General features: G+C 35.0%; 4 protein-coding genes and 1 long non-coding RNA gene across 6 annotated transcripts in view; 1 reads left to right on the top strand and 4 right to left on the bottom strand.

The window, feature by feature from the left end:
- Positions 1–101907, bottom strand: part of LOC108911605 — a gene marked incomplete at its 3' end in the record, with an annotated part of 224820 nt that extends 122913 nt beyond the window's left edge. Inside the window, 1 exon segment of the mRNA XM_018716580.2 lies at positions 101368–101907. Coding sequence (XP_018572096.2) covers positions 101368–101883 — 516 coding nt within the window.
- Positions 101908–121863: 19956 nt separating this feature from the next.
- On the bottom strand, positions 121864–122734 carry LOC108911603. The gene is made up of 2 exons (XM_023455521.1): positions 122452–122734; positions 121864–122075 (listed from the first exon to the last, which is right to left on the bottom strand). The coding sequence occupies exons 1-2, from the start codon at positions 122732–122734 to the stop codon at positions 121864–121866; spliced, it is 495 nt and encodes a 164-aa protein (XP_023311289.1).
- A 1451-nt stretch (positions 122735–124185) lies between these two features.
- LOC108911607 lies at positions 124186–243207 on the bottom strand. Of its 2 annotated transcripts, none has more exons than XM_018716582.2 (6): positions 242747–243207; positions 189219–189284; positions 182807–182836; positions 147327–147420; positions 126739–126949; positions 124186–124983 (listed from the first exon to the last, which is right to left on the bottom strand). In XM_018716582.2, the coding sequence occupies exons 1-6, from the start codon at positions 242838–242840 to the stop codon at positions 124816–124818; spliced, it is 663 nt and encodes a 220-aa protein (XP_018572098.1). In that variant the 5' UTR covers positions 242841–243207; the 3' UTR covers positions 124186–124815. The 2 variants fall into 2 exon arrangements, with proteins under 2 accessions (XP_018572098.1, XP_018572100.1); XM_018716584.2 differs by lacking the exon at positions 242747–243207 and adding an exon at positions 218312–218490.
- Positions 187569–187785, bottom strand: LOC111691959. The gene is made up of 2 exons (XR_002763102.1): positions 187746–187785; positions 187569–187683 (listed from the first exon to the last, which is right to left on the bottom strand). It is a non-coding gene; the product is annotated as an uncharacterized LOC111691959 (long non-coding RNA).
- Positions 243208–254181: 10974 nt separating the features above from the next.
- LOC108911606 (chromatin assembly factor 1 subunit FAS2) lies at positions 254182–257089 on the top strand. The gene is made up of 6 exons (XM_018716581.1): positions 254182–254389; positions 254441–254665; positions 254718–254873; positions 254926–255239; positions 255298–256010; positions 256191–257089. Exons 1-6 carry the CDS (start codon positions 254267–254269, stop codon positions 256973–256975), a joined length of 2316 nt encoding a protein of 771 aa, XP_018572097.1. The 5' UTR covers positions 254182–254266; the 3' UTR covers positions 256976–257089.
- The last annotated feature ends 5790 nt before the right edge of the window (positions 257090–262879 follow it).

The following is a 262879-nucleotide window of genomic DNA, read 5'->3' on the forward strand; positions in this document are numbered from 1 at the left end:
GATACGGGGTGGCTCAGATTAGAAAAAAGTTGTATTTTTTTATACCTAACAATATGCTGTTCAGAAAATTTTAAAATTCCGAGTAGTTCCGGAAATATCCGGAAAAACCCGTAATTTTGCTAAATTATTTAATTTTTTCTGGTTTTATTTGAAAACGAATTTTAAAATAAATTACATATTTACAATGCCACTTTTTTCGCTCTATACAATGGAGTCAACATTTTTGCCATCCGAAGTTTCGTCTTCGAGGGGCCATCACGGATTATTATTTTTTAAATACGTCGCTGCTATTTTTATGACAAAATTTAAAATCATATTTAATTCTGAACTAGAGGATATTACTATTGTAATCGGTTAAAAAGTTTTTAGCTTGTTTTAGCTATAATTTAAAATTTCTCCTGAGTACGGCTCTGAAAGCCAGAAAAAAAAAAAGATTTTGCAAAATTTCGGGTTTTCGGAATTCGCGTCAACAGTAGACTTTGCAGTTAATACTTTGTATTGCTGAAATCTCAAATCATCCAGAGATAATTTATCATTTGTACATTTGTAATTCGACTTAGATGTTTATAGCAATACTGNGTACCCTATAAAACTATCGAAAATCAACAACCTTGTACATATAAAGATACCCTAGTACGCTCATTAGCACGATATTAAAATTTTCATATTTTTTTGTCAGCAATTTTAAGATAATGAAGTTAATAATTTCATAAGTTAATTTAACTTACGTAGCATATATTTTTAATTTTTCTAGCAACAGTTTTTGTCCTGGGAGTACATCAAAAAGGTTGCATGAAGAAAAAGGTCCTAAATAATCTTCTTTATTTCCTGCGAATACAGTGGGTACTATATTCAGGGCAACTCTTTTCACTTCTTCCAGACATTCATCTGACCATAATGATAAACTTATAGAGTTGTCAAATCCACAAAATTTTAATAAGTTCTGTAAATACTGTGGAATAATGATGCTAAACTCTTTTTCAAATTTTGTAAATATGGATTCATAATTATCAGTTAAGCTGTTCTCTCTCTCCATCTAAAAAATAATAGGAAATTATCTATCTACATAAATTTCTATGTAAATATTTCAAAGTTATTTCAAAATCTATAATTGAACTTAATAATTTCATTTTTAGACCGATTAAAATAACTCATTTAGAGGGAAAAAAGAAAAAATTGCTACCATTGTCTCCAAATATAATTTGGTTGGACTAATTGTCTTGTTGAAAAAACCTTTTACAAAATTGAACATATCTTTCGTAATTTTGAATTGGTTTTCGTAGAATGCACCGTTCACAGTTAAAAGTCCATAAACCACGACAAAGTTTTTAGTAGCTTTGCACAAATTCGTATTTGTTTGAATAAAAGATTTTATACATTCTTATATTATGTTTTCAAGCACTTTTTTACCTAGTAACTGGATCTCTTACGTGGAGCAGGAAAGGTTATTATTGTTTGATTCTAAATAACGAAGTAATGTTCATGATTTACAGTTACATTGCGCCACCCCCGGATAGTATGACCTCTTTAATGAATCACATACTTTATATTTTCCCATTCGCAGAACGTGTCCGCTTTCCCAGGAAAATAAAGTCAGGCCATTTGCATCTCTGGGACATTATACGCGGTCGTCTATTTTCATTTCTTACCTGTTAGGAACAGAAATAAAATTACGACGATACATTAGAAGCGGGAAAATGAAATGTCGCGAAAAATCCTACCATGTTACCGGCTTGCGTTGTTGAATCACGAAATGTAATCGCCTTTCCAACAGTTATACAGGGTTATCCACAACGAACTGATACAAATAAAACACCAAAGTGTTTTGTGACAATTGTGACGAATGAACTATACCGTAATGGGAAGTTCCTGGAGCCGATTGCAAATTCGGTTCACGGGAATTCATCGTGACATTTGTGAGACGACAATTTTGAAATTTAACAACTTCCCTCGTCAAACAACGGTCACGTCCCCTGGCAAGTTTTCCGCAAGAAAGAAAAAGAGAGAGATGGAAAACTGCATCGTCAACATGTCCGGAATGCAATTTCGCAGGGAATGCGCCCCCGCTCCTACCACCGCCCCCCCCCCCTATCGGGCCCACCAAAAAGTGCACCGGCGAACTAATCCGGTAACAAACGCTGCTCTGGTCCTTTGTGTATGGAGGGTGGCCGCATCCTTAAGGAAACCCAGGCATCTTATACATCCGAGAGCTGGTACATGTTGCGGTATTTAGACAAGTCCCGCAAGGATCCCTGCCGGATCCGGGCCGGCTTAGCGGGAGCTCGGGATCAGCCGCAGGAGCCCCCCGGAATAGGGACACATTAGGAGCGGTGCCGACGCCGCGACCGGTATCATTTCTCAGGGGACACCGACTCGGCTACACCGAGAAAACTGTTTTCGTGAGGCTTAATACCGGTTTCGATAAAATGTTTCATTGAATCATTGAGGAAACAGTAAATTTTGTTAAAATATATTAATTCCAGCTGAAATTTCTCAATTTTAATCCACCGGTTTGTAAGAAAAATTTTGGTTAGTTCATAGACAAATGTCAGCATTGTATATACTTATATATTTTTTTTCAAAAAGGCTTTCATGGCCGTAGATTGTATTTTTCAAATAAACGGTTTTTCTCAGTGTAACTTCCTTCAAGGACCCTTTTACCTACACTGCTCAAAATGTGTAAATGCTAATATGGCCCAGTTACTGTAGCTGAAAATATAATAATACCTCCGAATTTTTTATAACTGCATCGATTTTTCTCAAAATTTAGAATTAGGCTCATCTTACCCCCCACTTCAAAACTTATATATGCGCTAGGTGTGCTTTTTGTTCTTAAGGAGTGAAAACCACCCCTTATTGGAAAAAAAAGAAAAAATACAAATTTAAGCATTTTATGTAACCAAATCTTTTTTATTTATGCAGTATGAGTAATTTCATGTGCTATCTAACATGAAACGTAAAGTATCCCAAATTTTTAACCCGGAAAAACCTTTAAAAACCAGCCCTTTGGATGAAAATAATATAAAATTTTTTTCAACTTTAAACGTTTTAATCATGCATTTTTATCAAATTAAAATTGATTTCTTGATTCAAAAATCTCTTTTATCGATTGCAACTTTTCTACCCTTGAAAAATACCCCTTCTTTCGAAAATAAAATGAAAAAATATTATTGAGAGAGTAGAAACATTTTAAATGTGCATTCGTATTAAATAAACATTTATTCCCTTATTATAATATAGTATAGTACTGGTTTATTCGAATATACACGTACTAAATACGTATATATACAAAAAAGATCTAAATGCTTCAAAATTGTTGTTTGACCTAAATTTTCCTAAAATTATCACCTATACACGTGTTTATTTTTTTGACGATAACTTTCTTACTTTTTAAGATTTTTAATCGCACAAAGGCTCATTTTGCAGGGAATTGTAAGGGCTACGTGAACTGTTGAGTTGATCTTTTTTAAGCCCTTCATTTTTAAGTTTGAAGGGTTTAAAGGGCTCGAAAAGGGTGGTTCTCTCATTCATATGATAACTTAAAATGGCGATATCTCGATTAATATTAATTTTAGAGGAATAAAAAAAATAAGCAAAATCATCAGCAAAAATAAAGCTAAATTTTTTTACTCTTGTATTTTTTCGTACACCCTTTAATTTTTAAGTTACAACGTAAAAATCGATTTTTTTTTAAAATTTGAATAATTAACATATTCAAAAATTAAGTTTTTTTTTCGAAATCATGCTTTGTAAGTCAGCCAAAGACCCAGAACATATTCTTAGAACATAAATGAAGAAATCTGTAAATGGATTGCTTTTAATTCTGTCACCAAAGGCACTGATTTGTTTAGTAATTTTTTCTTTAAAAAAATGAGACTATCATGTTATTTCGATCATATTTCCGTTAATTTTGATTCTAAAGAGTTTTAAAATAGCACATTTTAAAGGTTTTTCAAAGTACTTTAAAAAAGGTTCAAACAGTTTTTTTCCTAATATTTATGGTTTTGGCGTTATTTAACGTTAACTGGTTCCAATTTAATTTTTAGCTAACGTATAATAATGTTTAAAAATCCATAACTCGGTTTATATTGCAATTAGAAAAAACAAAATAATGCAATTACATTTGTTTTTTATTATCTTTCTTTTAGTTCATTACAACTTTTTCGTTAAATCCAATGGTTTCAGAGTTATTTGCAAAAAACTGTCCGAAAACAAGCACTTTTTCAGTAAAAAATCAACATTTTCAATGACGAATTACTAGGAAAGTATCACCCCCAAGGCAAAAGCACATTTGGGCACTATATAAGTTTTGTTCCTTGAAACATTCCCCACATTCAGTCAAAATTTCACGTCAATCGGTTCAGTTATAAAGAATTCGGAGGTAAAAACCCTGAGTAACTGGACTATTTTAACTCTATTCGATTTGCCACCACAAAGTTGAAAATCGTTGAAAATAACAAAAGTGTTGGATGACTACGACATATTTCAGCTGTCAGAAACGTAACGACGATCAAATTTTTGTTCGGGCCCCCCTGTAGCCTACGCCTCTTCCCGAATCCGGCCCCGCTCTTTACGCGCACCTAAATAATGGTAAAATATTTAATTTTCCGAATCCCTTCAGTAATTAAAATAGGGGATAGGGGTGAGCTTTGTATTCCATTCGTAATTAACAAAGATAAAGTATTTTCCTCCTAAATTATACTATAATGTATATTCCAGTTAAGCTAACGGGGATAATAGCTATTTGCACATAATTTAGGGATATCCTTAGCGTTTTCTGGGTGGTATTTAATTTACGAGGCCGGCTGGTGCGGGTTACAGAGGGCGCAGATGCAAAAAAATGGCACGGTTAGAGGTTACGAACCCCAGTTATTTGTTGCGCAGCGTTACGCTTTTGGAAACGTCCGTAAAAATTAAGTACGGACGATGAAATATGTTTTGCGGTTGCTAAAATTGATCTTTCTGTAGGTCAAGCTCAGAAGCAGCAGTGCTGCCAACAATGTGTCTAATAGCATTGCACAAAGCTTTCTGCCTCAGCTTCCTTACCCTCAACTTGTTTTTCAATATACGAAACCTATAACAAAGATAATTATCTTTATTTCATTATTTAATATTAATATGAGAATATTCAGAAGATAATTAAATATTCTTTAGACCAGGGCAGATTTGTCAAAATATCCCAGTTCTTGGAAGTAATATGGGGCAAGCTAATTGTATTAGCTATGTCCTGTCCAAATTAAAGTTCGTGCAACTCTCTTGTTTTCGAAACTACAATACCTATGTATACCAAAATCGTTCAAATTTTACATACCATAGAATAGACACGTAGATGATAAGCATTGAAAGTCCATCGTGCAGCAACACATATGACTTACCTGCAACAAAAAAATAATAATAGTAATAACATGAACAAAAGAAAGATTGTAATGATTGCTATTCTACATTAAAATTAACCTAAAAGTTAGCAAATGATTAATATCGGACTCAAAACGCAGAGTACAAACAGATTTAAAGTCCATAATTTCTTATTGTATAGGGATGATGTGATCCGCTGCCAAAATAAATCAAAACAAATTCCTCAACCCCCCAGAAGGCATTCATGCTGCAGACACACGCAGGTCGATCTTCTTTTGTATAATTTCATAAATAATATCTCGTCCAATGTACGTTTCCAGACAAAATGTGATTAATGGTAGACATAATCGCGCGATATGGGAATAATATGTTGTGATATTACGTAAGGCTCTTGTATTAGCCGACGCATAAGCCATAAAGGTGGGTGTGTGGGAGTTAAATCCCGTGTCAGCGTAGATTATAAAAAGACTCGGGACCAGCGGCGTATGGGGTCAGAGGCGCGCGTCCGAATTTATTTCATATGAGCACCATGTTTAATATAAAATAACTTCCAGTAAAAGAAAAACTCAACAACACAAGTTACGTATTGGAAAGTAAGGAAAATCCACAAAAAATTACGCCGATACGATCTCCTCCGGTACAATAAAGCGAGTCCGCTAGGGCCCGGTATAATTGGGCCCGAAATGTAAATTTTTTTTCAGGAGACCCCAAAACAGTATCAAACAGAAGTTAAGGTAAACTTTTTACGGTACCACCGGCTACAAAACTGAAACCGATTACACTTCGGGGCCCAAACGCAATTACCCCTAAACTGCTCAAGTCGTGGCAACTCTCGTAACGCGAAAACTTTTTTAAGTATTACGTATTCACCCTTTTCATTAAGGACGACGTCGGAGAGACCGTAATGCAGATATAGTCCGGTCCAAAATATTCGAAATACGCAGGTTTTCTTAACAATTTTGTTCTGTTTCTCATTAATTAATACACGATTAGATCTTTATTGGACTAAAATGGATTCTTCTTTGATAGAGTCAGATTTTCACTGCAATCATCAAATCATACATGTTGTCTAAGAAAAGTCTATTAAAGAACAATTTCAATAGACTTTTATTGGACAATATGCAATATTTGGATTGGACAACTATTAGATTCTTATAATATTAACTTAAGGCTTATTGGACAACACATGGTTTTATTGGATAAATTTTAACTTCTTATTAAATAATATTGTTTATTGAACGAATGAGTTTTATTGGACGATACTTTTTATTGGACAATATGCAATATTTGGATACATTTATTGGACGACTATTAGATTCTTATAATATTAACTTGAGGCTTATTGGACAACACATGGTTTTATTGGATAAAATTTAACTTCTTATTAAATAATATTGTTTATTGAACGAATGAGTTTTATTGGACGATACTTTTTATTGGACAATTCTTCAGATATTTTTATTGAACAACTATCGGTTTCTTATGAAGCAATCCTAAGAGGATCTTTTTTAACCACAAAGGTATTTTATTGGACACTTTTATTGGACTCTAACAAAATTTTGCAGTGTTCCCTTATTCGGGACACCCTGTACGTATCACGGCGCGAAACCCGCGATAGTGGTAAAGCGGCCTCAAAGAGAATTAGCAGCGGAATCATGTCGACACGACGCCAATCCACCGGCCCCATTAGCCGAATGGAATATCTGGATTTGAAGCCGTAACCGACTGCGAGCCCATTACAGGATGTATCGGCCGGACGTACTCCATTATTAAAAGTCGTAAAATAGTCGGAAGCGATGCCGATTCGCCCAAGTAATTAGGATTGGTGCTCGGCGGCCCGAGCGTTACCAAATCCAGTTATGAACTCGCGCAAATTGCGATAGGATTTCGCCGAGTCATTAGTTTTTTTCCGACGCGGGCGTAATTTGCGCTGAAAACTGAAGATTCCGCATAATGCAAGTAATTATAGTAAATATTGGTGGGGTGCGATTTTTTGGACTACCAGATAGTTACTTTCACTTTCTCGTCTGTTTCTTGAACTAATTATGAGTAAATTGTTTAAATTAAATACAATCCCAGAAAATGTGTTAGAAAATTAAGTAATACTGGTCCTAAATCTGACCCCTGAGGCACCCCAAACATTTGTAAACGAAAATCTTTGCTGTTTCAAGGACTTGTTCCAAGTGAATTGCGTTTATATACGTAATTAAAGATACACCGCTAGAAAATAGAATAACTAGCCCCAAATTTGTTCCCTGAGGCACCTCAAAATTTTCTACCACAGTTCAATTACCGCAGCCGCATCATCCGAGATGACGGCGAACTAAATACCAGCATGCATTATTCACAACCCCGAACGTAACGGCGACGATAGTTGCTGACTGATAACCTCCCCCTTCCTTTGCCGCCCCCGCGGGGCCTCGTTCTGGTGCAGCCGCCGCCGCCGTCGTGGAAAATTAAAAGGAGGCCGACTAACCCTCGAGTACGATAACACCCGTCTTCGGTTTCGGATATCCCTCAGGTAGGGGTTGATAAGATAGGCGAAGGGTTGAGTTGGGGACGGCGGAATATAGGGGTCTTTAGTCGATGAATTTGCGTGAAATTACTGAATGGAGCTGATGCGGAAAAGTCGTATTTCTTGTCCTCGGGCGGATTTTCTTCGCTGTCTGCTCGATTTCAGAATGTTTTGAGGTGCGAAGCTGAACGAAGTTCAAGAAATATATTAGTTTGGTTAAAGATCTCTGTTTTAGGTAGAAACTTTATATAAAATTTTGGTTTTTAAAGTTGAAGGCGTTTTAAAAAGAATTGAGGCCGATGTGGTGAAAATAGTAGATACCATTTGGACAAGATATGCGACAAGTTACTTCAAATACTTACTAGATGTCACTAGTCGATACTTATCCTCTTCCTGCACGCGCATAAAAGTCGAAATTACTTGCTAAATTTAACCCGGCACCTTGCCCGGTAGCAACGACGTGTGCCTGCCATCAAAGCAAAGTCTGTGTTTAACTTGGGAACGGCAGAGTACAAACTAAAAAAAAGTATTTATCCAACAAAGTCACCTGAAGTTGTCTGGGAGGAGCAGAAAACGCCCGAGGCAGCGTGGGAAACGCCAGTTGACAAGAATTCGGTTAGGGAACTCCGTCGCCTTTGAAGGAGAAAGCGACTGTACAGGGCGGCGCAGAGAAAGGTACCACTTTCATTGATATCCGTCAGTAACTTGAAAATAACTTTGAAATGCGAGTTATTTTTTACTGACGTTTCGATTTAAGTTTTTACAACAGTTCTGAAATAATTTGGATTTAAAAAAGTGAACTGGTAAGATCAAACTTAAAAAATACGCTGCAATGCATGTTTTATATATTGGCAATGGCAAATAAACAACTTTGTGCAAACGAATTGTTGTATTAAAGTTTCGAAAACATTTCGTTTCACTACAGTTTTGAAATCTTATTTTAAAAAGGAAAATTTTCAAGGTCAGACTTAAACAACCCAGCGTAAATAAATCAGAAGTGTTATTTCAAAAGCGGTAATGCTCCGCGTTAGAAACGCAGAGGGCGTTGAAGTGATTTAACCCTAATATTAAATTCATCAGCAAAAACCGATCCCGTTAATCTGGAAAAACGCAACTTGAAACAAATTCATTTTTGCCTCCCTTTTTTCGCGTCCCGTTCTTGTACGCCCCGCGGCTGATTCTGACGCGCCGAGGCAGCGAACGTTTTGATACAAAACACGGTTTCATGTTTTTTTAAGGGTTCATGAATGCGAGAGAGACTCTGAATTTTAAATGGGCTGCTACCGGCTGCAGAAACGTACTCGGCGGACGAATTTTTTTTCAGCCAAAGCAGTTCATGTCACACTTTTAACTCCGTCCCACACAGTCCAAAAAGGACCAAGCGACGCTTTAATACAGGGCGTTGATAGTTCTTGAACTGAAGTTATTCTAAAAACAAAAATGCTTGATTTGAATTTTTTAAAGCATGCGCTTAATGGAATAAGGATACTTCTGTTTTGAAAGAGATTAACATTTAAAGGCATCACATGAAATCTGATCTACTCTGAAGTAATCTAATCTACCCTGAAGGGATCTGGTCTACCCTGAACGCATCTGATCTACTCTGAACGGACCTGACCTGCTCCTTTGTCAAAGAAAACCTCAAACAGTAAGAAAATCCTTCGAGAAAAATTTACTAAGCGCTCCGTTTGACCTTTTGCGAGATTCATACCCCCGCCTACCTATCATTTATACCCCGCACTCCGCCGACTGCTTAATTTTCTAAGCAGGAGCCCCGAGTGACCAATTAAGATCCTGCGGGACATCCGGCGAATACCAAATCGGCGTGCGCCTGCCGATCTACACACGCCTGCGAAAAAAAAGCTCTCCGTCACCCGGCAGATAAAAGGACCCATATAAATAACGCATTGACCCAGTTAGGAAAAGGTCACGTTCCATCACGGCTGGGCCCTTCAGGCGATATCAAACTCCCATAAAGTGCCAGCCGCTCTCCTCTTAAAAAGCTTTTCTATCAATCTCCACCTGATGGCTGATGCATATGGAAATCCCGGCCGCACCTCTTGTCCGTCCTGGGTCTTGACGTCTTGTTGTTTGGGATTTTCTTCGGGGAAAGTGAGTTTTCGAGTGTTTCGCGCCAGCAAATTGTAATAGTGGGCGAGTGGAATGAAAATAGGACTAGTTTATGTTTACACCCATTTTTTCCAGCGCGAAATCCAATGGCTTCTTCAAACGACCCAGAACGAATCAAAATAATTCAAAGTTAGCCGTGTTTGTCACTACTTAATCTTTAATTTTTTTATTTTTACCCTATTCGTCAAGAAATTTCAGAGTGCAATAGTAAATTATATACGAGGAATGGAAAAATGATCTCCGTTTTACTGGACCTTAATCGTAAGGTTTCGAAACGATAGTCGAATAAAATATCTCAGGTCTATTGAATCCTAAATGTCTCAACTTCTTGTACATCTTCAAACAGTGTAGGGGCCTAGAAATGAATTCCCCAGAAGCGTTCAATTCCACCATAAACGGCAATAGAAAGAAATAACAGAGCACAAGCGAAATCGGAAGTTACACATATTTATTGCCTCAATTGGAAAAACGCCCGATGCACTTACCCGACAATCGTTAAAAGTGCATCGACGCCGCAAACTCCTTAACAATGAACTGGGACGAAACAAAGCACAGTTATATACTTCACGTTGGTCCTTACACCTTCAAAAACTATGGACCAACATTCAAATTTTACTGCTAGCCGTAAAATAAAATGTTTCGTGAAATATAACCGGAAGTGTATCGTAAATATTATTGGATGACTACCATAACACATTCGCGCGTAAGTGGATACTTTTCCGAACCGATAATGGGGTATTATTGATATTGCAATGTAAATAATTCATTTATGATTAATGGCCGGTTACATCCCCTGGCGCGTCAACACTTCGACCTTTTCGCTTCGGAAATATCCTTTCTAAATCGAAACATGAACGCGTACCGATCCCACCGAAAACGAGTTTATCAATTTGTCAAATTTCACATTAGAAAAGTACTTCAAAGCTTGTACTTTTCAGTTTGTATCATTTTTCTAAATCAAATAATACATTTTAATATACAGGGTGTTCCATTATTCCATGTTCGTGGAACTACCAGTTTTTTTTTGTTAATCTCGATGCCTTCTAGTGACTAAACAGAAAACTAAACAGAAATAAGTTAAGTCCAGTTAAATATATACGGACACCGATTTTAATATATTTCATTTTTACTTGTGATTCATTTCCTGTTGTTTTTACTGTTTCCCAAACAACGCTCTCTTCGCAATTCCCGATAATGACTGTCTGTTTAAGATGTTATCACTGAATAACAGTCTCTGGACAAACCGACTAATGATTTTTTCTATTTAGCCAACATTTCAATCAATCCCAGTCCTTTCCGCTGCACTCGCGGTGGACACCGCCTACTACTCGTCCCGATAACATAATCCAGCTGACCTGGCGCGTCGGCCGATTCGTATTTGTTTCACATGATACTTTCCCAAGCACGCCGTCTATATTGATCGGACGGCGTCGCAACGCACAGCTGAGCGTCGGTTTAGGGTCCCATTCTGCGGCGCGCGCCACGCCAAGACGCCGTTGTTATTGTTCCTGTTTGGGCGCGTAAATCGCGACGATCGCTTCGCGGAGGATGCTGCTGCGGGCTCCGATGGTTCTGGCTCTCTTGGTAATAACGTGATGGAAATGGGGATAAGTCTGAATTCACTCAAGTTTAGTTTAGCTATCTGCGGGATGCTGTACATAAACAATTATCATCATTTCGCCTTTAGATACGAAATAACGGTTAGTGTCTACCAAATAATTCTTAGCAAGGTCTTAAGATAATAATATACCATCCCTACGCATTAAAAATTAATTGTATGTGTCATCATAATGTTTTAATGACAAAATTTGCTTCAGAAATGGATCGTTTATATAATAAGGGAAAAATAATGGCCCTAGTACTGAGCCTTGTGGAACTTCTACGTTAGGATTACTGATTTTCACTGCAGAAATGTTTCTCTACACTTAAAAGTTGTTGCGCGATGTCGAACTGTGTTTTCTCGAAGTTTTAGGGGCGTGAAAATCAGTGGAACAAAAGAAATATATATCAAATAGGTAATCTGTTTACTAGAAACATCAAACACATATTTAAAAGTACTCTATCAACATGATTTTTTGTACATGGATCATTTATATTTCAGGCAAAAATATAGGCCCTATTATTGAGCCCTGAGGAACCTCTATGTTCAATTTCACACTATATCAATGTTTCTTTAAAGGTAGAAGTGAGCAATGAAAATTTTTGTCTTCTGCATCTGTTTGGGACATAAAAACTAATGAAACAAATAGAACACATAACGAATAGCTCAGTTGAGATAGAGACATTAGAAACTTCAGATATAGATTCGGAAATGTATTTTGTTTCATTATCAGCTTTTCTGCTGTTAGAAGCGTAAAAACAAAATAAAAGTATAACAGACAGAAAAATTTAGATAAATTCTATAGAAACTTGAAATTTAAATTTGGATGGGTCATCTAAGCATATTTTCTTGAATTTTTATCAGTTTTGACCATAAATGTATGAAGAGGTGAAGCGTTTATGTTTGAAGTAAAAAGTTGGGCCCTAGTACCGAACCTTGTGGAATATCCAATTTCGGATTTAGCGATTTTCTTCTATATTAACGTTTATTTGAACGAATATTTCCTTCGCTCACTGTTTCTCGCCATTGGGGACGTAAAAACCAATGAAACAAAGAAAACGGATAACATTTGCTTTTATTCCCCCAATCACTTACACAGTTTCGGTCCGGTTCCGCATGTTATTTCCTTGGCAGATGTAGAACAAGGACTTTACAACGGTCGAGCGTATTCGCGATGCCAGGGCATAAAATCAAATGAACCGGAGTTTGGATTATTGCGGAGTTTCCTCGAGATTTGCGGGGAGACGGCCAACAGCGAGATATTAAACGTATAGATCATGTCGGTAGCGGATTTATTACTTCTATACATTTGCATGCTCGGAAAAATCGACGCTGGCGCTGCGAAGAGTTATCGAATAGAGAAAATCTCAGTAGGTAACTTATCAGAGTCACTGACTCTTCAATATACAGCGTGTTGTAATTTTAGTAGACGACATATACGTCAGAAAAAAATTAAAAAAAAAACTTGACATCGACATAATTTTGCGCATAGTCTTTGCGTTTGGTTATGTCGGAATGACAGTGGCGTGCCGGTAGGAGAACGATCAGTTGGCGTCTGACATTCCGGGGGTTGTACGTAGATTCTTTACAATTTTCCTTTCCTTCAAGGATATCTTACGCGTTTTCTCCCGGCAACACCCGGGGTCTCCTCAGCGCCAAGGTCTCGCGCTAATTAATTAATATACGGGGTTCGGCTCCCCGCTAATTGCACCCTTTCGGCACATCCAGCCGTCGTCGGCTGAAAAACACCCCCGCTAAATGGAACATTATGTGGCGTTCACGGGGCGCCGAACAAACAAATCCCTCGAAGTGGATTAATTTTCTTCTTGGGAGTTTTTGCCCGCCGCCCGCAAAAAGTCACATGCACCCTAATTAGTTCTGGTGGGTAATTAATTGTTTCGCCCGCCGGACCGGGGGTGGGCATTTTGCAAACCGGGCGAAACCGCGCGGGAGTCGTTCGCGAACGGGGGCGGGGCGAAGAGGTCGAGGCGAAGGCCGATTTTTTCGGGAAACTGTCAAATGCGCTTGTATCACTAAAAAGTATTTTTTTTTTTAAATAAGTCGCTAAAATACGTAAATTAGTTAACTGTAAAGCAGAGTTTATTAAGGACTGAAATGCGAAATGTCAAAACTTATTCGAAATCACTAAAAACTTGAGAGACGTTATAAACAATATATAAAACTAAATAATGGCACAGATAAAAAGTTGAGAAAAATTACCAAACATTTCAAAACACGATAAAAAAATCAACAACATAAAAACATTTCAAAATTTCAGAATCGGTAAAAAATATACAAGGTGTTAGAAGTTTGACTGTTTTAATTTTAATAGACGATAGAATACATTAAAATAAACAAAAAAACATTATTTGACATGGGTCCTAAACTCAAAAGCTTCAACTTGCTGTACAAAAGTTCGATTAATTAAGGAATATTGACATCACTGAGTGCATAGAATATTTATTTATAAAGGTTAATGTTACATACACATAAAAGTGTTTACACGCGTCCAAAAAAAAGAAAGTGGTAAATAACAATACACATAATGATAGCAATCAACTAACTGTTATACAAATATACAAAAACAACATATAATTAAAATAAATAGGATAAACGACATACTAAGATTAATGATAACATTCATATTCGAGCTACATTACTGTCAATAAAATCTTCAAAACTATAAAAGGCATTTTTTATGAAGTATTTTTTTATCCTTGATTTAAAATTATTGTCATTAAGAATTTGAATTTGGTGAGGTATTGTTAAAAAATTTGATGGCCCAATAATTAGTACCGAGGTTTAGTAAGTCTTAGAAATTTATTACATAAGTAGGTGCTCTTTCGGGTGTTATAAGAATGAGTCTCACTTCTGATTTCAAAATTATGTATGTGTTTTGTGACATAAATAAGACATTGAAGTATATATGCACAGGGTACAGCTAGTATGTTCAATTTAGAAAACTGCTCTCTACAGTCATCTCTAAAACCAAGGTCAGACATGATTCTAATAATTTTTCTCTGTAGAGTAAAAACTTTTTTCATAGAGGGAGCATGACCCCATACTAAAATAGCATATGTTATGGTGGAATGGATATAGCCATGATAAATTATCAGCAAGCTTGATATTGAGACTCTTCGTTTGAAACTCCGGAGTAAATAAGTATGTTTTCATATCCTGGAGCAAACATAATTGTTGATCCCATGTGAATTTAGGGTCAAGATCAACTCCCAAGAATTTTACACGTGCTGAATTATCCCAGTTTTCCATATTCCGGAGACTAAAAATCATAGTTTCGGTCTTCAAAGTATTCAAACTGAGTAGATTACTAGTAAACCTGTTTTCTACCAATGCATGTTGGTCATAAGTTGATGTCATTAACTGTTCAAATTTAAGTTGGTTTTAGTCATATTGGTATCATCAACAAAGAGTATACTTTTAGTATCATAAGGTAAACAATTAGGAAAATCATTAATATATATATCAAAAACAGTAACGGACCCAATATGGAACCTTGTGGAACTCCAGGTTCAATATATTTTATGGATGATTTCACATTATTATATACAACATACTGTAATCTATTACTCAAATATGACCTTAATAAATCCGAACTGTACGATGAAAAACCATAATTATGTAGCTTATGTATAAGAATTTCGTGTGAAAGCTTTTGTCAGATCTAAAAATTGACTAGCAAAATAATTAGTTATTTGTATTTTTAAGAGAGTTTCATATATTTTGTAATTTTTTACATAATTTGATTAAAAGTTAAGTTCCTGTTTTAAAAGATCCATAATTACTAAAATTCGAGATAAAATTCAAACGCAACACTATCATCGTACTACAAAATTGATACATTTTATTTTATTTATTTAAAAGCTGGAAAACAATTGCCTTGAAATTTACTGAATGTTTCACAATAATAGTTGATTACATTTTTTCCGTAGGACAAGTCTGCCGCGTGCACACGTGGTATACATCAGATGTGTAGCGTTAGGTTAAGCGCTGTTGTCACATTGTGATGAAACTCCCCAATATTAATACTCGCTGTATTTTACGGTAATATACAACTTTTTTATTCATTTATTTAAGAGGCACCTGGACTGTCATAAAATAAGGACAGTAAGCGAACTTCCGCCTGTAAAAACTCCACGGGCTCCATCAAAATATTGTTATAAACACAGTTACGACTTGCACAATTTGTAAATTTTATGAATCCGCACTTGTGCGGCAGTAAAAATTGAATTATTGACGGAGTAATAATAATTTGAATACGCCCATAAAACCCGTCTATATGGATTTTAGAGTTATCGCGATTGTTTCTGCGGAAGTCTCTCCTGATTTGTTATCCGGAATTATTGACTGTAACTTCCGGCTCGTAAAATGTCTGCAGAAAAATTAATGTGCGATTAGTACGCCCCGACTTAATGGCGGACCATAAAACCTGGACAAATTAATGTATCGGCGTGTTTTACGTTTCAATATCATCGATTTTCTTTATCTCCACCGAACATGCCAGTTCCCGAAATAAAAAAAATCGTTCAGCAGATTCTTCTGGCAAAAATGCCGCATTTGATTTAGATCCGCCTTTTTGAAGGTAAGTTACAATAAAAGAAATGAAGCGGAAAAAACAGCGAATTTAAAAATATATTATTTGAACAGTAAGAACTATTTTAAAGTGTGGATACTTACGATCAAAATATCATGGTTAAAATCATATCTGAAGCGGCTATCTTCGTTTTAACAAGTCCGCAATGGAACAAAACACGGAGTTTTAAATTTGAAAAGATTAACTGACCCGTGTAACGAACGCCACTCTTGTTAAATGCAGTTGGCCATGTGAAACAAACTGTTTATATAACTAAAATGCTAATTCTGCGGCGCAACCGTTTGTAGTGCTGATTAAAAAACATCGAAAGGGCTTGCACAGCAACTTTAAAAAATACAGAACTGCATTTGTTGGGCCAAAATAGCGCGCATAGTTTATTCAACGTTAAATTCTTCCGATTGAATTATAGAGGGCGTTGATGTAATAAAAGGCGTTCAGAAGATTATAGAGTGTGAAATATTTTTAACTAATAATGTTGTGGGACTAATTCTGCCTCCTCGACATCGAAAAACAGTTACTTCTCTTACTACAGAGAGATCGAGAATGATTGACCGGATTCTGAACGTACCCTGTCTCAATTGCTATCAAAACTGATTTCCGTTTGCTAAAATTACTTTTTTTTCCGTGCAATTTCATGGTGTTCTGTGGCGATTTCACAATTTGACGTTCTGTTCATTGGCGCACGGATTTTTTGGCTTGAATATTATTTTGTAGATTTTGTTGTTACCTGATATATTTTGCGACATTATAAAACAGTATTTTTCAATACTACAGTTAGAGTAGGTGGATATTATACGTGAGTAATTAATTTATTGCGTATGTTGTTCTCTAACCTAATCGGTTTTTTAATTTAGGTTAACATGGCATTTTCATTAGAACATGATAAATTTCTTCTGGAGGCCTATTTTCGTAGTGGACAAAACAATGGTAATGGTTGGAAATATTCGATGAATTCGTGTCATTTACAATTTCAAGAACAATTTCCAAATGATGAAATTGATTATGAAATTTTTTCGAGACACGTGAAGAGATTAGTGGAACGCTTCCATAACACTGGAAGTGTTTGTAGAGGAAAATCTCCAGGCAGAAAGTCTATTCTTACAGAGGAAGTCTTGGAAGATGTTGAAAACCGCTTACGAGCTAGTCCAACCAAATCACTACGTCGGTTATCTGCTCAAACAGGTACTTAATAACAAATATTTATTCTAAAATTTGTATCATTATTCCTAAATTGTTTATAGGAATATCATATGGATCATGCCATAAAGCAGTAAAGAAGTTGCATTTTCATCCTTATAAAGTTAGTGTTGTGCAGGAACTACTTCCGTTAGATTTTGGAAAACGTGTGCAATACTGTAATTGGTTTAACGAAAATCTGAATGACGACGATATTCTAGATCTAACATTTTTTTCTGATGAAGCGTGGTTTCATTTAAGTGGGTACGTAAACTCCCAAAATTATCGCTCTTGGAACACAGAAAACCCTAATATTTTGCGTGAAACAACTCTGCACCCTATTAAACTTGGTGTTTGGGTAGCTATGTCACGTAGAAGAATAATCGGACCATATTTTTTCCGTGAAAATGTAACTGGGCAGGTATATCGGCAGCAAATATTGTTACCATTTTTTGAGGAACTTCACGACGATGAAATCCATCATGGATACTTTCAGCAAGATGGCGCAACAGCTCACACCTCTAACGAAACTTTAGAGTTGATTAGAGAGTATTATGATGATCGAATAATTAGTCGAGATAGATGGCCACCACGTTCTCCTGACCTTACACCCCTAGACTATTATTTATTTGGTTTTTTAAAAAATTCAGTATTTGCTCAACGGTTACACACGATTGAAGAACTTCAAGAGGCAATTACAAACGAAATTAGGAGTATTACACAAAATGTTTTACAGAATGTATTTAATAATATGAAAAGAAGAATTAATACCTGCTTGAACAACAATGGACATCATATTGAACATTTATTGTAAAAATATAGATATTTTTATGGATTTTATGTAATTTTAAGGTAAAATATTCAATAAAATGTGAAAAAATTCCAATTACTCTGTTATTATATATTGCATGTAACTGTTGTTTATTGCTCTCGGTCATACAGACAATCCTACCATCTAACATAATCAAGCACTTCCAACTGCTTGCATTTGCTTGAAGCAAATTTTTTTAAGACACTTTTCCTGAATTTCGACAGCTAACTAAAATGTTCAGCATAAATTTTTGGGCTGGATCGCTTGCGCTGGATATTCAGAAGTGTGAAAGCAGTAGCTGCAAAATAGTCGTCTTATAAGCATACAGCAGTTTGCTTTGATGAAAAACAGCAGCTTGCAGCGTATCGCTGTATAGCTGAATCGTCTTAGATGCCAAGAATGTAGCCACAATAGTGCTTCTGTTTTAAAATTAACTCATAACGTTTTAAAAATAAAATCGCTGAAGCACTTACAGTCGTTATTCAAAATTAGCTACATCAAACTTTGATTTAAAAGTTTTTCTAATTGTAAATGAAATAAGAATTTTGGAAAAGTTAGGCTAAACCTACATTTGATTCTGTCATCCTCTTTAATAATAATAACAATAATAACATTTATTGGTCCATCAGTATTGCTTAATTTGTGAAATAACTTTGATTTTTGTTAAATAATTGATATTTTTATTATGAATTTCCATTTTGACAGTAACCTAATTTATTTGACGTTTGAACGTAATTATTTGTTTACCATTAAAATCCCTCAACCTGCGCTCATGATTCTAGTATTGGTATCAAAAACTGGTATGCCGCACATCAAAAATCAGTATGAGGCGGCACGGTCAATCATTCTCGATCACTCTGTATAACCTAACCAGTAGTATCGGCATTACAAGGGGAAAGTTTGAATAAAAAAAAGTATACATATCCTAGTCCTTTGTGCTGTCAACGGAAACAGACACGCTTATAAAGCTTCAGGAATTAGAGAAACACTTCACTTTCGCCCGCTTTAAAGCACCCCCAACTACTTAAGTCCCCCCTGGTCAAAAAACCAAATTCGATCCGGCCACTAACGAGGCCTGAGTGCAGAGGCGGCTTGTCCGCGACCGCCACCAGTCCGTAGACATCAATCGTCCAGAAACACTACTGCAATCCATTCCTCTTCCTCATCTCGTCCTTCGTACCCCTAACGAGATCAAATTCGCAAAGAAACGCGACGGCCCCGTTTTATTCTGATTTGTTTGCCCCCGATCGGTCGGACAAAGGAAGGGAATTGCCCCGCCGGCTTTCGCAAATAAAAGTTTAACTGGAGGGCGCGGTCCCAGAAGTCGGTTTCCTGCCTGGAAAGTCACCGATGACGAGAGAAACGTATTTGAATGATTTTTTTACTTGGCAAAATATACTCTAAAATACTCGAATTGCAAATAAAAGCTTCCCGTCATTTCACATGGAACTTACCATTGACAAACAGTATTTTGGAAGGGCCCCGTAACCTCTGGCGGAGGTCAGACGCGAAATCCACATCGGTGCGTGGCCCGCTGGCCCTTCCTTATGTGGAAGCCTCCTGGGAAATCGAATACGACTGCGTTCCCCTCCATGTCCGTCATCTTGTTACCTCAGTTGTTGGCAGTTGTCAATACATCCCCAGTCGGCAGATATTTTATTATATTTACACCCTAAATATTGCGCGGGAGGAAAGACCACAATGGTAAATCCACTTCGCCACCTCGCCGAAGTCCCGAGACGTTCGTATTTACGTTTTTCTCGACAGCGACGGTCTACGCTGCAGGAAAAAAATTAGGGACTTTGTGATACGCAGCTAGGAATAATTTAGGAACGTCTACTCCTTAAATTTAGTACGGTGAGTTGCTTCAAGAAGATCGAATTGTTTATTAAAGTATTACAAATCATATAGGTACATGTTATAAAAAGTTTCAGCCAAGTTCCATCACAAGTAAAACATCTTCAAAGATATTTTCAAAAATGTGAACCGAAGAGACCAAATGTCCAAAACTGTGGCGAATATCGCTGCAGAACTTCTGCGGACTTATTGTATAAGGTGATCGAACGTCAACCTTAGTACCTAACAACTCATTGATTAAACGATAAATTCCTTTGCAGCTACTATAAAGCTTTTTTCCACATTTTACTTGGACTGCTTCATCAGGAAGTATCGTTTCTCGTATGGAATCAATAAATATTAGCTGAATTAAGTTATATACAAAAAACACGAATCTTTTACAAAAAAAAAGTAAAGGTTTTTCGTCATTATTAATTTAATGGAATTTTAAGAGATGCAGGGGCAGGCGGGAGCAGTTATTTTCCCTACCGCACGCATAAATAAACGCACTAGGCTGCGGAATTCTCCCCATAAGCGCTAAATAACCCCTGGAAGTCAGGAAGTTGCATATTTACGTTCATTAGTTAATAGGCACCTACCCGGCTACCACTTTCGGGTCGTAACGCACGTTGGAGGTCTTTTCTATTTTCTCCTACCCTTACCGCCCTTCTTGGCTCTCTCGCAAGGCTCATTATCACCTTATAATTAAACACGTTCACCTTAACTCGGTAAATGGAAGCGCCTCGCCCTCTTAGCACGACGTAGGCGGCTGAGTGCCCTACGGGCGGGTTGCTTCGGAACCTGACACCCCCGAAAACGGAAAAATTCGTCACTGTCATATGGAAAGACTTAGTAATACCGACTTCGTTAGCGAAACGCCTGGCAAGTGTAGAAAATCGTCGACGAAACGTAAAATATCATTTTGGTTTTTATTGTTCCAGATATTCTCGAGGAGAAATTCTTTGCCCTCTTTTTTTTTTGTTGTATTTCACTAGTGACTGAAAAAAAATCACAAGAGCTTACCCTTAACCTGTAAAATAACTTGCAAAACTGCAAATGCAGGACAAATAGTCTATAACACATGCTTTATGTCACAACTTATGTGAATATATGTAGTATATCTTAGAGAATACTCAATGCAGATTCCACAAGTTGTTCTACAGAATATATCCATGCTAAAAGCGTCCCCCTAAAAGCTGAATCTAATTCCTTATATACTCCCTGAAAACAGAAATGACTGTATCCAGTTTGATTTTTATTTCATGTGCATTTTTTACCCTTTACATCGCGCTGTTGGAGTTTTAGTCTCTCTTTTTATATAAAACCCGTTTAAATAAAGACACATAACAGTAAAGTTTTATACTCGAAACAAATCGACTGTGTCCCGAAGATCATCTCGCTGTCTGGCACAAAAAACTGGTCTGATCGCCGTTTGTAAGTGCCATCCGCCGTGGGACACAAAAGGTCTCCTAAACGTTGCATTTAATCTGATAGGGTTTTTATCGCCCGCCGAAGAAGTTTCGTGTAAGTTGCATTGTCAAAACTTCCCAATAGTTTGTTTTCGGGGACCGGGAGAGGATATCGCCGCCGTAAAAACCGACCGATGTAACTACGTTCGGAAAAGTTTCGAAGATGTTCTCTTTCGGTGCGCTGTTGGGTTATTTATAGCTGTTTTGACACCTCTAGTCTTATATTTGTCTATTAACTTTGCTCCATTCCTGACGACATTTTTTATCAACAAAGCGTTCTCTCAAATCAACTGCATTCTTATTTATTGGCTAGGTTATACAGAAAAATCCTTGCTGCTCCGTATTGACGGTTTTTGTCCCACTCACTTGTCTTTGGTACCTGTAATCAAGTCAGTGTAGAACTGGACAATCATTCCGTACTCAGTTTTAATATACCCATTGGACATAATACTCGAGATCGGATACATCTGGACCGATGTCTATGCACTTTGCTGTGAAAGTTGTAGCGTTAACACCACACCGAACTTATTCCACTAGATATTCCTGGTGATTATTATTATACGATCCCAGTTATAAGCGTAACCGTTTTAAATGTATCTATGCGAGCTTGTCTGCGGCAATAAAGACATTTAACTAATATTTGCTGGAAAGCTCAAACTTTAAAACGAAACCGAAATAGAACGCAACCAAGTCGGACGAGCGTCTTCTCTATTTAATATCGTAGCAAGCCGGAAATTTATAGTCCTGCACAAGCAATTTTCTGCCCTGCTAAAACGGAATCGACCTTAAAACAATACAGAAGTTACTTTTAACGATATAATTACTCCACTATCCAATCTGTAGTGACTGAGGAAGAAAAGACGGTTAAATATTAAACAATATCCTTCCCATCGATCGCATCGCCTCCTTTCGGCCGTCTTCCTCTTAACAACTCCGCGAAATTCCCTTTGTGCGACTTTAATAAAGCGATTCCGTCCGTCCGACTTACCAAAATCTACGAAAGAGCTATTTATACGTCGGCAAAGTTGCGTCTCCATTCTCTCTCGGCCTTTGGCTAGATGAAAATGGGTTTTTGAATGGTCTCTGATGAGCCCGCTTACATCGCCTTTGCCTTCCTATCAGCTCTATCAATCTCTAGGAGATTGCCACGATGCAATCCTCCAGTAGCGCGTGGTGTCCTTTCACTACCTGCATAGATATTTAGCTCTGTTGTCTTTGGAATGAAGCTTTGTGTTCCTCTTTCTACTTCAGTGGTGTCTATAAGCGTAAAACTCCGCGTAGATATAAAGTTAATAGTATATTGTCCGTCAAATAGGAAAAATCTGACGTCTGCGAATACTATAGGAAGTCTATTCAATTAAATCAAATTATTTTGAAGACTTATAAAGTGGTAGATGTTTCCAACGGTCGAGAATGCTGTCAAATCACCAGCATAGAAAAGGTAATTAATATTTAAACAATTAGTTATATCATTGATAAAATTGTTGGATAGTACGGGCCCACGAACAGGTCCCTGTGGAACTCCAGATGCAGCTAAGCAATCCACAGACATACACCCTTCAAGTATAATAAACTGAAGCCTATTTGATAAATATGATCCAAGTCTAATGTTCTATTCTAACATGAACAAGCCTTAATGATATTTTTCGTCAACTAACAACGACTAGCTGATGATGAGATCTTTTCAACGGTCGACGATATATTCTCTGCACCTGCACGAATGTCATTCTAAGTTCGTCGAAGCATGAATTTCCCTGTAAAATAAAAAACATCGATTGCCACTCCGTACGCCATCAGGTATTCTAAGTTCCGCAACTGCTAAAGGCACCCATATCCGACAATACCCCGTTCCGAATTGTAACAGCCAGTCCGAGTACCTATGTTTTATTCATCCCGCGATCCGAGCAACATATCGATACATATCAGGATCGCCATTCACCGTGTAAGTGATATGCAAAGTGCAGCTTTTCAGTGCACTATAGTCTCGGATTGATATCGCTGCCGAGTGTCTTGTTATTGCACACACAAGTCGGGTTTCACGTATCGAACTAGACTAGACGAAACGTGGGCTGCATACTTAGGGGGCGCGTTTCGGGGGGTCGGGGGAGCGCAGGCGGGGATGGAAAACCGTAGATCTTCGCGGGGTAGAAGCGAATTACCTTCAATGTTGCTCGGGGACGAGGAACTGTTTTACGAAATGTTTGTTGAGTATTTTTATGATGTCCAGCTATTTTTATATATAGCATCTTTTTGAGCCGAATTTGAAACGTTCAAGTACAAAATCTCACTGTCGACGAGGGCGACGTTCACGCGCATGCGTGGGCCGGGCGCTCCTTCTCCCGTGTGCAGGCCGATCATTAACGTTAACTTTTACTGCTGCTGGCGCGTTTATTACATGAACTATCAACGTAAAACTGCCTTCTTCTGCATTTCTAAATTCATAAATTATCCACGCTCTCTATCGGCCTCTTAACGTTGCCGTACGGCTCGAACACGGCCCATCAGAGTAATAACGCATATCTCAATCCGCATAAATCGGCGAGTCTCGGTAATCGAATACGCATTCGAGAAGATCTAAATCATCCCTGGAAATTGGTTTCCCTGCTCATCGTTCATACGCAAAACGTCGTAGGTGTTTTCCATTTATATCTTAGCGGGAATTTTCTCGGGGGGTCACGCCGATATTGGGTTATACGCGTCGCACCGTTTTTGATCGCGAACCTCGGGCTGGTAGAGTGGGGAGGGGGGCGATAGGAAATAAGGGTCGTCGAGACGCATCGCGAGCAAGTCGTTCGATTCAAATTAGTGTAGTACATAATACATTTCAATCTTTTTCAATGCGTATGCGGAATATTTTGTTTGCTGGGATCTTGGTCTCTATACGGGGTGTTGCTGAAATAAGTACGTTCCGAAAATAAGTAACTTTTATTAAGCAACTGATGGTTAAATGCTTCTGTTTTCGAGAAAATTAATTAAGAAAACTGACCATAAATGTAAGCCGACTCTGTGCATCTTGTGCACGTGTGTGCTGTATATAGTTGAAATTTTAATGTTTCTGAAAGGACTTTCGTGTCTCTAAACACCGTGTACAAACTAAACCGTCTTTTCTAATAAACATCTCGCTGGTAAATTGCTAGAACTGTTTGCAGCTATATTATGACTGAAAAATCAGACGGAAATCGATATATTCATTATAAACTGCACCGATTCGTATCTCATCCGGCTTGAATTTATTGTAGTAATTGGATTTTTCTGTTGGCATTGCCAGTCAGGGACAAGTATCTATCATAAAACGACGTTATTGAATTGGAGAAGAGCCGGTTTTTTTACCACTACGGCCATAAGCGATCAAACGCTGTTTTTTTGGAATAACTGCTCGTTAGGTTTTTTAGACAATATTAACTGCGTTTATTTATATTTATAATCGATTGTCCAATGTTAATAAAAGTTTGGGACACCCTGTACCTATCTACCTATTTATTTTTTTTTAATTCATTCATAAAATTCGCATATGAAACTGGCGCGACGGCGTAGACTTTTTAAGAAGTAATACCGTCAAAAGTGGTGTTAAGTTTGTAGCGAATGAGCGGTAAATAAGACTGGCAAAATTTAATTCCGGGTAAATACTCCGGAATATCCAAAGGAGTTAATCCGGAGTCGGGGTAATATAGTGTACACAAAATGGTGGCTGTCGAGCAACATTTTAAATTGACTGGAATATTTACCGAGTAAATCTATACCTGCGAGAGGTCGTAAGGTTTTAAAACCGCTTCTCAAATATTAGTTCTGCGAGATTTTGCCGAGTGATATTTAGAGAAACGCGAGCTGCTTCAAGAAGGTAAATAAAAGTGGAATACAGCCGTAAGTTTTGCGGTGTATTATATTGCATACAACAACAACAGTTGAATTAAGAGAAAATTAAAAAGGTCAAATGTCCAGCGGCATAAATCAGACTCGCAAAAAGATAATTAAAATATAACATGTACAATTGCCAACTAAGTTGATAAAGAAGTTTACTTCAGTGGATGATAAAATTAAATTTGTTTCAGAGCTTATTAAATAAGCCTTTGAATCGAAATTTTGGTCAACCTGTCTGAATTTTTTATATGAGTTAGTTTGAAGTATGTTATAACAACAAGTGACAGTAAATTTTTGTTCAACCCCCGGCCAAGGGTGAAAAAAGATAAAACAAAGGGGTTTTTCAAGGTAACTCAAAACGGGTAAGGGCTAGAAAAAGAAGTTTCGTATAAAAGTTGTAAAGCATACATAAAATTCTACATAAAAATGGCCACTTGACTTTTTCTTGTATTATTAAAATTAACAGAGTTAGGGGGGCTAGAAGTTAAGGGAAGATTTCAGAAATTTAAAAAAATCATAAGCAGAAAAATGAATGAATTTTGTAATTGTTTTTTTCGATCTACTCTAAAAAATGTAACCTTTCTTTTCAGAGAAATAGATATTTTTTAATTTTTAATAAGAAAGTTATAACAATTTCAAATTTGTTGTTCACTCTCCTAAACAGAGATTTTAACGAAAATCTCGAAACAGGTCAATTTAATTTTGTCAGTTTTTTACATAAATCATATTTTTAATTCTTTTTGAGTAAATATGACTTTTTTGTAAATAAAAAACAGTTTTTCTGAAATAAAAAATAAGGGCAGCAACCCCCAAATACGGAATCACTTGCGAAATATTTGTTTATTATCATAAGTAATTTCCATTTTGTTTCATTTCAAAATATTGATTAGAACCCCATAAATTTTGAATAAACTGTTTTGGGGGGCGAACTTTGAGGGTGTATTTCACCCCGTAAATATGTTTGATTGAAGATTGAAAAAAAATACAAAATTCATTCGTTTTTCTGCTTGTTATGAGTTTTTTAAATTTCTGAAATCTTCCCTTAACTGTTAATTTTAATAGTACAAGAAAAAGTCAAGATGCCATTTTTATGTAGAATTGTATGTTTTACAACTTTTCTAAGAAACTTTTTTTTCTAGCCCTTGCCCCTTTTGAATTATCTTGAAAAACTTTGTTTTATCTTTTTTCACCCTTGGCCGGAGGTTGAACAAAAAATTACCGTCACTTATTGTTATAATATACCTCAAACTAACTCATATAAAAAATTCAGGCAAGTTGACCAAAATTTCGATTTAAAGGCTTATTTAATTGTACTATTATTCATGCACGGAAAGAAACATAACCTCACTGTTTTGGACCTTGTGATGAGACAAAGACTTTATAGTGAATGTAATAATATCAGCTGTACATTTCCATCATAAATATTAGACTGTGATTTTAGAAACATCAGAGTGCTTAGATTGTACAGGTGTTCCTCAAAGATCCATCTTGAGCCTCGTTCTTTTTCTTTGGCACATAAATGATTTTAAGGGAACTCATCAAGATCAAAGATTTAGGGAAGATGGGCATGTTGGAAGAACTATAATTTTATTTTTGCTGTGGGTACATGTCTGCAAGTGACCCATTTAACACACTATGGTTCCCGGAAAAAGGCCACAGCAGATTGGCGCCAGGCACTAGATACATATACCTGCGAGCGACTCCAGAAGAGGACTCTCCCACGAACGCTCGCCCCGATAACATTTCTTTTAACTACACTATTGTTTTCAATAAAAAATATTTCTATTTACCGTTGAGAGAGAGTTTCATTTTGCAGCAACCCTCACTGCTGTGGTAGAAAAGTGGAGAATAGACACGTGACATATTAAAATGTTATACTACGGATTGATATCGACCTTGTTTCCAGAAAACTTGCCGTCGCTACGATTTGATTAATTAATTAACAAAGATCCCATCATCCACGGAGGAAGATAATGGAACTCCCAAACGCCATCTTGATTTAGGAGCGACGCTAAACGGGGGCGAGGCCGCCTTTACAATTTCGGCGTTTTCACGTTTTATAATGCCACATAAAATTCTTTGCCCGGCTTCCTTTCTCCCGATGCCGAACTACGCTTTAAAGAGGCGGCCGCCGTTGTAGGCACGATAAATTTCGCAAAGTTCGTGATTGCGGCCGACGAGGAAGCGCAACAGAGCGTCTCACCCGGGATATTTACCATGTATTTAGCAAATAAAAGTTTCGCAACAAGCGGAGGAAGAATTTATTTCGCAGTTTTTTGCGGTCTCAGCCGGATGCCTTCGGTAAACAAAATAGGCGCGCGGGGGGTCATTAGGCGATGCCGCTCCGTCCGATAACCCAGTTGTTTTTCGGGAATTTCGCAGCTTCGATCCAGAAAAAAAAAACTGATTCATGTTTCCTCAATTTAAGCAGGATGTCTTTTCTTCACAACTACTTACAACCATCATACCTATTACGAATCAAACTGCTTTCTGCATTTCCCTACTTATTTAAATATTTTTTCCTTTATTTAATGCAAATCCGAGGGAAACAGTTACCGCCAATGTGGAATTAATAGGAGACAAATAACCCGCATCGCGGTACGTTCCTCCCGCGGTATGAATTCCGAATGAGGAAAAATCGAGACCGGTACGGCTTAATTTATGAATAATGTCGGTCGCCTTCGGGCGCGTCATCAATTTCCCGTCAATCGCTCCTTTATGCAGATCCGCTGCAGGTCGCAGAGGAAGCGCTGTCGGTAATCTCGAAGCCATTAGACTCATGACGATATCAGGAGCTCCGCGGGTGAATAGCCGACGTAAAGACGTGTTTCGCGAGTAATTGAATTGTTAATACTAATATACCACCCCCTCCCCACACAAAACCAGTGATTTTCTTGTTAAAAAATACACGAGTAAATGCCCTGTAAAATATTATTGTGGTTCGTTCTCCATGTTGTACAATAAATCTGGTATTTAATTTATATCTACCTCTGGGTTTGTGTTTTCATTTAAAATTCTTCATAGAAATTTTCAAAAATACAGGTACAATAGTCAGAAATATTCGTAGAAAATCCATGAAATTATGTTTGTATTTAACACAGTTATACGGATCCTACAGCTAAATAAAAGGAGAATATATTTAATAAAATTGCAGTAGAGTTAAAAACAACATTTTAAATACAATTTACTAGCATAAATTGTAGTTAGTTGTATTTTCCAATTATATAAAATAAAATCAACAGTGAAATGTGTAAATGTATAATAAATCAATAATAAAAAGCATTAAATACAATATTTAGTTGTAGAGATACCAGTTTTTATGTTTTTATAAGTTTAATTTTACTGAAATTGTTATCTCAAACACTATTCAAGTTTTTGACGCACAAAAATAAAATGCTATTCGAATGAATTCGTAGCAAATCGTGCATCATTTAGCTACAATTCATCGCAGGTATTTATTCATTAGCATACCTGGATGGCAGCATACATTTCTAAACATGTAAGGGAGATTTATGAAATTCATACTATTATTTTATCTACCTGAAGTCGCCGTTCGGTAATAAATAACATTAACAAGACATATTTATGTACTATCGAGATGATTTATTAGACAAAGAGGAACCTTTCAGCACGTAGTTTCAATTTGGATCTTAATTAGCGTCATATAGGATGCAGAAAATTGAAAATTATAGACGATACGGGTGCAAATGCAACGGATATCTGTGTGAGAAGAGGCGTTTGTTATTATTCTGTGCAAAATATCTACCACGATATCTGACAGCAAATCTTACCTAAAAGTTCGCTCATTTTTTCTTTATTTTCCTGGACTATTGCCTAAAAATTCTACTGGCGACAAAAACTATTCTTGAAAATAACGAGCGTTCAAATAAAAACGTGGACAAGTTGGTTCTGAAAATTTGGACGTAGGGCGTAGCGTATAGCAAATGAACTTAAACGTCATCTGTCAAAGCGCTATATCGCCGCTATCAATTTGAATATTTTCGTTTTAAAAAGCGTTTAAAATGGTGTTTTCTCAAGAACAAAAAGTGTTTATCATAGAGTCCTACTTTAGANTATTTTCGAAAGAAGGGGTATTTTTCAAGGATTGAAAAGTGCAATCGATAAAAAAGCTTTTTTTAATCAAGAAATCATTTTTAATTTGATAAAAATGCATGATTAAAACGTGTCCAGTTGAAAACAAATTTTTTATATAATTTTCATCCAAAGGGGTGGTTTTTAAAGGTTTTTCCGGGTTGAAAATTTGGGATACATTAAGTTTCATGTTAGATAGCACATGAAATTACTCATACTGCATAAATAAAAATGATTTGATTACATAAAACGCTTAAATTTGCATTTTTTCTTTTTATTCCAATAAGGGGTGGTTTTCACCCCTTATTGGAGTGGATTCACCTAGCGCATATATAAGTTTTGAAGTGGGGGGTAAGATGAGACTAATTCTAAATTTTGAGAATAAATCGATGCAGTTATAAAAAATTCGGAGTTATTACTATATTTTCAGCTACAGTAACTGTGCTATAATCAAAAAGGCAAATATTGCTGAAAAAACATTAAATCATTGTCGTTCCCAATTTTCTCATTCCTTAATCGAATAGTTTGGATGTTCAAATGTTTTTGCAAAATTTACCTCGGTTTCGAATTTCGCACTTTCTCCCCGTTTCGCGATTACAGCTTAGCGCGCTTTCGATACATCTAGTGTATAACCTGGCGAATTTACTGCATATTTCTCGGCGTAATCCGCTTCCTTTTTTTATATTTGCTCGGGAATATTCCGCAGCGCAACAATGAGGCGCTACAGGAAATAAGGATAATGGCGAGTACGACTTATTTATAAAGGACTGGGTCTGAGAACTCGGTGTCTCGTAAAAAATGATACACAAAAGGTTCGGGAGCGCTCGATAAATTCGCTGCGAGTTTAAAGACAACCGCGGCAGCAAATTTGAGAGAAAAATTCTAGAGGGAACAAGAAAACTAGTGCAGGGTGAGGTGTGAGGTGTAGAAGCTGCCAATTTTTTTTAAATATGTAAGTAAATAATGCGACTTTGTGTAAATTATGTAAATCTTCATTTAGACGAGTATTTTACTGAGGCTGACGGCATTAAAAAGGAGTAAGAGGCGGTTATTTCCTTCCATCCCCAGTCCGGACTCTTTCATAACTCTCTCGCTACCTCCGCGTTTGTTCCGGCGGCTCAATACCCACCTCTCCCGACACATTTTCGATATCGAGTGGACCGATGCCGATCCCCCAGAGTTCAAAGGCCTTTTCATTAATTTCTTTGAGGATTCGGCCTTTGTCCTGGATCTTGGGGCGCTCTAAGTGTTACAATAGCGTTGCAGATTTTATTAAATCCCTCCACTTCTTGATCGCTCGATTGGAATCCGCTTCTGAAGGTTCGATTTGGGAGTGGAACGTTTCCCAGTTCGCAACTTTTATTTTTATTCTGTGGCATTTAATTTTTGCTTCCCTCTTTTGGGTTTTCCGAGTTCATATTTATAATATACACACGTCAGATCGACATGTCGTAATTGTAAAACTTTTTATGCACTAATTTTTATAATATTTCGAAGCGATTATCGAGAAAAAGTCACTTTCACGCTCCATTTCACCAGACTTGAGCTAGACCTCAACCTAGAATGAAAAATAACTATTCCAACCCTTCCACAATCATTTTTTCACCCATTCCTCTTCGCTTTCGCTGTCCCTCAAGTGATAATTGAATCATCACATAAACGTCATATTTAATTACAGCCCCCGAACAAGGAAAGTGTTTTCCGTTATCGGTCGGGCTTTTTCCACATCCCACTACGTGAGAACCTCGCGCACGGACGCTGTTATTAGCGCTAATATGTCTATAATGCCCATTATAAACAGTTGCTTTAATGGAACTACTGCGATTCAGTAATTAATGATATTATTTAAAATAGTCGTACTAATCGAGGTTACGACAAGGAAAGATCGCCTTGGGGTAATTATTCATTCCCGGCAACGTGGGAAGAATGTGAATAAGTCTATTTGAGTCGGTCTTGGGTCGAGCATGGACAATGACTGGATTTGTAGCTTCCATATAAGCAGAATGTTGCTCGAACACACGCTGTTCTTGTCGTGGAAGTGTTACCACGATATTTATCCGTTTAATCGTCTTCTACGGTGTTCTGATTTTTAAATATTTAAGTAGAATTTGCAGAAACTCGTTATCATGTCCAAGAATAGAACAATTCTAGTGAAATAATGTACTTTCTTTCTCCTGACGCAACTGGGTTTCCCTTCGAAAGATTCAACCCTAAAACTCTGTCGATGCAGTGAAAAACATCCACCCTTTCCGATTTTCGACCCGTCCTCGTGCATTACAATAAAAAAATCGGGCCCCGGCACGGCAACAATCGCAAATTTATCGGACTTCTATACCGAAGGCAAGTGGCGTATTGTGCTGTGCCCATTGGGCTGTCAATAAAACTACTTCATTCCGCTGCGGAATTGACTTTCCCGTCGTGTCTCTGCCCGGAGCCCAACAAGGCAATGAATGGTTGGTTCGTGACGAAACCACGTGACACGCCGCCGCTGGCTTGATGCATGTGGGATTGTGTTGTGCATAGCTTCCTCCTCTTCCACTATGACATGACGGTCCAACTCATTCCAGTGCGGTCAGTGTTTCTTTCATGTACTATCCAAGGACACTGATGCGGATTTCGACTCGAGAAAACCTCCTTCTCAAATTTGGAACTACCCAAAACGAATTTTCTTGTGGAAAATAACATAATTCTAATAAATTCTAGTTTTCTGGGGAAAATTCACACGTTACTAGAATTACTATTTCTTTTTTTGACTTAAGATGCATTTGAAGATAGTAAATAGTGCCGTGGGCATCAGCTGTGGGTTCTCTGCTTTGACGGAGAGCACTTCTCACAAACCGGATGGCGAACGAACAAACAAATCCACTCGGCGCAATTAGCAATTGCTGTCTGTCCGCCTCTAATTAATCGGCGTTGTAGTACTGGAGGTCTGCGAGGAAAGTAATTGTCGTATTTCGCTAGAGAATCGACAAAAACATGTTGGATTTCGGCTAGACAGATTAATAAAGTAGGGATTTTTACATGGATAGTGAGTTGAAAAAATGGTCTAGGTGATTGAACTCAATTCTGAATCATGAAATATCATGATTTAAAATCTATAAAGTCTAGTAAGCCTTGAAAATTTGGAAAAATATGATTTTTTTCACCAGTACAGTGCCACACGTCGTTTTTCAATACATTTATTTCGTAATTGTTATGCTATGCTATCTGCGTATTCTTAGTCGAGCACCTGGCCTAAGTTGCAGCCGTTCCCAGGGCAGGTGCAGGTCTTGTGACTGCGAGGACGGAAGCCAACCTTTTTCTTTTTTCTCCCAGTTACTTATTTATCTGCAAGTTGCTTGCATGCCTTAATTAGGACTCTTTTATTAGTCGTTTAAGAATGGCATGCAGGTATTCCGACTGTATTTTGCAAACATACTGTGTGTGCGTATGTAAGCTAATATTAATGTAATTAGTTACGCCTAGCCGTGTTTCCTGTTACGACAAAGAGAAATTAGTTTCAATACGTCTTCGTATATTATACATATACAGAAAGATTTTTAGTTAGATCTTAGAAATTGTGGTCAATTTGGNGCACCGGCAAACATATTTTATTGTAGATCCCCGTATAATAGCCCGGGGCATTAAATAAATGATTTAGAATCCGAGAAATCGGTCTAAATCGCCTCTACAACAATTTTATCTCGTTTTCCGAGAAGATATACTCTCGCCCCGACAGGCGGTGCATAATATTTTACCAGCTCTCGATAGACTACTACAAAAGATCGGTGCAAGGGAGTGCATACATTTCCAATAAATCTCGCTACCAATTCCAAAGGAAGAATTATTGCTGGAAATACCCGGTAATACGCCACTCCAAGTAAATTCGGATTTATGTTTGGAGGAAAGAAAACCGCGTGTTGTTGCCGCTCTTGCACTTGCTGCGCTGTTCCGCCTCACACGCGTTCAAGTCAAATTCGATAAGTTACATCAGCAAATATTTATTTACACCATAAAGAAGGTAAGTATTATTTACCAGTGGAGGACTATTTTGCGCCCGAGCGGAGCGAGGGCTGGCAATAGAGTCTAAGACCGGAGATTATATTTAACTGCTGCGTGGTGTTCCACAAATATTTCTATTTATTTGTTCATAAAATATGCGTTTATAACTTGAAATCGCTTTATCCCTAGGGAGGTAAGTTACCTCACTTACCTCCTGTTGTCTACAGCAACTCTCACTTTTACGGTAAAACCCAGTTACCTCCTTAAAAATAATGTGCTATAGTGGGAGCAGATAAACCAATTTTTTTACAATATTCAAAGATTATGAAAGAGAATAGAAACGTAATACTTTGGTTTAATTTTCCAAATGTTTAGAAGAAATGGGATTTCAATTCCTAACCTTAAAAGTTACTTCTCTCCCACTCGTCCAACCTCCTCGACTTACCCTACGGCTTTCCTCTAGACTCGCGGTCTTGTACGTAAACTAGGATCCCTCTCAGTGTCAAATTATCAGATCCAACCCTCTCGCCCGCGCCCAAACGAAGAACTTCCCGGTTCCCGGGCCCTTTTAATCTGTCACTTCCAATAATAGGAGTGCGGCTGACCACTTCTCGCCCCGGGTACAGTTGGCGAACTGCTAACAAGCCGATGCCGTCTCTCCCAAGATCTGAATGATTTGTCGGGGATTTCGGAGCTATTATAACATATTAGAGTATTAGGGTCGGCTTTTTGTCCGGGTCGGACGGCTCTCCTTCTGGCCGCCCGGACGTGTAGAGACGGGAATGTAATTTGGGGCCCGTCCCCGGAGAGTGTTAATTTGTTACCCCGATCCTCAACGCGGCCCGACTCGTTACGACACCGGAATGGTGGCCGGCGCGGACAAAAAGACGCTCTAGACCCCAACGGACCGGAAACTTTTGAGTAGTTGCAAGGACTTTCAAGCGAATTTTATAAATTCTTATCAGATATCTGAGTTCCATCGACACAACATACTTAATTCTACACTTTCCAGAATATATTGTAGAACAATCTTCGGGTGGCGCCCAATTCGGGCAAGATTAAAACTTAACCTGCAGAATTAAGCTGCACAAGGAGAACCATTACGCTGGCACGGAGCATAAAATAAAAGTTTAATTTAATTTAATATAAAACGTGTAAGTAGCGTTAGTCGCAGCGCGCAGCGGTGCAATCTAGATGAGAGGCGATATGCACCTTTCATGTACAAATTTCAGCCCGAGCGGCATTTCAAATGAGAAAAAGCTGGTGTTGTCGTCGTGTCGCGGAGCATTTCGCATTTTTACTTGACAGACTTATAGTTTTAGGACGGGTTTGCACACGGTGCACAGATACGGAAAATATGGGAAGCGCTACGTGAAAAAGTTGTTCCGTCGTGTTATCTTGTCACTAATAAACGTAAAGAAGCCTGGAAATGATGGCTTTTAGCTCGTTGCGAAATTTTCCGGATTCAAAACTGTGGTGATTATAATAGTCCAGTTACTTTGGGTTTTTACCTCCGAATTCTTTATAACTGGGCCGATTGACGTGAAATTTTGAATGAATGTGGGGAATGCCTCAAGGAACAAAACTTATATGGTGCCGAAGTGTGCTTTTGCCCTGGGGGTGGTTCCCACCCCTTCTTGGGGGTGGAAATTTTTACGCCCAAAATAACCACGGGAATCGATGGAAGAGTTAATTTTAAGTAATAAATGTTATATAAAGTTTTTTAGATAATCCAATACTTTCCGAGTTCGTCATTGAAAATGTTGATTTTTTACTGAAAAAGTGCTTGTTTTCGGACAGTTTTTGCAAATAACTCTGAAATCACTGGATTTAACGAAAAAGTTGTAATGAACAAAAAGAAACGTAATAAAAAAACAAATCTAATGGCATTATTTTGTTTTTCTTTAATTGCAATATAAACCGAGTTATGGATTTTTAAACATGTTAGCTAAAAACTAAGTTGGAACCAGTTAACGTTAAATAACGCCAAAACCATAAATATTAGGAAAAAAACTATTTGAACATTTTTTAAAGTACTTTGAAAAACCTTTAAAATGAGCTGTTTTAAAAGTCTTTAGAATCAAAATTAAGGGAAATATTATCGAAATAACATGAAAGTCCCATTTTTTTTAAGAAAAAATTAATAAACAAATCAGTGCCTTTGGCGACAGAATTAAAATTAAATGCAATCCATTTACAGATTTTTTCATTTATTTTCTAAGAATGTTCTGGGTCTTTGGCTCACTTACAAAGCATGATTTTGAAAAAAAACTTAATTTTTGAAAATGTTAATTTTTCAAATTTTAAAAAAAAAATTATTTTTACGCTGTAACTTAAAAATTAAAGGGTGTACGAAAAAATACAAGAGTAAAAAAATTTNGAGAAATTAGTTTCAATACGTCTTCGTATATTATACATATACAGAAAGATTTTTAGTTAGATCTTAGAAATTGTGGTCAATTTGGATTTTTTTATAATCATTATAATGTCACTAGCGTCAATCTATAGCTATGAGTACCTACATAGTACTCGTATGAGACAGAGTAATTATAAATGAACAAAAAAGTTGTATATTACAGGGGCGTAAAATTAACAGTTTAACTAATAAAATATTAATATTGGGGAGTTTCATCACAACGTGGCAACAGCGCTTAGCTGATGCACGCCACGTGTACACGCGGCAAACTTGTCCTACGGAAAAAATGTAAACTATTACATATTGTGAAACATTTAGTAAATTTCAATCGATTTTGTAGTATGAAGATAGTGTTTTGCTTAAATTTTAGCTCGAATTTTGAATCTCTTAAAACAGGAACTTAACTTTCCAACGAATTATGTGTTTGAACAATATCTCATATACCATTATACCTCATGGTACTTTGCTTGGACGATTTGTCCATAATCAACTGGCTACACGACGGATGTGTAACTCACTAACAACCCTGTATAAAATCATTCCTGGATTGTATGATTGTCCGGATCTTCTAGCTGCCTTGTGTTTTCGTGTTTCCTGCTCCGGAACCCGGTCTTCGTCTTTGTTTTATCTTCCCACACCTCGAACGAATTAATTAAATTTTTCACCGTTGTATACAATGATTGAAAATCACTCTCGAATGCAGAACCTTGTGGATATTTTTCATGATGATATTAAGAGAGTTTTTTCTAGTCATAACTTGCAATATTAGTTTTTAATCATTTGTTATATGACCTGTTTTAGGATAATTATATGTATACCAGTTTTAGCTAATTTTAAAATGATTGTTTTGTTGGTATTTATGTTAGCATTTATTTTAACTTTGTCGACCGTATTTTTTATTTAGTCCTACATATGTAGTGATTATCTTTTATAATTTTTTATAACTTTTTTATAATTTGTGTTATTGTTAACTGTTTTTTTTTACTCTTGTACTTTAGTAATCTGATTTCGTTAAGTAATGCATCTATTTTTACTAGTTACACAGGAATAGTCCAGCAGTTTTAAATTTCCGAATTGCCGGTAGAGTACACCACCAGCAGAATTTTAGGAAGAATCAAATGCAGCGACCCGCATACCTACGCGTATCCTAGCAACATATCAACAAGACTTTGGTAATGTTGCCAGGCGTACTTATGGATTTCTTTTGTACACTTTTTTATCAGTATCTGTTTTTTGCGTTACTGTATTTACTTAAATGTATGATGTAGGTATTGATAAAAATGTTTTTAAAGAATCAACGAATATCTATGTAGTTTCATATAATATTCTGCAGTGCTGTTACAATTAAGTTATTTAATCATAATTTCATTAATTAGCTACTCACTATTTTGATTTTTTGGTATTGAAATACTGCAGAAAATATATTTCCAAATAAACAAAATTCGTAATATTTTAAACAGCTTGTAATATAATTTTCTTAATATTTGATGATGACGATAAATGTATTTAATTTAATATACAAGGAGGGTTATTAGTACGTCGCGGAATGTAGTTTTTTTTGTATTTTGACATCCACTTATAGGTTTAATAATTAAAGATCATCAAAATCATTAAAAAAATTAAAATTCATCCTTATGAAAATAACAAACAACGATTTTTATAACGAACCTTTACAACAACATAAGGAGAATACCTAAAAACGAAATAACATTAAAATACCTACAATTTTTACAAATCAACATGCAAGTAATTGTGATGATACAGTTGAAAATATGTTTTAATTTACTATTAATTGCTGCAAAAACAAATTCAAAATTATCAAGCATTTCGTCCTGTATTTTTCTTTCAATACTTGTAAATTTTCAGGTCTTTAAAAAATATCTGTCTAAAGAACTGACAATAAGATCGGGGCTGTTTTCTGGCCACCTTATGTTTCTAAAAATATTTTTTAGTGTTCGTTGACGGGATTCTTCCTCCAAAATAAATTTGCCAACATCTAAAAAAATTACAAAAACAAGTTTTGGGCAATACGTTTTACAATAAAATTTAGTTTCTCTCATCAGAAATTCCTGTCGAATTATGGACACATGATTTATTCGAAGTACAAGCTTTTTCCAATTTTCTAGGCCTACTCCGTTGGCGATATGCGGCGTCGACGACCCGGAACCGTCGTTTTTTAATTAAACAACCTCAAGTCGTCTGGCTGCACTTCAGTTTGGGATTCGATCCCGGAAAACAGTCCTTTTAAATTCGGTAATGAATACGTGGCCTCGCTGAAAAACAGCTTTCCAGTCTGCCGATCGCCGTCAATGCTGCATACGGGCTCTTTCCTCGCCGTACTCGTTACCCGTTAGGCTCTAATTAGGCCCCCTCCTCCCTCCCTCGGCGGCCCCTACGACGCGTCTTCGCTAACTAGATTTGTCTAGGCGAAAAGGACTCGACGCTACTTTGTTTCGCTTAATTACTGGCGTGCATGTGGAATGTTCTGGTTGAATTGCAAATGAAACAGCGAGGTAGTGCACCTCAGGGACCTCTGCTGGGCCCAGTTCGTGAATTATGTCAGTAACGTTGCATAAAAATCAGTTGTAGCAACGGAAAGACTGTTAATTTTACTTATTTTCCTATACGCAGCAATATACCAGTATAATATATCTCGCGAAAATATTTATTAAAATATATTTATGCGATGCAATCATTTTATTAGTATTTATTTAGTATAATGTGTATTCTATAGTAAAACGGGGTAATAAATATTTCTCATTAAAGTCACATCGTACTCTACTGCAAACCGGAAGTAATTAAACCGAAATTTCTGCAGTTTTATATGCGATTGATACGAATTTACGTAATTAACCATCCCCCCTTATTCATGCCACGTACTCGCTCATAAACATTCATTCCGAAATATCAATCGTTCGGATGGAAAAAAGACGGCCTTTTAAATATCAAAGCGGAACTTTTCCTTTGATATTTCCCACAAAGTATTAAAAGCGATTAGAGAAATAGGAAATGAGTGTTCTACTTGTCTGGAATAATCGCTGCCGGTATCAATTAAATAGGACCAGCGATACGGAATTTTCAATAAAAATGGATATGGCATGACAATTATGCAGAGAAACGACATCTATAAAATAGTATTTTACGTTAAATGGTCCCTATATTCAATCTAGTTCCTCGTAATAAGACGAATGAAGCGAAGATTAGACTTTAGAAACTGTTCAATGTTTCTATGTTCCGTTAAATCACCTAAAGGCATCCTAAATTTACCAAAACAACATAAAAGAGCAATAAAGTTAATCCGCGAATGATACGCACGAATCACGAATTGTCATTTTTAGAAAAAAAAAGATTTTTGCCTTATAACCTGAATTGGAAAAGACGAATTATTGAAATTTGGTAGTAGTTCATTTCTACTTGTCAGATAGCTTTATACCGCCATGGACGGAGGTAATGGTGTATAGCAGTGCTTTTATTGAAAAAGAAAGCAAGATTTTTTCAAATATGGAATGCAAAAAGTGAAATTAGAAACTTGTTTAAGGCCTGCTCTGTGTAAGGCACCACACTGTGTAAATTCAAACCAATGGACGCGCTTGTTTGTTAATAATAATAAAAAAAATAAATAATAATAAAAACAGGGGTTTCCGCTACGCGAAAAACCGACGGAAAACATTTAATTTGCATTGGACGCGACCCAATATTGTCCGCGAATAGCTGTAAATACCGAAAATACTGAAATTTTAAATGGACGCATGAAATAATAAATAGAACGGGATTTGGGGGCATTAAATTTCGTTGGAAACATAACTAACGGATTAAATGAAGCCATAATACGTGAATTAATCAGTTTCACGCAAGTGAATTTATGCCATTATTGTATGGTCGGGGAAAAATCGATGCACACAGTATACCGCCCGTCCGTTTCATAGCCGCTAAATTCAATAAAAACGAATAAAGGCCGACCGGCGTAACAATAACTAGATAAAACTCTAACGCGATTAGGGATTTTAATGTAAATTCGGCATTATGCTCGAGCCTTTGAAGGGGTTAATTCGAAGTAATTGGGCATTTTCAGGGCGGTCATTAATATGCTTGGCAAATAGACCTAGAGGAGGTAGTATTCAAAGCCAGTTCAACCAAAAAGATAATCGGGATATGTCGCTAGGTATATTCTGAGGTCGTAAACAATATTTAGAGTCAATATAAAATTTAGAAGGAAATTCGTTGTAAATTCACTGCAGGTTTTATATTTTAGAGAAATTAACGCGAATCAGAGAAATGGCGAAAATGCGTCTCAATAACAACGCCGTAGGTTCGCTCATTACGTGAAAGAGGTGAAGGTATCCGCTTGATTGGCCTCCTCCCCAACTGACACTTGGCACTTCCCCTTCTTTGATAATAAATTGCTTCTTCGAGAAAATTAATCACAATGACGGAAAATATGATTTTTTCACCCCCCAACTCAATCCGCGGGATATTTGCCATCCCTTCCAAGGGTCAAAACAAGTCAATAACTTCCTTGAAAGCAATTAAGCCTGCGACAAAATTACAATTTAAAAAAATTACGCCTACAAACAACAACACCGTCATTTCACTCGACAAGTTAAAATCCCTGTGTTTATCGAAACCGATCCGGCTGAGCCCGGACCACGGTTCGTTACCCCTTCGTTAGCACCCCCCCATCCCCCTCTCGCGCCGATCCTAATTCGCTCTTTTTGTCGTGCTCCAAAATCGAATTAAAGCGGGACTTTTCACCGGGACGTGTCTCTTTTTCAAAACGAAACCGAGTCCTTCGTTCAAACGACGAACAAAACAACAATTAACGAACCCGAGACATTTATAAATAACCGTCCCATCTAGATAAGGGTTCATCGTTACATTTAGCGACTATGGCGATGATCTTTTTGCACTTTGATTACTTCACAGCCAGACCCGGCCGAACCGCGATTAGGAGCCACGGTTGAGTAAAAAATGTGACCGCTTTACATTCTATGAACACGCAGGGATTTGTTTGAATATCAAACGAAACAATGAAATCAAAAACAACAAAAAGAGCGACGATAAAATAGTTGAAAGTACACTAAATTTATTAAAATGCTCCCAACAGTTATATAAAGTACTTAAAGTGGGCACTTTAAATCAAATAAATGCTTAGAATTACACTAAGTCGAACAATAATGCTTAAATAGTGTACGGAATAACTTTAAAACTCTTTGAAAAATTATGGAGACGGTCCTGCGGCGAACTGTTTACTCTAGTCGACATGCACAGTATTTAAATAAGCCGTTTTATCGGTTATTAATAAAAATTGTTTGTAATAACGCAAATAGCTTTCCCCAGTTGTGTGCACAGGGATTATGATTAGAGTATTATTAATATTTCGTCGCTGATATCATCTATATGTGGCAATTAAGTCGGAACTATCATGTAGGACATATTAAGAGATCAATACCAGCCGAGTGCATTCGTAAACACAATATTTACATACTCTATCGCTAAATTCTGCGCCATACTGTGGCCGATATGATATTTTAATAATTATTATCTACTCGAGTAAATGTGATATTAAATTTATTACTACTACGACCACAACACAACTTTAATCTGTCTAAATCAGAATACTGTTCCTTTTTTTTACTTGGAAAAAGAGTAGAAATTGTTTTTATACCGACTATACTGAGAGGGAGGGAGCGATATTCCTTTCTACGGCCTCTGTTTCAAATTCGCGGCATTTTGTATCAGTTGAAATGGAGCTGATGGCGGTTCAGATCGTCGTACGTGAAGAGTTCGACTCCACTACCTTCGCCCATTCGAAAAGAATGATCTCCCTTATCAAAAATTAGTCGACGGGGCGCCTTACGTCGCGGAGAAAGACGTAAATCACCTACTCACGTACGGGAACTTTCGTGAAAAAAGATCCATCAACTTCAAGAACGCCCAGCGGCTGACACGAACCCGGGGCGTATCGTGTGTCGAGGGGGGGAGATCCCGACCGTTGATTATGCGAAATCAATTCATTATTGCGGGGCCCTTAATTGGACGGAGTAGTTTTTCGTGTCGGTTTCTTAATAGGGCCGCGATACGGTGCAGTTAGCCGGACCGAAAATGCTCTCTTATTCAAATTAGGCCGTTTGGAATCGGTGAGCGGGCGATTATGCCGATGAGGACGAGGACGAACGGCCCCGTGGCGCAAATTGTCGCCCGGGGCGAAAAAAAAGCATATATCCGCAAAATTGGGCCTTCCATTACTCAATTGATGGTCAGACGGCAAAATTAAGCTTGGGCAAATAAACGCAAATACCGATAAAAGGCACAAACGCAAGTGTGTTAATTGAAAGTAGACGAACAATAATATAAAATGCCCAAAATCAAATCGTGCTTCAAAGTACACTAAATCAAATAATGCAATAAAGTGCTAAGTGCTTTTATTTGTTTTTAGAAAAAGAGTCGAGGCTTTTTCATTGATTTTCTTTCATTTTTTCGGTATTATTTTCAGTTAAAGTTAATCTGAGATGCTCTGCACAAAACCGCTACGCTGTGGGAACAGGTACGCTGACTATCAGGTTCGTAATTCCATTTTTTTTTTATTTAAGATAGACTCGCAGGGTAAATAGCGTAGAGAAACGGGTTTCTGCAATCGCGGTGCGCTCTCTCTGGTTGGCCTTAGAATTTTTACACGGTTCTAAAAATAGACGAACATAATACTAATGATTTATCAATATTCGAGTGGAAGGTAACGTAATATATTACGTCGCGCTAAAAATAAATCAGAAATATGAGGATGGCTGGGGCGGTGGATCGGTGAGGTTTTATTCATGATATAAATGTGAATCATTATAGTACAAAGTTTACTACGGAGTGTATCCTAAAAAAGTCAGTTCACTGTTAACCGCTGTGAGCGTTTTCGTCGAACAAAGTCGTATCAGGAGTTTTTAGTACATTACCGAATTAAAAAGGAAGAAATCAATGTCAACAATTATTACTAAAGACGAACTTCTGTACATGTGTACGCGAAAAACATTTACTGCGGTAAAAAATAGCTCAAACAAGCAATTCCGTTGCATAAAAGGATGGTACCGTGGCGACCGCAAAAACAAATGGCACGACAGCGAACAGCCGAGCCCGATAATGTGAAAATGCTGTAGTTGAATTAAAAACTTCCACGCTTTTTTAATCGGCAAATAGTTTTCCACAAAGTAAACCCGCCAGACAGGTGCGAGCAGGTCTGTGTATGTACGTTCAGCGGTGGCAACACAATTAACAAACGCGGCTTCAGTTTTAGTAGCGATTACATTTCGACCACTTCAGTAATTGTCCGGAAATGGACGGACTGCTTTTCTGTACAGGAACTGGTCCGATTTTCAACAAAAGTCAACCATATTTAGTATTATATCTCTTGTTTTACTGAACTGAAATCTAATTATAGACCAGGGTGAATTTGTCGAAATGTCCCACTTATGGGCCGGCCACACATACAGGCTTTACCGCGCGCTTGCCTGCACAAACCAGTTTGTATCGGGAAGCCCGTACGTGTGGCCGGCAAAACGTTATCTCGCACAAACTGAAAAGCGCGGCTTGCGTAAACTTCGACTTGCTGAAGATTTTGTTGGTGCAAATTCGGTTTGCACGGTAAAATTTGAGCGTGTGGACGGCGCACGGTGTTCAGTTAAGAGAAATTGCGACAGAAAACCTTAAATCTCTATATGATCTCCCTGTAGCCAAATATCTGAGAGTACCAACTCAATCTTTCATGAGGAGATATATACAGTGTGTTTCACTTAAAGTCGGGACACCTCCGTATTTAGGATGGCGTTGGCCGATTTCCAAATTTTTTTTTTTATGTGGTAGTACAAAGGCCTAATTTTTAATATTATATTTTTTGACATGTGATCTTTCCTACGGCCTACTATCATTAAGAAAAAAAGACCCGCGAAAATTAAAAAACATATTAGGCATTTTTTCAAGAAAAAATAAACCCTAAATACGAAGTTTCATTATTATAGCTTTTACAGGGTGTTCACAAAATAGGTGAAACTTCGAAACATTTCACTTATTGCAGTGTTCTGTATTAACAGTGAAAAATATTTTCAAGGTATTTTTTCATAATTTTATTAACCGAAGGTATATCCATACAGTTTCATTGATTTCACTCATACAGGGTGTTCACAATAGGACAGCCAAATTATATATATTTTTTATTATAGCAGAAATGAGTTTCGCAACGAAATAATATTTAAATATGTATTACTATTTTCTATTAGTCCATCATGCACTCTTCAATTCTTCTCCTCTTATTTTTAATAACTTTTCTCAACTGATGTAGTGTTATTTGTCGACATGCTTGTCTAATTATATTACATAAATCTTAATTAAAAATTTAACGTGTTTTGTAGGATTTTATGTGATCTAATAATTAGGCCCTTCTTTTTTGCGTTAATCTAAACGCGAGATTTTTATGAATTTTTTAAACAATGATTTCTGGGATTCAATGCATGTATTTCCTCTTCATGTAAGACAGAACCTCTACCTTCAATTATATGGAGCACTTATTCATAATGCGGTAATAGTAGGTACGTCATTGGTTGAATGAGTATTTCCCGAGAAAGTGGATAGGTCGCAACAGTCCGTTAGCTGAGTGGCCGTCAAGAGCTGCAGACTTGACGCCACTTGATTTTTATGTAATAAAGAAACATGTCGACAAATAACACCACATCAGTTGAGGAGAGTTATTAGAAATAAGATGAGACGAATTGAACAGTGCATACCAAATTATGTGGACTAACAGAAAACAGTAATATTTAAATATTATTTTCTTGTGAAACTCATTTCTGGTATAATAAAAAATATATAATTTGCTTGTTCTATTGTGAGCACCCTGTATGAGTGAAATCAATGAAATGCATGGATATACTTTCGGTTAATAAAATTATGAAAAATATCTAGAAAATATTTTCCACTCTTAATACAGGATACTCTGCAATACGTGGAATTTTTCGAAGTTTGCACCTACTTTGTGAACACCCTGTAAAAGCTATAATAATGAAATTACTTATTTTATCTTATATCTTGGAACCTATACATTTTGGAAGAATATTGAAGCGGAAAAAAGTTTTAGAATTGAATTTTGCACAATATACGTACTGCAAGTTAAAAACTTAAATTTATAAAATGAAAAAAAGGCACAATAATGAAGTTTTTTGGATAATATTTTAAAAATATTTTAATTGCTCCGAGGGCATTCTAAAAAAACTTTAGAGTATAATAAAACAACACACCAAATTTCATTAAAATCGGTTCTATAGTTTTCGCAAAATAATTTTTTGAAATAAATTTTTTAAAAAAATTCCGAATTTTTAAAGTGTTGCACTTACTTGAAAATTTTTTCACATAGAAAAAACCTCTCAACCTCTCAATTGGTTTTTGAAAAATTGAAATCAGTTGATTAGGACGGCCACAATATTTTTTTTTTAAACAATTAGATTACATTTTATCAATTTGCAATTTAATTTTTTTCAAAAATTATAACGGAAAGACGCTTCTTAAAAAAAAAGTTAAATTTCGTTTATTGGTTCTCGAGATATAAGCGGTCTAAGTTTATCGGCATTTACCGTTAATTTATAAACAAATTAGCACTAATCTTTGATCCAGTGGCTTCGTCCTAAGCTGAAAAAAATTTTCATATGCATAAGTTATTGGCAACATAGATTAATCAGCGGAAAAGCTGTCGCTTGCACGCACGAAAAGTGACTCGAAACACGAAAAGTGGGGGAGGGGGCTTTCGCTTCGAGACTGAATCCGGAGGTTCCAAATGTGAAGGTACGAAAAAATTGCATTATCTCAGCTTCTAATGACCCAATTTCGATATATTTTTTAAACCGATGTTTCGCGAGCCAAGGAATTCGAATATCGTAATGCCAACTGTCTAATTTGCACATATTTTGTTACAAACAAAGTTTATTATTTATGCATTAAATATACTGAATACCCCTTTGATATTGCATTTTTTTCAATGAAAAAATTTGTTTACGTATATATTTCAACACTCTGAATATTAATGTATTTAGTTATAATTATTACAATTATTTAAATAATTTTTGTTTTAACAAATTATAATATTTTTTTTTTGGAAATTAATTATTTTGTTAAATACAGATACAATTAAGACAAAATCATACTTTAAAATTATAATTTTTGAAAAAAACTAAATTGCAAATTGATACATGTAATCTAATTGATTAAAAATATAAAAAGAATGTTTAAAAATTTACTGTGGACATCCTAATCAACCGATTTCAATATTTCAAAAACCATTTGAAAGGTTGAACGGTCTTTTCTATGTGAAAAAATTATTTCCAATTATCTAGATGATTTATTTGAGGCTGTGCAACATTTTGAAAATTCGAAAAATTAAAAAAAATATTTTGCGAAAACTATGTAACCGATTTTAATGAAATTTGGTGTGTTGTTTTATTATACTCTAAAATTAGAATGCCCTCGGAGCAATTAAAATATTTTAAAAAATGTATCCAAAAAACTTGATTATTTTGCCTATTTTTCATCAATTATTACTATTTTGCAACATGGGTAATAAATTTCAACATTTTTAACCTGCAGTATATTGTGCAAAATTCAATTCTAAAACTTTTTTCCTGAGCGAATTCTCAGTCTCCTGTAGAACAGAATCACGATCAGGAGAGAAGCTGCAACCGACTGTTTCTCTCAACTGTCGACGATAATATCGGTTTGTTTTCGATGCCTCGCCTTTCCGTCTATTCGGCACAGCCGAGACATGACAGCATGCCGCACATACTTGTCTGATGTGAATTACAGGGGGGACTGCGGTTGTACGACGCGTGCACCGCATTGTATTTGTGCGTGGATGCGAGGACTCGCGTTCTCCCGCTCGAGAGAGAACATTTTTTTTGCTTTCGTACCTTGCGAAAGCCGAAGGAATATCCGCCAAAGGGATATTTTATTGTATAGTCTTTACGGAGTCAGTTGAACATGTATAAAAACGCCTAGTAATAAAATTTAATGAGTTCATAGGCGCCCCTAAAAAAGTTTTCTGCTAAAAGGTAAAAAATTATAGTAATTTGTATATAATGTGTAGAAAATTGCTATTAAATACGTTCATTTGGCCAACAACATATTTTAATTGTTTATGTCCTCAAACAATTTTATTATATTGATGGTAAATTTCGTTTTGTTCCGTTTCAAAAGGTCTCCAAAATGCGATGTTGTAGTAATATTAATAAACAATATATCCCTTTTAATTCTCCCTTTCGCAATTGTAATATGAATGATCAATAGAAGGTGTCTACCGAATCACACCAAATTCCCCATTGCTACACTGCACTGCTAGGCAATTTGTCAACCACTTGTCAACAGCTGAGATTTATTGCTCAGTCGCCCAGTTCCCACGTTTAGTTCGACCAGACCTAAATCTGGGTATGGCTAAATAAATATGGGAACAAGTTTTTCAAATATTTCAATGTCGAGCGTCAGCGACCGAACCTGGTACATACTGCCAACCTCTTGGTTCTTCAATTGAGATCGGAATGACTATACCATCCTGGTAATGTTCTCATTTGTCGTGTACATACACTTTTAAATTAATAGGAATTGATTAGATTAAGTCCAGGTCATCCATTATTTAACTTTCCTCAATTGCTGGGGGACATTTAACAAGATGACTCTGAAATTTCGATTGTTAACATTTGTATGGTATTGTCTTGACCACGTATCTGTTAAATTAAAGGTACCATAATTATATTATCGTGACAAACTAAAGTTGAAATTTATGTGACAGATACCAACTTGGACCAATTGAATTCAATGAAGTTTGTAATACTTTAAATTGGGCTTTTTTAGATCAATGAGTGATCTAAGTTCTGTAAAATATTGTGATTTATCTTCTTATGGAACCTAGAAACATTTTCAGATGTTAAAAATAAGTTTATGATTTCTCGAATAATGTTTTTTTTTTTAATGTAATCAAATCAGTTTCACCTTTCTTTACATCAACGTGATGATTCAAATTGTTAGTTTCCTATAAGCACTTGGTTACTACAGAATTGCTATTTTTATTAAATTAAAATATCCAAAGCTTCAATCGAGCAATTGTAGAACCCTGGAATGTAATTCTAATTAATGACAAACAAATGATTAGAAAGTATCCGTTTGCTTTCCAATGTATAATGGGAAGTCGGCGACATAATTAACAGGTTCGAGTTTTTTTGCACAAAATCGTTCCCGCTGTGTACTCGCACAGCGCAAAACGATCCTCCTCGGTCTCCTACCCCCCCGCCGACCCCTGTCAAGGGCTCCGATTGATCCGCGTGTGATTGGCATTGTGTCCACGTGCCTCGGATTCCGTTAATTGAAAAAATAGCATCTGAACCGGATCGGCATTCGCCATTACGGCAGCGGCGGGGTGTATGACCCCAAATTACATTTTTCAACCGGTGGAATGCGATGTGGGGGGGCCTCCGGAACGCCGACGCGCCCCGCGGAGGAGGAAGCACACGCACGAAACAATAGGAAAGTTAATTGAGTGGATGTAACGGATGACAGTAGTGTAATGTTCTAGACCGAACCGTAGAAAATATCAGCTGAACGACCGGGCGGCGAGGGGTGCGAGATATACTGCCTTTCCGTCGTCTGGTAGAGATAAAAGTAAATGAATTAGCGCGAACAATAAGTAAAATCCGTTGGGAGAAAATTCTACGCCACAATACAAGAACAAGTACTGTTTTACACATCTTTAAATTATATCTATTTCGTAAAAAAACTCAACAAACGTTTAATAATAATAATAAAAATGCGTTAACGTTTATCGCACTGACAATTTTAAAACCAAAAAGTCTTTACTTAGGTACTTTTACTATTCACAACAAAACATTGCTATAAATGGGAACAAAAGTGGCCTCGATGCAGACCCTTGGAGAACTCAGGAAGTTACGACCCAGGATGCTGAAGGGTTTAAGGTAATAAAGTATTCCTGGATCTTCCAGCTGACTACTCTTTTATTTAGACATAACAGTTTATCCGAGCTGAAATAAAAACACAACAGGTAGATATACGTAACGCTGAGATCCTCTAAATAATACAAAAAGTGCTGGCGATATCAATACAGACGGGTATATACTGATTCCGACTTGGAAAGCCTTTTCACCTTTAACCTTTGATGTGCCCGTGTTTTATTTTCGACGTTAGAAGTCATAATACGTGAGGAGTTTACAGATTTCCAATAACGCGTAAGGGGAAATATAAAGAACACTGGCAAAATTGGGACCCGACTGCCTAACGAGATTATTAGGTACATTTTTTCACTTTGGACACAAGCCGGAGATTTACCCAGTTATATTTTCGGCTTGAAAACACGTCGGAATCGGGAAAATAACATATATAAAGTATTTTTGGGACCATTTCAAATCTTTTCTTTTGGATGAATCTCCTAACAACAACCCACTTATTCCATACAGTGTATTATCCACAAATATCGAGGTTATTAATAATAACTATAATTTCCGTATATTACTGTATCTACATCATGTATATATAAGAACAAAAGTTAACTATGACCTGAGCAACGGGCATAAAGAGATAGCTGTCTTGATTTAGTTCTCGTAATTATTGTGAAAACTTGTCTAAAAACCCTGAAAATGAGTTCAATCAATGATTTGCGTTCAGATATCGGGATATTTTAATCGCTTTGAAAAATGGTGTAGAGAAAAAAAGATATTCATCAATTATCATAACTAACAGGAAAGTATTATTATCATACTTCAATGAACTAATCAAAACACAGAAGCTTTCATTTCTTTGGTGCTGCTACTCAACGTTAAGAACAGACATTTCACTGAAAAAAAATATCAATATCAAAAAAAATCGTAAATCTGATTGTATTATTGAAACGAAAATCAAAATGGTACAAACTTAAAAAGTTTAAGGTATTAACAGAGAAGAAAATACAAATCTGCTTGTAAGAATTGCTAAAGATGAAGGATCAGTACCAAAATTAAAGGTTTTTTTGTAACATTCGGAAATAATAAGGACTTCTTTCTTGGATCCGGTGCTGGTATATTCATCAAACAACCTGTTGGTGCAAATACTATTAGCAATATGTCAAAACTGTCTACATAGTTTCTTAAAGTACCTAATCCAAAGGAGTATATCAACTGTTTTTAGCGACCTTCATCTTCCCTTTTGACCGAGTATGGGGTTGATATTTTGAGTACAAAAGCAAAAAACGAACGGCTACGAAAGTTATAAGAAAAAAGGAGATCTGGCGTAGTTTATCCAGCTGTAAAGATTTTATTTTTGATGTATGCAGGGTGATTCACAAATGGTGACCAAAAATGAAATCTCGTATTCTTTGGTGAATTTTAAGGAGAGTCTTTCCTATAAAGTTTTTAAAATTAGGCTTTTTCGAAAAACATAAGAGAGTAGTAATTTGTAGGAAATTTAAAGAGGAATCCGAAAATATCATGGTTGTTACCGTAAAGCAGTGGCGTACTATTTTATTTAGAAAAACATGCCATTGGAGCATGTTAATTTTAGGAAAAACCCTCCGAATTTATATAAACACGTGCTCAATTTCAAATTGTTTCACTTACTAGTTTTTAAATTATTTAAAAAAATTAAAAATATTTTTTGAATTTCAACACCCTGTAACTTTTTAACGAAGCGTCCTAGATAAAAACTTTATAGGAAAGACCCCTTAAAACTCATTAAAGAATACGAGGTTTCATTTTTGGTCACCATTTGTAAATCACCTTGTTTTTATATGACCTTACAAATTTTATTTATTAACAATAATTAAAAATGTAGGGTCCCATATTTTTGAACTTATTTTCATTTTTTGATGTATTTAAAAAGTGAAAAAACACACTAGAGACGATATAATCCAAGTAAAAAAAAATTAAACAATTAGACAGGTTTAAATTTGATCCAATGGTGCGACGCTGTGGCCGATCTTGCTTTAAAACTTCCACTCCCCAATAATAAATACTTCACCGTGTTCCATCCACCATCGCTCTTAGGCACTCGACGCCATTTTATTATGTTTTTTCCAATTGAGGCCGACATGAATAAGCCGCCATTGGGGTGGTTTCATTACAATTCCGGACCCATTTGCCTCGAAACAAAAGAGAGGCAGTTTTTTATAATAAGCGCGATGAAAAACCTATAGATCCCTTTTGCTGCAGCACGCCGACTACTCAACGGGGCAAAATATGGCGGCGGTTTTTTTTAAATTTTGATTTAATTCCACGAATTGTGTACGCTCTTGTTTCGTTTGCTCAGAAATCGCGATTTGCTCGTATAAAACTCCTTTAATGGAAGCAAATATGATCTTTTACGAATATTAAAACGGATTTTAGGGACAATAAAATTCAGTATGTATCGAGCTGCCATCCTTTAGGAGGACGCCACCCAATCTGGGGGAGGGCACTAACGTCCCTACAATATATTTAAGGCCGAATACGTGCCCGAGGCGTCTTTAAATAATATTTTTGATAAGTTCTTTTAGCGCGGCTCGCCTTTGTTCCGACGCTACAAGAGCCGTTTCAGCTTCCGAGCCCTTTCGGGGGAATTGGGTATTGTCCACCGGGCGAGGGGTACAATGGAGGGATCTGGAAATTTGTCAAGGGTGAAAGGGACCCGTCTGGGTGGGGTAAACGAGAATACAAGCGGAGACGGCGACGAAATAACACGTAGGTGGGTTTGGGGAGAGAAAGGCGTCGCGGAAAAATGTAAAATAGTACACTGGGAAAATATTTTGACTTGATTTGGTCTAAATTAGATTGTTAGACATTTTAACGGATTAAAAGTTGTTACTTGTTACTTCGATTAGTTCGATCTCGAACTTACCGATTTCGATAACAAACTATTGCGATTGAAAACCCCTAAACCACCTCGCGACAATGTAATCCCCATCAAGCCACCCCGCTACGTGGTTCACCGTATAAACACCGGAATTCCGGACTTCACCGGAACCCCGCTGACCCTTCTCCACCCCCCTCCGCCCATTATTATTTTTAACGCCCCCCCCCTGAACGTAATCCGTAATGGCATCCCTCGCCCCATAAATAAAAGAAAAGCAATAAATAAGGTTTATTTCACCAGAGAGGTCGGAGGAGCTTGTTCGTCCGCTTCATTACGCCAAGAATGTAGCGCTGGGAACGATTCCCTGTACTGGGGAACGGGAATGCAGTTCTCCAACGAACTGCAAGCCACACCTAGGGACGTATTACGGATACGAGACCGAGAAACGTCTTGTTCTTGCTGGAATATTAAAATACAAGGGCCTGTTTGACTCCGGCTTGGTTCTTTAACTTTAATAAGCGCCGCGGCGATGATTAATTGATTGGCGAAACGCTCCTCGAGCGCGATACACCTTTTCTGTGTGGATATACATGATGTCCTAAAAAAACTCGAACCCTACGACAATTTGTCAATAAAAAAACTCAAAATTTGGCGCTTTTTCGGCTTTTCTACTGCGATAAAAAAAATGTTTTGAAATAAATAACAATAATAAAGGAAAAGCTGTAATAATTAACGTCTACAAGTAGAAATAAGTACATTAAGGCTTTTAGGTAGAGTTTATAAGGAACAATGACATCGTTTATAAATAGTACATTTCCAAGAAGCCCCAAAACGGAACCTTGAGGCAATTCTCAAACTAAAATTCATTTGTCCGCTAGCTTTCGAAAAGCCCGTGTCAAAAGTGTTTCAATCTTGCCAAATTGAAAAACTTTTTAATAAAAAAGCCATAAATCCTCTATCTAGACTCTCAATATTCAGAGATGCAGACATTTTGCGAAAGATCCCGTGATTACCTACATCGGGCTATGTAATAGGTAATTTGATACGTCCATTTTATTTCCACTGCAACTGACGAGTGCCATAAGGCCGATTAATTAAAGAAAACAACGACTGGGCATATTCATTACGCCGGCTTAATCAAGTTTTAGCGAAATAGCGGACTTTGGGACGGAAGCCATCTGGCCTGATAAAAAGTCGTAAAAGCCGAAATTGCACTTTAGTAGAATCGACTGAGGTGCTGCACTGGAGATCGCACTTTTGTCGCTAGAGCTCTAAAAATTGCCCAAAATACACGATATCTAATAACTTGTTTAATTGTTACTATTCGTCTGAAACAAAGTCCTTCTGTTTGTCGATATTACTTGAAGTATTGTTATTAGTGGTTGTGTTTTGAATTGATGAGCGCTTACATCAAATACGGCGAATGTAGACAAAATGCTAAAGTCGCATAACAAACGAATCTCTCGTCGATGTAGGTCAGGTAATTTGGCATTTGCATTATGAGATTTCATCTCATTACTTGCATACGGTATTGTACATTTAAATACTGAATAAAGGTATATACAGGGTGTTTCATAATATATGCGCAGGACTTCAGGATGTGATAGCTCGTCCAAAAATTTGAAAAAAAGCTTGTATTAACTTACCCTCTAAAATGCACAATTTTCGAGATACAGGGTGTTGAAATTGTAAAAAAAAATTTAGTTTTTTGCGAATATCTCCGGAACCGTTTATCGTACAGAAAACAGCTTTTGTAAGCATTTACTACTCATAATAAGATATGTTCTGTGCGAGAAAAAAATTATTTCAAAGTCATAATTGGTGAAGATTTTGAAGGGGAAGTGGGTGTTTTTCTCCCCAACTTCTACGCCACTGGAAAAAGTACGGTTTTGAGACGCCCATTTGAACCGACAATGTTTTCTACACAAAAACTGTACTCTTGGTCATAAGCTCTTAAGTTGACCGTTTTCGAGAAAAATCTACTTTTATGTTGAAAAACATGGTCAATTTTTTTAAATAAAATTTTTATTTTACTAAATGTATTATAATTTTTTTTATCAAGTAGGCTTTAAATTTTAAAACAAAAGCTACCTCCTGTCAAAATAACAATTAGTTTGTACCTGCGAAAAGTCAATTTGTATTACAAAAGTAAAAATGAATTACACAAACGCTGAAATGTGCGAAATGCATTACCTTTACGGAATGGCGAACGGTAATTCGGCAGAAGCAAGGCGGTTGTATCAAGAAAGACATCGTGATCGCCAAGTACCACATCATAACTTGTTTCAACTCATTCACCAACGACTATGGGAAAATGTCATGTCTCAGTTTGGAGCCGAAGTTATGTTTACCGATGAAGCATCTTTCTCGAGAGATGGTATTTTCAATTTTCACAATAACCACATATGGGCTGAAGAAAATCCACATGAAATTGCAGAAGGCAATCATCAGCAACAATTTTCTGTGAATGTTTGGGCTGGCATCGTCGGTGATCATTTGATAGGCCCACATTTTTTACCGAACAGATTAAACGGTGCAGATTATCGACAATTTCTAGAAGAAGTACTGCCGGAACTGCTGGAAGATGTACCGCTTCAAGTAAGAGAAAACATGTACTTTATGCATGATAGAGCTCCGGCCCACTTTAGTTTGGTTGCTCGCCAATACTTGGACGACGAATACCAAGACCGTTGGATCGGTCGAGGAGGTCCCCACCCTTGGCCCCCGCGATCTCCCGAACTTAATTGTTTAGATTTTTTCTTTTGGGGCCATCTCAAAACCCTAGTCTACGCTACTCCCGTTGAAAATGTTGATCAATTAAGAGAACGTATTGTTGCATCTTGCGACATAATTCGGAACACTCCGGAAATTTTCTTGCGTGTTAGACAGTCAATGCGTCGAAGAATTGCTGCGTGCATTGAAGCTAACGGAGGACATTTCCAACATTTAATTTAACTGTGTACGATTTGTTTTTTTTTAATTTTGCAACTATGAAGTTAACGTTTGGTTTTGTTACTTGTTCTAACGATTAAATAAATTTTGTTTAATTAGTAAAAAAATTTTATTTCAAAAAATTGACCATGTTTTTCAACATAAAAGTAGATTTTTCTCGAAAACGGTCAACTTTAGAGCTTATGACCAAGAGTACTTTTTTTGTGTAGAAAACATTGGCGGTTCAAATGGGCGTCTCAAAACCGTACTTTTTCCAGTGGCGTAGAAGTTGGGGAGAAAAACACCCACTTCCCCTTCAAAATCTTCACCAATTATGACTTTGAAAAAAATTTTTTCTCGCACAGAACATAGCTTATTATGAGTAGTAAATGCTTACAAAAGCTGTTTTCTGTACGATAAACGGTTCCGGAGATATTCGCAAAAAACGAAATTTTTTTTACAATTTCAACACCCTGTATCTCGAAAATTGTGCATTTTAGAGGGTAAGTTAATACAAACTTTTTTTCAAATTTTTGGACGAGCTATCACATCCTGAAGTCCTGCGCATATATTATGAAACACCCTGTATAGTCTGGATTTTAATTACTCTACCGAACGCGTTCTGTCGCCACGTGAAATTCCGATCGCCGGGCAAAAACCGAATTAATTTTTTCCCGTACTCGACTTCGCATGACTCAGAGACGGAGAATAGCGATGCGCCCCGGGAATATTGCCCCTTAATCAACTTCTTCCGCTCCGTCGACGCGGACGGATCGGGAGCAAACGTATTTTTAAAAGCCAGCCGCTCCTCAATCTCCCGACTCCACATAATACACATTCCGTAATGTGCATTATATGACTCGGGACCGGGATCCGAGCCCTGTGTGTCAATATCGGCGTACACTCGGCGCCTCGGCACAAAGAAAGTGCAATAACACGCCTCGAAAAGTCACATATCGGATCCCAATTCGACACCGTTCGGGGGAAAATTGGCTTTTTATCCGCGGTCGACGCGGTGGTTAGTGCCCCCCGTTTCGTCCCCACGCCGGCCGGTTGGACAGATGTTCTCCTTCGAGGGAGCGGGAGGAGTCTAACCGAGGTACAGGGCTTATTGTTACGGTGTGGATGTCCACTACTTCCAAACAAAGAAGACTGCTCTTTCGAGAGAGTTGCCAAATGTTAAGAAAATAAGATTCAAAATTCACAACTTTAGTTCATTTGCTAGAGCTAATTGGCTTGACAAGAAATCTAATCGAGTAATAATGGTTAAAGGTCACGTGGTTATATGTTAAGTTTTACAAAAACCAAGTAGTTCTTTACGACCAACTATTTTTGGTGCTTTTGTTTACACATATTTAAAATATACACATAAATTTTATGTATACAGTCATTTAGGTTAAGAATATGTTATTCCAATATAATTTATGACACAAACATGTCTTTATCTCACACGAGAGACATCGTAGTGGAGTCAAGATAGATTTTGACTTCGCGAAAATTACGGGAAGAGAGAACTTTTTATTTTTCGCTTTGTAAAGTTATCAGAAACAACATATAAAAAGTTACCAACTGTAGAGTGTACGCTAAATTATTTATTTAACAAATTAGTTACAAAATTAGTTTCTGCAAAATATATAAAAAAATATAATTTTCCTAAAAAAAATAACTACGCCATTCGAAAGAACAGAAAATTTTACATAAAAGATGTTAAAGTTTTTTTCTAAAATGCGAATTGAACCCTGTAGAATTTTTTTCTAACGTCGAAAAATGAGACGGGTGGCCCCCAAGTATAGCTCTCGAAAAGCGCGCGGCCCCGAGCGCGCTACACTAAATTTGTTATAACTTTTGATTTAATTGATTAAATCGACCCCACAAAAATTTAAATAAAAGAAGAGTCATCCGACTATCAGAATATTATGTCTTTAAACTTGAGAAAAAAATATATATAGTACATACGTACAAAGTTACATCATTCTATAATTTTGTACAATAATAATAAACAGCAACATACTATCTATTTTACTCCCCATTATTTAGATTATTTGTTACATGGAAAACCTTTTTTGGATGTAAGTACCCGATAAATTTATTATTATATTTTCGTAAACGTTTCCTTGTGATTGGTTCTTGATCCTTCATCATTGTAATATTATTGAATTTTAATCTGTTTTAATCCTAATAGTCAATATGTATAATGATGTGTATGTTTATTTATTGTAATTATTTTAGTGTCCTGAAGAAGGCTTAAATATAGCCGAAACGTCGACTAACCAATAAACTGGTTTTCTTTAAAAACTGACCCCATTCCCAAACAAATTACCTTCAATAATAAAATTGTCATTATTTTAATTTTTAAAATAAATATCTGTAATTTCATAGATTACTCTTCAAATGACGATTGAAACAGAAACACAAATTTGACTTTTTAGGCCATACTTTATAAATCAAAAACTATAGTTGTAAATGTGATATTGAATCTTTATGACAGCACTTTTTAAAGCTTAAAATCTGTACTTTAAGGTGGTGCATTTTATTTTTCTTAAAAAATTGAAAAAATAGTTGAAAAAACAAAAAATTCAAATATTTCATGAAAAATCCGTGAAATTTATTGTTAAATAAAGTTGAAGAACGTACAAAAAAAAATTTTTTGTTTAAAAAAACCATCACAGAATTAAGTTAAGACCTTAAAAAAAGTAAATCCAGCGAAAAATATTTTTTATTTATAGTAATAAGTGGAAAATTTTTATAATAGCAAAAAAATAACGTTTTTTAATGAATTGATTTAATATTCATTTTTAAAAAGTATATTCTGTATCTGAAATTGTGAATATAAGTTCGAAACCTGCTCGGTGAGTATAGCACGCACATAGTGTATACTACTACATAGAAATATATACAATAGCCTTGCTTGCGAAGGGGAATTTCGAAAGTTGTGAGCGCACCAAATATTTTTTTGTTACAGTTTTATTTATTTTAAAAGCGACTTTCGTTTATAAGAATTAAATAATTATTATTATAAATGGTATAAGAATATGGTTTTTATGTTTTCGAGTAAGCTGCAGTTATGAGTGTGTTAAAAAGTGTATTATTCACATATTTTGTCCATTTTGAGGTTATACTCTCGTACACTTGTAATTATTTAATGTAATATTATTGCTTAATATTACAAATAATCTTCAGTTTGCATTTAAGGTATTTATATTTGTTTTCTTTTATGCTAAACATGTAAATGTGAGTTTAATATTTATATATGAATATTCATTTTTAAAATAATTATTGAATAAATAAATAATAGGGGACGTTGATTTTGATTTTGTAATTTTGTATTTAAAAACAGTTTTTTTTTCAATTTTATTGGCTTAAAGTTTAATTGCCCAGTTATTTTTGAAGAAGAGCAAGAACTCGATGAGATTTAAAAATTAATTATTTTGTAATAAATTTGTTTTTTAAAAAATAAAACATATTTTCAATAAAATCTCTTTAGCCATTTATAATTTTCATTTTTCGAACCTCTATATTACAAATATGAGCGAGTTTGATTTAAAATCAATAATTGTTAAATAAATTGTTTAAAATAGTCGGCCATATTGGATTAGCCATTTTGAGTCTTCATTTTCCGACTTCATATTCTTGTTCAGCGACATCGAAAACCCCTATTTTGTCAATTTGAAACAAATCGATTTAAAATTCATTGAATTATTTTAAATGTTCTTAAAAAAACTATTTATTATTATTTAAACAATTAAAAAACAATTAGCGTACAAAAATAAGTAGGTATATATCTTTTTTCTAATACTTATCTCCAAGTAATAATTATTTCGAAATAATTCGTAATTTTAAGCTATCTTGACTCCACTATCGACAAATATGAGTTTATTGTACACGTATAATAATTTCGTTAAACTAACGTCAGAGCGTAACGAATGTTCTGTCGCGACCGCTGGGCGCAGGAATGGTCCGATCGGAGAGATTTTAGTGTCGTGTAGGTTTGACTTAAGAAATTTTGAAACGAATCTCTCAAACAAACCGCAATTTTTATGTAGCTAGGGGGTTCCCCGAAACGACGCGAATTATACTTTCCGGGCAGCCGAGTGTAAAATAACGGGATAATTCGCGTAATACCAGTGATTCCGGGGGGGGAGGGGGGGAAAGTTTCCCAAATTATGAGATAAGAACCGCCTTCTCGGCCTCACCGCTCAGGAAATTAAAGGATACGTTCCAAGTGCTTGGAGTTCATGCCCGACTTGCCCCCCTCCCCCTCAACCCTTCGTTCCTAACTCATCGCGTCAAGGTCGATCCGTTGCCGTCGGAATTAACGACGACAGAGAAATGAAGAGGTGTAGATGGCCTTCGTATTTTCCAGTATTTCGTTCTGTTGTGATCCTCAAGGGGGTGTGGAAATATGGGGTGCGATAAATGTGGTGTTAATTTCAGAGAGGAGCGCGAGAAAAACCGTTATGGCGTTCGGGAAAGTAAAAGCGGTAAATTTGAAATAAAATAACGATAAATATGTTGTAAGCATGTGTTTGGGTCGTAAGAAATAATTTTATTGTTGCGCTTTGTCGTTTGTTACGGCAATAACAGCAAAAGGATATTTAGAGGCTTCAGACATGCCACAATGGAATGGAATCAACAAAAAAAAATAGCAACGATTTTAAGATAGTCGAGGAAAAATCTTTTAGGTGTTTAGGAGAAATCGCACACCTCGTATAACAATTTTATCTGTCCATTATCTCCCTCCTCTGGTTCATTTTTCCTTGAGATCGCGAAATTAAATCTGGAGACCTTGACATTGTGCTACCGTGAGTTATTAACTTTGGCACGGCGGATTGTTTGCGAAACGTCGAGTTTTCATATTTCTGAAAAAGGAATTTTATTAGACGGGAATTTACGATCTCGCGACGGCAGAAGCCAACGTAGCGAGGCGCTCTGCCAAGCCGAGAAACAGGGCCGAATTCCAAAAGATAGAGGGCAGGAATTCTTTCGATATAGGTATATTTTTTCTGCGCCCATCGGTCGTAAATGAGCATTTGTGCATGTACTGTAAATGAATTTTAAATACAGTCCGTACAGGTTTACCGCCATCCAAGTAGTACTGGTTATGTTTTTATATTAAGCAAAAAACTGGCAATTCTATTACAAAAAAAACTGCGGAGGCCTGTCCTGGCTATCGAGTGTGCCTTTCCAGTCGTCCATATCGATTGCAGCTGCCACGTAAGCATCGAATCCTCACCGAGCCGTCATTAAATTCATGTAAATGTCACCGTGTTTATGTTGCATAGTTAGGTTTGATATGCACTCGAAAGCGAAACAAGACACTCGAAAACTTAGTACAATCCGGTTAGAACGTGGAAAAGAAGGAATTTGTGAAGGAGAGCTATTAAATGTAAGAGGGACAGTGTGTATTCTTTATAGTTTAGTTAAGTTACAAAGCTGGGATACAACATTAAGCAGGTGTTTGTGTCCGTTGTCATCACATCGATTTATTCCATTGTTGTTGCATTTTTCAATAAATAAATCCGTTTAGTATTGTACTTATGCAGTGGCTTTTGGAGAATAAGCGAATAAATTGCGATACAAATGGCCTTTCCTGCCCCGTCAGACTGATGAAAAATGCGAACAACTACGTTTGGTAAACAGGGCCATAAAGAAAGGTACGTTTCTTTATCACAAACTTAGCGTTGTAGCGAACACGCGAAACAATCAGGGACTTTAAAACTCCCTGGCTGAACTGCACAGTAATTATCGTAAGGAAGCAGTCGCGAGCTTTTTATTTTGCAGGAATCAAGCCGGGCCGAGCGGGAAAACAATTCGAGTGATATAAATATTGAAACGCAGCTTCATTCAACTCGACTTCAGCGACTAATAGGTCGTTCGAATTCCAGGAGTACGGAAAGTCGCCGCCGCCGCAACTTCTTAAGGCGTACAGTGGAAATCCAATAATAGAACTGGGTTCATTACAGACGCTATACTTAGTTTATTATTTTGGTTCACGAAGAAAACAATGTCATGTTAATAATGTACAAGGTGACCTAGATTTTTAGTTGACAGTACCAACCGTGCAATGTTGGTTGTCTATGTTCAATGTCTATGTAGTATAAACGAGACACCCAGTATATGAAAGGTTCGTACAAATTTTCACTATTCCAGTTTTATCGTCGGTTTCGTGGAATACGTGTCCTTTAGATTGGTTCGACCGCAGGCAAAAACGGTTTGCTCTGGGGGACACCGGTTGAGAATCGCAAATTATCCGCGACCCCGTTAAAACCCGCCAAGCTAGACGAAATAAACGTGTTAATATTCAAGTTGGGCTCGCTAGGTCCTCACTTGGAGAACGCTGTTTGTTATGAAACGGGAATCCGAATGCGAAATTGTTTTTTGGTTATTAAATATGTAGCTCGGCCGACCGTCGCTTCTTTTTCTCGGCAGCAAAAAGCCAGAAATATGGGAATCCCAGGAAAGTTACGCTGATGTGGCGGATAATTTTTTGCGGAAAACGTATATGGCAGTCTCGGGAAGAAAAATGTTACGGATGCTACACAAAACGTTTACAATTCAAGAATTATAAAAATAAATAGGTAAATCGCTGTGTTTTGATCATCCTTACGCTTTTTTAATTTAATTTTTAATATTTAATATTAAGACTTTAAACGAGGAAAGGTGTAAATAAGATATAAAATCAGTAGAGTAAGGGTATTGGTATAATTAGGTGTACTATGGCTTAGGGTGGCTAAAAAAAAACGAATAATTTTTTTTTCGTGTCTTCGTTTGAAAATATGTGAGTTTATCATGTTTTAAGAGCCCCCTCTAAAAATCAGCTCAAAAAAAATTTATTTAGAGTTCGCTCAAGATTTTTAAAATGTTCAAAATCGTCAAAAATTGAATTTAAAAAAAAATTTCTCATTATTTAATCATTTACTAGGTTGAAAAAAATCTCTAAAGGTCGCTTATAATTATTTTAATTTTCAAAGCAGTGTAAGTACCTAAAATGTTTTCGAGCGACCTCTAAAAATAAATATCAACGAACTAATAATTTTTTTTTATTGAATTTGACGAACAAAAGAATAAAAATAAATCACGACACACTTAAATTTTAAAAAATTAAAAAATCATAAAAATTTGATACAGTGCAGTAGTAAATTTTGCCTCGAGAAATTTTTTTAGTGTCTCGTGTTTTATTTCTATTCTTTTGTTCAACAAATTCGATAAAAAAAAATATTAGTTCGTTAATATTTATTTTTAGAGGTCGCTCGAAAACATTTTAGGTACACTACTTTGAAAGTTAAAATAATTATTACCTTTAGAAATTAAAATATCGATTTGAAATGTTCAGAATCGAGATTTTTTTCAACCTAGAAAATGATAAAATAACGAGAAACATTATTTTTTTTAAAATTCAAATTTTGACGATTTTGGAAATTTTTAAAAATATTGAGCGACCTCTAAAAAAATTTTCTTTGAGCTGATTTTTGGAGGTGGCTCTTAAAACATGATAAACTAACATATTTTCACAAGAGGCACGAAAAAAATATATTCGTTTTTTTTTTTGGGTCACCCTACTGTGGCTAGTCTATTGAATTACACTCCTGCTAAATACAAGTTTGACTGTCTTAATTTTAACAGGCGATAGAATACATTAAAATAAACAAAAGAACCTTATATGACATGGGTCCTAAACCCAATCATTTCCGAGAAAAAATTATCAAAATCTCTTTGATGTACTTTAAAAGTTCGATTAATTCAGGAAGATTAACATAACTGAGTGCACAGAATATCATAAAATACAATGTTTATCACTTTTTTGTATTTCTTTATGCTTAATTCTAAAAATTAATTAGCAAAGTAGAAAGCTTGGAAATAGTACTTTTTATGCATTTATGGGAATGCCTTATCAAGATGCATCTATCTACCCTTTGTTGTATTTTTGGAATTGGAACACGGAAAAAATAAGTATAGAAATCGAAAAGTACTATGCAGTGTTTTATGAACAAGACTGTTTTTTACGACGAATAATTGAAAACCAGAATGCTGTTAAAATAAAGTTTAAAAAAAAGACGGATCAATACATATGGCCAAAAAACGAAGACATGCAGGTAAGTTCAGGAAAAGTTTATTTTCTATGGGCCCATCAACTTATTAGGAAATTCACCCTTTTTTTTAAGGGCTTAACAAAGTAGCAATGTTAAAAAAACATTTTAATTATGTATTTATATCGATTTTTACACACATTGCTATGTAAGTTATATTTATCTAATAAATAACTTGTTCTGCGTTACTGTATATCATTTGCAATTCCTTAAATGTTCAAAAAAGACAGTTTTTAAACAGAAACAGAGAGTAGGTTAAAAAATCTTTAAAAATTTGAATTTAAGTAATGAATGTCGTTAAACAAAATTATAAAATAATTTCTGAAACACCAGCAGGTCATAGTAATAAGTTCCAGAATAATTACATTCAAGACATTTATTTTTAAAATTTCACAGACCTAAATATTGTACCTACATATGAAAATAATTTCAGATAATTAAGTAACAAAAGCACGACTTTCAGCATGTTAGATACAGAGCTAGATACTATTAAATATATTTAATTACATTTAAATACTTTTAAATATTTTAAATACTATTATTTATACAGAAATACATTCAAATCTTAATAAATAGATTTAAATACAATTAAGGGTATTTACGATTACCTTTAAATACGTTTAAATACAATAAATACTTTAAATATCCAAGTATTTATAAATACGTGTACAAATTTTGTGAAGTGAAGGAATTCGATTTTCAGGAAACTCATAATTTTTTTATTTCCATTCCCCAGAAGGCCACCTGATGAAACAATCTTAATAAAACATAGTAGGTAGCTATTTTTATGTGTAGGTCTTTGTTATAATAACATGTTTGATGTTAAAACAATAAAACAATCACTAAATTTTTACGGACTTTACTGCGCTTTGATACCAAATATTATATTCATTAATTTCTTTTCATGCACACATATACGAGTACATCTATTAACGCTATACATAAAAGGAAACTGTTAATGGACTTAATAACCAAAAAAGAAAAGGAGCATTATGGATTTTGCTTTTACAGAACCACCACATCTCCGCTTTGGCAGCGTAATTGTCCGACAGAGCCACTAATAAGCTTAGCGAGATAAAACAACCCCTCGATAGTCACCCCAGAGCCTTTACAAACTTGAGTCATCCCCCATCACACGTACTGGACCCGGTAGCCGCGACACACGCACAAAGATCTCGTTTCTACACGGTCGAACCATTGGAAAGTCTAACAAAAATGTTGACGAAGCGTCAGCTTTTACAAGCTGGTAAGATTTTCGTTGGTCACCCTGTACCCGCGATTGCAGCCGCCCCAATCGATCATTTCGAAGGAGATTATTGCAACGCGTTTATCGAAATGTAAGCCACGTGTCAGTCACGCCATAGAAAACCAATGAGGTATTAATTTTGGGTTATCTGGTGGAAAACACAGGCGGGAGGCACGTAAATGAAAACATAATAATGTTACACCAAAGCAATTATACGTTTAAGTAAGTAAGACGGCTCCAATTTCAAAGTTAATATTCTTAGGAACGGCTAAACTGGTATGCGAAGTGTATGCATATAGACACGACTATGACTTGCTCAAACAGCCGCTGTATTAGTTGATTCCCAGTCAAACCACGCCAAGACGAGTACCGAGATACATGATTTATTTATTTATCCACTTACCAGTACTTGGACCAAACCGCGGCGGTCTCTAAATTTACCTCTTTATAATATATCTGTAAGTCACGTAGCCAGACTATTTGATATTCCCGACGATTTTAGTAGCAATTACCGGAGAGAGAGTCTGGAGGCCCTTAAATATTTATTTCTCGGGAAACAAAGTAGGCGCCGACTCCGCGATGGACACCAAAGAAAAAAAATAGATAAGAAACTGCTGTACCCAAAAATGTACTAATACAGATTGGAAGTTTGTATATGGGGCATTCCACGCCAAATCGGACGGTTCGAAAAATTTAAATTTTCGATTTCCTTAATTTTTTTTATATTTTTTAGTACCCCTCAAAAAATCCTTTCTGGTAAATTTTCAGATTTTTTTGATTACTTGTTCAAAAGTTATAAAATTTTCAAAAAAAATGCTCTTTTTTGGATTTTTGGTCATAACTTTCTTAATAATGGTCCAAATTAAAGCTTTTTTTTACAAAAATCTTTGTTTTTAGATGGCCTTTACAGATAAAAATACAAAAAAAATATTCAAAGTGTTTTTGATTAAGATTTTTGAGTTTGAAATTTTAAATCGTATTTTTGAAAGTGAGTGTATCTTTCGATTTTTGTGAAAATATTTTATTTCAAACTACTATTCTTTTAACAACTTTTAGGACCGGTCCGGTCATGGGCCCTCCATAATTACTATTTTTTTTTGATTTTTGAAAACTAAAAAAAATATATCTATAAATCATAAGTACTGATTTTTGTCACTGTCTACTTTCTTTTTACTTATTTTAAATTAATTTGAATACATTTTAATTATTAATAGGTGTTTAAAATCAATAATTAAACGTTGTCTGTTTATAAACAATTATAACAAACGTGTTTATTTATTTTCGTGTTCTTTTAAAAATTATTTTATCAATGCTATTTTTTGTTGCAAAGTATTTTTTTTATTTAAATAATAGTATCTTTATGAATTTCTATCCAATTTAAAAAGAGTCGCACATCTTATGAATATTGCTGTCAAATTTTCAGCTGAGAAACACTATTTAGATGCAAAAAATATTAGATTTGCGTTACAATACAGCCAAACCCAAACAAACCCAAAATTTCATTCAATCATTCCAAGGAACAAAATATTATTTTGTATACTAGAATACTTCTTACCTAATATATTTCCATTGCTCCTTAGAATGATTGAATGAAATTTTTGGGTCCCTATATTGTATCGCAAATTTAATTTTTCTTTTGCATCTAAATAGTGTTTCTCAGGTGAAAATTTGACATCAATAATAATCATAAGATGTGCGATTCTTTTTAAATAGAATAGAAATTCATAAAGATACTATTATTTAAATAAAAAAAAATACTATCAACAAAAAAAAACTGATAAAATAATTTTGAAACAATTTTTAAAAGAACACGAAAATAAATGAAAACGTTTGTTATCATTGTTTATGAATAGACAACGTTTACTTATTGATTTTAAACACCTATTAATAATTAAAAAGTATTAATATTAATTTAAAATAAGTAAAAAAGGGTATACAAAAATCGGTACTTATAATGATTTATAGAGAAAAATTTTGTTTTAAATTTCAAAAATCAAAAAAAAAATAGTAATTATGGAGGGCCCACGACCGGACCGGTCCTAAAAGTTGTTAAAAGAATAGTAGTTTGAAATAGACAATTTTCACAAAAATCGAAAGATACACTCACTTTCAAAAACACGATTTAAAATTTTAAACTTAAAAATCTTAATCAAAAACACTTTGAATATTTCTTTTGTATTTTTATATGTAAAGGCCATCTAAAAACAAATATTTTTATAAAAAAAAGCTTTAATTTGGACCATTATTAAGAAAGTTATGATCAAAAAACCAAAAAAAGAGCGTTTTCTTGAAAATTTTATACCTTTTGAACAAGTAATCAAAAAAATCTGAAAATTTACCAGAAAGGCTTTTTTGAGGGGTACTAAAAAATATAAAAAAATTAAGGAAATCGAAAATTTAAATTTTTCGAACCGTCCGATTTGGCGTGGAAACGCCCCTATATGCATTCAGAAAACGGTACAATGTACAACTGCACCACATTTGCGGAATTCCGTGTCATCAAATTATAAAATTAATCATCGCGGCAACAAATCCCATCCGACACATCAAAGTGATCCGTGAACTATCATCCCGTGTCAAGCCGTGGTTGTAGTGAGCAAAGGTTTAGATCAAATTATCGGGGATGATATTACGCTGTATTGCAATCGGTAATGCGCAATAATGATGGCGGTCAGAGTACACAAAACGCTGTATTACCGTTGTTGAAATTCCTTTTGGAAAAGCTTTCGTTATAAGCGGGTAAACGAACTTAAAACCCACTCGAATTGTACGCGACGCGTTGGTATCCGCGGTTTTGAATTAAAAGTGTCGTATATCACTGTTTTTTTTTTAAAGCGTCGTCCGTAGGGTGTAATTTAATGCGCTTTATGATGTTGAAATTTATGCTATGCAGTATAGATAAGTTTCATAATAAAGTTGTATGTACGGCGAACAAGTCACGAGAAATTACGATCAGGCTTATATAAATGTCCGCATCAACAATTTTTTTATTTGTTAAAAAAACATACATGCACAGGTATTGAATTCTCGAAACCGAGAGTTGCACTAACCAAAGAGTGACCGCAAAAAACCTGTGATTTTCGCCCGTTTTTTCACAATTCGCAGAGAATTAAAAAAAATACATAAAAATATGTTTTTGGTCGCAAATTACTTGTCGTAAAAAACTGAAATGAACATAGTTTTTAGTATTCTGAAAATTTTAAAAATCACCCCCACTTAGGGGTGGAAAAAATGCCGAAAATGAAGAATTTGAATATTACCAATTGATATAAAAACTATTAGCATGTGAATTATCTTAATATTTTTTTTTTGGAATTTGTACAATTATTTCTGATATTCTCTATTTTCGGGGATGATTCCACCCCCTGAGCGCGCTTAAGGGTGGATTTTCTAATTCAACATGCTTATTTCAGTCATGAGAATAAATCTTTCTTTAGGTCTGTTCCAACAGAAGTCAGGAATTGGTTCCGAACCGTTCGAAATGTGCATCCAACTATTTCTTGCGATATATTCACTGAAGACACATTTAGAACTTAGCTGGCCAAACATTTCGAACGGTTCGGAACCAATCCCTGACTCTTGTTGGAAAAGACCTTTTGTATCAAGAATCATTCGATAGAAAAATTCACATGCTAATAGTTTTTATATTTATTGGTCTTCATTTTGGGCGTCTTTTCAACCCCTAAATAGGAGTGATTTTTGAAAATTTTCAAAAAACTAAATCAATGCTCATCTCAATTTTTTACGACGAGTAATTTGAGACCAAAAACATATTTTTATCTATTTTCTTTAGTTCCCTGCGAATTGTGAAAAAACGGGCGATTTTTGCGGTCACTCTTTGAACAGGAAATAGCAAACGCAAATGCGAAATATCACCTTTATGTTAAAAATGTTGTCACCGCCGTTTTTGGTGGTGAAAACTCGAAATATTTGGTATTATTCAATTTTGGTGGCTGAAAACATACATAGGTATTGAATTCTCGAAACCGAGAGAGTTGCACTAACCAAATTTTTGAAGAGATATGAGTAATACAATGCGAAACATAGCCTTAGTATTAAAAATGTTGTCACCGCGGTTCTTGATGGTGAAAATTCGAAATATTTGGAATTACGAGTATTCGTCAGTAAGTTTAAGTTCAAAATAGTATATCTTTGACAATTTCGGAGAATTTACTTTTATGAAGTATTTTATGCTGATGGAGGTCATAAGTCTACGTCAAAAACCTAAATAATTTTAAACTTTAATTTTTTTTAAGTTCAACACCCTGCATCTCGAAAATGAAGCATTTCGAAACACATATTTATAAAAACTGTTTTACTATTGATTTGTGATGTAAATCAACGATTAAAGTTTGACAAAGTGCCTCATTAACACCCTGTATATCACTTTACAGAAAATTCCACTTGTGAAGATCCCAGCGTTTACGGGTACGATATTGGGTTACCTCACTAAAAAAAACTTCTTCGACTTCCCGCCGCAAAGCGCCCGAATCCGGAATCGAATTCCATTTTCCGACCATCTCGAATTAATGGAATTACCAGGAGCGGCGCTCACAACCCTGTGGCCGCGCTAATCAATTGAACCCCATACCACTGACCTAGGGCTTTGTAATCTATTAATACGCATACTGGCCATTAGGACGATTTATGGGAATGCACGTACATCACCGACGGCGGCGGGCGGAACCGGTAATACACTCTGAAGTGAGTGTTCGTTCAGTCGTTACTTCCTTGGTATTGCGACTTTTTCATTCGGAAATGTGTACACTTCCATTAAAAACCTTGAGTTGTAGCATTAGCAAGGCCGCACCACTCACGCGTCATCGTTTAGTGACGTCACGTTCAGTGGTGTTGCCTTGCCAAAGCTTTGAGGTTTTTATAATTTAACTGATAATAGTTGTGGCACTTACATACGTTTAAATCATGCGCCTGTCCACTTACCTGAAACAAAAATACAATTTTAGTTTAACATAAATGAAATATCCCGATCTAATGCGCGATAATGAGCAGTGAGCAACGTTTTGATTGCATATGATGCTGCCGATTATCGATAATAGCAATGTTTTGTCCAAACACGGGACTCATGTAAAATTCAAACAGTGCGGTTGATTGAAAAATAGCACGGAATATCTGTACGTAATGTTAGTAATGTATAATATCAACAAGGCCGCCTGTGCATGGGGTTTAATAGGCAACTATGAATAATTCATATGTAAAAGCTTTCTGTTAATATGTGCTTGTTTTTTTATGTTTCATTCCGGCCTATAAATACTTTTGAATGGTTGTTTAATGACCTCGATTTGTTCTGTACGGATTAGCCCAGGTTTGTGTGTTGGCATATTTTAAGTAGGTGATAAAATTCCAACCAGCTGCATTTTTTGCATTCCTATTTTAGTCTAGTTCGATCGACAAAGATTAAACGATTTGTGTAGATTAGTTTTATGTATTTGTTTGACCAATGTCGTTTTTCTACGATCTAGATTTGTTTTGAAGGATAAGTAGGTTGATATTTTGTTGCGGAATTAGAATTTTAGAATGATTAGGTACTAATATCAAAGTAGTTTAATTGTAAGTGTAAAAATTGAGCTGTTCACTTTGAGCTCACAAAAGTTGAAAGTTATGGCTTAAAAATTAAAAAAATATATAGGTCCTGGACGACCCCCAAAAAATAAATTATATCCCTTCTTTTACGCCATCTATCTTTACATGTAAAAAGTACGTATAACATCCCGCAATTCACGTAAATCTCCACTCGGAAATGACGATTATTGTCGGGCAAACAAACTGTGGTGCGGTGATTTTATTGTTCTTCGACATGAAAAGTGATTTCCATTTGCGCGCAAGCACTCTATAAAACACGCCGTGAAAATTACCACCACAGCCACCTACATAACGGCTGCCAGCGGCTCATAGAATTTCGACTACCAGGCGACGTTGCCACATCTACGTTCAAGTACTACTTTTTGCATACCTACTCGACAATTACAAAATTATCTAAAGCAGCAAGCAAAAATCAAATAATTAACTCATTCTTTCTTGGAAAAATCAAAACGTCACCATAATATTTATATATTACATCAGAAAAACAGTTTTTTTAAACATATTCACTTTAGAAAATAGTATTAGGTGCTGAAAATTTGCCTAGTTCACGAAAAAAAAGATGATTTGGAACAAAATAGCCGCAAAAAGTCTGCTAAAAGTAGCCTGCTAACTATATATACTTGGAAATTGGCTTTTCTTGCCCGTTTTCGTCGACGTTTGGAATCCGGCTGATCTCGCGCGGTAGGGAGAGACTCGGCAACGTCGCGGCGTGGCGGAACAGTCCATCAAACGTTGCCTGCGAATAAATAACCGGAGCACAGACTAAGATTTATAGCCTGGCGGGCTTTATTTCGTAACTCGTAAATAAGTCCGCAATTTGGTTCCGCAGCTCGGCTCATGTGGTGGAAAATTGCACTTGATGCAGCTTGATAGATACGGGGCGGCGTTACCGTGCGCGAAAATCATATTTCAATGGAGCCATAGAGTAGTATTTAATTTAAAACCTGTTTTTACATTTTCCATAAGGACTTAACCTCTAAATGTGGTGAAAAAATCAAGACAGTTTCAATACTAACCGTGACAAATGGTCCAAGCCCTTCGCAAAGCACTTGTGACGTCACACCGTTCGATTGATTCAACTCGACGATTCTATGCGCTATTAACAATTGCCTCGCAAGTTACTTATCTGTAGTCAGTCTCAGTTTAAGTTTATTCCCTTATTTGGGATATAGTTTAAGATTTTTCCACCTCTTAAACGTAGTTCACGCGACTCTCGTATCTCTTCCGTGGAATATGTTCTATATTTTTTTAAAAACGCATCGTATATAAACCAACTCGGATACCCAAGTCAACGCTCGTATCTCGCCCTCCAATCAAGACCACCCAGCTCACGATAGGCGTTCTCTTCCAGAGCGTCGAGTTAAAAAAAACCTCGCCTACCGAGATATCGCTTTCCGTGTGTTTGGGGAAAAAATTAAGATCTACGTTTCCGCCTCGAGGGAAGACCTGGCAAAAGGCGGCGACTAGAAGCAAATTAGTTGTAAATATAGGCATAGGCGAAGGTCCGTTTGGACGGTAGCTTATATGATGTGTACACAGTTGTTTAAATTTAGTTAGGATCCGGGTAGTAGTAGATACACAGCGTCAGGTATACAAATAGGTGGGTATCGTATGAAAATTATAACACCTCTTCAAGGACATGCAAATAGAATGTCTACGCAACACCATATCTTTGGTTAGGGCTATATTTTCCTGAAAAATTGTATTGCAAAAGCATTGTTCGAGGACGAGAGATCATTTTCTAAAAATATTCACCCCCTGGACAAAAGCGCTCATCGGCACTATATAACTTTTTTGTTTCTTGAGCTATTTTCTACCTACAACCCAAGTTCCACGTCAATCGGTTCTATCCGAAAGAATTGGAGGGGAAACTCTCGGTTCCCTGGACTACGAAATGCTAAGAACGAAACTGTACTACAATTTTTACTACAAACCGGTAATCTATTTCTACCTGGGACATCGTTTAGCCAAATCCGGACCGAAAAACAACGTCGATTAACGGGACAGCACACGTGCTACCCATCACCATTATAACAAGGAAGTTTTCGCCCGCGCTACGGTGGTTGGTACCACCTGGAGCTGACGCCCCTAATGAATCTAATGATCGGAGCAGTTAGCACTACTTCTCGCACCTATCTATGGGCTAATCACCGGAATCAGCCAAATTATACTGTCGTTAAAATTAATGCCCGAATTATATGTTACACAGCTGTTAGTGTGTATTTAGATCCTGACGCGGCGCGGCGTCTGGATTTATGACCAATTCGGAACGTAGTTTGTCGAGTAAATGGGACGAACTTTGTTCTATTAATTTCGCCTTGAGTTTTATCACAAACAAAATTAATAATTAATAGTCGTCGCAGTCGTTTGGAATTGTTTTTATCGACGTTTTGTACTAAAACGTATTCATAGTTGAATTGGGTCAGGTCAGAACTGACATAAAAGTTGTCAGTTTTTTTTGAGACATCTATTTATACTGTAAAATACAGAACGTCCTATTAAAACAAAATATGTTGGTAATATTATAGGTCTGTCAAAAAAAGGTTCGAAAAACTGAACTGGAAAAAAATTTGAATTTTGTTCCATCATTTTGAGACTCGGTGTATTTACAAAAATGTACCTCAAGGATCTGCCCGTTTATGTAGTATTACTGTGGTTTTCACAGTGCTCTTATCACTGTGGCATACTGTTTACATCAGTCTTAGAAATGCCGCGAAGATCCTCTCGTTTTCCGGTATTTTGTTGTATTTTCGGCCCGCTCCGTTGGTTACAAACTAATACGGGGATAGTCGGCGAGTCCTAAAAAAGTAATTTGCGAACGAGGGGACGGCCGATTGGATTGCGTCTCTGGCCGGCGTCACACTTTTATAATCGGAGTGCGTTGCCAGCGAGCTCTCGAATAGGGCCCATTAACGGGTAAGTCTCGTGACAAAGGCCGTAATTGAGACAATTGCCTCGAGAGAAATTGCTTTTAACGGTTCGATTGGAACGCCACTCGCCGCCAGCGTTCGCTTTTTATACAGGGTGTTAAAAGTTTGACTGGCTTAATTTGAACAGACGATAGAATACATCAAAATCAACAAAAAAAACCTTATATGACATGAGTCCTAAACTCAACCATTTTCGAGAAAAAAATTTTCAAAATCTCCAACTAGATATACAAAAGTTCGATTAATTAAGGAATGTTTATAACTTTTTTGAACTTATTTTTTGCCGCATGGTATTCGAAACAAAATGGAATCATTGCCGATCCCCGATCGATTGAACCGTTTTAATTAAGAGATTTTTTGTCCGACACAGCGACGACACGCGTTTCAATGAAGCAATTAATCGCAGAAATAATTGCTTGTTACTTTTATCGCGGGCAATAACAGGCGAGTAATTGTACTTAATCAGATTAGCAGCGTTAGCAAGGAGGGAGCTAATTTTACGGGGAAAATAAGTTGTTAATGTGTTTAGGCCACGAAAGTAGGTTAATGCTCAGCCGTAATAAGTAGGTATATGAATCGTTCAGCATTAACTATAATCTACCGGCGGTAAAATAAACAACGAGGCTTGCTTTAACTCCCGATATCTTACACCGCAGCAAGTAACGCAAATCGGGTGGATTTTCTGCAGTGTCTACAAGACGGTGAGCATTTCTGTTACCTCAGCAATAGGTGTTCATTTTGCCGTGCTTTTATTTTCTAAGAAGATCTCTACGACTTCCAGAAGCCAATTCTTCGCGCGAGGTTGACACTGAAGCAGACAACCCTTAACTTAACGATCGCGTACCGCTAGTACATTAAGCCTGTAAGACTGCCGCTTCATTGTGTGTTTTACGAGTGCAATTTTTCAATATCCCGCGTCACTTAACCAAATGGTTATGTAATAACCTCGCCGGGCTCGAGATATAATCAATCGTCCGTGCTGCATAATACCATAAGCTGTCAAATTTGATTTATATCCCCCCGTATGCATATCTCGGCCGGGTAGAAGTGTTCCTCCATTAAAAACGAGTTCACTTCGCGAGATATTGGGTCTAGGGGTCGCGGTATGGTAATGCACAATATGGTTCGAAGTGCGTAAGTGCCTCGATACACTGGAGAGGTTAGGTGGACCGTCTTGGCTTTGGAGAAACGATTTTGAGGACGCTTCACCTTGAATTCAGATAAATAAAGTAACAAACGTTCTTATTAAAACGCCTAACGCGATCTCGAGCTTCAAATTTGTACTCGTCACAACACAATACGTCAAGAGCTGTCCTTAATCCGTACGGATTGATTCTGTCGATTTCGTCATTGTCCGTCGCTCCATTAATTACTGCCTGTACGTTTTATGAATCGCATATTGTGTACCTTTCTATTTAGCAGAGCGCGAAACATCCATTCCATTTTTTCCAGGACAGTTGTCCGGTCCAGATACTCCAACTGACCCGGTGACACGTCGATGACGCTGGACGGTGAATTTATGTGAAGGGATATTCAAACGATGAGTCTGAACGAACAATGACTTCGGTAAGATATTTATTCCGCCAGCATATTGGTTTTTTGATATCCTAGCACTATTATTTGAAAGGTTTTTTGATAGGACTTCTGATTAAAAGAGTTAGGGCTGTTCGCCAATTTAAAAAGTCACGTGACTTAAAACGTGCCCAAACAAATCCCTTCGGTATCTTTTTAACCGTTGAAAATATCGAAAAACTAACTCTGGTGTCCCTCTAGAAAATCGTCCGTAGATTCCAGCAAATCAAACCGCATATTTCTAGGTTTCTGAGCACTGCTAATTACCAGCACCTACTCTGCTTTATATATTAGTCGCATTATCTAAATTTTGAGCGTCCCGCCAAGTAGAAACCACGATGTGCTTTAATTAAAGCGAACACTACGTTCAAACAACTTCCCTAATTTCTGCTAAAACTCGTTCGTCAAATTTTTCTATTCCCGGACGGAGAACAAGCGAACTATCCCCGCCTAGACCGCGCGCGCCCCCTCGCGTCGTCGTTTTTCAAATTTAAATTGAATTCCGTAATTAACATTTCTATTTATCTTTCGGAAGTTTATGCGAGATCCGGGTGGGCCTTTAGCCTTCTCGTTGCGGCGAATTATTATTAAATTCTGCGCCCGTACGTACCGGGATATTAGGTAGTCGCGGTGCAGTATCTGGAAATGTCGGGAGTTCGGCTACTAGCCGTCGGGGCCTTATTTGCATACCGGCACTCGCCCCAGAGCTTATTAAACTTACGATTCCGCTTTTCGGTCACCATTAACAGCCTGGACATTGCAAGGTTCAGGGGAACTGTCTTCATCTGAAGCAGATACATTTGTAACAGTTTCGTTCTTGTTCTTGTCTTGTTCGACTAACCACCAAATCAGATAATTGATATCATCATTTGTTTCCGGGTTACAAAAAGGCCATGGGCAGTAATCAGATACGTAACAAAACATACCCTGTGTCCGAAAAATTTCAAAATGTGAAATTTTTCCTAAGCAAAGAGCCTTTAATTGTTGTTTTCGTTAAAAACTGCAATTAACAAAGTTGTTCGAGAACTCAAGGTACGGGGTTTAGTCAGAAAAGAAGAATAATCACATTTTGCAAATAAAATGACGCAATTTGTAACGATACTGCTACTGTTAGTTATGGACTCTGTACAAGACAAAGATGTCACTCAGGTAAAGACATAGATAACAGAAAGAAAAGAAAACATAGATATTACCTGACTCATATTCAAAGAATTTTAGTACATATACAACAAAATCTATCCATTCAAACTAGTGTTTAATTAATCGTAAATTGCTTGATGGAGATGATGGTCATCTTTTGGACATTTGTTTAACAATAGGCGAAAAACTGACTGAAAACAGATTCTTTTATCACAACATCTTATTTACTAAATCAACATTCACAACTAACGGCGTGATTTCCTCTCAAATTTGTAGATATTGGGCTAAGGATATAATCCAAAATTTCAATTGACAACTAACTAATATTCAGAAATTTAAAAAAGTAAATGTCTGGTGTAGCATAATGTATCATAAAACAATTGCTTTGTACTCTGTCTCTGTACAAGGAATTTAGAAAAGAATAAATTTGTCTCGAAAAATTAACAATAAAAAAGTTTACAAGAGTATATATACACACTGTATAATCTAAGGCTTGAAATTGTCTTGAAGATTGTGCTCGAAAAGGAATAATTTTTTTTTCTCTGTGGTGGTTTCTGATATCGCATAAAATTTGACTATACATTTAGGTTCATCTAACGCCATTTCGGAATCAAGATTTTTATTAAAGCTATTATAAAACTTGCCATAATGAACTTAATTAATTATATTTATAATGAAGCAAGGAACTAGTTCTGTATAGCAACAGGTTAAGAGACTTTTATTTAAAAAAACCGGTTTTTCAACCGTACGCTACAAAAAATATCGGACTGGAAACTAATGCAAAAAGCTTGCTTTTACTACGAAATTAACATTACTTCAAACAGTATACCTAGATTAGATAAATACGTAAATATTATTCACTTAAAATAAAACAACCAATCAGTTCAGAATTATTATAGACTAGGCGGTATCTGTTTTCGTTTGAGTGAAACGTATATCCACGGAAATTTTTGACTTTTTGGCTTTCAAATATCACTAGAAATTAAAATTTTTCTATGCGCATAAAAAAAACGTGGGCTTAACTTTTGGCGGCACAATATGTTAAAAACATGCGAAAATTGTCATATTTTTCTTCCTATTTAATTATGTATCTTTTCAAGAGTTGATTTTAGGCGAAAATGGAAGAGGAAAAAAATTTTTGTAATTAAATTTTACAAAATATGACTAGTTACAAATCGAATGAATCATGATTATTATTGTAAAAATCGAAAAAAATCGCCAAATATTGAGTTAAAAAACATTATTTTTTAGGGAATTTATTTGGGGCCTTTAAGTTGGGTATAGGACCTTCATACTTGGCTCAAAAAAAGTTCATGTTATGTAGAATCATCACACCAAATTTCATCAAAATCGGTTCGATAAATTTTGCATAATAATTTTGCAATCCAGATTTCGAAAAAAAAAATTGCAAATTTTAAAAATTTTGCACAGCAAAAACCAAGGCCCTTAGATACTTGAAAATTTAATCACATATAGAAGGGCTCTCAAGCTTTCAAACGCTTTTTGAAAAATTCGAATCCGTCAATTAGGAGAGCTCTGGCGTTTGTTTAAACAAGGTCCTGTACCCAACTTAAAGACCCCAAAAATTCTCTAAAAAGTAATGATTTTTAACCCCATTTTTGCGATTTTTTCGATTTTTACAATAATAATCATGATTCAATCGATTTGTAACTAGTCATATTTTGTAAAATATAATTACAAACATTTTTTTCCTCTTCCATTTTCGCCTAAAATCAACTCTTGACATCTTCCGAATTTTTTTTACATATTGTGCCGCCAAAAGTTAAGCCCACGTTTTTTTTTATGCGCACAGAAACATTTTCATTTCTAGTGATATTTGAAAGCCAAAAAGCCAAATATCTCCGTTGATATACGATTCACCCAAATATGGACTCTTTGAAACAGATATCGCCTGGACTATCAGTTCATAGTAACACTCAAAGTATTTGGAAATATAGAGCTATTTTTAAGAATTAGTTTTCGTTCTTAGTATAATTTTTTAGTTTTACACAAAAAGAGTCGCGGTTAAAAAAAACACTGTTCTTCAGCACTGTTATTACTCCTGTTGTTTCCGCTTCCATTTTTACCTGCCCACAAATCGGGGCGATCGATCACTTATGAACGATGAGGTAGGACGAATACGAAAATAGGACTACGGCGGAGCGGAACAGTGGAAACTACGGCCCGATCCCGACTTATTGTAGATATTTATTATTTACGACCTTTTTTGCATATCTACCACAACTACTACACGGTTCTGAATAATTAGGGCGCATAAATAATAGATTCTTGGGGCTCTCCGTTCGAGGGACCGCCCGGAAAGGGGGATCCGAGGGAAAAAAGACGAAAAACGTGCGGTGCATCTTTGATGGCGGAATAATTCGGTTCCGTCGCCGTTGAGGAGGTCATTTGAATTGCAGATCTTAATTAAATATTACCGGATTCATTATCGCTGCGGTTAGCAATGTTTTTGATAATTAATACTCCTATATTACGATCATTAGAAACAAAATTGTTACAATATCAGTTATATACTATGTTTACGAGTATGTTTGTAACGAAACTGCTGTACATCTTTTTTGGAATTTCCAAGGAAAAAGATCTCTTAAGCCTGTATCAGACAATTACACCAGGAAAATTAGCGAAAATAAGAGAAACTCGAAAAAAATCCTATCCCGAGATTATTGTAAAATTGGCTAAAGGAACATAATACAAGACATCTCTCATCTCGTGAATCAAAAACCTTTATTAGCTAACTTTTCTATTTAAACAAATAAGTGAGGAAAACAGTTTTTTCACTTTGCAGGGAAAACCATCAATTTTAGCGAAAAGTGACTCCCAGACAGCTTGTAGGGAGTAAAATTATCTACAAAATGAGACATGTTAAATTAAAATCGGTTAACAAACAAAAAAGTTATTGCAAAAAAAAAACAAGAAAAGTGCCCATTTTTTTAGTTTTTAGTAGTTAATTTTCCACATTTTTCAATGCAATTTACGGGAAATCGTAATTTACGTCGTAAACTTTATTTTACGAAAAATTCAATTAATATTTATAAACAATTGCGCTACAACTTTTTAAAAAATAATTCTTATGTTGGCTCTTGTTGGTCGTAGAGGGTACTTTTTTTATTTTAAAACTATTTTTTTACCAGCTATCTATTGCATCTATTTTCGGTGAGATAGCATAAATAGCAACAATGTTATTCAAATTGTTTATAAGCGAAAAACGCACGATTTTTTAATGCACAATTTGAGAATGTTAATGTAAAAAAAAAACGGTGATATATGTTAATAGATCGCTTAATTACGTCTTTAAGATTACACTGACGCTTTCAGAATCATGTTTGGTTGAAAATTAACGCCTGTACAGAGGTTTACAGTTCATAACTTTTGGAGCCTCCGTTATAAACAAATAGAATTATGCGAAAACTATTGCACTTACAGCGCCCACTTTTGGCACACTTTTAAAGTATGACAAAACCCTCAACTTGTCATACGTTTTATAAAATTTTAACAATAAATGCGATAGTTCTAAACAAATTTAAAAAATGGGCACTTTTCTTGTTTTTTTGCAATAACTTTTTTGTTTATTAACCTATTTTAATTTAACAAGTCTCAATTTGTAGATAATTTTACTCCCTACAAGCTGTCTAAGAGTCACTTTTCGCTAACATTGATGGTTTTCCCTGCAAAGCGAAAAAACTGTTTTCCTCACTTATTTGTTTAAATAGAAAATTTAGGTAATAAAAGTTTTTGACTCACGAGATGAGAGATGTCTTGTATTATGTTCCTTTAGACAATTTTACAATAATCTCGCGGATAGGACTTTTTTCGAGTAAAAACTTAATTTGCTTGGTCTAATTGCAATTTAGTTGCAGCGACAAAATTGCGGGGATAAAATTGCATGCTTATTATCACACAATGGGACAAAATTGCTGCAATTTATTTAGTTTGCAGTAGTGGTACCAATGTGTAAAATTTCTTGTATGTATCTTTTACAATAATTTTTTTTTCAAGCAAAACATCGCTATGGATGAAAATTTAAAAGTAAATTGCTGTGTGTTACTAACAACAACCATGATCAACAGACAACAACAGCATTGTGTTATACAGGCTTTATAGTTTATTAGAAGGAGCCGCGTTAGAGTTTCGATTATTTTATGACAAATTAAGCTTACATTACAACACCGTTAAGTAAATCGAAAGTAACTAAGTTTTTTTTTTAATACAGTATTTCCAGTGTTCTGTGTTACAAACCAACACCATCTTTACGTCCAGACAAACTAAGAACGTAAAAAATGAAACGAGCTAATATCCTCTCGGAGGATTCCGCATCATGAACCGCCCCGACGTTCTTTAAAGTGGATTAGGGCCAAAATATCCCGAAAATGTCCAACCCTTCAACGGAACACCATCTATCTTACGGCAAAATTAATTACGCCAGTAACATAATCATTAAGACATTCATAATAAACCATGGTGGGAATAATGGAGGAATTAAAACTCTGACTTATTTATGAGCCAATTTCCCTTTCATTTCTGGGGCGGCTGAAATATAACCCTTCCGCTGTCACGTCTCGAGCCCAGCAGGACGATCTCGTTACGACGGCCTACGGAAGTTTTCCACGTCTCTGTTTCATCTAAGTATAATTAGTTGTAACTATTTGATGTAAAAAAGAACAAAAATCACCCTGACGTACGAAAGTTAAGATCAATTTACGCGTTATACTAACAAAAAAAAATTATTACCTAAGCTCGCCCTGTTTTGGTTTAAACGTTCTTTAATAGGTGTTTTACATACTATTAGCGGCGGCTTAGTTTCACCGCTTACGCAAAGAAACCCCCATTCGACGGCGTTCCTTCCGAACAATGAGTCACCGACCCCCCGCGGCGATTATATCTGGGAAAACACTTCGTATTTCCCACACGAAAACACACAAACCGCCCGGAAAAACAAAAATAACGAGACCGCCCGTGCTTCCCATTATCTCCAGCTCGCGACGCGTCCGTCATTAGAAAAAGAAGCGTCGCCGCTGAGGAAGTACTTAAATTCCGATTTTCCGAATTGATTGAGAGAACCGCAGCTGGTTTTGAAGGAGGACCGCCTGCAGATCACGTCCTCAGGACGGCGATTCGCTCTGATTTCTCAATCTAGGCGACTGTCTTTCGCGGACGCGTTACCAATCAATTTTTATAAAATCATGTTAGTAATTAGTACCTACATACTTATATATTTCAGTTATCAGTACATATAAAGATCAGTTTTTCTTAATATTTATGCATATACAGTTAAAAGTTAAAGCGACACAAACATTACTCTTGTCAATACAGTCTAATATTGTTATAAGCACGAATAAATTAAAATTTCAAGGTTATTATTTTTGTTCTCGAAACGACCGCCGTCAAATTGCAAACATAACCACTCTTTTTCATAGAATTAAACCTTTCCTTATTTGAAAATTGTTATTTCTAACTTTATTTGTGTTTTCATTAAACATGACTTTTCAGTTTTGTTATTTTCTTCATTTTATTCATGCTATAACAATATTAGACACATTTGCGATTTTTCTACATTTGATTTATGTTTATTTCGTACCTACCTTGAGTTTTAAATCCACAGGTGAAACAGCATAATTCACGGTTGTGCAGCAACTCCAAATCCATGGTAACAATCACAAATATGACGATCGCTTCTTTGCCTTCTGCCCCGCACTAGAGCACAATAGTTAACACATACACTTTTACACTTCGTTTTATTATTAGAAAAGTACCAACACACCAGGAGCTGTTGAGGAAATTACACTTTTGAATCTTCCTTACGTTTTATGACACTTTTGGCGTAACACACATTTTCAAAACACTATTCATCTCAGCTGATTTGCCGACCCATCGTCCCACGCAGCTCCACAGCCCACCTATGACGCCAAGTTCTCGCTTCCGTGTCGCCATCTATTTGCCTACGGCCTGAGACAGCGGATAGACAAACCAAATCTACGCACGCACTGGAATTTGACGACCCGTTTCTCGCAACAAAGTTTTTAGAAATTATGGGCGTGACTTAACATATTATTACGTCACAGGATTTCTACCCTATAACATTTAACCTTCTAGCTTAGTTATTCAATTATTTATGTTTGTTTACAGTTGTGTTTGTTACTGTTGTACTCGAAGATTTTACATTTTTCCAAGTGTTTAAATAAATGTTTCATAGTTTTTTTGGGTATTTTGCAATAATTAGTTATTAATAATAATTTTGAATAAGTTAATGGTGTAGTGTTTAATATAAAGTATTAATTTTCCACGTAAGAATTTATTTTAGAAGGAAACAGGCAAATAATCTACCAACTTAGAGCTTCGTTTCTAACAAGCAAAACTAGTAATAAAAATCCCTCTTTTTACTGCTTTATTTTAATGGTATTAGGGTTATTATGTAGTTGTGCCAGCCATATGGCGTTTATTTATAATTACTGCCTTTAATAATATTTCACTGTGGATCTGTTGGCATTCCGTGTTCGATTCCGTCTTGTACACGCTTACAGTCGGTTGCAACACTGTCTACGACCACTTTTTTTCAGATAAAAGTGACTTACTACAGCGCTATGGATAATTACCGGCGATTATTTTATTACACAGCGGCCCCGTTCGAGCAGAAATAACTTGTACTCCCTGGAGCGCATAATCCAGTGTTTGAATTATACGGGAACACATAACTATAGTTGTTTTAATTAGCGATACAATTTGTTACCGGGATATCGTCGGTGTGGAGGGTAATCCAGGTAATTTATTCAAAATGTGTGTTTGTTTCGCGCGAACGATGTTCTTTTTATTCGTTATTATGATGTAGGTACGGCTTAAAAACGGCAAAAAGCCTTCGTAAATGATCACAAGCCACTGCCAACTAAAAATCCATAACCTTAGTGGAGTGGTTGAATGGGTTAGATTATTTTCAAATTTAAAAATAGTATGCTTCAGATGTCCAGAGAAAAAAACAGACTCATAATTTTAGAAATACAAACAGAATTTGAGAATATTTGCATGAACTTGACAAAAACTTTGATACAGACTTTCTTTCGAGTGTAATAAAACCAGTTTATAAAAATATGCTTAGAGCCTCTCCCACGGAAAGAAACGAGTGTTAAACAACTTCCTGCTACCGAGAACTTTTTTCTGAAGATTCCAACATGTATTGTGTCCCCTTCTTAAAGGTCGCCTAATCTTTCGCGATGTGAGGCGGCCGCTTCTGGATAAGCGTGTGGGTTGAAAAAGTGCGAACGGCGGCAAAAACTTACGGATAAGTAACTCTGTAAATGTTTGCTTGGAGGTTTGCGGGCAAAAAAGTAGTTAACTGAGCGGTTTACGGTTGTAAGCGGAGAGTGGAGATATTTCTGCAAATATTACTTCTTAAAAGCATACGGGTATGCGATTCTAGTCGGTTTAAATCAAAACTATTCTTTCTGATTATGCAAAAACGTTGTCGGTTTTTTTTCCTTGTGAAAACGTCAATAAATTTCTTGCAGACGCACCAGATAATAGCTTTTCATTGATGGAGGTAATTTTTGACTTATTCTGTATGTATTATTATTACATTAGCAAATATTTTGATATATATTTCACAATTTTCTGGCATAATTTGGCTAGTCCAAGAGAATTAAGGTCAAAACCTTCGAGATATGGCTGTTTCTTGACGTAGATTAGATATTAGTTGCGCCAGGAACAAAAGTTGTGCTATTTGCAAGAAAAATTAAAAATAAAAAAATACTACGTGTTTTTTCTACCATTTTCAAATATAACTTTTTAAATACGCAGTGTACAGAAAAAAACATCACTGATGAAATTGTTTGTTATGAAATTTGCTACAAGACAGAGTTGTTTTGATATTCGCGCGTATGATATTTTTGTCGCTAGACAACCAAAAGAGTGTAAGAAAGTGATGGAAATCGAGGTAATTTTGAAACGTTCAAAATATATCAAAGTATTAAAAAACAGTTCTCGGGAAAGACGCTTGACTTGAAAAATAGAACCTAGTTGTTCTTTGACAAAAATTCGAAAAATGCTTCGTTTCCGAGATATTTACAATTTAATGTGAAAAAAGTGACGAAATCGACCGAGAAATCGACAAACTTTCGGAATTTTTTTCTCAAAAACTACTGAACAGAATTTAATTCTAAAAAAGCATAATAATCGGCAGATCTTCTACTTTAAGATATATTTTTTTGGTATAGGTCAATTATTTTATTGAAGGTCTAAATGTGAGTAAAAATACAGTCTTTTAAAGAAAATCAAAATGGCAAATAAGTGAATGGAAGCAGGCTACAAATAGTGAAATTGTAACTAGATCCATTGACACATAGATGGAAAATCGAAAATGGTTGTTTGGATTATTTCGAAGGAGAAACTGCGTGCTCAGATAAATAAATAAGAAATTAATATCCTTTTATTGCCCTTAATATTTTTGTAAAATAAAAATAAAATAATTATCCTATACAATAAATTATCCAATAACTTTTTTATTTTTCGAGACCGCTAGGTCAATTATTATTATTAGGTTAATTTTACGATTTAAAAAGATTATTTAGTTTAGTTTTGGTATAACTTTCAAGTCAATTTTAGCCATTTATAAAACCAAAAATCGAATATTTAAGTTTTACTAATTACTTGCAAAAACATGAACATTTGTATTATTGTTAACATATATCGATTAAAAAAAATCATAATAATGTTTATTGTAAATATAATCTGATCCAAGATATTGTAAAAAGAAAATTTAAATTTGAAGTGTTATCTTTTTTTTCTTTAGATTTTTTTTACTCTCTTTATACCTTCAATAAAATGATTGACCCATACCAAAAAAATATATCATAAAGTAGAATATCTGCCGATTATTAGGGTTTTTTTAGAATTAAAATCTGGTCAGTAGTTTTTGAGAAAAAAATTCCGAAAGTTTGTCGATTTCGTCACTTTTTTTCACATTAAATTGTAAACATCTCGGAAACGAAGCGTTTTTCGAATTTTTGTCAAAGAACAAAAAGTGTTTATTTTGGTCCATTTTACAATAAAAAAACAATTTCAAAGCCATTCGTCGAGTAATTTTTTTACAACTATCGATTAAAAAAAATCATAATAATGTTTATTGTAAATGAAGACCACAGGGGAAAAAGGGGCTATGTCACAAAATGTTAGTTTCGAGAAAATCGAATTTTAAAGTTTGAACACTCACTTATTTTTATCATGTTGATAAATTTAAATAAAAACTTACTACTTTTATTAATGAAAGTATATTTAACAAGTCTTTAATAACAGTGTAGCTAAAAAAAATATGTATCTATACAAAAAAGTAAAAAAACGCAAGCCATTACCCGTTATTCAGGGAAAGAATGGGTATTGTCACAAAAATATACGCATATTCTGGTAAGTAAGGAGGATTGTCCAGTTTTACATTTTCTTCTTTCCACATTTCTTCTTTTTGCCTTTTTCACTTGAACTATTTGTAGTTTTTTCTTGCATATTTCCACTTTTCTTTTCTTTATCTGTGTGAGGTATATTGTCATAGTAATATTGGGCTTCTATAGAACAGAACTTTTTTAGATCTTGCAAATTGCTGAATTTTTTATCTGATATTGGAATGAGGCCTAAAATAATGTAAAAACATGAAGATCTAGGCATAACATAAAATACATGGACCTTTCCCGTGTTTATCATTTTTCATTTGGACATTCCCCTTTTTTTCCCTGATGCGTGTTTTTCAAACACGAATATTAACGGACTGTGCTATCTTTTTACAGTGGACACATTTTTATGATAAAGTATTGAGGTTTGCCTACCCGCTGGCGGTGTCAGCTCATTTTTTGATATTTGGGACATTCCCCCTTTTTCTCCTGTGGTCTTCAAATATAATCTGATCCAAGATATTGTAAAAAGAAAATTTAAATTTGAAGTGTTATAATAATTTTCTTTAGACTTTTTTTACTCTCTTTAGATCTTCTATAAAATGATTGACCCATACCAAAAAAATATATCATAAAGTAGAAAATCTGCCGATTATTATGCTTTTTTAGAATTAAAATCCGTTCAGTAGTTTTTGAGAAAATAATTCCGAAAGTTTGTCGATTTCGTCACTTTTTTCACATTAAATTATAAATATCTCGAAAACGAATCATTTTTCGAATTTTTGTCAAAGAACAAACGCCGAAAAATATAAAAAAAATATATGTAAATTATCAGAAAAATAGACTATAAAATAAAAAAAGTTTCATGCTGCAGGTGTTTGTTTTAAAAATTTAGTCGGTTATTGCCTTTTCTTAAGGGGTGAACCGCTCGCCTGACAAAACTGCAACTATTGACAAGAATGCCAAAATTTGATGGAAATATATCTGTCTTACAAAGGTCAATTGTCTAATATTCTGAAACTCTATTGTCAGTTTAAGAATTCGGTTGCAAATCGCCTGCTTTGACCGACAATTCGTCGAACTTCCGAAAATTACACCCCTACAAACAAATATCGTCGAAATTTCCACTCGCATTTAAGGTTTTACAGTGGAAACTCTCCCAATGCGTCCGCTAGGCACGAGTCAAGTTTCCTGAGCGCATTTTCCGCCCGATTGAAATTTATGGAAAAACTTCTCGGATCCATTCACTTGTCTAGTAGCAAGTAAAACGTTAAACATGCCCAACTACTGATACTGGAGGGATTCGTACCCGTTCCCGTATTTATTGCTAAAGTTTTCAATCGCTACTTTCCGCAGCGACAATTAATTTTCCCAAAAACTGCATGCGGCTCGCGATAAATGGCCTGTTGGAATGGATATCCTCCATATTTCAACAAAGATGAAATGAGGGCGAAGTTACAGTTAAGAAAAATGTTTGGAATTTCAACCCTTACATAGAAAAGTTGAAAAAAAAAAAATTAACTGTCATCTCAGTTAAATATTGTTGGGGTTTACAATGATTTTTTATCTTGTCTGAAGTGGAAACTGACGTAATTTTCTCCGAATTTCGTTTCGCAGCGTCTGTTTTTAGTTAAAAATATGTGTTCGTATATAAATAATGCATTAGAGGGGTTCCTAAATAGCAGAAATCCTCTCGTAATATCAGAGAAATGTAACGAGGTTAATTCGCTTAGAACTTGCAATTAAAACCGGGCGGAAAAAACGCAATGTCTGGCCTTAGCGGTGCATCGTTAACCTGCGGATTTTGCAGGAGAGGACGCTAATCCAAACGAATGTTGTGCTGGGCTAGTCACGGCAAATTAAAACGGCTAATATTAACCGTACTGGTGTGGATTTTTCCGCTGGACTTGCACGGTGTGTCCGTGATATTATTTACGTCTGCATACGAGAAAAAAAAAAAACTCATTATAAAAACCGTTATATTGTTCTTGTCCTTCATTTCATGTCCTTTTGTTTATTCTAATGACATTTATGCACTTTAAACAACGAACATTCAATTGTTTTCCAACGACTACTTGATCTTTCCACCGCTAGTTTGATTTTTAGGTGGTATTTCTTTTGAGACTCTTTAGGATTCTCTAATTTCATAAAAAAAAATAATTCAAGTAAAGTTGACAGTACTAGATGAATTCTCTTTCAGTGCACTTCGAACCTTGTACTTTTTCTGCATTATGTAACATATCGTCGATAATTATTTCGTTCAGTTTGATAGGCCTCATCTCACCACCTCACAAATTACATCCAACAGAATGTATAACAGTTTAATGAATTGGAACATGCCATTGATTTATACTAATCTAGCTGGACATCAACATACATTACCGTGATGTGCAGTTATAATCCACTTTCGTGTCCAGATTACGCCAAACAGGTGCGCAATAATAATCGCGAAGACTTCAATTTTAACGTTACAGAAATGTATCGGTGTTTTTTTTTAGCTGTAGAACCATAACAGGCCAGCTGCTGCTGCTCCCATCCTAGTTAGTTTCCACTACAAATTACAATTTTGACGATAAATGTACGAGAGCGACATAAATAACAGTTAGCAGAACTTATTCCCAGCTGTATGAAGTGTTCCATTTCGAGTTGGAGTTCATAACAAGTACGTTAGGAGATAGTTAGTGGTGTTGTGCAGATGGTAAGCGACATTCCGGGGCTGTCTGATTTGTTAATGCGTCCCCGATTTATCTCAGAGGGCATTTAGTGGGGAAAGAACACACCAATCCCCCCAAACAACACTAGTCACCTGAAGTGAGTTTTTCAATTGCTTCAATGTTAGTAGAAACGTTAAAATTTAGAAAAAGTACTGTCTGGAGATCAAGGTGACTATACAATTTGAGGTTGGCTCATTTCCGAGGTCAAGGTGACTATATAATTCGAGGTTGGCTCATTTATATCATATTTTACCGTTCTTTGGCGAGTCGCTAGAAAATAAAATCAACGTATGATATTTCTCTATAACAGACTAATCCCTTAAATATTTTTAAGCGAAACGATATTTACTCTAAATGCCAGCTAAGTCTATAATGTGGTTTTCCCATTTATCCAACCTGGCGTTATCCCATTACGTGTAATAAATACGTCTAAGGAAAGCGGTGGTAAGGCTTCGGCTCCGCCGTAGCGAGTCCGTTCTACCTATTTCGCACGTATAATCGATACGGCCATGCAAATAACCTTTTAATAGGAATCGGAGATATTCGAAATATTTGTCGGGAGTAAATATTTGCAGGCTGCAAACAGTTGCACAACGTTCACCGAGTGCACGCAGGTTGGGATCCCGTCGGCCTTGATATATATGGATAAGTACTGGTCTTTTAAATCTGGCGAAACGGGAGAAAGTGTTTTGCGTTGTTTACGTACGTTGTTAAATATTCTGATTTCAATATTCAAAGTTTTGTTGGTATGTTATTGTTTAACGTAAATGACGAAACTGACGAACATAGTCAATACGACACTCTGTGTAATCGTAGCTTAAAGCAGTAGCGCTTATTTTTAACATGTATAGCGAACGTAATTTTTGCTGTGACGTGTACCTATAGTTGTTACGATCTCAATTGGAACCGCATAAAAACATTTAAACTCATAAATTCTACGCAATCCATAGACGTCCAGAAAAATTTAGCCCTGTCTAGTGTAGATATACTATATTCCGAGCTATATTACCATATAATTACCATACGATTGTCAAATTTTTTGTTTATAATCGCTTTGTAATAAAGCATGTCATAAAATATCTAAATATTTATAATTATGATCAAGATAATCGCTTAATTTATTACGAATCATGTTTAAAATAGGAACTTTATTTTCTTTATACATATTATAAATTGTGCGCCGCATTACATCTGGTAAAATCGTAAATTTTCTTTAATTTTGTATTTTTCCGTTTCCTCGTTGTACCGGGATCAATCCTTCTTTAATTATGCGATAAATTGGCCTTTTTTGGATATCTTAATTAATTCGTTAATCCGTTTCTTAACTTTTTTATCACATTGTTCACTATTTTCAAACATTCATATATATTTAATATAATAAGTGGATTTTTTACCTGTAAATCTTAGTTTTTAAACTCTGAGTTTGTTTCGAAACTTTCGACAAAAACCGGTTCCACTATTTGGGGATTTTCCCGAGTTATTTCATTATCTTCCTCTCCAAAGAGTCTCCAGAGAACCACGCCAAATTACTAGAAAATTACATATAACATTTATTTTAATAACTATTACCTTTTACTGGTTACGATATGAATAAATAATAATATCAACTAATAAATAATAATACGTACTGTACCAACAACATACCTCTGCTGGCAAAGCGGCAAAGCTAAGTGAACCCGTGTAAAAGACAAAAAAATTATTTACGACCTAGTGGACCAATACAGGTTTGCTTTGATGACCAGCGCGCCGCCGTCAATTCTACATCAGGCGGACTAGTTTACCAATACCGGACTCGCCGAATTGCTATTCGACTGTAAATTACGAGACACATCATGGTCAAAGCATAAGAAGAAATTTCAGGAGAAGTGCATACGGTCCTGTGCTTTAAGATTTACAGGTTCCAATTATTGGCATCGTAACAACTATACAACGAGCATAGAGCTAACTAGCGCACTAGCATTAGTTGCAAAAATGTAAAATTTGCGACACAATGCGCTATTGGTGGTGTAACGGGGAACGAAAACAGCCCCGTCACGTAGAGCAAATACTGGTTATCGATGCGCCGATGACAAATGAAAGACAATAGCGCCGTCGGCCGTCCCGGCACGTTCATTATTGGGGATTACTGCGATATTTGCATTATAATTCAACAGTTATTGCCCACATAATTTATTATTTAAATAACCAATTTAATATTCGTGAGCCGAATGCGATTTCCGATAAAGAACCGAAAAATTTGCATGCCGCCGACGCCGCTGGCGACTAATGAAAATTGGTTTTTTGTCATGGTCATTAAGGGATGTTTTATACATGAGATACAGGGCGATTAGACTCCGCGAAACACCGGTTGAACTGTTGAGGTTTGATTTTCAAAATTAAAGCCATTTTTATAAATAAATAGCACGTAAAAACATTGATTGAACAAACGAATTTCACAAAAAAACAAGTAAGTGACATCCTGCCCGCTTTTTTCGTCCTGACAGGAGGAAATTAAAAATATTTAATGCACTAACCGGCTCCTGCATAATGAACCAAGGAAATTATGCGGAGAACGACGCATATCCAAGGCAATTTCCTCCCCCATTAATTCATTATCACGTCGCTGTCAATTGTCGCCCGCTTGCGCCTGCCGATATTGCTTGCGTCTTGCTCCACGAGGCGAAAAAATGCACTACACAACGTCTGTTCATCAACTTTTGGTGTCAACACTAGAGACATAACCCAGAAAAATTAGTCACGATTAGAAAGATAGTGAAAAAACTGCAAGAAGCCGCGATTTTGCCGATTTTTATCTCGTCCGGGCGGTCGAAGCAGGCTTTGCCAAGCGTGAAATTGGTATACAATGAGGGTCTTGTGCGGAATAACGTCGCAATTGTTAATTAGTTATGAAATACCCACACATGGCAACAGCACTAAGCTAAGGCTGAGGAGACAGATGCACTTGCATGCGCGTACCCGTGACAGTCTACATGTGCAGGTGCAGATGAATGTTGCTTCGTGGACAAGAAATGTCGTTGCTACAAGTGAACCGTTTTAAGAATTGCAATTTGCGATTTTATAGGGAAGAGAGCAGGCTTTGTGTATTGTATTTCTGTCTGGCGTAGTTAAATGTTAATTTGGTATACATATAACGATTATTAAAATGAAAATACAAATATTGAGAATAAATTCGTCTATGAGTAGGTATTGAATGTCAGGACGAAGGCTGTTGAGGTGAAATGACACATCTGTATGAGGAGATAAAAATGTGTAAACAAGCAATTCGTCGAGCGTTACAAGAAAATTTAATAACGACAATGTTCTATGTTGAATATCTTGAGACATTTTCTTTTATTACATCATTCACTAATTCCGATTCTTCTGGTATGTTGAGGATATTAAGGGCAGAATCAGGGACAATATTCATTCAGAGTCGCTACCTTTTCACTCATTTTAAATTTCATGGAATACGATTTCTAATCTTGTCATTTCGCTTTCCCTTTTTTGCTAAATTTAACTATATACTGATATTCGTATATTCAATTTTTATTCAACAAAAAAAATATATATCGAAGATATAGCTTAGAAGTATTTTAAAATATCAGAAATCATCAACACGGAATAGATCAGGGCGAATCTGTTTTAAGGTGGATGTGAGAGGGGGCAAGCAGTTTTTTCTGGATTAACCAGTACGACTCGCATAATAAAAGTGTAGATCTCTAGATTTGGGAGAGGTCCGGAACATTTCCAAAATTGCAAAAATGTTTAAAAAATTTAAAAAAATACCTATTTTATCTTGAGTTTTTTACTTACATCTTGGAACCTATGCATTTTGGAAGAATATTGAAGAGGAAAACAAGTTTAGAATTGAATTTTACACAATATATTGTTTAAATTTAGTACCGATATTGCGAAATAGTAATAATTGATGAAAAAAATCAATATAATCGAGTGTTTTGGATAATTTCTTTAAAATATTTTAATTGCTCCGAGGGCATTCTAATTTTGGTAAAAAAAAACTTTAGAGTATAATAAAACAACACACTAAATTTCATTAAAGTCGGTTCGATTGTTTTCACAAAATAATTTTTTGAAAAAAATTTTGAAAAAATTTTTCTAATTTTCAAAATGTTGCACAGCCTCAAATGAAGCATCTAGATCAAGGGTCGGCAACTGGCGGACCGCGGTCCAGGTCCGGACCGCCAAAAATTTTTTGAGAGTATAAATTACTAATATAAATTATTTAAAAAATGTTTTTTTACGTTTAGGTGCCAATCTTATCATTTTTTCTAGTATTTTACAATTGTGTGAGTGTTTTGAGTTCTTAATGGTTAGTATGCAGATTAAATTTGAGTCCAAATAAAAAAATAAGAAATATGAATTTTTTTTCTGGACCTCGTTAAAAATTTTCAAGTATTCGGACCCACTTGCTACTTAAAATTACTTGCCGACCCCTGATCTAGATGAAAAATTTTTCATATACAGGATGTTCCTAAATAAGTGTCGCAACGGAAAGCTGTAAATTCCTCTTGAAAAAATAAACATATTTGTCCTCTTCCATTTTTCTCTCCGGGCTTTCGTTTTCGAGATACACGGTGTCAAAACTTTAATTTTTTTTTAGTTTTTCGCCAATATCTTAGGAATCGTTTGAGCTACAGGACTGAGCTTTTGTACACACATTACCACTATTAATAGCTACTTTTTCGCACCCTCCTCGAATTCATTGGACGTGCCAGTGGTGGAGATTTTAAGGTATCGTAAGGGTTTTTCCCCCCCTAAATTTTACGGCTATTTTTAAAAAACTTGATTATTTTACCTTTTTTTCATCAATTATTGCTATTTTGCAACATCGCTAATAAATTTAAACATTTTTAACTTACAGTATATTGTGCAAAATTGAAATCTAAAACTTTTTTTCCTCTTCAATATTCTTCCAAAATGCATAGGTTCCAAGATATAAGTAAAAAACTGAGATAAAATAGGTATTTTTAAAATTTTTTATAACATTGCAATTTTGAAAATGTTCCGGACCTCGCGCAGATCTAGGGATCTACACTTTTATCATGTGAGTTGTGCTAAAGACAATCCAGAAAAAATTGTGTGGGATATTTCGACAGATCCGCCCTGGTCTAGAAAAAATTCCCTGTAAAAATTTACTGCTTATACTATTGTGTTTCTTAATTTAGTGCAAAAAATTTTGCAGCTGTTTCCACTTATGACTTATATATAATTTAGTTCTACTAATATTAAGTTATTCATTGAGGTCACTTGAAGAAACGATAAAAAATTGATTAAACCCAACATTTTTTTCCAATGCAACGGGTTTGTCCGTCACGTACTTCATTCACGCCCCATAAAACAATATTTCGAGCTCTTCGCGGGGTGGATTGAAACCCCCGCCGTCGAACGAGGGCCAAAGCTGATTTCGCGCTCCTCCAAATCCCCTGATTTTATTTACATGACAATAAAGCCGCAAATCAAGAAGCACTTTCGCTGGCATCCCGCCAAAATATCTCACACGAAAAACACATTTATGAAAGCAATTTTCATATAAATTGTTTTTATCCACGTAACAAAATAGGCGTAACAAGGAATCCGCTAGGAGGCTTTGGTGTTCGGATGAGCCGATTTTACGTCGGCTTATTCAACTTTCGGATGTTTATCAGCGGCGCTTGTTATTTGTTCTTGTAAGGGCGCAAATTGACTATTTCCCATTAAAAATTGTGCAAAACATTGTGTAGTTAGATGAAATACGGTTTCAGTTTCAAAACGTTGTGACAGAGTTAAGGACAACAAACGCTGTTACATTTTAAAAAGCGTAAGCATTCTTTAGACCTGCTTATTTTATGAAGAAACCGCTGATATCGCGCATTGTTAGCGGTATAGATTGTCCATTGTGCGCCTCACTTGCTCTTTGTTAGAGACAACGCGGTGACGGTACGTGGAACTGGGGAATGCATCTGACAAGTGACCAGTCCGGTTTTTACTGGGTCAAATATTGTGCTGGGAGTCTGAAGAGTAAGCCGCCCGCATTGTTGCCAATTAGGCGAGCCCCAAGTCGGATCCACCGCTTCTACCAGAAGAAAACGAGTACCGGTCGAGAAAGCCAAGCGTACTCTAGAGACCTTTAAACTTCTAATACTTATATAAAGCCGTATCTGCTTTAATGGAGATATGAAATTGGTACTTCTAGCTTAAATTTGGCAACTGGTACCGTACCCACCTGTGGATAATCTCGCCCGACACGGATTGGTGAGTTTCATTTGCATTCGTAAGCCTTTAATCGTCGCTGTCTTGTACGGGCGAGTCTTCGGCGTGTTTATATGACGGCGAAGGCATTTTTTACACCCACGAGGCCAGAAATTCCACTGGAAATACGTCGGGTACAGAATGCTTAGTAATGCTCATTGATGAAGTACGATTCTTTGGTGAGGTTACTTTTCGCGGCCAATCACGGCGACAGTGATTGTATTATAGATGATCCGTAGAAGAAATAATCGGATAATCACCGGAAGATTACCTTTGATGGTATGTTTGTGCGCAGAATTTTAGAGGGTGACATTTAACAACAGCGAAATACTTCACAAAACAATTTTCTAGCTCAAAAAGTTATACTGGCACCGAAAATTATTCTTGAAAACGCCTTCAATTAAGTCGATTAAATCAGAGATGCCCCAGTCGCCCCCGCACCCGTCGTTCGTCGCTCCTGTTTACAATAAAACGCGATTGTGCTGGGGTTGACACATATGGGGCACAGTTAATCACCCCCATCGGTGGTTTGATTGACGTGCGACGGCACGAAAGGGGCGAGCCGTGTGAGGGATGATTTGTAGTCTATTTAACTCCTAACTATTTCGAGCTATGCGCTCTGTCACTTTTTGAAATTCGTCGTTGCTAAATTGGCTTTGATGTAAAAGTGACAAACCTTACAAAATAAAATATAATGGAAACTACCAAAGAAAACTTATTAAATCTTTTAGGACACTGTACAGAGATATAATTAAGTAAAAAATTGTACCGAAACTATATTATTCTACATATTAAATTGTTAATTACTTACAATCATTTTTGGGATGAAATTATTTAAATGTTTAAATGTGGTTTAAAAACCAATTGTCTTGTTGTGACGAGAAGATCCTGTATGGTGTAAAACTATTGATTAGCCTCAATTTCCTTGATGAAATATCCGACGAATCGCTTTGATATTTCCCCGAGCGGTATTTTTTTTTGTAAAAGTCGGAAACGGAAATGAGGAAGTCAAGTTTTAATCCTCCATTGAGTGGAGATAAGGAGGGAAAGGGGGAAGGATTGCGTGTCAGGCTCGCATCCATTCTAACTTTGAATGCCTGGCTGTGATTTGTAAGCTCTGACAAATATCAACCGGTATAAATTTGACGAATTAATTTTTACACGAGCTGTCGGAGACGTTCCACTTTGAAGTTTGATGCATTCCAAGGATTTAGCGGTAATATAGCGGCCTAGAATACGTCTTAGCTTGGTGGAATTTACTTGTGTGGTTTAAATTATGTCGTCACGAACGTCTACGGAACACCAAAACATGCAGATACAAAAATGTAACGCAAAGTGAAGATGATAAAAAAATAATCATATTGGTATCTTAACTGGGAACAATCTGGTTTTATAGGAAACTTCGCCAGCAGATCTTCGGCAAGTTTACTTGTTTACGAAAATAAGTCCTCGACTTTTTAATAAACCCTCGACGGGAAACAAATAAGTTGAGATCAGACGCAACGTATTGGAGAATTCGGAGACAGACTTCGAGAGGAATCGGGAAATAGGTCGAGAGTATTACGGTACATCGAGTTATGACTTTCCATTTGTCACGAATAAATACTTTGAGTTTCAGGACCGGTTATCGCTGTTTGGGATCGGCTCTGTATGTGTCTCGGAAGCAATACGGTTTCAAAAGTCGAAAAAATCGCAATTTATGGACGATGTTTTGAAAAAATAACGGCAAACTTGATATTTTCAGACGTGCAGTTAATAAAATTGTAAAAAGCCTTAGTTTTGACGTTTAAGCTAAATAAATCTTGCTGTAAAATTATTTATTACTCTCGATAAACAGGGTGATTCAAAAATGGTGACCAAAAATGAAACCTCGTATTCTTTGGTGACTTTTAAGGGGAGTTTTTCCTGTACCTAAAGTTTTTATCTAAGACGCTCCATTAAATAGATATCTACAGGGTGTTATAGTTCAAAAAATATTTTTAATTTTTTTAAATTATTTAAAAACTATTAAGTGAAATAATTTGAAATTGGGCACATGTACTGAGGGCTTTTCCTAAAATTTACATGCTCCAGTAGCGGAGGTACAGGGATGGCATATTTTTCTAAATAAAATGCACTAATGCAAACAATTAAAGTCAAAAGATTTTCCGAAATTTTCCATGATTTTTGACACTGTATTTAAGTGAAAAATGGTTATAACAGGAATTAAAAATAAGCATTTTGAAGCTATAAGATTCTAGTTTTTAGATCTTTCGGTCGAAATTTTTTAGCAGCTACAGTTATCATGCAATTCTAATAGCGCGACAAAAAATGTTTGCATATTTTCTTTTTTCCAAGGACTTGGAAATTTTTTTTTCAGCTAAGCCACTGCATGGACCAGATAACTTGTTTATTCAGCTTCAATTTTTTTTTTAATTTCAATTCGACCATTTTTCATCGAAATATCCGACTTTTAATGGAAAAGGATCCTTTTGTCTTCAGTCATCGATCTCTCGGCGTCAAATGGTCGTACAGAGAATTGAAAGGCTGTTTCGAAAACTGGAATAAATTTCCTATAACATGATAACGCAACCTTTCGTAAAAAAATTTTTTTCATCTTTTAAAAAACAGGAAAAACAATGGTAATTTATGTTTTTTTACAAAATTGACGGCTAAATTAGAAATATTCACGAAATGACTCATGTTAAGCATGACTTTTACAGTTCGATATACCCAGAAGGACTTTGTGAAGTTTCATCTCGATCTAGCGAACCGTTTCTTTGTTTCAAACAGTCAAACTTTTGAAAAAAATTAAAGGGTCCCGTTTTTTGAGCTTAAACACTTCATAATCATGTTTAACATGGAAATTTTTTTTTTAAGTTTTCTCACATTTTTACCGCAAATAACGTTTAAATTGATGAAAAAAAAAATAGAAATTTTATTTCAGAGAAGAAAAATGGTAGTTTTGAAAAAAAACTGTTTTTTTTAAGTGATGGGGTCGAAATCTGGTTTGGGTCATAAACTTTAATTTTAATTTAATTAAAAGTTGATGAACAATCTGTCAAAAATCACGAATAAATTTCAAAAATTCTTTTGATCCTTTAATTGTTTGCATTAGTGTAGTACGCCACTGATTTACGGTAACAACCATGATATTTTCGGATTCGTCTTTCAATTTTCTACAAATTAGGTACTACTCTCTCACGTTTTTCGAAAAAAAAAAACTATAACAGATAGGAAAATGGTTAAGTGGGGAAAATTTTAAACAGTTCTATTGCTACTTTTTTATTTAGAGGAATTTTTAAAATCTGAAAACACTTCTTCACAGCGAGTTTTTTTCGAGGAATTTCACTGCATATTTAGATTTTTATTGCGACATTTCGGTTGCGAGAAACCATCATCAACTTTGTTTGTAAAATCGCAAACTAATATTACAATTAAAAATAAAACAAGCTTTTCTAACATGTAGTTCAAAAATATTTACCACCCAATCCAAACCAAGGTGGTTAGCTCTCTCAGCAAGGTTGTCTCATTCAAGCACTCGCGCCTCCCGCCCGACGTACTCGACATTAGTTCGCGAGCTGCATCTCAGTAAGCGCGGAAAATTTAAGGTGCTCCGGCCGCATTCCCGGAATATCAAACGCATGAGAGGCAGCGAATGAGTAACCTCAACAGGGTCGAGTTAATTATTTGTATTACCAAAGGCTATCTGCGTCGGGTTATCTGGTTGCCAGCCGGAATGGCTTCTTGTTCGAGTCTGCACCACGGAGACCGACGAGATACGGGGAAAATTTACAATACGTGTTGATTAAATTCGCTTTACGAATCGCCTTTTTATTTCACAGGTGAAAAAATATCAATAGACAGGGAACAAACGAATTATATCACAATAAATACCTAATAGCGCATAGCACCGTCATGTCGAGCCAGTAGAGTGGTGTGACGTCACACGTGCTGTGCTAACTACTTGGCCAACTTGTAGTTTTGCTATAAAAAATATGTAGAGACCTTTGTGGCAAGAACTGAGGTAAAAACAGTTCACTAACTTCCACACCAAAGTTTTGAAAATATTTTTCGTATATGATCCCAATTACTATTTTTAACACACAGACAAGGATCCTAATCTTGTCCACACAGAGACAAGTACCATTAAATTAAAAAATTGTCACCGCTGCCGGGAGCCACCTACAATTTACTGTTTTAATTAAGCGATCCCGGCGCATCCCAAATAAACGGCATAAATCCAGTCGCCCGATACCTAAAAATTAAAAAAACATTAATAACAATAGCCTCGGTTCGAGTGGTACACCGGTTTATCACGTGTGATTTTCAGCGAGCAATGGCGAGGGAGGCATTTGTACGGATGATAAATCGCGCAATATTTTTTAGCGAGGACGGCTAGATTTTGTCGCGCTATTTTAATAAAGTCGACCGCGACGAAACAGGCGAGGATCGGGACGCTTATTCTGGATATGAGCCATTTTCATTCCGAGGAGTGAATTGTGAAAATTCAGTACGGAGAGCGTGTAGCTGAGACTGTGCGCCCCGAATGAAAAAACTGAAAAAAGTAATGCCAAATTTATCAACAAATAAGCTAGTTTTTGTCTTATTATTAAGAAATTTGTTCCTTACCGGGCGAAACGCGAGTGATTTCGCGGAACGCGCGCCGCCTCACGATCAATTTTAGTTTAATGGACTCTTAACTAGATCTGCGTATATGTCGAACACGTTGTTCACATAATTTTATTGCACCTTTTATGTGTCTTACATAAAACACAATGCGCCGTTCCGGGAACTCGAATGGGACAGGAAAGAGAGTGATTAACTTGTATGACACGGTTTCTTTGAAATATTTGAGGAAAGCATTATTCCACGCGGTGGCAATTAATTACTCGAACGCTGCGACACGCTTGAAGGAGATGTTTATATACAATTTCCTGGAACAGTTCGATATGTTGTTCCACAGATCGCTTACGCGGTGTCCCTAATCACCTTATTAATCGTCAGCGGCAATCGCGTGTTTTTTAATAAGCAGAACACGTTAATAATAACATGAACAGAATAGAATACCGTAAAATTACAAAATTAGAACAGGTTCCTTGTTGTCAAATTATAATTTCAGTAATGTCAACTCAAGATTACATTTTAGCAGTCGTTGGTGTGAAATTACAAGGAAATTACATTAAATTTACGTAAAAATATGTACCCACTGTAAATTTTCAATGTATTTGTACGTCAACTAATAATTTTACTGTATTTTTTGCAAGGTATTATATTAACGAAACTCATTTTCATCAATATCTATTATAAATATAATCCAAATTTACTTAGTCTTTCTTTCACTGCACCCAATGACGACTATTTCATATTTGTCCACAATTACTCATACGTTGATAAGGAATTGCACTTACATTAGTAATAAAATTTATCTAAGCGCAAAATAACTTGTTTAAACTACCAACGTTATCAGAAAACATTTGTGAGCAATAACTACCACAAAATTTTTCTAAGATATGGATAGAACACGAGTTGTAAATGTTCTTTTATGAAAACTGGATAGTCCTTGCACAATAATTATACCGCGACTCGAAGAATTGATAGTAATTTTACACAAGTATTTTTATAGACATTTAAGTAGGCTATTTTTCGATTTTTTCGGAAAAATGCAGTGAAAACAGCAACTAATGTAATTATAAATTTACACACATAAATGTAATATGTAGGCAATGCAATTAATGTAATTTTACGATAAAATGACATGCCTCTACGTAAATTTTGTCACATTAGCTAACATTTTATTAAGGAAGTAATTTTACACATTCTTTTACATATTCTCTTTAATGTGTAGTGTAATTGTAATTGTAATTTTTACAGGATCATAAGTTTAATGTAATTTTACACAAAATTATATCTCTTGGGTAATTGTTCTGTAAATTAGCTAAATTTCCACTAAATATTTTCATAGATGATTAATAATGTAATTGTAATTGTAATTTCAACTGAAATTCAACAAATAAAATATATAATAAGACAATAATAAAATTTAAAATTTGAAACATGATTATTTTTCACAAAATAAAGTAAAAATAATATTTAATGTAATTTTACATGTAATTTACAGGATCGTAAGTTTTAATAGTATCCTGAAAATAAAATTATATGTCTTTGTAATTATTTAGTATAGCTAAAGTTAAGATCGGGAATTATTTTACACATATTTTACAGACGTTTATAATGTAATCGCAAATGTAATTTCGACGCATAAAATCGAGCCTAAAATACACAATGAGAGACGAATATTATTTAATAAATGTTATTCAGAAAAATAAAGTAAGAGTAACAGTTAATGTAATTTTATGTAATTTATAAGTTTAATGTAATTTTACAATAAAATTACATTCTTTTAAATTATATGAAAAAAAACACCGTCAAACAAAGATTATTTATGTATATTCTTGTACTAGCGCGCGGAAAAAATGAGACTCAATTTCCCGCGATGACGAGTTCGTCATCGACCGTCCTCCTATCCACGGACCTATTCTAAGGAAATATGAGTTTTCCCATCTAATCCGAAACTAGTCCGATCGATCTCTGCCCGGCTTCGTTAACAATGGATGAGCCAGCATCTCGGCGAAGACCTTTAAATTTTGCACGACTCAGCCTCACTAATGTAAAATAGATCCCCTGAATTATATAGCACCCCGGCAAGGATTTATTTATAAAGGTCGCCTAGTTTGGGCTAAACTGTCCTCCAAGGGTTAAGAGCCAGCAGTTTTGTGTCTTAAGAGGCCCCCTGGTGGAGGAATTAAAATTAAATGCGTGCCAGAGGACTGGGTGGTGCGGTGTTTCGTCCTTTTCGCGCGGGACCCGTTTTTTTGAATAAGTAAAACGGTTAGCGGGTACCTGCCAGTAAAAAAGGATCTAATTATTGGGCGCAACCTAGTTCTGGTTGCCGGGGTGTACCCCAAGGACCAGTATCGGGCCCTTCTTGTCGTCAATTTTATTTTGTAGTACGTGAGGTGTCAGGTGTAATAGGATTTTGGAAAGTACTTTACCTAGACTGGCAGGATACAGTTTAATTTTTTTTTAATTGGTTGAAACATCGTTAAAAGATTTAAAAAAGTTTGTGAAGTTACTTTTCGATTTATTAGGTACTATATATCAAACAAATTTCAAGAATAACTTAAATTTAAATCGTCCATAATAACAATTTGAAATTAAAACAAAATACTGAGGAGATGTCGTATTTGCAACAATATATTATGAATATTACATTGTAACAATAAAATTACGTGTTCCGAACGACTTTTTATAAAATTACATGTTATTATCCTTCTTTAAAATTCATAAAACTTTCATACTCGTTGAGTTGACTTAAAACAGCTGCATTGAAAGTCATCCTTTAAAATAAATAAATGATACTGAACAGTAGACGTCAATTTTAATCTAGGCTACGCTATTTTTGCAACAATTTTAGATTTGAAGACGCAATTTTAATTTTTCAACAAAAATTACCTAATTGGTTTTAAAATACACCGTTATCCTATTTCAAAAAATGGAAACGAGGGGTTCAAGGCCGTTTAACAGATGACAATCAATTCCAGCCTTGAAGAGAATCGAAAATAAACGTACAAACTGGATCTTAACCAAAAGAATGTTGCGACGGTTTGGTCTTGGATTTATCGGTAGATTATGTATTGGTCAATGACCTATGATTAAGCAAAACAAAGGTGGTTGTTCCGAGGACGCAAATAAAGGTGAACTTTGACAAGAAACTCCTATTTAGAGAATCATAGATTGTGATAACGTTTAATGGAGGCAAGTTATGTGAAAAATAAGTCCACTGGAATTGAATTAACACGTGGTTATTGACTTACCGAAGTCGAGTACGGTTGGCAGCTCAGCCTGATCCCGTCCTTGGCCAGCTTCTCCCTCAGCAACATCTTCAGCTGCACCCTGGGGATCTTCACCAGCTCCGCCTTGCCCTCCTCGTACTCATCCAAGTACTTGGCCACTTCCTGGCCGCTCTCCGCCGACGACGACGCCGCCGGCGAAGCCGTCACCCTCGACACTTCCTTCTCCGACCTCCCCGAAGAGGTCCTCGAAGACTTCACACTCACATCGTCACAGAAACACTCGTCGTTGACGGCAGCTACGGCGGGCGCCTCCTCCAGGGTGAAGTACACCGACGCGGCGCCTTCCTCGCGGAGCGTCCGCACCGACTGCAGCAGCCTGGCGCGGTGCGCGGGGTTGAAGACGCCGATGGCGTCGAGGTCCGGGTCGCCCACCTGCTTGCAGATCTCCAGGTCGTCGTAGCCGTTGTCGATGAAGCTCTCGGCGTACTGGCCGAGCCGAAGGGAGCGCAACCACTCCGCGACGATGTTCCCCGACATGGTGCACCGCGAATGCTACCCTCATCAAGTCTGACGGCGGTCTGGCGGCGAGCGAGCGGCGTGCGTGCCGGGGGTGGTGGGGGGATGCGCGGGTCGCGGCGGAGATCGGCGGAGTCGGGCGAAGGAGTCGATGGCCGGCATCTTCGGGCCGGAGTCACCCAGGTCGGACGGCGCGAGGCTGCGGAGGATTCGGATCGCGGTCGGCGATGGGTTGGATGGTGTCTTCTGTATCTAATCCCAGACGTTTCACTGTACAGGGCGTGCCATAATAATTGAGTGTAAAAAATTTAACCGCCAAAACGAAATAATTTGTTCCAAAAGTCTCCTTACAAATATACAGGGGTGCTATGAAAGAAACTGCACTTGTTGGGACTTAATTTTAATCTTTAAAAATCCTCGATATGTTTCTCATGTTCTTCATGTCTTGCCCAATCTAATGAAGTATCTGTATGATCAGGAAGACCTTTACAATAAAAAAGACACTTACGTGACGTTGAAATCATCAACTTTCAGATAAATATTTCCATTCTTGAGCCAATGTCATCGTAAATTTATTGATTTGCACCCCAGGAATCCAATTTTCACGCACTCGCTGGAAAACGCCTCAAGAAAAGGAAATAGCGGTACGCAAAAAACACTCCGACACGGTCGAATCCAGATACCAACTGAATTGCGTATTGGTGGTTGCTGGACACCTTAGTACATCGTCTTAATAAACCTCTCTGCGCCGTTGTCACACCGCTCGATATGAATTTTATCGAATTTTAAATTTATTAAGCTAATTATTTTGTAGAATTAAGCATCAGGACACAATGTTGTGTAATTTTAACAATAGAAAATCGTTTCTCATTTGTATTATACAGTTTTTGTCCTTTTTGTACCTCAGGACACCTCTTAAAAGTCCATAAAATTTTATTTAGAGATAATCGGCACCCTGCCTGCTGGAAAATCATTTCCCGAAAATCTTTCAGAACTTGAACTATTTTTCATTTAACAGTTGTCAGAACACTTTTTATATTCAAGGTTTCCACAGTCTTTTATAAAGGCTTCTATATACTATCAATAATAATAAACGTCGGTGACTTGCTTAAAAAATTTATAAAAATTTATCACAATTTGCTTAACGAAATAAGCGTATTTCAAAAAAAAAAATTCAAATTTATCGCGATAGCGGTGGCATAAAAAATTAGCAGTCACGTTGGCGGGGATTAAACCAGCAGAATTGATAACCGTAGGACCAGGGCATTATTTTTAATTACGGCTTCATTAAGGGGGGGGCGGCGTCATGTGTAGCCACCTCACGCGTCACTCATCATATTAGCGCGATGAATTATTCCGCCGTGCGGGCGGCTGATGAACGCATAAAACTTTAACAATACAAATTACCCCTTCATTGATCGCACAGCTCGGGCAGGCCGTAATTCGATACACGGGGTGTGCCCTAGTCCTGCGAAATAGACGCGAAGTGGTACGGATTGACCAAATTCATCTTGTCGCAAAGTGGCAAAGTTGCCAGACCAGAGCTCAATCTCGTTGTTTTTTTATACTATCCGCTTGGCGGGTTTGGTCAAATATTGCGTTCGCATTGTGGTAGTTTCATTTTAAAAATCAGTTTTGTCTAGTTAGAAGTAAACTAGATTACAATATAAACATTGTAAGATTGAGGGTCACTTTATTAAATATTCCCTATACCTAGGAGTTATAGATTTTGAGATATTAATTTAAAAAAAAATTGACAAATTGGCGTGATTTCAAGTGGATTTTAGGTACCTGTAAAGGGCATAGGTACCACTAAATTATGGTATACCAACAAATTAAAACATTACATTTTGATAACTTCAAACAGCTATAACTTTGTTAACTTAAATGGAACACCCCGTATTTTTTTACTCTGTCGTATGTGGATTGAAATTTCTTTTCAAGCCATATAAGCATTGGTAGGGTTGCCGTTACTACTTTTAGAGATATTTGCAATGTTCTATTTTTCGGACAGTTTTTCTCGTATCAGACTGACAATCGAATATCGCTCTAAAATATTTTTTCATAAAAATAATGGATATCCCTCAAAATTGCTTTATGAACTGATCAAGGTTTATGAGATTAGATGTCTATATTATTACAGTTCATTAATTCATGTTGTAAAAATAAAGCAAGATTATTCGTAGCTTTTACACAACTATGAAACAAGAGCTACAACAAATAATGTAATTCAGATACTTTTATTTAAAGATCTCATCTCCAAAGAAATATATTTTTTATGCTCCAAAATTCTTTGACTTAATTCCAGCATCACTTAAAAAATATATGACTAACAAAAATAAATATAAGATATTAATTAAAACATTTTTAATTCAAAATTATATAAAATTTGAACAAATAACAAGTATTGAGGTATGAAATTAATATGTAAATATTTTGTTCTTAAAATTGATTAAATATTCCTCAATTTTCTATATATTAATTAATTTTAGATGTGGGAAAAATTGAAACAAACTAGTTTTAGTCTAGCTGAAGTTTCTGCACTCAGAATTCTAAAACGAATTATGTAAAAATATTTTGTTTTTTTTTTGTATTGTACTGCAATTATACAGGGTGATGGGGTCAAATTAATATCAGTTCTTCATATAATTTTTTTCCATACGGGCCTTCGTTAACAAGTTACGGGCTCTCAAATGTGAAAATTAAAAAGTTATTTTTATTTACAGTCTCTAAACTATTAACTTCAGCACGACGCAAATTTGGTGATTGATAACACATGCGTACAGCTTGTTTTTGATGCTGTAAGTGAAACTTCATTATGCTCAGAACGCCAGGGACGGATTATGTCCAATGGTTAACAACCCAGAATTTTTTCATAGATGACGATCGTAATCTGCCGGTACCAAAAATAAGTTCACTGAAAAATTTGCTAACGATAATACCTTCTTGGTTCAACTCGATAAAATTAACAGTTTAGGAAATACTTGTGATTTTGTGTCAGAGTGGACATCGAGCGGCGCCTCCACCATTTTTTCTTTTAATTTTTAATTGGGCATAATTATTTATGTCACAACCGTACATATTTATAAAATAAGAGCCAAAAATCTTACTGTCTGCTAATATAATTTTCATTGACAAAATTTGGCAAACACTCTTTACACATAACACAAAATAGAAAAACAAATCGTCCCTTTTGGAAAGTAACAATAAAACTGAACATCCTATTTCGCAACAGTGTATCGTCGTCATTACAGCGGTGTCTAAAATTTCTTCCACAACTTGAATAACCTATCAAATTATTAGTATTTTGAACTGATTATAAATTTTCACCTTATTTGAAATAAATATTAGCTGAAAAATTAACACGCTGTGCTACATGATCTACAGGGGTAACTGTTCATCTCCAAGCTTATATGCTTAATATTTTGACATAACTAATTTCTAATTACCTCTGTTCTGGCATGATTATTATTATAATTCATTATAACAATGGATAAATTGACAGTTTAAGTATATTACAACTGTCATTGTTTACATATATTGAATATAATATAAATAAAATAGTACCTATTATAGTTGTTACGATCTCAGTTGGAACCTTATAAAAACATTCAACTCATAAATTCTACGGAATCCATAGACGTCCAGATAAATTTAGCCCTGTCTCGTCCAGATATACTATATTCCGAGCTATATTACCATATAATTACCATACGATTGTCAAGTTTTTTATGTTTAAAATCGCATTGTAATAAAGCATGTCGTAAAATATCTAAAGATTTATAATTATAATCAGGATAATCGCTTAATTTATCTCGAATCATGTTTAAAGTAGAAACTTTATTTTTTTATACATATTATAAATTGTACGCCGCATTACATCTGATAAAATCGTCAATTTTTTTTAATTTTGTATTTTTCCGTTTTCTCTTTATACCGTGATCAATCCTTCTTTAATTACGCGATAAATTGTCGTTTTTGATATCTCAGTTAATTCGTTAATCCGTTTCCTAACTTTTTTATCACATTGTTCACTATTTTCAATTTTCAATCATTCATATATATTTAATATAATACGTTGACTTTTTACGTGTAAATCTTTGTTTTTAAACTCTGAGTTTGTTTCGATACTTTCGACCTGTTCCACTGTTTGGGGATTTTTCCTAGTTATTTCGTTATCTTCCGCTTTAAAAAAAATATTTACGACCTAGTAGACCAATACAGGTTTGCTTTGATGACCAGCGTGCCGCCGTCAGTTCGACATCAGGCGGACTCGCCGAATTGTTATTGGAGTATAAATTACGAGACACATCATGGTCAAAGCATAAGAAGAAATTTCAGGAGAAGAGTATACGGTCCTGTGCTTTAAGATTTACAGGTTCCAATTGACATCGTAACAACTATACCCTTTTTGCTAAAATAGATGTATTTTTTTAAATTATTTTAATTGTACATAGGTTGTATTGAAATTACTGATAGTGACGATACTTTTTCTAAACGATTTGCCTGAAAATATTAGTACAAACGTTATTACTCTTTTTGTAAAAATATCAACAGACAATTTAAAACTCCTGTATGAAAAATTGTTAAATTGTTTGGTGCGTGGGTATTTCTGAAAAACTTATTCTTAAGGGTAGTTGTACGTAATAAATTAGTACATTTTTCAACCCTTTTGAAGATGTACGGAAACAATGCCGTGGAAACGGTTCCGACTGCCGTTGAATTTTTTCCCGAAGCAATGCCGATCAACCGTCTAACCTCCATGAATCTTCCCAGCTTTATAGAGAGCGCTTCGGCGGCAATTTCGCGAATAAAAATGCGAGCCGCGTAGCTCTACACGCGGCCACCAAATGGTCGTTTCTCTTTTTCTACCAAATTGCGTAATTCGGCGCCGCGGTTTGAACCCCGTTCTCGATTTTATTGTGGCAGTTTATCGGAATTTATTTTAAAAACGCCCTTATTTGTATTGCCGGGACAAAGGGAGATTTCCAAGGAGGTGGAGGCGTCGTCAAATTGTTTGCGAATCCGATGCGCTCCGACAAGCGCGACGATAACTCAGGGAATATACGGGGTGTCCAGAAAGACGCGATCCCTCCGGATAATATTTCAAGATTGAGCCCTATCGAAAAATGTTTCAGATAAAAGTTGTAGGATATCAAGAAGGCTATGTACAGGTGATGTCTTCCATTTAATATTTTCAAGTTGACCTTGAAACTTAGGGACTAGAGTGAAAAGTCATGGGGGAGTTCGAGTTTCTTTGGGACACCTTGTATAAATGAAAACGTTGTGAAACATGTTTTGACTTCGTGTTTAAATTTTATTTTTTTATTTATTTTTATTAATTATTTGAAAGCGTTTTAATGATATTGACTCGAAATTTGAAAAACGCTTTGTAGGCATAAATGTGCATTTTTTGGGGTGAATCAAATACTTCTACTTGCACCAGTGGCGTTCGTGCGAGAATGCCACAACATTTTTTGATTTAAAAAAATGGTACGCCACTGACTATTTCCAGTTTTGATATTTTTTTAGAAATCCGCCATCAATTCTGAATCAAATTGATCTCTTCATTTTTTTTTCGTAGGATGCACCATTTTTGAGGAAAAAAATAAAACATATTTTATTGCAAGTTGTGCGTATTTTTAATTTCTGTTGATACATTATCTAGTAGGTTGCTGTCAATATTTCTAAATAAAATACAACCATCAAATTTCGAGTCAATATCTTTAAAACTCTTTGAAATACTTAATAAAAATAAATAAGAAATTAAACACTGTATCTTGGAAACGAAGCATATTTCGACCTACATTTATTTAAACTTTTTTAACAAAATAATTTCGGGACCCCCCCCCCCTAAAATATTTCGCACTTATTTAAAAACACCCTATATAAATGTATACAGTAACAATAATTTATAAAATTAGCTTTCAGAGAATTATATTGTAACAATTCCTACATAATAAGTTTAATCTACTTTTAAAAATTTAATATTGTGATATGCGTATATTTATTCAGATAGTAAAAAATTAAAGCTACATTCCAAATTTGAATGAAATTGCTTTTGCCGGTTGCTTTGAAATTAAAAAAAATTGAATATTTTTCTGAAATTTTTAACATTCTCCATCTCGAAAATTAAAACTTTCCAGGTAATTATTTACAGTAACTCCCTTTGTTGACTGATAATTATTCTTGACCCGTTTCAACAATGTCCAAAATACAGGGTGACCAAAAATATAAACCTCGTATTCTTTGGTGAATTTTAAGGGCAGTCTTTCCTATAAAACACAATATTTTTAATTTTTTTTTAAATAATTTAAAAACTAGTAAGTGAAATAATTCGAAATTGTTCACATGTATTTATGTAAACACTGTCCAAAATCTGAGGGCTACTTATTAGAGTAAATACTCAAAAATACCTCCAACACAGGCCCGACATCTTTTTAGTAATGAAAATGTAATTTGTTCAAAATTTATTGTTGCTTGAATCTGTTGAAAAGCATTATTTATTCTTTCTTCTAACTGCTCAGAATGTCAAAGTTGTTATCGCAGCCCACTATGTAATTTTAAAAAGCATTATATTCAAATATCGAAGTGTATACTCAGTTAGTTTTTCAAGTTTCACTCCAAAATCAGGCATTTTTCAAAAAACATAAGAGGGTAGTAATTTGCAGAAAATTGAAAGACGAATACGAAAATATCATGGTTTTTACTGTAATGCAGTGGCGGACTATTTTATATAGAAAAATATGCCACCTATACCCTATATCTCCGCCACTGAAGCATGTAAATTTTAGGAAAAGCCCTCAGATTTTGGTCAATGTTTGCATAAATACATGTGCCCAATTTCAAATTATTTCCCTTACTGGTTCTTATATTATTTAAAAAAATTAAAAATATTTTTTGACCTTTAACACCCTGTATCTTTTTAACGAAGATAAAAACTTTATAGGAAAGACTCCCGTTAAAATTCACCAAAGGATACTAGGTTTCTTTTTATGTCACCCTTTGTGAATCACCCTGTGGAATATAAACGTATTCTTCTGTATTTACATCCACCTGTCTGTTTGGGCAAGGCGAGGAACAACACTACCTGTATCAAGAAGGCCTTGAGACATTTCAACGAGTGCCCTATATCCCATATCTTTTGTGTTTATTTTGATGTATATTATCGCTTATTAAAATTAGGGTAGTCGAACTTGTAACACACTGAAGATATATTAACTGAAAAAAAAATTGCAACTTATTCCTCGTCTCGTTTTCAGCGCAGAACGCGCTACATATCCCGCTCGGTTCTCCGCTCTATTCCGCTTTCTCTATAACCCGACAATAAACGAGGAACATTAAACCTATAATAGAAGTCGTGTGGGAGTTCCAATATAAGCTCATTAACCGCTTAAGTGCCGCTGTTATATTTTACGCAAGGTGTTGCATACGTGCATTTTCATTTACCCTGAAACGCGGGGCGGGATCCTGCAGTGTGTATTTATTCCTGATACGGTCGTAAAAGTAAGTCGCCGTCGCCGTTTCCGAACGCGCGTAATTTCTATTACAATTTATATGTATTGTTACGACGCCGGAACAAGAAACTGGTAACGGTGCAACGTAGTTGTTCCTGCGTCTTTATCGCAAGGTGTACGGCTGCAATAAAATTCTGTAGGATGTACAATATCCTAGACGTAGAGGCTACAATAATACTGCCGTTTTTCTACTTTTTCAACCCCGTCCCGTTCGGATTATTCCACCGGCATCACGTCCCACCCCCAGGAAAGTTTTTTACTCGCGCCAGTCGCAAATCAAACCGGCGCACTTAATTCCAAACAAAATAAAACCCGGAGTAAGTTCGTCGCGTCGCGGAGATTTCTGATCACGTAGCGATAGTAAACCGGGTTCAGGTGGAAAATAAAGTATGACGGACAGCGGGGAAACTTACCGGAGCGCCTCGACGGTATCCGCAGGGGTAGGGGGCCTGGGCGACGGCCCGCAGGTGAACCAGGGCCCTAGGAGGCCGTCAACTCGCGGATTTTATAGTCCGCATTAAAGCGGATGGTGTGGCTGAATTATTCACGCAAAAGTCGTCGTCTGCGGCGCAGCGGGACGGTGCGTTTTCTTACGTAACAAATCGTTTTACTTTAACGAGTGTAAGGGTCGGTTAGGAAAGGCGAATCGGAGGGACGCGCTGTGCAGAAACAATAGAGATTATAAGTAGGTACTTAAAAAGTTCGCTGTACCCTTCAATTACATAAAAATGTCTTCAAAACTTCGAAATACTTTAAAAATGTCACTAAAAATTACGGAAAATGGCTTGGCCTTCATTTTCATTCATTTTTGGCCTCAGTTCATTGACTTTTGGGTTCGTATAATTGACCTCAGGTCATTGACCATGATCTACCCTGCTTATAAAACTGTAAGGTACCAGATGTAATATTTTAGCGGTTGAATTCGAATCAGGTGAAAATTTCAATTCAAAACATCGGTAAAAATTTGTATCACTATAGTAAATAAATATTAATACATTGTTTTTAAGGAGGTAAGTGGATAACTCACCTCCCTAGTGAAAAAAAAACGATTTCGAGCTATAAATGCATATTTTATGAACAAATAAATAGAAATATTTGATGAACATTACATTTTATTAATTATTATGAATGAATATTTATAGTAATTGTACAGTTTAACAACATTTATAAAATCTGGTTAATTATTCCCCTCGCGTTTACTAATTGTCACATTTTTCCAAAATGATCTGACCGCTCTATTTCAGTCACCGAGGCTCAATATTATCTGACTGATCCATTAAAACAGCATGATGCGACGTACTACTAGAACCTGGAGCTGAAGTATCATTGTAAAGAATCCTGTTGGCTATTTCATTTCTATTACTTAAACTGTAGGCAACATAACTTTCTGCAATTGTGGCTGATTTCCAGCCACCATGTCTCTTGGTTGCTAATACATCAACTCCTGTATTAGCCAGTAACGTTGCCGATGTTCTTCGGAATGAATGACCTGTATATGTTTCAGGATGTTCTAGTTTCAAAAACTGTGCAATCTTATTAGGAATCATAGAAAGGGTATTCTTGCCGACTGGTTGGTTGTAACATCTACCTGCTTCATAGCGCATAAAAAAGAGTGAAACATCAATTGTAACAAAAAAATATATTTAAGTGGTAGTGCATAAATTCAAATGAGTATTTAAGTAATCATCGAAAGCTCTACGACTATTTAATATAAGGGATTTTCTCCCGCGTATAAACGACGTTCACAAAAACACTTAAGCCACTAGAACTGCACGCCGGTTCGGGCTCAAATGGTGCTCCTCGTCTAATTCTACAATTCCAACTACATAAACGCAATTATAAGCTCGGGCAAAATTGCCTCCTCGATGCATATTTTATGAGATGATATCACATGTCCTCTAATTTACAGTACGTACGCCTTGTTGTGACCTTTCGCCATTAATTTAAATAGGGCCTTAACCGAAGTCAATTTGCATATTAGTTGGGGGCGAAAGTGATCTTGCCGGGCCCGGGGAAATTTCCAACCGCTTTCTTGCTAATAATGGGGAACGGGTCGTGGGGCGAGATGGGCAAAACCGAAAATTTACACTCTGATGGAAACATCTATCTCTCGCGCGGCCCCTTACCATCACTATAACGGTAATTTTAACAGGAATAGCCCGATAGTAGACATAAAAATTGCGCTAGCCGCAAGTTTTGTGGTGTGGATGTTTATTCAGTTCCAAATCTTGTTATGATTTAAAAAAAGAAATGTCGTGGAATTAGAATTTGGATTTGGATTGGAAATTTATCAGCCAGGCGCCTTATCAGTTTTGAATATTTCTCCTCATTTACAAACGAACACCACTTTTGAGGGTTAATGGGAGTCATATTTGTACTTGACTGCCTAATTAAACAAATAACTATTATTCACGTCTAACAATTGAAGTGGTAGCTGTCATATTGACATTTTTACATAAGAAAATGTCTTGAACCGATGAAAAGTCGACGATTTCTTGGTTTTCTTCGCTTGAAAAGAAGGTAGAGATAACAGTTCATCCTCGTACAGTGTAACGAAAGATTCGATTAAATCTAGAGTGTCAAATAAGTGATTTCGGCACCTATTCTCCCGTGCTAGCGAGACACTTACCCTTTCAGGGAATCGACGTCTACGTACCAATTAATAACACATTATAACCGTTAAATTAACGTTATAATGGAGACAGTTACCCCGGCGCTCCGAGTTACATCACTCCCCAAACAAAATTCCGTATTCCTACAGAATATGCTAATAGAGCTAACGATCAAAGCCCGAGTCCCGCCGTATGGAGGGCACGCCTTACGTCTATATCTATACAGTTATGTTCGCTGTAATGGCATAATTTCCCTTTGTCTTCCTTTTCCAATCACTATTAGTCGGGAGTGGAACAAAGACGGCTGGGGACACCTGCCTTAACAAGATATCCGGAATTCGTGAAATGAACCTCCTAACTCTGTTAAAAACGCCTAACAATCAATTTTCTCCTAAATTTCGTGTCTTAAGAGTTACTTTAATTTGTTATTAAGTTTGTTCGAGTAGTAGAAGCGACAAAGATGATGCGAGTTTAATCATTTTTACGTAAAAATGTAACACGGTTGGTTTATCAAACACCTGTTTTGCAAATTTCATTTCGAGAGCTTTAAAATCCGTAAAAATAACGTTGCCTGTTTCTTGCTGCTTTCGTGGAAACACCTTTACGGGTCGTTATGTAAGAATACATTTTAACTAAGTCGTAAATATTTAGTATTATCAACAGACCAATATTTAGTTTTATCTCTTCCGATACGCGTACAAATTTACTTTAAAATTACCCTTTTTAAAACGCTGGGCATTAACATACAAAGAAACCATAAATTCCCGACGAGACTCGTACTTTATCATTACCTTCATCTGAAAAGAGCGTACGAGGCACCAAATAACAGTCATTTTCCTCACTACGTCCCTTCGCGGTCTCTCAAACGACGACACAATCGTACAATGACGTCTAAACGTAGCTTTATTTAATATACACGTAACGTGTATGAATCCATTCAAGCGCCGCACGTCTATTGTGCGCTGGACATCATTTACTTACAAATAATTAAATCGAGATCTAGGCGGCTGCGGCCAGAATCGGCGGCCTCCACTGCAGGCCGGAAAGTAGGCGCTATCTCGGAGTTCTGATGATTCGAAATCAAATAATGCCCTCGAAAATAAATTGTCCGGTGTATATTACTACCTTATTATAGTTTTATGTGGTAGGAATGCCTTTTTATAAAATTACAAAAACAAAGAATAGCTTAAATAGGTATTTTTATATTTAGAACTCATTATTTTCCTTTCGTCTCCTAAAGTTCTTGTTTATTTAAAAATAATCTCTGTTTTTTTTTCTACCTGAAGAGCTTTTACTTGTTAATAATTTTATAGTTATTTAAAGTTGCTTTTTTGTCTTAGTATACTAAGAACTGTTTGCTATTTTTATGCCACTAGGTACACCAACGTAATGACTAATGACTGACTGTCAGCTTCAAACAAATTGTACCAATAAGACACTTACATAATATTTAGCCATTTTACTGGAACGCCTTAGGGATCGTAACGTAATAAGTAGAGAGCAGACAATGTGTGTCTTTAACCCGAAGAATAAGTCAAATTTTGGTAGAGATGTGTACGCGTTCAAAAATGTATTGTGTATAAACTATGCAAAATATAATTATTATGTATAGCAAATATATCGTATTATCCTCGCGAAGATTTGTACCCTTTATTTAAAATCCATAAATCATGTGAACAGGTTAAATAACGAGAAAATAATTAAGTTAAATTAGTTCTAAAGAAATGAAATGACACTCGCGCCCATCTCTAGTCCATCCGTCGACATCGGTTGCGTTTATCGAATTCCTATTGGTCAGAATTCAAACCGCAGCCCTGTTATGAATGGAGCGTGAGTTGAACTATTCTATCATGTGCGTCGCCTGAGGATATTCGTTACATTCGACTCCTTACTTCCAATTAAAAGAACGACACTATTTTTAACCGAACTTTATTTAATAAATATGTAGTATACAATTTCTGATTTTCTAAATATTTTATAACGCCTAAAAATGTATGTACCGTGGAATTTTCGTGAATTATCACGTAAATTTCCGATGCATACCCGACACGCCACTGCGTCATGGGTAATGTATCTAGGTTTATGAATGACATATCTATGTTCAAGGTTAAAGTCACAAATTGTCCACTCTCTGGTAATAAGGTAAGTTTTCCTGTTCTATGCTCCGGCCTGTACCGGAGGCCTCTTCCCGGAGACGTGTCCACGGCGCGGGCTGTCGTCCTGTCAGAGGTGGACGCGAATTTAGTGGCCATTTGTCTTGGTGATATACGAGCGCGCGCAGCCATCTGGCCAACTGGATCGCTATTATCTAATTCATGTTTTACACCTTTGTTCCCGTGCTTTTGTCTGCTTGGCAATTTAAAGGCGATCCGCCGCCTTTCGGCTACATTCTCGAAAGGAAAACGTTCAGCAAAGAAGACTGCTTTGGTCCGAACGACCGTAATTGGGCACGTGTATAAGTTCTATTTACGCTGCTGCAATTTTTGGAAAAGTAAAAAATGCATATTGTTTATTTTGTACTTTGTGGTTGCTGCACTGCAGTCTTTAAAAGTATGAAGTGGAACGTTGAAAATAATATGTAGAAATACATTATCGCATTATCGCCATATCGTCAGATCACCTTATCGCTTTATCGCAATATCGCATTATCTTCATATCGCCATATTACATTACCCGCTATCGTCGCATCGAATCCGATACTCGATTTCTTCCGATCCTGCTGAATAACGATAATTATAATATTAGCATCGCTAGTCGTGTCGCTTTCCTCGAGTCGGCCAAACTCGGATCGCGATTGAGACGTGATGCATGGCGGCATCCGGCGAGGCAGACAACCAAAATGCCGCTGATGGAGGGCCTTCGAAATTTTCTGAACAAGATTTATGTGCTCCTCGGGCCCACGTTGACAGCCATCGACCCGGCGTTCAGTCCTTCTAGGAGTCTGATAAATGCCGTATATATACGGCTGGGAGGATTTGGGGACCTGCTTGTGTTTTAATTTCGCTGAATTGAATGGGAATAAAAGCCGACGGGGCACAGCGTCTTCTTCCTCCGCTCAGATAATCCGGATTTGGCCGGGGATGATTTTTCTACCCGGGAGGTAGGTCTCGTGTTTTGTATTTCTCGACGGGGATCACCTACAAAAAAAAATCTGATTATTTTCGACCAGAAACAATAATTTATCCTAAAGAACACAAACGAATAGATTTTTTTTACATACTGCTTCTGTGGAAAATTAAAAATATATTGACTGGATCAGTCAAACAGTAAAATATATCCTTTGTCTTAAGGGCCCCATATTCTTTAAATAGTGTTTTCCGCAAAGACAAATAATTTCAAACATTTAATAACTGAATAATCTAAAGCTTATCAAATAATAGGAATGTTATGTCATGCCATCTGGGTATTTTCAAAGACGCCGCAGTAAAACGAATAAACAGGTGCAAAAAACGATCAAACCATCAAGGTTTTAGGTACTGAAATCTACGAAAATACTAACTTTTTTATATATAATTCCACATGTAAATATTCTTATAACATTTACTTGCTTAGTCCTACATATAAAATTGTTTACTTTTATTTATAAGTACGTGAAAATAATTCTTAAAATATGGGGTTAGGATAACAGCAAACGCATGTTTTACAAACGGCTTTTTTTTAGTTATTATTTTATTTGAGTAAATTTAAATGGTAACAATGAATAAACAAAACGTCAAGGATTTCATTTTTGTGCTTACTTTTGTTCTACACGTTTTACTTTTAAAGATTTCAGTACCTAAAAACGCCAGAAATTTCACTATTTCTCGGCCGGGAATATGGCCACCTTAAATATTAAATCATTTGTTTGAAAGTGAAAATAATAAATACCACAGATTACTAAAACAAGTTTAGATATGAAAGTGTCCTCTTCTTTCATTAAAAATGCAATTGTCGCCTTTATTGCAGCGGTCGCGATCCGAACTATACAAAATTATAGGTTGCGGAATTATCGGCATCTTGAACCGAACAATACAAAATTATAGGTTGCGGAATTATCGGCATATACAAGGTCCTCAGTAAAGAATGGTCCATATTTTAAAACTAGCTTTCTTGAACGAAAATAAAATGATTTAAATCAAGTTACCTTAATGCCATTTTTCTTATTTAAAATGTTATAGGGTCGAGAAAGTATTTATAACGATAATTTATTTATTTTTTCGGAAATTGTAATGAAATTTTAAACAAGGTTTTTTTTGTGTTACAAACATGAATACAGGGTGATTCACAAACGGTGGCCAACAATGAAACCTTGTATTGTTTGGTGTATTTTAAGGGGAGTCTTTCGTATAAAGTATTTATCGAGGGCGCTTCGTTAGAGAGCTACAAGGTGTTAAACTTAAAAAAATGTTTTAAATTTTTTTAAATAATTTAATAATTAGTAAGTGAAATAAATTGAAATGGGGCACATACATTTATGTATTGTTCAAAATCCGAGGCCTTTTCCTAAATTTAGATGCTCTAGTGGCGGAGATACAGGATATAGGTGGTATATTTTAGATGCTCTAGTGGCGGAGAGACAGGATATAGGTGGTATATTTTTCTAAATAAAACAGTACACCACTGCTTTACGGTAACAATCATGATACTTTTAGTATTGTCTTTAAATTTTTTACAAATTACTACTCTCTTATGTTTTTGAAAAAAAGCCTGATTTTCGACTAAAACATAAAAAACGAATCGAAAACACACTTCGATATACGAATAAAATGCGATTTAAAATTACACAGTAGGTTGCGATAGCAATTTTGACATTCTGAGCAGTTAGAAGAATAAATAATGATTTTCATCAGATTCAAGCAACAATAAATTTCGAACAAATTATTCTTTATTCGAATAAATAACCGAATGATTAGTGTTTGTCATGTCATTTAAGTAAAAGTGTTTTCAGTTGGTTTTTAAGTTTTAATTTTTTCGAAAAACATAAGATAGTAATTTGTAGAAAATTGAAAGACGAATCCGAAAATATCATGATTTTTGACTGTAAAGCAGTGGCGTACTATTTTATTTACAAAAATATGTAACCAATATTGCGTAGCTCCTCTACTGGAGCATCTAAATTTTAGAAAATGGCCTCAGATTTTGGACAAATGTTTACATACATACATACATACATGTGCCCAATTTCAAATTATTTCACTTATTAGTTTTTAAATTATTTAAAAAAATTAAAAACATTTTTGAAATGTCTCTTGTTTCGGAGATCTTGGAAATAAAACTGTTTCGGATATTTTACTTAACTAAAGTATATTTAGTAATACCACAGCCTAGAGGCTGTGGTAATACGTTGACAATCTTAGTGACTACTTTCTAAGGAAGATCGTAAGTACTTATTTTGAACACAATCATTGGTATTTATACTGCCCTAGGTTAAATTATCATTAAGTGTTGATGACCGGTGATTTGGTATGGTCCAAGAAATTCCAAATCCTAATCCTCTTAATTGTATCAATAAAATAAATGTATTCTAATATATTAATAGGGTTATAATTTGTACCTGGATAAACCCCGACCCTTCAATTATCCCTCAATTTAAAAATGTAATTATGTTTTGGATTCAGGATTTCCTTAGACTAATTCCTTTACTGCTTAATTATTTAGGTAAACAAAAATACATATAGTTTATATGTAAAAATATATGTTACGACGTAACAATTTTTTTAAGTTTAATACCCTGCATCTTTTTAACGAAGCATCCTAGATAAAAACTTCTTAGACTCTCCTTAAAATTCACCAAAGAATACGAGGTTTTATTTTTGGTCACCTTTTGTGAATCACACAAAAAAAAACATTATTTTCCAAAATTTTAGTATAATTACCCCAAAAAATAAATAATCATAAAATAAATAAATAAATAAATAAATAAATAAAACACTTTTTCAGGCCTATAACTTCGGAAGGAAGCAAAATTATAAAGGAAAATTGATTTAAATCATTTTATTTTCGAAATGTTAGGGTTTTTAAAGGTAAAAATACATTTTATTTTCGGTGATATTTAGGCATGACAGGTATTTTTATAGGTACCGCATACTATAAAAATATCTTCTTCCTATAATCTTAAAATGCATTAGTGCAATAAAGTAGCTATTTTTGAGTGTATGCAAATAAATACTTACCATTATAAAGTCTCCTAAATTCTATTTAATGACACATTCACTTTCTTAAAAACAACTGTATTATAAACCAACAAGTAGCATAACTCGCAATTTCAATAAATCGGTGTATAAAAATCAAATTGTTAAAACTGTAATTAATTAGAAACCATTTTTATTATTTTAAAGTTTATTCTTACACAAAACTATTATATTCACTTATAATATCATTACTGCTTAAATTATATCTGGAAATTTTTTCGAGGTCACGAATATTTTGAAAATTACCTGGAGTCAAAGACTCCAGGTGAGACTAAAAATATGTGTGACCAAGAAAAAATTTCCTTAAATAATTTAAGCACACGTGGTATTTGGTAAGAAAATTTCACAAATTATACAATATACTTAAATATCATTTGTCAAAACTTAAAAAGTGAGATTTGCAATTGTTGTACATATACTTGTTTGTATATAAAATATTTAAGGAACAGATGAATGACGAAAATTAAATAAAATAAGTACATTGTTCTTGCTTTTAAATTTAATTATAAAAAATAATAGGAATTAGTAACTTTTTAACTAAAAAATATTAATAGATAATATTAATAATATTAAATAACATAATATTATCAATAACATAATAATAATATTATTACATCTGGAATTTAGGGAGGGTAGCCCATTGGGCCCCTTGTACTTCCTCGTGTTAGAAGATTAATTCACCTGTGCCGCTAACCTTATTACTATATTATATTATTAATATAATAATATAATATTAATAAATAAATTTGGTAGTGATTATTTGCTTCGATGCCTTTTATTATAAGTTCTGAATTTCTCAAGAGCGTGTAATTTTACTGGATCTATGTAGTCTTTCCCTGGGTTTGTCGATAAAAATTTTGCAAATTTTGTGTCAGAACCATTCACAATTTTGTTGACTTGTTTGCACCACCAAAAGAGAGCACATCTAACCATAACCTCACATAATTTCAATCCTAAGTTATGTTGAGGGCAACTATTCAGAACATTAAAATTTAAATTTTGTTGAAGAATATGCTTTAAAACGTTTGCGATTTTATTTGTAGTAACTAACCGAGGTATTAAATAGAACAGTGATTTCATAGAATGTGTTACTAGAAAATTGACATAGTGTCCTGGTTTCATGAGATGTGCTCGTTCATACTCTCTAGCTTCTATAAAATCATCCTCCATTGGCATACCATGTCTAACAGAAAGCTTGTTTTGGCAATTTTTACATTCTTTTAACATTTTTGTTTTAAGCAAAATTTTAATAATAGCTCCACCCATGTAAACTAAAGTACAGCGAGCTATTTTTGTTTCTTTATGAATGATAATATTTCTTGGTATTTCTGGCAGATCTTTGTCAGTGTCTAAGGGACGTACACCAGCTATATATTCACCAGTTAAGAAGGTTCTTAAATTATCCAAGCACTCTGTGGCCATATCTTTCTGACAGTTTGAACCAGGAGAATGACTCGACATAAAATTATTTACAACTAACGATTTAAAGGATGAACAAAAATGAGCTACATCCGGATTTGTATATCTATGGCCATGACTCCTAATATAACTAAAAAAATTTTCAAGAGGGTCTTGGTTAAATGCTCCTGTTAACACAAACTTGAATTTTTTTTTTATTAACAGAATTTGCCTCAGATATATGAATCCCTTAACAGTAAATTTTAAATTTTTCAAAGTAGGAATAGCAACAAACCTTTGCTTTTCCAAAGAAAAAAATTTCATGGTATCTAAAATTTTTAGCGAATTTTGCCAAAATTCTTCATGAATGGAATTTTTTGTTACTGCCCATTTCAGTGGTTCAGCCTGTGGTTTAGACTTTTTTGAAATATTCAATGAATCGAATAGTTTGTCCAAAAAAAGAATAAGGTCAGCCGTATCCGTTGCTTCCTTAGGCAGATTATAGTTGTCCTTAATATCTGAAACAAATAAATAAATTAATTTAGCAAAATATAAGTCACTTTTTCTTGTAAGAGATACAAATAATAATAATCATTACTGGGCATCACCCATAAACAAACATTCTGTCATACAGGTTTAGCATTTTACGTTGCACTCTCGTAGGAAACAGTATCCATTCATGCCCACCTAATGACTATTATTTATTTTATTAATCTGACCACGCACCATAAAATGAGTATGCAGATTAGATTTAGATTCTTCAAACTTTATTTGACAGAGAAATAGGGGAAAATGAATGTTGACAGATAAAGGTATCAATCAAGTTATTGGGTATTAAGTCATTTTATTTGACCCTAAGTATGCTATATTCAAATTGATTTTTTCATATTTAGATTTTAAATGTAAAAATAAATTATCAATATTAATGACCAAGTATAAAAATAGTTTGTCAAAACTTACCCCATTGTGCAATGCGTTTCATTAGTGACCCTACAGCATGACTAAACACTTGCGTACAATTTTTGACCTTCATTTTGTTCATTTTTGATGGGATTATATGGGCATCTGTTAATTTATTGCAGATCCTTAGAGCTGGTTCTGATGAATCTAATTTATAAAATTGGTCTATATGACTCCATTTTCCAATTTTATTTTGTCCATCCATAGTGAAATGTAAGTTTTTATTTAATAAATTATTCCTAAGTCCTTTAAAAAGATGTGGGACATCGTACAATGGAATAATCTCCCGTCCGTCAACTAAAAATCCAAAATGTTTATTTTCTATATTGTCCCGTATGCATTGTTCTTTGGTTTCCTTTAATAATAAATTGATAGCCGTTTGGTTTGTGCTGCCTTGATCACAGACTGTTGCTATAACATCTAACCCTATGCTCTGACATTGCCTGATTATAATTTTAGTCATGTCCTTTAATTTATTTGACTTTACAGGACCATGACTAAAAGTAAAAGCAATGGGCTGCTTCCATTGTCTATAGACTCCCTTTAACATATAAACATTAGCATGATCAGCTAATACGGCTCTTTTTTCATTTCCATAATCTTCAATACCAGTTATTACATCATGTTTTCTTTGATATGTTACATTCGATTGTAACGCTATTTCATCGAAGAGTAAAACACAAACTTTCTCTTGCACATTTTTCATATTTTCAACGGATAATTTGAGACTATCAAAAATTTGCTTATTAATGCCAGGATAAAATGGTATCTGTTGGAGGAGGGTAGTAAGTGTTCTGGAAGATGGTAATGCAAATATTTTGCTGAGCAATCGATAACCCTTTCCACTGCTTTTAAATAGTGACAGAGCCAAGATTTTTTCTTCCAGTGTATACCGTCTTGCACGTAACTTTAATTGTTGGTTTCTGACCTGACACATAATAAAATGATACGTAGGATCATTCACATATTGCAGGAGGTTCTGAAAATCTCTGGAATTCTGAACTTTTTCTACAGTTGCCAACCGTTCTCGATAAGATTTTATATTTTTGCTCATCACCGACATTTTTTTACTCCAGTTCTTCAAAGTTTGGTAGAAATGTTTTGCCTTTGGAGTTAAGTAAGTACTACGAGTTGTATTAACTTGGCTCAAGATTGGTCTTCTCTGATGTTCTGAAAAAAGGAAATATCATATAATTCTGATGTTTGTAAAACAGAAGTATGTAATACATAACAACCATAAATAAGTACAGTCAGTCTTAAATAATTCCTAACTTCAACGGAATTAGCTTATCTAATATAATTTACAATTATAAAGATAATCGTAAAAACATGAAAAGCAACAGATTATAGTTTACCTTCTTTGGATAAAGCAGGTATTTCAGTGAAGCTTAATGGCCCAGGAGTAGGTGACCTAGTTGATGGTCCAGCCATTTCTGCATCTGATACATAAACGGAAGACTTAACTGCAGTGGACGGTGTTAACATTTCGGATGATGTAGAGCTGGTAGTAGTGGATATATTAATAGACAATACTTCTCCCGAAATGTCCTTAAATCCTAAAAAGGTGTTTCTTAATCAATGTGTATCTAAGTATTTTTCAAAGATATGAAGTAATACTAGAATGGTAGAGAGTATATTTTCTACGATTTTGTAAAATTATTTTTAAATGCCATGAAATAATATTGCACAATGAATATAAACAATCAAAAAAAAAAAACTAAGTAAAACTAAAACTGTCTACACAAAAAATGTTTAATATTGCAAATATAAATTCTTGTTCATTATAGGTACCACAGATACAGATTGGTCAGGCAATCGGTGCAATAAGATGTTTAACATTTTACTCGCACACAAATATTACTTGTTTAAAGCCACGAACTATGTAATTATTATTCTTAGTATTATTATTCTAAGTATATTATTAGTACATACCTGAATATGCTGGGATTAAAAGTGTAGGCACTGCATTTCTTGTAAGACCTCTACGCGTTCCAGGAACAAAACATTCAGAGGAAAAATGGTCTTCACAAACATAACATCTATTGTATATCTGTTCGATTGTGAGTTCATCACAATCTACAGGTTTAATAATTTGAAGCCATGTTTTAAAAAGATCGATATCACTTTTCGGAAAACGATGTCTCTTACTGCTTCTATTTAAACAGTTCGGTACACAGCACTTTTTCGGTTTTAACGGAACAATGTACTCCTCCATCACGACACGAAAGTTAGAAAACTTAAATATAAAAACACACAAAAAGACTCTACTAACACACAACGACACAAGACACAACTCAGAACGCAAATGAAAGTATTAATTTTGTAGGTTAGAGCCAAAGACGCCGAAACACAATGAACGCTTACAGTGCCATCTAACTGAAAATAACTAAACCAGTTTTCGGTATCTAGCACCCCCTGACGGACGCGATCCGTTCTATTAACAGGGAATGGCGGGAAAGCCGAACTAACCAATCTAAACTATTCCGTAATTTGTGATAAATACATGAAATTTAAATTGGAAGCTAACTAGTACTACTCGCGCCATCTCGAAAACATTTGCCTTACTAATGATGCAGTGAACTTTGCAAACAAGTTCTGAGCTTAGCTCTTCGACGTTTAGAGGGCACCTCAATCGACACGTTTAGCTTTTTACACCCAATAATAAATATATCTGCTGACGCACGCGAAAGCTAAAATATTTTGTTACGTATTGTGCTACAGACTGACCAAAATAAATAAATCTGTATAAAAATAATTTGCTTACCTATTTAGATATTTTAAAGTAAAGAGAAGTTTATAAAATATAATTTGTAGTGTGCTGCCACCTAACGAATATTTTCTTACTAAATTGATAGTAGAAAACTCTTGAATAACAGTTTCTCTCATAGCATCCTTAAGCTTCAACTAATAGATGGCGGTGATGGAGAAAAAATTGAAATTCTTCCAAATATGAATTAAATGTTACGTATATTTTAATTTATATTTTAAAATAGCGCTCGTTATATTCAAAATAAATAAAAAAATTACCTAGCACATTGTGTGTTATTAAATTTATAACCCATAGTTTCAAAAAATGGCAAAGTTAATAGGGTATATTGTGTACAATATCTCGTGCAGATAATATTATCTATTTGATACCTAGTCGATTCATAATTTTATTCAAATAATGAACGATAAAATTTAGATAGTAGGATTTTGAAGTACTAGAGTGGTATGATTTTTGAAGTATTTACTTTAAATGACATGACAACAGGCAAAAGGTGCAAATGTTCATCACTTTTAAACAAATAAAAATAATATGATGTAATATGTCGCTAGTATCTAGTAGTTTTAAGTGTACTGGCTGGGTTTTTCGTAGTATTTCGTAACATTGTTCAAATTTTCGGTAACACTTGAGCAGGGTACAACCAAATCAAAATTTAGGTTTTCATTAATTATGTAATTTTCATTAATCGGTTTCATTTATTAAATTTAGTACTGTTGCAGGTTAAAATTCATTACGTGGTGCATAGTTCATAGTTCCGATTGTTGTAACAGATATCAGGTCACCTTGTGTGCTGATATCGCAATTTTAAAGTACATACATTAATGTACGTTTGCATAAAAAAAATCGTTTTTTCCTGGATTTTTAAGGACAAGAGGGGGAAGTAAGTTGAAAAAGCTACGTCAAAAAGTAACAATTTATTGCACAGTATATACATTATTGCTTCACAATCATAAATATTTGAATGAAGGGCCTGGTCAGGGGGTAACTAATCTCGCTGTTTAGAAATTTGGAGGTTCGTGTGCTATTAGACAATAAATTATAATACTGACTATAATAATTTACTCAATACAACGAAATTCAACTTCCGACATAATTATTAGCAGTATCTGACTAGCATTGAGGCCGCTCTACCTCAAAATCTACAATAATCTTAAAGAATTCGCTACAGCATACTGGGAGATTCCAAAACGTCCGTAACTGAGCTCAATATGAGCCAAAAATCGTACTATACACGTCCATGCTCTCGCCTACAGAAGCGTCTCGGTTTTACTAGATAAAAAATCGGCGCAACCCGTCCGGATAAATCGGACCGCGGTGCCCAAGTTCTTTTTTTTAAAAAAATCACAAGATTGTATAAGATCAACTAAACGCTATAGTCAATTTAACCTAGTATCAATATGTACAGGACTAACTAAACTAAATCTTCATTGTCAAAGATCAGGAGTAGAAATTAATATAATAGTAATCAGTCTCATGGAGGAAGGCCGACAGGCTGGCCGGATCCGAGTCCGGTGGACCCGACCGCAGGGCTAGTATACGTAGATCTGCTTGAGCTGGGGCTTCAGCTCCGCTGGAATGGTGTACACTTCCGTCGGGGGTTTCCTCTTGACGAGACGTCTCCATCTACCTCCTAGGTTCTTCCGGAAGCCGCGAACGAACCCGGGACGTTCTGCGGGCAGGTTTTGTACAAGCGTATCCTGCAACAAAAGAAAAACATAAGTTGGGACGTCGAAAGTGATGTTTTCTTTCAATTTTCAGTTTGGGAAAAGGGGTTATTGATGAGCGACGAGTGGAACGATGCAACAAAGCATTTTCTACCTATTTTTCTTCTTTGCAATTGAAGAAAACTATCTCATTGACTGCAAAGATTTTCTGTTGTTCCGCTTAGACCCCGTACGTGCTACCAGTTGGCAACACTGGGGGAGTGCCTCGGTGAAAATATTTTGGTGCGGCCGTACGTCTGAGGGTTCGTTTCGATCGATAAACCCTTCGCGTGTCATCGAACCCTAAAAACCGTCTGGCCTTGTGCAACGACAATAATGCGTGCCTCAAGATGTCTCCAAAGCCCCCTAGTACTTATTCATGCGGTTCTGTTTTTGTGCAGCAGACGTTCAACCAGCGGCAGGTTGCCGTCTTACTTCCTCTTAGCTCTCTCTCTCGAGAGACGGACAACCGAATGGGTTCATTGCCTACCAACGGTCCCTCGAATTCTATTTAAAGTAGTGTGTGTGCCGTTACCGGCGCGGATTTGGGGCTTTTGTACTCTACTTTCTCTTTATTTTAACGGCGACGGTTCGAGGCTATAAAAATCCAAAGTGAAAACCGTCCGTGAGAACCACAGCCTCGCGCGCATGTAAAAGGTAATAATTTCGAAAGTTTCGATCTTAGCAAACCATGACCGGTAGTTTTTTGTTACGGTCGTCGAGCGTGAAGCGTTCGACGTTGCGACACGACCACTATGCAACGTACAGGGTGAACTGTGTCGAATTTAGAAAGACATATTCGAAAACCGAACGGTAAATTGCACAGTTGGCGTGGCGTTTCTTTTGTTTGGTTTCGCAACTGTCATCTGGCCTACTGAGATGTTAATTCGACATTAGCATGTAAACTTTTGGCCTCATTTCGACTCGTAACGGCTACTTTTACCGGTTAGGTTACTTGGGACGCCTTGAAGCGTTCGTCGTCTTCCTTTTCTATTGTTTGGACAAGGCCTGCATTTCTAATCAGGCGATAAAAATTCTAACAGCTTTTGACAGGGGGGTCGTGCGGTGTGAGCCTTACATACAAATCTCGTGGCTTTTTATGTGAACATTTTGTGATATTCGACGCGTTTTGCATTGGTAGAAGCTTTTCTAAGGCTCTGGGGTATTTGTATTTTTAAATTGAATAGTTTAAATCCTAAATATTAAGTTTTTATCATCAATAAGTCTAGCCAAGGTCTACAAACAAAGTAAAACAGCTATAAGAATTCTGCAGGCTACATATTTCTGAAGAAAATGTTTTGAGAATGACGTTTACTGATTTTGAAACTTTAAATGAAAAGACTGGCTTATTTGCGCCCTTACATAAAACCAAAAACAAATGCATTTTTGTATAAACGTTTTTACACAAACGTGTGCAAACTGTTTTTATAGTTTTTAAAAATGTCTTTGTATGTTTACGGGCAAAAGAGTGTAAATTATTCCTTCATTATTTGGTCCTCAATTTTTAGGTGTCGCTCATCAAATGATTTAGAAGGGTTTTTAGGAGTTTTAGGGGTTCTAGGAGTTTTCGAACTGTTGCCTCCTCATAACTTTTGCAGTGTTTCATCAATAATTTGAAACGCGTGGCACACATCGTCAAAAATTATAAGGAAGCAATTTTCGTGAACTTTTGATGTTTGGGAGTTTTTGTTTTGGAAATTTGGGACTGAGGGAGGGTATTTTTTCAGGTAGATGCAAGCGGACACCTACCTGGTCGTGATTGTACAGGTACTGCGTCGTGGGCGGCGGGGGTTGCGTCCACAGAAACTGCCCCCGGTAGGTGAGGTCCGACTGAAGAACCTGGGGTGGCGGAGGTGGCTGGATGGCGGCCGAGATGTGGGTGGCGGCCGGCGTCGTCTGCAGCACAACGTCGGTTACGGGGTGAACGGAGTTGGTGTGCTCCTCCCTCTTCCTCAGTTTGCTGCGGACAAGACGGATGGCTAACATGGTGCCGTTACTGCCCACCATTTTACTGTTGGGGCTTCGGTTGGAGAAGTTAAAGATAGCTATTTTGAGGCCGTGTACGTCCGTGATTTTTGTTTTAACGAAATTACAGCACTTTAGAACAGTCACAAACACACTCGGGTGGCGGTGAATAAATAAATCCCTTTGGTATTTGTTTTGTTTTGCGAAAACACTTCACTTGTCCTTCTGGGGTGACTAGATCGAGGGTCTAGCTCGCAGAGTGGTGCTAAACGACCTCAAGGTTTTTGACTCGCTACTCGCACTCGGTGGAGTAACGCGGTCGTCAGAGAAGTGAACGGTTATATAGTGGCTGGGAGCGGGGAGGCGCGGTGTATGCGACGCGTCGCCCCTCGTCATATCGTAGTATCGCTGGAACAGCTGACGGTCGTTTCTTTGTACGCGCGGCGCAGCCCAGGGAACAACCGCTATGCGTTCATCGGGCGGCGACTCGGGGAGATTATGCGGGTTTTTCGGAGTTTACGCAACGAGAATTTTAATCGGAAAACCTGATTGCCGACCCCTGTGGAATACCTCGAAGTAATTGGGATATACGTAAATACCCCGCCGTCTTGGCAAATTACATAAATGTATTACTTCACCCAAAACGATTGTCTTCCGACTGGAATTCGTGCCGAAGAAAAAAATTCTCGCAATGATCGGATTCCGTCGTGTTGGTAAATGATTAGACAGAAGCCAAAACAACGCCATATTTACCATGCGATAAACCGCGATTTGACGCAATGAAAATGATGGATGTGAAGTCTAGGGAAATGTAATTTGCTTGACGCAGGTTTTGTGAAAAACTTGTTGATACAGTTTCGAGCTGTCTCCGTAAAAATCGCAAATTTCATCAATGAGTCACTTGGCGCAACGTCACAGTTCCAAAATTTGCCTCAGTGTTTTTAAATTCTGGATATTTATTAAAAATATGCCTTTTCAAGTGCAGATGAGGTCATATTTTCTGCTAACTTATAAAAATATGTATTTTTAAATTAAATGACTAAACAAAGTCCGTGGTTCAGAAATAAGCTTGATAAGCTTACTGTTTTTTTCCTCTACACGTATATTTAGATGTTTTGCCGCCTGTGAATATGAAATAGTGAAATAAACCGTGCGTCAGATTAGTTCGTCTAATAAATCTCACCCTGACAAAAAAGACATCACTATATTCACTTTTTCAAAGCTGATTCAAATAATTTCAATAAATTTCCCCAAGAATCCTACTAAAAGAAGACAAACAATTAATTCTTTGATGGAAAAAATCCAGGTATTTAAGAGATCTAATCTAAAAAAATTCTTTACTGATGATATTCCGGGAATATCAGTTAAGAATCTTATGTATGAGGCTAGGTATTTTTTGCATACCTAGAATGCCTTTAAAATAAATAAAAAATAAATGAGCTAATAAAGTACATATTTTTAAAAAACAATACACTGTTGTTTCATGTCATTTAAAAGTATTAGCCTGCTCGAAAAGCGTTTCCGGCAATTCAAACTGATACACTGAGCCAAGTTATTGTTTTTCAAGTAGCGTTCACTCCTCTACGAGTTTTTTAGGTAAACAAGCATTTCTCGAAACAAACCGCCTGTACGATATCAGTTCGGGAAACAAACAAATACCAAAGTAATACACTCCGTTGGCGATTTTCCGTGACTTGTGACTGTTTACAAACACCCCGCTTACGAACAACACGCGAAAAACTCAATATGACATGCAACAGAACTGACTGACGTGCGCTGTCGTGTAAATAACAAGCGAAAATTTAAAAATCCATCATGTTCTGTTTGGATCCGAGTGTTTTTCGTCTCCGGCACATTCTCAACGTCCGCGATGGTTATTTTTTTTTAGTCGGGCCGAAAACGTATTTATTTATTGTGCTTTGCCTGCGTAAACGATATGATAAGTATACGCAAATGTCTGGGTATTATTTCTTTGTTTAATAAATATTATAAACCGACGATTATGAAAAATTACGGCCGATATTTTTCGCGTAATATCAAATCGGACGCCAATTTTGTTATTTCAGCTTGAAGGATATTGGTCCTTTCAGGACAAACTGTTGATTTCCGAAGTGTTTCAGATCTGAAGTCAAGATAGCTTAAAATTACGCATTATTTCGAAATAATTATGGGAAGCGTGGATTTTCCTAAAACCATTTGAAATTACTTGGAGATAAGTATTAGAAAAAAGTTATAAACTTATTTTTGTACGCTAATTGTTTTTTAATTGTTTCAACAATAATAAATAGTTTTTTTTAAGAACATTTAAAATAAATCACTGAATTTTAAATGGAATTCTTTCAAATTGACAATATAGGGGTTTTCGATGTCGCCGAACAAGGATATGAAGTCGGAAAATGAAAATTCAAAATGGCTGATCCAATATTGCCGACTATTTTAAACAATTTATTTAACAATTATGGATTTTAAATCAAACTCGCTCATATTTGTAATATAGAGGTTCGAAAAATGATAATTGTAAATGGCTAAAGAGATTTTATTGAAAATATGTTTTATCTTTTATAAAACAAATTTATTACAAAATAATTAATTTTTAAATCTCATCGAGTTCTTGCTCTTCTTCGTCCCCTATTATTTATTTATTCATTAATTATTTTAAAAATGGATCAATATTCATATATTAAACTCATACATTTACAGGTTTAGCATAAAAGAAAACGAATATAAATGCCTTAAATGTAAACTGAAGATTATTTGTAATATTAAGTAATAATATTACATTAAATAATTACAAGTGTACGAGAGTATAACCTCAAAATGGACAAAATATGTGAATATTAAATCAATTCATCAAAAAACGTTATTTTTTTGCTATTATAACAATTTTCCACTTATTGTTATAAATAAAAAAAATATTTTTCCGCTGGATTTACTTTTTTAAGGTCTTAACTAAATTCTTTGATGTTTTTTTTTGTTTTTTAACTATTATTTCAATTTTTTAAGGAAAATAAAATGCACCATCTTAAAGTAGATATTTTAAGCTTTAAAAAGTGCTCTCATAAAGTTTCAATATCACATTTACAACTATAGTTTTTGATCTATAAAGTATGGCCTAAAAAGTCAAATTTGTGATTTTTTAAAATTATTGATTATGTTGGGCTCAATATTTTTCAAATTAAATTTTTAAGATTTTTTCCATATCGCTCACTGTTTCAGTCGTCTTTTGAAGAGTAATCTGTGAGTAAAAATGTTCTGCTCCCTCGAATGGCGCAGTTATTTTTTTTTAGAAAATTATATTTTTTATATATTTTGCAAAAACTGTAATTTTGCAACTAATTTGTAAAATAAATAATTTAGCGTATACTCTACTGTTGGTAACTTTTTATATGTTACTTCTGACAACTTTACAAAGCGAAAAATAAAAAGTTCTCCCTTCCCGTAATTTGCGCTAAGTCAAAATCTATCTTGACTCCACTAGTACAAAATATACAAGAAATTAAGTAGCAGTTAAGAAACCTCAAACAAATGCGCTTAGTGTTGTTGTTTGCGTATTCATAACATGCAATAGAACCAGTTTTTTCCTCAAAAACAGTGTGCGAGGTCAGTTGTCGCGACTAGTTTCGTCGTAGCGCTTTCGCGGAAAAAAAAATCGCAAAAAGACAAAGAATATGTTTATAATTTATTATACATGTGACGAATTTTTGTAACCAATAAGATTACTTTCAAGTAAATAGAAGTTTGTGCTCTATTTGCCGAATTTGTGCGTTAACAAAGGATATTCGGTATAACGGTAGGCAAAATGACATGGTTACATCATTTGAAAGTCACATAATACGTGGCTTGTTGTTGCTTCAATCATAAAATGTTGAGGATTAAACATTCTGTTTTTCTTTGATAAATAATTAAAATATTTAAATGTAATACCTTATTAAACCACACAACTAAGCTGTGCGCTTAGCATTTTTTAAAACATTTCCCCAAACAATACGGGGATTAATTGTTTGCGCCTTATAAACTTTTTATTGCACCCCCGTATACATGCCATGCGCGCCAAAGCTCTTTACGACACGCCAAATATTAAATTACAACGGCGTCGTTACAGCGGTGTCAATGACGCGCTTTACAATAAATCGTACCCCAAAACATTCGCCACACGAGTGATACGGCTCGTATCAAAACAAACGACGATAGCACACGGGCGACTCTTCGAGTACCCGCAATTAGCGACACGCGCTCCCAAGGGTGAAAGTACGGGTCGCGATAACGCCAAAAAACGAAGGATTTTGCATACGCAACGGTTTAGAAACGTGACGACACTGTAAAATGTGTAACTAGCTCGAAATCCATACTAATATATATTTAATACAGTCGAGTGAAGGTTACTCGATCATCTATAAGGGTTGTAAGGGGAATAGGTCTCGAAACGGTACCTTGAGGAACGTCAATTTAAAAAAGCTACTAAAATTATTGATAGGTTGACTATATTCTTTACGATGGCCATTGGCCTTGAAATGTAAATTTGTTCTCAACTAATTTACGTAACAATTTTCAGTCTTCCGGCATCCTAACAGGTCTCATTCGCCCCTTGACAAATGACTGTTGGACGCCTACTTTTGCGTAAGGTTTCTGTTCGAAACGTTAAACGATAGCTCGTCGAGTTGGCCGTGAAGGTTAGCGTTGTTCCGTTGTCTAGTAGCGTCCACAGCCACCTTGAGACCCAGGTAAATATAGAAACACACACACACGGATATGTGCGGTGGGATGCAATTTTAAAATCGTTATTTCGCAATGTAGAGTTATAAATGTTCACTTTATGTTTCCAATAAAAGTTAACTGCCATCCGTCGACAACGGACAAGATCCGAGGCTGAAAATTATGAAATTTCGAGATGCAGCAGCTGCAACAAGATTGCGGTTATAAAGATTGTATAGGGTGTCCCAAACAGAACGGAACCCCCCATCAAATTTTCAGGGTTGTGTTCTATCTAATAATTGTAGAATGAGACATTAAGCTTCAATGGGTGTTCTATTCAATATTTTCAAGTTGACTTGGGTTCGACTTTGATACTAAAAATGAAGGTCAAATCTAAGGTCATCAACATATTGGTTTCGTGATATCCTACAAGAAAAATTGCAAAAAATTTAAACTCTTGCCTACGTTTTGTAGGGGTCATATAAACTGCTCGATCTAAAAATTTGTGGTTGAATTGTTAATTACCCCGAGGCTATTGCTTTCTTTGAAGCCCGAAAACAAGTTTATCAAATCATATCTACTTCTATAAATCTTCTTTTATGGTGTGAAAAAAATTGCCGAAAAGATGTATAATGTCTTAATGTCCAAGTGCAAATATTTTTCTTTTATGTAATTTATGCGTCATATATTAAAGGATTAGGCCTTACAAACAGGAGTATTTAAAAAAACTTAAACGTTTTATTGTTATATTGTCATTCCATCTAGCTATTTCTTGTCAAATATTAATTTATGCTCAAAATATTTGATTTGAGATCAACTGTTACGTCGGAAAACACGTTCCGGATCACGTAATGTGGAAAAGTCTCGTTCCTACGGCGCTATAAAGAAATTATGTAGTAAAATGATTTCTTTCGGCAAATATTTAAACGTAACGTAGGATGATCATGACCTTAACCGAGCACAGTTCCTTAAACCGTCGATTTTTTCAAGGGGAACTAAACAATTGTCTACGTTGAAGTGTCCTGTTTGAAGCACCTGTCCATAACGAGTTATTGCTTTCTTGAATATAATGTTTAGATAAACTTTAGAACAAAAGGTGGCATTATTCCGCCATATTTCATCTTGCATTAATTAATCCGGGTATAGATTAAGTAAATATATCCTAGACAAGGCTCAAGTTAAAACAACAAACCTCGAATAAATTATTCCTGCACCATAAATTTACTTTATCAATAAGTATTGACTCCTAGTGACGTCAATCAGTCAATAAATCGATTTTAAAAACGACAAAATTCTTGAAATGTTCTCAAACGGGATTCTTTTACTCTGGCTACTGGCTAGATATATTTCAGATCCGGTTTACCAATGCCATCAGATTGAAATGGGTGTTAAAATAAATGTGGCCAAAGAAAAGACCACATTTGGATGTTTGAGTCTTGAAAAACAAGGCCATCCAACTACTTTGAAGAAAACTGGGGTTGCAACTCAGTGACGGAAAAAAAACGTGATTCTTCGCGTACCAAATTAGAAAAGTATGTAGCAAGTTTCTTTAAATATCCTCTCGAAATACATATAATTAGCTAAGGTTCCTTGCGATGTGTTGAAAACAAATAGTTTGGATGGCTGACAGCAAGAATCACAGATTATTTTTGTTTTTGGGGAGTTTTGCAAGTGGGGAATGTGGCTGGTAATGGAAATTAGCTTTCTGGCAGGCTATTCTAGTTCCAAAGCGGACAGCGCAAATAAAAAGGACTTTATCCAGGTCAGTTCAGGACCGTGTTACTTTATTGCATCTACGTGTTAAACTAATTCAAGTTCTTTAAATTTTGTGACCGCAATTCGAGTAAGAATAAAAATTTAAGGACCTATCAAATGCTGATGTCTATAACAATTTAATTTTTCTGAGTTGGGCAACTAATTTAAAAGATAACGCTGCATTTTTTCTGGAATTATCGTAAAGCGTCCATTGCCAAATGTTTCGAGACGGTCCTGGCGGTGCAGAAATAAAATTGGCATAAAATTAACGATACTTACATAACCTTTTGGACGGAGATAAAAGCAAACTTTGTCCAGGCTAGTTTTTAAATGTCTGCAATCAATGCCAAAAATTCTAAACGGCGTTTATAATGACTGATGGTGTTGTTGCTTACAAAAATCGAAATAAACACATTACAAACAAGTCGTGTTGTCAATATAGAGTTATGGCAGATATCTACAAGTAATTTCAGAGATTTAGGTATGTATGTACGTGCGAAATTTTTATTTTTCCATATCGTTTCTTTAAATGTCTTGTTCTTATTATAGGCGATGTTATAAATTTATTGTGGCAGTTTATGCTGATAACTAATAGGCGTTTTATCCGTCAGTAAAAAAATAAAAAGGTGGTTGTAAATAAGTATTAATCTAAAAAATCTTCATACACTGACAGTCTGACGGTAGGAAAGCTGTTTTATCTAAATTAAAGTCCCCAAAGGAAACATTTAATAGATTATAATTGGAAACCATCTCAATATAAATTCTTAGTAACGACAACTTTTGTATTTTTGTTCTTTTTACGAAATACTTTTCGTTTATCGAATTGTAACGCCCCTTTTCTTAAATTAGCACGAATTGTATAATCTACATTAAGTTATTTCGTCAATTAATAAAAAAATTGTGTCTTGCACAACGAATGTTACTCGAAAATTATTTTTTTAGCTCATCTAGCCTTGGCAATGGTCAATGTTATCAAGTGACCTTCCTGCTAGTAACTTTCACTCCAAGGAATGCGATATTTTCTTAATTAAAGTTTTTTCTCCGTTTTCGTAATTAACCAAATAACGCTGCTGCGAGTTAGAGCCGTGGAAAATTTTAAACAAAGTACCTTTCAAACTGTTCTGGGAAAGAATTACTGGGCGATTGGTGTGGGTGTCACTAATCACGGGAAAAAATACGAATGTAAAATCTGCGGACAAAACGAATTTGAGAGTTGTTTGCACGAAAAACGTTATAATGACTGGATTTTTTACGTTTTTCCTTAAAACCCACGTGTTGAAAACATAAAAGGTGTATATTTTTATAACAAAACGTTTATGTAAATACGATTTTACTCTTGAGTAGAAAAAAAACTCCTTCAGGCGTAGATTTAACCGCTCTTCCTGAGAAACAAACTTTATAGTCCTAGTAAAATCGAAATCACACCCACTTTCCAAGCATTAGTTGCAAAATTAAACACAAACTTACGTCCTCACAGACATAAAGACGGTTATATCAACTAGAGTCGGAAGCAGTTATCCTGTTTCAAACAATTTCTTGTAAATATGTTTGTTTTCTTTCACACTCGGCGAATTGATTGAAAAATAACAAATCGATTTTATTTTCTTCTAATTCTCGGAGAAGCCTCGGTTATGTAAGATGTGGCTATCTTTAGTTTTCTTGGAAAATAATCTTGTAATAAAGCTAATTTGTCATCCTATTTACTGGCAATTACCGCGTATTGGAATTTTTATAGTGGAAATAAAAGTAAAGACCGATGTTATCTGCAGTGGATGGCAGGAACATATTAGCAACCGTCTGAAAATTTCCGTCTGAGCGTTATCACACAAATTCCGAATTATAGGAATATAATTTGTATCACACGTCCCCTGACGAGCACGCGCTTATTCCTTTATAGCGAGAATTAGAATATAAAACGACGCTCTCCTCAAATATGTATACAACGTGAGATTGAGCAAGTTATATGATCCAATGCAGGCTGTTGAGTCATATCACTGATAGGGGAAGATTTTTTTATCTTTTCCAATTCTTTTAGTTCCACTGTGACAAAAATTCAATGGTCAAACGCTTCTTGCAACTTTATGATTCGTAAAACATAAAAAAAGTCAGTCCGAGGAGTTGTATGGAAAATGAACGTGTATTTTCGTTCTCTTCGACGGCTTAGGGAAAATAGTTCGGTGTTTACTAAAATATACCGATTAAAATTACACCATAAATAAGTATTAAACGAATTTTTGAACCGTATATCATGTTCTTATCGTTAGATATATGATAATTATAAGCTAAGTTTCTGTATAAACGCTTAACCAGAACACGGGACAATATTATTGATATACAGATTAATCTGTAATCTATACAGTGAATTTCCTCTAATTTTGACAAAATAGAGATTGCGAAGACTTACATAACTTTTGACTTGAATTATATTTGAAGGATTTAAAGTTTTTTATGACTGTTACTGTAATTGTACTTACTTTATGACACAGTTCAGGCAATAATTCCAAATGACGACGCAACAGCATCTACCGAATCTAACTTTTTCGACATTTCCGCATCGGGAGATTGCGAATTTCTTGACCATTTCGACGAACAACTATTCCTACTAAAACTAAACCTAATATCCAACAGCTACCTACATGCTAAAACTTAAAATTCACTCACATTGCGTACGTGAATATGATTATACATTCAGATGTTAGCATCTTGCCTTGGGCTGGATCTTATCGCCGTATCTGGAGCCAAATAAGGTTATCTGGTGCTTTTATAGCCGTATAAAAACGAAAACCAGGGTACACACAAGATGGTAAGGTAAGGTGTGTGCAATTTATTTATTTTAATAATACCGTAAATTGTTTGCGTTTTCGATTGATTTGGCAAAAGTGGATCACGGTTTCGAAAAATTGCAAAATGTAAAGCTTCAGTTTATTTTAATATTTGTATACAGGGTGTTTCAAAATAAATGCCAACACTTGGCACTTCGAGAACACGCTGTATTGTCCGTTTATGCCAAATCTGCAAGCGACGTTACAATTTTAATGTATTCGATAAGCTTCTTAGATAATTAGCATTGCAACAACCAGTCACAGGATGAGCTCATTTAAAATTCAACGATGCGTCAGCGGCAATTGCTGTGCCGTCACTGCTTTACCGGCTAATGTTTAATAGAACACTGTACACATTAGCGTAATTTTCTGATAAAATTTTCCGAATTATTTTCGTCGACGGCTGATGATTCATAGGCGTGTGACAGTACCATCGAAGTTTGCTTCCTGGGCAAATTCGTAGAAAACTCGGTCTGGGTGGATAAGTTTTAATGTACTTAATGTAATGTGGCGTGATAACTAATAGTTTATAGAAATAAACTGAGTTATTTCTGCAGATAGTACTAAATCTTTGGTTATTTTTGTTAAATATAATAGCAAAATGCAGAAATAGTAAGTTATTATCTATCGTGGCTATTTTCGAGTGTTGTCTTTGCCAAAGGTGATGAAAATTACATTATTAATAATTTTTCACGAAATAAAATCAGCTAAGTATGAAGGAGAATTCTCGAAAGAACTACCATAAATCTTTGCACGAAAATTATATTTATTCAGCCTGTATCACCTTATCATGAGCAATTTACAAGCAATTTTCTCGTTTTTATCAGGGTTGTAATTGCTTATTGTTTGTTTGTTAAAATCCTGGTATTTAACTAAAGAAAACAATAATCATTTATTAACAGCGTCATAAAATGTGTAGAAATTTGACAATAAACAATAAAAAAGTGTTTATATATTTTTTTATAGCTAAAAAACATTTTATGTAATCAGAAAACCCAGATTCGTCTGGCACGCATATTTCGAGTGCATCGATATTTTTGGGGCAAGGGAAAAATCCAATATTTTTATCTCGACGATAGAAAACATCGTAAAAATCTTTTTAGGAGTAGTTGTTTTGACAAAAATTCGAGAAGATGAATAATTCATTCATATTTATCAATAATTTTATAACAATCATCATAAAAATAAAGAAGAATTCTTTCTGCAAGAAAACAAATCTTTAAAAAACAATAACTTACGTTATACTATACAGGGTGTACGAATTTTGTCTGCCATTACTTCAGCATGGGATAGAGTAATCATAAATGAACAAAAAAGTTGTATATTCTGGGGAGTAAGATTAACAGTTTTCAAAATACAGCGATTATTAATACTGGGGACTTTTATCACAATGTGACAACAGCTCTTAACCTGCTGATACACACCATTTGTGCACGCGGTAGACTTGTCCTACGGAAGAAATGTAAACAACTATTATTGTGAAACATTTAGTAAATTTCAAGACAATTGTTTTCCAGTTTTTAAATAAATAAAATAAAATGTATCCATTTTGTAGTACGAAGATAGTGTTGTGCTTAAATTTTAGCTCGAATTTTAGTAATTATGAGTCTCTTAAAACAGGAACTTAACTTTTAATCAAACTATGAATTTGAAATATATGTAATTAAAGTACTCAAATATTCACATCGTCCAAATAATCATACGTATTAAAAATAATTTAGGGACTTACCAAAAAGCAAAATTCAATCATTTTTAAACGCACAAATACAAAACAAACTATAACATATGCTCAAAATGTCCACCATCATTTTCGATACACGCACAACACCTTCGAATCAAATTTTCGCAAACTCGCTGGAAAATACCTCAAGAAAAGGAAATAGTGGTGTGCAAAAAACACTCAGACACGGTCCAATTCCAGATACCAACTGAATTGCGTATTGCTGGACAGCTTAATACCTCGTGTTATCTGCCGCGCCGTTGTCACATTGCCCGATATGAATTTTATCGAATTTTAAATTTATTACAACGCTATTTTTTAGAATTAAGCATAAAGAAGTTAAAAAAGGTGATAAACATTGTATTTTATGGTATTCTATGCACGTAGTTATGCCAATATTCCTTAATTAATCGAACGTTTGTACAAGATTTTGATATTTTTTTTCTCGGAAATGGTTCAGTTTAGGACTCATGTCATATAAAGTTTTTTTGTTTATTTAATGTATCCTATCGTCTGTTAAACTTAAGGCAGTTAAATTTCTAACACCCTGTATAAAGTTCTATTTATTTGAAATATTATTTTCTGAATTTATATTTTTGGTCACTTTGTGGACACTTTGATAGTGCCAGTCGCATTGGCTTCATTTACCAGCCTTCATGACCCAAGTTAAAGTCAATCATAGCCGAATTCACTGCAATCCTATTCTAACTGCGTACTTGTGACTATTTTTTTTCGCAATACACAGAACCAGCTCAAAAACACGTGAAGGGACAACAAACACATATATTATTTCAATTGTGACTCCCACAGTTTGTTCAGAGACGTAAACATTGGGTTCTATCCAGACCGTACCGGTTCGTCTGGGCTAGACATCGGATTATTTCATCGAGTATTTTCAGTTTTCCTAGAAAAGCCGCCTGGATATGTTTTCGTGTCTCTATATACGCTTCGTTCTGGAAATATGACACAGGTTGGCGGAGGTACCGAAAACCGCACATTGTACCAGCGGACGCTATTTATAGGTCCTGAAAGAGCTTTTCAGTTTGCGTATTTTCAGAATGTGATGTCACTGGGTCGTGTGAGGCTTACAAATCGATGTTTTATTTGTGTAACGTTTATAATCGCGCGACTAATGGAAATACATTAACAATTATAAAAATTGTTCTTGGCAAAGCGCCTTTTTGTAAATTTTAACATTGAGAATGTAGTTGGACGAGTTGTAGCTGTGAAGGTACAAAAATCCAAGTAATTTTCGAGCTTTTCGTACTAAACTTACTCTCATTTAATGTTTATAAAATGAAATTTTCGAGAAAAAACGACTCCGTCGAGTTTGAGGCAGAAAATGTCTTGTTTCTTTAATTGTTTGGCAAGCAACTATATTACACCTAAGTAGAACAATTTTCTGTGTTGAGGTAACTGTTACAAATGCACCAAAAAAATCAGCCGCGGCCTGATAAATTTCAAAAAACATTGTGAAATTTCACGGCGCCTACTCATGTCGCCTGGCTTTGGTAACAGTTGGATCGGTGAAAGTGAATTCGTGTCAAGTTCAGCGTAAATTATAAATCGCTTCGTTATTATTATAAAACCGCCAACAAGGTATCAAATTATAACGACTTTTAAACAAACGTAATGGCTTTGTCGTGTTCCCAAAAACACCAATCGATGTTTGTTTTAATTTCGTTGTTTTATTCTCTGCTATTTTCGCTCCGGTTTCGAGTCGCGAATATCGAGGGCATGGTATTTTTAATTGGCTTAGGGATGCTAAAAATATGTATACGAGGGATCGATCAAGGTTTATGGGTTTTATCGACAAGGGCAGCTTCTAACGGGTTATTATTAAGGTGTTTATAGGGTCATATGGGTGGTTTCCATTAATCACATGAAGGTTTTTCCACTGAAAAAAGGTCGGGTGGATTGAAAAGATCAAGTGTGGAGCTGAGCCTGAACCGAATTTCAAGGGCACTATTTCTGTATTTTTTTTTAATAAAATAGTATATCTACGGAGATTTTTGGTTTTTTAGCTTTCAATTATCACTAGAAATGAACATTTCTCTATGCGCATAAAAAAGTGGGCTTAACTTTTGGCGGCACAATATGTTAAAAAATTTCGAAAAATTTCATATTTTTCTTCCTATTTAAATATGTATCTTTTCAATAGTTGATTTTAGGCGAAAATGGAAGAGGAAAAAAATGTTTGTAATTAAATTTTACAAAATATGACTAGTTACAAATCGAATGAATCATGATTATTATTGTAAAAATCGAAAAAATCGCCAAAATTGGGGTTAAAAAACATTACTTTTTAGGGAATTTTTTTGGGGTCTTTAAGTTAGGTATAGGACCTTCATATTTGGCTCAAGAAAAGTTCATGTTATGTAGAATCATCACACCAAATTTCATCTAAATCGGTTAGATAGATATTGCATAATAATTTTGCAATCCAGATTTAAAAAAAAAATTTGCAAATTTTCAAAATTTTGCACAGCAAAAACCAAGGCCCTTAGATACTTGAAAAATGAATCACATATAGAAGGGCCCTCAAGCTTTCAAACGCTTTTTGAAAAATTCGAATCCGTCAATTAGGACAGCTCTGGCGCTTGTTTAAATATTGGTCGATTTTTTGTACTTATAAACAATTATTAGAATAACTTTGTGAATATTCAATCAAATCAAATTTTTTAAAGCAGGTTTTAAAAGTTATTGGAAAGATGCTTCTTTAAAAAAAAAAGCAGATCGATTGGTCAATTACTTACGTGGTTATAGCCGATCAAAGTTAACCGTCATTTACACTAAATGTACTGGGACATCTGGGCTAATTTTTCGAAAAATACCTTTGGTATTCCGAGTATTTACCAAGTCTAAGTTTGCAATACTTTTCTTCATTGGCAACCTACTTTAAAACGTGTTTAAAGTTATTAATGCAAGCGAGAAATTCAAGAAAATCAATTGTACGGGTGGTGGCGGTAGTGGGGAAGCAGAGAGCGCGTCCGCTTCGGCCTGCTCGAAATTGAATCGGCGAGTTCAAAACCGCGACGCGCTTAAAAATTTTTAATATCTCAGCTTCTAGAGGTCCGCTTTTAATGATTTTTTTTAAATCGATGTCTCGCGATTTAAAAAAAAATTAGCGTATTTTCAAATGCCTATCGTTACTAATTATTGGTCTTTCAATAGTCCGATAATTATTTATCTTTAAACTTCTTTTAATTATCAACTTTTATTTTTTATTGTATCAAAGGTAAGTGCATAAACTTATATACTGTTTATCAAAGATCAAGAACAAATTTATTTAAATATTCTAAAATTGTTAATTATTTTCAAAATACGTCGAAAATTAGAAATTAATTAATTAATTAATTATTATTTTAATCATCATTTCTATTGTGATTAAAGTATAATTCAAATATTATTTGCTGCTTAAAATATAAGCAAATGAGAAATTAACTCATTATATTACAAAAATACAAAATTATAGTTCAAAAATTCGACCATTGTTTAAACAAGCGCCAGAGCTCTCCTAATTGACGGATTCGAATTTGAAAGCTTGAGAGCCCTTCTATATGTGATTAAATTTTCAAGTATCTAAGGGCCTTGGTTTTTGCTGTGCAAAATTTTGAAAATTTGCAATTTTTTTTTCTAAATCTGAATTGTAAAATTATTATGTGAAATCTATTGAACCAATTTTGATGAAATTTGATGTGATGATTCTACATAACTTGAACTTTTCTTGAGTCAAGTATGAAGGTCCTATACCCAATTTAAAGACCTCAAAAAAATTCCGTAAAAAGTAATGTTTTTTTAACCCCACTTCTGACGATTATTTCGATTTTTATCATAATAATCATGATTCATTCGATTTGTAACTAGTCTTGTTTTGTAAAAAATTTAATTACAAACATTTTTTTCCTCTTCCACTTTCGCCTAAAATCAACTCTTGAAAAGATACATTTTCGATTTTTTCTAACATATTGTACCGCCAAAAGTTAAGCCCACGTATTTTTTTATCCACATAGAAAAATGTTCATTTCTAGTGATACTTGAAAGCCAAAAAGCCAAAAATCTCTGTGGATATACGATTCACCCAAATATAGACTCTTTGAAACAGATACCGTCTGGACTATAACGCATCAAACCAATTTGGACAACTACAAAACACTTTTCTTTTAACCTGACGACCTTCACTGCCGTTAACTGCACCAAAGCGCGCTGATAACACGCCATTTTCGTTTCGTCACGACGTATTGTTTCCATCTTAAGTTCATTTTACGGCCTCATAAATTTAATTTTTAATTCGTCGTTGGTGCGGTGCGGAATTATGTAAGATTTTTAATGATTTTCCAGTCGATAATAACGCCACGATCATTACCCGATCCCGTGGCAAAACAAAAAAATTAGTAGGTAATTACGCGAACGGCCGTTAATCATCATTATTACCCATTATTGCCGGGCGAACTCGCCACTTTAAAATCACGGGAGGCTACGTCGGTCTTGATTTGCGCCAGCGCCTACTAAAGATGACTAATTAGAACCGCGGAAAAAAAAGAAGATAAACCTTGAGGCACTTACGTAACTCCGGTAACTTTAATTGGCATTGGAAACAATGCGTATGCACAGCCAGACATACCTAAAAGATTGGTAGGTCGTAGGTAAGGCGCTGCAACAAATAAGGATTTCGATTGCTGCTATTTACGGAGAAGTTCTTTGGAAAACTGCTTAAAAATATTAATAATAAGCATCTAGTGAGTCATGTCCGGGGTCTGCGAATGAAATCGGTTTTGTTTTGAAGACATCTAAGCTCCTAAGTAGGAGATTCAAGCGTAAGCTTTGATCGTACATGAAAAAAAGTCTACTGCAATAGTCCAGGGAACCAAGAAACAAAAGTTATATAGTGCCGATGAGCGCTTTTCTACACCCCTTCTAGCGGGTGCAAAATAAAATATTGAAAATAACCAGCAATCGATAAAGCAATCAATTTTAAGCAAAAAGTATCCCATGAACATTTTCCGATAAGTCAATATTTTCTGAGATATTGGTGATTGAAAATGTACATTTTCTATTAAAAAAAAGACGTTTTTCGGTAGTTTTCCTCGAATAACTCGAAAAACAGACATTCTAAGAAAAACACATCTCGAAGAAAATGAAGCTTATAGAAAAAGCAGAAGATTGAATCTTCATATATGTAAGTGCTGACGTACGGCTGGTTAAAGATAATTTCATGTCTACCAGAAACAAAATTGGCAGCATTTAACGTAAAATAACTAAAAAAAATCTATTTTTCAATAAAAATTAACAGAACATTTTTTAAAGTACCTACTTTAAAAAATCTTTAAAATGAACTTGACTTTCAGTCATTAGCATAAAAAACAACACAGTTATGATCAAAATAAAAATGTTAATTCGCTTTTTCGGAAAAAAGTCAGTACAAACACTGACGAATTTTTTACGACATTTAAAATTAAAGGTAATCCTTCTACAATTTACATTTTTTACGTGCTAACAATATATTATACAAGTTTAAGCGGTTTAGAATGCATATTTTTGAAAATATTATGTTCTGATTGAAAAAACGTATTTTTGAAAATAACTTTAAAAATAAAAAGATACGAAAAATATTCAAGGGTACAAATGTTTAGATTTTTTTTCACAGAATATTTTGTTTTATTTTTTATTTGTGTAGGGTGAACATTAATAGAGATGTCGCTGCTAGAAGTTTGCAGTTGAGGGCGAAGGTCATGTTTTTCAAACAACCTCAAAAATCTCAAAAATAACGCGTTAAAAAATATTCAAATTTACACTACTTTTAGCTGTCGAAATTTTCCGTAAAATCGTTTTTGGATCGTCTTAATAGCTTTAAAATTAAGGAAGTTATCGTTAAAAACCAACGGTATCTTACCGCTTCAATTTTCGGAGCATATCAATATTTTAGTTATCCACAACTTTGGAGTATTCATAAGTATAAGATACATATTTGAAAATTTGAAATTATGACTTTCTGCGTGAAAAAAATATTGAGAAATAATTATTTTGAATATTGCACTAATTAAAGTAAATCGCGACAAAGAAAGTTATTACGAAAAAAAAATTAAAATTCATTTTAAATAATTGAAAAGACATTTTTTTAATTTTTTGTCATTGGGTGTGGTTTTTAATGGTTAAAACAATGCGATAAATTATAAATTGTATTATAAACAGGTAGGTATAAGAATCATCAAATCATTTCAACCTGTTAAAAACTATATTTTTTTAATATTTTGTTATTAGGAGTAGTTTTTTAAGGGTTGAAATATTGCAATACATTATTTATAAAAACCATAAAACTATTGACAAAATTTTTATCTATAATATATGCGATATAAAGGGTCAAAGAAGCTATTAATTTTATATTTTTATCATTAAGGGTTGAAACTTTATAAAAATAATGTAACTTATAACCCACAATATAAAACAATATTTATTCTATATATTAAGATATGATTTTAGTTTATATAACACCTATTTTTATATTTATACAGTTTTTTTAGTACGGGGTGGTTTTTATCCCCTAAAATTAAGAAGCGCATATCAAGCCTATATAATTTTTCACCTACAGTTTGAAATAGAGGTTTTACCCAATTTTTCTCTTCGTTCCCTGGAGTAAAAGTTTGTAGATTGCTCTTTTGATAGAATTGTGCTTACTCGATATTTGCAAAATAAAATACATTTGCCTTGAATCTGAAACTTTTATACATGTAAAAGGTAATATAACGCACCATTGGAAATGTAAATAAATTAAGTAAACACCAATATTATAATTATCTTTCTCTGGTTAACAACTTTCGCAACTTTCACCTATCACTTCGCAAAGGACAGACTAACAAGTGAGCAAACATATTTATTTAAAGAAAAGTGAAAAATACACTTCGCAAGAGCTTAAGAACAAACAAGAATTTGTTATAAAAAAAGGGCAGTGCCTCATCAGTTGCCAAATAAAAAGTTTTTCCTATGTCGGAATACATAGCCACCTACTACTCTATACGACCTTCGAGGCTTTAATAATCGTGTAATCATCTTCCATTTCTAATCTGCTCAAACGGCTTAATGGGTTGTTAAAGAAAATGGTTATTGTGTACCGCTGCGGCAATTTACAGTCAATTAGCGACCAATCCGACTTGCTTCGGAAGGTCGGAAAGCTAACGAGTACCGCGAAGAGCGAAACACGGCGATGCCTTGGAACCGCGAAATAATTCCCACGCCTAACGATCGGAAAAAATAGTCCAATTAGCCTGTAATAATAGGTAATGGGAATTTAATCACTCGCTGCTCGGTTTTAAATAATTATAGGTGCAAGAACTGGGGGGAAAAAAAGATCTAGTCCTGGGAATAATGTGACTATTGTAGGTAATGGCGCTGCACCGAAACTGAGAAATTCCCTGGTCGCACGATAATTGCATTTTTTTTTAGTTAGTTGGTATATGAGGAAGTTGTCGCTTTAATTAAAATAACTCTGGTTAATTAGTTTCGAGCAATTTACATAAATTACCTAATATTTCTGAGTAGCGCTAATATCAGTAAATTGACTCTTGGGGTAAGCATGACGCAAAAAAAAATTAGTGTTTATTTGAAATTCAATCATCTCCTTTTAATAAGTTTTTCCCAAATAGTTTTACTGAAACGGACGTCGCTTTCGATTTACATAAATTAACATTGTTAATTATCACGTTTATCCTTCCAAGAATTATTAATAATGGTCTTATTAAAAACGATTTATCCGAATGGCGCTGAAAAAAATCCGCTTTAGTCTTTTATTTTTTTTTTTAGAAATTTGTTGTTTTGCAACTGACATTTCAAACAGGAATTCTCGCTTTGATGTCTTTTTAATCCAATTCTATAAACAAACACATTGTTTTATGCATGTTTTGTTGATCGTTGAAATTTATTATACAAAAAAAGCAAAGGTCTTCCTTTTCCGCTCGTATCAGAGTACCTTTATTAAAATCAAGCTGTTCGTTTCGCATAATTCTAACCATCGATTTGTACACCATTAAATAACAGTAGAATAATGTAACCTCCAAGTTTCTACGTGAAAGTTTTTATGTAATAGAACTTTCAATAGCTCCTAGCAACAGGAGAACGGAGAAGGTTTCCGTTTGGTGGATATTTTCTACAATTTCACTGATATTTCGCTGTATTTTTAGTTGGACAAACTGGAATTCTCCACTTCCACTGCTGCAAGCTCCTAAACATGAAATATAAATTGTTTTTCCGTGAGCAATCGTAACGGTGTTCACGAGATCTGTTTACTACAACTGAGATTATAAAATGCACGACAAGCAAACACTTCGATATCGCGTGTCTATTGGATAACAATATTCTAATGGTTACAGCGATCAAAGTTTTGAATAAATATTTCTTATCTTTATGGTCGGGGGAAAAGTGGACTTTCCAAAGTGGCGTTTTATCGATAATTTCGCCGCAGGATACGACCTCAAGGATGCGTGAGGTGATTGCTAATTATCTTTTTTTCGCGTTAACACTCGATTCTGGAAATTTGTCACTGCTGTGATACTGGTTAATATTTACTTTGACGATTCGCACGAGACTTGAACGTGATTTCATTGAAAATATTTCATAATATTTTATAATTGGAAATGTTTATTTGAGTAATACATCGATACATCACTTTCCGTATGAATATTTTCTCGAAAATCAGGTTAAAAATTAGATCGGTCTCTTCGATTTTTTCAATTAATGGAAGTTTGCGAAATAACTTGACACAGCTTTTCTACAACTAAGTCAAGTTTCAAAAAAATTTATCATCATTTAAAATCGAAAGCTTCGTGGAATAATGTAAGTTTTTTTAGCCACATCTTTACTTTCACGTATTTGCGATGTTCGTTTGTTTGATCTAGATTCTTAGCTTCATAAAGATTTTCATAATTTTTATATTTAACATTTGTCTTTGTCTCCAAAATAACACGCTACACATACTGTTCTTGATTTTCTGAGAATACAGTTTCTTTTTGGCTTTATCTTTTTAATCCACAAGTAATTGTGTTTAGGTCTTGTATAAATCTAACGATTTTCTCGGTTTCGTGTGCGGTTCTTTTGTCTGGAGATATCAACTCAGCAGGAAACACTTCCCGCGCTATCACAAAGGTTTTTCTGTACTGTGGCGGTTGCGGAAACAACCGATAAGCCTAACGGGAATTTGTTTAACGCGAATAGAAAACACGCGTTTCTATCATGATAGATTGTGAGCCCGTTCGTATGTCCAAAAACATAACAGTCTTCGATGAGAAATTATGTTTGTTGCGCTCGCCCGAGGAAAATCCAAAAAACACGGCCTCAAAATAGCTCCTGACGTAAGATCTAAAGATTTCCTCCGATCATAACAGAATATTTACCTTATAGTAACTGCTAACAACACGATGATGACACCCACCATAAACATAGCGACGCATACCCCTCCAATCATGTACAGGCTCTCGTTCGGTGCATCTGAAAAAGGAAATGTCGGTATTAGGTACAGAAACATAAAGTGTAAAAATGGTAGATACGTTGATATCAGCATGGTGTGCAGTTTTTGTCAGAAAATGTCTCTTTTGTTACTGCCCATCATGTCTCTTGATTGATAATACGTCAACTCTTGTATTAGCCAGTAACGTTGCCGATGTTCTTCAGAATGAATGGCCTGTATATGGTTTCAGGATGTTCTAGTTTTAAAAACTGTGCAACGTTTTAAACAAGAAACGCCAAAATTAGTTAAAAATTCTTATTTGTCATTCACAGTTTGACACTTATCAAAATTATTGAGAAATTTTAAAATCGTTGAAACAACAAACAACAACATTTGTATAAGGCATATTTGGCTCAATCGACTTATTTTTGGCCACTAGTATCTCCAGCTTCTATGTTTCCCAACCTTTCGCAGGCACCCTGTATATGTGGATTAAATATTATAATAGCAAAATGGAAAGTGAATATATTTAACAAAATTGTAGTAAAATTGAATATATTTTAAACACAATTTATTGGTAATGTGTGACAAATTGTAAATTATACTGAGCAGTGCTGCAGTTTCGTAAATTTTTATAATAGATTTTTTTTCGTGTACAATTGCAAATTAATAATTAATTAATAATAATTAATAATGAAAAAAAATATTCGGAGAATTTCAGTTGCAATAATTGATTGATTGATCATATTACTTGATGTCTCTACTTTATGCTCGTATCAGTGATGCCAGATTTGGGAATTTTTCCCTAGTTCAAGGGAAAAACATTCTAAATTTCTCTAACCAGGGAATTTTATATGAAATCTAAGGATTTTGTGCTTCTCTGCAAAACAGGGCATTACAGTCTACAATAAATGTTTGGAAATATAGTAAATCAATGAATTAAAGTTAGTGTTTTTGGAACATAACTTAATAAATTTGATTTGTTTGGAAAGACAGTCGGTTATTTTATTTAACTTTGTTCTTAGACATTTTTGGCCATCTCCTTACGAATTTACGTGGTAATGTACCTTCATAAAATGTACTAGGGAATTTCTGCTTAACATCTAGTTATTCTCAGGACTGCCCGTCTGGCATCACTGGTTTGTAAGTGTAATCGGTCGAATTACTCCATCTTGACAAATGAAAACACATCCACTCTCCAAACACAGGAGCAGATGCGTCGATAAAAGCTGATTTACAAAGTTTCCAGTAACCCAATTCCGACAACTCGAATTAGCATCGTTGCGCCACCGAATACCCGAAAATACAGTTTCCCGCTGCTAAATCCACTTTCTCGCCTCCCGAAATACGCCACCGGCGTATATTTACGCTCCAACGGGGCCATTTGGTTATAATAAATAAGCGTATATAAATTAAAACACCTCGTCAACGACATTCTCGATGTAAAGTTTTCAAAACAAAAGATATATTTTTGTGATCGGTTGCGTAAAAGTGGCTTCTGGCAAGCCGCTTTGATGTAGTAATATATTCGGGTTCCTTGACGTCACTGGAGTGTCGTTCTCCAAACATTCGCGAAATTTTTTAAGCCTTGCTCTGTTATTATTTCCGTAAAAGTTCCACTTCCATCAATATAAATATTAATCCGTTTTGTGTTTTATCTGTCTTAGCAAAATATGCGTGTTATTCGAAATCGTAAATGATTCAGGGAATTAAACAAACTGGTAATTAAAATTCAAATCGATAACGTTTTCTAGAACGGCAACCTGTTGTGTAAACATTTTCGGAATCTGGAAAATGCGCAGGTATTCGGATCCAGTAATTAAGTCGAAAAAAACCATAATAATAAATTTTTAGCTTTAACCGACGATGAGGTAATCGCTAAAGGTGCAGTTTTTTAATAGAATATCCACACATATAACGAGGTATTTCCACGCCGAACATAAATAAACACGCTCGATTTTCATATTACAGAATTATTTATTGTAAATCGCCTTACCTCCTTCGGACGATGATTGAGGCGCGAGAGTGTTTTTTTCTAAAAAAAACGACTGACGGGGTATTTACCTAATAAAATTTCTGTTTATTATTCCAACCGGGAAAGATTTTCATACGTTACGGGAACGATGGAAAACATAGACCCAGGTAATAACAATTTAAATCATAAAATCGATTTCGTGGGTGCTTCAAAATTTATCACGGGATTTGTAAACGAGATTTTTGCTGCACGCTCATTATTTATATCTGTTAGGGACGGTTCGATAATGCTCTTTTCACAACAACGTACGAGGGATGTAGAGTAGAACAGTATCAGCCATTAGTGTGCATGAATAGTGCGTGAATAAGCTTGTCTTGCACCCCCTAGCCAATGGGCTAGGGGGTGCAAGATAAGAGAGGATGGGAGAAATATAAATTATAGGCAGAAATAGGTACAGTGAATGCATTTTTTTAGAAATATTTTTAATAAAATCTTTTTAATACAAAAAAAAAACAAAAAAATATAAATAACTAAAAAATAAAGAAATTCAACGAAAATTAGGTAAAACATAATCTTCTCGGATTTTTTGAAAATTTGTCGACCACTTAATTAATAATAAAATCTTCGTGGTTGTCAAAAATAAGCTTTACGTGTATACTCATCATTGCTAGGCCATTGAGATGATTTTGTATCATAGTATTTCTCAGACAGGTTTTTATTCTTCTTTTTTTTTTAAATTTAAAATTCCAGAGCTAAATTTTTAAAATTACTTTTTAACATAAAATGTTCTATTTTTAAATTCTTTTGTAAACAAATATTTATACTAATTCATTACAATTGTTTCTTAAAAAAATAGAGTAAAGTATTAATTTTCAAAATTAAAGTTTAAGTAAATAAAATATTTTATTAAAAATTTCCAATCTAATATTTCCTTGAGAAAATTTTTGTGCTTTTTTCGAATTTCTAGGGGGGCAGCTGCCACCCCCCTTCCCCCCCCCGCACATGCTTCGGGTTCAAGATACAGGGTGTTAAAAAGTTACGGAAATCCTACATAAGTACTTACTATGGAATTTTTTAATTTCTAACTGTAATGCATTTATATCTATCACTATTTGCTTACTACTACTAACACAAAATGCTTTGCTTTTCTATATTTGTTGTTTAATATACTACAAAGGCGTAAATTCGTTAAAACGTACTTAAAAATATTGTCTTTGGCCGCCGCATCGACCATATTTAAATCCAACAGATTTTTTGTGTCATGTCGCTGGCGTAGGAACAGTTGAAATAGTTCCAAAGGTGCTCTCCCCTAATCAGTTGGCGATATTCGAACGGCGAATCTAGGTGAACCCAATCCTTGACTCTTGAGACTCTTGTACTGCGAGGTCATTAATAAAACATAAGTGGAATGCGGCGTTGATTTATCAGTTACTAAGACAACGCTCGATAGCAAACATAAGTTCAATGTCAAACGGGGACGGATCGATAAGATGCGGATCACTAGATCTACTGGAATCGCGACAGAGACGCAAACGCGTACAGAAACGGACGTAAGATCTTTAGCTTGGTATTCCCGCAGACAAAAAAAAGAGTTAGTTTAACGAAAATCCGGTACCGTTCGGTTTGTTTATAAGTTGCAGACTCAGTAAGTTATCACTGACGTTCTCGGATGGCTATAAATTATTTAAAAATTCCCAGACTGTAGACTGACGTGAGATACTAACCTCCAAAAAGGTCTGAGAATTCCTAGAAAATCAATATGAGGGAATAGTCGTTAAATACCAGGAATTCTTTAATAACATTGTTATGAGGATGATTATGGGAACTGATTGCGTTCTTTCACATGGAAGCTTTGTTTTTACAGACCAAAAAAACTGAAATTTTGTTAAAATCTAGGTTATAACGGGATCTAAATTGATAAACAACAACACAGTGGGGACTTGAACAGATTATTGAAACTGACAGTTCTACAATTACAAAATAGGGTTTGGTTTTCAAAGCGTCAGCAGTCAATGACCTTCCCAAAACTTACGCAACATTTTTTTTAAATACGTTTACGATCCAAACGATTCTCCAAGATAACATTAAGTCGAGGATAGACATCTGTAAGCGCCAAAATCCATCAATTTCCGAAGTTTATTACGCTTCTGTTTGTCCGATCCAAAGGTACTCACGAATTAATTGCGTTTTCACCGTAAAAATCTGATTGGCCCCCAACTATTGCGACGTTCGGGACACAATCGCTCCTCGCTCGTATCGTTTATTGATACCAACCGAATTATCAACGCTCGATTATTAATTTCGCCCGATGTTTATCCTGACAGCGAAGTAATTAGTATTAGGCTGCAAAACACATATTAAGAGTTCTCCGGGAATAGAATTCTCGGAAAATTGTTGGGAAAAAGGTAATAGCGATCGGTTGTTTTCGGAAAAACCACTCGCTGCTAGTTTAATTTGTTTACTACGGTCTATGTTCCGTCCCGTCTCTGTATTCCGTCGTTCAGACAAATATTCAGGAGCAATGAGTAATTATTTATATTTATCTATACATAATAATTTTGTGGTGAAGAACTGTGAGTCATTTGTTTGATTGATTTTTTAAGGATTCGGGGAAAAGCAGCGAGCAAAATAAAATCAGTCTAAAGCTCCACCAGCTCACAGTACACACAGATAATTTCCATAAAATCTCAATAATTCGACTGATTTATTACACTACATTCTACACCAGTAACCTTTACTTATTAGCACAGGCCATATTTAATAGAATTTTTTCCGCGAAGAGTAAAACGTAAGTTTGATGTAGAACTCGTTTAGTTAACCAGATTTTTCCGACATTCTTGGTAATGGGCATGTCGTACAATTAGAATTTGTTAAGTAGTTAGGTGAGTCATGAACGGAAAACGCGTTGTTTCGATAAGACTGCCATCCTTAGAGAGTGGATTGCAAAAGGCGATGGTTTTGCAACACTCAGCGCTGCTGGCACACTTCGTCGAAGAACTTGACACAGTTCGCGATGTCACGAAACCCGCTGGGGAAGAAAACGACAAAATCGCGAGCGTTAAATGTTAAAGGGGCATGCATTTGTAAAAATTGGTGTCGTCAAAACGACATGACTCGATTGTGGGGCTGCTGTTTGTCGAATATCAGATTCCTTTCATGTACTGAGCTTATAAAATAAATCTCCTCATTGTTAATTCAAAATATTTTATTGAAAGCGCGTAATCCCAAAAAATAACAACCAAAACTGACGTGTTTGAGAAAGATAGATTTCAGGTTTATTTAAGCTATGCCTTTAGCTCTACTTGATACCGATGCATTTGCTCTACATTTTTAGTTAATCACATAATCAATCTATTATCTCGCAGATGTTTTAATACCCCCAGAGCGCAGTCCTGTCTGTTTTACATCATCTCGTGATTAAATTAAGAGCACAAAGGGCGAACATGAGGGAACACTTATATTTAGAACTTCATTGCATTCGCTCCGGCCATAAAAACTTCGACATTCATTAACACCATTGTTCTAAGTAAACGAGATCCATCAACTTCATGACAAATCGGCAATTAACAACTCTGGTTCGGTTGGAACTGGATAAAAACGCAATACTCTGTTGCGCGGCATCAGGGACCTTACACTTTGGACTCTTTATGTCGTTTATGTCCCGTATACCGTTGTGCCACATTTTACCAGTCCGCGTCAAATTATCGTGCTTAATCGTATGGATGAATTAATTATTCTCGGTCAGAACTAGAAATGATAACCGCTGCATTTCCTGTTTAGATACAAACAACGTACATTTCTGTAGGTTGTACCGTTAGGCTGACTCATGGTTTATTCGGAGAAAATGGCGTTCGGTCTCGGGTTCAGAAGCCTAAGTCGAAAAAAATTGGGAGAAGTTTTGGAAGTTAAATACAAACAATAACACATTGGCCTCCTGAAAACCTTATACACTGTGTCTCAATCCTTCGATAGTGTCTGGTTCACATACACTTTACTTTTTTGATAACCCCACAAACAAATCTAGTAGGGTTAAGTCAAGGGAGCGTGGTGGCCATTCAAGCAACCCTCTTCTGCCTATTCATCGATTTAGGAAAACTTCATTAAGGTAATTTCTTACATCGAGACGAAAATTTGGAGGAGCATCGTCTTGTTGGAACCAGACATCACCAGCAGGCAGATCGTGCTCATTCGGGCAGGAATCTGCAGAAAACGCAAAAAAATCGAAATAAATGTCTCTGTCAAATTGCTCTCAAAGAAATAAGGTCCCAGTATGCGATTTCCTACTATTCCAGCCCAAATATTCACTTTTTCCGCCCGTTGTGTATGTTTTTCTTGCATCCAATACTTTACTTATTGTAGTTCGACTATAATTCTCTGGTCTGGATACTTATGATACTTAAAAGATTAATAAAGAGTAGGTAAGTTTTTTAAAGTACAGAAGAGACTATGATTGTTTGAAATAGTCGTCAGTACGACATAAAAGACAATTTTTTAAATTTTTTGCCAACTGTGAAAAAAGGTAGGTATAACCTTATATCGCTGAATACATCACTTCTTAACAAGTGTATTTACATCCGTAAAATGTAAATTAAAAAAATTACACACTATTAGATGCAATAAACACGCTTGCTGTGATACAAAAAACCATTACATTTGCTATACAAGCAAATAAAAACTATTTATACCTTTCGAGCTATCCTACACCGTAACACAACCTCTTTAAATCATGTTTTCCATTACTTTCCCGAAACTTCCGAATGTTTTTTCTCTAGTTTGACGCAGCTCGATGTTGTTTTTTTTGTGAATGAAACAGCTTACGTGCATCGCAAAGAAAAACGTATTAGCTGCGTTGACGTTAGTTTCAACGAACCCAGCGTTAATGGGTCTAAATATCACGTGTTTAATAAAATTTTATTACCGGCAGTGCTCTATCTGAGTTAGTAAATGGTGACCACATCAACAAACGTTTCAGATTTCTCGCAGTTACTTTTAGTCTTTTACGTACTTGAATATTTTTCCAAAACAGGTTACGACGTAATTAAGTGAAGGGAAAATGTCATTAAATAAATTTAAGGAGATATATTGATGCAGTAAATGATATCTACATGTTCTCTAGAATAAAATATACATTTTACATCCTGTATTCTTGCCAGGTGTATTATCACCCTTGACACCAAACCAACCAATTGAGATTTCACGCCGTATTTCGCCATATTCGGAGCAAATCACCGAAATTTTCCAAGTGCCACATATATAGAGAGTTTACCTGGTTTTTTCGCCTCATCGCGTTCTCAACCGTGTTAATATATGCATATAAGCCAGTCTAGTTCCAACGAAATCAATAACTTGTTTCTATTCAGCTCTGAAAACGTGTACCTACTTCTTCCTTTCAAGGAGAGTTTTTAATTTGAACCAGTACAGTGGAGAGATTTCACCGATCGCTAATTTTAAAATGCTTTTAGAAAATTTACATGAAAATTTTACACCTCTGTTATCAGATTATTAGAACAATTGAATGTTAGTAGAAATTCCTCCCCCTCCTCTCTATGCTAATTCATGTGAAGCAAAACACAAATTCTACGTTATCATTTTTATAATTAAAAAATGGCAATACCTAATTTAAACAAACTCGTTTCGCTTTACCGTTTAAGCTATGGTCCTTTCCATTAAAGAAATTGATTTTTCAACCAAGACAGGTGCAAAGCAAACATTTCGTAACGATATAGTGTGCAGCTATAGTCGACTTTGCCCTTAGCAGATATCCCTATCTATATTAAAACAATGCCAATATTAGCACAGCCCATTATAGGCGTATATATTAGACCGACTATATTTAGATTTTCTGCTGAGCGTGTAAGAATTAAAACACGATCCGTGTTACATAATAATGTCGGGGCTTATCAACCTGTATAGCGATTCGTGGTGGGACACCGGGTTGTTGGTTGTTTTATCGCATCGGGATGGGTTTACAATAGGGGGAGATAAGACATTTTAGCGCGATGCTCCCATATGGCCGATAGCTATTAATAAATACAAATAAATTGTTAATAGCGAATAACGGTTCTGCCATATGCACAAGGTTAGCAGCTTGTCAGGCGCTCAGAGCGAGCGGCTTTCTCCAAAGAAAAAAGTTTCCTTGTTAATAGTTTGATGTTAATGCATATGCATGTCCACGATGGGATCTGATGCAGAGGCGGAGGCGATTACTCATCGTTTGTTAATTGTTCGATCGCTACGACGGTTTTGTAAAACCATGGCAAAATGCCAATCACTGATTTACTATTTGCTAAAAAACACAGATAGAAAGAGGCTACTGAGGCTACTTCTAGGCGACGTGTAGATATTCATGAACATTCCACATTTGTTTTTTTTTGTCTTCAGTCTCCGTAATCTTTTCTTGACCGTTAACGAGGTACCATCGGTCCCTACAGCGATGTTTAGTACTCTTCAAGGCCTCTCTCATAGCGTATAAATAGCTTTTATTAGTTTGGTGACTGGAGGAAATAGTTATTTTAATGAAAATAGCGCATTCCAAGAAATCGCGCGATAAGTCGTTATTTTACGATGGAACTTTAATACCCCATGGATCATCCACAGGAATTAATAGTTAATATATTAATAATATCCTTTTCTTCGCAATCACGCATCGGTCCCACAGTTTTTTATGCAGCAACTAGTTGTTAAACTTCGGAATATTCATGTCGAACGAATGTAAGGTGGTTAAACTAACAAAGGAGCCGCGAGATCTTTTGTGGAGCTCGGTTCTGTGTTCCACAGGTAGAAACCGGGTTATTTTTTGCTCGAGTAGCCCCACCTTGTCGACTACAAAGAGAGGTTATTCAAGAGTAGTGAGAGAGGTTATTCACGTAGCCTTTTGAGACGCGAGGAACCTATATTTTAGTACATTTCCTACAAAATGGACAAAGTAATGGGTTTCAACCTTGAAAATCAGTGCTAGTATTATTCAAATAATTCTGAGTATAAATAAAACACGTGTCTCGCGAACGGAAAAGGTACAGACGACGATTCCGTTTCACATAATCCACGCTGACAAAGGAAACGCTAATAGCCCCTTCGTTCGAGTCTAAACAACATAATAACTCGGTACTACAATCCCGTCAGTACATGTACCACCTACAGGAGAGCCGTCTGAAAATATCCCAAACCTGAGAACCGTAAATCTTCTTTGATCCGCGATGCACATAAAGCAGCTTCTGACATTTATATTTAGGTATATATTTACGAGCTTCCAGATAGTTTAAAATAAACCGATTTCGACATCGCTAAGGTCACTATGGTGGAGCAGACGGATTGGTTTTCGAATAAAACAGGAATGAAGATTCGTCAGAGAGTCAGAAAAACAATTGAACACTAATTTATATACAGTTTTCTCGTGAAAATGAACGGAAAAAAGTTAATAAGCGAAAAACGTGAATTTACGTAAAAATTATACAATTAACCACCCTGTAAACAATTTTCCACCCTTTTATTATGACTGTGGAAACTAATATGTTATTGTACATAATATTTAGCATCTATAGTGATAAATTCAGCTTTCCGTAACAAAAAGTCGCGAAATGGTCGTTTCCCAGCTCTTTATCCTGGCCTATTCGTATAGGTAGTATATTAGTCAAGCCAACTGTTTTAATTGTTTCGGAAAACAAATGCAACCTGTTTATAAGGTTTTGACAGCTTCTGAAATTAAATTTGACTGGACGTTAAAATAAACGTATGAACAGACTAGACTAGCGAAAACAAACACCCCTTTGTTAATTTCCCTGTTATGCATCGACGTTTTATTATCCAATACTCTTCCTATTATAGTTGAGCCCGGGTATGTTTAGATAAGAATCTAAGCTTGGCAGGCACATACGAACACCATCAAGGACAGATAGATGAGCTAACAATTAACCAGCCCGTGCCATACGCTTGGCGCCGCCTAGCTAGCTTTATTTTTACAGCTTATGTCGATATTGTTTGGACTAATTTCACGTGACAATCTCCCGTGTATGGTTAACCTCATCGACAAAAGCTTTTCTTGAAAAAATCAACGCGAATTTTCGTAATTAAAAACATACCATGGTTTTTTCTGCGTGCATTGTGTAACATATTTTGAACGGGAGCAGCCGTCAGTGTCGTTAACGTAATTGAAAATTACCAAACAGTTTTTTCATGTAACGTTGCTTCTAAATATAACACCAAGCTAATAATATTTACTTAAAAAAACCGTTTTATCATCCTAATTATTGGCAATATTTGTCGCAAGCATGTGTTATAATTAAATCTATCGATAAGAGCGGGTGGGGTAGGTGCTACAGCAAGCAATTTGTTATTTTTTTCTATATTTATTTATTTGTTGAATAACATGTCCTTAAATAGTTTTATGGCTATTATCATTTTTCCTTCGCAAAATAGTACTATATATGGACCCAAATTTTCTTGTCCATGCGTTTTTTAATATTGATTTCCTAATTCAGGGGTTTATTTCGTTTATTTCGACAGTGCTAATATCAGATGTGAAACTTAGAAGCGAAATACATATTGCCAATGAGTTGCTGGTTAATACGTCGACCTAGTTTAATTTTTTTCACTTAAAAAAGCATTCTTAGCTATTTCAGAAACACTAACTCGCTCTGAAAATAAAAGAATGTGTTCCCATTCTGTGGGTTTTTCCAAGAAAAAAAAATGAAACAAGTTTTTCCTTTCGCTTCATGTGGATCTCGATTTGTTTGTTATCAATCACATCGAATTGGCTTTCTAATTTGTAGAAAAAAAATCGGAGGCATGTTAACGATTCAAAATTGAAAACCAAAAGTAAACAGAAAAACAAACATCTCGCAAACATTTACACAAAGCGATGTACCGAAAACATTACAAAACATTATCTGTAACATACAATTGTTCTATAAATCTATAACGCATAAATTTCCTAATATTTCAAATATGTTTTATGAAAACACTTTACTGGTCCATTGACGTCACTCGATTCATTTATCTAGCCATATTGATTCCACTAAAAATGTAACGGACTGTTACTTTTATGCCACTCGAATTACAGAACCAGAATGTGTATTCCGCGGAATATTTTACATACTTTCGAGATAATTTTTGTAGAAATGGAATTTCAAGGAAATCGCCACTAATAGTAGCAGTTAAGCCTTATCTAATGAGTCATATAATTTTCGATAGGTACTTAACAACATTGAACAAATCTTGAGTGCAATAAAGAGATTTCCGTTAAAAATAGATTCACCTAGACCTAGAGCATCGTTAAAAAATACCGTGACAAAATGTAAGTATCGTCTTTAGTCATCGTCGCTATTTGTTGCACCAAGCGAGATAAACCCGTTTGATAGATTGTCACGTTGAAAACTGTAATTGAAAGCGATATTTGCAAAGACAATACAAGCTCTGTGTGAGAACACTTCTAGCTGGCGGTTATTAATGCATATCTGTTTATACGGGGTGTCTTGAGACACAATTACAAGTTTTAGTTTTGTAATTTTCATATTATATTCGTTATTTTTTCATACGGTGGAAAATATGTAAAATCTGACAGTGTATAAGTGTAATAGATGTCTGGTCACGACCGGTGGTTCGATCGGAGCTATTTTGGTGTCGCTGTGTAGGTTGGACTTCCCTGCGTCGAATAGGAAACTAATGAACATTTTAGCTATTTTGTATACCCCAAGTTTTGTACATTGTTTTGTTAAACTCTTGCATCTTGACGAACTTGTCCTATATATACCCTTACGCGTTTAAAAATATTCCGGACGGGTCCATATATCCGTCCTCTCCAGCGAAATTAAATTTCCAGGCCATCTGTCGCGGTATTAAGAGCATGAGAACGCTCGATGGAGAAATTTAAAAATACTCGTGCAGATAGAACGAACGCATCTGTGCAATATATATTTATCCCGGTCTAAATTTTCACTAGACTGAATGTCTCTAATGTTTTGCGCCGTGTTTAGATGGCTCCTATTTAATTTGTGTGCAAATTAATCGCGTGTTCGTTTATTTAAGTGCGGAATATTGTATGCATAATGACCGAGTCATATTTATAATGTTTGTAAAATACTGCTACCACATGCAATCTTTTAGATCTAAAATTAACGCCGATAAATCTGTAAAGGAAAAAGTTAAAAGCAACAAACTCTTCTTTACGGCGCGATTTTTTTGGATCGGTTCTATTTTTTGCTCCTTATGAAATAATATTGACGAAATCAAAATAGAAGGTTTTTATTAATATATTTTTTTGGAAACATCGAAAAATCAAAGAATGGTAAGAACCAAACGGTTCTACCAAACTTTAGTGTGAGTTTTTGCTTTTTTATCCTATGCAAAAGCAAAATTATTCGTTTGCTACGGATATTACTCATCCCGAATTCTTTACTGTAAAAGTCGACGTACTCATTTGTTATCTAGCATACTATATTCTTATCGCAATGTCAGTATACTAGCACCAGGAAGTCATGCGATTGTTTTGGTCGCAATTAAATTTTGTTTATAAGCTTGCCATTCCTATTCACGAACTCGGATTAGAATGTATTGGGAAACACCAGTAATAGGATGCAGATTGTAGGTGGGTAAACCACAAAAATCCAATTAAAAAGAAAAGTATTTCTCAGATATACACCTGTAATTTTCCATATTTCCGTAGAAGGGAAAATTAACCGAACTTTCGAATTTGAAACTGCATTGGCACTTGATCGCAAGTCCAATGGTTTCGCCTTGTATAGAGTCGTGTATTAAATTGCAATTAATTAAAAAAACAGCCCGTGTATTAAGGTCTCATAAAAATTCGACAACAACCTTCCTTTCGATCAATTCTACCTTCGAGTTCTGCCAACGGAAATAGAATATAGATTTGTTCTTAATTATTGCGCTATTGTCCGATCAAAAGGTCGTATTTTTAATAATAACGTAGTCAGCGTAGTTAAACACACATATAGGTGAAAAACCATTTTATGTTTGCTTTAGGATGCACACGTGCCATTATATTGTCCTTTACTATAAATATTAACTACTATTATTTGGTTATTTATAGATTACAATAATCACTGACAACTACTGCGTGTAATGGTAAATAAAAATGATGGAGATTCACAGTTGTTATCTATGTCTTTGGAGTTCGAATCAACATACTATTCCCACAAAACTTGCCGTAAAAATAAAGTGTTTGTTATCTTCGTACGTGTTTTAGCACGGTGGTAATCAATAAATATAATAATTATTTATAATTGTTAAGTATTCGCCAATGTTTTTTATTGTACAAAAACTTAAATTAGCATTGAAACCTTTTTCCCAAAACTTTATATTTACTTTTCCGACAAAGCGTAACCAAACGTCTGCAACCTTGCACAAAGTTTGTGTAACATTTTTGCACCTTGTCTAAAAGAAGTACTGGTTCTTATCAAACGCCAATTTTATTATAAACAATTTCTCATCCGTTATGATCCCAAGATATCGCTTGATATGTCGGGCAAAGTAATCTCTGTAACTCATTGAAGTATTTATCGGTTCCCGGTACTGATATCCTGTGTTTTTAAGGCTGCCTCAATCCTTCGATTAGCTCTTATCTACCTCTGCAGTCCTTCCAACGGGTGAGTCACATCCAACAGCCTAATAAAATTTGCAAAGATTATCCAGACGCGAAACACGGGACGTCCAAATTTGCGCGTGGCGTATTTGTTAATTTAATAGTAAAGTCTGACTCATCCGCTACGAAATAAATGTAGGAAATATATAATAAAAAGTCAATAAACATTTCTAGCGCTTGTCGCATTAAACAAATATATTTATACACGCATACGACTGCGTGGGCGGGTCCAATTATGCACCAGAGACATATTTTTGCGCTGAATTTAGAAAATGACATTTTTGCTTTTTTTTCACTTTAGAAAAAACAAATGTTTTACGTATATGTGATGTGACTTCAAAAGTATCCGAAAAAAAGAACATCGGACATGTTTCATGCCAATTTTTTATATTGATTTTGTTAACAGATTCCAGTGAAACTTCCAACATAACATTTGTACATATCTGTCAAGTGTACATCTTTCGAAATATCTATATTCCACGATAAATAACAAATATATCGAAATACATAGAAAATTCATATTTAGATTACTCCCTTATCGCTAAAAGTGTTTTTTTTTATTTACGCTGTGCAGATAACAACATCCGTTACATATTTTTGCTTCTTCAAAAGTTACATCACTTCATTTTGCATAATAACTTTAATTTACCGTTCAATGCGTGTAGAGATAATGGCAAATTCAAGATGCAGTGCCATAGAAATTGTGTCATACGATGATGTAATAGAGAGCTTGGCGGTAATCAGAGGGTCTATATTTAGCGTCTTTTGTCGTATCGTTAGTACAACGGTCGATTTGTTTTCAGGGAATTGTTGAATTTCAGTTACGGCGAAAACAGGAAGGTCCCCATGCACCATACGTGATAACATTGCGACAAATTGATGTATGATATAGGTAAGTGTTATTTTCTCTCGAAACAATTCGAATATTATAACTATTTCATATTTTTCCCATTTCCAAAACTGGTAACATCATAGTGATTTGCATTTATGTATATCAGTTTGACTTTGATTTCATTCACTGAAAGAGGAAAATTATCGCAAGGGTACAAAATACGATAACTACATTTTTAATTCGCTCTCTTATCAAGTCATTGTTTCCTTGTCAACTAGCTGTCATATAACCGCTTACGTAGAAGCAACTGTGGCAAAGTACTTCTGTTATTTTTAGTTTAACTACCTGCTAGTAGTCGGCATCAAAAGTTTCACAATTTCGAGCAACTCATACTATAAACTAATAGTTATATTTTTAACAAGTTATTAGGTCTGTTAATAATTTTTGGGTATATTTAGATATAGTATACGTAGCACAACGTACGAGGGAGGTACAAATTTTGTCACTTCTCCAAACTTGGTTCTATTCAAAATTATCTCTTTATTTTCCGAACGCTATTAAACAAGACTTTCATGCTTTCATGTTAGTAGCTTGTTTCTTCCGTCAGAAATAAAACTGTTCGGCGTATACACATGTCACTGGTTGTATCAATTATACTTTTGACGGAAGTAACATGTGCGGAATACAAATTTTTTGATCAGTTTTTCAGCACATGTCCCATACTATTTAAAAATTAACTCCCACGAAACGGCGACATGGTCGGCCTTGTGTAATTAGGTCAACCGATCCAGGAGCTGTAAAAAGCGCGTGTCGGTTTATAGCTTTCGTTTTATGTTTCGCGTCATTTGAGCAATTTTCGGTTTCTACATAAGGATTTAGATTAGATTTAAGGGGGTTTTGGATCAGTGTTTGGTAAATAAAGCTTTGTATTCCCGTTCGGAGAACCCGTGATCGGAGGATGTAACTTTTATCTAATATTTATAAGTTTAGGTTGCGCAATGTTTGTATATATATTTTTGTTTAAAACTTAATGTAGATATATTTTTTACCGTAAAATTACAAAGATATTTGCGCAAGTAAATAGGCCGTTATCGTCGCCAGTGAAGTAACTTCAAAAGTATTTTGGGGACTGGCCAGTGTCCACGTACCGTCGCTTGCACATATTTGTCTAGCACGCCCTGGAAAAATAATTATTTTCCTACGTCCTGTTTTGGCGCTTGTCCAATTTTTTAAACGACAATCGCGCCCGCCGTCACATGACTCGAACCCTCGCATAAATCCGTCCGCCCGTGTTTATTTTTCGCATTAATTTATTTTATATAATATGCGTCTCGCCGAGATCGGTTTGGATCAATCGCTATGCTCATTCTTTGCGAATGAGTAATAGTCTCGGACCACCAAAATCGTTCACGGTTAAGACACCGACCCAAGGCGATCTCTTTATATAGAATCACCGTGTGTTCATTGTTAGCACATTCCCATTATTTTTTTTTTATTTTAATATAGGAGCTGTAGCTGGAAGCCATCCACGAGCGAAATTGTAATGTACACATTACATGTACATTACGTTATTAACTGATTATCCGCGTGAAAGGTCTTATCTGGAATTACGAAATAAAATAGTATTAATGAAACGAAATTGTTTGTTTTACATATAATCGCACTGGATTAAGGATATTAGCGATGCTTCTAACTGGATAAGACTACGGTTTTTTTTAATTATGTCACTACAATGCAAATTACTTTAGCAACGTGAACAAGGAATGTTTTGGCTTGTGGTAAATGGGATAAAAACCTTGGCACTATGAAATTTTTATAGTGACTAGAGAAAGTGGACATTCTTTCTTCTAATTCAAACAAGGGAACCAAATAACTCCTAGTAGGATATAAGTATCCATTCTAACAAAAAGCTGACGACTTGCAAAGTCATAAATACATCCCAGCGTATGCTCCACATCAGCATTTAGATTTGTTGCTGTCAGAGCTGCCACACTACAACTAATTCCAAATGTACACCATCCGGATTAGAGTTTGAACGTGAAAACATTATTAGTAGAATGATAATATCAAAAAAAACTCGAAAGAAGTGACGCTAAGTTGGCAAATTACAAATAAGTTGCAAATTTACGTGTTTTTTTAACTTTTTTTACTGTCCATGAAAATCTAGATGACCTATCGGAAAATTAGTCATTTTATGTTGTAGGCAACTAAATTATCTACAATTTAAGGTACCTAAAGTCATATTTCACCAATTTGTTAACTATAAAATAAAGGTTGAACTCGGAAAAACCATTTTTCGAAAATTGGGCATTATTATTGCAAAAAGCGATGAATGTTGATGAAATTTATAGAAAAGACGGCCAATCCAATGGACGTACAAAATAGCGGTATAAACAAATTGTTCCAGGGTCAGGCAAATCCGCTCGGGAATTTACTCTTTATGCATTAAATAGAGCTTTTTCTACTGCAATTTAAAAAAAGGGAAATTACCTACGCCTCTTCGCTCCCAATATAGTTTTTTTTTGGATTTTTTGATATTACCATTCTGCGTACCCCTCCCCATCAAAAACTGCAATAAAAAATGTACTAATAATTTTTTTACGTTTTCTAATTCGACTGGAACATAATTCCAAACGGTCAGGAGACTGGTTGTGATAAATATCGGAGCTGTTCGATGATGATTTAAGTTAGATCAAAGGGTACCCTGCACTTTAGTAGAGGCACATGACGGCACAAAGATTATTATTTGTTTAATCAAGGACTTAATCGGGTTTAATTGGTAATTCATTGCCGTTGGAAACAATGAAATATTAATAACGTGGGTACTGAGACAATGAACGATCAAGGGCCAATTTGAATAGCGTTTTTTCTGTGCGTGGAAAAAAATTAAGCCCGATTATGACGACCAAACCGAGTGCGTAAGTCGTAAAGAAATGTAAACGTATCAGGATTTACTGATAAGAGATGATTGATGGGCTCTGGAGCACCTCATCATTCATAAACCGGTTTTAGGTGTAAATCTAACCCTTTTTCTCGTGTGAGTCAGGAATAATAATTGGTCCATAATTTGCTTGTAATTACACAAACAGAATTTAAGTTATGATTAACAGTACACAAAACAGGATGCTGTTCAATCACCTGAAAAAATAAATCCAAACGCCGGGAAATAATAAGTCTTGTTTGCTTTTTTGTCTAGTTCAATTAAACTTCACCTAAACATGACCCAAAAAATTAACTCGGATGACATATTGTTTACGTTTTCGTGTAGGAAGCAGGAAGACCTAATTTCCAGGGTCTAGATTTTAAGAATGCCGTTCGTGAATACGATTTACGTTAAAAAAAATATATATAAACCGCGTCGTAATCCCTTCATTAGCTGACGATATTTTACACGCGTTATCAGCTATTGTTTTATTTAAATCAAAGCAAACACAGCCTTGCAATTATTTACCCGATATCCTCCTTTTCACCTTGGTCGGGTATATTAGCCCATTATCTGCGGTTTCGAAATGTTTCGCCACCGCTACGTATGAAATTAATAAACATTTACCCGAGACTACCTAAAATATTTACAGGATTCGAGACGGCTTCAATAAACACTGACCGTTGCAAAACACGGCGCGCAGGTAGACGAAAAAAGAAGAAAATGAAAAAACTTCCCAAAGGCAAAGAAAATAAACGAGAATATAAAAGTGTAACGATATGACTACCAAGGTTTTTACGTGTTTATTTAAATTATGTATGTATAAACAGCGGACTGATTGTTTTGAAAATCCTTTTTAATGCCATCTAAGTCCAAAAAATTGTATGCAGCATGATAAAGGTTTGTAGTTTTGGCTTCATCATGTCAGGCGTGTCACTATTGTTAATACTATGATAATATTTAGACAGATTTTAGTATTACATCAATTTAAAGTCGATCTAGTGAACATGATGAATAGAAAGTTACGGACTTTTTGAAGCACACTCATTTAATATAAAAGACCAGCGTCTTTTCTTCATCACCGAAGCAGATGTTCTATATTTGAAACTGCGTAAATTTCGTTCAGACACGAATTTAATTCCACATCCTTTGTGAGACATCTCTAATCCCAATTCGTGTTGGGTTTGTTCGGAACGAACCAACGTCTTTTTGCTGCTATTAAAAGCTGCTACTCGTTGTTAGAAATAATGGCTTTGTGTGCAGCTGGTCCGTCCAGAAGGCATAGTTCAAGGAGATTTGTACGGAATAACCGGGAGAAGACGAAGTCATCGCCCTCGAAAAGCTTCTTTTACCCGATGATTCTGATCTCGAACGAAGTTAATGTTTCGGATGTATTGTGTATTCAAAGTATGTGTGCAATGTTATCAGACCCTATCATGAGCACTTGTCGTGAAGTTCTATTGTACGACTTTTCATAATTAAGCAAAAGATAAAAACTATAATTATCACACGATTGATGAAGTATATGCGGCACATTTTACAATTTTTGTAACCAAAAACGACAATTCTGTTAGTTCCAATAAAAGTACGAAACAGATTTATCGATTCTGACTAGAATTTCCCTTGGTCTCGCTTTCTGTTCAACACGAATCCACTACACTACAATACTTTACCGGTAACAACACACATGGATGGAAAAAAAAATTAATTTAAATTCGAATTGGCTACCGAGGGTCCCCGTCCTTTCGATTTTATACGTGACCGTCCCGACAAAGAGCTTTTTCGCTACGTCTTGGGGTAGATGTTCTACTGACTTTCTCGTTGTGTTGACCTCGGGAGTCTAGTCGAACGGACTGCTAGTTCAGTCGCCCCGAGAACAGAAACCATCATTCCTGGAACTAAAGCGGCGACTTAGACGCCAAACGCGTATTTTCTCGGAACCCCAACAAATTAATTGCTATTGTTTGAGTCTTAGAACGTTGCCGAAACATAATTATAAAAATCCACCTCGAAAAGTGGGTATACAGCGTCATTTTGACATGTTGGAGGCCGTGCTTGTTCTATAATTTAAACGTACGTGTGATAACATGCAACAAAATTAATTTTATTGTGCCATTTGTTCATTCTTGGGGCTCATAACGTTGCTCTGACATCGTTTAAGGCCTTTAAACCGTTTGCAGTAACGCTCTATTAACCACTATTGACTTGGGTGTCGCCGGAATTTCAAACCACTATCCTAACTGATTGGTCATATAAACTATTTGCGTTTCCACGCCCTAATTCAGTGGCGTGCCCAGCGTACCCCATTATAGCAGGTTTCCATTGAAGCGCAGACAAAAAGTCGAAAGTCTCGAGAATAATCCCTTTTTTTAAGCATAAGTTAATGAAAGCAAACAAGAAATATTTGCAACTTATTCACGGGGCCACCCGAAAAACTACTTTTGATTCCTCAGTACGGCCCTGTCTACTGGGCTGAACAGTGTGTGAAATAATCTAAGTAGGCCTTCTACCTTGGTTTGTAATTATTCGAACCCACACTCCTCTCTGTATGAGGGCGTGCTTGGGATAATTTTATCCGTAGACGGTTATACGGATTAAAAAACTGGCCGTAAATGTTTTACCGAATGATTTGCGGCTTTCCCCTTCTGTTTATTATGTAATAAATCGCGTACTTAAAGTAATGTGCAATTTTATTACCTTATCTTGCAGTTTGACGCGAGTGTGAGCTAATATAAACAAACGAATTATTCTGTCAAAAGCGAAAAAACATCGGTTTTTCAGCAATAAGAAATTTATGTCTAGGGACTACACTGAAAAAAATTGTAGAAGCAGGAACTGGTTGTTCCCAGTTACGCAACAGCTACTCTACATAGATAGCAAAACAATAAAGGTGATTGATGCAATCCGTCATATCGCGGCAAAGACCTTGGGACCATTTTATGCTCCTATACGGTTGCCCAAGATTTATAACGTGTCGTTTCGTGATACCACGGTACCAATTCTGAAATCACGACTACGAAAAATGCACTTCATGTGACTGTATGTTGTCCTATAAATTATTACTCCTATTGTGTGTGTTTTAATGGGACTAATTGGTGGGAGGCAGTGGCGTAACAGTAAACGTTATTCCTTGACAACTTTAACTTTGATTTTAGTGTAAAAGTTGCTGTTTCGAAAGTGTGTTATTTTTTTACTTCCGCATCTCTGTTTGGTCAAAATACAACTGTTTTGCTTTCTAGAAGCGTTTGCAAAATCGAATTTCTCAGTAACAAGTAGACTAACGGTTCTGAAATTCAGTTGAGTTAACGGATGACTCGGCATTGCAGTATAGTAACGGATTCGGTTATTATACAGTAAAACGAGCATTGGGCTTGCTCACAAAAAAAATTGTGACACCTACACTGCACCGGTCGGTGCTGGTTTGGAATACGCCTTTGTGCTTAAGATCGCTAGGCCCAATGTATGTTTTTGATGTAAATTTACTTTTACTTCTTAGAAAAACATTAGTGGGTTTTGGTACCGTAAAGAAAGATATGTTAAGTCGCGAATTCTCTACTCGAATATACATAAATTGTTGAGTATTTGAAATATTAACGATCAAAATAAATGTAGGAAATATGTTTCAGTCAGTCAGTAATTGAGACATGTTATGAGTTCAATAATTATTTAAGCTCAAATCAAAGTCATCTAATTTGAGAATAATTTAATCTTCGTTGGAAAGATGCGAGAAGTATTTGTTGTTTCAATTTCAAAACTGTCAGTGTGATCGGGTACAAATGTCTTTATTTTAAAAACTAGTGCGTAAAAGCTTAAGGCTATTCTATCTTGAAATTATAATTAAATTTTTCGGTGTTTTTGTCTGTAATTGTTTGTTTTTTTTGTATATTGAAAAAGATAATCACCGGTTTCAGTTATATCAGAAGTAATCCTCAAAAATCTTAGTTTCTTTGCCATCTCACTTAAAACGAATAGATCTCGATCTCTGCACATTTTACAACAAAATTCAAGTTGAATGGTCTCTGAGGTGTCGAATTCGTAGCGAAAAACTGCATCACACAATTACAATAAAACGAACACGTAAAAGGAGCTGTGAAAATATACCGAGAGACAGTTTTATATGTCACAAAAGTTGAATACTCCTATAAATGCAACTGTGGGACTTTTTTTTAGAACCAGGTAGACAGTTTTACGCCATGCTGAGTTGAACAGTCTCTTAAACGGTCATAAAGTGCAACTACGGCTTTTAGAAAGAATGCATGTCATAACCTTTTCGAAACCGTGTTGATTTTAGCATTTAGATAACGAAAGGCAAAGTAACACGGTTCGCAGAATAATAGCCGCTGCGAAATTTGCCTCTTTGATTGATTTTTTGATGGGGAAATTGGGTTAGCGGGCCAGTCCAAAACGACAAAGGAGAACCTGATCTAGTACTACAAGTCTACAAGTATTATACGAGATATTTAATTTTTTTTTGTCATTGATGATCGCTGAAAATTGGATTGTATGTTAAGAATCGTCAATTTTCTTTTATTAATAAGTATGTTACGACCAGACAACGACATTTTCGGCGACCCCTTTTGTGCGGCTTCCCGGACAGCCGCGCGGCGAAATAGGGAACGCATGGAGGCCAAAGAGTAAGAAAAAAACCGTTGACAAAGTAGTCTGGGCCCGCAAGGTGTGTGACCTCGAAAGCGCTTTGGGTTTGGGATCGCATTTCGCTTCGGAACGGTCGTTCCTTCGTGGTTCGACGATCTCGACGGCTTCTCGGTCGGTCTGGGCTCGTGAAGGAACCAACGACTCGGGCTGGGGTCGAGGAATGGCCGGGAATTCGCCAGGGACGTGCCACATTTGCGTCCGAGGGGGCGATGGAATATTCGAAAGGGTGGTAAAAATTTTAAATAACTTTGTAGGTACACTGGAATGATATTCAGCGCATATTGATCAAACAAATCAATTTATAAATATTTAAATTTGTCCCTGACTGATCGAGTTTGACTCTACTTCCTACTTGCTGCTTTTTAACAGTTTTTTTACACACTTTCAAGGTAAGATCCATGATAAAACAAATAAAGAAACGCCGAATTTCATCATGACATAAGCGTAAAGTGTTAAAAATCCCACTAATCCATCACGCTCCTTACAGTTTCGTCCTCAATTTAATTAGGCAATGCCTATTTTAGTGGCAGCCATCAAAATCGAATCCAAAGCCCGTTAAGGATACGCGAGAATCCTTGAACGAAGGTCACCGCGACTTGTATTATTTGTAGACACATAATTACGGCGATATCAATAAAACCGTTTTTATGGGCGAACAATCGATACACCCTCGACACGTGTGCGAGCTCGTGAAAGGGAAGGACGTTCAGTAAATGGATTTCTGGATAAGGCGGATTCGATATACGACGAAGTTTCCCGGGAAGGCGCGAAGGGTTCTGTAAATTGACGCAGAACGCTTGAATTTTGATTATTGTGATCATAAATATCATTATAATAATATACTGCCCCCTCCTACACACCGGTTTCTGAGATCTAGGTGACGCTGTGCCATTGCTTCGTGTTTTTATACTTACAGTAACAAAATTAGGCCAATTGATTCCCATAAAATAACAAAGCTGCAGAAAGAAAGTGAACAATGTTTAATTTCAGCTACCTCAGATGTGTTTTCAGTGCGAACCAGACAACTGAAATGGGGATTTTCCCTGCTCACCTGTGTTTACGATACAATCAAAGAGAGCGATGGGTTTTCCACCTGTTATCCGAAACGTCGAAGTGATTGGCGTTTGTTTAATAACAAACGCTCGGAGGTTGTTCTAAACTCATATTATTTCTGGGTAAAGTGATCACCTGCAAAACCGACGCGATTTTTCGTTTTAGAATCTGTGTAAAAAGCCGAGGCTACAGCTTTGTACAGGGCGACTTTCTTTTTAAAATTTTTACTGCATTATTTAAATATATACCGAAAAATGCTTTTTAACATTTGAGTATCTATTTTAAAATTGTTGAAAACTGTTTTTTCATCTTTCGCTACGGCTATGCGCACCCTCGCACCCCTGCCAGTAAGTTCTGCATAGCAGTCGGATATCTTGCGGTCGCTAAGGGTATTCTGCGTTACCTGGTCGAGATTTTGGCCGTCCCTCTCGGCTGCGGTCAAATATTTACCAGCCGTCACCCGAGCGCTAACGAAATCTCGCAGCCCGGGAAGCATGGAAGCGAACATATTAAAATTAGAAGCAAATTTAATGATTTAGCGCGTGTTTGTTTGCATAAGCCGTTATCGATTTCGGGAAAGGTGAGGCCTGTTTGCCGCCGACCTGGTTAATTATTAATGTCTGTTTTAAGTACTGCGCCGTATCTCCTGCAGCTTTATTAGAAAATGTACTGCGTTTGTTTGTTAAATTCGTCCTTACGGAGAGAAACAGTTGTTTTTTTTGCAATAACTAATACGTTACAGATTTTCAATTAGAAAAAGTATATTCTAAAACCTCGAAGCGTTAAAGGAGCTTTCGAATATGTCCAAGTAATCGAGTCTCTTGGCTTCCTGGTGCAAATATTGGACCGCGCCAACCAAAAACGGCAAAGTATGTCAAACCGCGGATGTGCAAAAAAACTGTTCATAATATTTATACGCGGGCACAAATATAGACGGAATTTTTTGTGTACCCCATGAGTGGATCACGTGCAGCAGCGAGCGGCGTTGGCCTATAGGTGTCCGTGGTAAACACAAGCAAACGTACTTTTTCAAGGTTACGGTGGACGTTGATCCTTCGCGAAGGATGTTTTGGTCAGACCGGTAGCCGTTGCAGATAAGGAGTTACACTACAATTGAACTCGAACGAAAAAAACGCAACCTTGTGGAATACCGACGAAATTTGAATGTCCCCCCTTCCCTCTAATTTGGTTTTTTGGAGAAAGTTTTTTGTTGTTATTGTCTAGTAGCATTGCAATGAATTTGGCTAACTTTTTCTAATTATTTCTGAGATTCACAAAAAAAATATTCAATCAAAATTCCCACTGGTACTAATTAATATCCAATAAACAGTATTTTGTTCGTTGGATACTATTATCTAATAACAGTTAACGGAAATTGATTATTGTTTGTTTGTGGAATTGTGTATATACCAGCTGCATTAAATTGAAAATACATACCATAGAAATAATGTTAATATCTAATTTCACCTTAAAAAAATTTAATTAGTTGTTACTGAAAACGAAGTTCATCCTTAAGATAGGTTTTAATGTCATCTGTACCATAGAATTAAACTGTAGTAATGAAAAATGTAGCCAACTCAAAGAATTTAAATATCCTATGAACAGAAATTCAAAAAATTCGCGAACATCGTTACTGTTCATCGGATATTACAGACATTAACATTTGAAGTTAAGTAAAATTCTTTCACACTTTCAACTAATTATTGTACAAAAAATCTTGTAGGCAAGCACTATTTCTTAAAATAAACCGCCTCAAAATAAGCCAGAGGGGATAATAAACCTACTTACTCCCTGATACGATCTGACGTAGACGAACATTTTTTTTTAATAGAGCTCTCGACCCCCAGCAGTCGCAATCGCGAAAAATTTTCCATCGCTGTTTATATGCCCTAATCGACATTGTGCCTTCTAGAAAATATCAACACAGACATAAATTGGACGATTATATTTTGCTACGGCTCATGCTGACGCCCGACTATTCCTTGACGCTTTTTTAAATTGGCTAATATTAAGAGGTCGTAATCTGTTTGTTCCTCAAGTCATGCGGTGTAAGCAGATTACGATATGGCAAAAATAATGGCAGAGGTCAATACGATTAAGTGAACGAAGTTGTTGCCTCTCGACAATTATTGGACAGGTCAGACACTAGAAAAGTTCGATTACGATTTGAGTCATAGCCAGCAACGTAGTTTGCAAAATTTTCCACGAATTTGAAAAGTCTACTAAAGATTTGTGTATTTCTAATAGGAAAATCCGAAAAATATATATTTAGAAAGCTGCTAGAATTATTTATATCGGCAATAAATATAGACCTAATTAGAAAAACAAATGGCCAGATATTTACAATTATTTATAACTGTGTTGTTTAAAGGTGTGTTTAAATTTTTCAAAAACTGTTTAACATCAGTCATGTTGCGAAAGAGAAATCATAACAGCTTCACCGTGAATAAAATGTAATAAATTCATATTGTTTGATTAAAATCCGATTTTGTATAAATATTTGGACCTCAATATATCAGAGACTATTTTTTCTAATTCATAAAACATTCCGCCAGCCAATATTTTTCGCATAGCATTATTAAATAATAACTTTGCAAGTATTTTTCTACGATTCGAGGGAATATATTTCCTTGGAATAACAATAATCACTTCTGTTGATAAGAGATCTTAAATAATGATCTGTCTATATTTCCAGTGTTAATATTACGCGCATTAATAATATTTAAACTTTGTAGCAAATCTAATTTTACTCCTATATCGCAAATATTATTTTATCGTTGCTTTCTGGAGAAAGATTAATGTTTAGACTTTGTTTTATATTAAAGGGTCAAAATCAGAATGTTTTTAAAACTTTCGAGATAAATCTTGTTATCAAAACCGAATATCCGTTGAGCGCTTTGCAAAATTCTTCGTCCAGATAAATAGTATGTGAATCTAAAATCTGATTACTTAGTATTTAGTCGGTTTTTACATAACTTTTATTTATAACCAACCACCAAGATGATTTCTTGGAATTAATTTTGCAATGAGTTTAATATAGAAAACCACGGAAAACAATAATATTGAATAACTAACGGCGATAAAGCTGATTCCGAGAGATTGGCAAAAACAAAAGATGTTGTTTCAGCGAATTCGAGGTACTGGAAGTAAGATGTTTCCAACGGGATAGTTCTGAACGTTGTACATTATTTAATTTAATTGGATTCGCTTGATAGAGGTCGACATTTATTACAATATACAAAATAAGGTCGCAACGGGTAAATTCTGAGAAAAAGATACCATCTATACATTTTTCTTAGATACAAACACCTAAAAATAGCCCGATAGACGATCTTTTTGGGTTGATAACTTTAAAAATAACCTCACAAAGTGATTGATAGGTCTGTGTTCTGAAAACACATAACGACAGGAACTTATTTTACAAATCACATCCACAAAGATTACATTTGTAGAAATTTGTAGAACAATAAGCAATTACTGCGAAAAGTACTTCCTTCACAAGGGTAGAGGAAATGTATTCAGATAAAATCTGTGATTTTTGATATATTTGAAATTGGATATACGTTATGGCAAACAGGCTATAATAAATTCTAAAATATTTACAGAAAAGGTACTTGAAAGGTGACAGTATCAATAAAAACTATTAATCGTGAGATTATAAGATTAATAGGCATTTATTTCTGCAACTATTTTAAGTCGGTTGTTATTAGTATTAAGCACCAACAATAACATTCAAGAATGGCAAAAATTCCTGGCGTTCTAATCGACAATGGAATAAATTCTAGTTCGACGTCACAAAACCATGCCTATCAAGCTGAACTTCCCCTTATTTCGTGTTACAGAAAAGTCTGACGTGCTCTAAATACCACCGAGCCCTCAGGAGTCTCGCAGAATTTCGTCAATAAGTGTACGTCATCAGGTTCCCTACGTCCTTCCCTTCCAAAATGTCGCGTTATTCGTCGATAATATGCTAATGCAGTTACATCTTGCGTGTCCTACGTCAGGAACTACTACAAGGGACTAAAAATACTACTACCATGGGCGTAATAGGCTGACGCACGTAAAAAATCTATTGTTTTCGAAAGGTCGAGGTTGCGAGGAACGGTAGGTTGGTCCGAGATTAAAATAGAATCACGGTGCGACTTCAAACAAAAAAATTGATTCATGATTGGAAAAAAAGCGTATTTGCTTAACATTAAAAATAATTGCTTCAAAACGATTATCATTAACTGGTGAAATTGTGTGAAAGATGAGACTACATCGGGAGTTACAATTCAAACGATTTTATAAAAGCACCTCTCCAAATCACAGCAGCAAACTGGTAAATTTTTCATATAGAACCAGTCCAACATCTACTTCATTTATATTCTTCAGAGTTAAATCCCATTCTACTTCTAATTAATCGCAGTACCAGTTCGGCCCATTAATACACGTCTAAATGCAGCCAATTTTTTTTATAAACAATTGGAACTTGTCCACGGAAACAAGTATTATTTACGTCCTACGTGAAAACAACCAGCTGCATGGCGTTAGAAATTTCTTACACGAGCCGGGTGGTATGAATAGAATCTAAACTGGCAGAACGGCGTTGTCTGGGGCGGAATAAAAATTGCACATTTACTGCGTACTGCTATGAAGCCCAAGCCAAAAACAATCCGTTTTTTTGAGATGCCTTGGCGTCGCGTCAACCTGGAACGGTCTTCAAAAATAAACGGAAATTTCCAGAGTGCCACAGAAAACAAACGTCGCAATTTTGCTACTTGACGAATTGTTATGCCAAGGCAGAACAAAAAGAAAATTGTTGATCGTCTGGTAAACTATAATGATGCAGTGAACATATTTATTTTTGTAAAATTTAGTGTCGGTGTCAATAATACTATGATTCAAAACAACGTAATATATTTGACTATACACAGCGTCAATATTAACTTTAGCTTAGTACGGGCCTAACATCGTTCCCTGTGGATCACCAGAAAAGTGTTTTTCTATTTAATTTTTTGGTATATACATATCTGGTCAGAAACCTTTAAAAATTGACCTTAAAGGGCATAATCTATAATTTCCAAAAAAATAAACTGGACGAAAAATAACTTGTTTGAAATTAAAGCCGAAAACCATATTTTCAAGATGTTTTAACCGTAGTTACAAGTTTCATAATCCTGTATTTTCAGTTTCTCTTGGAAGAGGAAGATATTTTTCAGGAGATGTCGGGATTTGGGTCGCGCGGCTTTAATTTCACGCCAATGACGTCCGTCGTGACGTCAACGCCTTGCATTATGTGTCCAGAAATATACCGAACTGGAACTATGTGCTGAATTACACAAAGCGGGCTTTTGCCAACGACTTTCCGACACATTTAAATTCCCCTGGTTACATAAACACGATATGTCGCTGTCGCGCGTTTAAAAACATCCCGGGATCGAAATACACCCGATATGCCACGTTTGACAGTCGGTAATTAAAGAAATAGCAAACACATATTCCACTTGAACCTTCTCGACTGGTTTGATGGTTCAAATTCACTCGTAAAATGTTCCTTGCTGGAATATTTGTTGTGGTCTTAAAAAAAAATATTAATAAGTCGTCAAACTGTTTATACACAGAAAAATATTCCTTGTAAACTTTTTTCAAATATACAACTGATACATTTGATTGCACATCGTATTCCCGGGACTATATCGGACCTGGGGACTCGTATCGAATCTTGTAGTAGGAGTTTGTGCAGCGCGGTGAATTATAATAATAATTTTCCTGGGTATGTCTTGGTCTTGGTAATACCTTACGTAATTTGAATGTTCGCAGCATTGACTGGTCGAATGCCAAAGGTGCGGTAATTGGATACAACTGAAACCGTTCGGAATATAAGCAATGATAAAGCATATCTGGCGCCAATCCGTTCATTGCTATGCGCATAAATTAGCGAGACTCCAAAAAATCGTCGGAATCCCATTATTTCGACGTTTACGATTACCGCGATTTGTTTTCGTAAATACCGACCGAGACCTGTTGATGACGTTAGGAATCCGAAATTAACGCATCTTTTGAATTATCTAGAATGTATAAATTATTACAAAGGTCGACCTGCTTTTTTTAACTGTTCGGCGGTTTTCCCATCAGCGACAGAAAAACTTAATTACAAAGAAGTCTGTATTTTTATTTCGTGCATCATGAAATTAGGAGATTTTTTTGTGGTGAGTAAAGACAATGAAATCTGCTGATTTTATGCAAAGATATTCCAAATCAGTAGCCATCCAGGGTCGTACCTGTTTGTCTTGCGTACCACGTTGTAAATCTAGTCATAATGGTCGGAAGTTGACTTTGGAAATATGCCAGTTTTACTTCATAGTATTGTCCTAGCCCCGTTTCCTTGTTTAGTGCATTGACGTTCTTCCTAGCGCGTCGTAGAGGGTTTACTTCCTTATTTTTATCATTGCATTTCTTGTCAAACGTACATACAGAGATATAAAATATCCTTAAGAGATATTTTACAGGCAACACGAGATCCTGAGACCTTTATCTGACCACATACGTCCAGTTGTATTTATATTTAGCGCAATAGCGAATAAATCACGAAAACCAGAAACCTCCAGTTCCAGTACACGATTCCGATGTTTTTCTTATTGATCGGATCCTAATGAGAAAAACAATCCGCGGAAAATTTCGCAGGAAACACAAAGGCGGCATTTGTAATTCTTCCCTTTAACCCCGTCCCAGATCTTTTTCATGGTAATTGAACACGGATTTTCCATACGAACGAGGAGATTCGAATATTTTTAGATCGCAGTTAATTTTAAAAAGCTTAAATCGCAAAATTGTGGTCGCAGGAAATTGCCGCGGTGGACTTTGTTCCCTTTATTACGGTTAGCGATTTGATTAACATTAAAACGGGTAAGTCTCAACAAAATCCGCGTCGAGACTGCAAGTGCAGTTTATATGGGATATTGGGTCACTAGAAATTGGCACATATCCTCATTTGGCGCTGCTACAATATTATTATTACACGTGGTGCTGATTGATATTGTGCAATGACTTATGGCAAAGAGCAATACTATGGTAATAATGCAGCTGTGTGTTTCGTATTGTCAATATTTTTAAATTCTATTTAATTTCGGCATGTCAGACTTTAATATGTTTCTACCAGATTTCAAGGAATAACCTTGTCCGGTAATACTAGTAACAGAAATAGCCTACGAATTATTTATTAATTAAAGACTACCAGTGTTATTTTTAGCTTTTAGATTATTATGCAATCGATGACACGTGTGTGTATTCTTAAAAACTATATTTGGCATTTCGATGTGGTCAGAGGAAACTTTGTATGATCAAAAATGCGTTCGGGACAAGTCCTTTCGCGAAGTGCTGTACAATTCGAGGTTTGTCGTTATCGCAAGATAAAGTGTACCTATAAAAAGCCACGGCCCTCAAAAAAACGGTGGGTATAATCAAGTAAATACAAGACATCATCGAGTTTGAGGTAATTTTCGTACAAACGTAACAAAATTGTATCCTAACGAGTCGCTTATGCTTTTAAATAAATATATGCCTGTGTCTAGACGTTGTAAGAACACCCAGTATTTTTCCATGTACTCATGTGAATGCATAGGCATTATTTGACGTAGGTAACGTTGTGTTAAAACCTCTTAAGCCTCGTATGTGTGTTGGGATTAAAAGTATTTGCACTGAGTTTTCTCTAAAAGCTGTAATTTTAATATGTAGAAACTTTGTTTTATTTCATACACAATAAAAAATATTTTTCAAAGTAACGCTCTGATCTCTGGAAGCTCTTGATTATTTAAGGGTTTAAAAAACAAAAGGTGGACTAGACAAGAGACTTAAAATTTGGAAAAATAGAAGAACCCAAACAAAAACTCGTTTCCTTTGGTAGAAAAAATGGAAACAATGAAAAAACTGGAAATAAATGTCTTTAAAAAATATACTTGTTTAATAAATTTCACATTAGAACTGACAAAAACTATTAGAAAATATCACGGAATTTGTTAGTAAAAATTTAATATAGAACTGTATACTTGGTCTTGGTGTCTTGGTCGTTCTAAATATAATCAGAACCTGACGATTTTATTATTAAAATCATGTCTGAAGCTTATCTTTTATAAATTTTGAATACCGTCTAACCTTGCATTGGCGGACCCAAAAAACTATTCCCAAATTAGCATCTGGCAATGATCAGGTATGCCGGCGCCTCTGTCAGTAGGTGAAAGGTAGGACTTTTACGGAGACATTGCGAAACCTTCACACGACCGCCTTACCCAAATTTCGTCGGGATGTGGGTTACCGTGATGTCGCGATCATTAAGGTAAGGATCGCCATTATCAAATAGGCCAAGTCGCATCGACCTACTTGCTCGGCTGCTAATCGACATGGTTCTGTTGAAAAACCGGAAGGCGAAATGTTTTATTTGTGAGGTTGTTCCAGTGAAAGAAACGAAAAGACCAGAATATTAATTTTTTAAGTAATTTTTTCCATATAGTCCAAGCCCCATCGTTGTATTCCACAAGAAACTTTTTTAATTTTACTTTCTTAGCGTACCCTACTGACATAAACAAATGAGCATAACAAACGCACATTTTAATACGCTCCCTGTTTTTACTAACTGTTCTATTTCTGAATTCAACATATGCCTTCACATTAAAAATTGCTGCCAATGCCAAACCCAGAGAATCTAGGTTTATTTGTCTCCATAGAACCCGTCCACGGCTGTCAACTGTTTCCATATCTCATTAGTAGTGTCATTATGTCTGCCCTTCCCTTGGCACAACTATTATTTACAAAATAAATAACTAATATTTGTCTTTCGACAAAGTAAAATATGTGTACACGAGTTAATGTTAAGTAATTTTGTTTATAAAGTCGACCGACAAATTTTTTGTTTAAATAAACGATTTTCGTGTGTCGCAAATTAATTTTATCTGTGGCAAGCAACTGTACGTCGTCTTCGCGTTGCCGTCGCGTTAATTGGGATTCTTCTGGTTTTATTCCAAACAAAAACAAAAAAAAAACACCGAGCACTCACCGAGCCGTTGCTTTGACCCGGCAAGCTGGCGCTGCCGTAAATATTGTGTGTGCTGGTTTCTACTGCTTATAAGGCTTACAAATTAAATAAACCACCAGCGTGCCTACGGGAGCAAAAATATTACAACTAGTTGGGTGTATTTTTATCGCCGGATCAAAAAAAGGAATAAAAAGTGCTCTCCGAATTCCAAAACTTTTTTATTGTGCGTATTTATACTCATATCAAATATTTTCTATTTTTGGTACTAGCTTAACTTTGAAGAATGAAGAATTCGAAGATAAAAGCACTCGAAATGTTAGTATTGGGAATAATTTTTATGCAAATGCGGATTATTACAAAAATGTAACAATATATCAATTTTATCTAAATCTGAAGATTTGTTTTGTCACGTACTTATTCAGATTGGTCATAGTAGTGTGCTATTATCTTTTAATACGCCAGGTGAAGATTTTACGAAATTAATTGCAAATATAAATAAATAAAAATTATTCGCAAATTATATTTTTCCGAAAGTGTCATGGACATTTTAATTGTTTCAAAGTGAATCAATTCGGCCTCGATTCACAAAAATGAAACTTAATAACTGCATAAATAAACAAAGACGTGTTATTTTACGAGGTTACGGAAATCCTATACAAGTATCTACTATGATTTTTTTTTAATTTATATAACTGTAATGCCATAACTATTTCATAGTCTAAATCTTTACTCTATTTTAAAGCCATTAGCGCTATTTTCGCGACTTCCCCGCTAATTACCCCTAGCTAATTTACGTTTCGTCCTGCCTCGTGCTCGATATTTTCCCGCCAAGGCAAGCTTTGCGAAAATACACCTCGGGGTCCCCAAACACCGATTTCCCCGACCTTGTGCCGCCCGTGTCTGTGCCGTGGAAAGAAGTTAATGACTCCGTCTATATATAGACACGGGAGGTAAAAATAAACTGGTACCTGTGCAGGACACTTTTCGAAATTGAGGAAACCAGTCTTCCGTGACGGCGACAGCGGTATCTCGAGTTTCTGCCGGCGATCTCCTAGTTTTTGTCGAGGATGAGGGTCGGAATGCGATCTTTTTGCGGCGCCGAGGCATCGTCCGATTAGCAGAACGCGAAAAATGAGCGGACTAGCTATTTTCTGGTCGATATAGCTTCGTTTTCTTAAAATTTGAAGTGGGTATGACGTTAAATTGTTTTGTTGCAATCAAATTTTTAATAATTAAACAAGGGTCAAAATAAAGTACTAGTAAATCCGGGACATGGCGCCCTACGTGGGGCTCAAATGTTCGGACAACGAAATACCTGCCTTATTGAAAAACGACAAAGTACTCAAATACAAATTTTTCGATACGTATCAAAATGTAAATAAATACATAAGTAATAAATAATTGTAACTCTTCTTCACGAAAAGCTCCTTAATTTTTTCGTAAATATTTCTTTAGACAGCCAACATTTCGAACCCCATAGATCTCAATCTAGAAAAAATGCATCATCGATTTTTTTTTATAATTCAATGTAATCCCATATAATCAATACGGATTAAACGTTTATCAGAAATGCGGAACAAATATACTGCGTAGTTCACATAAAACAATAAAACTTATAAAAATGCACAAGTATTCCAGGAAATATTTGTAAATATCGAACCAGGTAAACACACAAACAAGAAGAAATAGCGAATCACGTGAATATGTATGACTTTTTTTACTAGTTTGTTTAAAAACTTGTTTTCACACGGGTTTCTTTCAGTGTTGTTGTCTGTGATTCCTTAAAGAAACGCCACGGGAACAAAGTTTGTGGTCATACAATTAACTGCCATTAAAACTTCGCTGCTTACATACAAATTGGACCTTGCTAGAACAAAGACCGCTGCTACCGAATCGCATGTCATTAATTCGCATAGAAACGATCATATAAATTTGGCATTGTCGGTTTAACTGCGGGTTTACAAGAATCCGCGTAATCTTCTAAGGAAGTCACCGATTCGTTACTTTAGCATGCCTTGGACAAGGTCGGAGGGGTTCGAAAACTAGTCGAAATAGCTTGTGCTAATATTTGATTTGCAAATGTCAAGGAGATATTCCAGGATTGTGTTTCATTGGACGCTTGGAATAGTAATGGCTTCCTAGTTAACTTAACGACATTAGCGCGTACAGAAGGACGCTGAAATTACTTCAGCATTACTTTGCGTAATAGTAGATACCAAAAATGAATTTTCCTTTAAGTATTGGTATACCTAGGTGGGGTATATAATTGGTTTGTCTGTAGCGTTCAGAAAAAAACTGAGAAGGAGTGGTAACATGAGGTCGACCACTATTCATGCGAGCGGTGTGAACAGATCTCTTCCTAGTGTGGGCACTGCTAAGCATAGCTAAAAAAATCATTCTTAAAAAATCCGCGCAAAAAATACAAACACGCGTTGTTTATTGTGTCGCAAAACATTAACTTTAATACAATGATAACACGTATCAAATCCTAAGATCTACTTAAAACATGTGTAGTGATTGTTTGGTTAAATCTTTAAGCGGTGGTATTAACATTTTTTAAAATTCCAGTATTTTTAATAAATCTCGTGTCATTGCTGCGTGTTTACAATAATTAATTGGAATAATACATATCTTGTTCTGTGCGAAGCTTGATAGAACTTCGGATAGAATTGCATCATCCCATAGCTGTACACAAATACAGTTTTTTTAATATTCCTTGCGTTGATGAAGCGTATGTAGTCAGAAAATAATTACGCATAGATCTATTAAAGTAATATGACGCGTTTTTCTTAAGAAACGAGAACTGGTAAAAACTCATCATCATCGAAAAAACTGCCGAGTTATTGAAAACTTCTGCATAGACTTTTCTGTGTTCCTTTGAGCCTTTTCAGGTTATTGAAACAATCCACCTTTTAGGACTCGTCAGACGAACTTTAGTGAATCTACCTCGGTCTGGGTTTTGGGTTTGTGTCCATTTTACGATACGATTTGACAAACCTTTGCAATTTATTTTCATGTTTAATTTTATTACGTTACTATTCGTTGCACGTAGTGAGCATGTGATTTCCAATACAAAAGAAAACTACAACGATAAGGTGATGGAAATAAATATGCAAATGCTTTAATGATGCAAGGTTGATATGACGTTTGATTTACTTCCCATTTTGCAACTTTTTACTTGAGTAGTACACTAATAATAATAGTTTTTACGGTAAAAGCTTGTACTAAATTGCATGCCAAAAGGGAAAATGACATATAATACATATACATACTAGTGTTAAACCATAAACTGATTTTTTTTCTTGAAATTTACTTTACAGTTGTTTTTGTGTAATTGAAATAAAACGTTTAATAATCTATTTAAGAACTAGGTACTCACCGAGATGAGACAGACTGGATAGTTCAGAATCTGCAAAAAAAAAAGAGTATTGTTAACAGAGAATTAAATTTAACTTAGCTGCTAGATTTTTCGAGACGCGCTATAAAAAAAAAGTTGACCCCCGTTCCACAACCGTCATTACTGTCGTATTGTTTACTCAGACTCGGTCAATCGCTAATGTATTCGTGGATTTTTTTTTTAAATTTTGCTTCGAAACGTTTCCTAAGCATATTTACGAGACACAGTCATGACGTTATTTATTTTTTTCTATTCGATTACCGCGACTGATAATTGGAAAACAAAAGTTTTGTTTACGAGAGCGAAAATAGATGACGGACGGTTGTACACAAGATAAATATCTGGGTATTTTTGTTTGATTTCGGGTTTATGTTATTCCCAAATTAGAAGCTATTAATTAAGCGGCAGAGCTATTTTTAATCGACTTTCTATTTCTGAAATAGAACATCAACAGCGGGAAAAGAGACACGCCCATTTTACAGTAGTGATAGAGGATAACGCTAACGAGCCCCTCACTTTCCATGCCGTCTCTTAACATTTCTCGAGGATGTATTAAAATTCTGTTTCTTCTTTTTCATAATTTATGTAAGACCTCTCGAACAATTCGTAACAAGACTTCAGGCAGTGCTAAATTTTGCGTCACAGATCATTATGGACCCTGGCCAGAGAAATAAAAAGACGTATTTACGAGATAATTGTACGTAGATTTATTTGGAACGACGTCGAAATTATTTTTCGTCGTCGGCTGGGCTCGACTTTGCGAAATAGACTATTTGGCACTGATCGACAATTTTTTGAATAGTACTAATGGGAAATACCGCCTTTAAACAACTTGAAATTTGAGACACATGTTTTATATTGGGGCTTATACCTATTTCTTCAGAGTTATGATTCATACAAATGATTACAGATTACCTGAATGGTAGGCATATCATTTACTTAATAGGCATGACGTGGTATGTGAGGTTAAGTAGCTGTAATTTAATATATTAGTCAAGGTATCCGCCAGGAGAACCTAAAAAAATATGGTAATTTCATACCAGCAGGCCTGATCTGGTTATACATAATGTATATATTTCGCTAACATGAATTACGAAGGTATTATGCGATATATCGAGCGTTTCTAATTATTAAAGCGTTATTTTGCGACGTACTAAATATCCCGATACTGAAATAGTCAGTTCTTTTATATCACAACAATGGTATGTAGTTCAAATCGAGGGGAAAAATCTAATTTTGAATTGCAAAGTGGGATCCTCCTCTTTGATTTAATATTTGTTATTACTGGTAAGACCCGGTAAAAAAACGCAAACAATTCTCGCTTAAAATGATCTCTGGAACCTTTGCGGTCTAGCCAAAAATCAGACGAACTTGGCAGAGTGCAGCAACACACTCCGCAACGTAGTACCACACACCACACACACACACACCTGGCCAATTGCCAAACTTGTATTTTTTTACGACAAGAAAAATATTTGACGACAGTCAAAAGTCACAAGAGCGCTCGTCACGCTCGGAATACTAAAAACTGGATTGAAAAAAGTTTAAAGGTCGAGTCATTGAATTTTGTATGTGTGCGTTTTAGTAAAAAAGAATCAGCGCTAATATTTCTTTGAAATTAAATACACTTGAACCATTTTAAGGACCTCTAAGTTAAACGACATGAAACTGAACCGTGTCAAATGGAATAAAAAAAACGCCGCAAGAAACCCGAAGCAGCTGGCCCAAGTACACACAGTAAATTATCAGCGGGCGCTGTGTTAAATGCTAAATTGTAAGTGTACCATCAATAAAAGCGGACACATCATACGAATCGAGTTACCGCCAATTGAGTTAATTTAAGTTGTTGTTTATGCGGACTAGTAATTATTAAATAATACATCGCTAGTACCACCAATTGATCTTTTCCTTTGTTCTTGACCTCAGTCCCCGAGATGATTTCGGTCGGACGCAATAAAGCAGATTCCCAATTCTCGCCCTAATAAACGTGTTTAATATGCCTGTACATATTTACTACCCCTCGTATATAAAAAGAAATTGTAGCATCAAAACAGCAGTGGATATCAGGTATAACGTTGATTCAATTAAGAGAAACTGAATATTTATCGTATCGATTTCTTAATTGTGCAACAGTTGGCAATTAAAAACAAGTTTGAATATCGGTATCAGATTGTTTTCATATGTATGCAACCAAATGTTCAACGTTACATCACAGCGCCATCTACACAAGTTTGTGTTACTCTGGAAATATAAATAAATACTAATAACTAATTTGCAATGAAACGATCGCCCTCTAGTAGGCATTCACTAAAGTTTTAATTCTACTGTAGGAAGGTTGTCATTTTCGTTATGTAACGCCATCTCGTTGTTATTGTAACCACATAAAAGTTTTTAGAGTCACTAAATTCAGCGACTCTAGCCGTTTATGTTCTGTACCGCCATCTTACGGTAAATAGTTTAGTTGTAATCATGAAACTTGGTTTTCGTTCTGTAGCGCCACCTTTCGGGAAGTAGAAATTACGTACTACAGATTTCTTGTTGCATATCTCACCTCGTTCGTTTAAGTTTGTCGATCCATCACTAGATGGCAACATTGATACACAAATGTAAGGATTTTAGATTATTAAACATGGAGACTAGATAAGGAGCACGAACTCATACGGGAAAATTGACAAAATTTGTCCAAGAAATGGCAGAAGTTGGGGTGGCGCTAGTGTTCCATATGACCCAAATGAATGTAGCTTCATAAATACGAGTGAAGTAAGCAAATAACCAATTTTATTTTATTTATATTGAGTTTAATAGATATATTGGGGAGCGGGGAGGTATACTAACCTAAAAACTAGAAGTCAAGTCAATAATTATTACAATTTGTTTTTATAAATGGTAAATAAAAAGTTTCGAAAATAATTTAAATATGGTAATAGTATGTGAAGTGAATGACTGTCAACAGATTTAAAATAAAACAGTACGTTTGTGATCTGCATTTTCAATCTAATGATGTCCAGCAGTTCTATATTACAACTTGACCGAATAGTGGGTTAATATTATGGCAAAAGGTCGAATAATTCGGAAGTTGGAAGCAGCTTCTTTGATTCTTAATACGGTAGAGAAATTTTTAAATAGAAAGATTTCATAAGTGAAAATATTGTATAATTGAATGATGCATTGTTTCTTTATATATTTTGCAGCAGCATCAACAGCAAGAGCATCCGCTACACCAGCAACAACAGGTGCAGCAGCTACAACAAGAGCAACAGTTACAACAACAACAACAACAACAACAACAAGAACAGCAAGTAAATCAAGAGCAATTAAGTTACGATGAGATTATACTAGAAAGTGAGCATCCTGTCCTGTATAATCTAATAAAAGAAAAGTTCTGTTGACGTGTGATGAGGTCTCGACAAAGCAACTATGAATATGTTCACATAATATTGACAATAGCAACAAAGTATACTTTATTTATTTCTACATATTCTTGTAATTTATATTACGTGCATAAATAATTAAATTCGTATCTTTCATATAATTCTTGCTGGTGACATCGCTATTATCATTACTGAATTGAATAAATCATTTCCAATTAGTTGCTGTTTCTTTCCTGTTAGTAAAAAACTGATTGAAATTCAGATATCATATAAAATTTAAAGAGAGGATACGTGTAGTAATTGATGCTGATCGATCTGTATTGGTAATTGACTACTTTTACTAAATATTTAAACATGGAAATCAATTGCTTCATGAACAAAATGAAATTTTAAGAAGATAGACTGACACGTATTACTTATTTTTAAGTTGTTTTATTTGTAATATATATTTACTTTGTTACTTGTTTGTTATGAATAAATATTTATTTTATTTTAATTAGGCACAAATAATTTCGTTTTTTTTATTCAATTAATAAAACATTGAAATCTTTGGTAGATAAACATTTTATTTTTACAAAATATATAACAAAAATATAGAACATTGCTAAAATATTTCTTTATAATACCTTATTAATTTTGGTCTATACTCTACCTTGGAATAAGTCATGGAACCATGTTACGTTCGAATTAAATCAACAATTTTACGAAAGTAGAATTAAATTTTACAGCAATTTTAAAATATATACCCAGAAAACTAATCGATTTTAAACAGTTATAAAATATTTAGATTACCTATTTTTTGTGACCTTTATAATGGAGTACCTATATTTTGTTAAAATTTTGGTATCAATTGGTTGTCATGTTGTTTTAAGCTTCTTGACATTTTGAGAAGAGAGCGATATGACTCTCGAAGCATTGAGAAGTCTAAACCGACAACATGGCAATCAGCTTAGAAATTGTCCAACCATAATTTATCGACTTTCCATAGTCAGTTTTCAGTTACACTATAATATAGTATATTATTGGTTATTCAAAAAAAATATGGATTGTGATATACTCTATCTTATATGAATTCCTTTCCCATCAATTATTCCTATAACCTGCTCTGGAAATTCATATTGGGCAAAATATTGTTCGATTACAACTGCCTCATTATCTCGGCCATTCTATAATTTATGGAGACAAGTTACTTAGCAAGTATGTAACTTTTCTGGTTGTTGTAGAGCTTAAGGCAATGCAAAATTTACCAGAATCATGGGTGAAATAATTAGAAATGGCAAATTTTTCTTCAATTCTGTTAGCTACTTCCCATATGCTAACATGGAAATGTTAAAAAAACTTGGCCACTATATTCAGGTACAATAATTTCAAAGTAGTTCTTATTTTTTACTCTATCTGTTTCTTAGAATAAATCTATTTCATCACCACTCTCAAGCTGGACAATGCGTCTAATAAGTCATCTGAATCACTGGACTCAAAATCGGACATCTGTAATATTTTAAAAAGTTTATTTAAAACACCGAGTTTTTTTATATTCTATTTTTTATTACCACAAGTAAAAATTCCATATTAATAATACAAGAATTACTATTTTTTTAAAGGCAACTTCCTGTATAAAATGTGACTATTTTTTACTAACATTAAACTAAAATCTTTAACAAAGTAATTATCAAAAACATAAACCTTATTTATAGGTTAATATTAACAACGTCATCACGTCATAAATTCCTTGAAAACTAGTTTCTTTCTACGAACACCAAATTCTTCTCATAAAGCTAATATTTCTTATTACCTATTTAGTTTAATTACAGTCCGGAATGATATATTTTCATGATTTATATAATTCAAAGTGGCTTACATCATTTATTTTAAAATTTTTAACACTACAAAAATTACATGATTGATTTATAATTCAAACTGCCGCTTTTTATCTCCCCTCCCTACATATGGGACATATGGAACACTAGCGCCCTCTTATTTTTGTAAGATTCTTGTTTACATGGAGTTCGGGCTCCTTGTATAGTCTCCATGTTATTAAAGATTAAACATTCAAATCTGCTCACACGAGATCTTAGAACTATTACCTATTGCCTTATTATGGGGTGTAAATATATAAATACAAAGAAATTAAGGATTTTGGCTTTCCGAATGAAGTTTTATTATATTATTTTATTAAAATTGTTTCAAAATGAACGGAAATAAAATGGAAGCCTTTATTATAAGCGAAAATTAATACGTACTTTTTTTAGTTATTAACAATTGTCGATTGTCTTATTTATTTACACTATCTTAGATATGGTTTGGAAATGTTTGATATTTAATCCAAATAATAATGTAAACTAAAAATTAAAGATACAGATTTTTCAATATTTCAAAATGGTTTTTATGACTGACGATTTTATATTCGAAACTAAATTTTTCAAAGCTCTGACTGATTTTTTGCCAGTTTATTAGCACAAACAAGTTTTCTTTACTAATTCAACAAAATTAACTTTACGTGCACCTCGAACTAATGGGACAGGAGAAAAGTGAAGAGGTATTTATCTATTTATTTATTTAGCAGAAGCTTGTGGTAGGTACTAAAGGAATAAATTTGTTTTTAAAATGATATTTGACAAGATTACACAGGCTTTGATAGTAAATTCATACAATAGCAATATGTAAATGTTTAATTCAAGCTTGTAAAGGCATTTTTGATCGACAACGTCTGCATACTGCATATCAGGATACCAGAAATTAGAAGCGACATTCCACGCGGAAGGAACGAACCCACCACTTAACCGCACATTTCGTCGGTTTTCTGGGTGTTGAAGAAATTAAATTCACTGGGCGAATTATGTCACCCGACACGGTACTCGTTTTCGATGCGCGATATTGGCGATATGTTAATAAAGACCGCGTAGAAGGTCGATTGAAAACCGAGAGAGGGCATTTCGGAACTAATTGGGTATTCTGATTCAGAACAACCTTTAACGCTTGTTCCAGCGGTTTGCAATATAGATTACTAAAGGTGTGAAACTCACCGGTGTCATTGAGAAGGCCCTGGATCGAGTCCTCGTTGAATCCTCCCTCCGTTTCTGTCGACATGGCTGGAAAAAAAAGAACCAGATTGAAATTATGACAATAAATAATGTGAACGGGAAAAATGAGTTGTAAAATACTGTAATCCTCTATTTTGAGCAACTCTTAAAACTGTCATTTATAAAAAGTATTTTCCAGTTCCACAAAAAATTGTTGTACTCTTATTGCAAAATTAAGGACTTGATTGGGTGTATTAATCAAGTTCTTATTTAAGGAAGGACAAATGCAACTATCGTGATAGAAAAATCAACGAATATACGGAATTACGTCACAAACAAACCCATATACTTGAAATCGAATTGCATTTACGATAACTTGAACGCATTTCACGTAGTTGAGGCAGATTGTAAACAACAACGCTGTGAAATACCGTTTTTCACATAATATAAACCAGTCTGCGTGATAAAAAATTCAATCTGAACATTTATCAGTAAAGTAAAAAATCAGAAAGTTGCTCGACCGTTGTTGCTTGATAAAATTACAGGAATCGCTAAAACAATCAAGTAATTAACACGTGATTCAAATTTATAAATAAAATACATCAATATTTGAGCAACAGGTGTTTTGCTGACTTTATATACAGTATATTTTATTTCAAGTGTACTTCATCACACATATTTGATTATTCGAACTAGCTTATTGTCTGATTTTTCATTGTCCTTCATATATAGTGTGTTCTACGATTGTGTCCTGATGTCCAGGAACTTTTAGTTTAAATTTACAAGAAAATTTTGAACGAAATGCTCTGTACACAGCATACTTCGTTCTAGATACGAGCATACCCTATTTAAAAAAGTAATGTTTGCTTTTAATTTCACTTTTTGGGAAAACATTGAAATAATTGACGAACACCACTGCTAAATATTTGTTGTGTTGTCCAGCGTTAACAAGACATAAAAACAAGGGTTTTCCCGTGCTTTTATTACCTGAATTTGGACCACCGTACAGCAAAAAACAAAGTCGTCTAATTGTGCTAATTAATTAAATTAATCTCTTAAGTATATACAGGGTGTGTCCCGCTGCCTTCAAAATAGAAATTTATTTTAGTTCCGGAAACTGGGGTTGTTTGGTCCCTCGAATAGCTTCAAATTGTAGTTAGAACTGTTAGTTCAAATCTTTCTGTATAGATGGCGTGGCGATACTAAAAAATTTTTTCATCCCTGGAACGTAGAAATGCAGTCCATCTGAAAGATCGTTAAATTTTGAATAATTTTTGTAATATAAAGTTTTTCCCAATATTTACTCGTTTTCGAGACATGTCATCTTTAATATGCAATGTATGATGCAACAGGAAAATCTATTATTTTATCTAAATCACACCGAACAAAATATTCTTTTAAAATATTGTTATAAGGACTTTATTCACATCACACTACATACTAACCAACAAACAATAAATTATAAAAAAACAAATGATCGATTACAGAAAAAAAATTGTATAATGGTAAATCTTATAACTATAATTAAATTGAAAGACGCAACCTGATAAAACTGTAATTATTGGAAAATTAATATGTGTCATCTGTCATACATATTTTATTTTAAACTAATGACATAAGCCACTTATGACTGCATTTTTTAATATTGTACCGCGTAATTTAGACTTCAAATCATGGTCGTCGTAAAATCCAATAGTTGTCAAATATATATGTCACTTAGAGCAAACATAATGAAATGTAAATAAGTAACGTGAAATATGCAGGAGCATTTAACTGAGGCGCAAAGAGTAAGGGCTGTAGCTAAATTAGAAGATAATTGGTCGTTGTGTGAAGTGGATGCTGATTTAAATGTCAGTAACAGTTGTATATTCTCTCTGTGTTGCGCCACTAAGAAAAGTTTGATTTATTACGATAAAATCCAAATGAAATTTCCATAACAACCAAAATCCGTTCACATTTGGGTGGCGCCAACTGTACAATGTTTTTTTCTTCATTCGTTTGTTTTTTAATAATTTAAGTATTGTTTGTTAGTTAGTATGTGGTGTGACTAAAGCCATTATAACAATATTTTAAAACAATATTTTGTTTCAGTGTGATTTAAATAAAATAATAGACTTTCCTGTTACATCATACATGGCATATTGAAGTCGACATATCTCGAAAACAAGTAAATATAGGGAAAAACTTTATATTACAAAAATTGCTCAAAATTTAACAATCTTTCACATGGACTGCATTTACACGTTCCAGGGATCAAAAAATTTTTTAATATCGCCACGCCATCTACACAGGAAGATGTGAACGAACTGTTCTAACTACAATTTGAAGCTATTCGAGGGAGCTAACAACCCCAATTTCCGGAACTAAAATAAATTTCTTCATTTCGGAGATATTGTCAGCGAGAGTGTTAAATGGCACACCCTGTATATGCAATTTTTTTATTCGGTTTAAGGTGGTGTAGCTCATAAAACAAATAATAAAGTGCATTAATTACTGGAGAAACGAGACTGTCGGAAAAAAATACAGTACCTACTGTAATAAAAAAAATAACAATAGTGTTTATTTCGAGTTTCGCGTATATGGAATTTCCAAACTTGCAGCGAAACTAATTTCTCACGATATATCTCTTTTATTGCCACTAAAATCAGTTTTGTAAAAGCGAAGTGTTAAAAACAATTTTTCTAATTAAGGATTTAATTCCATGCATAATTTACAGCTTATAAAACGTGTAAAAAAATTGGAAATCAAAAAACAAACTTACGTATTAAGTGGTATACCATTTTAGGAGGCCAAGCACGATCGTATCACATAAGAAAACGGTAATCTAAGCTTTAACGACGTTTAGTTTTCCGAACGATTTAATGAATGAAGTCAAGGTATCTGCGATACGCCAGATAAGATATTGGAAATTATTTTCATGCACATTTTTATGCAATTTCGAAATCAAAAGTTTGCTACGCAATATTTGTTTTTACCCTAAAAGGTAATGTTCTATGTTGAGCTTCTTTACATAAAGCACTGTGTTTAGTCTGTGAATTTCAATGTCAATGATCTAGATTTGTTTGAGGTTAAAAAAAACTATTTTCATGAACAGATTTTCCCACGTGTTTCTTAAAGGTCAAATGTAGCCCGCACATAAATATGACTGAGAAATTCTAATCTGGTGAAAAGGTGTAGACGTTCGCTGACATTTCTGAGAAGATATAAGCTTATTTCCCGCAGGAACTGTCGTCCTGGTTTTACAACAAATCGATACCGCACTCTGCCTAATTGGGTCCGGCGGGATAATTTTAGTAACAAGCTAATATTTGACGTAATGCTTCTATATATAAAACCGGCCCTACCCTTCGGCCAACCCTCCAAGTCTATCACGAGTTTGACAAAAACTGTCACCCACGAGGTATAAATAGGCACGCGAATAAGGAATTCATTGAACCTACCGAAAATAATGTTTCGATATGATTCATGGAGGTACTTCAGATAACTGTCGTTTATTTCAAGAAATACAAGAAGGTTTATCAAAATGTTTACAGTCAGTTTTGTTGATTTCAAACACACGTTATCTTGTTATTGCCTTATTATTTTACGTTGCAACCTTGCCACAAAAGTGACATAGTTTACAACCACAAAACCTACATACCACCACACGTTACCCTTCTTCTAGAAAATATCGGCATTTTTAATACAGAAACTATTTTAAAAGAGAAACCTTTCATCGCAGAGTGAAAGTAAAGTTAATGTCATGGGTCAAAAAAGTTACTCAATACACAAGATGACAGTTTTTCTTAAACAATTCTTTGAATTATCGCGGAGTGTTATAGCACCACTTTCTTGCATCTACAAGTACCGAAGATTATTAAATTGCTTGTTAATCGAGTTGAAAAACGAGGGACTATTAGATTTCTCTTAGCGCGAACCTAGGCTCCTCCAAACAAAAATTAGAAACGGTCTGTATAAAAAAAATGTGTTGTTGATGGAGAATCAAACATGTCGCGCTTGAATATATCATTGTTTTAAGAATTCCAATATTTCAGACAAAGAAAAAATACCCCTACCGGGGTGTGCGATATAGGAAGATGGATTATTTTCCTTTTTTTCTGTTTCCAAATGGAATAGCTGTGTATTTAGTGTCACCATATGGTTGTCGGTAAGCGAAATGAGTTCAGCCGTTGAAAACACTGCTTCCTGTACAAAACTCGACTGGTTTCGCCAGTTAAGGAAGCTGTTCTCCACATTGGATGAGGTAGGCAGCAGTTGAGCCATTCGAAAAAGGACGTAGTTCCTAGTGGTTTTTACAGATACAATTCTGTAGAATTCCAAATTAATTTCCGTCGTTTTTCTTTGGAATTTCACGTTCTTATTAAATATGGGAAGTACGTGAATCAACTACACTGATAAGAATTGTGGAAATTCACATAGAAATTGAACATACATGATACATTACACTTTGGAGTATATATTTTCATTTTGAGATATATTCTTACCCTTTACGTTGTAGTTTTACAATTTACAATGTTTTACTCCTAATTCTTTATGTGTTTTTACTATATTTGATGTAAATATAGAATAAAAGTGTGAATTTACATGACCTGATTTAGATCGACCAATCAGTCAACTGTGCTAGTTGTCAGCAGGCATGTTTAGATTTATTTGTGGCGTAATAATATAGCACACCTATTTAACTACCTAAATGTTATAAATAAATACTGAGGCTCTCGGTATATCTTCATTTAAAGTTACTGGAGAGTATGTACCTATACACATTGACATCTAGATTGTAGCTTTGCTTTTACTCTTTTAAATGTAATCGAAACGCCTGTAGTGCTATTCATATGAACATTGCAAGGCTGACTTGCAGTTCTTTCGACTTTTTTTCCAAAGAAATCACCAAGGTTAACCGGTAGGCAATCAAAAATAACGCTAGATTTAATAATTTTATCAGGTGTTGACTGTTGGATGCGATGTAAGTGAATCAGTGCAGTAGATATGTAAAAGAAATGGTATAAGTAGTTTCTGGAAGAAAATCGAAAGGGGAATTGCGTCCAAGAAACAATACTTAGAACCTTAGTTTCTCTGAAAAGAACTGTACACATAGAGATAAGAATTAAATGCCAGTCCAGTTAGCTCAGCTGCCATTTTAAAGGCAGTAGAAATAGCTATTACGACAGCCCAGAAACGTTCAATGTAGAGCTCGTGGTAACCTACGTGCAATGTGCATAATAGTCAGAGATGTAAGAGCTTACGTAAACCCTTCAACGTTGACTCGTGACTATATTTCAGTCGATTCGCGAAAGGTACACTATAAAAAAATGTATTTTAGTGGCGGTAAATGCACTGAAATCACCAAGGGGATGACGGAAGCATTTCGCGCTTATCAAAGTTGATAACGTAAACAGCACTTGCGTTTTCAGGAATATTCCACTAAGATTGTGACAAAACAAAATCCATCAAAACAAAACAGCCTATGACTCGATATCGTGATTAATTCATATCGAAAGTTGAAGTAACTTTTATATAATGCAACGTCGACTGACATAAGCAGAAATGAATATTTAAATTCGGTATGACACATAACCACGTACGACAGACAGCTTCTAAACTGATTACAAGACAATAAGAGCAAAGGCGTGTTCTGCGTTCCATAGAAAACGAATCGCGATGAAAAAAAATGCGTAGTAGTTTTTTTATTGACACGTTTTAGTTATACACAGGGCGACTGCTGAGAAAGTTTTTTTTTTGACACACTCAATATGCAGTAATAGTTTTTTGTTACATTTGCGGTTTTTACGTCGTTAATTTACGTGTGCGCGAATTTGTCAGTTATGTAGACGTATTATTAGTACTGGACGCCGTATCGTGCTTGTTATGTATAAATTTTCGCAAAAGAATTACATGAATGGTGTTTATTTGAGAAATATAAATACTTTTTCCATGCTGTCGTTAAAGTTTTCCAAAAACTTTGAATATTCCCACCAGATATAACGGGTAGTCCCCATCTGCAACGCCTCAAGCCTACCGACGTCAGAAGCTTTTGTAAATACGATTGACGTGTAGTCCGTTCACCCCTTTTTGCCTTATTTTTCGGGACGCGTTCGTTGGAATCTTATAAGCGAATAAACGATTATGAATACGGCCAAGCGAACACGGCAAAGTGTTACGTAACCAGTTCTGACCAGACGAATGACGGTGTTATTCCGAGTTACTGAAAGTGGGTTTTACTAAACCGACCTTACGTCATTCGACTGCGGCGTGGAGAAATTTTGTGCCCTGAATAAAAAAAATTAGGTTACATTTTGAGACTATTACGCCGACGTAGACGTGAGGACCACGAGACGCGCTTGCTTCTTCAAGTTCAAGGTTGAATTGGGTCGGGAATGTGTCGGAACACCGAGGCAATTTACATTGTTTCGTTATCTCGCATCTTTCTTTCCTTTTTGGATTACGCGATTTTTGCTCCTCGCTTCGCGCTGCAGCTTTGATCTCATTGAAATGAAAAAAAAAAAAAATTGAAAAATCTGCGAGAGTATCGATCTTCGTTTTTTTTATAAACTTTTATGGCAAGATACCAATCCAAAAAGTAATAATTTTTTTATGAAGACTTCAGCAAACCAAATCCTGTAAAGAAAGTTATTATTTTTAAATTGCATTTAAACTCTTGTCTACGCCGTCACGAGGCAGCTCCCGAACTCGGTTGTTTTTTTTTAAATCAACCTTATAAAACTATGACTTCGCGACATGTGTCTGTGCGTCTTCATTGTTAAATTTCACAATTTACTAAAATTAGTGACCTTAACAAATTAATCAGTTCGCATCCAATAAATTTCGACGAGTTAATGACGATTTACGAACTGGCGGGCAAAAAAATGCTTTTTAAGTACGACGGGAACATTAAAAACCAGTTCGTCGCGAGAGCTTCGAGATAAGTCGGCGCGCTCTTCGCTATCAGCTGGTTCACGAAGTAGAGGCGTGATAGCGATATTTTTTTATTCGGAAGAATAACTGGATTGGACATAAATCAGAATAGGCTTATACGTTTATGTAAATCCCGGCGGTAAACGGTTATAGTTAAAGAAAAATTGAAATTATGGCATATTATAGTGATTAAGAAACATGCAAATAATAATTAGCTGCAAATAACCGCCGATTTCTCAATAGGTCGATTCGTTGCGTATATGGTTTCTTGGAAATCAATCTAGATATGCATAAAATTGATAATTTACTTCAGTATCCTGTATCTACAAATATTTTGAGCTTTGACACTACGGCAGAGTATTAATTTGCATAAAAACTCTTGACAAATTAATAGAATAAACTGCTTTGGCCGCCTCGACGTCCACATTTGTGCCCATTTCACTGCCCACGCTGCGACAAAGGAACTATATTCTGACTTTTGCGTCACGTGCAATAAACACGGCGATGGATGAGTCGACCCTGAATTCAACCGCATATTATTGCTTCCGTCCGTGGGGGCATCACATTAAAATAACAACAAATTGAACCTTTCCTTCTAGGGAATAATTAGGCATAATAATTCGTTTTTCACGCGTGTCCCGTGATGGTTATTTATTATCTATTAGCAACGTGTTCGTTAATGGCTAAGCAGGATTCCGTCCAGTCCATTTGAGCTGCGTGTTTTTTTTTGCGGCCATTTCTAATCGTAAAATATTATCGAACTTAAAACGCTACAATTTGTTCGTCGTACAACCGAAAATTGATGGTGTTAGGAAACAATTAACTGACAAACTTCAATTATTTCATCAGTTTTGAACAGTAAGTTCACGAAAAACATATTTCTCAATAGGCTTCAATGAATTGACGTAATGATTATTGTTCATGCAAAAACATCCAAAGTATTGAAAGCCGTTTGCATTATCAATCTTGTTGTTAAACATAATTATTATTCTTTCAAAATATTCGACGTATCTTGGAAAGAGAACAAACACCAAAGCAACTACTTTACAGAAACCTGTTGTAGAATTTGCTACTTGACTATAAACTGTAACAGCAAGAGCAATATTTAACTAAGTCTATAAATCTGCCAATAAAAGAGGCTTTAATTAAAATTCCTTACGATTTAATTATCGTGAAAGTTTAAGCAAAGCCCTGAGGGTTTATTGAGGAAATGCAGTGTAAAGTGTAAGCTAAGAAGCCGAAAGTTACACATGAGTTTGTAGATTTGTTTTATATTAGAATTAGAAGCTTATACTTTTCGCCTCGAGCCGTAGAAAAATGACCACCTCATTGCAATCGACTTTATTGACGCGGTCACCTGTGTGTCATCCGTGTTTTGATATTTAAATATACGTGTGATGGGATCCATTAACATTTTCCATGTGCGTTTTATTGCATATTATTGGTTAATAAAATTGTTTTTATCGCCGCCACACACAGCTCACTGGACCATTAAAAAGCCATCGGATAAGGCACCACACCGAGGAAATAGATAACCGCTGGTGTCATCGTCCATTTTATGTAAACAATGGGAATTTGTACCTCAGCCACGTAGGATAGTCATTACCAAATATGCCCGACGTTAAAATATTCATATTGCACCTGTTATATGCGCGATCTCACTTTCCTTCGAGAGAGAAAGTGATTTGTGACACGGGTGGCATTCGTTATTTTATACGCCTTTGTTCGAAATTTGTGTTTGTGTTTGCTAACGGGCGTGTTAATAGTTGAGGCGTCGATTTCGCAAAGACCGCAGGCGGGACTGTGTCTCTGAATGTTAGGGAAGATCGTTCGCCACATGTTGATTGTTGATTGAACAGCGAAATAACCAATAAAAGGACCAGCTCTATTTCACAAAATAGTTCTTAATTGTTGTCAAATTTAGAAGAATTTTAATAGACACAGACGAGAAAGTAGAGAAAATGCTTTGTAAAAAAATGAATACGTTAGAGTGATGCCAGATTTGGAGATTTTTCCCTAGTTCCAGGGAAAAACATCCTAGTTTTGTGAAACTATGACACGGAAGGATTTTGTGTGCACAATGTTTTATAAAAAAAATACTTCAATGATGCCAGATTTGAGGATTTTTCCCTAGTTCTAGGGAAAAACATTCCAAATTTGTGTAACTATGTAGCAGAGAAGAACTTTGTATTATTGAGTACAAAATGATGCCAGATTTGGTGATGTTTCACTAATTCTAGGGAAAAATATTCCAAATTTGCGAAACTATGTAAAACGGAGGAATTTTGTATTTGTGTGCAAAAAGGTTTGTACAAATTCACTATATTACAATGATGCCAGAAATGGAGATTTTTCCTAGTTCCAGGGAAAAATTCCCCAAACTTGTGAAACTATGAATCGGAGGATTTTGTGTGCAAAATGCTTTATAAAAAATATACTTGAATGATGCCAGATTTGAGGATTTTTCCCTAGTTCTAGGGAAAAACATTCCAAATTCGTGTAACTATGTAGCAGAGAAGAACTTTGTATTATTGAGTACAAAATGATGCCAGAGTTGGTGATGTTTCACTAATTCTAGGGAAAAATATTCCAAATTTGCGAAACTATGTAAAACGGAGGAATTTTGTATTTGTGTGCAAAATGGTTTGTACAAAATCACTATATTACAATGATGCCAGATTTGGAGATTTTTCCTAGTTCCAGGGAAAAATACTCCAAACTTGCCAAACTATGAATCGGAGGATTTTGTGTGCAAAATAAAAAAAAAATACTTCAATGAAGCCAGATTTGAGGATTTTTCCCTAGTTCTAGGGAAAAACATTCCAAATTTGTGTAACTATGTAGCAGAGAAGAACTTTGTATTATTGAGTGCAAAATGATGTCAGATTTGGTGGTGTTTCCCTAATTCTAGGGAAAAATATTCTAAATTTGTGAAACTATGTAAAACGGAAGAATTTTGTATTTGTATGCAAAAAGGTTTGTACAAAATCACTATATTACAATGATGCCAGAAATGGAGATTTTTCCTAGTTCCAGGGAAAAATACCCCAAACTTGCGAAACTATGAATCGGAGGATTTTGTGTGCAAAATGCTTTATAAAAAATATACTTGAATGATGCCAGATTTGAGGATTTTTCCCTAGTTCTAGGGAAAAGCACCCCAAATTTGTGAAACTATAAAACAGAAACAGATTTTGTGTTTCTCTGTGCAAAATAGGCGGTTTTCGATTATAATAGGTTTTTCAGGGGTGTATGGTTGAAAGTAAACCTGTTTGTGGTTTAACATTCATTCGAATGTTAAAAAAGTGAATAAATTTGAATTTCAAATTATTGTAGAATTTGTAAACTTCGTACATGAAAAAACACGTTGAAACAAATACATCCTGGCTTACGGAATGCTTTCACGATTTTGACTCTCGAGGCGATTGAAAATAACGCTTTTGTTATTAGTTTTATGGTGTTACCGGTATACACCGGTTTGTATACACGTACGTATACGATTATGGCACCTATTTCCATTATTTATACAACTAATTAAGTTCCATGCGACATCCCACGCGGCTTGATTCAACGAATGTATCCGTCGTCCGGAAATTTACATTTCCATCGAAACCAATTTTTTTTTTCTTTTCAATTTTTAATTAATCGTTACATAACACCTAGGGGAATGCCACAAAACCCCGTTCAGAACAGTTAGTACTCGGTACAGTGTTAAAAGTCAGTGCTACATTATACAGGGCGTACTCCAGTTGCACGACCACATTATTATATCAATAAAAGCAAATAAATGTAAATATAATAAAGCCAGTTCTATTTATAGAGGTTTTAATATTTTCCTCGCACTATTAGGAACAACTATTTGGATATAAATTCATGGGACGCTGTCAAAATCGCCTTGACCCCTTTCACCAAAACATACAGTAGTAAAAACATCCACAACATATACGAATATTATTTATAAATTCAATGTCGTTTCTTACGCCGCTTCAAGGTTTTCGGAGCAGAATTAATGGCAACCTGGACAAAATATATTCGAACCGTTAAAAAATTTATTACGAACTATTAATAGACAAAACACAAAACCGCATAAAAATTATAATATCGATACGCGATACATTTTTTTTGTCCTGTACTTCAAGAATGCACTTCTTTTGGCGCACAAAAACTTATCGGAAAGGTTGACCGGTTAAGTTGACTTTTTTTTTCTACGGACCAGACTTAAAATTTCTTAATTAAGATAACCAAGGGCAGTTTTAATTATCACGACAACAATGAGCTGAGGTCGCAGCGATAAAAATGATCTATGAGCGCATACTGGTCGTTCTAAATGTCTAGTTTATCGCTGGAGCAAATGGTGCTTGACTGGTCGCCAGTTTTATTATTAAACAAATAGAGACGGTTGTCTGCAACACTTGCACTTGATTTTTTCTCTTTTCTTACTCACAGGTTTTAAAAACTTTTTCAAACTTACCTAAGTACAACTACAGCAATCTATAGGGTCTCGTTTTATTTATATTGTTGTAGATGCTTTAGGTATTACCTTTGCTTCTTGGTAATCCAGATAAAGGGTGGAGGTCGTAAAAACCGTGACACAAAAATAACATAATATCAACCACAATGAGATCAGGTAACATGAATTCCCACTGAAGTGGTATTTTTAGAAACACTTCAGTTTCTTTAAAATTAAAATAATAAATGTGTAATTACCGAGATTATATTCTTAACTGTATACGTGCATATTTAAATACTGAAATAATTTTATTACGCAGCAAAAATCCCGTGAATAACCTTTCGTAAGAGAGAATAACTTCCTTATCAACACCACGTTACAAACACTTGTGTTTTCAAGTTTCCAAAATGAAATTTGATCTTTTTTTGATATTTCTACTATACAGAGCATTTTAGAACAAGGAGCCATACATTATGGAACTGGTAACACATCAAAAATAAAAAAAACTACGCTATGAGCATATTCTCTTTTACTTTTTGAGATACAATATAATATGAGATGCGACTTTTTGACTGGGTTTTGATCAACCTTTATTGCAATCTAATATATTGCACCGGAATTTAGTATAAATAACTTTTTGAGGTACGAACTTGATAAAAAAACAATATTTATGGATAGATAGTTCAATCGTCCGTAACAAAAGTCATTTTATTTACCGAACGCTACAGCCTCAGGCACTTTTTCTCAAGACACGCGGTATATCATGGAACGCAACTGAAAGTTCAGTCCTCCACGGGGCATCTCTGTCAACAAATCCGCGGCTTCAACACCTTCACTAGCCAAGGCCCGCGTAAAAAGAAGATTCCACGACCATTTTGGTGTTTAAAAAAAAAAAGCGTTCTCCTGTGAGCTCTTGCCAGTAACGATCTCCTCGTATTGTTTATAGATATGGTGTACACATTCCACTGTAAATTACATCATCCCAACCTACCGAGATATTTTTTTCGTCCCTACTCGCGAGTGTAATCTCCAGACCGCTCCTAGAGACTCGAAAAAATAAACAATGGAGGTCACGCGGCTTGGTAATCTCGCGACGAAAAAAAACTCGATTGGATTTTCAGAAATCGTCCCTATTCGATGGCGGGTGCGTTGATTTGAAATAACTCTTGGATTAAAGGATACAAACAAAAGAAATCCACAGAAAACTAGTTTCAAATTTACCGTGAGGTTTTGTAGGCACAATATGTACGCTCAGTGACTTATCATTATATTTTATATTTTTCGTATTAGAAATATACAACTACAATGTCTTGAACGTGAAATTCAACGAAGACTTACGTACAGATAATGATAAATGTTTACAGTTAACAGCGGAAAGTGTATATGTTTCTATCTGTTTGATTCATTATTATTCAACCGCCCAACAAATACTGTTCATTACTAGAGACGCATAGTAATAATCGACCAACGCCAGGTTTTCATATATCGCGAACCGAACAGAAGTAGCATCTTGGTCTCTTCAAGGTAAGGTTAACAATAAACAACATTGATGATCATGTATATCACATTTTCATCATATAATAACACCATTCTTAATTGGACGTAATTAGTAGTAATTCATGCAAATTGTCTGTTATGAGGAATGTTGCGTACACCGAGAAAAAGAAATTGTTTCGATTCAGTAACACAGGTGTCGACCAAAAAAAAAAGATTGATAAGAATCAAGGCTTTTTAATTGTCAATAATACGGAACAACTACCACCTATCACCTCAAGTGGAATATTATCGTCAAAAGGCAAAGTTTAAGAATGCTAATCTAAAATTATTCAGTATCTCTATCTCATTGTTTTGAAAACACCTCCTTAGACAATCATTCCACTCAAATTGTGTCCAGATAATTCAATTCTTATCTCGTATCGTCGACATCGTTTATTTTTTTCATGTGATCAGATTCCCCCCTGGCGGCACACCCACTTGTCATACTATTTGCGTAAAAAACGATATTTCGCAATCGTCTTGTAGATTCTAAGATAATAAAACGTATACAGATAATATGGCTATAAAAAATAATGACTGGTTTGTGTTTCTAAGTGTTAATAAATTGGTTTTTAATAGCCGTCTGAATTTTCTTGTAAAATATCAGGAAATATCACTTATTCAAACATATTTATAAGATGTATGTTTATTTCTGTATATACGAGGACTCCGAGTGGAATCTTACCTGAAAAAGAAGAAACGAATGTAAGGAACAAATTCAAAAAAAGATCGTCAGAAGTTAATGAAATCAAATGAGGACTGTTATTTATAGCGCAGTTACTGTAGCTGAAAATATAGTAATACCTCCGAATTTTTTATAACTGCATCGATTTTTCTCAAAATTTAGAATTAGGCTCATCTTACCCCCCACTTCAAAACTTATATATGCGCTAGGTGAATCCACTCCAATAAGGGGTGAAAACCACCCCTTATTGGAAAAAAAAGAAAAAATGCAAATTTAAGCGTTTTATGTAATCAAATCATTTTTATTTATGCAGTATGAGTAATTTCATGTGCTATCTAACATGAAACTTAATGTATCCCAAATTTTCAACCCGGAAAAACCTTTAAAAACCACCCCTTTGGATGAAAAAAAAATTGTTTTCAACTTGAAACGTTTTGGTTATGCATTTTAACCAAATTAAAACTGATTTCTTGATTAAAAAATCTTTTTATCGATTGCAATTTTTCAACCCTTGAAAAATACCGTTTCTTTCGAAAATAAAATGAAAAAATATTATTGAAAGAGTAGAAACATTTTAAATGTGCATTCGTATTAAATAAACATTTATTCCCTTCTTATAAAATAATTTTGAATTGATTGCAACTTTTCAACTCTTATTAATTAATACTTTAAATAACTAGATAGATTTCACAGGGTCTAACGACACTTAAGAGTCTAAAGAAGAAATCTAAATAAAAAAATTAGATAAATTTGTTACACGTGTTTATTTTTTTGACGATAACTTTCTTACTTTTTAAGATTTTTAATCGCACAAAGGCTCATTTTGCAGGGAAATATAAGGGCTACGTGAACTGTTGAGTTGACCTTAATATAATCAATAATTGTTATCATTACGCGTACGCGAGATATTTAGATAAAATTAAAATTGTTAACATTTTAATTTAAAAAAAATGTCTAATTATCTAAAAAGAAAGTTTATAATTTTTAGAGTAAATTGGAAAAAAAGTGCTTATGATTTAAAATTTCTCATATCCTATAAATTCTAGCCTCCTTACTCCGTTAATTTTAATAGTAGAAAAAAACTAATTTTTATGTAGAATTTTATACTCTGCAAATTTTATAAGAAATTTTTTTATCTAGGTCTTACCCCTTTTAAGTTATCTTGAAATAACACATTATTTAATATTTTTTCACCCCTGCTTGGGAGTTGAAAAATAATTACTTATTTATTGTTACTACATTACCTCAAACTCACTTATACAAAAAATTCATGCAAGTTGACCAAAATTGCGATTTAAAAACCCATTTAATTGGACTACCAGAGCTTCATCTTTAATTTTACTTTAATTACGCAAATAACACCGTATTTTAGTTCTATTGAATTTTCCTTAATTTATCAGCTGTATTTTATATTGCACGATTTTAATAAGATTTCTGACGGAAATAGAACAAGGAATTTAGCGGCCTTATCAACAGATATTTGACAACGCTGTTAGGAATTATTTTTGGCAACGCCGCGCAGTGAGGAATATTTACTTCCTAAACAGAACTGATGCCGAGAAATGTGGACGACGAATAGTGGCATTTGAAATTAATATTAATTGAAAAAAAACCATACCTGTACCAGGGATCGAACCCAGAACCTCTGTATTAGTAGGCCGACGCGCAAGCCGCTAAGCCAACGCGGCCTCCGATACAATGTTTCCATGATATGGCTTATATACTTACATAATATTTTAAGATATCTAGTTGCTTTTTTTTTAACAATGAACGTAATATTAGTAGTTGGCAATTAAAGTTTATTTGGTTGTGAAATGCAAGTTTTAATTTTATGATAAATACTTAATTGTTTAATGTTTTTAAATTATAATTATTTTATTTCAATAGTGACCTGAAATTTATTGTAGTAAAATTTAATAATATTGTGTTATTGATTACAATTTATACCTATCTCCGTGATGCCCTTGATGCGACTAGAAAATCGACACTGAACGTTTTCCGCAAACATTTCCAATTCCAAGAATAAATTTTACCAGGTATGTGTGTTTTTACTTAAAACTGCTTACAAAAAAATGCTGCGTAAGAGTAATTTTTTACATCTTGGCTTTTGAGAAAAAACAATCAATATTTGTTGAACTTCCAAAATAATAATTAATTTACTGGGGGAACAGGTCACAATTAAATAATTTGTCGTAAAAGAATTTTTTTATAAAAAAAATTTATTACGATCGTTTCGGGATTATTTTTTCCCATCTTCAGATAAAAAAATAATAACCATGGATTATAATATTTTTTCTTTATGTAAAAATTAAAACAATTGGCCGTCAAATATTGTTTAACATCTTTTCCTATTATAATGTAAAACAATAAAATAACTACATTTTCTTATTGCCTCTTATAGACTAGGGCGGATCTGTCGAAATATACCTATGCATTTTGGAATATTGAAGAGGAAATGTCGATCACGGACAATTTTGAATTTTCAGACAGATATGTCAACTTAACGTCACACTAGTTTTTCAGTAATCGTGGTTCAAGGAACAACCAATCGCGGTGTTGTGGATTTACACGTCGTTTCGATAGAAATTAATTAGCCCAGTTACTGTAACTGAAAATATAGTAATACCTCCGAATTTATTATAACTGCATCGATTTTTCTCAAAATTTAGAATTAGGCTCATCTCACCCCCCACTTCAAAACTTATATATGCGCTGGGTGTGCTTTTTGTTCTTAAGGGGTGAAAACCACCCCTTATTGGAAAAAAATATAAATTTAAGCATTTTATGTAATCAAATCTTTTTTATTTATGCAGTATGAGTAATTTCATGTGCTATATAATATGAAACTTGGTGTATCCCAAATTTTCAACCCGGAAAACCCTTTAAAAATCACCCCTTTGGATGAAAATAATGTAAAAAAGGTTTTTTGCAATTTCAAACGTTTTAATCATACATTTTTATCAAATTAAAATTGATTTCTTGACTAAAAAATCTTTTTTATCGATTGCAACTTTTCAGCCCTTGAAAAATACCCCCTCTTTCGAAAATAAAATGAAAAAATATTATTGACAGTAGAAACATTTTAAATGTGCATTCGTATTAAATAAACATTTATTCCCTTCTTATAAAATAATTTTGAATTGATTGCAACTTTTCAACCCTTAAAAATTACCCCTTACATTTATATATATACACACACAAAATTAAGATTATTTTATAAATTTTTATTTATTTTTTAATAATATAAAATACAAAAAACATTATAATTCAATGTAAATGATTATTCGTCGTCACTGCTATTCACTTCGATGATTGGAGGTGAATTTAGGCAGTTGTCGCTGGAGCATGTTCCACATGTCGAATTACGTACCTATATATACAAAAAAGATCTAAATGCTTAAAAATTCTTGTTTGACCTAAATTTTTAAGTTAAAAATTAACATTTCCAAAAATTTTTTTCGAAATCATACTTTGTAAGTGAGCCAAAGACCCAGAACATATTCTTAGAACATAAATGAAGAAATCTGTAAATGGATTGCATTTAATTTTGATTCTGTTGCCAAAGGCACTGATTTGTTTTTTAATTTTTTCTTAAAAAAAATGAGACTATCATGTTATTTCGATCATATTTCCGTTAATTTTGATTCTAAAGACTTAAAACAGCTCATTTTAGAGGTTTTTCAAAGTACTTTAAAACAGTTTTTTTCCTAATATTTATGGTTCTGGCATTATTTAACGTTAACTGGTTCCAATTTAGTTTTTAGCTAACATATAGCTATGCCATTAGATTTGTTTTTTTATTACCTTTCTTTTTGTTCATTACAACTTTTTCGTTAAATCCAGAGTTATTTGCAAAAAACTGTTCGAAAACAAGCACTTTTTCAGTAAAAAAATAACATTTTCAATGACGAATTACTCGGAAAGTATTGGATTATCCAAAAATTTGTATATAACATTTGTTACTTAAAATTGAGTCCTCTATCGATTCCAGTGGTTATTTTGGGCGTAAAAATTTCCACCCCTAAAAAGGGGTGGAAACCACCCCCCAGGGCAAAAGCACATTTCGACACTATATAAGATTTGTTCCTTGAAACATTCCCCACATTCAGTCAAAATTTCACGTCAATCGGTTCAGTTATAAAGAATTCGGAGGTAAAAACCCTGAGTAACTGGACTATTAGCAGTTCATTGATTTTGGTTTTCGTTATTATTTATTTTAACATCCCCATCCTGAACAACCGACTATTTGTTAACACGGAGAATAAATTTGCGTTATTATCTATTATCCTTAATTGATAATTGTAACTAATTTCGTAATTTATGAAAAAAATAACATCAATACCAGACATAATAATCATTTGCCGCATTCAGAACCCATTAAGATCAATTTTCTCCTCCGCAATTAGAGCGAGATATCGCAACGTTGGATTTTTCTGCGCGAACTGACCTTACCGAGATAAAATACTAGCATTGCCACCATAATATATTCCTAATAATAACGGTTAAACTAGCTTAATGGATAGTAAATCTTGACAAATCGCTGGGGCCTTGATCGACGAAAAAAAAAACTGCTGCATTAGTTATTGGGTAATTTCAGTAATTAACGTTTGCGGTCGATATAATTAAAATGGAATATTATCCGCGGGATAAGGCTTAGAAGCTGCGTGGTCAGTTTAAGCAAGGACCTACTCGAGAAACCGTTTTTACAGACGAAAATTGGTGTATTGATTGATATGTTTGTAGGTAACGTATACAGAAACAAATATTTGAAAGTACAGCTGATCGCGGGGTGTCCCACAAGGTTCAAATGTAGGCTACATTGTTTACTTAACTTTAAACAGAATCGTTCTTTTAGGGTAGTGTTTAAGTACGTTCCGTTAATGAAAGGAGTGATTCCTGAGTTAATTCTACGGAAAAAGTGGCACGCTTATACTTCATAGGGTCTTCTTCTTCTTTCAACTGAAGCACTGTGACTTGTTTTATGTCTTCCAGTCTCATCAGTACATTAGCATACATTGAATTTGAATAAAAATGAAACGACCAAAATCATTACAATAATTTCCAGTTACTTAAACCTGTTCATGTTATTTTTTTTTGGAAAAATTAACATCTGTGTTAGAACTAAATCGTTTTTTATTGCTAATGAGTCCATTCATAAATTTGTCAGGTCTTTTTTCCTCGGGTCAAACCAGCGATTCTAAACTGGAAGGTGGAACTTTTATTTTCTACGTCTCTTTAAATTGTATATGAACAAATACAGATCCTTGTTTATAAATCGCCCCAAACTGGTTCTGTTAGACAATTACGCTCAGCAATTCAAATTTTTACAGTTGCAATTGAGTCTAAATGTAACGGATCCTCTGACGAACATGCCGACATCACCAAATTGTGGAAAATTACTGCGAGTGGATTAAATTTTGACGTGGGATGCGTTACGACTGCAGTGCAGTCAGTAAACAAATTACATGCCTGTGATAATCTAAAATTTATATTATTTGTATCCGCAAAGAGCTACTGAATCATTTTTAATTAATTATTGTTTACAAGCGGCACATCTCATTGGAAAGCATTAAAATGTACCTATACGTCCAATCAAAGTGTGAAGATTTTATTTTCATTTGTGAATCACCGTAATAAATCGCGAATTGTAGTCGCTCGAGCACAGGTGCAGCTGGGACATTCGAGGAAATGTTTACTACAATAGATGAGATGTAACAAGTCGGACGGATTTTTACATAAAATATACGGATCTTCTCAACCTTGAAGGCGCAAAATTTCTCACGATTGCCGAGAAGAATACACATTTAATCAACGAATTATAAATACATGCATAATTTTATATAGCACTGAATGTCAGGGGTTAGTTATATTGGTTTAATCATTTTCTATTAAAAATATATTACAACACAGACTAGTCAAGCTTGGTCTGAGACTTATTTAATACGTATTTTCTATTATTTCAGGTTGAAATTAACACACGTAACCAGGGCACTTTTTATAGAACAAATAAGGATTCTTTTCTTCATGTTGATCTACGAAACTTGCACTAGCATCGTCGGTACTGAAACCGTCGTTATCGCTGGTCATAGGAGAGTGCATTGCAGAGTACCTTATTTTCAAGACGTTCAGCATATCCTGGACGTCGGGAGTCCTGGGGATCCTCTGAGAAGGTCTCAATTTTACGGACAACAGCTGGTCTGTGGTAATTTTTCTCAATGGAGGCGTCAAGGCGGGGTGTTCTGGAACGTTTGGTGTTTTTTCAAGAGCGCTGGGGAATAGTGGAGTTTGAATGGGTCGTAACCTCGCTCCAGTCAAGTCAACTATACTGATTTTCCTCATAGGTGGGGTAAGTACTATTTTATTTAAATTATAAGCGCTCCCTTCAGGTACAGATCTAACTAATGGATCTATCGACGATGTTACTTGCATAGAATCATCATTTAAGTCACTAGGACTACTTTTGTCTTCTACATCAGCATGAAAAAGTTTGTGGCAGTACTTGCAGCAGTCGTACTTATTTTTAGGCGAATTAGGTGCTTCAAACTCTCCTTCTGACGAATCACTGCTGTATTCTAACATTGTTTTCTTCGATTTTCTCACTTTCCTGTTTCTTTCGATCACCATCGTGCTTATCACCAAGCGATACGCGGGGAAAAAGCTTGGGGGTAGTCTCAAGAGCAACTTCGAGATACATCTTCTAGAAGAGATGTCTATCGCACAGTTTTCTAGTACTAAGAGTAGATTTCTAACGGTAACAAACACTTTGCTTAAAGATTCGTACATCACTTCTCTGCAAGTGTCAAATTCATATTTATTTGACTGACGATAAACGTCAACGTTATTGTTATTGAAACAAAAGCATGTTTTATAATAAATTTTGCTATTGGTTTTAGATTTTACTATTGACCTCGTGAGCTTTAATTGTTTTATATGTCAGACCTTGTTGAAACAACGGTTTTTAGTATTTAATAAATTATTTCTGATTGTATCTTATGTTCCTCACAAAAACATGGTGATAAAAATAAAGTCTTTATAGCAACGGTTTGGCAAGAGTGCAAATATTCTCGCGCTATCGAGATCTTTTCTGAAATTGCAAACAAAAAACATTTTTTAGTCACGAGACGCCCAAACAGCGACGACCTATCCTTTTTCTATTAATATTCTGTAATATTTCTCATTTCTAACGACAAGAATTTCGTTGTGCTTGTTACATTATCGTTTTCCGGTCATTTTTTTGTTGTTTTAATTAACCAATAGTTGGAACTAATTAACCACACGGTTTATTAACTAACTCGACCGTTTATTTAAAAATATGAATTCTATCAATTTTTTTCAGCGCTTTGTCAACCGTAACAGGCGTTTAAAGATGAAATGAATATAAATTTCAATATATATTTTGACGTACAAGGTCGTCGGTATAATTTATTTAGCTTCTGGTCCATTTATCGGCGTCCTAATTTAGCAATACGCAGGTTTTTCCTATTCCAGTCGGTTGAACTCATTAACTGAAGGTTGAAATTTACAAAAAATTGGAGTAAACCGTACCGACGAGCGTTGAAACGGTATGTAAATATTATAAATTCCTCTACAGATCAATGCAAATGTAGGGGCAGAGCCAGATGGAAAAAAAGCGTAAACCTACGCAAAGAAAAACCATATCTACGTCACACAGCGTAATTAAATGACTTTGTAGATTTTTAATTGATTAGATAACTTAAACAGCAATACATATAACTGACAACTTTTTATGAGTAGATGCAAATCACACAATACTGAGTAAATATATTTCTATAAATACACTTGGAAATATAAACTAATTACTTAAGTGAATAGAACAAATAGAGCAATAGTTACATTGTTACATGGCAGATATTCAAATTGAACAAATGAGACAGTTCGGCAAATACGCATAACTATTTTTTAGACACATTAGCGGGACTGTGCAAAATACAACACGTCACAAAAACACTTTATCGGTGTATTATCTGCCCGAAAATACTGATTTGCCGTGGAAAGAAATGATTGATAGGTTTATATTCGTTATTAAAAGATATGGGAAAGACTATAATGAGGCAAAAATCTGTATGAAAGTACCAACAAATAGATTTCGATTGCATGTAATATTAGCTGACAAATAAATAAAGGTAACCAGTCTCACAGCATGTAGAGGCGATAGTGTTACAAAATTTTGTTCAATTTCTAGTCATTGTGGGGACTTTTCATATGTGCTTAGAGTTGAAAAAATATTACTTCAAAAAATAGTTGTTTTACTTGAATTTGTTTAAAAAATTTTTGTTGTTTGTTACCAATTTTGGGATTGTTTTTGGATACGGTGCTCTTGTCAAACGAAATCAACGAAAATTAAATTGCGTTCTCCCGTTTTTAATCATTGAGATGTAATCGAAGAATTAGAATTAAAGTAACGAAAAAAATATACGATTTACTCACTTCGGTGCTTCCAATTAGAAAAAACCTCAAAGCGCGACCTTCAATTAAAACTGTATTAATAAATCGTACTACAAAAAACTTAAAGATGTTTTTTCTTCAACCGCTATAATTTTTGTAAACACCAATTTGTATCAACATTAAGAGCTAATCTGTTAATTACTATTTATTCACAGTTACTTACTACGAAATACAAACGTGAATTTCTTCGTTGTTCGATTGAACTATAATATTGGTTTTCTTTTTGGTGTAACAAATCTGCTAGGAGCGAATCTTTCTAGGTTGATAGATAAGAGTATAGATTTGACCCCCGTCCAAACTTACACTCTGTATAAATAACGTACAATGTTTTCAACTCTATGCTAAGCCCGTAAAACGTTCTGACCAGACAATTATCTTCCCGTGTGGGGGTCTTTATTACGTTCCTGACATCAGCAACTATAAAATCGGAATAAAAAATTGCAGGATTAAGTACTGCGTACGCCATTGTTTGTTATTTCTATTTTCAACGTTGGCAATTTCCCTTTTCACGCGAATTTTACGTGGGACGATATTTTAGTCTTTGTCCAGTGAAATAAGCACATATGTCTAAAAAAAGAATCACATCCTCGACAGTAAACATTCTGATTTAGAGTGGTTTTTCATTCACCCAACGGTCCTGGTGGTCCGCTGTAGCACCGTCGGATATCGTTGTGTATAAACACTGTATTTTATTTTACTGTTAGCCAATTATTTCTACCCTCCAGCCTGCAGCGATTGAAACGTAAATATAGCAGATGCTCCAACAAGTTTTCTGAATTTTTGGTAAACCTTCATTTCATCGTCTATTATTTTCAGTACCTCAAACAATATTGTTTGTTCTCAATTTGTCGCCAATTCATTTCCAACGATAGTGATTCCTCGTTTTCCCCTGATCTCTAATTATCTCTTAAACCAATTTTAAAACCACTAGACCACTAGATAAATTAATCTAGGGAAAAATATGCCGACTTGGGGAAATTTTCTCTTAAAATTGGCAACGCTGTAAAATCTCGAACACACAGAACCAGTCCGGAGGATTTTACCCGCTCTTTCGCCTACGTGCCTAACAGACCTCCCGTGGTATTGCATAACGAAAAAAAAAGCCAAAACGTTCAGTCAGGCAACTGCTTACGGCAGCAATTTGGCTCTACCGGGGGGGCAGTTACGGTTTACGAACAGAAACAAGTCAAAGAACATCGTGAAGTTCTGTCTGAGTTCGTTTAAAATCTAACTATTATAGTTTAGAAAATATCATTTGTAGTTGTTGTATTGGCCACGTAGCATGGCTGATTTTGGTCCAATCTATTAGTAGGTCATAAACGTATCAACGTGCTCGCAAAGATACTTAAAAAATTTTTACAATGTTTTGAATTGAGAAAATTGGTGATATTTGCATAACAATATAATGTTTTATATGTCTACATTACAATAAGAAATTTTGGACCGTAAGGGGAGACGTTCGAACACATCTTACGATGGCTCCGTAGCACTCCTGAAGCGATCTTCCCCTCGGATTTGATTTATTTAGATTTTGATCATCCTTTGAATGAAAAAACACAAAGTTCTCATTCGTTCATCATAAATAATAAATTACCGCGATGATTTTTAATTGTTGTTTGAAGTACTTATTCCTCATCCTTTTAAATGTGATTTAAAAAAACGTTACGTCTGAATACCAAACACTACTCGGTTCTGGTTTTAACTATTCTATCGGTAAACGAGTCGTAAAATCCATTTCTAACCCTCTTCAAACGCCAAATTCCCAAACAACCCAGATTATAACATTCCCAGGTACAGAATAACTCATTAAATCGTGCATTGGGAATGTCAGTCCGATTTGCTATGCAGAAATTGCAAACAAACTGGTCCACTAGCTCCGCAAACTGAAACCAATATCGCGTTACGTAAGACCTACCCGACCAGCGTTGCCAGATGAATTTTTTAGGACGGAAAAGACGAAAGTGTACCCATATCTACTTTAACCGTTCCGATTGCCTTGAATAAATGATCAGATACATTTTATTATCTAGTGCGACTGCGAAACAGTAGAAAAGAATTACGAAGTGTATTTTATATCTTTATTTATCTCGAATATAAGCAATATGGTGCACGTAATGTAACTATTACAAAGTTAACTTATAACTTGCAATGCTAACTTTATAGACGGTAAAATTACACAAGAGACACCATACCTACTTTGTTTGAAAAATACTCAATTACGGTCAGATATTCAAATTTAACGATTTCAAAAAAGCCAGGTCTGGCAACACTGTTATCCACTGCTCCGCTGCGACAAACACGCTGCTCTCGCGGAGCGATGTCGAGTCGAGACAGAGCAACAACAACAGGAATCAACGTGGCCTTGGCAATGGCGGCTCGGCAGATTATGTAAAGTGCAACTATTTTTTCGCGGATTATTTACATTCGGATCGGGAAAGTTTCGAAGTTAATGCCTCGAATAGTTGCACCTCGGTCTTCGGGAAAGAAACCAAATTAATCGGCGCCGCAACCGCATGTTTCTATGAAACACAATTAGCATTGTCATAAAACGAACGTGTTTATGCACATCGTTTTCGTACCGACAATTTGTTACTATGGTAACTGTTGCGTCTAGAATAACAACGCGGTCTCAAAGTGTGAGTTTACAGAAAAAATTCCTTGTAAAAAATTAATGTATTATTATGGTTCTAATTTCACCTTTTTATGTTTAAATTTTTTTTTCTGTGCACTTACTAAGGCCGAAGCATCTGGCAAATAACAATTGCTGTAGAGTTAACTTGTCTATCGTTGATTTAACCAAGCAAAAAGTAATCAAACGCGAGTTATGGCGGCCCACAGATGCATCCGCGGTTTACGAGACAGGTATTGCCGGTAATAAAGTTGTACATTTTGTACGTTTATGTGCCAAACGCATTAATATGTGTACGATGGGAGATTCGATCCTAATCGAAGCAACATTTCTTTAGTCTGTATGGTAAAAGAGAAACTTGCCGGATCGGTTCCATTAACTTGATTTACGTCAAACGCTGCAAGAAAATAACAGAGCGTTCTACAAAGCCCAGGTGGATTTATAGGTTTCTGTGCAAACACTTTTCAAATGCGCAGCATCCATTCGCTGTATTGTTGATGAACAAAAAAACTCTGCAGGACGGTAACTTTTGCTAGGAGATATTCAGCAGCAGTGGCAATTAAGATATAACTCACACCAAAAGTGTGTTTGCATGTGTCGAAATAATTTTGTTTTTAATAACATTTCCTTTAAATTATGAGATTTGTCAACAATGCATACGCCGTTGTTTGATGTCACAGTTGCTGGTGACAGTGACAGTTAGGAAACAGCTAATTTTAATGCGAACCGTAAACGTATGAAACAAAAAACAGCCACTAAAATCCATAGTGCACACCCAGAGATTAAATTATAAATCTGTATGTACCACATACGTTTCTCTTCTTGTCTTTGGACAGCACCGTAAATAAATAACCTCAGACAATATCTCGACATTGATACGGCCTAGACAAGTCCCTAACATCCCTCCGCAAACAGACTTACTTTTATTACCATAATTATTATATTGCGGTCGTCTTGTTTATCTTATCAAACGGCAACGCGTTGTTTACCTAAAACAAAAAAATCCGCTGAAAACGTACATAGGTATTGTATTTTTGAAACCGAGCGAGTTGCGCGAAACTAAATGTGGAATTATTCAAATTTTGTGTCTGAAAACGTACATAGATAGGTATTGTATTTTTGAAACCGAGTAAATGTAGAATTATTCAAATTTCGTGGCTGAAAACGTACATAGGTATTGTATTTTTGAAACCGAGTGAGTTGAGCGAAACTAAATGTGTACAGAACATAGCTAGTACCATGCGAAACATCGCCATAATTTTAAAAATGTTGTCACCGCCGTTCTTGGAGCTGAAAATTCGAAATATTTAGAATTATTCAAATTTCGTGGCTGAAAACGTACATAGTAGGATGACCCAAAAAAAAACGAATATTTAATTTTCGTGTTAACCCATCAAACGATGACTGCACATGAAATGTAACGATACAGGAAATATCGTTCCGTGTATCTGGTGACCTTCTCCACCCGTTTCAGCAAGTGTACAAATAGAAGATCGCTCTATCGTAAAATTACACCCTCTTATTGTGTGGCCGACGGAACAGGATACATCGAATGTATAGGGTGGAATGTCTAACAATAAGTTCCCGCAATGCGTTTAAAAATACAATGTTCCGTCGCTGAGCGAAGGGGCGATCTGATCGGAGTGATTTCGGTGTCGTTGTGTATAATAACAATAAAACGTAAATTTCTTAAATATTAACATACTTACTAGCACTACTACACTAGATAAACAACAAAGTGTATTCAGAGGTTGTTTTTTGTTCGGAATTTCTTAATCACGCTACCTTGAATGGTCTGCCTGATCAATCTCAATTAAAAGTTTCCACCTGGATGATGTTTTTGCTATATGATGTGGCGGTGGATCTAGATTCTAGAGTGGTGTGCGGCGATTTCTAAAGCTGTGCGTACACGTAAAATGTCAAGTGTCTACTCAAGAACAAACGTAGGGATATTTCTTACATTTAAGGCGATGTCAGGAAAAGTAGCGGTGACGCAGAACATTTTCTCGACACTTAAAGTATTTACGTGTATACACAGCCTAAGAATGGTTATTGAAAGTAAAATTTACCCGTTGTTATTTGTCACCGTTCTTAAAAAAGCAAATTACCGTCGAATATGCGATTAAGGTATTGTTTACCACCTTCGATATAAAAATATTGTGACATTCGAGTAGTTAAACTTTTATGGGCGGTTATTATAAAAGCCTACAAATAACCGAAACGTGGAGTTAACTTACATTTTTTACAACGCGTGTTTTCAAGTGTGGTGTTCTGAAAAATACTCGATTAGAGATTTACATCAATTAGATCTTGCTGTTTATACTTTAATACATTTACATTTTATTATTTTTTTGTTTCTATATGATCTAATGTTGCTACTATGCTTCCGTGGTCATACCGAATATTTTAAATATGTGTAGATCTCGGTTCAGATAACTTGTATAATAACAAGAATGACAAATAAACTATGAAATTATAGTCAGCGTCCATGTGACTATAAAAACAATAATACCAATAAAAAAATTAAAGTTAAAAATAGTGTTAAGCTCTCTGTATGGCGCAAATATTAGTGCGCATGTCCTATGACAACAAAACTACAATTTGTTCAGTTAACTGCTAGCGCCTTATCTTATCTGAAATCTTATTACAATTATTAATTTGTTTATTAAACAACATATTTTTCGTATTTGCACAGAAATAAGAGCGAACCTAGTGAATATTTAGTATTTTTATGATGAGAAAGCTTAGTAATTCGCTTGATATTGCAAGTCGAATTTTATAAGGATTGTAAACATATTTGCCGAGGAGTGACTGAAAAAATATTCCAAATCCCCTGGGATTATCTCCGTCATAAAAACCCAGTTTATTTTTTTATACCTGTATTATTCCAACAGTTTTTTTCGATTCTAGAAACCGTATTCTGCAACTACGGTAGCAACAACCTCGCTGATAGATAAGGATTAGACTACCGAAATTTACTGCAAAATCTTTCCGTGCTTTGTCAGTTCGGTTGGTTTATTCCAATTTTAAAAGCATAATTATGTAACTGCTTCATAAATTTATGCTTCTTTGCTATATTATTTGCCTAAAACGGCAAAGACTGGTTTCTATTCGACTAATATCAAGCCATTTATTAGTCCGTCATTGTACCCACGTATACTTTCTGGTCCACCACATAAAAATAGAATTCGTTCTGCTCGCTGGACTGACATTGGCTATATAAATAAATAAACAAAATAAATGTGTGGCTGATCGTTAAACTTTTCATTTCACGGATTTTTTTTCAATAAAATATTAAACGTTGCTTATACAAACTTGGAGGGGATAGAATCAAATTTAGAAATATGCAATTTAACGCCAATCAAATTTACAGCTGCACAAAATAATATATTTTTTCCTGTTTACGTTTATCGATTACTTTTCTTGATTAATGATTACTGTTATTTCACTTCTTGATGATACCAACGTGACAAAAGTTCAAGGAAAACCCCATGGAGATACATAAACTCGTAGCCAAAAAATGTTTTTGCATTAACAAATAATTAAAAATTATTGTCATTGATAGGGAAATTGGTTACAATAGTTCTGCGATTTATTGTATAAATATGGAAATATATTATATATAAGTGGCTGGTTTTTCCAGACATGGAATATGAAATTAAGTGGAAACAGCTATGGTTCAACCGCAGTAAGTGTGACTATGGTCGTAAGTATCGAAATAAGCCACCAAGTTTGAGATATTTGCGCATCATTAGTCGATTAATTGAAATATTTTTAAACAGTATTCACTTTTCGTTCAGTGGTTTATATTTGTATAAGTTTTAAATTAAAAAAAACTCAATGCAAAGAATTCAAAAGCGTGAGAATATATAGTTGTCTTGCTTGTAAATAGTCTACTTCCTTTGGTAATACAATTACGACCATAGTCGGACTAACCGAATTTGTTTTTTTATTATAAGGGGCTAATATTTTGTTTTTAATATTACACTATTTTGTTAATTTGCCCTTAAAAGCTCGAGTGATATAAGGTTTGATAGCATCCAGAATATAAAATATATTATTCTGTACTTAATTGCATTTTATTGGAAGTCTGCTCCAATTTCCTTCAATTTGTTTCAACTTTTTCCTTTGGAAAAAGAGTTTTTCCCACTTTTCGTTGGCGTAGTTCAGAATTAAAATTAATTCCCACATTCCAAATTTTACAGGAATTGTCCTAGGGTAATTTTTTTGTAGGCAAAATTCTTTTTCGTATAACAATTTGATGCCAATCATTTTTTATTTTGCAATACAATACAATGAAACTCGTTCCTGATTTTCATATTTCTTCGATATCTTAAAAGGGGTCCTTTGCAGAATTCAACCGCCAATGGAAATATATTTATGTGATAAGAGAAGCAAGGAAGAAAACTTGATCTCACCTTTGCCATACTCGAGGAAGGTGGTGGTACAACTCCCAGAAGAACACATTTTTGAGAAGACCAAATCCACTACCCGTAACTGAACTGAGTAAAATTATGGTTCACTTTATGATGCAGCAACACAAAAAAATTCGCATCGACCCACAACCAAGCCATCAATGCTGCATCTTCCACTACCACTGGATACCTTACACCTTAGGATCGATCCTACGAACCAAAAGATTCCCTACACTGTCACTTCTGGGTCTGCGAGTGGTCAAAAATCGAGACCACGACGCGGAAAATTGCACACCTCCCGGAGGACACCGCGGTTGTTTACTTCAACCTCCGTTCGTAAAAATTAATCTAATCGGTACGCTCGCACCTGGAGCGGATCGTCTTGGTGGAGCTTCACCGTGGATTGCCGCGCGCGGGATCTGAGCTTGGCTAGTCCGCGATAGTCGAACGCTGGGTATGCTGTGGTGACTCGCGATCGGCACAGGTGAAATAACAGCGGCGCAACGCGGTGTACCTGCTAGGTGTATCTTCCTGTCGCGAGGTCACCGAATGCCAGCCGGCCGTCGTTGTTGACTTTTGCCGGCACGGGACTCGCTAAGTGGATTAGCGCCCTGCGGTAATGGAGATGATAGCGGGTGACACCAGGACCTGTCGGTAGATAGAGCAGAAGCGAGAGCGACGTGATTGGCGAAACGCGCGCTGAGCTCTCTTCACTCGGCAAACAGATGAAGAGAGCAGAAAAATTTTCAAATTTTTTTAGTGATTTTGAAAAGGCTGTAACTTTGTGAATAATGGTCGTATCGACAAAAAAAAAGAAGAATCCTGATTGAAGATTCTAGTTTTGAAATCTTGAGATGGATTTTTTTATGAGCTTCACTCGGCGAAATGAAAAAAATAATGCAGATTTTAAAAAATCGCTGAAACAGGCCAATTAGTAAATAGAAATTGTTACTTTTCAGCAATGTCTTCTATTTTTTTGAGGATTGTTTGACATTACCGACATTTTTTTTAACAGGACGCTCTATATTTTATAGTATAAATAGTCTAAAGACGAATTCAGCGATATAAGGTTATATGTACCTACTTTTTAGTCAAAAAAATGTAAAAAATTATTTATGTCGTACTGATGACTATTTCAAACAATCATAGTTAGACCAAGCAAATTACATTTTTACTCGAAAAAAGTCCTATCCGCGAGATTATTGTAAAATCGTCTAAAGGAACTTAATACAAGACATCTCTCATCTCGTGAGTCATAAACTTTTATTAGCTAACTTTTCTATTTAAACAAATAAGTGAGGAAAACAGTTTTTTCACTTTGCAGGGAAAACCATCAATTTTAGCGAAAATTGACTCAAAGACAAGCTGTCTAGGGAGTAAAATTATCTACAAAATGAAACTTGTTAAATTAAAATCGGTTAATAAACAAATACGTTATTGCAAAAAAACAAGAAAAGTGCCCATTTTTTAATTAGTTTATAACTATCACATTTATTGTTAAAATTTTATAAAACCTACGACAAGTTGAGGGTTTTGTCATACTTCAAAAGTGTTCCAAAAGTGGGCGCTGTAGGTGCAATAGTTTTCGCACAATTCTATTTGTTTATAACGGAGGCTCCAAAAGTTATGAACTTTAAGCCTCTGTACAGGCGTTAATTTTCAACCAAACATGATTCTGAAAACGTCATGACCTATTAAAAAATATCACCGTTTTTTTGACATTAACATTCCCAAATTGTGCATTAAAAAACAGTGCGTTTTTTCGCTTATAAACAATTTGAATAACATTGTTGCTATTTATGCTATCTCACCGAAAATAGATACAATGGATAAAAGTACCCTCTACGACCAAGAGGAGCGAAGATAAGAAGTTTTTTTTTTAAATCGTAGCGCAATTGTTTATAAATATTAAGACTTGAATTTTTCGAAGTTCAAACTGATGCGCGCTGTAAATTTTGCAATATCTCGGCTTCTGTTCATCGTAGAAACTTATTATTTTTTTTAAACTGGAGTAGCTCGACGAAAAAATAACAATGGGCATATTTACGAATTCGTAGAATAGCCCTGAACCCCAGAAAAAATGCATCTTTTATACTTACACTTTTTTAATTTACAAAAATGTCACAAAAATTATTGTTAAACGAAATATTAATTAAAATTTAAATTTCTGAATTATTTTACTATTATTAAATAAATAAATGAAGCTATCGTCCATTTAAAAAGTAGTCTCTTCTGTACTTTAAAAAATCTTTTTCTACTTACTCTAAACTTACTCCAAAAAAAACACATCAATAAACACATAAAATTCGCCAGAATACCTTAGTTATAACGTGAATCGTTTTATGGCAGCTCCAATTCATTCTTTGTCAAATTATTTTGAAAAATAGTTGCCCCTTTAAGCGAAAATCAGATATTTGAAATTTGAATTAGGTATGATTGAATGCGAAAATGAAATCCGTAGTCAACAGGTATGTGACTTATTTATTAAATTACCTTAATGAAGTTTCCCCAAATCGATGGACAGGCAGATAGGACCGCTTGAATGGCCACCACGGTTCCCTGACTTAACCCCACTAGATTTTTTTGTGGAGTTATCTAAAAAGTAAAGTGTATGTGAAAGACCAAACACTATCGAAGGATTGAAAAATCGTATACGAGGAGAAGTTCGAAATATAACACCAAATGTTATTCAAAATGTTCATAATTTTGAACACCGAATTGGGCCACTCTGAGCATTTGCTATAATAAAATAAAAAGTAGTACTATATTATTGTTTTCATTTAATTCCTCCATTTTTTAACAACATACAGTAAACAAAACAGCAGATAGCAGATTAAATTTGTGAATTAATAAAAAATAGTGAATCTAGTGATATTTTATTATGGTAGTAATGACCTACGACGACTGACTTTTTTATCACTCAAAAATCCAATTAGTATGTCCAAGACTACCATGCAGAAGAACCTTATTTGGTAATATTGTAACTGTATCTCTTGTCTTATCTGGTTCTGACGTAGACTTCTAATTATTCAAGCCGTTTGTACGTCAGAAACCTCACCTCGCCTCATACAGAGTGTCCTTCAAATAACCAAATCACGATTTTCACATATCGCAACGACTTCTTTCAAAAATGGAAAATATCTGTTGCTAAATTCTTTTTGGTGCGCCACTTGACTTAGCTGTATTAAAAAAAATGATACCTTGCCTAAGGTATCGCAATGTCTGACTTAATCTTCTTCGGCTTCTTGTTACATTCTCCAAAGAAACATGTATGTGATCTCGCATTCCCTTATAGATTTGTTAAAAACTGCCTTAAGTGCCGTTAATACTGTCCCATAGATAATAATCTCCCTCGAAATTCCTTACAAGTACGATGGTATAAAAATAAATTTTTATGTCACCGATGAGATATACTTAAGTCTATATTAAGTCTACTATTGTGTTCTCAACAATTTAATGAGTTTTGTCCTGGATTAAATTTAGATTTGGAATTAAAACTATGACGTTGATGGGTGGGAAACGTATTCGCTCGTGCTCGCTTGTGATTAACTTTATTGCCTTCAAAACAATTAAACGATAAGATTGTATTATATTTTTGAAAAGGATGTGGCGAAGATTTTTATCTGATTTTTTGCTAATGCCTACATCGCCGTGACAAATGCCGTTTGTTGACAAGAATTTAATTCTGTTTTAAACTGATGATATTGTGTGTACCGCAATATCGAATAAATAAAATTAGTAAGTACAGTATTAGACAAACTGGTAGCTGCGGAAAAGTGTATTGTTTACCTTACACTATTTGCATTTCTAAGAAATATTTATTTAGTAATTTACCTCAACTTAAACATGTAGGAATGCTGGGTTAAAATATATAATAAAAATATTGACATTCTTTTTTGATTACCTGTACAAAGTGGTTAAGTGTATTGACTTCAGTTTAACGTCAATAAATAAAAAAGGCTAATTGGGTCTGACTGATACACTTTTCATTTTGGGCATTGTTATACAGTGTGTTCTACAGGCTCAACGCAAACTTTGACAGATAGTTGGGTTAATTTCAAATATTTTTTCTTGTATGAACATAGGTCCGATTTGTTTTTGTTTTAAAATTACAAGCATTTTAAAAAATATAATTTTATATAAATAAAAATGATGAGCTACCATCTGTCAAAATTTGTCATAGAGCTTGTAGGACACCCACTATAAAAAAACAGTTGTATTATTAATTATTATACATATCGGGAAATATTCATACAAATAATTGAGAATTATCGCTATTATTGACTATTACGTGTGACCTTCGAGATAAACAAATGTGATACAAACTGGTCGTTGACAATATCTTTAAAAAAAATTACACTTGCACACATATAAAATAAATTAACGTTCTCGGAAATGAATCATTAATGAAAGAGTCTGGCCAGCTGCGGTCGAATTTACATATTTTTGCCAAAAACAGGTTAAAATTTATGTAGATTCGGATAAAATTGTGTCTTTAATGCCCCATTTGTTATTTGTAACGTATAGTTTTGAATATATTTGAAACCAGCGGTGACTCGTGCGTAACTTCTTGGTTTAAAGCGAATTAAACCCATGTGTTTTTACAGTATATTCCTTTAAAAGGATGTTTATTTAAGATGTTGCATTTTTCATATGATTTTCTGCAAGCGTGACGTAGTACTTTTACGAGAGAACTAGCGTTTACGTATATGCGAAATAAACCAGTTTAAAAATGTTGATTTGAAATAACTTACATTTACGATTAGCTACCTGCCATTTATTTTTATTATTACCTACTGTAATGTTTTATTGATGCTAGCATATATTATACCAGTTGGTATGGCATTACAGATGGATATGAATTACGAACTGTTGGTCTTCTATTGCTGTTAGTTACCGACATATATAAAAATAAAGACAACTTATACATAAACCACAACAACATTAGAAATTTTATCAAAAGGTTTCAACTATATGCCATATTTCTACTAAGTTCAATATCCAAGAGCTCTATCCTAAAGATATATATTCTGGTCGGTAATTATGGTTTACCAACTTTTTGACGGACGACTTGAAATTGGTCTATAATTACAGGGTATACAGAGAAGTAATTTGGGCACTGTCGAATCATGAAAGAACCAACACTTAAAGTTTCTCAAGCACCGCTACGTGTCAGCTGCGAAGCTGGCAGATTTTTTTTACTTTGCAGGAGGCATACAATTTAATCGATTTACGTTTTTTGAACGAAACAGTTACTGTTATTAAGTTTTTGCATTAATTTTGAGAGATATACATTTAACACGTAATTACTGTATCGGTTTTTCCTTACATAGTATATTATTAGTTTGCATTTTATATTATCGGTATTAACGAAAAATAAAATCGAGTTGTTTTAAAATCTACTACTATAGTGATTGAAATTTAACTTTAGTCGCTAAAAGCAAACCTGCACCTACAAAACTGAGGCCAAAACTCAGTTTTATTTTATTGTAAAAACATTAAACTACATACTTCAAATAAATTAAAAATATATTCCCAAAAATCCCGTCTCCGACTAATTGTGAGTTGAGGACTGCAGGCTTAGAACTACAGACAAGAAATTATTCAAATTTGGATTTCGTAACAGGTTTAGGTGGCCACCTGGAAGGTATAAACTAACTAGAACAGCTAGTACGTAAATCACAGTGTTTATATAAAAATTTGACACTAGACACTGTGGCGACAAAAATTTACATACGATTAGCATTTAATTCAAATCAGCATGAATCCCCCAAATCGGTTAATTAAAAAAAACACTTTAAAATTTGCACAAAAATAATAACAGCTGCTTTGGAAACATATATAAAAGGCATTTTCGTATAAATCCAGAAAAAAAAAAGTATTATTTTTATTGAAGTGAAATGTAATAGTATCGTTTTATTGAATTCTGCAATACCTACTCTGTGTTTACAGTAGAAAGTGGTGCATATTGTGAAAATATGTTCTAAAACGTATTCTACCACAACATTTTAAACACAATTTGTTAATGATAAATTTTTTGTATACAAATTTTTTCGTGTTGCCATAACTCGGTCCTATTTATTTATTAAAGGGTATACAAGAAACGTTATCTATTCATATGATGCCGATACATCTAAAACTCGTATAAGTATTAGTTATCGATATACGATATTCGCATTAGATAGCACTTACAAACATTTTTAGATAAGATTGAATTTTATACTCAACTATCAAGATTTTCCAGAGTTTGTAAAGAGAACCTGTGCAAATTACAGCTATTTCTTTAAGCCCACGTTCCTAACGTCAAAATTAACCTATTAACGAATTGAACTTTGTACCCTTCCTTAGAATGACACAGCATGGTCATATATATCATTCGCTTCAAGAACTTTGGACCCAGCATCTTAGACGAGATGTGTAATGCTAAGAGAAGATCGTTAGATAAATTTTAGTCTGTACGGATTTGGTATTATGCAATGCCAGTGTATTAGTATCTGCAGATTTAAAAGAAAATTTAAATCTGAACCAAGTAGAAACATTTTAAAAAATGACCACAACAGTGAATAAATCTTGTAATTCTCTTACGTAATCCAATTAAATCGGAATACAAATTTCGAAATTAACCCGTCTTTTGTTGTATACAGAAAATAACGGTACAGCAAGGTTAGATATAAATAAAACTATTTAATAAACGGAAATTTTATTTATATCATCACGCTCATTTATAAAAACTGTATATTAATCTGGGCGATGCTTTCTTGAAATATTTGTGAATATTTTTAGAGATGTACCACATGTGTACCATTTTAATGTGACAAGAATGTACAATTAATAAAGCGAGAAACATGTCTTTGAAGTGTGTGGGGTACAGACATCCAGATTCTACTGAAACGACTAATGGTCTTTATTCACTTTTTAAATATTTCAGTGACAGATGATCGTATTGCCACGCGAATTTTATTAACGTTTCGAAAAGAGGAACATTAACACAAGATCAAAGAAAGAGCTGTTTTGATTAGTAAGTTAGATTGCCATATTCGCGAAAATTCTCCCTAAAATTGAAATGTTTCTCTTATCCCTATTATACATTTCCTTGATCTTATTGTTTTACTTGTGTTCAATTTTACCAAAATTTAATTGCCAAACCGTAGGGAATAAAATTACTATTTGCAACTAGTCGTTTATGAAGATGACACACGCCTCCTAGCTTTGGCAGCACTTTGGCCACAGCCAACCATTCCATTGTCTCGACTCGAAAACAAACACGAACTTTGCTCGCCCGCCGTAAGTGAATCCCTAATAGTTTGTACTACGATCACATGTTGATTGCCTAGTAGGAAGTTCGAAGTTTCGCGTTACGTAAAGCCATCATCTTCTTGCTTGATCACGGTGATCAATTACATCAGATAATTATAGATGCAAGAATCTCGGATTTAATTAATGTTTGTCCTTAAAAATAATATACTGATTTTATGTTATGTCGGTACGTAATTTAGAGAACCTCTCTTTAAGTTTCAATTACTTTGAGGCTGGCTAATATTATTTATTAACTACTCGAATCTATTTTGATACGTAAATATAATAGAATAGAATATCGACAATTACGAATATTTAAATGTTTGTTGATACTTTGTGTCAAAAGAGATGACTTTGAATTGTCTAACTAAATTTCGTAACTCGTTTTTATTACCTAATACGTACAAGCACCTTATATCCATATAATCGTGAATAACTCTTCCAAATATGAAGATTCTTCATTGAATTCAATTTTGCAGACAATAATTATTTAAAACTAAAACAATTGTCGCCGAATTCCACTCAGTGGAATCTGTAACCTCCAATATACCTGTTATTTATTAGGACTCTATTCTGGAAAGCTTGAAACGTGGTGTCACGCTACAGATCCTAGATAGAAAGTTGACATTTATAAGGATGTGCCATCGGGGCAGCCTTGAACTTTAGTGATGACATTAGTAACGCAACTAGAGTGAAGTGAAAAAGATGTTATTTAAATAGAAGCGTTAATACAAATAAAACCAGCATTTTACAACTTTCTAAGCTGAAATTAATTGTTAAATGACTAAATTAATAAATGGAACTTACCTATCTTGTAAAATAAAGTTCAAGCTTTAAAATGAGATGTCGTGCATCTCAATCCGTCCAATAGAACCAGAGATTATGGTAAAATTATTATTGAATAAGTATGTTTTAACAATATGTGCTATTGAATCAAAATAAAAAAAGTAATACTTATTCTATGTGTGGGCGTAGAAACATATAGTACAAAATATCGGGCTGTTAGGCATTTTCAATGGAGTTGTAGGCTTTAAAAATTGTATTTAATTTCAACTTTACCTTTTGCTGAACCTTTATTAAACTTTTATTACGATTTAGATCAACTTGCAATGTTCTGCTGAAACTACTTTCAAAGGACTATAACTCATAAGCCGACAAGAAAAGTTTTTCAAGTACCTACTGTCACCTACCTCGATGTTTTAGATAAAAAAAAGTAAGCCTACATTTATCTCCTGTTTCCGCTAAAACCACCTACATAACAAATTCCTTTAAAATTTTATTATTAAAAATAACTGACATATTTTATTTGACCACTTTAAAATATCAAGTAATGTTAAAGTAATTAAATTATATGTAAATACGATCGTTTATTTTTATTCATGGAACTTCAACTATAGCAGACTTGCTTCCGGAGTCTCTGTTAGTTCACTTCTCTATTTGATCATTTTTGCATGATATATTTGCTACATATTGAAACAAAACAACAAAGACGACACATACTACAATATACTACATTCTACAAGAGGTCAAAGACTCTTTAATAGTAAAGGAACCCACTCAACTCCAAATGGGATAGTCTTATTCATGATTCGCAATTATCCAATTTACATCTTTTTCTTGCCGTCTTTGTGAATTGAAACGAAGCCTACCTACTCGTCTCTTTGATGAGCATTGAAGAGCTATAAAAGACCACTGGAAACCTTGGTCAAATTATGTATAAATTCTACAAATCTACTACTTTTTTTGTATAGGTTGTTCATACATTTCATCTAATACTAAATACATATGTGATGCAATATGATTAGCATTTATCTGTTTCAATAGAATTTAATAATTCAATAAAGTATCATCACACACAATATTGATTAAAATAAATTCAGCTTTAATTTGTCTATCAAAAAAAAAGGTACAAGGTATGTTTATAATCTTACCTCTCCTTTATAGAGCACCAACAGATCGAAGTTATCCCGTGTCGTAACTTACACACTAAGCAACATTAACGATAAATTATTTTTGCAAATTCGGTCACGCGCTACATTTTCGCACTTGCCCGCTTATTGCGATAATAGGACGCTAACTTAAAGTATCAATATCAAAAATTACATTATACAAATATTTATCCTCTACGTCACTTTTTTTATAACATGTAAATTATGATATATTTATAAGAATTATTATTATGTGTATTAAGCATACGTCACTGAGACGTATAGGAAAATATTTATGTGACACCAGGACTCGTACCAGGTATAACAATCTCCACTTTTTCTAATGGTTAAAGTAAAATTGGATGATTATATTTATCTAACTATTTCAATCCAATTCACACTCAAGATCGTCCTAATTAAATCTTCCGAAGCTCTATTTTAAGCCACTGTTTTTTAATAAGTTAGAAAATATGTTTTTACTACGACGCAAAGTGATACGAAAATTTATTAGGGTCCATATTTTATTATACACCAACATCTAGGTATGCTAAAAAGCAATTTCAAGGACGAAAAATAGAATTAAAATGTTTAAGATTTGTTTTATTAGCACCAACATCTACACATGCTAAAAAGTAACTCAAAAGACAAGCCTACTAATTGTTATTTTTGGAAACTACTATTCTGCGATCTAACGCTCCGTCTAGTATCGAATTACACCCGCAATATCTAGCAAACATGGTATTATTCCACCTATATTATTACACTTAGTGCTGTTAATGTCATTTGAATATTTATCTAGTAATTTAGATATGTATCTACAATCTACGTAAGTGAGACCCAATTTTTTGTGTTGTGGTTCCATTACTGTCTCGAAGTGTTATTTCTTGGATTTACCACTGTATTGCATATTCAACAGAGGCTTGTGTATTGTTGTGGAAAAAATAACACTCGAATATGATCTGCATACAAATTTTTGTTGGGAATTACTTTTCCGGTTTGCGTCAAATTAGACATCGATTCGGATGGATAAAATTATGAGAAAATTCAGCTGTTCAATTCATTGTAGGGTGAGAAAATTCGGAAAGAATCCCACTGTGCCGTTCCATTCACATCTTAAAAACTTTCGTCTTCTGCAGAGGAAATAAGACGATTTCCTCCTGTCGCCCGGCAAAATTCGATAATATCAATAATAAACAATAAAATTTGACCCTGGACGAAAACTCAACCTCCACATTAACATTGCGACTGGCAAAAATGGTGATTTCGTGCGCGAATTATAAAAAACTTCCCGTAAAAAGTCGGACGTCGTTTGGAATACCCGAGACAGATATAGGTGCATAGTTTGATAACGATAAAAACGACAAGGACACTAGACCTGCCTGCCTGCTGTAAACGTAGTAATTTGCATCCAACTTAGTTGTTTTTGCTTTCTGCACATCATTAAAGCTATCTACATGGGAAACTGTCGTACGCTCAATTGCAATAGCATTTCTCACATAAATGTACATACAACGCCTTGAGAATATTTTTTTAATCCGCTTTTGAAAACATTGATTTCACTAACTTCTATCCCTTTTGTCTCATCAGCAAACAATGAGGTAGAAAATTAGTAAAAAATATACATTATCTCTCATTTAATCGCTAAAACGGAAGCTATAAACTAAAGACATGCAACATCTTTATGAAGGCTCCATAGGTACATTGTACGATGCATTTTAACTTTCTCCAAGCGTCTTTATTTATAAGCAAATACAATGTTTCATTAGCATCGTGTTGTAGCAGCCCCTGTGTGGGTAGAACTTTACTAGTTGGTTTCATAGACACGCCTGTGCTTCCATGTTGATTTATACGTAGTTGTAAAACTTGCGGGTTTGAAAAATTGCCCAAGAGTTCGTCTCTGTTCTGAATCAACACGGTTATGAATCGAACCGGCTTGTTTGCGAAGAGAAAGTCGGCTTGCCAAAGTAGCAATAATCTTAATTCTACACAAAATTATCTTCAAATTTAACGAAAAATCATCTTTCAAGGAAATTATGTTTAGACAATTTTCTTTAACAAGTAACATTCTCACAATTTTTTATATGCCAAAAGGTTACATATATAGGTATTTCCATCACAATGGACAAAGTGTTGCCGCGCTACGTTGTATAACAGTTTTTTTTACTATTACGTAATAAAAATACTGTGTAACCGACACAACGCACAGTCCGAATAGCAATGAGATCGCACGATAAACGCTCGTCCTTTTGTAGACAGTTCGGGAACCTAAATAACTGTTCATCTGGCGAGCACTGAAAAGCACGTGTTTATATAAAAATAAAAGTACCGTTCGGTCGGACTGTTCGCTATTTCTATGAAAGAAATAAATAAATAGCGAGTGGGAAAGGTCATAACAGTGATTTCCTCTATCGGAGATAGAATTCCTGAGCCCGTAAAGTTTTCACTTTTATTGTGGCGAACGCAACGAGCAGAACGAAGTACAGTTCGTTCTCGTAGTCCGTACAAGATCGATATCTTGGATATCAGAAATTTCAATGATGGTATAGCCCAGAAGTATCTATAAATTAACAATAACGACGTTTATTTCCAACATTTTACACGCGGATACAAGAAATAGGAATTACATTTAATACATATGCTAAAAATAATTAAAAATACAAAAAAGAACAGCCATAATAATTAAGTCGAAAATAGACATCTATTTTCAGCATTGCAGTATTCAAAATTGTTGATTATTAAAATCCCGAGGCAAACAGATTCTAAAGATGGGCGAAATCCAAAATCCAAGGCGAAGATCACTGTAGGACCTCTACGGACCTATCATAGGAGGTGTTCGAGCGTCAACCCTGCTACAAATCAGAAACTGATATGTGGCCAAATTTAATTGTTGACACGTTGCTGGCTGTTGATCCATCTACGTACTGTGAGAGAGGCAACGTTTGTTTTTCCCAACAAACACACTAGATCACTAGTTTTATCTACCCCCTGCACTATCTCTACCGGGTTTGTAATAACCTGACAAATAACGGTTCTGTCTATACAGTTGATTACGAAACTGAAACGAAAATTTCTATGAAACCTCGAACATAACCACTCCATTTGCGTAATGATTATAATTTAATGTTTCCAATAATTATAAATGCATTTCTGATGTAGAACGCGGTGTGCCCAGTCGAATCAGATAAGATCTGGTTACTTCCAAATTGCAATTTTGCGTCGTATTATAACTTTGATCTGAAAACGAAATCTGGATAGTAAAAGTAAAGGTTTATAATTAACGGTAAGGTGTAATTAGCAGAACTAGGTGAAACAATTAACGAAGGAATGTCTATCAATAAACAACAGACGTAAGTGGAGCACTATGACGCTCCCAATATTCGCTGAAATACAGGCTTATGAATTTATTAGATAACTTGCAACCAATTTACAATTCTCTTCTCGTTCTCTAGCGTTCCGCTGCACACTAACTGTTTTGCAAGCGTGAACGACAAACAGTTGGATTTGAATTACCTCTACAGAATATTCTAGTAGAGCAAATATTGCAAATATCAGGTAACATATTACTATTAGCTCTACAAAGACGGAAGATTTAAACATTTAGGGTTACGAGAACTGAAAGAACAGATGGGACATTTAAAACAAGCGGCATTGGAAAAAATTGAGGAAACCTTTCCCAGCACCATGAACTACATACCTGTCGGTATAGCATTCGCATCACGAACAGCCCATATAAAACTTGACAGTGACCATCGGTGAGCTATTTGTCGCTCGATCGATGATAATACGACGATTATTAATCGTTTATTGGCCAATTACGAGCTGACGGACCATAAAAATAACTTGATAATGAAACGCGATGTCGCGACAACAGCGGACGAAGCAAAGAACAAATCGATGAAGACGTTACAGACGTCTAATGTGTTGTAGGAGCTTTAAAAGTGGTATAATAGTTGCTATTTCCTTTGTATTAATTCATTTGAGGGGTCATAAAAGCAATTTTGGGCGTTTTTATTAAGTTATTGTTACAGAAGCTTTGAATAATAGGGGGGAAAATCCGACGATTACACCGAAAATTAATGTGAGGAAATTTGTAACTACCTAATTTTAGAACTGATAGCCCAAGAACCACAGTACGAGTTCTCGGAGCAGGAAGTGATTAGAAAATAAATTATTAATGCTGATTATTAAGGTCAAACGTTTACATTTCGATTATGTTAAGCGACCAGAGAAGCTATTACTAACCGTTATTCAATTCCAGATAGCGTTAATGAATATTTATCATCTACCGGTAAGTTTTTTAAGGAAAAAATTGTATCAAATTTCGGGAGAGACGACAGATTCTTAATTTTATTAAACGATTCGGATCCAGAGGAAAAAAACAGATATTTTTTACTATAAAGCCGATTCAAATAAACTCCTAACTCTCAAGATTTTAATCTGTCACACTTACCAGCACCCGTCTATTGACCCTAGGAAACGACGTATTACAGTGACCTCTCGGTCGTTTGCAAAAATGTTAAATACTAGCTCGCGACACAATTATCCGTCGTTTACCGGAAAAACTTTGCCAGTTATTGCCAAACGCACCAAGGTCGCAGTTATCCGTTGGAATAGGTTTCGTTGCATTTCGAACAGTACAGGGAAACACTTTTAAACGGCCCTGAGGCCCCCAACAGGTATCATTAGTACTGCTGCACCAATAAAACTATAAATAGCACGACTATTTGTCGCTAATTACGGAAAATGGTCGAATTGCCGCTATTAATTCATTATCGTCTCAAGAACTCGTAAAAACATCATTAGTTTTAGTATACACGAAATTGTTGGTATAAAATTGAGATAACAACTTGCGGACGGAAAGAAAACACAGTTCTTAAACATATATCTATTTTTTTTATTATTATAAAAATGGGGACCTAAGTATCGTTACCTTTCTCTCATACCGATATGATTTTTCCAGGTATTCCCGTGCCAGTTCAAAAATTACCTTCGAGGCTACAAATGCTTATAAGCTTTGTATTGTTTTTATGCGTATTTTTATTAAGGTTGTGTTTTATTAAGGTTGCATTCAATACAGCCTCAATAAATAAGTCGATTGTTATTTCAGACACAACTTCTGACTACACTGTACCGATAAATTTGTTATAAGTATTAAAAGAAAGGCTATTTTTTAATATAAACCACTACAAGTTTGTCTAACATGGATGAAATTAATAAATACCGATTTTGTGGTCCAGCTTAAGATTAACTTGTCTTGATATTATCGCTTAGCTATTTTGTCTGTGATAATATCGATATTGGTGGTAGGAAAAGCCAGTAGTTGCCTATTAATATATGGGGCAGGTCTGTAGGAACATTGGCAGGTATAATATAAGAAGATAAGGTCGACAAAACTAGATACGAGAGGATTTAAAATTGTATAGGGAAAAAATTCACTGCACGCACTGTCAAACGCTGTTATTTTAATCTAGCTTAGCAAATGATCGTGACGTTACCTGTCGACGCTTCATTGCTTTTTCTCATTAATAAAATTAATCGTACCTTGCGAACAATATAAGCAACTTTTTTGTCACATGCAGTGCTAAGAATAGAACTTTAAACCGACCGAAACGTTATTTTTCGCTGCGTAATTATAGAAATTTTTTCGACGACGTAGGTGACAATTACCCAAATGCAATGATTTTTATAAGAAAAATCTATACGTAATAGGTAAGGCATTTATTGATGCCATTAATTATTCGCCTTCGATCACCTTTGACAAAGCCGCTGGCCGCCTCGGTGGCCGAGGAATTTCGTTTTACGTTTGCTAACGTTTCTCACAAGTGCATAGCCTATGGACGCATATCTGAAATTCCTCACATAAATTATTATTTAACTGCGTACCGTTATTGCGGATATGCAACTTGTGGGGGCAAGTGGGAATAGGAACTGACTGTCGAAGTTCCTTGTATTCCTTTATTGTGGCTATAAAAACACTAATATGCCGCCCCTTCCACACTTAAGCGAGAAACTTCGAGGTTATTCCTCTCAAAGTTAGATGATGACAAAATGATTTTTCTCTTGTTAAGGGTCGATTGACTGATTAGTCAAGGGTTATTGCCAACTAGGTCACCGGATCTAACGCATTTAGTTTATTTTTTGTTTAAATACTGAAGAATACTGTTTCAAAACAGTAATGCACGAGATAGAAGAATTAGAAGCAGCGAATATTCGAGAAATTAACAATATAACAGAACAGCTGCAAAACATGTATGAGAATATACACAAGAGAGTAAATTTGTGCATAGCTAGTGAAGGACACCATTTTGAATATAACCAATATAATGTTTTATACGGCGAATAAGGCAAAATAGCTCACCAGTTTACGATTTTGAATTTATTTCATATCGCAATTTTATAATGCTATTTTACTTATAAGAAAAAATAAAGTAGAAAAATAAAATGAAAAAATTTAAACTGTTAATAGATTCACATCAAAATCTTGCAGTTTTCATAGAAAACATTTGCAATTTGTTCATTAACAAATGAAGTATCTAATACAAAATTATTATCCCGGTCTCCCCCAATTTTCTATATTACGTAGACAGTAATTTAACCAAATGACTTCTTTAGCTTCAACAGTTCATTTCATTAGCAAGAAAGACTCGATGCTTTCTAAACAATCAGTTTTACATGTAAAATTTAAATCTGACAAATACTTACATCCTTACTTCAAACGCATGAGAGATTTACTAATGTTTTTGAATGATTTCATCGAAAAGTGAGTGCTTTTAAAGTTTTGAAATCTCGTAACAACAGCTGACAGTATTTCCAACTAACGAAACAAACATACCTGGATTAACCAGTTTTACTTTGTCACCTACTTTTTACTTGGCCCGAAGTGTAATAATAACAGTACTTTTTATTATCGTTAACAATTTTAAGATTATTTATATGCAGAAATTTTCTGTCCCCTTTTCCAATAACTGTTCACGAAGTTTACTTTTACGTCTCTTCGGGCGATAACAGATGTGCAAACAAGGTTTTAAAAAATCATTATTCGGTTCTACAAATGTTTGACCACTAATTGTAAGTGATATCACAAATAACACGTACGGGATTTGTTGAAATCCTTTTTTATATTCGTCTCTTGAAAAAACAGTATGGGATAAATAATATTAGCTATCAAAGATAGTATCTTTCTGAAGTATGCAGTCAAAATAATTTGTTATATCACATGACACCGGTGTATCTAAAAATACAATTCTCGGAACCCTTAAGAAAGTTGTATGTGGAAAACAATAGCGATGACCAAATCCTAAACGTAAACCCTTGTTCTATTATACTCGTGTAAGTATAAATAATCCTATGTTTAGGATTTAGGAGAGCGATATAAGCTCATTATCTGTCTACGGCACGTGATATAAGTGTTAATGATGAAAGAAAGAAATATTTAAATCTCAGGAATATCGTTGTTTAAATACAAGTGGTTGTAAAAGTGTTGTCGCGTGTGAACTGCACGGTCTAGATAAGAATTAATCTCGGAAGGATTACGAGAATATCCTTTTAATTCAACGCGTTAAACATCAAATGTTTCGGATGCTTAGAGTTGTGTTCTTGCTGCAGAGAGATTACCGCATATTTGCAAATTAAAGTTATGCAAAACAAGTACAACCTTGGCTAAGACAGTGATACGTCTGATAGTTTTTAAGAATTACTATGTTTTTGGTTTATACAGTTTTTAAAGACATTGAAGACAATCGTGTTACATTTGGGAAAGTTTGCCTTATCACAGGCTGTGGACAACTTTGAAACAAACTAACTAAACATTTAACAGAATTTTTGATTGGTAAATTCGACGGAAAGTTCCAAGATCGCCGCCTCGGGTCAATTGACGATTAACACTTTGATTGCAGTAGGTGCAATTGCCCATTGCCCCTTACGGATTTATTCATCCTTCTAGACCCTTCCAGAGAGGCAACTAAGTAAGCCCGATATCATTGGATGATTGGCACGGCAATTGGACGTAATTCAACGTATCCTCATTGCCACTCGCGCGAACTGTTAACCTTCAAGGGTCACGTGGTCGAAATGCAATTGGCGTGCCGCTTTATTACATTTTATTATTTTATTTTTCTGCTCCCGGTACCCCCGGGGGGGTCCGGCCCGGTCTCGTTGTTCGCCTTCAAAGTGGAGAAGATTCCTAAGACTTCGCGGCGCTCTTTGAGAGACTACTTTAACGAGCGATCTCATCGCAGCTAAATCAATGTATGATTTGCGGCATTAATACTTATATGGTAATTTTGTTTGCATGTTGCTCACCTTCATGATGAATTAGTAGATCTGCTGCTAATACTTTTCTTACAAGTTCTGAGCCTTCCGATTTTATCCCGCGCGTAACTAATAATTTATTGTTTGTGGACTTTGCTAAACGAGTTTTGATAATTTTGTCCAATGAGAAGGTGGTAAATTGGACATTATAATTTTCCTTGGAGATAGGTTTATTTAAATATGTCAAATTATTTCAAAATCTCTACCGATGAAACATGTGGAATTTACATAAACTTGGAATAGACACAGAATACTATGCAGTTTCTGTGTCTCTTAATAAAGTTACACTTTAGGTCTCGTAAATGTAAATTTACATTTTGAGTAAACTGACCCCCCCAAATCTACGACACTGGCAAATAAACGCGGAAATACGACATTGTTTAAATATGGCATTGTGGTACTAGATATGTGTGATATTGTATCAAATTTTACGAAACTATTTTTGACAATAAAAACAATTTAAGTCGGCCATATTGAATCAGCCATTTTGAAAGAATTCGATTTAAAATTCATTGAATTATTTTAAATGTTCTTAAAAAACTATTTATCTTTATTAACTAAATAACAATTAGCGTACAAAAATAAGTTTATAACTTTCTTCTAATACTTATCTCCAAGTAATATCAAAAGGTTTTAGGAAAATCTGTGCTTCCCATAATTATTTCGAAATAATGCATAATTTTAAGCTATCTTGACTCCACTACCAGTAAAAATAAAATTAAATATTTGTATAAACAAATTAGAAACCTATAACGGGAATAAACATCAGCGATAATGAGAGAAAGCCTTGTATACATATACTGTATTCTAAGCAGATATTTCGTGAAATTTGAAGAATATTAATCGTCAGAGGAAGAGGTCACAGAGGTCACCACTATCAATTATATAAATACAGCTACCACATACATTGGTACATTGAACAAATAATATTAACAATAATACACACACCTATACTCAAAATATACATTAAACATTGTTGACTTAATAATTTACAAATGAAATTGAAAATAGAAAAGTATTGCATCGAACACACCCCAAGGGTCAATTTCTAGGCCCCTCGTGTTTATTATTGGTGTATACGAATGGGCAAGCATCCCAAACTTTCCAAAGCGATGCAGATTATAATTTTCCACGAGGCTCTACAACCGGCCGAGACATTAAATCGAGAAATCCGGCAACAGCGCCCATTCAGCACACCAGCACACCAGTCGGCCTTCCAGCTTTGCTTTGAATGGCAGCGTTGAGCGAATTTACATCAAGGCTGGTACATTTAATTCTGTAAATCGGTAGTAAATTCAATCGGCTTCGAGAATTTTCAACTCGTACAAATTTACCGCCCGTATCGCTACCGTTTCTCAAGGAAGTGGTATCAGGCCTGGGCGGTTTGGAGGCCGTGAGGAAGGAAAGTGACCGGAACTGCCTGTGGGGAAATTTTCCCACGCGAAATCGACGTTAGCCCACACAATCAGTCAGAATTAACGTAAATATATCACGCGTACTCAGTTTTTAACAGAAATCAGTTCCGCTGATTTATATTTCGGTTAAATTGGGTCATATTCGAGTTTACTTTCTAAGAATTTCGTTAAATAAATCAACTTTTACCTTAGCTCGATTACAAAGCGAAACTAAAAGTATGAAAATAAGTCCGGTGTTGCTGCCGATTATACTGATTTAATCAACGTTTAAAAACCCCGATTAATTAAATTGTATGTATTAAGTGTTTATTATCAACGCTCTACTTCATTGAAGCGCACTGGTTTGCTTTCTTTCAAGTCAAATTTACATTGTCTCTGTACACAAACACAAAATTCGCTTCTCTTTTATCGGTTCTGTAACCTTAATCGTTAATATTGGGCCGTCACAATTGTGACGAATCAATTTTTTACGATATCGGATCATAATTAGCTGCGATGTTTACAATAAAACAATTTGTGAGAGGTTATATCGACAACATTTAATTATTTGTGTACAATATCGCACTATCTAATCGAAGGTGGCATTGAACTTTCTTTAAAACATGATTTATGATAATCCTGTTCTAGATTCAGCTCGCCAAACCGATGTCGTGGGCTCTGAAACTTTCTTTTTTAGCATTTACAGTCACGACGCTCAACGATGATCGCAATACTTTTGTAATACCCATCACAAATTTGGAATAGCAGTCCCACATAAACGGATTGTTATAAAATGTTGAAAATACGAAAAAATGGTATTTTAAACGCCCGTGAAGATCTTTTATTCAACAAATTCTATCTTTGAACGAATTTTAACACTTAATCTACAAGAAAGTACTTCGACACCGTGTAAACAAATTTTTTAAAGCATAAAAACGAACCCGGCTTCTGTCTTTCTTTGTAGTTTACACTTAGTAATTGGTTACGCCTCTGTGGGTAACCGATTTGAAAATGTCGAAGCAAAATTACTAAACAATCCAACGTACAAGGGGATCCTTATAAGAAGCACCAGTGCTAATCTCAAGGTTCACTTTGTTGTCGCTTTTTAAATATATCGAAGCTACTTCCAATGTCAGAAAATCTGCGCTAATAGACTTTTGTTCTATCCCGGAGAGCAATAAACAACACGGCGGAAATGACAGACGACGATTTTTTGTTTTGTCTCTACCAAGGCAGTCGAATATAAATGTCTCCGACTGACGCACAAGAAGTTACCGAGAAATGTTTGTATCATTAAAATATGTTAGGTACAAGTAGGTTATTATGGCTATGCCATGTCATCGTTATTATTTCCAGTAAATTACTTCAAATTTAGTGGCCGAACTTACCATTCTAGAAACGAGTTGTAAATGTGCTTTGTGCAACAGCAGATACCGTACAATGGAATTTGAAATATCTAGATCAAGTATGCTGGAGAGATAACCAACCGAAGATAAAAACCAAAGATAAGTAACAATAAGACACGAAAAACAGTATATGCTCAACTGGACTTTAAACTTTAAACCGACCCGTACATTACTTTGGATACGAATTTTCTCAGACACAGCATTTAAAATCAGACAACAAATTACATGCGTAGATAATTACATCTAATAATTTTTACTATTTGGATTTTCGAATCCTTTGTCCTTTGTCCAGATCAAAGGGTACTAAGTATGTAAACGACAGAATTATCTAACAATCCTTCTTGTAAAGTCAACAAGTAAGGTAACTCATGCAAATCTAACCGAAAAAGATAACATCGAACCTTTTCCGAGACGAATGTGGGGAATACGCGGCCTTCTAGGTTCTTACAAACACACGATTAGCCTTAGATTGTGCTTAGAACAATAACATTTAATTTGTGAGACGCGGGAATGCAGAAACGGAAGTGTAAAAATGAAGGAAACAAGCATGTACGTGTGTATGTGTGCTACACTGATCAAAATTGTGGAAATGATACATTGTATTGAATTAGGTACATGCTTGCGTATAAATATTCTTTTTGAGATGTTTTCTTACCTTTTACTTTATATTTTTGCATTTTAAAACGTGTTAATATTAATCATTTATACGTTTTTACTACATTTGAAGCAAATATACGAATAAATGTGTAATTTGACTCGACCGATTAGTTTAATCATGTTTGTAGAGAAGTGTGCTAGCTGTTCAGTAGGTATGTGTAGATTCATTTGCGGCGTAATTATTGAGTATTGCGTTTTACCTTAAAAGGATGCCAGAACTGGGGCGAAATTTTCATCCAGAAAAAATCTTCTCCCAGTAAATACATAAAGAATGTTTTTCCTTTTACTTAATTACTTTATATTAGAAGTCAATTTTATGGAGGAAAATGTATCTCATTTGTCTTAGATAGTACATATGGTTTATTTAATTAGTCCTCACATTTAAAGAAGTTCTAGGTTAATACGGTTTTTAAGAGGATGAAAATGTAATTGTGGCACATTTTTAACAAAATTTTTATCAGTGTAATTACAAGATAAAGACATACCATTGCTGTAACAATAACTTGAGCAAAGACGAACAATTACACATACATTTCGATGCTTATCTAGTTGAGTTTTTTTTTCAGTTGAACAAATGACAAACTCGCCTCGAGAAAAGTGCATAGAACAGATTTAACCTACTTTCATCGAACTGTTAGGCGGTAATAACATGTCATTATCTCAAAATTCAATAAGAATCTGATGCTGAGATTTGCATTATGCAAAACATCGATCAACGTTTTACGTTTAACCTAGTTTTTTTGCAGTCGTATTTTATTTGAGATAAATACGTTGTCACTACCAAATTCCGAAAAATAAAAATTGTTTTCTTTTTCAGCAATATTTGCTTAAAACAATGATTTTTTTCGTAAAAAAAACTGTACCGTTGATTTTATACGAACATACTTAATTCATATTTTACGTTTCGTGTATATTATTCATCCCTGACTCAGAGTATGACGAATTATGCGAAAATTAATCACTCTAAGACCACGAGGAATTTTAAATAGATAACTGGAAATGGTAGGTAATTTACATCATTTATTTTTCAACTGGTGAGCGCACAGCGTTTGAAAATTAAATCTCGCTTAAATTTTTCCCAGTGTACTCTAACACCTATAGAACGTTCGCATAAGGAAGTGATTGTGAGAATTCCAAGCATTTGCTGGTCATACGATTAACACACAATTAGTTACGAATTTGCAAATGCTAATGGTTTCATAAAAATGCAGGAGGCTATTTGCAAACAGATAAAGATAGTTGTCCCAGGTATACTCCTCTATGTAAGTTAGGACTGAGAATAAACTCATAGCCACGATATATGTCCGAGTATATTCTTCCCTTGTGTATATCTATTGTTTTTCTAAAAGTGCATCAAAGTCCCACATACAATTTTGCATAGAACGTAAAGGAATGTGAAAACTAGAGCGCAACGAATCCTACCGACTTTTTATATCGTCGATATGTTACAATAATCTCGTTGTAAGTTGTTTGTTTATAGCGAGGTAAAGGACAAATTTGTTAATCGCCTTGATACCGCGACAATATTTACATTTTGAAACCGAAGCTTATCACTTCACACACGCCACCGCGGATGCTGGACTACTTTCACTGATTTCGACTTATTCGAATAGCTCACCTAGACATTTTGAACCCGCTTTACCTTTGGGCGTAGCGGTGCGGATTTACCTTCGGCTCAAGGTGAAGTACGGAGTTACTTGGCTCTATTTCCAAGGCTCCGCGTTTTGTTGAAAGGTAGATTTCGGGATCTGTTCGATTTTCCACGGCAGATTTCATCATAATAAATGAGGAAAAACTAAAATTTTATCAAATGTAACAACGTTCTTCAATAATGGAAATCTAGATATCTAACCACAAGAAAAACAATTTTTTTTGCGTTACTTTTCTTACAATTTCGCGTTAAACAAACATAAAATATCGAAAAAAAAATCTAAATTTTGAAAAAATATCGTCTTTTGTTTAAAATTTCAGGAATTTCAGGATTTTTTTTTCTGGACATTTGAAATGTTTAATGTAGAATTGTAAAAATGAAGACGCAAAAAAATTTTGAAAAATTATGAAAAATTGTTTTTTTTTCATAATTGAATTTTTTTTCAAAATTTAGATTTTTTTTCGATATCTGATGAGTATTTAACGCGATATTGTGAGAAAAATAACCCAAAAAAATTTGTTTCTTAATCATTAATTAATTGATGTTTATTTTCCAAAACGACAGAAAAAGTAATTTTTGCTCTCTTTCAAATTAATACTAAGTATAATTTTTTTTCTCAAACATACCAAAAGGCCCTTGAAAAGGATTGATTCAGGTTTTTAAAACCCACCTTCCGGTCGTTGTACGATTATTAGTTCATGAGATACCGATAATCAAAAAAAAGGTAACTTTTCTCTCAATAGCCGATATCTTAATGAGAAATAAACGCACAGAAAATAAAAAAAAACAAATTGAAGCTAATTGATTAAGCCAGAGAAAAATTTTCTGAACCCATTGTACAATTTTGAAAAAAAAAATTGTAAATTTTTTTTCCCTTCCATTATTTCTTTTGATTGCATCGAGAGAGCTATGCTCAAAAAATTTTTCATCCCAAGATTCCGAAATTAGAATCTTCATGCTTCAAGATGCTACTTTTTCTTCGACAAGACCATTATTTAGTTTTTAGTTACAACCTTTCAAAAAATCACTAAAAAAATTTGAAAATTTTTCTGCTCCTATAATTTTTCTGCGTGTATAAACATCACACTTTTAGAAAAAAAGATGACATTTTTAAGTGACATTGTCAAAAGCTTTGGACATCACTAGATCCATAATAATTGTTTTTTACCTTAAAAAAATATTTGCTCATTTTACTAAGATTCCATGGGCGTAACAAGGGGGGATAGGCTGTGCACGGCTCACCCCAAAAAGTTCGGTGCCCACCCCGGAAGAAAAATATCCAATAATATCATATTTCTCATATCGGTAAGTCGATGACTGCGCCTTCTTTTTTTTGAGGCTTAGAGCTTGCAGCAGCCCTAGGTCCACCCCAAGCAAAATCCTAGCTACGCCTATGTAAGTTTCTTTTAAAAAACATATTTCGCATTCTTTTACTATATTTTGAACAAATTCAAATGAAGCAACTACTATGGACTAAGATACACTTGGTCCAATTACAATATTTTGGGCCCAAGATTATCAAGGTATTATTGCTACTCTTTATAATATGTTGCCACGACAACAACACATATTTAAACTTTAACTTAATTAAACCTGCTATTATATTAATTTTTAAATTTTTCCAAATTATTCTGAGAAACATGTAGAATATTGCGTTAACTAATTTCGAGTTGGTTTAAGAACAAAATGTACATATTGCCAGAGGTTAAGTGTGACGTTTCAGCCACATATACACCATCATCAGGATTAAAACTAGTGAATTTTATAGATAATAGTGGACTAATTGCAAGGATTACCTTCTTCCACGTGTGTCCCATGCTTGAGATGGTGTAAATGAGCGTAGTAGTGATGGTGGTGCAAGATACATTCCAGATCCGTACAATTCAACATCTTCCCCGGAAAATTCTACGAGAAAAACGAACGCAAAGTTCCGCACTTGTCCTCACTGTACACCCCCCTCCTAATCACAGCATCGCACTGCACTAGATCGCCAAATTAAAATAGAAAAAAAAAAACACTTCTCACTATCAGAATTTCAAAAATACTCGAGTTTCCACCTCAACGCGCCGCGACGTAGCCGACCAGCCTAAGGCCAAGGTTCGTCGACGATCTGCAGGTCCGTTTTCCCGGTGCACACTCGAAGCCCACTATGTGACGTCCGCACCGGGTCACATATAGGTCAGATTAGGCTCGCCGGTCGTGTGGTTTATCGGTTTGGTGATATTGCAGGAGGTTGGAGTTTAGTTCGCGGCGTATGTCGTCTCGGAAGAGATAGGAACGAAATAAGACATAAGCGCTGTGCACAGGTATGGCTGCTGGTGAGGGGGACAGCACTTTCTAAGTTGCACCGGCCCCCCTTCCAGAGGCTGAGGCCGCAGGACCGTCCCCAGGGCGCGAGGAGGCCCGCTGCAGTCGGATTCCACCGCATCGAGACCAGAGAAGTTCATTAAAAATGTCCACGTACCCTTCAGTCATTTTTTTTCCATAAAAATATCCCCTGACAGTTTACAAGAACTGGAAACTGAGTACTGGAATTGTTGATATTCAAATAGTTGTATTTATTAAAAAATTGCATGTCTCTGTAATAATATACAGGGTTGTTCAATTTCTGTTTAATACTATTATATTCTTCGGTAGCTACAGTTTAATTTTAAATACCTGTTTCAGATAAACAATGCCACAACAGATTTATCTTTATGGATGTAATAATAAACATCTTACAGTTTAGTTTGTGTAATCTTTATCTGCATTAAAAAATATTATTTTTTCGCGAGAAATTTCAGTGGTTTGGAATGTACAACAAAAACTGTTGTTTCTACAAATTTTCTTCCCTATTTTCATGGCAGTTAGTGCGACCTTTTTATTATTTAGTGAACATTTACTGAAAAGTAAAGTTTTCAGCGGTATAATACACTGAAAGTGAGTGGGAGGAAGTTGCGTTGAAACTGCATTTTGATAACATTCGCAGTAAATTAGCATATTTAATAGTTAATTTAAACTGGGTTAATAAAATATTCACAACAAAAAAAATTATGACGCTACCGATCGACAAGGAGCCAGAAACATGTTTATAAGCACAATATTTAAAAAAAGAGAGAGTTAAAAGAATCTACCTAGGAATCACCCTGTACAAGCGTATCACTTTCAATGTGAGAACCAACTTTTTTTTCTCAAAGTTTCGAAGGAAACATTGTATGTTCAAAATTCCGCTGTATTCGCTGACATCATTATGTGTGATATAAGCAGTCTGAAGGTTCGGCTTCAAAAGAATTATTATATTATTCATTTGGGTCAATAGTACGGACGGCTGTTAAAAATTTTATCTTTGATCATAATTACGAAGGTTTTGCAAAGAGAATATAATTAATAGTCGATATGTTTAATGTCTCACTTGTAGAAACGAGCCGTATAATTTCAGTTACAACCGTTTAAGCCCAACACAGACCAAGGTTAGAATTTGATTGATATTTGGACTACAAATTTTTTATGTATAAAAAACACTATAACGCATTTTACTCAAATTACATAAACATAAAAGTATTTTGCAGCTAGGTGACACAAAAGACACTGTGTCAAATGAAAATTAAAGGAAAATGTCGACTTTTGATGACAGTTTTAGAAAAAAGAAATTCTTTACCTTCAATGCTTTCATATCGTTTTCCATTTGTTGTATTCACCAAATTGTCCATATAAAATATAACCACTAAACATGTTTTCGAATTATTTCACTTACAACTGCAGAAATGTCCCACTTAGATATTATTTTTATGTCATTAAACTAAATTATCACAACTTAGAGTCTTACACTATTTTTTAATTTAATAACTTCGATAAACGGTATATATCTAAAGATCTTGTAAAACTACTAAAATATACATAAACACGTACAGATTGTTCGAGTCAGGGCAAATTCGAATCGCCGTAGATTTAAGGTTGAAACAAAAAAACGAATACTTTTTTAAATCGCCACACATTCTTAAAGAGAACTATAAATGTAGGACATGAAAATAAATATTACAATCGCTTTACAAATATTATATTAGTGCATGTTGCAAGAAGTGCAAGCTGGAAGCAACTTTATATGCCCAAATTGAGTTAGTTTTGTAAGACACAAGGGCTGAGCAAACGCCACAGGTGGCTTTATGAAAAAATTGGGCAACTCGATGTTTTGCAACTTCTGTCCTCTATGCCAACGTTACGTTTGGCAACTAAGTCAGTAATTGTACAAACCCATTCGTTGTGGTCAGCGCGATGCATAAAAAATTGGGGACTAAGATTCGTTCCGCAGCAAAATGCACCAATATACCTGCATTTTGGAACACCGCAGTGTTTGTAAACAAAAATGTATTTTTCAATAGTTAATAATGGAAATGACATAGGCGCGGGTATCCACGTCGCTTTAAATTTGGTTATAAGAGAACTACAAGGAACCAGGTAGTGAATTCAATGATAATAACGATATTAAGTTAGTTTTATTAATGGACACAATGACTGGAAGGTTGGGTTTGAACAAACAGAGGCGTCAGTATGATTATTAACATAACTCTGACCCTGTCATAGCCATCAAATCGTTTCCCTCTAAGATTATGAAAAAAAATTCACTAGATTATGACGACCTTTCACATTCGTTACCGCCGCCAAAAGCGTTGGTTCGTTGGTTGATATATCATGTTAACAAGGCGTGCAGATAAGATCTTGCAATTTTTTTTAAACACACATTTAAATTCCGAAATTTCCAGATAAATTTAATCTGTGAACTATTAAATTACACAAAACTTGATGCTGAAATCTGTTCAAATTTCTATTTTGGTTGCCACATTGCGTGCGATTAATGTGTTTAGATATATATGCGTTTTAGAGGTTAACAAATACAAAATTTTTTCTAAAAATTTTAATAATCGAATTAAAAATATTAATTTTAAAATATATAACAATAATAAAACATGTTTATTCAACGAATGTGCTTTTATAAAGTACGAAACACGGTTTTTCCGTTAAAGAAATATTAACATCCACATGAATTTACTTCTTTATTCAAATAAAACCATTATTAATGACACTAATAAAGCAATTTTCATATAAACAGGCCGTTTTTGACAACATAAATGATGGCCTTGCTAGTAATCAATTTGTTTTGGATTTAATTAAAAAACGATTGGAAATAACGTATTCATTACAAATGGTTTATAATAAATTGTTTACTGTATGCATAATGTATGCGACTAAGTACATAATTTGTTTTAAAACGTCTCTTTGAAAAGATAATACTTATTAATGACTCTTAATAGAATTAAATTTGTCACAAAACCATTTTTTTTTTTCTCGTTTAAAATCATACAATGATATCGCTTATAGAGGAATTGTTTTATAGCTCGTGGCGGTACAGCACAATATTTACTAATTGAATCGAAGCGACCTTGTACCCATATGGTAATTAACAGCGCTTGTTTTTGTTATTCAAACTTTACGAAAGTGATTTTTTTCATTCCGCTCTATACAAAGACTGTTCACGGCACGTTCCTTCAAAATAAACAACCCGTTCTCTTCGTTCCATCTCCCGATTCTCTCACGCACTAGCCACATCAATCGGATTAAGATCTAGCCAGTATGCGGGTCAATCTGTTATAGATGCCTTTCACTGGTACAAGCGCAACGTCGGTAAATATTTATATGTAGATCAATGTGAGATAAACTGAGTAGGTATATAGGTCGGTTTGTAATTAAAATTTCTTTTTTTTCTGTACCCTTTCGCCGCTCATCGAATTTAACTTTTTTTCTCTCATAAGTGACAGATAAGTAACTGTGCAAATATCTCGACATAAACGGAGCTAACAATCTTTGCAAACACAGACCAGTTAATTACTCTCTAGTGAAAGTCCGTGGAAGCCTATGTTTAAGTAATCATTTTTCAAACAAACTGTGTGTGTAATTCCACCCAGAAAATGCCAAAGCAAAAAACTGGGGTTACCGGTGGTCACGTATCGGTCTGTTATGAGAACTAGACTGGCAAAACAAGCCGGACTCGAGCCGACTTGAATTTTAATCGCGTTACGTTTCGCAAGAGTTGACGATTTTCAGTCGTTTGTATGATAATCGGACGAACTGGAATATCCCTGGCCTAGAAACTGAAAATTATTAGACGCACCAAGACTGAAATGTAAAACCGTTAAAAAAGTTTCCCATAATTTGAGTTTGCCGGACGCGATGTGCCTCAGGGCTCGTTTTTGAGGCTATTATTACATCCAGAACTTCCATTGCAAGCTCCACTGATTTTTAAATACATTCATTTCAAATGAAGTGTAAAATTAACAATATACATATAATGACTTACGTATAGAAATAAAGTCAAGTCAGTGTAATTTTTTTTTGTAATATCTGCAAGGTTTTTCCCATTTTTCTGGTTTCTTTCGACTTTTTAAATCTAATTCAGATTATTATCTGATTTGGTTACGCTCATAACTTGATACTCTTTCAAAAGTAAGAGGTTTTAGGAAATCGAAGCAACTAATTAGATTACTTTAATAAATTCAGAAATTTCAAGGTACACGCGTTAGAATATACACACACACACACACTCACACAAGCTGGGTTAAATCGCCAGTTACACTCATTATAATTAAATTACTAATTAAAACCACTCGATTGCTTCCTGACGTCTGTTTACCTTGGGGTGAATCAAATCCAATTACCAGATTCGTTTAAAGTCGCTCGCGAACAAATTTACACAAAATCGGTTGAATTGTTGTCTTACATTTTTTGTACCTACGAAAAGTTTCCGCAAAAATGTTGCTATTAGTCACAGCTATAATTTAGTATATTGTTTGTGGTGCTAATTTATATCTAATACAAATAAAAAACACCTTTGTTAAGTGCATATTAAAAGTATATGTATATTTTTAAGTTACAAGAATGAGATGTTCTTTCACGGTAGCATAAGTTATAAAAATTAAATACTCACGCGTAGAAATACAAATTAAATTGCAATGCAAGTAAGTGTTCGTTTCACTTTGCCTCGATATGTTAATAATTAAACGGCGTATTATTCTCTAAATCGTCTAGAAAACCGCAATTCCATTACGAGTATTTACAAAAAGCCAATGATGTTTTTAATTGTGCATAAAGCCTTTTCCCATCAATCGCCTTCTTGGATGTGGGTCAATGTCTGCCCAAGGTTATGAATGGTGCACCAGTGGCGTACGAATCACAAGAGTAAACGGTGTAAACTAATGAAATTGTTGCTTCAATTCCAGGTTTTCTTCGAATAGTGCAAGCAGGAGTAGCTTTTGAAAGAAGAAAATTTGTTTACCACTGGATTTAACCGTCAGAGTTTCTCGTGAGGAAAAACGATATGTTTGTCGAAACGACGTGTAGCGATCATCTCGAAAATTGTTTAACTAATTTGTTATCTACCTTTCGCAGTGACAAAAATTACCGACTTTCATTATAGTCCGATGTTTCTATAAAGAATTTAACCCACTTCTTCTCTAGGTGGCGTTAGTAAAGCTTCAAAATACTCCAGTGTCGCATTCATTTCACCTAAATATTATTTATCACTAGACGATTTCTATTCCAATACCTTTCTTAATGAATTAAGAGTCTTTAAGGATGGGTACCTGCTGGGAGACGCCGCTGACCTGCAACGAAATGCATTTTCTGACGGGTAGGAGCGAGGAGAACGCTCCGCAGACGGTCCCTATTTACGCGCTTCTAGACTAGCAGTCGCCAAAGGTGCAGGATCTCTTCATGACACAAAACGAGCAACGCGAACGCATTACAGCGCTCACCTGATCCGTAGAGAGTGGTCGCTGCAACTTTTGCGGCGAGGGAAAATGAATGAGGGACATTAAAGGCGTATGAAGCCGTTCTCAGATTGTTTTTTTAATATTATCACTACATGGCGATGTCAGACCGCGATGTCCATCACGACCTTACGGTGTAGCTGTTTTTTCCTTGAAATAATTAACAGTGGTAGAGACAACTGCAAACAAATACATTAAATATTTTCTCAGATAGCGACCGGATAGCGACAGTCGTTATATTCTGACAAGGTAAATCCTAATAACTCTAAGACATTCCAAAAGAATAAACAATTTTATAACTTACCTATTTCAATTTTCCAAAACGGCATTAAAAGAATATTTCATATCAAATTTTTGTTTATTCTTTTATTATGTACGTTTTTTTAAATGGTAAAACTATTTCATCGTGATTTAAGCCTCCTAGTGAGACGACGGTCTTCTTCAGTTTACATAACTTGCCGGAGCTAAAGGTCAAACTGATCAAGATTGTAAGCAATAAATTTGCACGTTTCTATTAGGTGATCTCGGCGCCCACAGGTGCACACCTGGGTAACGGCATAAATTACAAGAATAGGGCCCATAAAAATTAATTCAAGAAAGTGTATGGACAAGAGACAAACGAACCGACTTACTCGGAGGCCGTTAAAATATTTGGCACCTCGATGTTTATGGCTAGGCCGTGGTGTTATGTAATAGCGGCTTCGACGGAGGCGCAGAGAAATCTGGGGCGCCTCCGGGATGCGTCCTTGGTCCCCTACGGTTTAGTGTCTCGCTCCGAGTCATTGAAATATACCACAGTGGTTTATTTTTGCAAAAACGCGACAGATAAATATGCTCTTCGCCGTTAAAATTTGTTTAAAAGTGAGAGCGGGTTCTAGCCGGGTCATCCGACTTCGTTCTGCACTGAAAATCGCTCTTAGACCCACTGCTACCGAGGCAAAAAGTTAATGGCAAGATCTTGCATCCAAAACGAGACTTGACCTCAAAAACACAACAGCCTTTCACAGAACTTCTAATTATCCCCCGGTTTTTTGCTATACCCAAACTTGGCGGGTTATTTTGCCGCGAGAGATGATCGTTTCGATAATTAGGAGATTCGGTTGCGAAACCTCTACCTACGGGCGACAGGTGAACAACCCAAGAATATGTGTGCACCTTCGTTGACCCCGAAATATGGAGTGCAGCCTTGTACAAGCGGAGTAAGTGCATCGTTAGCGACCATAAGGGGAGAAAAAAGACGTTTAGATAAATTACACTTGAGAATAGAATGCTTACGGCGACATATTGGATAAGTCACGGTTAATGGGGTAACAAGAAAATTTGCTAAAACTTCGATCTCTACCATTATTTTCAAGAGAACAAAGACATAAAGTAAAAATAAATAAAAATAGTTATAAAAAAAAAATTCTCCACATTTGAAATATTCAGTGTAAAATTGTAAAAACGAGGACACAAAAATTGTTTTTAAATTTTGAAAAAATTAATTTTTTTTCAAAATTGAATTTTTTTTTAATTTTTTTGCGATATTTGTTGAGAATTTAACGCGAAATTGTGAGAAAAATAATACAAAAAAATTTATCTCGCCATTAATTGATATTTAAAGAGCAATAAGCCTGCTCCTTTAATTTTTTATAAAATTTTGACGATTCAGAAATAGTCCAGGAACCAAGGGTTTCCCCTCCAAATTCTTTCAGAGAGAACCAACTGACGTAAAACTTGGACTGTAAGAAGAAAATAGCTCAAGAAACAAAAGGTATATAGTGCCGATGAGCGCTTTTGTCCAGAGGGTGGAAGCCATCCCTTCTAGTGGGTGAAAAATAAAATATTGAAAATAACCTCAGGAATCGATAAAGCAAACAATATTAAGAAAAAAGTAACGTATGTATTAACATTTTTCGATAAGTCAATATTTTCTCAGTTATTGGTGATTAAAAATGTACATTTTCTTGTAAAAAAATAGTAGTTTTTCTCGAATAACTCGGAAAATAGACATTCCATAGAAAAAAAAACATCAAAGAAAATGAAGCTAATAGAAAAAGACAAAGATTGAGTTTCTGTTTCTGTTTTATGTAGGTGCAAATAACTAAAAAGAAATCTATTTTTCAAAACATTTTTTAAAGTACTTTAAAAAATCTTTAAAATGAACTTGACTAAATCGTTAGCAAAAACAGAGTTATGATCAAAATAAAACTGTTAATTTGCTTTTTCGGAAAAAAAATCAACACAAAACCTGACGAATTTAAATTTAAAGGTAATCCTTCTACAGTTTACATTTTTTATATGCTAACAATATATTATATAAGTTTAAGCGGTTTAGAATGCATATTTTTGAAAATAACTTTAAAAATAAAAAATACGAAAAATATTCAAGAATACAAAACGTTCGATTTTTTTTTCACGATATTTTGTTTTTTTTTATTTGTATAGAACAACAATTAACAGAGATGTCACTGCCTGAAATTTGCAGTTGAGGGCTAAGGTAATGTTTTTCAAACCCTTTAACCTCAAAAACCTCAAAAATAACGCGTTAAAAAGTATTTAATTTTATTTTACAGCACTTGTGAAATAATTACTTTGAATACTGTATAAATTATATTTTGTCGTTGGGGGTGGTTTTTAAGGGTTAAAACAATGCGAAATTATAAATTGTGTTATAAACAGTTAAAAAAATTTAATTTATCCTGTTTGTACTATCAAATCATTTCAAACTGTTAAAAACTATATTTTTTTAATATTTTGTTATTAGGGGTAGTTTGTTAAGAGAAATATTGTATTAAATTATTTATACTACCATAAACTATTGAAAAGATTTCTATGTATGCGATATAAAAGTATTTTAAGGTCAAAGAAACTAGTAATTTTATATTTTTATCATTAATGGTGGTTTGTAAGGGTTGAAACTTTATAAAAATAACGTAAATTATAACCCACAATATAAAACAATATTTATTCTATATATTAAGATATGACTTTAATCTTTATTTATATTTAATCAGTTTTTTAGCATATGGGTGGTTTTCATCCCCTAAAAATAAGAAGCGCATATCAAGCAGAATATAACTTTACATCTTCAGAGTGAAATAAGCTTAATTCCAAATTTTCATAAAAATGGGGTCTAAGTAATTGTTGACTTTTCAAAACAGCTTAAAAAAAAATTATTATATTGGACTTTTTCAAATGCTGAGTATGAAAAAAATAATTTTTCAAATATCAAAATGCCCTTGAAGAGGATTGATTCAGGTTTCTAAAACTCACCTTCCGTTAGCTGTACGATCGTTAGTCCATGAAATACCGACGATAAAAAAAGGGGTGACTTCAACGTATCAGGGTAAATATGACCCTGGCATTGATACAGTCAGAAAAAATTTTTCTGAGCCCAGGTGCAGTTTCGAAAATTAAAAAAAATTGTAAAATTTTTGTCTTGCATTATTTCTTTTGTTTGCGCCGAAAGTGATGTTCAAAAAAACGTTTCATCTCAAGATTTCAAAACTAGAATCTTCAAGCTTCAAGATGCTCTTTTTTTTTCTCGACACGACAATTATTCACGAAATTACAGCCTTTAAAAAATCACTAAAAAAAAATTGAAAATTTGTCTGCGCCTTTAATTTTTACGCTGATTGTGAATTTAATTAGATAAAATATAAGTAACAAAGCGTACCCGTAACATGTGTTTATTATAAACAAACAGAATGTGTCTAGGTCAAATTTCAACTATAATTATTAATTAGACGTGTAAGTACATCTACTCGCACATCGATCACAGTTCGAATTTCGGTGACACTAACATATTTCCAATTCGTTGTTACGTAACACGGTTATGTTATATTATATATGGTAAATGCCACGGCCTTCGGTGGCAAAGAGCAACGCATAAAGCAACACAATCAATAATCCAATCAGATATTTATCTATTAACAATGAAATGATAAATACCCAACCGCGGTAAGATACTGCATCAGCTGTGTGGAGCTTGCGAATGTCTAACATGCAAAAATTTTTTATTAGCCCTCGTTACTGGAAGAGTACGTTACTCAATTTGTATTTAAACAGGCTGTTTCAGTCAATAATGCTTAGGAAAGATGGGGAAAAACGAGTAGAATACGTATAACCGATTACAAAAAATGTTTACTTAATATATTTTCTCGAAAAGCTCTTAATTATTAATCATTATTTTCAGTATGAATTTGACGGCCCTGAGCAGTCATTACAAGAAGTTGTTGTTGTTACTTGTTAATGTGGCATTTACTCAAATGAACTCGCATCCACAATGCCATTTTCGTTTGTATTCAACGCAATCGCCACTTCGATCGGTGCTGCAGTCCAGCGTACGCCTGATTAAAACTACAGTGTTTACAGCAAAACATTGTGAAATTATCCCGCATAGGTCAATGTAAACACCATGCCTTATACGAATGACTGGACGTTCAAACTTGAGAGGCTTGCAACTGGCAGATTGCTTCCATTTATATTCTATGCGTCGTCCAAGCCAAAAGCATAGGTACATCAGCCAAATGAACATGATTGCACGACGAGGATAAAAGTGGATAAAACTCATCAGCAACACCGGTAGGTATTCGCGTTTCTGAGAAATAAATGTTTTTATTTCGGCTTATAAACATGCATTTATGACTTACATTTCTCGATATAAACACGAATATACTATAAACATAGGAATGTAATCACATTTCTACGGTTATAAACATAAACTATTAAATATATATCGTTATTATTGCATTCTAAACAAAAATCAATTGCGACATCTACTGTGACGTAAGCCACTTAATTCGTAAATTATAAAGAAAATTGCATTCGTTGAAAGTTTATTGGGGAATTTTGACATCGACCATAGCGCCATCTAACGGATATATATCTAACATTACAAATTTCAAAAACAAACGAATCATTATGACCGATGACTCTAAATTGACATTTGTGCATTCCTCAATGTCCGTGCCTGTTTCCCTGTTTTCGTTTGAGTTTTTCTAATCTCATGGATAAGTAAATATTTCTTGAATTTAATTTTAGTGCCGAAATATATTATCTTCCATGTATAATAGATGGCGCTGAGCTGACTCATTAGTCAGTGAAGTGACATAAGTTGTATAAAAAGTTAGGTACATATCCGTTGCATGGCGCTGTACGAAAAAATAAATTCAACAAAGCTTTAACTACTGCAGTTTCCATTATATTTTAATTTAAGTGTTATGTGGACACTCAACAAACAAACACAGCTTTCTTGAATTTACTTTTAAATTTGAATGGGAATATCTAAAAACACAAATCTTAAATTACCAGTACTGCCACTCTGATTGAGATCAACGTAATAAAACTAGGAAAACGTAAGGGAATTAAATAAACACTGTTGGCTACCCTTGACGAAAACAATCTTGACAGATGAAATTGGCGGTAAACCGCACAAATAACTTCTAAGGTCGTCTAAACTTGTTAAACTACAAAGAACTTTTTGTATTACCAGATTCATCATCCTACGGGGCCAGATTTCGCTGTGAGGAAGCTATGAAGTGTACAATACCTGAGATATCTTGGCATAACAGAGAACCGGTGTTAAGTGTCGACATAAATCCTGTTTCAAGTGAGATTTATAGGTTAGCAACAAGTGGAGGAGACAGTCATGTATTGGTATGTTCGCAACAGTGCAGAAATAAGAAGCCTTCTTAATTCCTTTTATAGATATGGCACGCTAGCTTAAGTGAAAATGGAGCGGTTAAGCAAGAACTTGTCTCCGACTTAACGAGACATCAGAGGGCAGTTAATGTGGTGCGATGGTCACCTTCGGGTCAATACCTTGCCTCGGCTGATGATGACGCTAACATAATTATTTGGCAACGAAAAACAGACAGCATACCGCTCCTGGAAGGTGATACTGGCGACAAGGAAATTTGGATTGTTTACAAAGTAGGTATTTGATGAAAAATGATCACGATATTTCAGAATTGTTTTCTTTCAGATATTAAGAGGCCACAAAGAAGATATATATGACTTATGTTGGTCTGTCGATGGCTTAAAACTACTATCGGGATCTATAGACAATACAGCGATATTGTGGGATATAACGAAAGGGAAATTGGATCATATACTTTCCGATCACAAAGGATTCGTTCAGGTATGAAAAATTTCAATAGTTTTAAGGTAAATACTTTATAATACTGTTCTAGGGTGTAGCTTGGGATCCAAAAGATCAATTAATCGCTACCATCTGCACCGATAGGATTTGTCGAGTTATTAACACGAACGGCAAACAAATAAAGGCAAGGATACACAAAGGTCGCTTGCCTGTGCCTTCCGATCATTATTTATTCAATAAAGACGTGAAATATTTCCATGATGACACCTTCAAATCGTTTTTTCGAAGACTGCAGTTCTCACCGGACGGATCGTTGCTTGTGGTCCCCTCCGGACACATAGAATCGGAAGATTGTAAGAAACCACTTAACGCAACATTGATTTTCACTTTAGACAATTTAAACGAGTGAGTGTTTAACGTTTTAAAAGTTATTTCGTGACTATCATGACACTTTTTCTTTCAGGCCCCGAGCCGTCCTCCCGTTGAAAAAACAATGCAGTACGACGGTACGATTCTGCCCCGTCCTGTTCGAGCTGTACGGAGACGGCCCTAAACCGATAGTGGACCTTCCCTACCGCATGATATTTGCCGTTGGCACCGACCACGATGTCATCCTCTACGACACCCAACAGACCGTCCCCTTCGCTAGGTTCCAAGAGATCCACTACACCCGCCTCACGGATTTGACTTGGTCGGGCGACGGAAGACTACTCGTCGCCTCCTCGACAGACGGATTCTGCGCTCTCATCACCTTCGAAGTGGACGAGCTCGGCGTGCCGTACGTCAAAGAGGACAGCGAAGCGGAAGAGAACCCCATGGACGTCAGCGGGTGTGAGGAGCTGGAGAAAGAAGAGGTGGTCGGTACCGTCGAGAAGCCTAAGGAGAAGAAACGGCCGAGTTTCATCGAACAATGGGCGATTAAAACTCCGAAACGAATTAAACTCGGTGACGAAAACAAAAAAGCTGCCGTAACGGAAGGCAAAGATGTGATTGAACTCGTCGAGAACGAAGAGGACGTGAGGGAGTTGCCGAACGAGATAAGGGAGGAGATTAACAAATTGATACCTAGGCGGGCGATTGCAAAGGTTGAAAATAGTACAGGGAAGGACGATGTATCAGTCGCCAAACCGATCGCTGTCAGACGGAAACCTAGAATGGAAGAAGGCGGGAAAGATGGTGAGTGCACAATAAAAAAATTATTTTTAAATTGTTTTGAAACGATATTAAGTTATAAATGTCAGAGGTCGTCGGTATTGAAATTCACAAACTAAACACAGTGCTTTCAGACAAAAGTAAACGTTTTTATTAAAAACTTTTTTGTTAATTTTTCATTATGTATTTCTAAATTTGTTTCAGTGGCCAAACCCATAGAGGTACGGAGAAAACCGAGGGACCCGAACGATTTGAAAGAAAATCGTCCCGTAAACAATTATAAGATGGAAACTTCAACAGAACCAACTCACTTAGAAGTTAAGGGAAATTGTGGGGTAGACAAACCCTCAAAAAAAGGAGTTAACGGAGAACACGAAGAAGTAATAGAAATTGATGACGATGACGATTTAGAAAATCGGCACAACAAAGCAACAAAATCGCAGAAAACAGACACAAAATTCACAGAAACTTCCAAAATTAAAGTATCGTCGTTGATAAAAAAGAAAATTACGCCGCCGAAAAACAATTCCTTGCTGAAATTTCTGAAGAGTACGGCACCGAAAGGTAAGAAACCCGCCACAAAGGCAGTTCCGAGTTGCGTCGATGTAACTTTAGCCGAGGACGAGGCGAGGGATGCCTGGAAGTGCGAGAAAGAACCGAAAACGGTTAACAACGAGAGCGCCACCAGCTCGAAAAGTGAGCCGATGGAGGAAGACTGCACGGAAGACTTCTGCTTGCAATTGGAAGACACGCGGGAATCGGAAACAAAAAGCAAGAAGGACCCGGCGGAAGAACGCAAAAAATCTCGAAACGGAGGAAGCAACGTTGAAGATAACTCACCGATAGTGATCTCGGATAATAGCAACGATTCGACAGACAAAGCTCCGAGTAAAGCGACGGATGCGAAAAACGTAGAGCAGAAAGTACCCAGACGGGTCGCATTGATCACCTTGGAGAGCCCCAAAGGGAAGAAGAAGCAGAAGGTTTGAATAGGCTCATTTTCATTGTTGCTGTGTAAATTTTATTTATAAAACGACTGGTTATATATCCATTTACAAATATTTATAGCGTTATTTTTTTACGATTCGTATCTCGCTTATAGTTTACTCGCTATGTGTATCTTTTACGTTACTGTGATGTAAATAAAAATATTTTAATCTTTTTAATTTATTGTCGCATTTAGTGCTCATTAATAGACGTCCTTTTTTCTATTAAGTTATTAAAAAAAAACAACGAGTAAAAAACTGGCAACTGGTAAATCGAAAACTGTGTAAATAAATACAAAATAGTGTATTGTGTGTTACATAATCAATAAAAATTGAGATGAACGAGCACGGTCCTATTGAATTTAAGAGTCCGTTCTCTGTACACTATCCCGACACCTAAGGGTAAAAGGGAATTTGATTATATATATATATATATATATTCTCTGTACACTGCTTAGGTATCGCTGCGAGGTCGGGTGCACGGGCGTTACAGCTGGAGGCGGAGACTATCGCTCTCCCACTACGATGATTTTACAGTGGACGTATTTAGGTTGATTTAAACGAGCCACTAACGTTACAATTTTTACTTCAATAATTGTGTCAATTTAGAATTAATACAATTATTGTACCGTAATCGTACAAATAAATTTCATCGCAATACGGAATTGAATAACCGACATCCCGCGGATGTCAATTTAACGCTCCTCTTTTTTGGTTTTATGAAAAAAAGTTATTCTTGATGAAGAGTTCTGCATGGCCTAAAACCCAAAATGAAATAATCAGATTTCAATTTTTTGCAGTCGTATACGAGGTTTTTCGAAAAATGTAAATTTCGCTCACGAGTAAAGTACCTTTATTTTTTAAAATATCGACAATCGTTATTAAAAGTTGATCCAAATAGAAAACTACGGTCCAATATTATCTATTTACCATTAAAAAACAGATTCTGTTATTTTTACAAACTCTTCTCCGTATTAGCATTGACAATTTACGTCTAGAGATAAACATTACATCTAAGGAGAAGGTAAGATAGTCGGGTTTTTGTAATTTTTGATATTTATGGTACGTGTAGTTTGGACCTTGAATAAGAATTTTCTGAAGTAGTTCGACGCAACGTTCATAAATTACCGAGATATTCGATTTTGAAGTTTTACCTGACAGCTAAATCCACTAGATGTGACACATTATTCAACTGGGAGTGTGGCCTAATTGGTAGCGTTCGGAACTGACAGTCACGATATCGCTGGTTCGAATATGTCGCGTGACATTTTTTTTTTAACGCATCATATGGTATTTTAATATTTTTTCCATCTCGAAAATTGTGAACAAACGAAATATTATAATAAAATAGCTATTTATGATATAAGATATACGTGTTAAAAGTAAGATTTTACTTTGTGAGTGAAGATGATTAAAAAACGAGCGTAGCGAGTTTTTTAACTTCACGAACAATATAAAATCACTTTTAACACGTATATCATACACTATTTTTTCTACAAAACTGTTAAAAGTGGGCTTTTTAATTGTCATTTTTGATTTTAAAAATGTAATTTTTTGACTTTTAACAGTTTTGTAGAAAAAATATTTTTTTATTCCTTTGAACAAATGGGGTTCTGGTATGTTTATGCTTTTCCTTTATATTTAAAAGTTTAAATATATATATATTAAAGTATGGACAATTTAAACAAGGTAGATTTCTTTACTTTAATATATATTTAATTATTTAAACTTAAATATGAAGGAAAAATATTTAATAATAATTAAGACCCATGAGCAACCATAAATACTGCACTTAAATTAGGCAACCAAATGTACATATGCATATCTACGGTTGTCTACATTATGCATTAGTTAGGCTTCCAAATCACCAGAGGCGCTGTGGTAATGGTTTAGTGGATTATTTAGGGAGATTTCGTTCTATCTTGTATATTATTTTTTCATTTTTTTTCTATGCTTTTAGGATTCATGTTTGTTTACGTGCGACCTCACTAGTAATTTTGCATTTTTGCAAGTATTTAATTAAATCTTTCATAGTTGTTTGGGTATTTTGCAGTAATTAGTTGGTTATTGATAATAGTTTTTAATAAGTTGATGTTTAGTGTTTAATATAAACTATTAATTTACCATGTACAAATGCCAGCAGTGAGGTGTAGTGTTGCAATTTGCAATAATTTTCATAGTGCTAAACGAAGAAAATTTAAAAACACTAAATAAATATTTAATGCAATTAAAGTATTTATCCTAAGGAGAGACTCAAACTTTAAACGCGATCTTCAAGCAGAGCTATTAAGTTTAACATCAAGAAAAAGACTTAAAAAAAACAGGTTAAACGTTAAAGTTCTAGTTTGACTGTATTCACTTCAAAAGGACCAAATTTATTGTTATTGTTTTATAACAAATTGATGTGATTGTTAGAAAAGCGATTGGAAATTTTAAGTAGGTGTCTATTGAAATGTGATTTTAATATTTTTGTAAACTTGACAATTTTTCTTAAAATTAAATGTTATGTCAAAAGTTCTGTGCGATTAACTTTTCCTCTTCTTCCTTTCCTTTTATTCCTCCTTAGTCCGTTTAACTCCGAACACCGAAAAAAACTTTTTCAAAGTTAAAAACTACTGTATAGTTTACTTGTAAAAACTTAGGAGTTTTTTAATTCGGAACATTAACTGTAAAACTGTAGTTGGTAAGTACAAAAATAAATTATGTTGCAGCCTATTATAAAGTACTTTAGTAAGTTATTTGAAATTTAACTAGACAAAAGCAGATACAATATCGTATAAACTGTACACAGTTTTTATTTTGGAGCCAAGAGAATATTAAGATAGGTCTAAATTATATATTCACTTCCCCTCTTCATTTTATTAGGGTTTATGGATATTAATAAATATCTGTAATAAAATTAACACAAATTTTAGGTTAATTATGTAACCAAACGTCAAAATTGGTGACCGATCGTAGTGTGTATTCAAGACAATTTCACATTTCACCCTTTTATATCCAAATTCCAATGTAAAGGTTCACTTTGTATATAAAGGTAACATTTTAGACTCAAAATACCTGTTAATTAACCATAAAAGGAGCGTGGTACAAGAAAAGTGACAATTTTAAATTTGCCTCTTATTTTCTTATGGGATATGCAATGAGTTAGAAAGAGATAACTAATGAATGAAGATAAACTCAGGTATTTGGTGACGTATCTGTTTTTTTATTGGCTGATTGACTTATGGGGCGACCGTCTCTTTACGGACCGTGACTGACAAAATAGAAAATTTTAAGAATTATTATGCAGCCAAGTATACATTGCTGTTGTATTGTGTGTTGCCTATCTAACAAAAATTTGAATTAAACCGACAAAATTTCGAAGATTTTAAAAACTTTTATGTAGATTACCACATTAGAAAGTAATAAAATACCCCCGAATTTTTCACAAATTAAGAGAGATTTGGAATAGTTTATCGCATATTTTAAACAGAATAGAAGCATGCATCTAAAACGGAGACGTTTGAACTACTCAGGTACGTTTCGAACTCCGGAGTATCAAAAAATGAAACGCAAACATAAACGTAGAAAACATCTATTTAATATTATAAGAAAATACATCAGTTTGTTAGAAATCATTACCTATAAAGGTATACATTAAATAACTAGTAATAAACATTTACTTACATATTAAAATGATCACACATTTTAACCCATGTACATTTCGGAAACATACTAACAATATTTTTAAAAAATTATCAATAACAGTACATATATATATATATATGCGCATATCCTAGATATGTCGGCTGAGTATTCCGTTACGACGCTCGAGTATACAGGCTGGATCGCAGCGACAGGCAGCCCTCCACCCAAAAGTTCGGCCTCTCCAGCATGCTCTTCCACAGGCTGAGCTCCTTGCTCCTTGCCCGTGACATCCATCCAGTCCACCGCCTTGCCGTAATGCTTGCCTGCGGAAAACAGATCAGTAAGCTCGAATGCTCCGAAATTCCCCATGCGGAAATATTTACAATATATACAAGTTTTCTCATAGAAATTTCTATTTTTTACGTCGCATTTATAGCGTAAAAGTTTTGACACGTAGAATAGTAGTCTGCAACTAAAACTGAGACGTTTGAACTACTTTGTGGTATTTTTTACAGTCTAGCAAAATATTATTGTCGTTAACGGTAGTTTTAAATTTTAATATGTNACTGTATTAATACTTATTCAAAACATATCAAGAGCCAAGGTATATTGCAACCTTGCAGCAAAACTATTAATACTCATTTAAAACATATATCAAGAGCCAAGGTATATTGCAACCTTGCAGCAAAACAGTATTAATACTCAATCAAAACATATATCAAGAGCCAAGGTATATTGCAATCTTGCAGCAAAACAGTATTAACACTCATTTAAAACATGTATCAAGAGCCAAGGTATATTGTAACCTTGCAGCAAAACTGTATTAATACTCCTTTAAAACATATCAAGAGCCAAGGTATATTGCAACCTTGCAGCAAAACAGTATTCATACTCAGTCAAAACATATATCAAGAGCCAAGGTATATTGCAACCTTGCAGCAAAACAGTATTTATAAATAGCTTCATAACCATCAGACAATGTTAACTTGCCAACATCCTTTGTTGCAGTCTCATTTTCTAAAAAATCTAACAAGTCGGACATTTCAGTCGCCAACGACCAGTCCGTTGGCCACAACCTCAGTTGCTCCTTAGAAGCGTTTATAATTTTGTGTCTACTCGCACCAACCCGCTTCAATTCGTAGCGACCCTTTTTCGTAATATTCATAATTTCGTATGGACCCAAAAATTCAAATTTTGACTTGCTAACATGCAATTTACCCGCCCTATGGACCAGTACAAAATCCCCAACAGCATATTGAACGGTTTCACGCCTGTTTTGATTTAATTTTTTCTTCAGAGGTTCGCTCGGAGTAAGTCGTTCCTTCACTCGCTGTCTATCAAGGGGCAAGTTTCGTATTGGTGTCAAATCATGTGATAGGTCATTCAAAACTGCCTGTATTAGAGGAGTTGCCGATTCAATTCCAATCAAAGCATGTAAGGGACTAATATTAATTGTTTTTTGCACTGTGGTATTCAAAACTAGCTGTATCTTCCAAAGTACGTTCGGCCATTCTTGTTTTAATCGAGTTTCAATGCGAATTAAGTTCATAATCGTACGCATATAGCGCTCAACTTGCCCGTTTGCTCTATGAACGTCAGGTGTAACATAATGATACTGAATATCCCATTCATCAAAAACTTTACAAATCGTCAAATTGTGAAAATTTGTACCCCCGTCCATAACAAATAACTTCGGGGCACCGAAACATGAAATAAAAGTTTGCAATGCTCTTTGTGTCTCATCAGCTTTGACAGTTTTTAAGGGAACCAGACTAGAAAGGCAGGCAAACTCCACTGCGCGGAGTTTGACCTTTCTCTCGGGCCTTCGGCTTTCGGGCCGCGCTGCGCGCGGCCCGAGCACCGCTCCGCGGTGCTTTCCTCCCTGGTTAGTAGATAAACACCCTGTACTTTGATTTTTAAACACCCTGTATATAAAAGTATGATGAGAATGTTTTTCAAAAAAGAGTAGGCCCCGTTCGAGAAAAGAATAAGAAAAGTTTGTTCCAAACTTCCAAAAAGACATCTGGTTAGTAAATATAAAATTTTTCATCCAAAGACTACGTAGGTAAGGCAGAAATGGTAAAAAAATAAATTAAGACATCTGCTTGATAAATATATAAATTTTCATTAAAAGACTGTAGTAAATAGACAAAGCTAAAAGTGAAAAGAAATAAAACTGCCCTTAATTCTATAGAACACCTAGTATATGGATTTTTAAAAAAGCGACTTTTCTTCAAAAGATTAACAAAATGAATAAGGGAAAATCTGGTACACCTGTGT

The sequence above is a fragment of the Anoplophora glabripennis genome, unplaced genomic scaffold, assembly GCF_000390285.2.
Source record: "Anoplophora glabripennis isolate ALB-LARVAE unplaced genomic scaffold, Agla_2.0 scaffold488, whole genome shotgun sequence".
Lineage (NCBI taxonomy): Eukaryota > Metazoa > Arthropoda > Insecta > Coleoptera > Cerambycidae > Anoplophora > Anoplophora glabripennis.

Coding starts and splice junctions, on each gene's coding strand:
- LOC108911603 (XM_023455521.1), bottom strand. CDS start 122,734: ATGGAGGAGTACATTGTTCCGTTAAAACCGAAAAAGTGCTGTGTACCG. Junction 122,076..122,451: donor TTTAATCCCAGCATATTCAG/GTATGTACTAAT, acceptor ACACCTTTTTAG/GATTTAAGGACATTTCGGGA.
- LOC108911607 (XM_018716582.2), bottom strand. CDS start 242,840: ATGTTGAATTGTACGGATCTGGAATGTATCTTGCACCACCATCACTAC. Junction 189,285..242,746: donor TGGGACACACGTGGAAGAAG/GTAATCCTTGCA, acceptor TTTTTTTTCCAG/CCATGTCGACAGAAACGGAG. Junction 126,950..147,326: donor TTGTTAGCAGTTACTATAAG/GTAAATATTCTG, acceptor TCTTGTCCGCAG/CAAACTGAGGAAGAGGGAGG.
- LOC108911606 (XM_018716581.1), top strand. CDS start 254,267: ATGAAGTGTACAATACCTGAGATATCTTGGCATAACAGAGAACCGGTG. Junction 254,874..254,925: donor ATCACAAAGGATTCGTTCAG/GTATGAAAAATT, acceptor ATACTGTTCTAG/GGTGTAGCTTGGGATCCAAA. Junction 256,011..256,190: donor GGAAGAAGGCGGGAAAGATG/GTGAGTGCACAA, acceptor AATTTGTTTCAG/TGGCCAAACCCATAGAGGTA.